General features: G+C 40.5%; 4 protein-coding genes across 13 annotated transcripts; all 4 read right to left on the reverse strand.

Moving 5' to 3' along the window:
- Positions 1–1373: 1373 nt before the first annotated feature.
- On the reverse strand, positions 1374–16317 carry CDADC1 (cytidine and dCMP deaminase domain containing 1). 3 transcript variants are annotated; one of them, XM_053936038.1, is made up of 10 exons: positions 16157–16317; positions 12690–12784; positions 11002–11179; positions 9604–10182; positions 7636–7685; positions 6460–6629; positions 5219–5408; positions 4536–4596; positions 2331–2408; positions 1374–2206 (listed from the first exon to the last, which is right to left on the reverse strand). In XM_053936038.1, exons 1-10 carry the CDS (start codon positions 16227–16229, stop codon positions 2169–2171), a joined length of 1512 nt encoding a protein of 503 aa, XP_053792013.1. In that variant the 5' UTR covers positions 16230–16317; the 3' UTR covers positions 1374–2168. The 3 variants fall into 3 exon arrangements, with proteins under 3 accessions (XP_053792013.1, XP_053792012.1, XP_053792014.1); XM_053936037.1 differs by having other exon boundaries at positions 1374–2408; XM_053936039.1 differs by lacking the exon at positions 1374–2206 and having other exon boundaries at positions 2317–3536.
- A 10058-nt stretch (positions 16318–26375) lies between these two features.
- MLNR (motilin receptor) lies at positions 26376–31169 on the reverse strand. The gene is made up of 2 exons (XM_053936393.1): positions 30398–31169; positions 26376–28568 (listed from the first exon to the last, which is right to left on the reverse strand). The coding sequence occupies exons 1-2, from the start codon at positions 31167–31169 to the stop codon at positions 28255–28257; spliced, it is 1086 nt and encodes a 361-aa protein (XP_053792368.1). The 3' UTR covers positions 26376–28254.
- A 194-nt stretch (positions 31170–31363) lies between these two features.
- FNDC3A (fibronectin type III domain containing 3A) lies at positions 31364–142398 on the reverse strand. 7 transcript variants are annotated; one of them, XM_053934318.1, is made up of 26 exons: positions 142316–142398; positions 125479–125607; positions 105381–105456; positions 81078–81154; positions 76166–76403; positions 73370–73642; positions 71231–71289; positions 65851–66008; positions 64635–64694; positions 60595–60733; positions 60076–60129; positions 59340–59464; positions 55954–56128; positions 55257–55343; positions 49445–49583; positions 47790–47858; positions 46402–46520; positions 44260–44365; positions 43994–44169; positions 42828–42941; positions 41062–41211; positions 40694–40977; positions 38579–38788; positions 37047–37213; positions 36352–36479; positions 31364–33866 (listed from the first exon to the last, which is right to left on the reverse strand). In XM_053934318.1, exons 2-26 carry the CDS (start codon positions 125578–125580, stop codon positions 33552–33554), a joined length of 3600 nt encoding a protein of 1199 aa, XP_053790293.1. In that variant the 5' UTR covers positions 125581–125607; positions 142316–142398; the 3' UTR covers positions 31364–33551. The 7 variants fall into 7 exon arrangements, with proteins under 7 accessions (XP_053790293.1, XP_053790294.1, XP_053790295.1 ...); XM_053934319.1 differs by lacking the exon at positions 142316–142398 and adding an exon at positions 142162–142187; XM_053934320.1 differs by lacking the exons at positions 125479–125607; positions 142316–142398 and adding an exon at positions 111493–111560.
- Positions 142399–227660: 85262 nt separating this feature from the next.
- CYSLTR2 (cysteinyl leukotriene receptor 2) lies at positions 227661–236293 on the reverse strand. 2 transcript variants are annotated; one of them, XM_053935318.1, is made up of 2 exons: positions 236134–236293; positions 227661–228687 (listed from the first exon to the last, which is right to left on the reverse strand). In XM_053935318.1, exon 2 carries the CDS (start codon positions 228681–228683, stop codon positions 227739–227741), a length of 945 nt encoding a protein of 314 aa, XP_053791293.1. In that variant the 5' UTR covers positions 228684–228687; positions 236134–236293; the 3' UTR covers positions 227661–227738. The 2 variants fall into 2 exon arrangements, with proteins under 2 accessions (XP_053791293.1, XP_053791294.1); XM_053935319.1 differs by having other exon boundaries at positions 227661–228690.
- Positions 236294–274844: the final 38551 nt, after the last annotated feature.

Raw genomic sequence — 274844 nt, forward strand, 5'->3', positions numbered from 1 at the left:
CTCTTCTCTCTGGTTGCAATGGTGCAGCTTTCCCCCCCTTCTTAAACCTATTATCCTACTGGCACCATCATGGTGGCTGCTGGGCTTGGCCTTGGCCAGAGTTTCATCCATCCTGGAGCTGGCTGGTATTGGATCTGTCAGATATGGGCAAAACTTCTGGAAGCATCTCACAGAAGAAACCCCAGAAGCCACCCACTACCAAAACCTTGCCACACAAACCCAATGCAACAGTAACCCAGATCTATTTGAAACCAGCACATACCATCAGCCTTCTTTGCTTTCCTATTCTCCAAGCAATGTCACTTACTGGATCCAACAAATTAAAGCCAGATGTTTGGAGTCTGGTTTGCAGGCCCAATGGCTGAAACCAATAAACCTATTTAGAGGACTACAAAGCTTTTCAGAGTAGTCCCCACATAAAACATAGCTCTGGGAAGCCTGTCCCTTTGCCAGTCTGGCTATGCCCTACTGTCTGCTCACTGTGGTCTATGATGACATTTCAGTTCAAGAGCACTGGAAGGCATCTCCCATCTGTCCCCACATATTGTATGCGGCTCTGCAACATGAGCTAGTTTTGGAGGGCATTGAGTGGATTCCTTTCAGCTTAACAGGAAAACTAACTGTAGGAATAGCCATAATACACTCCACTGGCTATCAGGCCCTCAGTCCAAATGCCTGGCCTGGAACCAGGTGGATGTGAAACCCCCAGTGCGCCAGAGCCCCAGCATCACTCACTTGATGCTACAGCCTTGCTGCCCTACAGCCGCACTGGGGACAGGCACCGTTCTTGGCCCCCATCATGGCAATGATCCCGCTCTGCTCTGCTCTGTGGTGACTGGGAACTGGTGCTCCTGGGTATGCCCATACAGGCAATCCAGGGCAGCAAGGCAGGAGGCAAGGCAGGGACCAATTTTACTGCTGGATGGTCAAAGCTTCATCCACTTTGATCCTCTCCAACCAAGGAACAGGCCATGGAGGTGGAAGCTTGCAGTGCTCCCTGATGCAGCTCCCATTCTCCTGAGGAGAGGAAATTAATCCTCACGGGCCAAGGAAGGGGATTCCAGCCCTTTCCTGGGGCAGGAGGCAGAGTCTCATGTTGAGACAAATTCTTCACGCAGAGCAAAGGGAGGCCTGTAAGGAGTGTGAGCATTCCAAAGCACTCTGTAATGTTCCTAATAACCCAAAGCATTTAAAAATACACTTCAGTACTTACTGTCAGATTAATTTATTAGCAGGAAGCATGTTTTGCTGTAAGGCAGAAAATTAACAGAGAATTTCTGTAATTCTCAGTCAGGAGGCCAAATTATTACTGATAGTTAATATCTGCAATTAAATTGATTGTTTTGAAATGAATGAGTCTCAAAATGCATATGGAAATTTCATACAATGTATAAAATATATAACTTCTACATTTCTTAAGTAAATACTTTGCAGTTTTTATGTAAGAAACACACATCCTAGAGTTGATTTGCAAACTAAGCACTGAAGGAGATGTCCAGTATTCTGTAGCTCTCCCTGGTAAGCAGACAAGCAGAGCAGCACCGACAGAGTCCATTGGCTGAGAGAGGAACCCCATTTGCATTGCACCTGTTGGCCAAGATAAAGTCCCTACTTCGTAATTCCAGTAAAAATTAAGGTATGGTTATAATGACAATCAGAGCCTACAGAAATTTTTGAGCCTCTGGAAGAATCTGTAGAATATACGACAGAAATAAAGCCAGGCTTCCAAGCCTTCAGCCTTACAAGCGATTCCAAGTTGCACAGGAAGTTTTGTAAAAAAAAAATCTCCTTTTACAAAAAAGTTATTAAAAGTAAAGGTAGACTCTTAACTCCTCCTGAAGTAGAGAGTACCAGCAGCATCCACTGCAGTGTAGTTATTTCATGTGTATGATGTTTGACTTCATTTACTTCTCTGGGTACCCAGGCCTCCTATGATGTTTAAGGGACTTTACAATTTCAGCTGTTCCTATGAAGACACAGATTTTACCAAGTTTGATACCAGCAAACTGATCACTATAAAACTTGAAGGGGCCTTAAATCTGGACCTGTTTTTTTCCTTGCTTCTACTTCATGTAGATGAGCATTGCCAATGGATTATGGAAACAAGAAGGTTTCAGTGGGTGGACTACAGACTTTTTATTCTAATTTGGACGGTGTACACTATCCAGTCATAGCTCTGCTATCCAGTTCCAAGCTTCCCCAAAACCTAAAAGAAACAAAAAGAACCTACAGGTGCATCTTAAGACATGACTCCCCTTCCAAGACTTTAAGAAGGGCAGCAAAGATAAGATGCATGAAAGAACTGGGAAAGGGCTGTTTACATATCCTACCAGCAAGGAACAGAAAAAGATTTAAGGTATTTCCACTGGAGAGCTCAGCAGAGGAGTGAACAGAAAGTCTTGGGACATCTGTTAAAACAAACAGTTAGAGGTCAGATTCAAAGCAGGAAACAGATGGGAAGCAAAAGATTCTGGGTACAACTCTTTGTTCTGCTTATGCATTACTTCAATTACTTCAAAACTAGCAACAACACTAGACTGCAGTTTCAGTGGCTGTAGTCATCTAAGAGATGGGCACCTGAAAAGATTTGGGCTATGCCACTGCTACAGATCATCCTATCTAAGAAACAACAGGACACTGGTGATTTATTAGCTTCCATAGTCCTAGGAGCCTGTCAGTGAAGATTAGCAAAACCTCAACACTAGCAATGTTCACAGGTATGTAGGTGCCAGTGAGATGCATACAGCCAAATGCTTTTATGCCTGCCTCCAGAAGCTGAGAAAAAGCAAAGCTAATCTTTGTCTTCATTAATTCAGATGTACTGCATGTGAGGAAGCACACAGGGCAGCAAGGCAAGTACCATAAAATGAAACAACTCTGCTGCTAGGGTAAGAAGTGTTTATGAGAGACAAGATTGGTCTCCAAACCATTCAGCTAGCAATGACTGCTATCCCAATGGTTTTGTGTCCATTATACTGAGAAACAGACTGAGAAGCAAAAGCCACTTTCTAGAACAGAGATTGTTGCTGGTGATTATTTACCTACAATTTCCTAGAAGATTCCCTTGAAGACTGTATTTGAAGAAGTACGTCTTATTTCTGCCATTTTCTAGCCCAGAACTTAAAAATCCATCCTTCAATCCATACCCCAAGCAAATAAGACACCATTTTATTATTATTCTGATCTACCACCAGTGAACTTTCAGTATATATTTTTTTTAATGTTTTAAAAATGATCAGCCACCCAGTTACTTTCACAGAAAATACAAGCAGCATTTTTTCGCCAGCAGCTTCTAAATTATAAAGACCTTCAGGTAACGCTGTAAAACATTTAAGACATCATAAATAAACTTGTTCTAAAATTCACTTTCCAAACAATAAATAAAACTTTTCCTTATTTGAAAGTGCAAACAGGCTGTATTATAAAAAGTATGAAGCAAGACTGCAGGAAGTGCTTAATTGTTCAGTAATGACCAAGACACAGTTTCTTGCTTTGGTGCTGCTGGTCATCCAGCGATTTTGTTTTCTGGACCCCATCTAAAGAAGAAAACATGCATGGAGCATTAATATAACAGCAAGCATAGCCTAATACTCAACATGGACAGGCACATTGGAATAACACTGGGAGTGGGGAACGGGGTGGAGATTGTCTTCTTCCCCTTACAGAGGAACATGCAATAATCATAGCTAAGAGGAATACACCAAAGAAAGAGAGGAACTTAAACCAGTGCAGTATTGAAAACTGCACATCACATTAAAGAAAACTGTTAGAGAAATGAGCCCTGTTAAATTTGTCAAACAAAGTACCCCAAGATTAATCTTTCTCCAGCTGGATCTAAAAACCATTAAGAGAGAGAGGGACAAACAAGCCCTAACATTTTGCAGTGATCACTAATGCCATAAACAATACTCTGAGCCCGTCCTTCCCCCCTTCCCCCAGCCCACAAGGAAGTAGCTAACAAAAAGACTTCTCCCTTAATCTATCTCAGTACATGTTAGGAATGTAGATGCCTGTGGTGGGTCTCTTTTGTAGCACAAAAAGGCTTCAAAGTAAGACTTATCTAAACTCTGTTTTGAAAAGATGACAGCTCCCTTGCTACAGGGGTGCATGTCAACAGGGATTTTGTAACTTGAAGGAGTCCAGTCCAATTTATCTTGAAAAATAATAGTACTCTTTATAGAACACAATCTAAAAAGTCTTTCTAGAACAAAATTTAAAACATGATTAAGTAGTCTGAAATGAATTATGCACCAAACAGAATGTTGTTGACCTTCATAGTAGCAATGCCAGATTTTGTAATGTGTGTCAATGCCAAGCATTTTGTTACAAGTTAATTCACCCACTACAGTTAGCTATTACCTATTACAGTTAGCTCATCTATTCAAAAACCCCAGAAAACTTTTCACAGCAAAATTTAACTCACTGAAATCAAGACTAATTAAGACTAAATAATCTCAGAGGGAATCAGGTTGGTTTCAAATGTGATCTGACTTATTGATTGCAGTCATAAAATAAATTAATGAAAAAATACTTACTTTCCCTGGCTGTAGGGTCATGGAATTCAAGTGCATTAGTGTGCAATGGACTTAACTGCCACTGGTAAAAGAAGAAGAAAATGTTTACTTTTTTCAGAAGACAGAATAAGGAGCCAAGTGAGACAGGAAAAGTACCCTACAGGCCTTCACTGAGAGGGTGAGGTGGGGAATTAAGGACTCCCTCTTGAACACATTTGCTTTGAGGACAAGTAACTGTTACAGGCATGCAGACATTAACTCCCTTGAGAAGGGGGAATGAGGCTGCTCACACCGACAGTGCTGCAGTTAGTCTGGGAGAGTGCCCTGACCACAGCTCTTTCAGGAGCTGCTGGAAAGCAGTGTGCTGTCACACAGCAAAATCATACAGTGACCTCCCAAATCAGCTACCATGCTGTGACAGGGGAGGCTTGCAGAGAACTTCACCATGTGAAGAGATCACCTCCAACAACAGCCAGTTAGAGGGAAATCTTCCACTTAGATAGAAAAAACAGAGAGGCTTGGCCCCATCCTCTGGCACATGGCACAGCACTGCTCCCCAGAACTGTGACAGAGCAACCTCTCAATTCCACTCAGCTGACTAAACAGCACAGCACTCCTCTATGCTGGCTGCAGGTGACTGCTCACTCTACTCTCCCATCAATGCTGCCCCCAGTTTTCAGAATACAGTACATTTAGACACTTACTGTAAATTTGCTTACACCCTCAAGTTCACCAAACTTCATATAGGATATGTCTGCTTTCTTTTTTCCAGCATCAACATCTCCTGCATAGATCTGCTTGATACCAGCTCCTTTAATTAAAGGGACACATTCATCACATGGACATTTTGTTACAAATATCATGCTTCTCTCATCTGGCTTTATTTCTCGACACCTACAAGCAGTCACAAAACAGAACTTCAGAGTTTGTATCTTGGTGGTTTTCAATTGTTACAAATTTGATACCTCAAAAAGCAAGCAAAGAAGTGTTGTTTACTATCAGAAGCAACTTATTCCTAATCAAGTGCACACGTACACAATAGAATCTGGTTTGGTATCACTATCTGTGAATAACACCCATCCCACATCTCCACACCTATTATTGTTGGAAGCTTAATCAACTGCCACACTTCCTCATTTTGGGTTATAGCATGGTCTAGCAAGAAGCAGAGCCAGTGGCTTGTATCTGAAGGATAACTGAAGGAGCCAATATCTTTTAAAACCCAAGTTCATATAAGAAATCTCAAGAAACCCCAGGAGCTGACTGTGCCAATATACAACCAACTTCTACATCACAGGCATAAAACAGACTGTGACTGCAATCCACCGATTGTCACAGTGACATCACACATTGTCCTAGTTTGGGCTGGAATACAGTTAATTTCTTCTAAGCAATTGGTGCAGTGCTGTCTTTTGGATTTAGTATGAGAATAATGTTGAAAACAGACTGATGTTTTAGTTGTTGCTAAGTAATGCTTACTCTGAATCAAGTGCTTTGATTCATATTCTGGCAGTGAGGAGCTGCACAAGAAGCAGGAACGATGACCCAAACTGGACCAAAGGATATTCCATGCTAGAGAGTGTCACTCCCAGTATATCAACTGGGGGAGTTACCTAGAAGGGACATTGATCAGTTTGGGGATGGGGTAGGGTATTGATCAGTGGCTGGTGAGCAATTGTGTTGTGCATTACTTGTTTTTACATTGGGTTTTATTCCTATCTACAATTATTAATAAATTTTAATTTGTTTCAATTATTAAACTGTTTTTGTCTCAATCTACAAGTTTTACTTTTGATTCTTCTCCCCACTCCACTGGGGCAGGGAGATGAGCAAGAGGCTGCATAGTGTGTACCTTCCCCACTGGGTTTAAACCACAACATGCATTTATCATGGAATTGTTTCCAAACCATCTCATTCTTCTCTGTGGTAAAAATAAACCCATTACCTGAATGTCAGGGCATTCTGCTCCGCATGGATAATGTATCTGAACTTTCTGATTTCCCGATCTTTTTGCTTATCATCCATGTGTGGAAAATCAGCATATTCAGATCCAACAGGAAAGGCATTGTAACCACAGCCTATAAAATACATTGCTCCTGTTCCATCACAGCCTCTCTGCAACAGTAAACAAAGCATCAAATTTGGAGGTATTTTAACTGAGTTCTAAGTCTAAGTACAGTGGAATGTATACTTTTGCATGATCAGACAGCTCAGCTCTTGCCAACGGCTCCATGTCCATATGAAGCTTTTCCACTGAGCCCTGCAGGAGCTGCACAGGTAAAGTATAACACCTCTGTTACCTGCACCAGGCTTTTGGGGCTTTCCTTTTGGCAAGTAATACTGACAGTAGGGACAAGAAGTCTGAAGGATTTAGTCCTTAACAACGTACACTATTAAATACAGCTGGAGGTCATCCCTGGTGTGCCAGAGATGGAGTTTTGCCTGTCTTTTAGCAGACTCAGTGACCAGTGGGCTGATAAGAGGCAATTGGTGATTGAAATAAGAAAAAGAAACAAAACAGCAATAAGCAGCTGATGATTGAAGTCTTAAAGACAAATTAAGAGTATGTTGCAGCTGCATGAAGAATGAGGCTTCCTGGGCTTGGTAACATGCATAAGCAGAGATCCAAAGGACAAAAACTTTCTGTTTGGATGGGAAAAAGCACTGTAACAATATTCATAGAAAAATACTGCTTTGATCCAAAAAGGAATGTGCTAAAGCCCATACAGCATTTAACTGCAACAAATATCCTCAGAAGACTGTCAGGCTATAGTTGTACCGAGACCTCTCCTAAAAAGAGCTGCAAAGAGGGCCCATGCAGGGCACAAGCTGCCTGATCAGCAGCTGTGGCAATACCTTGTAGCCAGGATACCTGGAATAACTGACAATGACTGGGGAAGCAGGCACACTGAAAATCCAGACAGAGACACTGCTGTAGTTACTAAAATAATTTATATTTCCCCTTCATCTTAAAGCATAACAATGAACCAGTCATTAACTGAGTTACTAAAGCTGTGTGTGTGTGTATGAAAAACAGAAGCATATAAACTTTAAGGAAAATAAGTGCAAATCCATTGGATGAATTGTGACTGCAAGAAAAAGTAACTTTTCCAATACTTACTGATTTTTCCTCTGCCCAAATAATAGCTCCAACTCCCGTTTTATGATCCTCTAAAATACATAACATTTTAGGAGTAAATAACAAATAAAGCACATCTGAGTTACCTATACATTAACATATGACATCCTAGAGTAAGGAATAACATTTATTGTTGCTTTGTGAACAGAAGGAAATAAATGCAGAAAGAAAAGCTTGGAAATTATATGAGTCTACTGTAAAAGCTGGGTGTGACTGCAAGGCAGTCATTCTAGGATTTTGCTGTGTACATTTGTTCACAAATGAAATGAAGCAACCAACACATACATAAAATGCGTGCCAAGAATATGTGTGGACAGGTTCACTAATGTGAGACAGCTAACTGATAGAAATCTTCTTGTTTACTACTTAATTACTTAATTTCTGCTATTCTTTAAGTTTATGCTTCTCTGATCTGAAGTCCTATCAAAATTATTCCTATTTTATACCAAATTCGGAGACAAAATATTAACAATTGGATTTTGGGGGTGCAGTCTATCACCACCATAGGAAAACTGGTATAGAGCTTTCCTTATGTGACTTGGATGGTTTTTATGGCACTTGAAAATCTTCCCCAGTAGCTACTGATGAGAATCTTGAGCATATTAAGGAGAAAAACACTTCAGGCTTCCATTGATAAATATTGCAGAACACACTGTTTCCATGAATCATTTCCACCATCCTTAGTATCACTACCATATGCAATAACTCAAAGAGGGTCTTTCCTGCCAAAGATGTCCTTTATCAAAGCTGTCTTCATCTATATTCTGCATATTTATTAGACACTGATGAAGAGAAGATGATAATGACTGATTAAACCAGCAAAGAAAACATCCTATGTTCTTGCTCCCTTTATATCCACCTATATAAGAGTGTAAAGCACCTAAATATGTGTGTGAGCTGCTATTTATTTTAATTTCATTACAGTGCAATAAAAGCTGGCTCAAATCCCAGACCTGAGTCCAGGCTGAACACTACAGCTAAACTTGAATTTTGCTGCCCCAAGAGCGAGTACTCAAGTTTGGTCATTCCATCTTGTTCTGTATAACGGAAGCTGTACAAAGAACTCATAACTAGTTCCATGAAACTTCTGAATTACAACTAAAAAATGTCATTTCTGCAATTTTTTGAGACAAAATTCGCTGAGGGTTCCTGACCTGGTTGGGTTTGGATGGGTGCGTTGGGGGATTAGTTTTGGTTTAAGCTTTATATATGTACTATTTGTTTGTTTACAATGGTTTAAAAAAAGCAACTATCATATCTAGAGTACAAAACCATCTCTATGGAGTACCATCAAGTTTTAAGTTTTCTGTTCTCTGGAAGAACTTATCACTTTCCTGCATTGGTACCCAGAGAGAATAAAGCAGCTAACAGAAGTAATCTCTATCAAGAGAGAGTCAATAACTACCTTTCTACCTCAGAAGCCTGGACATAAAACTCCAGCATCTGTGCAAAGAAAACCCCTATGAGATATATTAGCACTTCCACTAATAGCATTAGGACTAGGAGACTTAATATAATGGTACTTAATGTCCTGCTGAAGGATATTATTTCACTGTTTTTTTCTGAAGTGTATATAATCTTATTGAAATATTGACATTTACTTGATAACAGAAGCATCTTGTGAGACCTCAGTAAAAAGAGCCTCAGAGCAGCTTGAAGAATTTAAACATCATTCTGTTCTATTTTCAGTTGGGTGTTGGACATATTGGCAGGGCAGGGTTTGGTAGCACTGTATGTGAAACACCTGCACTGATTTCCTCATGGAAAGCTTTCACACACAATACTGTGTGCCCCTGTGGAGTCTTTACTATTACTGTTGCACTCATTTCACACGTGTAGGAATGGCATTGAGCAGCTTGCTTAAGGAAGTACTTGGAAGAATAAGACTGAAATTAGGAACTTGCTCTACTGATGAGACCCCCTTGTTCCTGTGCTCCAGTAATGACTCACCTGTCCGATAGGCAAGTAGCCTGGCTTGTATCATACAGTGCCTTGCCACGTCCTGGGGCAAACACAGATCATCTGCTTCATTTGTTCGTTGGGATCCACTCCTGTAAAATCCAAAGCATCCAAAGACAGGGACACTGGCAGCCACTGATGCCAAGACCAAGACAAGATCTTTCATATTCTGCCTAAGGTTGCTGAAGTATGGGTTTTCACAGAGGTTCTCCAGTCCTATTGTCATCAATATTTGCTTGTGCATTTCCTCATTTGAAATTAGAAATATACTTTCATATTCTTTTATTCTCTCTTGCCTACATGCAGTATAAAAGTCAGTGTTACAGTCAGGCTGTGATTTTGCTATTTTCTGAATAAAATCAAACTTGGTGGAAGTTTCTTCAATAAACTGCACCATGTAGCACACCAAAGGCTGAAGCAACACACACACACGAGCACGACTGTTTGACTTCAGTCTTTCCACTGCTTTGGCATCCAGCTTTGCATCCTCAGTGCTTGTTGGATTGGATACCTCGTTCTGCAAGCTGATCTCAGGATCTGCAGGCCAGTAAGAAATCCTGTTCACCCCGGCTGGAAGAGAAGATAATGCAGCAGAAGGAACCATGCAAGTGCAGTGGAACATAAAGCTCATATTCAACACACTATTGTCTAACCCTGGTTTTACTTATTTAAGGCCCCGAGTCCTGCCTAAGGGGTGTTTAGACAACAAAAATGCTGGTAGATACAAGTATCAAGGGTTATCCAACTTGATAATCAGACTCAGATAAAAATTTGAGTTACCCAAGTTATCAGATCTTTGTGACTGCCTAATTTTGCATCTTACATCCAACAGATAAATTAGCAACACACAAAAAGAAGTTAGCACTGACAGACATTGCTACTGAGATTAAAAATCAATATTTGCAGAAGGGCTGTACCAGCAGATCCCATTTCTGGAAGTGAATGATCTGATTTGTCTTCAAATCTCATGTGGAAAAGAAACCCTGTGATTTCTGCATAAAAAACTATTCTTCCCTGGTGTCAGTGACAAGCAATGGGAAAGTAAGGAAAAATACATCCATCTAGGCCTAGTCATCAGGCTCAGGGTTGCTCTGGCAGAGCACAAAAAGACAGTCAGAAACTCAGCAGTGCATCCCAGCTGAGAGACAAGGACCACCAGTAATAATGGTTGCACATTACAGAAAAATAGGGTCTTGGCAGCAAACCCCAGTTTCTTGACCATCAGCTCCAGGAAATGTACATTAATTTTTTCCTTATGGAAAACATCAGTGCAGGCTTTACAAATCAGGGATTTGCATTCACAACTGGGACAGTCCAAAGAGAAAACAGGCTTTCTGTTTTCAATCACAAGTGTAACATTTACTCATACTTACTACAGTCATTGCTTACCATTTACAATCATTTTTAAACAAGTTGAACATGGTTTTCTGGAAAAATAAAGATCACAGTTTTTAAGTCTTGATCCATGTTTAATGAGTGCAATCTGGCCAGCATGCAAGTCTGTACTGGAGCAATGAAGACCGATAATCTTCATATTTTTCACCACAACCAGACCACTCTTCTTCACCTACAGAGAAGGGCACTATTAATTATTTTACTTTTTTTCAGCATTGATTCCACAAAGATGTTACAGCTCTTACTTGGATAACAGTAACCAACCAGCAGCAGAGCACAGAGCTCTTCAGTACAAATGAATCATTAAACAATCTGCACTTTCCTAAGCATTTTTTCTTGCTGTTTTGTTTTCACATGTGCCTGCAATATCAAGGTGCTGTGTCTATGTCAAACTCCAAAGATGGACATGTCACAGATTCCTGATTTTTTCTGGTCATTGCTTTGCCCGTAACAAAATCCAGAAGCAGTATAGGAAATTCTGTCAATTATAGCTGAAACCTTCTCTGAATCAGCCAGCATCTGGAAATGCTCATGAATTTAATTTCTGTCTTAAGCCTGACCATCCTGGGAGCCAATAGCTTCTCTAGCTTTATTTCTGTCTCTTCTATGTAATAAATCCTGGTTCTAAAGAATCTTCCATGGAAGAAGTCTGCATACCACAGACAAGAGCTATTACATCTGGATTCCCATGTATTATCAAAAAACTGGATACAAACTAGTTTGACAAAGCTGGTGAAACAGATCTCTTTATGCAATACAGCTGCTACTGAACAGTTGCCTTAGATCTGTAAATTATTCAACTGCTGTGTGGTTACAGAAATGAGACTTCACTAAAGCCCTACATGCAAGCCAAGTGCCATTTCTAACTGAATTACTAAATTTCAAACTGCTTTTGAAAGCTGCAGGTGCTGCTCAGCTATCCCTCCTTTGGATCTAGCCTGGGACATACCCAGCTCTGAAAATGAGGCCTAATTGTCACTCAGATTATTTTCCTATCTTTTCTTGCCCTGGCTGTTACCTGTGCTATGGATCTTAGCACATGGATATGCTCTACACAATGCAGTTACCATTTAAAGAGCCCAGTAACAACTCTGATCACAAAAGGAAACATCCTGTTCCAGGTCAGTCTGAAAATGCCTCTTGACTATGAAGAGTAACTGGCCACTGTTTAGAAGACCCACTCTCAAGGGCAGTTTCTTTTCCTTGTCACTAAAGTAGTTACCTACAAGTTCTTGATCAGCAAACATTTCAAGTATTTGTGTAACCTCCACTGTATAAAAGAACTGCTCATCTACATCATGAACATTGTAACTCTGAAAGAGTCTCTCTACACCAACAACCACATTGACTTTACACACAGCGTACATACCACACCTCCTTTGTCATGTCTTTAAAACACCTGCCATTTTTTAGTGCTTGCTTTACCTCTTGGGGTATGTATCTTGCCTTTCAAAGTTTTTCAGGAAGAGCATGCTATTTAGACATTTTGCTTTTTTTCTCCTACTACTGGATTTTTTTTCTACTTCTAAGAAATATTTGAAAAAAGTTTATTACATTTGGTTTTATTTTTGTTTTTTTTTTTTTTTCCATCTGGACTATATGTCATCTAAAGAGCAGTTGGGTTAAATTCACTGAAGGAGCTCTTCAGAATGACCAAGTAACAATAAGAACAGACATTTTACCTGGGATTTTTTCTGCTGCTCAGCCGAGGGAAAGAGCTCCATCCAGAGACTTAATAAAGTAAAAAGATTGACCTTAGAAAGTCTTGGCATTTGACCTGTTTTGAAGAAAAAAAGAGAAATATTTATTAGAGAATACATATAAAGAAACTCCATATTGCTGAACATTATGAACATTATTTTTCAAGTCTTCTGCACCACAGCTGCTACAGAAGCTGGTTCTGCTCTTTCAGCAGCAACAGCCACACTATCCTTTTCAGGGCAGCCATTGCCAACTCAGGATGCTCACAACTAAGATGCAGATTTGTGCAACAAGAGGAAGTGGTGAAACTTTCATTGAAATTCAGTGAGTTAGTTCGACTCAGAGGTGTAGAGCAGAAATCACAGATCAGATCATCAGACCCCACACAATTTAATGTGCTCAAATGATTCACAGATGCTCAGAGAAATCTGAGACAGCTTCTAATGCAGCTTCAGGCTCACCAGAGAAGAGGGCAAAAATATCCAGGCACACACACCATGATCACACACACTGATGCCTGTAGCAAGAGTGGACGAGCCACTGTGAAACCTTCCAGTTACTTCGGTTCTGGAGATCCTGCTTCTGGATTCTTACAGTCTGCTTAGATTTTGGCTAGGTTTTTTACAAAAATTTAAACCCTTTGCTCAGGCTGTCACTTCTGACAAAATACCCAAATGCAAAAATCCCTTCTCAGAGCACCACCTTGTGTTCTACTCAAAATCTGGAAGTTGTCCTGTGAGGGCCAGCACAACTCAGCATTACTGAGTGCCCCACAAAGGAAAAAGGAGGAAGCACTGTGCTGGTCAGTAAAGCTTGCACTGCTCCAGATGTAAAGCTATCTAGCCTCACACTTGGCAAGAAGTTTATTAAGCCTTTGAAATATCTCCAGTCCCCATTTCAGGGGTGCTTACAGAGAGCTGTAATGAACACATATTCCTCTGCAGGTCTCACACGTGCTGTCTGACAGTAGTATTATTTCTATCTTTTCCCACAAATGTTACAGTTTTAGCAAAGGAGGAAATGGCAGTGGCAAGAATGGAACAGAATAGAGAAAAACATTCTTTAAGTAGTTCTAGCAGCTTGGAAGAGATACAATCAGATATTAAGATTACCTAGCTGGGGAAGAGGGTTAGTTTAATGGCATGTCTGTAAACCCAAACAATTAGGACAAGAGATAAACATATGCAATCCATGACTGAAACACCATTTCCGACAGTATTTTAGCAGCTTTTTTCACACATAAATGTGGTTTGGGAAAGTAAATATAGGCCTGTTAGCAGCACTATCTGATGCCATATTGTCCACTGTTCCTTAGGCTGCCCAGCTCTGCTACCCCACTTGGCACAAGCACTGCAAAGGGCACCTGTTTAGCACAGTCAGATAAGTGTGCTAGAAATGTACATGCCAAGCAGCACAAGATCTGTTGTCACTTGTACTAAAAGCAAACAGTAAAAGTAAGTCTGCAAGCCACATCTAAAGAAGCAGAATCTGTTTTGTTAAATGGGCATTTGAGTTCATTCCCATTACAGGGCCTGTTTACTCCTGTCATAGCACACACATGTACAGTTCCCAAGTGGCAAGTTAAAACAAACAGTGCAATTAATACCAATGCACATACACACCTTTGTGTTTTCTAAAATGGACTACAATATGGCACACAGAGTAGACTTAAAACTGCATGCACCACAAAAAAGTTTGAGTTACTCTTTGTTTTCTTGCACCTAACCTGAATATGACCTGTCAAACGCAAGGGAAACAAACTGAAGAACATCCTGACATGCATTTATAATGAGAAGCATAAAAATATTCTGAAGAAGGAAAGACCTTTAGTTACAGTTATCGTATCTGTGTGTTTGCATCTTCACTCACTTAGGTAGTTAAATACTCCCTTAAGTTCAACAGGGTGAAGAGAAGGCTGGTTAAAATGGACTGGAAAAAAGGCAGAAGATGTCTTATAGAATTAAAAGCAACTACAGAAGACGGGGGAAGTAAAGGAATCAGGCTCTCTGCTACTGAGAGCAAAGCCACACAAAAGGAGTGCTCTTTGCAGGTGCATCAGGCCCACTTCACACAAAGGTATGATTTTACTCCTCCTGGTTATGGATCTTGCTTCAGTGAGGCGAGGCATGCTCTAGGGAAAGTGTGTGTGGAGGTGGGTGCCAAAAACCCTGCTGCACCTGGAAGCAAACAGGACCTGGGCACAGACTACCCGGACATGGCTCAGATCCAGGATTATGTCCTGCCTATAACACAGGAGTTCCTAGTCCAAAGTCTGAAAGGCTTCTAACAAGTGCTTGACACCAGGGAGGAAGCTACCAGTGATATCACTCTGCTGCCTGGGAAAAGGAAACTCATTTTCAGACTTCATCAATTTTGCTTGCTTGGAAGCAGGATTTCCACAAAACCAGGATGAAACAAAACTCCTATACCCACCCAGGAGAGCTGGCTGCCCTGTCATGGTGCTCAGTCTAAGAACCATATATATATCATATCTATATGCACACAACACTCCCTTAGGATGCAGAAGTGGGATCTGTGGAATCTACCAGCATCTGTTTCTCCTGGACACTCCCAACCCTGTGAGAAAGTTGCCCTCTACCAAACCCATACCATGGGCCTGCTGTGGGGTTAGAACACTCCTCAGAAGGTGAGCATTTTCCTGCACATTGCATTGTATGAACATTAAATATACCTGGTATAGGGCAAGAAATCACTGTAACAGGGCACAAGGGGGGGACCAAAATACAAGCTTATGTTATTAAAAGGCCCTCAAGGAGAAGGGTCTTGTCAAGCAGGAGTAGGGGAGAACACATAAGACATATAAATTGAGATATATATATATATATATATATTTATTTGATGTATAGATATATGCTTAAAGATACTACACACAGAAATATATACTTTATGTATACATACACACAGTGTATATATAGCATATATGTACACACACTATATATATAGTATCAAGTGTGCATATATATAAAGCATCTATATACTTATGTGCTAGAGATATGCTACATATATTTTTGTATATATATTTTTATATGAAAGTATAGGTACGTATAAATATCTATATACACACACATATACGCATATATATATATATATATGTAGATATATGTATATTTATGTATATATACACTTTATTGCACTGTCTGTGAGGGTCAGGAGCACTCTGTCAAGCATCACCGGCCGAGGGGGAAGGCGCGGGCTCTCTGAACAGCCCTGGGATGAGGCGGAAAGTGTCCCCTGAAGAGAGGACAGACCAGGCGGCCCCTGGAAGGACACACTGGGTGAGGCGACACCCGCGAGGGGCCGGTCAGCGCACACCCACCCACCCGGCCCGGCCCGGCCCGGCCCGCCGTCAGCGCCGCGGGGCCGCAGTTCCTTCACAGCGGGACAGGCCCCGGCCCGCCCCACCTCCCACCCCCGCAGACTGGCTCACCGGCCATGCTGTCGGTCTGCGTGCTCGCCGCTTTCACCCGCGGCCCCGCCGCCGCCTCCTCCGCGCCGTGCATGGGTGTGGGTGCGGGTGCGGGTGCGGATGCGGGTGTGGGTGCCGTGCCGGTGCCGTGCCGGAGCCCCCCGCCGCCGGCCCCGCGCCGCCCCCCGGGCGGCACCACCCCCATGGCCGCCCCCCGGGGCGGGGCCGGTCGCACGGCAACGGCCGCTGACGGGCGGGAGCCTCGGCCAATGGGAAGCGCGAAGGGCGCGAAGGGCGGGGCGGTGGCTCCCGGCCGGATCCGCGCTCCGTAGCGGGAAGTTAACGGGAGCGCGGGGTCGCGGGGTGAGCTGCCTTGGAAGCGACCCGCAAGGATCAACCAATGTACTTCTGGCTCGGCACAGGAGCACCCCCAAGAGTCACACCATGCGCCCGAGAGCACTGTGCAAACGCTTCTCGAGCTCTTATCAGTTCCAGTGCCCAACCACCGTCTGGGTGAAGAACCTTTTCCTGATATCCAACCTAAACCTCCCCTGACACAGCTTCAGGCCATTCCCTAGGGTCCTGTCGCCGGTCACCACAGAGAAGAGATCAGTGCCTGCCCCTCCTTTCCCTCTCACGAGGAAGCTGTAACTGCGACGGGGGCTCCCCTCAGTCTCCTCCAGGCTGAACAGACCAAGGGACCAAGCCACTCCTCATACGGCTTCCCCTCAAGGCCTGTCACCACATTCGTAGCTCTCTTTTGGACACTCTCTAATAGAACCACAGAAGAAGACTCAGAATATTCTGAGCTGGAAAGGATGCATCAGGATCATCAAGTCCAACTCTTGCTTGAATGGGATCCCAGGAAGTTATTTTCTGCAGCAGGCGGCTCAGCTGCAAATGGTGCAGGCAGAGCAAAGAGCAGAGCCCCTGCTCCTGTGCTTTACTTTCTGGTGTTATGAGGGACTTGGGGGTTGTGCTCTGACAGATTATTCAGCTTTCACCAGAGGTGTCTAGAGGGACCAACCTTCATAAATAAGCTCTGCTGGGCATCATGGTCTGTATAAACCATCAGTTTGTGACCTCTGGGCTTTTCGATCGGAGCCTCTAGAGTGTAGTACTTAATGTCCCTGCCATTTTTTCTAAATATCAGAGTATGTAAAAGCTTCTCTGTGGATACATTTTTGGAAGTATATTCATAAACTGCTGTCATGTATAAAGCAATTATTGTGAGTTAGTGACAAAAAAAATCCCATCTTGAAGAGTTTCAGAAGTCCTTGACCATCTAGACTAAAAAGACTCAGGAATTCTTTTAGTCCTAGAAGGACTAAAAATTAGTAAAAGAATTCCTGAGGATTTAGGTCAGGAATTCCTGACCTAAAGCAATACAGAATTTTTTGAGTCTCAAATCAATTCAATTGAAGCCTAAAAACTGGATAAGAGCATGAATTAGGTTATAAATAGTTTCTTTCTAAGGATTCTTTTGTTTCATCTATGGCCTAAAATTATTTATTTACTGTGCATGCATTGCATGACTATCTCAGATGAATTTTTCTTGTTTGGAAAAACTCCCTTCTAGACACCCACTTTATGAAAGACTACAAAAATGATTTGTGCATTTTCACGTACCAATCTCTCAAATGTGACTGGACCACTGCTGAATTCAGTGTTAAAATAGACTGCATCAAGCAAAAGGGTAACACCTGTCAGTACGTTTTTCTCCCGGTATCCCAAAACCAAACCAAGACTTACAAGAAGTCTCTCTGCTCTGTTATATCTTCAAGTGGTTTTCTCCTCCCCTGTGTTAGAGAAACTTCTTTTTTCATAAGTAGCTTGCTGATTCAGACACAGTATTTGACTTGTGTGCTCTAGGGTTTCCATTCAGAGCTAGGCAGGGAGGTGGGCTGTTCGAGGGTCACTAAGCCTGAAGTATGTGGAAATCAAATTTACAGCAACATTCATCTGTAATTTACAGTCACCTCTTTGTGGCAGACTTGTCTTCATAAGAGGGGAAGCAGCATGATAGATAGATAGATAGATAGATAGATAGATAGATAGATAGATAGATAGATAGATAGATAGATAGATAATGTCCCATTTTACAATGGCTTTTAATCTAATTATGATCTTGAATTTGAAAGCTCCCACTGACTGGATTGGGATTAAAGGATTTGCTGCTTCTCTTTGCCTTCCACCAAAAGCTGCAGGTAAAAGCTAGAGGGCAGCAGACAACAGCATCTCTGTAGAGCATGAAGAGGGTACTCATTCACTCCAGAGCCAAGAGAAATCATGTCATTCCCCAAAATTTGTTGAAAGGAAAATGGCACCAACCCTACTGCCCAGGGACTAAGTAGGCTTCTTTTGGCAAGATTACAGTGGAGAAATAGGACGGTAGTAATGAGAAAAGTGTGTCTTAGTCTTGCTGTTCCTTTATATACAACTCAGGGCAATTCAGCCTTTCCAGTTAAACCAGCATGTTGTCCTCTGAGCTTCAATTTCTATAATTTACAGATTGGCAAGAGTTTCTGGATGGCCCTTTTCTCCTTGAAAGGGATCTGCTGAAAAAACCTACTGCTTCTCTCAACAGCTGCAGTTTGTTCCTGCATCTGTGTCTTACAAACCCAATTTATTCAAGTGATTGATTGCTTAACACCCCTTTCCCCTCACCCCTTTTTTCTTTACTTAGCAGACCCGTTTGCTTGAATGTCCCATTTGAGGTGTCCCAGAAGGCTCTCATTGCTGATATGTTGTGTTTTGATCTGACAGATGGGAGAAAGCAAAAGCTCTCTCTGCCACAATGTCCTTTGGAAGTTGCCATACCCCTTGTGTTCTCATACCTCTGGTTTGTTCCCATTTGTGCAGGTACCTTCTGATACACAGCTACAAAGATGTGTGATCATCTTGGCTGATGACTTTCAGGATTTTATGCTTTGCAATAATTTAATTTAATAGCCATTTGGTATAGCAACACTGCTCATTGTTTAAATTTACTGAGATGTTTTGCTTGGCTTTTATGGTGCTTCTTGTACCACTGTTAGTACATTTTTACACCCTCATCTTCATGGTATCGGTGGACTGAAAATCTCATTCCCCATCACCATCTCTTTTGGGGTTGATTTGCTGAGAAAACTTATTCCTGCTTTGCAGTTACCTACTTTGCAGTATTTTTCTGTGTCTGTGCACTGCAGGTTTTAGATCCTGGGTCCAGGTTTCCTGTATTAACCATCAGCTCTCTTAAGGCAGATGACTTCACACTACCTGAAAATTCTAGCTGGAATATAATGATAAACAGTGAAGCTATTAATCTAATTTATTAATATAATTTAATATTAATATAATTTAATATTAATATAAATTTTAATTTATAAATTCCTAGTTTAAAGACTAGGAAGAAGAACTTATAGTGCTTATTCTTGGAGGTTTGGATCTTTATTAATCTCTAGGAGTTCTGCTTTGACCTTTATTAATCTCTAGGAGATCTATTTTGACCTTTATTAATCTTTAGTTCTACTTTGACCTTTGTTTTGCCTTCTGGATTTAAAAACAAACCCTCTTCTCTTAGAAAGTTTTATCTGTGAACTGTTAAGCATCTGTAACAGCTAGGCCCATCAGTTCATGTAGGAAATACCTAGTATTTGTTAGTACCATGCAAATACAACAAGGTGCTCTTTTTATCTCTTAACACCCCTTGTATAAATGACCTTGGAAGAGATGTGCTTGCTTTATAAAGCAGCGTGCTGAAGTACACGCAGTGGAAAGGGAAATAGTTGGAGTGTGTGGTGGCAGCAGCGTGATTTGTGATGGCTGTGCTGCTGAGCAGGGAAACCTGCCCTGAACAGGAGCCACTCCAAGAGCCTCTGTCTTTATCACTCGCTGCTTTTTTCACTGCTTTGAAAAGCAGCAAGATTAGGAATTATGTAAAAGTCAGTTTGACAACAGTGAAGGCAGCATCTGTCAACTCTATGTCATGGAGGCAAAAAAAATGGTTTTGCAAATTCTCTGCCTGTCTCCTGCTGTAGACATTGTAGGCCCCAGTCCCTGCTTTGTGAGGGGGAGAGCAGTGTCCTGCCATGTTGGTGATGCATGGTACCACTAAAACTTTTTGAATGAGCAGCTTTTTCCTCACTGGTCACTGAAAGCAGCCAAGTGACGTCTCTTTCTTCCTTCAAGCAGGGCCAGGTTTGTGCAGCCAGCCTGGAAATGATTGCTTCTGCAGTTACCTACAGATACTTGTAGTCAAACACTCTCCTGCTGATACCTTCTGGTAAACAACAGCCACTGAGGCACAGCAGAGGTGTTTTGTGGGGTAGTGAGTGAACATCCTTTGGCTGCACCAGGGTTGCTCTCAAATGGCACCAAGCGCTATCAGGATCCTTTGTACCTCAGCGCCCTCTTTGAGTTTGCTCCACTGGCTTCAACATGAATGTGAGATCCTGGTCACTCCACATCACCCTGCCCTGTGGGTCTGTGACCCAAACTCATTGATGGTCCAGCTTCCCTGAACAGGTGTGGGATTTTGCTCCCTGTCATTTGTGTGATAAGGCTCGGTTTTAAAGGTTCTGTTGTGTAAATATCCCAAAGACTGCCCAGCACAAAACCAGTACCCTGTCTGCTCTTCCAGTCTGCAAGCTCACAGAGGCAGTTTCTTCTAGGGTTGTCTTTTTTGACAACCATCAGTTGTAATGCAGTGATGTGTGCTGTCAAATGGTCTAACATGGATATTTCTCCCTTTATGTAACAGAAATTACCTGTCACATTTTTATTACTGGCATGTGTTTCCTTTGACACCCTTGTCCCATGTTTGACAAGGAGGCAAGAAATCAATTTTGTTTCTTTATTTAGAAATAAATGCATTATTCCTAGAGCCCAGACTAAAATGTAATACATTGGACATTTCCACATAGAGGCATATTACTCCTCACAACACTGCACTTCACAAAGCAAGAGGTGTCTGAGAAGAAGGAAACCAAATGAAAGTGAGGACTCTGGCTATTGCAAGCTCCTGATGAGCTGTAGTTTCTCACCAACAGCTGTAAAATGGACTGAAGACCAAATCAGTTAGTGAAGGGAAAAATATGTAAGGAGGGAAGTGTTTATGGGGAAGAAATGGATCTGGGTGGATCCCATATGTGTGGTAGGAGGGTTCTGCTCCATGAGACCAACTCCTACGGCTCTTCCGTGTTTTCCTTTGCCTTTCTCAGGCTTGTCTCAGCCAGGGCTATTTTCATCCTTCCCTGCTTCTTTCCAGTCCCCAGGCTCTGCAGGAGAGATCTCCCTTCAAAACAGACAGCACGGGAAGGAGCAAACATTTGTTTTTTCTGAGTCTATCCCTTCTGCATCTTTGTGGTAACTTCCCAGAGGCCAGAAAATTGGCCTGCTACTCTGTGGGAGCAGCTTCCTTTGTCTCAGCTGCCTTATCTAACAGGCTTGCTCTGGAGGAGCAGAATGCTGTGGGCAGGTGGATGAGATGATTCCCTGGCACAGATATGGCTTGTCCAGGTCAGTCCAGTGGGCTCTGCTGAGGTCTGCTGAAGTCTGTAAAGAGGTAGTGACTACAAGCCTCAAATGAAGTCCAGGGCTGGGAATGCTGCCTGACTTGGCAGAATTGAAACCCTTGAAAGGGATCTGCTAGAGAATGTTCCCTATGCTGTGCTCAGCTGCTGTAGGAGATGGGGAAACTCAGCCTCTCTCCACATTCCTCTTCTTCTGTGGTTGTGGACAGCTTGTGCTTCAACAGTTGTTCAAAACACAACTTGTCTTTGGGGTGTATTTGCGCAGCACAGACAAAAAGCAGACCTATGCTCAAATTAGGGAACTGATTTCCTTGTTAAGATGGGGAAAATTTGTTGCACAGGAGCCACACATTTGTTGGGCATATGCTTCCCTTTATAATCAGTTTAGCTCCAAGCTGGGCAGTGGTGGTATCCTTGATTTATAGCAGATGCCAGGTGATTTTTGTTGCTTTCAAAGTTTCCTGACATTGCTTTGCAACCTCTGCAGAGCTTCAGAGAGCAGAAACATTATGCAGAATTACACAGAATATTCTGAGCTGAAAGGCACTCACAAGGATCATTGAGTCTAACCCTTAAGTGAATGGCCCAAACAGGGATTGAACCCACTTGCAGAGTCCTGCTGTGCGTGGATACCCCTGATACAACAACAGTCTTATGGAACTGCCACGGGCTCTGTGAGATGACATCACAGCTCAGCAGAATTCTGAGAGCACTGACACAGAGCTGACTTGCTTTTGCTGCAGTGAAATGCTGCTCCTTGTCACACAGGATGATGTTAAATGAGTTCTGGAGGGGGAAAAAAGGTTACTTTTATCCTTTTGCTGCCTTTTCTCTCTTACTCTGGCCAGGGTAGCTGTCACCTCTGATACAGCAACTGCACCAACCTCCTCATGTTGCCACAATACACTGGTGGTGGTTCTCCCATTCCAGGTAAATACACCCTCCCATCTGGCTTGCATTCCTGTCACTTCCTACTGGTTTTAGTGATTTCCAGATGATGCATCTCAGGCTGGTTCACTGTGCTGAATTTGGGCTCTTTGCTAAGGACAGTGGTATTTGATGGAATCTCAGGTTTAGGATACCTAACTTCAGCCCACAGTGAAGGTTGACCTTGTGGATACATCCCTGGTTGCATGCAGGGGACATACTGGGGTTGAGGGCAAACACTCTGAATTTCCTCTCTTGCCCTGCCTGTGGGCCTCAGGACAGTGTCTGTGAGGGACTATGGGGAGCGATGGAACCTGTGCAAGGGCTTTACATGGCCTTCATATCTTGGGAAAAAATTGACCCAGCCCTTCTTAAGGGTTAATCTTTTTTTAAAATCAGCCCACACAGAGGTGCTGTTAAAACTTTAAACAACTTCAATGTGAGCTCATACAGGCTCATGGCTGACAGGGACAGGCTGTGGTCGAAGCATCTGGCACCCCACCAATGCCTGGCAGCCTGGATGAGCCCCTTGGCAGAGAATATTTGTCATAGACAACTTCTGGAAGAGAAATAAATGAATCCATCTGGTGAGTTCTGGCTGGGAGAAGGAAAGGGAAAAGGAGGGAAAGCAGCCAGCATTATCTGTGCTCCACAGCAGGAGAAGGAAGATGAAGTCCAAAAGTGGAGATAGAAGGAGCAGGACTCATCTTGGAAAAGGGGCGGCATACAAATGGGGTGATCTGAGGGGAAGATGAGGCAAGTGAGAGGTAGGACAGAGTTGTCAGCCCCACTGCTCTCTGTCCTCTCCCAGGGCATATGCCACCCCCACCCTTGGATTTCTGCTGTTCTGGAGGGCCTGGAAGCCCCCAGCCACTGGGAAGGAGATTGAGATAATGTGTAGGGCAGCTCTGATCCTGGCTTTGGGGGACTGAGGACATGGACTCTTGGACATGTGCAGCCCCAGGAAGAACAAAGCAGTGTTGCTGGTTAGAGCTGCTGCAGGAGGAGATTCCAACCTCATCTCTGTCAGGTACTTCCCAACCTGGACAGCCATTTTCTGATCCAACACTGGCTTTCTTAAACTCTCTGGAAACCTTAGGCTTTGGTGGAAGGCTTGAAGATTTGTGTGGTCCACAGAAGTACTGGATGACATCAGCCTTAACATTTTGGGTCACCAGAGTAGGGTTCCCACAGTAGGGACACTGAGCAGAAGACAGCATTGCTTCTGCTTCTCAGTATTTTGAGGCTCAGTTTGAGGTTCCATCAGTGATGTCTGGGCAGGCACCAGAGATCCTTGGTCCTTTGATATTCACCCAGATGTTGCAAGCCCTTGTCTGCCTTGTCGTGAGAAGCACCAAGCCTGCCTCAGCAGTAAACAACAATACAACAACTGGACTTGAGCCTGTGAAAAATCCTGTGCTTTGTCTGATGGGAAAATCGTTTAACATCTACTGGTACCAAGTGCACAGGTGGTTAAATTTTGTGTCTGCCCCCCAACTCCTCAAATGCAAACCTTTTCCCCACTTGCAGTCTTTTCCCCAGTTTTCTTCTGAGTTCCAGGAAATCCCCACCAAAGCTCAAGTGCAGCATCACAGGTGACCAGGAGCATATAGCAACAGTAAAGCAGTTTGTAAATAGTTCTCTAAAGCAGTGAAATATACTTCTGGATACTAATTTTATCATAGAATTGGCCTATTTTGGCAATGTTAAGCCTGCTCCTAAATCAAATAGGAAGTGACACCCCAGGGATGCTGGGGTTTGTTCCCATCAGACTCGACTGATCCAAGGCCAAGACCATGTTTGTTGGTTTAGCTAATTCAGAGCAGTTTGGGCCATTTTATACCTATTTGCTTTCCTTCTTACTTTGTGTAATCCCTTTGTTTGATTGCTGAAACAGCCTTAGGCTTTGTGTTTCCTGTGGGAGTGATGCAGCACAGTGACAAAAGGAATTTTAAGGGGATGACTGTGGGAAGGAAACATGTCCCTGTACCCCTCTGTTTGCCAGGCCAGCTGCATATGGCCCTTGGAGACAGCATCATTCCAGCAAGTACAAGAGCAGCTTTGAACTTGAGAGGTCTTTGTTCACCCAAGTGCAGCAAATCTCTCTAAAACATCTTTTCCTTCCTTCCTTCCTTCCTTCCTTCCTTCCTTCCTTCCTTCCTTCCTTCCTTCCTTCCTTCCTTCCTTCCTTCCTTCCTTCCTTCCTTCCTTCCTTCCTTCCTTCCTTCCTTCCTTCCTTCCTTCCTTCCTTCCTTCCTTCCTTCCTTCCTTCCTTCCTTCCTTCCTTCCTTCCTTCCTTCCTTCCTTCCTTCCTTCCTTCCTTCCTTCCTTCCTTCCTTCCTTCCTTCCTTCCTTCCTTCCTTCCTTCCTTCCTTCCTTCCTTCCTTCCTTCCTTCCTTCCTTCCTTCCTTCCTTCCTTCCTTCCTTCCTTCCTTCCTTCCTTCCTTCCTTCCTTCCTTCCTTCCTTCCTTCCTTCCTTCCTTCCTTCCTTCCTTCCCTTCCTTCCTTCCTTCCTTCCTTCCCTTCCTTCCTTCCTTCCTTCCTTCCTCCTTCCTTCCTTCCCTCCTTCCCTCCTTCCCTCCTTCCCTCCTTCCCTCCTTCCCTCCTTCCCTCCTTCCCTCCTTCCCTCCCTCCTTCCTCCCTCCCTCCCTCCCTCCGAAGAATTTCTTTCCTCTCTGTTAAGAGAAACCTGTTCACATGTTTAAAAATGAATGGCTTTAGGTTCCTTTCAACCTTCAGGGTGGCTGACTTTGGGTTCAGCTCTTCCTCAGTACAGCCACAACTCTAGCAAGACTCAGGGCTCTGTCAAATTGCTGATTTTCTTTCCTATGATTTTTGGCATGCTTTAAAAAAGAGACTATCTCACCATGCTTCACTTTTTATCATCTGGTCTCTGTGCTTTTCTTTTACATCCCTGCCCCATTTTCTCTCTCTTTCTAGTCCATTTTCTCTTGTATTTTATAGGCTTTGTGGAATGGAAACTACTTCTGAAATACCTAGAGATAGCCTGCCTGCAGCTGGACTCAGAGTTCCTGGGAAGTGCTATTTTATTTACAACATCTCTGCTTACACAATCCAGTACTGAATGCCAGAGACAGCAGTGCCAGGCCTGGTTAATTGTAAACACCCCAAACTTCATCTATTTCCTAAGCCTTTGTTCTGGTGGAGAGGGAGCATTAACAAGAAGGCACTGCAAGCTCACAGGTGGGATTTTGCTGCGTTATTCTACCAAGTATGAAAGGGATACAAATTACTTTCCCAGAAAACCACACTATTTCAATGGAGTCTGCCAGCAGGAGCAGAAGCCTGCTGCTGCAGCATCTGAGGCTGGGCAGAAGCAGCCCAAGCCTGGAGCTCCCTGCAGAAACACAGTCACACCATGGGCAGCTTGGGAGCAGCGAGCTGGAGTCCCGGCTGAGAGGGACCCGCCTTGGACACCCAGCACACACACAGAGCAGAGCAGTGCCAGGGCTGTCTGTGGCAGGGAGGGCACCCCAGAAAAGGGGGTTCAGGGCAGCAACCCACCAGGGCATTTCCCTCCTTCCTCCACTCATCTTGTGCTTCTGGTACCTATGCAATTGCTTTTGGGGAAATTTCTGATGAGCACGTATTTCACTCTCAGTGCAATTTAGCAGCAATTGATAGAGGAAAAGACATTATCAGGAGACTGAAGGCAAGCAGAAGCAGCTCCACGGCCACACAACCATGTAATAAAGCTTTTTTTTCCCGCCTTGGTCTACATACATGTACAAAGATTACTGTTCATAATAACTTGTCCAAACCCCTCAAAAATAACAGCTGTTCTTTTATGATAACTGAACATCTTAATGACACACCCCCAGCAAAAGCAACCTAACCCAAGCCTTGCAGACAACTGCTCTCCACCAATATGAAGCTGACATAAAAAGAAAACTTTGTGTGTATGCAGTGAGATAGATTTTTTCCTGTCTTTAGATTTTTTTAGTCTTTATTCAGTGACTCTTTAATGGAGAACTGGTCATATTTTTAAAACTTGGAGAAGAAGACTTGGGTTCAACTCTGCTGTCCTGAGATCTCTGAGCTAGCTGTTGAATTCTGTTGAATTTATCTGGACAGGCTGGATTGATGGGCTGAGGACAGTTGTATGAAGCTCAATAAGGCCAAGTGCTGGGCCCTGTACTTTGGCCACAACAGCCCCAGGCAGTGCTACAGGCTTAGGGAAGAGTGGCTGCAAAGTGGCCCAGCAGAAAATGACCTGGGGGTGCTGGTTGATAGTGGCTGAACATGAGCCAGAGTGTGCCCAGGTGGCCAAGAAGGCCAATGGCATCCTGGCCTGTGTCAGCCACTGTGGTCAGCAGGACCAGGGCAGGGATTGTGCCCCTGTACTCAGCACCAGTGAAGCCACACCTCAAATCCTGTGTCCAGTTTCAGGCCCCTCACTACAAGAAGGACACTGAGGTGCTGGAGCATGTCCAGAGAAGGGCAGTGGAGCTGGTAAAGGCTCTGGAGCACAACTCAGGAGCGGCTGAGGGAGATGGGGGTGTTTAGCCTATATAAAAGGAGGCTCAGAGGGGACAGTATGACTCTACAACTGCCTGAAAGCATCCAAGGGCAAGCATGGATATACCATCCGTGATGCTCCTGTAAGTGCAGTCCCATATCATTGATTTTAGTACAGATTTACACAACTAGAGCCAATAAAGTAACAAGTAAAATGTATGGAGGCAATGATCCTCCACAGAAAACACTGCTGCAGCTTCTTCTAGCTTTTCCTCACAACTAGCCTCCTTCCTAAGTTGTACAGTTGAAGTTTCCAATTAAAATCTTTTGGAGCAGAATTAGTGAGTTGGTTTTTGACTTGCAGTGCAGTGCTATGCAGCATGAAGTCCTGGGCATAGTCCAGCACATTCAGTGATGGGTCTTGTTTATGGCAAGGTGGGTTAACTTGGTGTATTATTTGCACATGCAATACACAATGTGACACAGTGGAGACACACTGCTACTAATTACCAAACACTGCTCATCTAGCCTAAGGAAGTGATCTGAGATATCTCAAGTTTTACAACAGGCTGCTAATATATAAATAAAAGGCCTTATTTGATCCTGTGGGCCAGGCCCAAAGGGTTAAGCCCAGAGACTGCGGTGTGCAGCAGATTCTTTCCTAAGGAAAAGTTCCCTTCGTGATTACAAGACCAGGTACTAAAAGCATACACCTTTTTTTCCAGGTCTGTTCAGGTTGGTGGGTAGTTTTTTTTAAGTCCATCTCCTTGTGAGGCTGTGTTTTGTAAAATCTTGTTTATAAGAAAACCATTTTAAAATGGTAAAGGCTGTCTGGGAATTTTACCCATTACAGCTCCCAAGAAGTGCTCCTTTGCAGACCTTGGTGTTATGATTTTTAGAAAATACTGGAAATGGCACAAAACATGTGCAATAAACACTATGTAAAAAAGCAAACCCGTGGTTTTACTAGCAATTTACTACAGCTTTTCCTATTGACTTATCATCTTTCACGAGCTGCACATCATTTTCCTTACTTCATGGTGCCTGCTTGCTCTGTTATCAAAAATACAGGTATCCCAAAACACAGACAGTTATGAAACACCACAAGCCCCAACAAATGTCCATCCTTTTGCGACTCTGCCCTGAGAAGGAAGTTCCCTTCCTCAGGCAAGAATGCCTGAAGAAGTGTGGAGTGCAGTCTCAGAAGCTGGTGGTGTACTCATTCCTTGTGCTGGCGCTGGTCTCTGTGTAGCCCCCAGCGTCTTTTGTTACCGTGAAAGCCCTTTCTGCAGCTTGGCGCGGCAGCAGCAGCTTGCAGGCTGCTGCCCTGTACTTCTTCGAAACGAGGTTGTAGAGGACAGGGTTGATGGATGCGCTCAGGTAGAAAAGCTGCAGGGCGAATATATTAAAGTACTGGGAGAACAGCATCGTCCTCATGTCCCGGGTGTTTATAAATATGATCCTGCCAATGTGGAAAGGCAACCAGCAAATTACAAAGGCCAGAACCACCACAGCTATAAGACAAAATAACACATGCGGCAGTTAAGGAGTGAGTTAACTTTTCAACCATCCAGTAAACTAAATTTTACGTGGCTGATTTTGCAGGTTCTTCTAACTGATACAAATGATATATAGAAATAATTGCATTAAATTGTTGGAAAACTGTGAAAATGGGAATAGCGTCAAGTCTGAAGTAAAAGGTAAATGGTAAAATTTTAAGCTAAACTGTGATAGGAGGTTTGCTGAGAAAAATGTGAACGACAACAGTGGAATAACATCTGTATAATAACATCAGGCACTACAGAAATCTCTCCTGGCTATGTCTGTAATGCCACATATGAGACAGGAAAATAAAAGTCAGAATGAGGAGTTTTTGTGGAAGCTCCACAGCAGCTCCATTTGCTGCAGAGCTGTTGTTTAACTTGTCTGCATCACCGAAAAAGACCCAGGCTGCACCTCAGTCACCCAAGCTCCCACAGAATTAGCTCTGTTGTGATGGGATGGTATCTAACATAAAGACTTTATAGTGTAGTTGAGCTATTGATTTTTTCCACTAAAGCTTTTTCATGCATCCCCAGATCATTACTGCTGGAGACAGCTATTTGCCTTGATGGATCTCTAGCCCGAGTCACTTCAGCTGTTCTCCTGGTCCTGTGTTGCATTTTAGTACAATGAGAACAAATACAAACCCTCATGCAATGGCAACACAGCAGGAGTAGATGAGGAACAATTAGATAAGTGTATTATTGTATCCATACTTTTAATTATTTTTGTTTATAAATTTATTAAGGTACTTAAAAACAATCATTTGTAGAGCATCCTCTGTGTTTCTCAGAGCTTAAATAAAAGGGATGCAGCCAAAGAAAGTTTTCTTCTGAAAAAACACCACACACCAAGTGCTGCTGGATCCTTGAGATAAGGGGGCACTGGTCTCATTCAGTGGGTTCTGAGATCATGGATATGGGTGCTTCTGTCAGAAAACCTTGTGCCTACTTCAGTCTAAGTACTTTCCTCAAACAAGTCGGCAAAATTCTCTCAGGCTTATTGGTTTCTTTCCTTTGTTCTACGTTATTTCCATCCAGCTGATTACATTCTCAGTAAAAGAAGTCTCCCATGTGACATATAAAAACTACATTAAAGGTAGGCAAAAATAATAATTGTGGCATTTTGTTTTATTGTTCCTTAGTCAATAGCTGTATTTCTTTTTTCTTTCCCTTCAAACTGGTCACTACTTACAAACATTAAAGCCCCAAAGCAGACTAAGATCTCTTAACTTTCCAGTCTGATGCCGGGTTACTGAATGTATGATTAAGAAAGTGAACTAAAAATTATCAGCATCCTCCATCTGTAGGAAGTGCTTTGGTATTGTGGGATTTGTCTTCAAACAGCTTGTAGGGGCTAAGTTGCTGTTTTTCAGCCTCCTTGGGCGACCAGTGGATTTACTCCTTGGAGAGCTACAAATGACCACTAAGAACTTACTTTTCAGACGCAGAAATTTTCTATGCAGAGGTGTTGCTGCCAACTGGAAGAGACTGCTGATGTTACCACAGCTTTTCTGAAATTTCAGGCTACCCTTACTTGATTCTGCCTGGTAAAATTCAGGAAACGGGTATATCTACGGAAGGCAGTCGTGCTGCTGGATGTGCAATGGCACGCGGGTGAAGCCTCAGCTGGGAGAGAGTGAAATCCCTGCCGTGGCAGTTCCCGGGAGCGTGGCTGGGATGTCCCCCTGTGCTAGTCCCTATCCTGTACGGGAGCTGCGGGTGCTTCAGCCCTGCCATGGTCCCCTAAGCCCAGGTCCTTGCCCCAGCCATAGCCCGTGGGGGATGGTAGCGGGACTCACCCAAGATCCTGATTGTCTGGCGGTGCCCCTTCTCCCGGAGGAGCGAGCTGGGGCCCCGCAGGCGGGTGTTGCTCCGCCACAGCTCGCGGCCAATGAAGCCGTAGAGGACGCCGAGGCAGGTGACGGGGAGCACGAAGTAGCAGGTGGTGACCCAGAACATGGTGGCCAGCAGGCCGGACTGCAGCGCCTGCGGGGTGGGCTTGCACTCGCGGCTGAAGTCAGTGTGGTTGTCGGGCTGCTCCACGCCGACCAGGAAGAAGAAGGGGCTGGCGGAGAGCAAGGCAAAGGCCCAAAGGACGCCGATGGTGGCTTTCACCCGGCGCTTGGTGACGACCACCTTGGCCTTGAGGGGGAAGCAGATGGCGAGGTAGCGCTCCACGGTGAGGGCGGTGATGTGGAGAATGGTGCAGTAGGTGCAGCCCTCGCTGAGGTAGTGCGAGAGGCGGCACAGCAGCTGCCCGAAGATCCAGGGTCGGGAGCGCCAGAGGCGGTAGAGGTCGAAGGGCAGCCCCATGAGGATGAGCAGGTCCGAGACGGCCATGCTGCCCAGATAGAGGTTGGTGGTGGTCTTCATGTCTCGGTAGCTGCGAATGACCAGCACCGTGAGGACGTTGCCCGCCACGCCGACCACGAAGAGCCCCAGGCAGACGGCCGTGATGGGAACGAGCACCCACATGGGCAGCGCCAGGCACAGCCGCTCGTCGCAGGGCGGCCACGGCCACGGCCACTCGGGCTCGCCCTCGCTGCCGTTCCCGCCGCCGCCGCGCCGCATCCCGCCGGGGGACGCGCCGTGCCCGGGGCAGCGCTGCTCCTTCCTCCGGCCCCGCCCCGCCCGCGGCTGCCCCGCCCGCGCAGGTACCGCGCCCCCGCCCCGCCCCGCGGGCCCGGCCGGCACACGGGGAGGCAGGGGACGAGGGAGGGGAGAGGGGCGGCGGCGCTGCGCGCACAGGACTGACCACCAGCAGCGAAAAAGAAGGTACTTTTATTGTCCACAGACTCTTAAAGGTACTTTGCTACATCGTTTCATGTATTTTCTACCAGACTATACAGGTTCGTCTTCTTGGAGCCCGACGTTGTACAACCGTAAAGTGATATGTTTGGTAGTGTATCTATAGCGTTTTAAAAACTTTAGAGTTTATCTTTTTATTTATTTTTGGAATGTACAGTATATGAGGTAAAATTAAGATTACATTAAAAACTGTCTTCAATGCAGTAATATGCACTGAGGCTCAAATGGCAAATACACTATTAAATGACTATCAAAAATAGGAGCTCATTTGAATTTTACTATGAAAAACGTAAGTCACTGCAGGTTGCCTGCAGTAACAAATCTTACCGTTTTAGACATTCAACCATAAGAAATCTCTGGGCTGTGACACGCAACCTCATTTGCACTGCCAAACATGGCACTTTTAAGAAGGTTCTAGAAAACATCAGTTATCGCGGTATCCTGTGGGAAGGTATCAACCTATACGTACAAATGACAAATTAGAAATAAAATGTAAACATACAGTACATTTTAAAGACAGATCGTTCTTGCCACGTGGAGGCCAAGTTCTTCGCCATTTCTTCTTTTTTTTCTTTAAAAAAACGAAACTCAGCAACATTATTCTACAGCACAGATCATTAGACGTATAAACAATTACAATACATGCCCGTTCTAATATAAGAAATTCTTCAGAGATCTTCAAAGCACAAGACAGAGGTTCCTTTTTTATTATTATTAAGACTGACAGAAGTGTTTAATACTATTAAAAATGCTAAACTGAACACAACTAGAAGTCATTAATGATCCACTATCTTGTAACTCAAATAAATTAAAAGTAGCTAATTACAAAGTGTATAACAAATAACATAAGTGTGATGAGACAAGGATTTTTTTTAAAGATAGTTTCACTACAAGCTTTGTGTCACTGGCAATCATTGACATCTAGCAAGATGTTCAATGGGATACTTGTTAAAATTCAGTCTGGTCATTCAAGAACTCACAAATGCAAGCTCACAAAACATTGATGAGTTATGCAATTGCAAAGTGCTCTAATGCAACATTAACTACATGCAATCAACAATTTGGTACAGTATCCAAAGAGACATTACATTAAACATTAGGATCTCAAGAAAAAAGCAGCTTTAAGTTTTCTGGTGCAAATTACTACACTTCGTCTTCTGATTTGGTGCCCCAAAGAAAGAAAGAAGAAAACAAAGGAAGGGAAAAAAGAGAAAGAAAGAAAACAAACAAACAAAAAAAGGCAGTGCTTATTTCTGGTGGAAATGGCAAGTGAATGTTGGGGAAACAGCAAAAATTCAACAATGAATTTTATCTCAAAATTCTGTTGATTAGCCAAAATCAGAGGGCATAGACATCTGTATAAACTGCATCCAATCAAAGGTCAACTTTGGAAATGTGTTTTTCAATTTAAATAACAAATCTAAGAAGGTCTCTCACACTCTCCCTTCTATATTCAGAAGTAGTAAAAGAGGCATTGTTTTGTAAGTAAACATCAAATCCTGGGGGTAAAATAAACCACTTGTGCCATCTCCTTGTAGTCTTTCAAAAACATCTACTTGCAGTGAAGAACTCCACATTTATCAGATAAGAAGCTTCCTTCATACATACTCTTCCATCCAGTTTATTATTTGCTGCCTGAGAAAAGCCCCTTCTGTTTTTCAGCATAAATCCTGCTTCCCAAATAATTAAGACAAATGAGGAGGTAGAAATACAGCGCTAAATTGCTTTCACAGCATCAGATTAATATTGTGTACAGCACAAGTTTGTTAGTGTAAGTTTTAAATGCGATCTACACATTCTTCCCTGTTATGTTAGCAACCCTTAGAAGTGTGGGCCAGGAAATCACCTTTACACTTGTGTTTACTGGTCATAACCCTTTTCCTTAAACACTGCGTGCCTGCCCCATATCGAGTTTGTACTGCATGAAGGCATATAAAGAAAAGATTATATTTCTGTGGCTTGCATTTTAATAACATGTGTCAGCCTATACCTACGAGTAAGCATTTTAAAGTGGCTGAGAAAGTTTGCATCAGTCCCAATGCCGGTGCTAAACGCCTGGTTTTGTAAAAGCAAGAGAACAGAATTACTTTTAGATTATGAGAAAGTAAAATGTAATGGGCAGCATTATAAAATAGATCTCTTTCTTCACTTTATGACGAAGTACTGAATGATAACAGCAATCAGAATGGAAAAGATAGCAAAAAGTGCAAGGATGACAGCAGCACACACTTGGTCGCTCTGTGACCATTGTGTCCTTGTGGTTTGCACAGTGTCCTTGTTGGTGCTTGCCGGTGGTTCAGTCCTCTGAGAGATGAATAGCACCGGGGCGCTGTAGGGGCCCACCAGGTCCTGGTGACCCGTGGCCTCTTGGCACTGGCGAATGGCACATGCGCGGAATCTGTATTCACAGTTCAGCTGGAGGCCTGTGTATCGGAACGACCAGTCTGGGCCCTTGTAAATCTGGAAATAAGGGGGGAAAAAAGGGATACTTCAAGTAAAAAAGTACTATATATACCCATGTATCTTAGTATGATTTTGCTTATGGTGAAGGTAACACTAAAAAGGATGATAACTCACCAGTGCTTTCACCCACACAAAGAAAAATGGACAAAAAGCTCAAACACACAATTTAAATACCAGATAAAGTCTCCAGTTATTTTGGTGAAACGCAAGAACTATGCCTGCTTGTGTGGAATGATGAGTACGCACCAAATAAACTCTGTCACAAGCCCCAGCCTTCAGGTGTTTTAGTGACACAATGTGATGCAATATACAATATTGTATCATGGTATTTTAGGCAGTTAACTCTGTATCAAGCCAATTCATTAAGTCTTACCCAATCCAATGTACTTTGTTGTAGTAATCTGTATTTAAAATATTATGATTTATTCCAATAAACACTGTATCAGGTAAGCCAGAGAGTCCTCTTTGTGATTCTTAATTTCATCATATTCCCAAGACAGAGATAACTTGTGAGGGTGCTCTCCAGAGGTCTCTCAGTTGGCAGGTTAACATGAGTTCACAATGCTTCAGCATGGAGTGCCTAATTCAGTGAAATCTAAATTCCAGTTTCTCAAATTAATTAAATCTGCAGTTATGTAAAGGTTCTGTGAAAGCCAACAAAACCTCAAAGGGGTGCAGTTATAGGTACTTCAATAGGTAGGGAGGTATTAGGTGAGTAGCACAGTGCAATTTGATTTCTCTCTTTAAATCCCTTCACCCTTCCACCTCCAAATATCTGGATTTGCTTTATTTAACTGGTAGCATGATACAGAAATATCACATCAGGAGCTTTCCCTACAGTTACCATACTGTTAGACAGTATCCTGAAAATTCACACTAAAAATGTAAAGAAACAGGAAATCCCTTCTGATTCTGCTGTTCAAAGAGCTCTTGCTGTGCCTGAGGCTACTCATAGAGTTCTCTGACAAGCTGAGCTTTACTGGAATCTACAACCTAGAGACTTTTCTCTTGAGGCAGGGCAGGCCATCAGAAGTGCAGCTTCCTCAAAATTCTGCTAATTTGGATCATGCGTTTGGGAGTGAGCAAACGGGCCACTGACACACATCCTACTCCAGCTAGCAGGGATTACCATCCTCAGCTGCTTGTCCCCAGTGCCTTGTCAGAAGTTGCCTTCCCTTCCAGTGTGTTTCCTGGGGTATGTATAAGATTGTTTTCTAACCCCTTTAAGATCTTTGACTGATGCATACAGCTCAAACAGCACATTATTAACTTATTTTGTTTGTAGCATAGAGGGAGCAACGACATGAGCAATTTGTATGACAGATGAGGAAGGAGGAGGAGAGTAAAGGTTTGGCAGTGAAATAGCCGGGAACAGCTTAGAGCAGACTTCCAGGCAGTTTATTTTTGTCTGTGTCAAATAAAATTGCCACCATCGTGTCTAATTGTCTTAAAGACTGTTTTCATACTGTTTACTTCTTGATTGTTCTGATTTAAATTTCTGCAAATTAGTCTTTTATTTTATTCTAATTTACTACGCTAGACTGCCCTGCAGAGGCAAAAACAATCACACACCTCAGTCTACTTCATTATTACCATACTCAAAGAGCCAACTATATTTTCTTGCCCAGGTCATTTGGCAACACACACTGATAATCAAAGTGTGATTTAACTCTGTATCTAAAAGCAACACAGACCACACCTTATGTACCTAATGTTGCATTTACAATGTTGAAGTTACAAAAAAGACTATTCAACATGGCAAGACATCTTGGTTTATGGTTCATCTTTTAATGAAAAATTTAACAAATGACCATAACAAACACAGTGCTATACTGAAAGTTATGAAAATATTAAGGCCTATAATCTACCAAAGCACAGGTGAAACATTTAATACTGAACTACAATAAAATGGTAATATACTAGAATTAACTATTTCTGTCGTGGAAAGAAGTTCCTTGGCTTAATAGTATGAAACGGTTTTCAAGCTTAATTTCATGTCAAATATCAGGCAGTTTGTAAACTGTGAAGCAAAAATAAAAACAAACTGGGAAGCAAAATTTGCACTGAATGCAGGATAATTTGTACCTTGGCATTTCAAACCGCTTCTTTGCTCTTAATGCAAAGAGAACCCTTTGCCCCTTTTCTCTCCAGTCTCAATTCTGTACCATTAGGTAAAAGATTTCTTTTTGTCAGTTGTTCCATTAGTGGATGACTTCCTCACCACTTGATGTGTTAAGCTGTATTTAGTGAACATCAGTGTAACCCAGAGAGGCTGTAATTTAGTGCAGAATCTCCTTCTGAAATGAAGGAGATGGGTTTAGGAGATATTACCTTATATTATTTAGTAACAAAAAGTTAACATGGTGACTAAAAGCATGCTGGAACACAATAAACTTTACTAACTTTAATTTCAACTAGTTTTACTAAACTAGTTATCACAAAGAAAATCAAAGAACACTACAATAACTTAAACACATCATACCTGTTTGAATTCTGAGTCTTTTCCCACCATGACCTGGAGACAGTAGATAATTGGATCACCCTTCATGGGCTGCAGAACCTCCCATGCAATTTCACAAGTGTGATCATTTATTCTCTCTATCCTTGGTGCTGAAGGAAGGAAAGAAGCATCAAAGTGACAGCTAGGTCTGCTTTCCCCATCACACACTGTCATATTCTAATGACCTTTAAAATTCTATATTCTACCTCCTATTTTGTCTCAGAGAAGCAAAAGGTTCAGATTCAAATTTATTCTTCCTCCAGTGTTTTCTGGAGCAACAACTAATAATTCATATAGGGCTCTTTTCCTAGTTAGGGTATCATCCAAGAGAAAGCAAATAAAATTTAGTAACTGTAAGTGTGCATCACATACCAAAAAACCACAAACAATGCTTAAAATTATTCTAAACATGCTAGAAAGCATTTTCACCTTAACTTGCCACTCTCCTGGTAAGCAGGAAAACTAAGTACAAACTTCTTAGGTCAAAGACTGCATAAACCCCAAGTCTTCCATTTTTGGAGTGAATATTTTAGGCAACTACATGAAAGGAGCTTTCTCCCACTATCCCTACCTGCACTTGAAAAGGGCTTAATATTCTCAATATCCCAAATACAACATAATACCAAAACCAACCTGCTATCCTCCCACCCCCCAAATGAAAAAAGAAGCACCCTTACCTTTCAAGGCAGCTGGAACAGACTTGGGAGTAGTGAAAATATATTCTTGAGAAAGGGGACCTTCACCAGCTTCATTACATGCCTGAATACAAAATTTGTATGATGTTGACTCACTGAGTCTTTGAACTTTGTATGTATGACATGGTCCTCTATATAAGGATACAAACCTGAAAATGGAACGAGTAGCTTATTTTGAACACAGAAAAGGACTTCTGAAGCAGTATTGTCTTGAAATCTGTTCCCATAATTTCCCAGAATCTAATGAAAAGCCCAGAAACACTTATTTCAGAGTTAAACAGTGTTCTGGCTGCTATAAAACAATAAGCTGATTTTCCAGGGTCAAGTTTTTATTTTGCATATTTTGGAAATAAAAGTCTCTTGCAAAAAGAACAATATATATTCTCTCTTACCAAAAATGTTCGTAAGAATTTTAAGAAACTATTTTGCATTTGAAACAATGGGAAAAGACAGCAGTTGTGTCTCTCATTGAGTTGCAGTTTTTTTTTTTTTTTTTTTTTTTTGCTTGGCCATCTACTCCTCCAACATCTTTAGCTTTTTAAAATTATGTAAGTAGATTTCAGCTTTTTGGCCTTTTGCAACATTCCCTTACTACACCTAAAAGATGTGCCATGGATCCAATTGCTTTTGCACATCATTGTTGGAGATGGGCTCATGCAGACCTGCACAGGAGGGCAGAGTCACAATTTTAGTGCACACCAAATCTGTTTCTGGGAGCTTTGTACACTGGCTACTGTCCTTCATGTTGCAGCTCTTGCACAAACTGATCACTTCAACTCTTGTTTAATTTTCAGTCTTGGTGTCCCCAGGACACAGCACAAATTTCTCTCTTTGTGCAGGGGTCGTCATCTACTTCAGCTTTTTCTTGTCTTTTAAAATTAAAACAGATGGTACCTGCACATGACCTAGTCTTTAGGAATGGCAATGAATTTCCTTCCACTTAAACAGCCTAATTTATTTTCCTCCTTACAGTACAGCAATTTCACATAGTAGATCTCTTCTATCTTTTTGTAAAACTAACGCTACTCATGAGACACGGAACACTTTGTAGCAGTACTGCTTATCTTACCATTTAGGCAAGGGTTCTTGCTGTAACATCTCATCTGACATTCTATTTAACATGAGACAAGGAATCCCTCAAAATAATTTGTATTAATTTCCACTAAAATAACTGCATATAAGGCAACAGAGAGTAAAGCATTCATCCCTTCCAGCAGTGATTGGACTTGTTACTTTGACAAAATATTTAACCAAAAGTGAGAGAGAAATATGTGCTGGTATGAAATGCTGCATTAAACTCTTCATGTTGAACTGTTAAGTAAAAAACAATGAAGTTTTTTATCTTGTACTTCTCAGCACAAGAACAATCGAGCCCTTCTTGTCTTGCCAGATGAGATGACTGCCTACATCTGCTGTGAATTCCCCAAAGCATATGGAATTTTACCCTTTGCTGCCATCTCCCAAGCATCAGACCACAGTGACACTGGGCAGATTAAAGCAATGCCAAAACCAACCTTCCATTCTTATCCTCCATTTGAAGGTGGTACTGGATGGAGTCAGTTAATGCTTTTGCAGTTCCCTCTCCCCACTTCAGCTTTAGAGTCTGAGAACTGTATGCAGCACATTCCAGGCGAGGTGGATCCGGGGGGAGAGGCTTTGTTTTCAGTTTTATGGTGTGGCTGAAAGGACCAGCTCCAAGACTATTTAGGGCTTGAATTCGTACCCTAGCGTTTGGAAAAAAGAGAATAAATTAACTTGAAATTAGATTCTAAAAATAACTGGTCATATCCACCATTCTCATTAAATAGAGAAGAATGGTACTATCTACAGTGAAGACTTTTATCATTATTATGCTTTGATAGACTGTCAAGAATATGCAGGTGCATCACTTTCCTTACATTTTAAGGAGCTGGCTTGATTAGAAATAAAAATATTCAAAGTATTTTCACATTAGTGAACAGATGCAAAAGCTCTGTGAGTTACTTCAAGGGTGGTCCCTCTTTCTGACTGTGCAGGCCTTGAACCAAAATTTTGATAGCCACACTGGAGTGATGAGGGAAGGTAAAAAAACCCACCCCAAAGAGGGGTTACCATATCTGTGACTGTTTTACCAGGTCAAGGATGACTAACAGACATTTTTATGGACTTTTTTGAACAGATCCTATTTGTGTGAAAATAAAGTGATGGTGCCCAGCCACCTCTCTTGCTGTTTCCACCAGTAACACATCTCTGGGCACTTGCAAACACAAGCCCTCTTGGGTCTGCCTGCAAAGTGCAACAGGGAAACCAGAAGTCGCCAAAGGACACAAAGCTGAGGAAGTTGTAGAACTTGATACTCAGGGATAAGGTAGGATTTTGTTTTTTTCCTTCTTTGATACTCCAAGGAAGACAATGTACCTTAGATTTGTAAGTAAAAATTAAAAGACTTAGCTAAGAAATTTATTTCTGAAGAGGAAAAAGCAGATAATAGAGGCTCTTTACGTATTTCACAGGTAGCCACAGGGAGCGAAGTGTGTCTAATTTAATTTTGCAGACTTAACATCTGTTTGTCCAAAACAGTATCTAGGTAACTAGAAAAAAGTAATCACACTAATTAAATTCTGAAACAGTCAACCACACAACTGCAAAATGTGGAAACACAAATGTGTACGCAGGCTAAAGAATAAATATTTCTCTTTCACTACAGTGATTTTTAACATTATGCTAATTTATTACAGCCCAGAACTAAGGTTAATACATGCAATTTTTTATCTGCACAAGGAGTTGACAGTGTATTCTATTAAAAAAACTTATGTGGGTAGAAGTATAGACCTATCTCTGCAATGGAAACGACTCTTTTTTTCGGTCTACTGACACAGAGAGCAACAGCTCTTCAGACTGCCAGCATTATTGTTAAATAATTATAAGGCACACAGAAACACTGTATTCTGACATAAAGCCATAAAACAGTAATTAAGGATTCAGAAAACTGTATAGCCTCATGATATCCTAATTATACTGAAATCAAAGTGGGTTAACAGTCTGACTTCAGTGGGACTGCCATTCTCCTTTAACACTGAGGACATGTTTTTGTAACAGTGCCTTCAGGCAAAACTACTGATTTTTGCATTTACATTTTTCAGTAACCCTTGGACTGAACATAAGGGATGATTTCAGCAACTAAAATTCTTCAAAAGAGATGTGCTGCTGGCTGATTTTTCAAACTGAAACTGTTCATGCTGACTTCCACTTTTTCTGCAGATCAGGCACTGCAAGTTGCCATGAGCTGTCATTAGATCAGACTGGGCATAGAGCCCCCTTCGATGGATTTTACCTTTTCAAACAGAGAAGCAACCAGTCCAAAATCAGTTATGAATCTGAATATGTGATGTGAATTCAGTTAAATTGACACATTAACCAGACAGATACAACAATACTGCAATAAACTAACATAAATTACTTTTTCGAAGAAAATAAAAATTGCACATCTATTTATGATGATCATCATTACAAAACTTCTTTTTGCTCCATGGCTGTGCACTAATGTGTCTCTGAGAGTAATAATGAAGACAATAAAAAAATACAAGGAAACAAAGCATCTGCTCTTGTGGAAGAAACAGTAGGCTGTCAAGTAGCTGTGCATCACATACCTGTAGGTAGTATCTGGCTGTAAGCCATCTATAAAATAGGTCAGATCCTTCCCAACAGTTATTGGCTGCTTATCTCCAAAATCTATGCTGTAGCCGAGGATTTCAGATCCATGGTCACAAGGTTCTTCCCAGCTTATAGCAAGGCATGTAGAAGGAGAATAGTGGGGACTTTCAACTTCATCTTCACTTAGTCCACGAAGACATGTCACAACTGCAGGTACAGAGGCTGGAGTCATACATGCCACTACTTCACTGAAAGGGCCTGCACCTGCAACATTCACTGCCTGCAAATCCAAAGTAGACCATGTTTTTATGGCAGAGTCAACTCCTGTTTCCAGATTTCATTAACAACAGTTTTACATCTTTACCTGAACTCTGCAATAGTATATAGTGGCAGGCAAAAGCCCTTTCACTTCACAGCTGAGCCCAGGCCCACAGTAGGAGATTTGCATACATCCTTCCACACCGCCCCACTCCAGTCGATACTCCGTGACATCAGCTCCATTACTTACTGGCACCTTTAAAATGGATATCAATAATTAGAAGCTAAATATACTGATGTAAGAGAAAAAATAAACTAAACTCACCACATCTCTATTTTGTTTTTGTTCCAGAGGAGTCTTATCCTCCCACTTCTTTGCTGATTTTTAATTTAGTACAGTACAAGTAACAGGCAGAACCTGATACAAACTTCAGGAAGTTCAACTAAGACAACTGCAAACACAAAGTCCTGACTGCTACAAAAAAGTACAGGCTGAGGAGGAACCTTTACAAAAAAAAACCCTGTGTGTCCTGGAGAGGAAGTTGAATAAGAATCAGCAATGTATGTCTGATGAAGGTTAACTACATATTGGCTGTATTAGCAAATGAGCAGCAAGAAGGGTAAAAGGAATAATGATTCCCCTCTACTCAGCACTTGTAAGGGTGCATCTCCAGTACGGTGTCCTGTCTTGGGATCCCTAAAAGGAGATGGACATTGACATAATGGAGTAGGTCCAGCGAAGAGTCACAAAGCAGGAGTGCAACACAACAAAAAAGTAAAGTTTACTTGATAGCAAGGTGATCCACCTAAGGGAAGATCTTACTGCTGCCTTAAATTACTTACTGGGAGGGTACAAACATGATGACAAAAGTTTTTCATGAAGATAGCACAGTGCCAAGACAAGAGTCATGACTTGCATTAACGGGTATTTTGACTAGACATAAACAAAAAAATCCTGCAGAATGAGAGTTTACCCAGACAGTTTTACTAGGCTGAAACATCTTCATTCTTGCAGATAAATAAAATTTCACTGGGAAAGGCCCTGAGAAACTTAACCTATTTAAATAGAAGGTTGAACTAAGTGACATTTAGAGGTCTACTTGTGCCTTAATTACTGTGTGACTCTGTAAAACAGACATCATTAACATCACTCAAATTAACTCTACCTGAAAGTTTTATGGTATTTTTTAAAAAAGGCTTTGCCTTGTAGACATTTAAGGAGTGCTCCTCTGACATTCCTCCAGTAGGAAGCATGAACACTGCTTTCCAGGTGAAACAGTTTAATTTTTTTTTCCGTACAGTTCTGTAACTCAGATACTCCACCCCATCTCTAAGCCACTAAAACACTGTGTTTAAAGAGTATTCCCAGAGAGAATCTTTCTTTTTACAGTCTTAATTTTTATCTATTGCATTTTTTTAATAAGATATCTAAACATATGGGTTTATAGGAAGTCTGTGAGGCTTTTGCTACATTATTACTAATGTAATTATATAAAATTAAATCAGATTATAAAACCAAGAAACGCACAATAATCTATTGTATTATGTGGCTACATTATCTCTGAGGAACTATAACTATGTTAAAGAAAAATTTTAAGATGAGACTGCATCACTCAGAAATGCAGAGCAGCAGCTGTGGCAGAACTTTTAAACAAAAGAACACAGTAAGATCCAGTACCTGCAGCCTGCCAACTTACTGCTGCCTTACAATGGCATGATGAATGACTAAGGTTTTACCTATTAGATAATCGAGTAAGTTTGCTTACAAATAAAGTGATTAAAATATAGTATTAGACTTTTCAAGCTGAACTCAAAAATGCAGAAGACCATTATGTCATTATGTTAAGACAGGTGTTACCATGGCATTCTTACCTCCCACGACACCTGAGCACAGGCAGCAGATCTGCACGCCACTTGAGGGGGCTTGCACTGATCTGGGGGTCCAGGTGCTGTAGTTATTTCACATTTTTCTGAGTAAGGTCCAAACTATTAAAAAGGGAGTTGATACAACTACATTGTAAAAATGAAATCACTACTTCAAAAAAAAAACAGTTTACCACAGTAGGGATATGTAACAGCAACCAGAAACGTTCTATTACTTCTTTATAGAAGAGATTTCTGTGGACTGTGGATTCAGGATTTATTTCAGTATCTAACTATTCTCCAGAACAGCTATAAATTTTTCTTCAGCAAATGCAACATGAATAAATTTGACACTTCAAACTCTTGGGAAAACCAGGGAAGTACTATCCAAAACCTTATTCTGAAGTTACATGATGACTGCACTGGAACATAAACCAATTAGTACTGCCTATTTATACCTATGTAAAAGAAATAAAGGATTCAAAAGCTGCTGAGCTATAAAACATTCTTTGCTGAGTGGAGGGAAGATAAAAGTTAGGATAGTGCTCTAAAACCTTAAGCTGTAGACCTCTCAACAAACACTGTCAACGCACCCTGACAATTTTCAATGAAGTGTACATTATTGAACAAATCAGGACTCTGGGTACATAACTAAAAAGCTTGTTCTACAGCAAGAATTGGTTTAAACATATTTAATACTTCAAAGAGGGAAAATAGTCTTGTATCTGATAGAACATGTACTCAGAAGTTAAACTAAATATAAAAATGGAAAGTCAGGAAACACTAATTATTATGTTCTGAACACCAACAGCTGTAAAAATAAAGGTCAATCAATTTACAAAGCTGTATATAGAAAATAATTTGCTACCTTACTTCACATGAAAATAGTGAAGTTCTAGCAGTACTTTAATAAAGTTCTTAGCATTTCCTAATGATTTCCTAATATTACTGTTCAGATAAAAGACATAATTAGCTATTTTCTCTTCCCTTCATCTAAAAATCGCCTTCATTATAAACTGATGTTTAACCATCTGTTTCCACACAACAATAAGCTATGACTCAAAGGACTCTACATTAGGAAATCCTAATTTTAAAATTACTGTTAAATGCTTTGTTTGAAATAAAAAATCCTTAATAATGACTGCAGTGAATTTCATTTCAGACTGCCTCCTTACCCCAGCCTTGTTTGCTGCTCTCAGTCTGAAGCTGTACATCCTCCCTGGAAGAAGGCTGCCCACTGTGCATTCAACATCAGAACCCTGGTAAACCTCTCTGTGTTCATCGCTTTCTGCCTGAAACATTTCCAGACCATAACAGGTAATGGGTGAACCACCATCTACCTGAGGTGGTCCTAGAAATAAGAAAGAAAGAAAAGCTTATTTAATTTATCATGTAACGCATTTGGATCCCTTACAATCTCTAACACTTGTAATAAAATTACCCCAACGCAGCTGAATTTCTCTTGCTCTTGGTCTACCCTGTAGCCTTGGAGGCTGGCATGGACCTGGAACTACTGCTGGTGTCTGCACCAGTAAGGAATCAGTTACCTAAAACAGAAAGATAGATTAATTAAGTTACCCAGGCCAAATCAATAACTACCAGTTATTCCATAAGTAAAGGCAAATACCTGAGTCAGAAACAAAATCATCCCCTTTTTAAATGACATCTTCAAATATGTGAAGATACTGAAGTGATCTGGTATATATTTCTCATAATATAAACCATGCCAAAATAATCACACAATATGCAAAATTTGCTTCTGTATTTTGGTACACATGTAAGGAGTAGAATTAAAATCAGTGGTCAATTATCAGTACAAACGTAGTACAGATGCTTGAAATATGACTCATTCAAAGAAAACTCATTCTCTTTTCATCAGACTGCAGCTTAATAATTTTTAAACCCTTACTCTAAGGGTTGTATACTTTCCATGGAAGAACCTCTCAGAAAACAAAAGTGGGCAGAAGTGTCAATCAGAAGAGATTAAAAAAAAGAGATTTCAACTTTTTCATTGCTTAGCAATACCTAATGAGCAACCTCTGATTTGAAATTTGGGCAAAAATTACCTAAGAACATAACACATGCAGCAGATGGCACTGACTGTTCTGGATGCAGACAGAAGTGAGCAGAGACAATGAGGGGTTATTAGCTTCAGCTTGATACAGAACAAACAGGAAGTTGGAAAGACTTTAGGTTTACAGAAAAAATGAATCTCAGAGTCTCATTTCACAGCTGGTTTCTATGTATGTTCAAGAAAGAGTGGACTGGATGATCTGCTGCTTTTCAGCTCCTTTGAATATATTGTTGCACTGAACAACTGCTGCAGAAAGTTTTGCATATGTTAATGAGAAGCTGCAGAAGAGTTAATTACATCTTGCTTCACAGTTCTTCTGTTGATTTCTGACACCTTCAGAAAATATCAGGACTTTCTGGAAGTTATTTTCTCTTTGGTACTCAAGGTTAATTCTAAAATCGTGGGGTTGGGTTGTAGGTTGGCAGGGTGAAAGTCTCCAAAGACTTGTGGTCTGGTGACTGGGAAAGCACTGCAGCCAAGCCAGCATTGAAGGAGTCCAGATTTATTCTTAAGGCAAGGTGGCTGTAGTCAAGCTTGTCTTTGCAGGAGACTTCAATGTGGAGGAAGAGCACATATGTTTCATGTCATAAGGCAGGGCTGGGTAGAAATTACAAACACCAAGAACAGAAGGTTTAAAGGTTTTTGTGAGAGCAGCTTGACAGTAAAGCCCTGCTGGAGTCTGCAGAGAGCCAGGGCTGGCTTTGTTACACTTGTTGCTGAGAAGAGAGAGCAAATACAGCAAGACATTTTGGCACTGGCAGCTAAAACTACACCACAGAATTGACAGTGCACGTGTGTGTGTGTGTGTGTGTAATGTGTGTGTGTAAAGAAGCACATGTGTATGGCACAGCAAATTGTTTGGGAATACTGAAAAGTAGGGCAATAAAAACATTTTAATTGTGCTTGAGAAAGTATGGGAAGCATAACCCTGTAAAGCTTGAGTGAAGACTTCCCCTGCCTGCTGGGGTAACTTGGTTACTGAGACAAGGTACTCTACTGACTACAGGAAATACATTAAATTCATAAAACCACAGAATCTTCTGAGTTGGAAGGGATCTACAAGCATCATCAAAGTCCAGCTCCTGGCCCCAAGACAGCCCCAAGAATCACACTATGTGAGAAACCATTGTCCAAAAGCTTCATGAACTCTGTTATGCTTGGTGCTGTCACCAATTCCACAGGAAGCCTTTTCATGTACCCTTCTTAAACTGCTTTAGTTAGGCCTTAATAATTGACATTGTATAAATGTATCACATGGGAAAAGTATCTGTTTCTGAAAATAAGACTATCATGCCAAACAAATACTGTAACAGGAAAGAATATTCAGATATTTTTCTTTAACAAATGAGCAGAAACTCGAACCACTGTGCGGCAATATTGGAACTTCTCTGAGGTTCTAATTATGGCTATTTTGTTAGGCACTTCTGCACAATATTTGCTTAAATATCTACTGGACCAGATTTTCTAAAGAGAGAGATTTTATTTAATAAAAATATTAGCTGATATTACCGTGCTTTGTCCTCCTTCCCCCACGCAATACACACGTAGCCGATAGGAAGAGCCCGGATTTAGTCGGTCACACACATGTTCCCTAGCGGCTCCGCTGTATATTGTATCCCACTTGTTTCCTGAAAGGTTAGGAATAAGTGTGCAATGAACCAAAGTGTAATTTGCCACACTTCAGTACCAGCCACAGCAGGTACCCTAATTTCACTAAAATAAGTGTGTGCCTAATGTTTATTAAAAAAAATAGAAACTGAAACTGCTTTGAATTTCCTGGAAGATCTTATAATTTCATAAAGATAGTTTCCTAGGTGTAGATCTGCTGAAGTGAAATAACTTCCTCATTTGGGATTTACCTTAAATAGAAAAGAACTTACTGGGTCAGCAAGTACATTCAACATCATAACCAAATAAACAGGTAAGATACAAAAGTAAAATTTTTCATGGATAACAAACTTCATATTATCATTTTGCAGGCTGTAACTACAGTTTACAATTGATTAAGTTTGTTCCTGTGTTCCATTCCATTATTTGCTACTCTTAAATCAGAAACTCTTTTTAGCATTCTCTTTCTTTTTAAGATATTAAGCAGGGAACATGGGGACTTTTAATTAAATCTCCAACAACTCAATACACCACAGAATTTAGAGGGCTGGGAATGAAACATAATGCACAGCTCACTAAATTTACATGAAAGACTTGGGTGCATCCTTCCAAAAGTGGCTTAATGTGGACACAAGACAGAGAGAGGAAAGCAACAGACTAACAGCCTGACTTCCAGGGCTCCCATCATATCTGGGGGCAGTGCTCTGTCTTAATCTGACACAGCATTGGAGAAGTTGCAACTTTCATTTTTGATGTGACTGTGTTTCTGAACTCAGTAAGGCTACTTAACTAGATTTTTAAATAATTTAGCAAGATAGGTTTATGTCCAATTTAGAAATACTGTCAGTTTCCTTTCTGTATGAAAGAACAGAAAAGCAAATAGCAAAAAGTTACCCCAGCTGCATCATTGTTCTCTTCTAATAGTGATAAATGGAGTACAAGCTTTTCTTTCATGTGCCATGCAGACAACAAAGCTACATGTCCTTGTCTTCTTGCCCTAAAAATGTGTCATTTCATTTCCAAAACTGAATAGACCTAATTAGGAAGTTAAACAAAAAGCTTCTATTGCGTCACAGAATTTTTGTGGCATCTTTCTTTTCTAAATCAGAGAAAAAGAACTTCTTGAGTACAAGCATCAGTGTGCCTCTATTTTCTTTTTGATGTCAGTCCCTGGCACTAACTTTCCAAGTCATAATGCATATTTTATTCTTCCCACATGCACACAGAGACAGGAAAAACAACCCCACACAAGCCACATACACATGCCAATGTATGATCCTAATACTTACCACTTAAGCCTTCAGACATTTCCACAACATATGTATGTATTGCTGCTCCTCCATTGTCTTTTGGTGGATCTATAAAAACCAGCAATATTCCAACTAAGCGAGGTAAGTTAAATGGCTTTATAGCTTTTGGGGACGATTTCCCAATGGCAAAATCAACAGACAGCTGGAGATGGGTGCTTATTTAGACAGAGAGCGTCCTAGTCCAGGCAAGCAGCAAATCACTCCAAGTCCTGCTGTGTGAAAGCCAGCTCTCAGCCCTTCTGTACAGGAGAAGGGACAAGGGAATTGCCCCTGGGAGATGCCACAGCAAACATTTCAGTCTCAAGTGCCTGAGTATGGATTCAGGGACACAGACTCTAATGGTCCTGTAATTTGGACTGCAGACAGGAAAAATTATCATACGGATTTGTATATAAAAATATTTTGAAATTATTTAAGGACCGAATTTCAAAAACCTAAATATTTTGGGACAAAATAAAATAGTTAAGAGTTCTACACTGAAAACGTATCTCTTAACTTCTAATGTATCACTAGAAATTGAGTGCACTATCCTCCCTGGTACAGTATTCATGTACAAGATACAAATCTACAGACCTTTCTTTGATATATAATCCTGTTTCTCAAAGATGACTTAGAAAGCAGCAAAATTAAAATAATGTAAAACAACATTTTGAACAAATATAAAGACAGCATTATATGTCAACACAGAAGGGTACTCCTGCCTAAACATCACATTATGCTTGTGCTGGATGAAATGATGTTCGCTCTTAGGTAAGAGTTATGTATCATAAAATGCCAGCTAAATAAAATGAGACTTAGATGGCAGATAGCTCTTCTTTGGTTTGAAGGAAATTACTCCATATGGAAAATAAAATGGTCACATTAATTACCACATAGAAAGAGCATCACTGTTCCAAATAAAGACTATTATAAGTTTTCTATATAGATTGATATTTTAGGTAGCTTTTGATATACAAATCAGGTATTTTTAATAACTTCATGCATTATGCATCATACAAAAAAGATCAAGTATCAGGTCCTGATGTAGCAAAGCACTCTGGGAAGGTACAAGACTCGACCTGCTGAGTACTATTTGTACTCTACAGGTAAATTTCTTATTATTGATGCTAAAGAATTAAACACACTATTAAATGGAAATAGGTAAGAAGTGACAATAAATGTAATCTTTAACTGTTTGATTTTCTGCTAAAGTACTGCACTGCACAGTATTATTTAACCTTCTCCTATTTTACAGCATAAGGCTAAAAATTCCTGAGCTTAAGGACAAGTTTCTCAACATCCTTAGTGAATAAAAATTTATCTATCACAACCAAATAGTTTGAAGATACAGGCTGAACTTCAATTTTCTCTTTCAATAAGGACCCGGAATGTCATGCACCTACTTTTTGTGCCAGAGAAACAGAACTTCTTAGTAGATCAATTAACCACACTTTTTAAAGTGTTGTAGTCCTCTGCAATAACAGTCCCTATTACAATTAGCATATTATTCGTCCCATATAATTAGCTGTACTGCCACACTAAGTATTTTGAGTCAGTATTTTTCAATATAAATTGATCATAATTGCTCAGTTGACTGAAGTGTTGTATAAAAAATATTATATATATCAGAAGAAATACTCTAAAAAAATTCTTACCCCAAATTATTTTAAAACTCTGTGCATGAATTTTTCCTTTCACTGTTGGTTTTGAAGGTACTCCAGGTTTGTCTGGACAAGTAATGTACTCCACTGTCTCACTTGGACTGCTTTTCCCTTCTGAGTTATAAGCAATAACCTGCAAATATATAAAAAATACTATAAATGCATTGGATAGTGGTACGCTATTCACTGTTTATGGTATGGACAAATTAATTTATATTGTATATCTAGACAGACACATAATAAATTAGCACAAAAACTAAAGTTATTATATACATTCATTTTACATTTTCATTAGTCCCATAGTTAGACAATCACTATACTGAAAATATAAATGCATACAAATTTCCAGAAAAAACCAAATCCTTAAAAAATCCCCCCCATGCTAGTATAGCACCTTCTTTTACAGAAATACTGAGATAGAAGAAGTGTTTATATGAGTAGATTGTGTTAACAACAGCAAAGGGATTTTATAAACTCTTCTGTCCCAAGGATCATAACGGCAAAGGTTGTCATGAAAGTCATGTGAAGGACAAGGAATTGTATTTGTAAAGGGTAAATTATGTTTAACCAACCGGAGTGCTTCCATGATGAAACACCTTGCTTAACAAATGGGGGAGAGCTGGGGACATCATCTACCCTAATTTTAGTTTGATCTCCACAACATCTATGTAGGCAAGCTGGTTAAGATAGAAGAGATGGACAACAAGATGGGTGTAGAAAACCTGACAGAATGCCAGGCTCAAAGGGTGTTGGCTAATGGTCTGAAGGCAAATTAGCAGCTGTGCATGAGTGGATTTCCTCAGCAGCCAATCCAGTGTCAGATTCTATTCATTATCTTTAGAAGTGATCTGGATGACAGGAGTGAGTGATGCTCCCAGATTGGCATATAGCACCAAACTAGGAGAAGACAAACATATGCTGTAAAGAAGAGCCATCATACAGACTTTGATAGGCTGAAGTATTTCATGAACAAGAACTGTATGAGCTCTGGACAAAGATACAGTCTTGCACCTGGGATGGAATAATCCCAGCACCAGTACAGTCTGGGGTCTGACTCTACCCAGTTTTTTCAGCTCTGCTGAGAAGGACATTGGCATTTGAGTAGGAGTCAAATTAATCAGCAAAGCATCGTGACAGTAGCAAAACGAAATTGTGTCATGGGCTGCATCAGCAAGAATTTACCCAGCAGAACAAAGGATTTAATTATGTCACTTTACTCAGCACTTTTAAAACCATGCTTGGAATACTGTGTCCAGTTTTGGTCCTCCCAGTTCAAGACACACTGGGAAACTGGAAAGAGTTCAGAAGAGGGGCCAGCATGATGATCAGAGGATTAGAGAACCTGACATTGCAAAAAAGCTTTGTTTCATTCTGCCTGATTAAAAAGAAGTTTCATTGGGAAGAATCTAATCACAGCCTTCCAACACCTAAGAGACTGTTACAGAAGAGTTGAAGCCATTGCATTCCAAAGGATCTGTAATGACAGGACAAGAGCCAGCAGACACAAAGTGTGTTAGGGGAAATTCTAGCTGGATATAAGAAAAGAAATTAATTACCATTAGAATAGACAGCCCAAAGAAGTGGTTGAATGCTGGAAGTACCTAAATCTCAGCTCAACAGGTCTGGGACAGGGTTGAACTGCCTAAGATAAGGCCTGGCTTTCTATACAAATTTGACCCAGATGATCACTAAGAGTCCCTTCCAACCTAGAGCTTTCTGTGATTCTAGGAAAACAAATTCTTGTTATTCTTTACTTTGTAGTTTAGTTTAGTAAAAAGCTAAACCACCTAGAAAAAAAAAAGATGTTTTTTCAGCTTTTAGATCTGTTTTAAAAATGAGCAGAATTGAAATGACAGCAGTGATGTTAGTAGACTGAGAAGAGGAAATGCAAGCTAACATGTCTCTCAGACATTAAGTCTCCCAATACAGTTTACAGGATTAATAATCATCTGGTTGTCTTTGTGCCCTTACAAATCAAGTTAAACAGGCAGTTAGCATTTACGTACTATAATAAGGTTTCAAATGGTTATAAAGCTTCTTTCAAAAGCCTTAAGGAATATTACTACTAATTAAGTCTTTCCTCTGTATAATAAAAATTAAAGACCTGATCAACATAACATTTGTTTCTCCTTTATGCTCCATGAATGAGTGAACAGAGATTTCTGTTTATTGTTTTGCTAATAAAAATAGAGTATAAACATTGGAGTTTATTTTAAAGAGAAACTTAGGATGTTTAAGTAACTATACATTTACTAGTAATGAGTATGAATCATGTGTAGTATTACTTTCAAAGGAAGACTATGTTCATGTCCTGCAAAAGCTAGTTTCAAGAGAATTAGCTATTCTTTAGTTCATGTGTAGCCGTAATAGTGCTAGAAAAAACTTGTATATTTTAAATTATTTAAATACTAAGTTATGCAAAACCCCCAAGAAAATCACATTCAGAAGTGCAAAGTATCATCTGAAAAGGAGTATTTATGTGCTTTAGTGTTAACTCAAATCAATCAACACTTAAACTATTGCCATTCATATTGCAAAGAGAAGCTCTTCTTCATCAGTTCCCAATTCTTCCTTAAGTATTTTACTTAGTATTCTTCCTTAGTATTTTAGGTGTATGTGTGACAACAGCTATCAATATTTTTCACTTGCAGACAGATAAGGTTATTCTGACTGTGCCTCAAATTGCACCAGGGGAAGTTTAAATTGAACATTAGGAAAAACTCCTTCACAGAAAGAGCAGTCAAGCATTGGCAAGGCTGCCTAGGGAAGTGGTGGAGTCACCACCCCTGGAGGTACTCCAAAGATGTGCAAATATGTTGCTTAGGGACATAGTTTAGTGCTGGGTTCAAGAGTTGGACTTGATCTTACAGGTCTTTTCCAACCTAAGTGATTCTGTGATTCATACTGTGGGACATTAGCTTTGTTCCAAAACCCAAGCAACTATTCAAGAGTGACTCAGAACATAGAATAGCCCAAGCTGGAAGGGACCCAATAGATCATCTAGTCCAACCCTTCAGGGCAAACTGAGCCTAGCTGAGATTATCTAACACCCTCTCCAGTCACATCTTGAAATCATCCAGTGATGGGGATTCCACCACATTTCTGGGGAAGTTATTCCAGTGATTACTTGATCTCACCATGGAAAATTTCTTTCCTATACCAACATGAAACCCCTTCCAGTGCACCTTGCACTCTTGCCCCTTGTCATTTCCAGGTGGCTCCTTGTGAAGAGAGAACCTCTCTCCTCTCTGTAGTTAGGCTTTAAGTACTGGCAACCTGTGATGAGGTCCCTCTCAGCCTTCTCCAATGAGAAAATATGTAATTCCTTCAGACTTTCATTATAGGGCAGGTTCTCCAGCCCTTTTATAATTTTTGCGATTCTCCTTTGGACCAACTCCCACTCTGCCTGTCTTTTGTGAATTGTGTGGATCAGAACTGGACACAGTTCTCCAGGTGTGATCTGACACAAGCTGAATACAGGGAAGTTCTCTTATCTCTGCTAGCAATGCCACTGCTGAGTCAGCCCAGGATCCAGTTTGCCTGAAGGTCCCTTTCAGCAAGGCTGCTCCTAGCCTATAGTGGGCTCCTTGGTTATTCCAGCCCAGGTGCAGAACTTTGCACTTGTCTTTGTTGAACTTCGTACTGTTTTTACTACCTCAGTCTTCTAACCTGTCTAGGTGTTTCTGTAAGATAGTTTTGCCTTCTGATGTATTCATCTGACCACTCTGTGGTGTCATCAGCACACCTGGTGAAGGTGCTTTCAATCCCATTGTCAAGATCAGTTGTGAAAATTAACAGCATGGGGCTATCAGTTTCTGGGCCCCACGTTGGGCCCCTCCCTGGGGGTTCCCCTGTCAGGGGGAAACCCTCCTGAAGTGGTTCTGTGTCAGGAAAAGGAGACACACAGGACTTTTTTGGTCTTCAGATTCTTGTTTATTATTATCTCATCTAAAGTTTCGCATGCCGTCTATACCAGACTCTGTGCGCTGGAAAAACACCGCAAAAATGGCTAACAATCTCTTGTTACAAGGTCTTTTAAGACTAAACTATCCAATTAAGAAATGACACCTTGACTATTTTCCCTTTAACCCAATAACTGATCCCTCAAAGCCCACAAGGTGGACTTTTCTGTCCAATTACAAGATATCACCCAAACCCATGAAGAAGAAGAACACAAAGACCAACCTGCCTCCACCCTAAAACCTCCATCTTGTTCCCATCTACAACATACTAAAAATCCCAAAACCTAAATTTCTCACCCAAGTGTCATGCTATATTACTCTCTATAATCTATTTCACACTTTTGTGGACTCTAGTCTATCTTGAAGTTTTGGAAGCTTTCTCCATGAATGAGGGTCAAAGCCCGTGCTTCTCTGGGGGTCAGGACCCCTCAGAGCAGATAGAGAAATATTCCCTGTGCCCTGGGTTCCCACATGGGGCCTCCTATCCCTAGGAACTTCTAGTTCAGACAGGCTACCAGCCTGACTAGAAACCACTGATCACCACCCTCTGAGTGCAGCCTGTTGGCCAGTTTTCTACTCATCTCACATACCAGCTATCCAGTTTGTGTCTTGCCAATTTGGCCAGGTAGAAGGCTGGGGGAAACTGCTGAATGCTTGCTGAAGTTCAGGTAAAGAACATCCACTCATCTCCTTGGACCAGCTGGAAGTGTCACCTTGGCTAGTCAGCCATCATTTACTTTTGCAGTAGGCTATTCCCAACTGCCTGCTTTGTTTGGCTTGTAGTATTTCCTAGGAAGACTTTTCCATTTCTTTTCCAGGGACTAAAGTAAGATTAATGGGTTTGTAATTCCCTGGGTCCACTTTTAGGCCCCTCTTGTAGATAGGGGTATTACATTTGCCCTCTTCCATCAGGGATATCTCTTGACCTGCATCACTTTTCAAATGTTATAGATAAGGGTCTTGCAGCAATGTCAGCCACTTCTCTTAACATCCAGAAGTGGACTGAGCCCTTCCAAGAGACCAAACCCCAGCCTTGCCACAGCTACATTATCCTGTGATCTGGGGTGCAGTTATGCTGGTAAGGCAGAAGCAAAGAAGGTACTGAGAACTTCTGCTTTATTGGCATTATTAGTAACTAGCCTCTTTGCCCTGTTTAGGAATGGCCTCTGTATGTATCCCCTGTGCTTCTACTTCTTGCACATCTGATGAAGCATTTTATGTCATTCTTGTTATCTTTGGCCAATTTCAGTTCTAGTTGATCCTAAGCCTTCTTTACTTCAACTCTGCCTGTCCTGGTAAGTTCCTGTAGTCCTTGGTGGCTATTTTATCATCTTCCCAGGGCCAGTATGCTTCTTTCTACCTTTTAACCACACCCAAAAGCTCATAGTTTGGCCAGACTTCTTCCTGAACTAAAAGTTCAGCCCTCAAGCTTATTAGAACAGGCTCAGCACTATGGTAATATGGATGACTTCCTAACAATTTTTTTGTATCAAGGCTGCTCCTTACCCTAACACCTTCATTGTGTTTACTGTCAAAGAACCCATAGCTACACTCAGTAATATCACCCATGTATATAAAACAAACCAGCCAAATAAAAAAACCCAGCTGTTAAGGGACATGTACTTTTGACTTGGAATGTCAAGATACCTGTAGCTGTGTTACACCCTTGCAGAGGTTCTTACTGCTTCTGCAGAAACAATAACGCAGGTGTTCAGCTGACAGCTTTAAGAGATTGAAATTGTAAGAAACTGGCATCAAATTCAACTTTCCTTAAAAAAGGGCCTCCCCACTTCTGAGTCAATCTCAAACTAATCTGGTGCCCAAACATATGAAAAAAATCTTACCCTAAATTTATATTTTGTACTACGCCTCAAATTCTTCACTGTGTAGGTAAGATCGTCACCATCATATTTTGGCTTGAAACCATATCCCTGCAGAATTAAACAGCATTATTTGAAACATTATCTTTGCAGACCAGAGGATCTAACATACTTCATACAAATAAATAACTGTTTCAAACTGTAATTATTATGCTTCTCTGACAAAATAATAAGTGCACCTTCATTGAGTAACCACATTTTTTTTAAGAGATGTGAATTCATTAACCATTTTCCAATCAGGAGAGGAGAAAAGATCAGTAAGAAAGATAAATACAGTGTCACTGGAAATTTCACTAACACTTTCAAAGACTAGATCAGTACTCATTTTAAAACAAATGTTGTTAGTCTGAAATGACATCTAGAGGGACCACACTTCATGATGCAATTGCTTTGATCCAGCTCTTAAAAGCCTTAACTTGCACACACAAATTCACAAAATTATACAAAATTATAAGCAATTTAAAAGTCTTTGCAGAAATGGGGCTTAATGACACTAAACACAATTAAAAAAAGAAAGCTAGGTGGCCTGGTCACAGCAATAACAAGTCATTAGCTTAATTTCAGAAAATACAATTCCTTGTAGAATATTCTAGCAAAAATAATCATTGCTACACTAATACAATAATGTATCAAACAGTGAGAATAAGTATTCTAAACTTACTGAGTTCTCATCCTCCATCTCTAATATATATGAGATTCCTTCATCTGATGGTGTTCCTGAGGGTTTTGTCCACTGAAGGGATAACCAAGTAACTCCAGCATTAATCAGCAAAGGACTTGCTGGTGTGGTTGGGGCAGTGCCTGAGGTATGATACAGGACTTCTTCACTAAAATCACTGTTTAAAACAGACAGTATGTAAACTAACTAGACACAATAATTAATAGCTAAAAAACAAAATTCTTACTGAACACAGCTGTGACAGTTTCTTGGAGATATGCACAATGGAAATTGCAAGCTCTTACATGCAAACAACTTAACTTGCCCATAAGTCTGTCAGTAACAAAATATCTGAACAAGGTTAACATGTTCATAATTGAAAGATTCCTTTGTATAATTACAATGTTTTGATAACCAAAACATTTTGCTTTTTCTTATTAACTCAGTATTCTAAAACACTAAAGCTCTATATGCAATACCACAGTGTCCTTCCTTTTCAAAGTGAAAACATGAAGGCATAAAAACATTTAGGCAAGACCTCAAAACAAACTTTGCTTATGTGTTCTGAGCTTACTTTGAAGTACTGGTTTCTCCAGAGACTCAGAAAATAATAGAATAGTCTCACTCAGTGGTGAGCTACTTTAAGAGTTGATAAAATGAAAGTCTTATTGCAGAAAAAGAAGTAGAGTGTATACCAGTAAATCTCCTAAGACAGTTGTTATCCTTATCTGATTTAGATTAGATACACCTGGTGTTGAAAATACAAACGAATTACATATGAAGAGCTACTGTCTAACAGGGGAATGCAAAAGTCAGTGAACAGGTAGTATGCTTGCACAGATAGCCTGACATGCATCCAGTTAGACTAAAAAGCCCCACCTGCTCTCAGCTGGCTTTGCTGCTTTACATCAGATCTGAAGAATCACAAGCCTAAAGCTAATCTAGTTTTTTTAACCATATGAAACTAATTAAAAAGATGTAATTTTAATCTAAAAGTTGAGGATTATCTAAGTGACCATCAGGAAGCCCTGAAAATAAAACCCTCTGTATCGCTGAAACAAAGATACCAGAGTTAAGTATCTCATGCGTTTTGAAACTTGCCTGAAAAATCTCATTAAAAAGGTAACTCAATTTCACTTTCTCTCTTACTCAACCTATGTTATAGTGATGCACATGTTATAATTTTGGTCTGCATTGAGGTATTTTTTGGCATTTAAAGGAAAAAAATTTTACAGACAACACATTATCAAGAGTGTTGATAGCACAGAAAACAGACATATTGTCTGTGAGAACTGCCAAAGAGATGTGCAGCAAGAAGAGAAAAAGTAAAAAACAAGAGAAAACTTCCAAATTTGTGGTAGTAGTAATTTTTTTCTTGTAAAAAGTCACAAGCAAGAAAATTTCTGGAATGGAAATCAAGTGATACCTACAATATATTTACTAAAAAAAAAAATTAACATTTTGTAGGCAGCCTGAAGAAAGCACCAAGAGAGGTTAGATACAAGTAGTATGTCTAACTCTTTCCAAAACAAACTATTGAAGGAGTCACCTTACAAGTAGATATAAGGTAAAAAACCCACATCTTAAAAATATTTAATCTCTAAACTTGCTTGAACCACTCCAAAAATATACTGAAATAAACTAAGGGTTCCAGCCACAGCCATATTTGAACGACTATTAAACAATTCCCTCAGAAGTACAGTACTATCTTTGAAAATAGATTTTATTTTTCCAGTTTTCTTTAGCCACTGTTTCATGTAGGTTAGAATTAAATTTAAACATTAGTAACTCAGAGAAAAAAAGTATCTGTTCTTCTTGGTAAAATTATTTAGACAAAATTCTGTCTCCAGATGCCTAATGTTTTCAACATTCTTCATAAGGCATAAACAGGCACTCTCCACTAATAAATATTATTTCAAGAGACTTCTTAATTAAATAATACCATAAAGACAATAAAGCACATCTTCATAAGATTATGAAATACTGATTTTAAAATCTATTCAGTGTGATTAGTTTAAGAAGGGTACTTAACTGATCAGTGTCTTCTAAGCTTACGCTGGAGGAATCTGTAATATGTGCAGCTATTCCTAGAGGGTACAGCTACACTCAGATGTAAAAGGGGAACAGGAAGAGAGCCCAAGCACTGGACCCTGCTTAACTGCCAGCTCCCTTCCTGTCTTTATTTTTAACAGCTCCAACTGAATCTCAGCAAGACAAAATCCAGGAGCAACTCAAGAGAATAATTAATTCCAGGAACATCATCCAGAAAGCAGTAATGTAATAAAGACTATTGGAGCACACCAAAAGTAATTCTAGTCCACTACAGTGTCCTCTGACAGTAGCACAAAGCAGGTACTTAAGGAAAGATACAGGAACAGGCACTTTATGCAATGCATTCCCTGAGTACTCTCCAAAGCCTCCCAGCACACGCCTCCTATCTCCTGAGCCAGCTGTATTTTTCACATACTTAATAGTCTGCAGCAGATTCCTTCTGCCCAGCATGAATTGTGACCTGGGTCTGGCTCCCTACTCTTTACACTGTTCTTTAACACTGGCCAAGCAGGCATGGTTGCTTCAAGCACCTCCTTCTGCCAGATAAAGGACACACAACACACATCCTCTATTTCATGCCATAAAAACACCACCTTAGTGAGCTATGTTCATTATATTTGAATTCAAAAAAATGAACACAAAAAGCAATTTTATGCTGATGGTGAGGGAAACTCCATTTTTATGCCCCACAGGACCTCAAGGTCCAAGTACTACTAGGTAGCATGGACACTAGGAGTCTGCTGTAAAGGAGATGAGCTCTGGTAGTGTGATTGTTAGCCAGGTGCATCTGCTTTGCCTGATGACCAAGAAGCCCACTCAAGAACTAATGCACCCAGTAATGCAAGCATAACTTCACAAAATGTTTTTTTTTCAAGGTCTTACTTATATTCTCCACTGAAGTCACATGTCATTAATTCAAAAATTCAAAACAAAATTTGGTGCTCTATAACATCTGAAAAGTAGCAATTAAAAGTATGAACCACGTATCTTAAACATTGATAATAAGGGCTAGAACATCCAAAGAATTCATTGATATGGTAATGTCATATTCTATTTCTCAGGGTAACAGGAGACTAACAGACAGATGAAGGGACAATATCCCAATAGCACAAAGGCTATCTGCAAAAAGAATAACCCAATCACAATACTGTGAGTTAACTAAGCACTGCACTGGATGATCACTGTAGGTCCCCCCCAACTGAAATATTATATATTTTATATTCCTTTCCAGACCATTTTGACAGAAGACCTTTTTCTTTAAATGGCACCACATGTTTTTTCTAGAGTAGCACATGCATGCATATGCATTCCATATTTATGTATGTAATAGTATTTACCTCATTCCCACGTCATTTTTGGCTGCTAGCCTAAAGGTGTACCCCATTGCTGGTGATAGTTTAGTGATCCTGTACTGCTTCTGTTGACCATAATAACACTGGCAAAACTCTCCATTTCCTTTTCCCTAAAAAGTAATAAGTTAATCATATTATTCACCTTATTACATATGCATCCATCAATTAAAGTACACACAAAAATGAAGTAGAATCCCTTTTTGAAATTAAATACAACTCAAGCATCTCCATATGGTGAGGCAGTAGCATATGAAACTTTGTATTAAATTAGCAGCTTTTTTCCTTCCTTTCCATTTCCCAGTTCCTTGGGGCTGAAAGAATAAAAGACATGAAGATACTACACCTCTACCATCTCAGGATAGCTGTCTAGGTAGAGACTGCCAGATCATTGAGGGCCATAGTTGATCCACCCATTTATTAAAAAAGAAAGACTGTTACAGGAAAATGACCCTTCCGTGTCAGCTCTTGAACATGGTATTGGACTACATTATAAAGCCGCTATTAAGAGTGGCAGAATCATGCAATTAAGATCCTTTAATTTTATATTCCCCAAGGAAAAAAACTGAACAGTAACATTATTTTAATAATTGTTTCAGAAATTACATATTCGTCACATGCTTCTAATCAGAAATCTTAATTTTCCCACAACTTCACATGCACAGTCACATACAGCTACTTAAAAAAATAGAAGACTAAAAATACAATAGAATAACTTGCTTACTTCATTCCATTCTAAAAGGTAACTGTGGATTTTGGAACCATTATCACAAGATGCCTGTAACAGTAAAACAAGAAAATTAGAATTCTAACTGGATACAAGACCACTTAAAAAATACATGTATGGGCCAAACCATGAGAAGAACAGTGGAAGACAAATAATGCTCCCCTTATCTAATTGTTTCACTTGCCAAGACAGTCCTAGTTTAGTTGCCATACAGTGAATGTTTGTTCCATGTTTGTGTTTTTTTTTTTTTTTTTTCTTATTCAGTCATTGAAATGCAGTGGGTACTGAACTCAGTAATTTTACCTTCAAAGACTCATTGCTTTTCTGTGAATCCTCCTCTTTTTACTCAAGCCCACATTTAACCCAGTAAATCTACTTCCAATCAGACAACTGTGACTCAAATGAGTAGGTTTGACAAAAATTTCAGTTTCAACAAACTGGTATTTTATTGATAAATCTGCAACAATTCTGAAGAGTTTAAAATATTTATTTTAAGGGCTGTAAAGCAATCCTCACCTTCCACTGAAGAGTAAGAGAATTTTTGGTCCGATTAGTTATCCTGGGCAGATTTGGAGTATCAGGTTCACAACTCGCTGTGGTAAAACTCTCTGTTTCTGAAGGGCTCCCCTTTACACAGTTGCATTCTACTTGGACTCTAAAGTGGAAGAAGTCAATAACATTATATTTCAAAATCTGTATAGTTTCCAAAGAAAACCAAGCATTTGGAATTAAGTTGCTGCCTTGCTGCTTCATTATTAAAATATCACTGTTATAAATAAATAACTGGAGGAAACATCTTGGTCAATAGAAGCAATAGGAAAGAAGAGTCCTTTACTTCGGATGTACATCATTATCATCAGTCGGCTTTAATCTCACAATTATATTTGAAATATGTCTGTTATTAACTGTACTTTGGCTGGAAAATAATGGTAGCATTTTGCAGGCTCATTATCTGTTGTGGAGATATAAACTTATATTATGAATAATTCTTCTGCAAGTGCTTTCATCAGATGAGCACAACGAAGCTGTTGATGTATTTCCAGAGTATCCTCTGCACTCCAATGAGTGTCCTGCTGTGTTCACCTTGTCCTTTCCTTTAGTAAGGCTGTGAATTAGCTCTCCACATACTTCAAAAGAGTGAATTTTGCTTCTGTCTCAAAGAGAAATGTCTTGCTTTTCAAAAAGCTTGTCTCCAAAAGGAAATACATGATAATGATCTCGTCTCCCCCTTGCCCCCTAAGCTGTGCAGCTATGCCTCGCTTCTTCTTTGGGTCAATGGCACATTACTTTCTTCTTATTCATCTGTTCCTCTGAAAAAAAAAAAACCCAAAACCAAAACTCTCCAAAAGATCCTTTCCTCTGATTACCAATATAAGATCTGAGTTGCCAGCTTAAGAAAATAAAAAAATCCTGATATATTTTTGATGCATGAACAGCAAGTCACAGGGAATTTGGCTTTATAGATTTCACAGAGAGAAGACATTCAAACAGTGGCTAAAGTTGAACACAAAGTTGTTTGTGCTTGCCTACAGTTGCAAATTTGTAATATGTCAGTTATCTTGGTCATTCCAGTCTTTGTTGATTTTCTGCAGTGTTCATAGTGGCAGAACTCTGTTCTGGAACAACTTGGATGGCCAAGCCACTGATTCCCACATACTGCCTACAACAACCAGAATTAAGCAAGAAAAAATAGGAATGTATCCTGATAGAAGAGGACATAGACAGAAAAAAAAATTTCTAGGCACTGACCCTTATGCTCCATGAATTTTCAATTTCAACCTTGCTGGATAAAATATATAAATGCTACTAAAAAGAGGAACAAAATCACTGGTAAACACTTTCATATGAAAGAGGTTAGAGCCAACTTACCATTCATCCTTCTGACCTTGTGCTCCAGGCAATACAGGGGCTCAAATTAAATGAGGGCTGTGATAAGAACAGACCAACCTTCTTTTGCATACAGTTTGACAACCAAGACAATACTCTGGAAAACAGCTCTGGGAGGTGTAGATCCCTTCACACCAAAGGCTGGGAACCTAGCTCTCCCACTTGAGCAAATGTCAAAAAGGCTATATAGTATGAGGCAAATCCTACCCTCAACTTGATGTGGAAGGAGGCAGAACATTGTTAATTTGGACCCATTCTCTGACACACTTCTGTTCCCTGTGCTTCCTACCAGCTGCCTTTAAATTGCTTCCCTTAGTCAGTACACAAGGATCTTGAAGTTCTCCACACAGTCAAGAGAGGCAGGACATTCAGTTATGTCTAAGAAGGTACTCTACACTTTCCATTACCTCCTGAAAAGGCACTTTTTTTAAGGAGGCCTTCATTTCTGCCTTTGCAATATTATTTATTTGTAAACTGCTGTATTTATGCTATTTTTTTTTAAATCAAGAATCACAGAGTAGTTTGGGTTGAAAGAGACCTTTGAAGGTCAACTTGTCCAAACTCCCCTGCAATAAACAGAGACATCTTTAACTAGATCAGGCAGCTTAGAGCCCTGCCCAACCTCTCCATGAATGGTTTCCAGGAATGGGGCATCCACCATCTCTCTGAGCAAGCTGTTCCAGTATCTTACCACCCTCAGTGCAAAAAATTTCTTCCATATACCTAGTCTAAATCTACCCTCTTTTAGTTTGAAACCATTATCTCTTGTCCTATCACAACAAGCCCTACTAAAAAGTCTGTCTCCATCTTTCTTACAGGCCCCCTTTAAGTACTGAGTTTTCTCCAGGCTAAACAACTTTTGTGGCCCTCCTTTAGTGCTACTCTTAACAGGTGACTGTCCTTCTCATGATGGGGATCCCAGAGCTGAACATAGCACTCTGGGTGGGGTCTCACCAGAGCAGAGCAGAAGGGCAGAACCACCTCCCTCACCCTGCTGGCCACACTGTTTTTGATGCGACCCAGGACCCAACTGGCTTTTTGGGCTGGCTGCAAGTGCACACTGTCAGGTCATGCCCAGCTCTCCAGCCACCAGGACCACCACATCCTTCTTGGCAGGGCTGCTCTCAATTCCTTCATCCTGCAGCCTGTGTTGATACCAGGGCTGCCCCAACCCAAGGGTAGCACCTTGCACTTTGCCTTGCTGAACCTCATAAGGTTCCCATGGCCTCACTACTCAAGCTTGTCCAGGTCTCTCTGGATGGCATCCCGTCCTTCAGGTGTGTCAACTGCACCACTTTGTGGCTGACACTGCAACTGCTTGGTGTTCTCTGCTGGAAACTCACTCGATCCCACTGCCTGTGTCACTGATGAACATACCTGGCAGTACTGGTCCAAGACAGGCCCCTGTGGGACACCACTTGTCACTAATCTCTATCTGGACATGGGGCCACTGACCACTATTCGGTGAATGTGACCATCCAACCAATTCTTCATCCATCAAGAAGGATACTGTGGGGGACTTGATCATAGGCCACTTGGCTCTTCAGGCAGGACTTGCTCTTGGTGAAGCTGTGCTGGCTGTCCTGAATCACATCCTTGTCCTTCATGTGCCCTAGCATAGCTTTTAGAAGCATCTGTTCCATGATCTTCCCAGGCACAGAAGTGAGGCTGACAGGTTGGTAGTTCCCACAGTATTCCTTCCTAACCTTTAAAAAAATTGGTGCACTGTTTTCCTTTTTCCAGTCACACAGGACTTCCCCTGGTTGCCATGACTTTTCAAATATGATGGAGAGCATTTGGCAACTACATTAGCTAATTCCCTCAGGACTCTGGGATTAATCTGATCAGATGGAAACTTACATCCAGGTTCCTCAGGTGGTCTCAAACCTGTTCTTCTCTCACTGTGGAAGGGACTTTCCTCCCTCAGTCCCCATGCTGCTGCCAATCCACTGGAGAGGTGTGAGAAGTTGTCAGTGAAGACTAAGGTAAAAAGGTTGTTGAGTACCTCAGCGTCTTCCTCATCCATAGTTACCAATTTTCCAGTTGTGTTCATTTGGGAGGATACACTTTCTCTGACCTTTGTTTCTGGCTGGCAAAGCTATAGAAGCCCTTAGTCTTTGCATCCCTTGCCAAGTTCAGCTCCAGATGACCCTCTAATATTAAAAAAAAAGAGGGAAGAACAACACCTAACAACATCTTCCCAATCCTATGCTATTTCTTCTGACCTACTGAAGTAGTCAATTATGCTAGAAGGGTAGAATTACACTGAGCACATTTTGTCATGCATATGGGGTCAGGTTTACTGATCTACTGGAGCCGAGCAAAAGTAGCATGATATGACCTCCAGGTGGCCAAGCAGGGAGCATCTTCCAGGGCAAGGTACTTTGCTGCTTGCGGAGAATTGAAAAGCAGTATCTGTGCCTGGCTCCAAGGACAGAAAAAGGTGCCTATGCTAGCATAAAGGAAAGACCATGAATGTAGGATGAATGTGCACCAATCTCTTATGTTGTCCAAAACAGACTGAGTGGTCAGCTAAGTCAAAAATGCTGATTGCGACTCAAAAGAGGGTGAGAAGTGGTTAAGACCATCTCTGAAGACTTAGGCAAATACACAATGAAACTTTCAAAACATTTCCACTGAATTTCATGAAGAGAAAGTGAGATACTCACTTTGCATGGTAATCAGTTGCTGGCCTGAGATCATTTACAGTAACTTTGTTTTCTTCTCCACTGGAAAGAGATACAAGTTTGCTTTAAAGACTGTTTCAGAATTCCCTACATTTATAAAAAAAGATGTGTATCATCTAACTCAACACACCTTCTATGAAATGTATTTGCTAAGAGTTTCTCTTTTGCTAAATACAGCAATGTGTAAATGCATTTATCTCTGAATTTTAGAGGCTTCTTGTGTTACTCGGGTCCTTTTGCCCTGGTGGTTTCAGGGCACTTTTTTGTTTGCTGCTTTTTAAAGAGTAGCAATTATTTTCTTCTTTACTTAGTAAGACAAGCTGCATGTGTATGCATGTATTACTCAAAAAACCCACTGAAGTACTGTAGCCTACAGCAGCTCAGTCCAGCCTTGCAAAAACAATTATCCAAAACTGTACCTGACTGCATATACCTACTTGTTAGAGCTTAGGAAACAGAAAAGGCACCAAAATAACATCTGTTAGTCTGCTTTTACTGACATCAGCTTATCTTAGCAAAGACAGTTTCTTGACTAGGGATACTCAAATTTCAATTGCACAAAATCCATGGAAGGTGACCAAGATAAACTAGCTAGATACAAAGGTTTATAACTGTTAGAGAGCTCTATAACCTTCATTCTATATTTTACTGTCGTATTTCTCCAAATTGCAAAAAACTGACTGAAAATCATTGTGTTAGGAATGAAACAATTGAACAGTTTTGTTTGCTTTGCTACTGCTATGAGTTGCCTTCTGTGTGAATTTGCTTTTTTTTCTTTTCGTATCAGAAGACCATCTCTTACCAAGATCAATTTTAGTGAAAGGAGGAGCATGTGCACCTTACTGGGAGGAGGAGCATGTGCTGACATAAAAAGTAATAAATACAATTTCTTTTTCTCACTACTTGTATGTCTCACTGTGTGAGAACTCATGGTGTCTAGTGCAGCTGGTTGAAATACAGCAAAAGTTGGTATTAAAATATGCCTCCAACATATAAGAACAAAATCTTTACATTCCAGTTGATGGCAGAGACTTCAGTAATAAAATGAAACTAATTCTACTGAAAAAAAAAGGTAGCTAATTTCAAAACAGAAGTTACACAAACCTCCTAATGATTTAACTTTCTGCAGATTTTTAATGAGGTTTTAAGCCACATATTTCAGTGCAGCAGTGACTAACTAAAAATAGCCAACACCTACATGTACACAGTTTTGTACTTTCCATCTTTTCCAGTACTTGAAATCATCACTTCATAAGTATAAACCTCTGGCATGTCATTCTTGTCTGTGTCTTCTCCAGTATCACTGGATGGAGGGGACCACATCAGCAGTGCTGTTCTTGCCTGAATATCAGATACCTGTACAAACACAAAGTTTTGAGATCTCTGCCATTTAAATGCTATTGTATATAAAAGTTACTTTGCCACAAAGGATCAAAGAAGAGACAGGAAAATCACATACCATTAGCAAATCAGAGTATTTATACTGATACACTAGCTACTAACTAATTTTTACAGATGAAATCAGGTTGGAAATGCAAGGAATGCCATGAGAAAAATGCAATGCCAGGCAGGGGGCTGAGGGCAGAGATGCCTGTCGGTACATAACGCCACCCAGTGGGCTGCTGAAACATGGACCAGAGTGTTGGCAAAGCACATCCTGGGACATCGGGCACTTCATTAAACCATGCTTCTGGCACCTTTTTCTTGGAAGCCACTCGTACTATGACTTTTTTAACACCTTCTTGTTTCTTATGAAATATAGGGAGATGAAGGCATGTTCACAAGGTCCATGTACATACACATAGAGACAATAACCTGAAGAATTTCTGTGGTGGTGTTTGCCTGAGCACCCCACCCATTGCAAAAAGGCCTGGATAAGAACAGTTGGTGTGACAGAAATAGGAGTATGTGTGTCACAGTATGTGTGTGGAATATGTGGAGGTCATAGTGTGTGTGACCTCCAGCTATCCAACAAGTGGTCCCAGCAGACTAATCATGCCAAAGGGCAGTGACCCCCAGGTGGGTTAAATGGAAAGAGAGAATCACAAGGAGACTCCTGAAACACAGAAGTCATCAGCTTTACAAGTGCAGAGGTAGCATGAAAATTGGTAATGGGGGAGGTAAGAGATGCTGTAGTGAAACAGAGCGATGATCAAAATCTGGCCTGACAGTGTGAGAAAACTGCCCTGCTAACCACTGCTGCCTCCATCCAGGCCTGATGGATGCTGTGCACCCCAGCTGGTGCAACAGCATTTTGGGGCACAGCAGGCATGGATTCGCAGCTCAGGTGAGTGCATGTGACCTGGTGGAGAGCCTTCTCAATGGCCTGTGGATTAGCAGATTGTAGGGAACAATAGATTCTAGGGAACAATGCAGTCACACACAAAGCTACTGAAGCAGCCATGTCTTCCAAAGGATGCGTGACTAGGGACACCCACACTCCCAAAAGAGTGGGCACTGTCTGAAACCCATATGCCTGCAAGGGTCTGAGGATGCTCGTGTCCTTGTAGGTGAGTGCACAGGTGCATGCAGGTGATTACAAATTTTTAGGATCTGTTATAGAAGAATGTCTAGAAATTTGTGGCAGTTCATAAATATTGCACATCTGCTAGTGTGGTTTGTATGTTGCACCCACCTACTGCTTCCAATAATTTATAAGAGAACTCAAAACACGTTTCATTGTATGAAATCACTACTTTTACAGTATGACTCTAGTGCCTATTTTGGGAATAATTGCTTCTGAAAATCTATTATCAGAGTATCAGAATCAAAAAGCTATCTTCGCAACTGGTGCTCTCAAATTGCTATAATCTACTGAACTAAAAAACTGAATAGGTCAGCTTCAAGAATGAAGCAGAGAGGACATGACATTGATAGCAAACACAAAGGAAGAAAAATCACACTATGTGAGCCTCAATGTCTTGGAAATAATGTCACTAAACCGTTATGCACTAATAGGACTATACATCATATCCTAAAAGGAATCAAATGTATGACTAAACACTGAAGTTTCTCTTTAAAATCTGGTAAGAAAAATTCCATTACTATCTTGATGCAATCACCAACTAGACTAACACTATCTATAACCACTGCAGTAAAATTCTAGCATTTCTGTAAGTCTCTGGAGTAGTGGGAAGCATCAGATAAAGTTCCCTCCTGAACAGTCTTTGCCCCAGCCTCTTCAGTTGCAGCAAGTGGCAGGAGATCTTGAGGGAAAGAAATGCAGGTTCCTCAAGGACCTACTGTACTTCAGGACTATTAGATCTATTTTAAGATGATCTTTAGCTACTTTAACAGTTGAATTTTTCCCCCTAGTGTCCAGGCAGTGTCTCTCTTACTACCAGCTAAGACTGTTAGCATTTGAGTTTCCCCTCACCTATAAAATCTGGTAATTCTCACTGTTCTCCTTATCTTCTACTGATTCATTTTCTTTAGTGCTTTGCCCAGAACACCCCATCTAACACTTTGCTAATGCCAAACTGCCATCTGACAGATTACATTTCCTTCATACATAGCTATCTTCTACCTCTGTGAGACATAAGGAAAAAGAAGAATTTTTGAACAGCCAAAATTTAGATCAGGAGAATCCACTACTATTATGTGCTCTGAGACACTTGGGAGTGGCTTTTTCAAAAAACTTGGCATTACTTATTACTTTGTATACTTATGCAAGCAGCTGCAATTGATTCTGGCTGCAACTCTGAACTCTATGTGCTTCTGCAAAGCAGAGTTTAATACTTGGGTCAGCTCTAGCACTGAGCATGTCTTCATTAGCAATCCAGCTTGACGAAGTGAATATCCTCATTAAATATGTTACACATACCATTTGGGTCAAACAAAAGAGCAGTTTTAGCATGTGCAATGTGGACTGCATTCACAGTAATCCAAGATACTTAACTGAGAGTGAGGTATATCACATGCCAGAAGTCCACAAACATACACAGAACCAGAAAGTATGACGTTCTCCAAAGGGATTTACATGCTATATAACCAACCCTGAAATTCTGAGCTTTTATTGCCTCTTATTAAATACTCAGCCTTCTGAATCATACTTCATTTGGCTTTTGCCTTTTCAGGTCTTCTTTTCTGCTCGCTTTGTTATTTGGTTAACAGACATGACAGCTGGTGAAGACTTTGCTCAAACACTGAGGTGCAATCTGCAGAACCACTCCAATTTACATGTGGGTATAAATAGCTCAAGACCCCAGAGTAGAAGGGTCATCTGGTGTCAGTATCATGTAATCAACTTGACTTAACACTGCCATGTATGAAAGGATAAGGCATCCTTATGGGGAAAAGTTCCAGGAAGTCAGAATCCAACAGGAGTTTGGAGATAGTGAAATTGAGGCATCCCATACCGCATAGAACTGAAAGGTATTTGTGAGTGAAAGATCACAATGGAGACCACCACCTGATTTAGATGTGCATGCTCTGGACCCAGGCATTGAGACATGGGATAGCTCAGGACAGGTCATAGCCTTCAGCACAGCTCCAGGCTTTCTGGAGTAGGATATGGTGCAACAGACACTGTACTGGACAGCACCCTGTATGATCATCTGATTGTATGGCCACCCCCACAGCCAGTACTGCCCATGTCAGCACAGTTCACCCAGGGAACAGAGTACTGATGAGCCATCAGAAACCACAATCTCATAGTAAGTGTTTCAGCCAAAACATGAATAAAAGCCTGCAGGAATATTTCTGATGAGAACCACAAAGAGAAGGTGTGAAAAAAACAATGTCCTCGTTCATTTGAAGGAAAGTGAGGAAAACATTTCCCTGATGGAACTGTGAGAGGGTGGCTTGAGAGCCTTCAAGGCCCAAGTAGGAAACACAGACTCCTATCACATCATACCACACTCCAAGCTCCAGCATCAGCTAGACTTCCACCCCCTCACAGCCCTGACAGTCCCTTGCCTTCATAAAGCATAAGCCTCTCCAAGTGCCGAAGTCTGGCTCTCTGCCTTGTGTACACTCTGAATCTGTAGCAGAGTACCACTGCCTGTGCCTGTGATGCCTTCTGAGGCCTGCAGAGATCACTTGTGGCACACAGCTATATGCAATGATGCTCAAGCAAGAACACGGTGGGGAGAGGAACTACGGAGCTTGTCTAAAAGGCACGGATGGTTGAGGGTTGAAGGCAGAAGGAAGCGAAAGAAAACATTATAGTACTGGCACTGCACTGCCTTTTCCTATGTCATCAGCAACACAGCACAAGACCCCACCTGTCGATCTGTTCCTCTCACAGTCCCATTCAGTGAGAGTTCAGAGCTCCCCTTGGCAATGCAGCCATTGCTAACGTCCCAATTTCAGACAGCTCCCACCTCCATGCTGCTCAGCCACCAATGACACAAGGGGCACTGAAGACATGTCAACCCATCCTGATACTTGGACACAGCAGGACACCAAGTGTTCAAGACTTCCTCTATACAATCTCTGCTCAGCATTTGGACAACCACAGGATCACAGAATGGTTGAAGTTAGAAGGGACCTGTGGAGGTCATTTGGTCCAACTCCCTTGTTTAAGCATGGCCATGTAAAGCCAGCTGCCAGGAACTACATCCGGACAGCTTTTCAGTATCTCCAAAGAGGGAATCTCCACAAACTCTCTGGCCAAGTTGTGCCAGAGCTGACATCCTCACAGTATGAAAATGTTTCCTGATGTTCAGAGGGAACCTCCTGTGTTTCAGTTTAGGCCCACTGCCTCTGGTTCTGACGCTGGGCACACTGAAAAGAGCCTAGCTCCATCCTCTGTGCACTTGCCTTGCAGATATCTATATACATTCATAAGATCCCCTCTGAGCCTTCACTTCTCCAGGCTAAACAGCCCCAGCTCTCTTGGCCTCTCCTCATCAGGCTGTAAAGAAACATATGAAAGAAAAATCAAGACTAGGGCACTAAACTGGGGCAAGGTTGCCTGGAAAGTGAAGGGAAGAAGGTAGGTAGCAGATGATTGGAGGAAGTAGCTGACTGATTGGATGAACCCATGGCAAGCTCTTCCTGGAGTTTCAGTTGTATGGACTACACTACAAGCTGCCAAAAACTCTTAAAAGAGAAACAGGTCATATTTTTTCTCTACTTTGCAAATAAGGTTTTACAAAACCTCATTTTTGTTGATGTTTCCAAAACTTTGCCAGGTATCTCTCATGTATAGAGATATGTGGTGTGTAAAATTGCTTCCTGAACAGTTAAGACTAAACAAAGTTGCAGGAAATTGAGTACAGATTCTGCAGTATAATATTATGTTAAGCATCATATTCCATTAAGCAGCATCATTATGCTACTGGCAATGTTACAGTCTCTCTCTATGTTTTTTAAATAATTCTGTTAATACTGAGATTCACAGAATAGCCAGGAAGAATTCTGCAGTGTAAGTATCAAGACAATTTTAGTTTCATAAATGTTAATACACTAAAAATTGCTCTCATTTTTTACAGTACAGTGACTGGAAGTTAAGTGAATTTGCTTTAGTATGGAAAATTAAAGACCCTTTAAACTTAAGAGAGAGAAACGGAGGTGCGACTGTGTAAAATAGCAACAGATATATTCTGATTTTATGGAAAGCTTTTGTTACTTACCATGGGCTTGGCTATATTAGAAAGAAGTGCTTCCAGTGCTTTTGTTTCTTCATCCTTTTCTTAAAAAACAAAATCAAAGCAAAAGAGAAGTACCCATGAATATTATGCAGTAACTTTACAGTGAAATAGCTCTTCAAATTCAACAACTGCACACAGAAGAAAGTATTTATAAAGTAGAACATCTTGCTAATTTGCATTCATCTAGGACAACATGAAACCAGCTTCTGAAGAAGTTGTTAATATAAAACTATTTCTAAAGCCCTTCTGTGCTTTATGGAATACAGAAAGCCTGGTTATCATTTATTAATGTATAACTTTAAGCCAACTGCTGCTCTGGAGAACTTATGATACTGGATATTTTCCACAGATTTCTCTTTGGATGTAGATACAGTCAGGTTACAGTAGTTTAAATATGTTATTGCACATCAGCTGGAAGCCTACTGGTAACACTGCTGGCCTTCCTCAATTGCAAGGGAAACAATTAAAGGCGTTTTGTGCCAGCTGAAGGTATAGCTGAGCTTTATAAAGGATTTATAGTTTACAGAAAGCATTTTATCTGCTTTTCTCACATAATATTTAAATTTTATTATCTCAGTAGTGTAAGTGGACAGGCCACTCAGTTTTGAAGGTGTGGCCAGGCATTTTTAATTCATTCAACCTGCCTTAAACTAAACATAAAAGAAAAACAAAGCCTGACAAAATTCTTAAAAAAATAGATCAAATCTATTTATAAGTCTCTGTTTCTAAGATGGTTTATGCTGTTGAAACAAATAAAATGCTTTTCGGACTTGTACGACAACTCTAAGTCACCGCCTTCTGTCTGACAAATCCAAGTCTCTGTACATAATTTTCCCCAATGTCTCCTAAAATAGTTTTGAGAAGCGGACGTTCTCATTTTTCATATAAAATACTTCTAAGGAAACATCACCATAATTTTTGTAACGTGTAAACAACAGTACATTTCATCACTTGTGCCTTGTTAAAATTAGCTCATAGACAGACATCAACAAACAGAAAGTAAACTGAAGCCTAACAGAAAGTAAACTGCCACTCTGGAACTAAAGTGACAAATATTCAGGTTTGGAGCAATAGTTCCCAACTTCTGACTTTAGGTTGTATCTCAAATGTGACCTCTGGTACTAAGCTTGCACAGGATATCATCTACACATATTTTTAAACAGCTCTCATAGGTTGAGATTTCCCGGTCTCGATTAAATGTACTTTCTTCGCAATTAATTTTGTTTACAGCAATCTAACATACATCGGACACAGAATTATTATCTCAAAGCAAACTTCAGAGAATTGAGAAAAATCATGGTTTATTTCCCCTAGCATCACCAATTACAGTTCCTTATTCTGAGAACACTGCTCCTAGCTGAGGACAAGTCTTTGACGTTATGTACACAATCTGAAGGACTATGGCAGAGACCTCAGAGCTGTATAGTGACACATCATCAGATTTGACAATGACTGTATGGCTGAGTGAATTCAGTCCATCTATGAGATCACAAGCTTTCCAGTGAAATAAAGATATTAATAATAAACATACTTCCTGTGGTAGTGTCTTAGAAAACATGAACTCGCAGGGACTAATGTGAGGACCAGCCTTTTTCTACAAGGGCCTTTCAACATTGAGTGTGTAGGGATAGATCAATTTTATGTAACAGCAGTATCTCTTTTACAAAATATTCTTTATCAAATTGGATGTATATTTTTTGATTCAGACACTTGATTCTTTCCATGTTTTCTACTATATCAAGCAGGCCATCAATATTCAGCGATTCCTTAAAATGCAAGGACTCTGAACAAAACAGAGATTTTTGTTTTAAACTGTCATGAAGTGTGACTCATAATATTTCCTCAAATTTACATGGAGACTTCCATACCAGTAGTTTTTGTTTTCTTAGGCTCACATTCCCATGTGATGAGCAGGCTGATCACCCTTAACTTCACTCTATGTAAGTCAGGCCACTTAGAGGCTGCTACTCAACTTCAAGACTGTCAAAGTGTGGTGTTCTGTTTACAAATGTTATGTTCAGCCACTATAATAATAATATATGATTATTTGTCCAGTCCAGACACTGGACTTGCATCATATATTAATATGTGTGTATATGAAGTGTTTTTGATAAAACCTACCTTCTACTTCTGTATCTGTCTGAGAATTGCTTTTTCCTTTACCCAGAGACTTGCATTTGGTAGAACCTGTGCTTATTCCAGCTGCGTCCTGTCCTTTTGTAAGTCCATTAGGTTCACTTGTAGGAGAAGGACATTTCTGAGGAGATGATGGAGGACTGTTTAACTTATCTTTCTGAGTTCCATGTCGATCTTTTAACTTTTTTTGTAACCTTTCATATGTTTTACTAGACCTTTCATCTCTAAAGTTGGATCTTCCATGAGCAGGCAGAGTATCTAAATGAAGGAAGGAAAAACAAATCATTAAGAACAGAATCTAATTTTAAAATCTACCTAAAAATGCTATGCAAGTTAAATGTGCACCTGTGTGTAAAATTATATCTCTACTCCTATTTGGAAACTGAAGTGTCCAGCAGGTAAACTGATACACATTAAATGGACATTAACAATATATTAGGGAAGAGAGTGTAATCTTTCCCTCCCCCACATTTTCTCCACTTAAAAATTACTCTTGAAATGTTTCTATAATCTTCCTTGAGCTGTGAGGTACAGGATGAAGTCTGTACAGAAAAAATGTGCTACTTTACTACACTGGAGGAGGTTTGATCCATTAAGTTTTGGAATGCAGCTAGAGCTCTAATACTTTAATGATGCTCCAGCAGGAATCAACAGGGAAAACAACTATAAAAGCATAGAAACATAGAACCTGTGTTCTATGGGGCAATGGAAAGACACTAAAACACTGAAGACAGCTCGGCCAGGCTGTGTAAGTGCACTATACCTGTACACAGTAACCCCAGGCACTGCTGCAGGAGCCCCAAAGTCTCATCTCTAAGTCAGAACTGGCTTTGGAAAAAAGTCAGTACCACACTACTGACAGCATTAAACTGTGAACAGGTGAACTCCTTTGTCCAGTTCTAACATTTGTATTCATTTCACCTTTATGCTTAGAAACACTTTACTGCCTCGAGACTTTATATACCAAGTCTTTCCTCAGTGTAACCCTGCCTATGATAAATGCTGAAAGCTTTAAAAAAACATTCTTCAAAATCACCATAGAATTTGCTCCTTTTCAGGTAAGTTGGATAAGTCAGTCTGAATGGATGCTCATTTTCAGGTAAGTTGGATAAGTCAGTCCATTTGTTATTCCTTAAGAGATAAGAAGTACTGAAAATAAAATCAAATAAGAACTTCCTTGCAAGGATAAAAAGAAAAAAAAGCAGAAGTTCTCCATTTCTGTTGTTTTTTTAAGTGAGTTTAATTCACAGAAAGTTTGACAGAGGACTTCTAGATAAACTGTGACTATTTAGAAATGTGATTTTTCACTACCTTTAGAAAGTTCAATGCTCCTGTCAGGGAACTACTGTGCTCTATGAGCATCTAGTTGTTTTCTGTGGGTGTTTTTTTTTTGTGTTTTTTTTAAATTTTTTGTTTTTTCCCTTAAATTTAGATTCCTGAAATAGGAGCCTAACTGTGGGTTTTGACTTTTGAAAGCTACAGACAAAGTCAGAGATCCAGAATTAAATATGAAATCTGTAGCAAATAAATAACAAATTACAGTATTAATACTTAACTTTCCTAAACCCAAAGGCATTTTATATACACATTGAAAATAAAGCAAACAAAGAATCCCACTTTATAATTTTTTTACATTAGCCGTTTAGTAAATTATCACTGAATTAATATTTAAAGTGATATAAGCTGGCAGCAGAAATCTAAAAAAATATTATTCCATTAAGAAGCATCATTTTATGTGTTTAATTATCATACCCCAATTTCTTAATTTAGCAAACTAAAAGCAAACAACTGCCATCTACAAGAAATCAGGAAATTAATAAAACTACAAAGAAGCACCCAAAGAGCATCTAGTAATGTACTATTGTCAAAGTAGTGCAAGAAGAAATAAAGTACAACATAAGAATACAGAAACACTAAGAATTCCAGGAAGATCAAGACATTGGTATATTATTATCTGACCACTTTGCTCGTCCTAACTATTTAAGCTCAGCAAATTGATGAAGGCCATTTTTAGGTTATTTTAGTACTATCACAGAATGTTGCAAAGATGTTTTAAACCTCCTTCCTCATAGCTTCTAGCTTTCTCTAAAAACAGAAACCTAGAACTGCTCTCTGAAAGTCTTTCAAGGTTGGCACCTGCCTTATCTAAAGAAAAACAAGTCTACCAGAAATGTAAATATTAATCTAACAAACCAGCCCCTGAGTTAGAACACAAATACACTTTGCCTCCAAACCACAGTAAAGGCAGATGTCAACAGCACTATCAAAGATGTCTTTAACCACTTTATTAAATTTAGGTTAGTGGCACCTCATTATTCCAACTGGGCTTCAAGGGGACACTCAATTAAATGCATATAGTTTTATGAAAAATTGACCACTTTTTTTCCTTAATACTAAGAATTCCTATTTCATACTTCAAACAGGATGTTTGCAAGACAGGAGATCTCAGAACAGTGCTCAGGCATGGATTTAAATGCTGAATCACTACAAACACTTTCTGCATTGTTTTCCTGTGAAAATCTGTAACTTACACATGTTAGAAGCAATCTCTAAGTTTAGTGGATCACTGAACAGACACCAAATAAATTAAAAGAACTTCTGGAATAATAAGCTTCAGCCAAATCAAGGCTGGTATCCACATAACATTTTTTTTGCATATGACTCCCATTCAAACTGTAAGTCTTGCTTAACAAAACCCACACAATAACATAACAGATGCTGGAAATGAGGCAGAACATTATTCCCTTTGACAAAACTTGTAATATTTGATGAGCTACTTACCCACATCCCCATAGACTTGTGAAGTGTGATACTGTGGAATGTACTGCGTTGCCATGTCACCGGCTCCAGTCACAGGTGAGTATATGTGACGAGGTGGAGGAGGTATCATGGCTGGAAGAGGAAGGAAGCCAGGCAGTGGGGGATGTGGAGGCCTGTGTATCACTGTGTGACCACCAGGATGAAATTCTGGAGCCTGGGGAACCACCACAACCCTTCGAACACCGTTATCCTCAATAACCTGTACAGTGAGAGATACCACGCACCAAAAGAGAAATGACAGTCTGAAAAATATGTTTCTATAGATCCTTAAATAAAATCAGGAATAGGAAACCCCTTAAATCTGACAAAAGGAAAACAGGAAATAGCAAGGGAATAAAAGGGACATTAAAGGACTATGTTAAGTGTATTAACTGCAGCAATGCCATTAATTTCTCAATGTGGTGGGGAAGCAAACTTTTAAAAAATCTGACTGTAAGAGTATATAACAAACAACCTGGTGTATTAATGGCACAAGCCAAGCTTCTCCTAAGGGTCCTGTTTCCACCCTCATTCACACCGCTCATGTTACACTGCTGTAGGATTTGTTTGACAGCATAACAACTAGATTGCTCCCTAGAAATGAACTGGTGAACTGACAGACCTCACTCTGCATCAATAGAGAGAAAAGCCAAGAAGTGTCTGGTTTTTGCTCTGTCCCCAACTCAGCCCACCAACTCTAACCCAGGAGACACCAGCCATACTGGCCCTGCAGCAACCACCATGTGCATCAAGCTGTTAGCAAACAAACTATCAGGATAGTAGTCAGCCCTCTCAAAACTCCTTCACAAGTCAAGTCGTCCTAAATTTTTTTGTCTTTCTCCTCCCCATATCCTTCTACCTGTAAAGAGGACTTGAATCCTGAAGGCAGTCACACACTACTCAGAAAATGGGGCCTTTGTGGCAGCCACTTGGCAGACTGTAGCGCAAGGGATTGTGAAAAATTAGCAAAGGGGAGATGTGACAGCAGCCTTTGTGTGAGGTACCCAAGTGTGGCCCTTAGCAATGCTGGCAAAAGTTCCAAGCAGTGGCAGTAGCATATGCAATCCCATGGTGAGAATCTTACCATGCAATCCCATGGTAAGATGCATGGAGCTGAGGTGTGCTGAGCATGGTATTTGTAGCACGTCTGGGCTGTGCAGCATGTGGGGCTCTGGTGGAAAGCAGGCACAAGGGCACAAACTGTACCACGTACTGAAGCAGAAAATGTTCAGTAAATGAGGGTGGGTCATCAACTAGACCAGGAACAAGGGTCTGCCCCTGAAGCTCCTCTCATCATTACCCTCTCTAAATGTTTATAAATTCACAAAAATACATGACTGTTGGTGACACCTAGAGATGATCTTGGCATATTTTGACTTGTGTGTATCGTGTATTAGTAACTCTAGTGTATGGGATGCCAATGAATAAAATGCTCTTCATTTCCTAGTAAAATGTTGTAGAATAAAGTCACAGCAGAAACTGCAATGGAAGGTTTAAGATGGAACACTTATACAGAAAAGGGGGAGAAGAATGAAGTATCATGACTACATTCAATAGCAGGGGACAAAGCAACCCTATGACATAAGTTTTCACTGACATTTGAAATGAGATGGGGACATGTACACATACACCAATAAACATCCTGGTGAAACAGGAACAGATCAATAGATCAAAACACTTAGTGCCAAGCTGTTTTCAGCTCCACTGTTTAAGGTTAATGGAATCATGCTTGGCTAGATTTAGCCCTGTGCCCTAGAGTGAATGCTTTCATCAAGTCCGTGACAGAAAGCTGCTTGGAGGATCATTGGTTTTACATGTCCCCATTAGGGGTTGATGTGCATCTGGTACATCTGGAAGAGAGCTTCTGATTTTGTTTTCTCTGCCAGCAATCTAATTTGTACAGCCCCAAATTATCCTGCTAGCTGAACCAATGCAAGGTAAGTGAGATTGGTACAGGAAATTGTTTCAAAACTTCACCACTGTGCTGAGAGAAACAGTGCTGTAGATAGAGCTGCATGCTTCTGGTACTGTAGGATATGCATATGCAACAGCATTCATAAGACACAAAAGTGTGTACACAATGGAGCTGACCTCACTTTACTTAATAGACAGTTGGAAATTGATGTTACTTAAGTGAACACAGCTTTAGAAAACATGCATACCATATGACTTTAAGAAATTGGTTGTTTTCTATAAACAGAAATCTATCCTTCTTGGGAAAGAGTAATTAAAGACAATACAACTCAAATCTGTGTAACCATAGCTGTGTGGTACCCTAAAGGCAGAATATATTAGCAGTAAATACAACTAGAACTTCTGCTGTCCAATGAAATTCTCTAAACACTGAAATGTAGTTTTAATTATTTAAGTCCCTTTTGGTTACAAACCCCTCAAAATACTGCAACTTATTATGATTTTATGAGTAAACTCAGATTATGTAGGAAGCAGCTCCCATTAAAAAACAAACAAGCTGCATAGTTTACAGCTTGTTTCCTTGGGTCTGCTAATAGCCTAAGTAACTTAGAAATAGTCACTCAATTCATAGCAGCAGGGACCTTATGTTTAACAAGCCTGTAACTGTGTTTCCAGATCTAACATCTGCTCAATGGTAGGCCTCTTGCAGACAACTACACAGATAAAACCGCTCCAAAAAGCAGCCAGGGCATCATGCAAGTCTATAATTTTAAGTTTAAAACGTAAACAAGCTCTCTATTATCCCAGTTGTGCTAGCAAAACATGGTTCTGGCACAGGCCTGTTTGGTTGAGTGCACCAACCAAACATCACTGGAAAACTCACTGCAGACAGTGAATATAGATGGCTTAGGAGAGGATGAATAAAGATGTGCTTTCTTTCAGTTTTACAACTACAGTTCCAAAAGAAGTGGAAAGGAAAAGGAAATCAGCTGATGAATTTCTTTTTAGTTATGTGACGTAAGGAAAGTAAATCTTTTATTCAGTGGTTATCCCCAACTTCTAACAGAGGACAGTACACTGTACTACTGCCAAACAGGAACGGAAGCAAGCAGAGGCATAATAGAACTAAATGAAAACGGAGAGACAAAAGATGGTTATGTTGAAGTTCTTCCAGGCTGACAGCTTAGGACATTTAGCTGGTTTCCTATTCAATACAAAATATAACTGCAGCTGCTGACCTTTAAAATTATACTATACCTGAAGAAACCATAGAAGTTTGCTGGGACTGCAGTAAGTCTGGGAAAAGTCTTAGCTCGATAATGTTAGACTTTCCTGTTTTGCAAGGCTGCTATCAAATCTTCTGGCTTGTAAGAGGAACTCCCATCATAAACCCCAAAGTCTGGTATATTTTGTCAGTAATAAACCCTTCAGAAGGCTTATAAACTACAAGTTGTCCTGGACTATGGTACTTCTACTGAGATGAAAGCAGCAGATGAGCTCATTCCACCTGCACTCTGATCTGGATAGATGTGAGGCACCTTCAGTTCAAAGGTTAGAGTGCCGTGCTAAAACAACACCTGCTTGGACTAACAAACTCCAGTGAAAGGCTAATGAATGGGCCTCAGCAAGGCCCAGCCCTTCAGCATCTTTGATTCAAACTGTCCTCAAAGGAAGGATAAACTAATTCAAAAAATATTTTTGAGATTGGCACATATTACACAACTTTTAAAACATGTACTTCATCAAATGAAAACAAGTAAATATACTAAAATTCCAATTTTCACTTAGCTCTAAATTTCTTTCACTTCTTTAAAAATGAATTCTAATAAGAACTAGGACTTTTTACTATGATCTGAAGATATATGGACTTCTAGTGATTATTTATAAGTCATTTTTCTTCTGCCTGCTTGGGAACTCAACTACAAAGGATGCAAAGAATCAACTTATCAGTAAACTTCCAAGTGATGAAAGATAAAATCAGAGTAGTAGTTTGCCTGCCCTAACAGCCTTTTCTTTTGCTAGAGAACAATTTTTTTAATGTTGTTTAAATAATTTGTCCAACATCTGCTGACACTGTGGGCTTTTTTGTTGTATTTTATGCACTGTAGTCCCTTCACAGTGTACACCATTGGATACATGCTAAGTCAGAGGTAGACTGGTCATGACAACAGAATGTCTTGAGAGAGACTTACATCATGGGGAGTGGCATTCAACTGCTCTAACTTCCAGATCTGACCTACTAAGCCCTAGACTTGTTCTACAGGCGAGGGAAAGAAAGAGGCACCATCTAAAAGGCCACACATCTCATTATAACTCACATGTCAGAAATAGCCAAGAGAAATCATCCTTTTAATCTACTTTAAAGGATGTCCAGGTTATCTAGCTCACATTTAATTTCCAGGCATCTAAATTAGGAATCACACAGCAGTGAAGAAATTAGAGTCCCATTTAAAGATAAGCGGTGGAAACACTTTTTATATGATAACCTAGTCCCAATGGACAGCTGACATTTTTTCCATGTTGTTTGCTGTACTTTTTCAACTGACCTGTTTTCCTCCTTATCTACAGGGAAAATCCCAGACATGAACTATGTACATGCATAAATGATATATTATATACATATTGCTGCCACTATAAAATATCCACTAACACAGGGATCAGTACAGGTCTTGAACAAACAATTATTTGGTTCATGACTCCATTTTATATTCAGAAAGCATCTAGTACATTAGGATTCTGAACTCAGCAAGGAACTGTGCTTGCTACTGTCATGTACGTAGTTAATATATAACTGAACAGGCACAGACACAGCATGAGAAGTCTCCCATCTCAGAAATACTGAAAGACATCTCCTCTTATCTCCTTGCTTGATCACAGTCACTGAAATCTAACAAATTATTTTATTGAATTAGTGATTATGGTTCCAGTTCCAAAATTTGCATAAAAATAAATAAATTAAGAAGCAAGTGAAGTGACATACCTGTGGGGCATATCCAGGAGGCACATAAATAGTAGGCACTGAACCATTTGGGGACATCATTGGAACCTGAGCAGGACCTAAGTGGGTTACAGAAATATTCAGTACAGCACCATTTAATAATTTGAGAAAGCTGAAAGAACATACTGAGCTGTAAAGTCTCTGTGAAAAATATACAAGATAACATGGATAAACAAAGGCAATGAACTGTAGAGATAAAATTACAGCATTGGGCATTCTCTGAAATCTAAAAAGCAGTTGAACAAAACCAGAAACAAGCTAAAAAAAATCCCCAGCAGATATTTCTCCCATCTCTGTCAATAAGCTCACAGAAGAGCTCATGTAAAAACTCAACAGTTGACAAATCAAAATAAATGCCCCAAGATGAAAAGACAATAGAAGAGACTATAAAACAGAAACAAACAAAAATATTTGAAACCAGCTGCTGAAACCAGAACCTGTTCAGTTAAGAGTTACAAAGAAAATTACTTACAAAATGGCTGGTTTTTACTATGGTCTTATCAACTAAAGTAGTCTCAGTACCACAGCAGTGGGAGGTGGCAAACGAGACATGAACTTCAGGTCCCAGGGAAAAGCCAGTGTATTACCAACTAGTAAGTCTGCTCCAGTTAATGGGAAAAGTCAGGACACCATGATGATCCTCGTACCATGCAAACCATAAAGAAAGGAGTTTACACATACTTAGATAACTATGACACAATGGGAATGTGTTAAGGTGGCATTTGTAGATAAAGTATTGCCTAGAAAATCAGATACCTTCAAAGAGCACAGGGATGCTGTCACATACTTAGATTTTCAAAAAGCTTTTGACAATATCTCTCAAAGACCCTTAAAGAAGTAATGCTGCCTTTGGTTAAAAAGGGAAAAGGTCTTTCCGTTAATAACTGATTGGAGAACAGGAAACTAAGAGAAGCAAATGATCAGCTTTCGAAGTTCTTCAAGTGATCAAGTAAAGAGTCCCACAGGCACCTAAAGAACCAGTTCTACATATTAGATAAAGCATCCAGAAAAGAAGATGAACAGCAAGCTGATAAATTGTTGCTACGTTCTCAGAGAGCTGCAAAGGATCTCACAGTGCTCACCAATCAGATGACAAAAACCCAGAAGGAATAATGTTGGTAAGGGCAAAGTGATGCACCTGGATAAAACCAGAAGTGTTTCCTTGCAGCGGTAAGCCATAAATCAGATGTAAACAAACATACAATGCAGCTACTACATGCATTTCTAAAGAAATACCAGCCAAGTGTTGTTTAGTGGTACTCGCAGAAAGAAAGAGAACATTAAAAAATCATTACTAACAGGGAACAAGCAGAAAACATCATTATGCTGTGGTATAAATTCACGCTGTACCTCAAATCCTTGAGCAATGTGTTTGACTCCACCTTTCAAAAAGAACACACAGGACTAGAAAAGGATAAAAAATGTTTACAGTGGCTTTCCACCTGCTTATCAGGAAAGATTCAAGAGACCAGGATTCTTCCACCAGAAGATGGTTAAAGGGTTGGTAGCAGAAAAACAGTAAAAGACCTATTTAAAAAAAACCCTGAAAATGGAAAAATAGATAATTTATAGTTTCTTGTTTGCAAGAACTAATTCAACAAGTAAGTTTTAAAACAGATAAGGAAATTTCTCATAAAATGCACAGCTAAATTGTCTAACTCCTTGCTTTAAGAACAGCAAGTAGAAACTAAAGATTAGGTTCAGTTTGGGAGAAGTAATCCATTAAGAGCTGTAAAAAATATAAGTACTACTTTTGTTTCATGAACAAGGAAGTTTCTTCTGAGTGCCTGTCCTATCCGTATGCTGTCCTCTTTAGTATTTGATGCTGGCCTCTACCAGAGTGAGCACATTGGTACAGGCTCAAGAGGGATGTCCTTACGTTACTGTGTTTTAAATAAACAAGGGAACAAACACTGAATTTTAATAATTAAAGAAATACTGAAACACAATATAATTTGAACAAGTTTTGTGACAAGACAAAATGTTGGAATTCAGACACTGTAGGCTGCATTCTGCAAATTTCAAATTCAGTCTATTGAAGCTACCAAAAGTACCAATCCAACTTAGTGCAGTTTGAGTAATACCTTCTGAAAGGGCATTCATAGCTCTGCCTTAATGTTTTTTAAAACTCTGTTAGGATCGGCAAATGGAAAGTACATAGTAAATGCAAAGTATGGTAAATAAGATTAGCACATCTCATTCTGATACATATGGACTTTACAGAAAAATAAAGGTACCTCTGTCGGAAAGCAAAGAGCAGGGAAAAGCAATGAAAAGCACTCCTTAGAAAAGCAGCACGCAATCCAATTGATTGCACATATGATAGAAACTTCTTTAGAATATGACACAGAAGTTTGCAAACATGTTACCTAAAAAGAATCACCTTTATTATCAACAAAATGCTAACCCACAACAGGGGGAGCGGGGGAAGTGACTTTTTAAGAACAAGGTCTTTAATGAATTATTCACTGAACTGTGCAACAGCAAAAATATAAAGACTACAGTAAGCTATAAATTCAGAACTGAACATTCTTCCAGTGTTTTTGCTCATCTGAAACTCAAAAATGTTTCAGTAAAGGTTTCTCCTGAGTATGAAGTGCTAAAAAGAAATGAAAGTGAAACAAAAATCAGCAAGAGAACCTTAAAATAGTGCATTACCTTACTATAAGAAATTCAAAAAGGTCAAAAATAATGTAAGCACATTTATTGCAAGTTGCCATTGAAATAAATAATGGTTTAAATTCTTACATAGAAGGTGGATTTTATACAACTTGTATCTTGCATCACCTACCTGCAGTTTTTCTATAATAAGTTCAAAACACTGATACTTCCAATTAAACTCACAATTTTAAACTACGTAATTTTCAAGTAAATGGAGAATTAAGACCACATTTACTTGAACTTCTTACAGAATACCATGTCCTTGGGGGATGACGAAACTCACACATGCAAGCGGTTTCTTTGAGAACTGGTGGTTATCTGTGTTTGGCTTTTCTGTTTTGTTTTACGAATCTAGAGAATATTGTTTAACAACCTTTTTAAGGTTTACTTATTTAGCACTTTAATCTCTCTAACAAACACAGATCTCCCATCCAGTACAAAGGTTGATCCACAAAGCCATTTTCAGTAGACCATAATCTAGCAGTCACAAAAGTAAAGGCATAAACTGAATGTATGAAAAACCATTGCAGTGTTAGATTCTGAGTAAAACCAGTCATTTCAAAATTTGCATCCCATCTTTTGCACTTTAAGTACCAGAATTAATGAAAACATATTTGAAAATTCAAGAACTCAAATTTACTTCTGATTAGATTTCCAAGTGCCTGTGAAATGAAATTTCTAGGCGGATATCCAAGAAAATTATAAGCATGGGACAAAAAGTTGGCAGACTTCACAGGTGTTTTGAATGAACACTGTGTTTTAAACAAGATTACAGCAAGATTACTGATTTCTTGATAAGAAGAATATTACAACCTGCAAAATTTTATCTGAAGATAAAATTATAATAGGCTAAAAAACATGTATTTTTTCTTCACTAATGCGAAGATCTCAGCTCTCTTGTGGTGTAATACACTATAAGAGGAATTGTCATCTTTTTAGGTATCGGCTGGACTGCTGCATGACAAAATCAGTGTGTTTTAACCATGAAGTGAGAGTTATTATAAAGCATCAGCAAACAACAGCATCGGGAATTCATGTTACGGATACATCTAATTTTCCACTACACATAAATAGAACTGACTTAACCAAAATCACTGTATAATGAATGTTGATGACTTGATTGTTGGTAAGGGGAGGTCTAAAATCTTTGATACATTTTCAGGTATACAAGTTCTTTTACATAGTAAGTGGAAAAGAAACATTGTGGTAGTGGAAACAAGCACATAACTGGTTTATTTTATTACTGAAAAATGTCAACTAAGGGTTGATTTAATGGAACTGAAGCCAAGAAACAGATGTTTCACCACACTCTCAATTTATTATTGTCCTAAAATCCCACCAAGGAGGAATACCTCCTTCCCCTAGCAATAGCTGATGATCTTCTCCAACGTGCCTATTTGAGCAGACTATAAAAACCTCATTATGTTCGTTACAGCCACCATAAACATGCAGCAAAATTACCAGCGCTGCATCATCGCTAGGATCATGACAAGCTGATCTAAATGTAGTAACACCTGAAAACCTGAGGATACCGCCACCGCTCGCCTTGCACATACACCATTTCTTTTTATTTCAACCATGAAGCATCGTTCCATTTTAAGTGGCTCATAAAAGCCCCGGCAAAGGTGCACACACCGGATTCCCAGCGCCGGGGCAGGGAATGCTCTTCCGGGGCACTCAGCGCCCGGCCCTGCGCTTCAGCAGCCGGGCTCCTTACGGCCTCCCAGAGCCGGGCGGACTGCTCCCCTCACGGCTCCGGGGCCACCGCGGCCCCCGGGACCGCAGCCACCCCCCCGCTCCGAGAGCGCCCCATCGACAGAGGGCCTGGCAGCGCTCCGACTCCTGGCCTACAAATTTTTTTTTTCCCCTGCCATTGCAGCTCTCCCCCATCCGCCGCTGCCGCACAACCACGGAGGCCGCCGGCCCGCAAGTGTCGTGTTTCACCGCGGCGGCCGAACCGGGCAGGCAGGAGTCCTTACCGCTCATTTCGAGCCGGGCCGGGCCGGGCCGGGCGGGCGGCAGCTCCCGGCGCGCCGCGGCAGCGGGGCGGGACGGGGCGGGGCGGGGCGGCTCCCTCAGGTGCGCGGCCGGGCCCGCTCCGCCCCGCCCCGCGGCCTCTCCGCGCCCTGCGCCCCGCCCCGCCCGCGCCGCCGCTTCAAGGGGCAGCGCCCCCGCGGAGAGCGGCGTCCTCTGCCATCCCGCGGGGCTCCCCGCTAAGCTTTGTACTGTAATCTACCGACTGTCACTGCCTGGCTGATCCGAGTCATTTAGCTGAAAGCTTTTACGTTGATTAGCATAATTAAGTGCTAAAGAATTACTTAGGCCCAGTCCTTCCAGAGGATTTTCCTTGAGCTGACCTGCTAATCAGTTTACACCTAAGAAATGGGGTGCACAAACAGATCTCGTTGCAAACAAACACTTTCCGGCCCAGCGTTTGGAGAGCTGCAATGACTTTGATAGTAATCTATGTGGATACTGCAGCTCATGAACACTGCTATACTTAGCATTAGTCTAATGTGAACGGTGATGAATCACTGCTATCCCCAGGAGGAAATAGCATTCAGGATTTACTGCAGCACATTAGGTTAACTATGGCTCTATAACCAAACACCCACACTTTGACATCACACAGGCGATGATATGCATCACTGACGCAAGCACTGACAGGATCAAACACAAAGGCCACAGCAGCAGAAACAATAGAGCGCCAGCTGACGTAGCAGCACACCCCTCTAACACTGATGGGCAGCAGTAAATCAATAGTCCCAGATGCCACAAACAGTTGCACCACTCTGTCTTTTACATAAGGAATAAGACTTCAAAGTTTTATTTTGGGTTCCCAACAGCTACAACTAATTAAAAAATCCAGCAACAACAACCACCACCAATTGGTCTACATTTGTCTTGTAAGCCGTGCCTGGAAAATACTTCCAAATTAATACTTTAAGTTAACCTCAACATCTTTACACATACTAGGTGCAACATAATAAAAGCAAGTAATAAGAAAGCAAGTACAGAACTTACTGTTTGGCCTCAGCTGGAGAAGAAGCACAAGAAGGAACTGGGAAGGACGCAGGTGATCAGAAGACTTCAGCTGGCAGTGCTCTCAATTTAACTCATCCCTTATGCTCTAAATTCATCCTGACAAAACAATCCCTTCCCTTCCCCCATCCATCTGTCTACTTTTGCCATCAAGGCTGGGGAACAGCAGCTGACAAAGCCGCAACATCAATTGAAATGTATTAACTGACTAGGAAAAAAAAAAAAAAGGAAACCTATCAGTAGACAGCAGGCTGGCAAACAAAAGGAAAAACGGAAGGTAAAACATTATCATAGTCCCTTTCAAAAGTGGGGGAAGAGCATCAGTTTCTTTTAGAGAGACTTTGGAATAATGGATAAAAGAGCAGAAAGCTATGAAGCCTAACTAGAGTATTTCTAAAGATTACATCCTAATGAGATCCTGATCTTTCCCATGAAACCACACATACATATTCACAAGAAAACCCCTTCTCAGGCAAAGGGCAGAGATGACAGGTTCCTATAGCACTTTATCACTAATGCAGCTATCAGTTTTCTTTTATAATGGCCTGATATACTTTCAAAGGAAAAAGGGTGACAATGGTTTCTATGTTCAAATGTTCAAAGTACTTTTATTTCACTTGTTTCTAAACAATGACCATGATGCAATTTTGTAATTAAAAAAAGACTGAAGTCCATGCCTTTGAATAACACAAACTTCATAACGCAGTTACACTTGAGAATTTGCAGAAGAATGATTGTAGGAGTTTGAAATACTACAAAAATAAGACTTTTTATACCTACTTTCTGAAGCAACTGTGTGCCACAGTGACGAATTCTACTTCACTAAAAAAAAGTAACATTGATTCAAAGATGTTAATGTGGAAATACAACACACACTTTGTACTGTTCAGCCCAGGCTGATAAATTACTCTGTTTATTTTGCCGGCTTAGGGCAATGATTTAGTAACTATATGGAAAAGTTACGTAAAAAAAAAATGTTCACTCCCTCACAGAGTTCCAATTTAAATATTGGGTGAACCATAAATCGCTGCATTTCAGATGGAGTCAAATGTGATATACCACACAGAGAGGCTTTGATAAAAATGTTATTATTCTTAGCAGGAAAAATAATCTGCTCTCATTCTAATCTAACTGCACTGCATATAGCTTAGCTTTTTCTTCAAGGATAGCCCAATTTCCTAGCACTAATGCTGAGCAGTACATACCTGCAACTTTTTCAGACTAAACCTCAGTATTTGTGCATGCTGCTTAATCATGTGGCACTTGATGCATTCAGAATAATCTACAATTTAATCATCTAACGGCTGTTACCACTAGAATTGGTGTTCTTCTAATCAGGTGAGTTTGGTTCCCCCCCCCCCCATATAGCACTGCAGACCAGGAAGTTAAGAAGTTAAGCACTGCTACTGACAGCTGCTTGTGGTTGAGTGAAAAGCACAAGTGAGTCTCAACAGTTGGCAGTTCTTGGTGTGTAGACAGTGTCTTCTACAAAAGACTGTGTTGATCCAGAGAAGACAGATCTTGCAAGGAACAGCATTAACTTCAACTTCCTCCCCCTGCCTGCCTGATTGTGTTAAGAATAGTATTACATAGTATAATTACTTGTAAAAGCCTTTTCATCATCCTGGTATTCAACTTATTACACTAACGAGGGTGGTTTTTTTTTTTACTTACCTGGCTACATTGGCTTGAAACTAGAATGCAGAATTATCTGTCACATTCTGCTGTCTCAGCTGGCACTCAAAGAACTCTCCTTTCCTATGTGCAAATTTCTTAACATGACTCCTTCCCAAATTATTATGCACATACACACACACATATCTCTGTATATATATACACACATATAATATACATAAAATTACTTTAATATTACTTACTGAATATTACTTATACAAATCTAATGTATTGATTAGGAAAATCAACAGCATTCATATAAATGCTGGAACAATTTTACCAGATTCTAAGGTAAGGTATTTTTAAATTATGGACATGAGAGAAGAGTCCATGGATATAAAACAAAACAAAAAAAAATCATCCATTTGTGCAAACTGGGATTAATACATCATATACAGTGTGAGAAAACATAGGAAAAAGTCATATCAAAAAAGGCTGTCAAGAAGAAATTCAGTGCCCAACTCAAATTTTTATTTTATCCAAGGCAGACATCTTTAAATACATACTACTGTGAGTCTCTGGAATCTACTAATAACAAGTACTTTCATCTGAAAACCTTTGGGTTGTCTAGGTTTCAATCTAATTATATAAATGAATACAATGCAGAATCATATTGCCCATTGAAAATAAAACCACAGCAGAACAAAACATTATTATTATTATTATTATTATTATTATTATTATCAGCTGAAATCCTCCTAGTATGTAAAATAAGTACAAAAACATGTTTCTTTAAAGGGACCTGTTTGGGAGTGATCATTCCTAACTAGAATATATAAAACTAAGTTAGTAGAATGTGGGGTATTTCAGCTTTCCAGAAATCCCATAATCCAGGATTCTACATGATTTAGCAGAAGAGGGAAAAATAGGTAAATCTAGAAAGACATTGGCTCCACCACTAGAGTTCAAGGGTGCAAAACCAGGGCTAAATATTTTTCTCAGTATAAGGTAAAAAGTTAATGTCAACTGCTGATTTTTAAAAACCCTCCCACCCAACAGCTCTGTCAAATTTTACTCTCTTAGATGTGGTTCTTGTATTAGGTGAGTCTGCTGTTCTGATCAGGTAAAAAGATTATTTGTAACAATACTACACAATGGAAAGAGTTTGGTCCTACAGGCCTACCTCTCTTCACACTCACTGCATACAATTATTTTTATGTCTCCATGTGAGGTGTTCACTTGAGTCCACCAACAAAGTTTCTGGCAACACTGCAGTTCCACAAACAAATGTTCAGATGTAGGTTTCTTAACCATGAAATAGATTTGAAGTAACACTTTATTACACAGTTTTGCTTCAAATCATGAGTGGAGAAAACAATCCATGAAGCTGACAATTCAAAATGTGACATTTGTGATGATAAATCATTCTGTCATGCCACAAACTGTAGGGAACAAAACCATGGAATTTATACAGAATCATATGGCAAAAGAGAAACTTAAAACCAAATTGAAAACATCTGATATCATATACCTTACACTTTGCAGCATCTAAAGCAAACACTTGGCTTCAGCAGCCTGATTCACTGGCTGGCTCCAGAGGACAAGTCTCTGCTTCTGCACATTCACCACAGCTTGCTCCTATTTAGGAGAGTGCTGTGAACACCAAACTAAGAAATAACCTGGGTCACTTCTGCTGGAGATGGACCACTAGAAACTGGAATGGAACACACTTAACTTGTTTAATCCAAGAGCTTCTAAGTGGAAAATTCAGAGCCAGCCTTTAAAACAGGAAGTAGAACCCAGGACTTCACTTAAATTATAGAGGAATCCCCATTACATCAACAGAAAAAGGCAACTTCCTTTCCCATGTGTTTTCACTCTAGTTTGGTTTTTTTTTTTTTTTTTTTTTTTTTTTTTTTTTTTTTTTTTTTTTTTTTTGAGGTGAAGATGACCACCTCCAAAAGACAATAAAAGAAAAGGCCAACTCAGAATTTCCCAGAGCCTCGTGGCTAAGGGACACTGCTAGAATCAGGGAGCTACAGGTTTAGATTCTGTGGTACTTGCCGAGCTCAGATTTTTTTCAGTTGTGGGCAAGTGCTTTAAACAATTTCCTGCTGATGATACTGTTTGCATTTCAGAATAAACTTAATACAGCCCAAGTAGACAAGCAGCCTTTCTTTTTAGAGAGACAGACAGGCATCATTTATATACTATTTCTATACCCTATTCTCTGCCTTTGATGTCTGTCTCCTGATTGTCCCCTGCAGCCTCATGTTTTGGAGCATGAGAGGCATGTATTCCACAGTCAAAACAGGAGAAGCAATGGATTCAGCATGCTTGCTAGGATTAAATCATTATTTAGTAGGTGACCTGGGCTGCATCTGAGACTTCTGCAGCTAAATCTAAGTTACAACTACAGTGGAATCCAAGCATCTTGAACATGACCCCTTGCAATCACAGTTCTTCCCAAAGACATATTTTTTCTCTGTCTTTTCACTAGTAACAAGCCTATAAATGCAGATACAAAAGGGGATGCTCTGAAGGCAATGGAAATAAAAGTTTGACTGAAAAACTACTGATCTTGAACACTATTATCATTTCAACTGACATGATAAATACTTAAACATTTAGATTAAGATTTCTGGTTCTGCTATTGACTTAAGGTCCAAATACAAGAATTTTCATGTCCAAAAAGCTTTGCAGAAATTTGATCCCAAATTAATTAACTCCAAACCAGGATAAACAGAGAAAAAGCAAAGTCTGACATGTCAGTCAGACTTAGCAACACAGAAAGGTGCCATGCTTGCTGCAAACATCTGCAGCCTCTTCTGCAGTGAAATGCTTCTACTATTGCACAAATCCCTTAACACTATCAGCCAATTTGCACTGCAAGCCTCACATTTTACTGCTCAAACTGATATGAAAGTGGTTTTCAGGGTCAGCAATCTAACTAATAAAGACTTTAAAATCTGCATGATTTAAACTTGTTTTGGAATTTGAAGTTTAAAATTTGATCTTTTTGGTGTTTTACGTGACAGACTCCTTGATTCTCCACAATGAACTCTTTACAGATCACTTAAACGAGGCATTATTTTCTACAAATCTCAAGCAAGTTACCACATATGGGAAGTACATAAGCTCAAATACTTAAGAGCATCTATGACAAAGGCTTCTCTTGATAAAAAGCTTTCAGCAATGCTAATAAACATGTATTACCAGAAAGAAAGTATCTGGAAAAGCAGTAAGCTGGGACCAGAAACAAAGCTAAGCCTATACCACTGCAGTCTTCTCTTCAAATTCAATTTGCTTTGTAACCAGATATATTTTGGAAAGTAACAGACCCACTGATTTGGCATCCAAAATGAACCTGGAGCCAGAAAGAACTATGTAAGGAATCTACTTACCTGTTCCAAACAAGAGGCCAGGGATGAAAACTAACTTGGCTCAGACATAACAGCTGTCATTCCAAACCAGAAGAAAGGAAAAAAGACACATGGAGTTCCTTACTATACATTATGTATGGATCAATATATCCCTCCATGAAGGAGCTGAGACAAGAAAATTGCTTAATAGCTGTAAAGTAAATGTGCCCTTTGTGCAGAAGTCTTTTTATTGCTTCACTATTGTCTAGATGCAGGAGATGAAAATTTTCTGTTGTTGAACCATGAGGGCTCAAGGCCTGAAAAACACTTCATTAATTAAGTCTATTCACCTGCAATTGCAATTTCATTCCTCTCCCCCATTGTAATACATCAAGATCCACCATTAATGGATTCTATGTAGAAGCATGAAGACCAATAGCAAAGCAGTTATTTTATCCATATGTCTCCCCACTGGACTGCTCTTCTAGAGCACCACTCTCCTATGTAGCCAGGCTTCTTGTAATTATATAAAAGTATTTCACAGCAATTTGATGGCCAGCTGGACTCTAGACTAGCTCTGGCATTAATTTTTCTTTTTTTTTTAAATCCCTGTTGTTTTCTACCAAAAGCCATTTTTAGCCAAGCAAATCAAGCTCTTCTACTTTCTTTTTATATTTTCTCCTGAATATCCTAACAGTTCTTATTCAAAACACCTGGAGTCAGCTTCATCTTTTGTAAACATGAGTTACCAAATTACAGCTGAAATCTCAGCAGAATCCTGTAAACATCCCAAGCTATACTAACAACAACTGTCTTGATGCATTTTATGATCACACTAAGCTTTACAGATACATTATACTGGAGATAATATTTATGTAGTGAGTCAAACATAGCTTGCCTGCTTCTTCCTCCTCCTTATCAAGTTTCAAGTCAGATCCCCGTCCATAATTTATTAATCTTATGCACAACCTTGCATTGTATGTAACTGTGTTTCACCCAGTTCAGGGTACCATTCAAAAACCACTCCTTTGGACAACTACTGCATGTTCTTGTGGATTTTTTACCACTTCTGGAATATGGATCTCCTGTGCCATTAGAGTTGTCTGGATGATCAGCTCTGCTGAAATGCCAAGTATTTCTAGAATGCCTTGTTAGCTGAAAAGACACCCGAGTGCATTGATTACTGTGTGATTAAGGAGGAATATATTTACATCCTAGGCTGGCTGTGCATGATGCTTTAGCATTCAATCCTTTCCTATTTCATGCACAATTTAGAACCTTTAACAAAAAAAAAAAAAAAAAAGATTATACTGAGTCTGCTGAAGTTCTTTGGAAATAGTGATCGAAAACATTCTGCACTGTGCTTTCAAGGGAACAGGAAACACGCAGGTATCTGGCCTCAAGACTCCACTGCAAACCTGCAATTCTTTACGCCTGCATTTTCTAGTCCTATCTGCTTCCCACTGGCCCTCATATCCACCAAAATTATATCCTAAATAGATGTAACCTTACCCAGCCTTAAGCCTCTTTTTCTCTGTGGAATGTTCCCAGGCACTTAGACCTTTTTTACAGCTCTCTGAAGCTGCACAGAAATGTTTACTGTGCTATTTGCCCAGACCTAGCAGCACAGTAGCACCATACAAGAAGATGATCCAGCAATGTACATTTATGTGCTACTGAATAGAACTCCAAACCCAATACCCTTCTGTTTAACTACTGTCACCAACAGATGAGACCAGATTCTTTCCCATCAAAAATAATGGATCTGTTTTTCAGTTGAGAGGACAAGGCTCAGTAACAAAAAAAAAATGACAACACACTGAAATTCTATGAACGTAATGCACAATTGGAAAGCTATTGTGGAGAAATCAGTGCTCTGTATGGCATTTGAAAGACCTGACAGAGGATGAACAGAGAAAGCTGTGTGGGCATAATAACAATCTACTATGTGTCATATCTTTGCTGGAAAGTGATGCAAGGAAGCTCTGATGTGTATATAGCTGCAATTAAAAGAAAAGATAGGGTATTTCCAAGGTACATTTTCCTCCTGTTCATGCAATTTTCCTTTTCATAAGCATTAAAAGGGTGTAGTAAGAATAAAACCATATAGTTTACAAATATTTTATTGAAAATACTACATAGATATCATGTCAGATTTACAGCCTGTGTAAAAATGTACTAACACACATGGGCCACAAGTGAAAAAGTGATCAAACCATCAATAATTAATCTCAAAACCCTCATGCTTGACAGTGGTCTTGTATCCATTTCTAGTACAAATCAGGGAAATGACTGGAAGTTAGTCTCACACTAGCCAGTCCTCTGCACCTCTGATCAATATTTGTTGATATTCACGGTTTTCAGCTCTCTTAGCAGGTGATTTTTAAAACTCATTCATGTTGGAAGAACTTTAACTGGTTCCAGTTGTTTAGACTGCCCTTGTAACTTACTAAATATTTTCACTCATTAATGCATTGCATAGCCACCAGAAGCTCCCCAAAACTGCACCACCAGCAGTGGCAAACTCTATTGGGAGATAGTCACTATGCTTTTGACCCCAGTTCAGAAAAAAATTATCTTTCAGAAAAAATGCAGTTTAGCTTCTCAAATTCCCAAACTCACCTTGGGCTTTAGGCACCCCAAGGATCTGCCTGCAAGCTTTATTTGTATGTGATATCACTTGAAAAGTAAGAGTAAAGAGTCAGATAAGATTTCAGATTTAACTGAATTTTAAATCTAGGTAAGATGGGTTTTTTTTGGTACCTCTAACAGAATCTGATCCAAAATCTTTGCCTGATCACAGAACAAGAAATAAAATACAAAGTAAAAGGAAAGCATTAACAAAAAGAATAAATGCAAACTTAAGTATGTGTCATATAATTTTCCAAATCTGCCTGCTGCTTAAGAGCTTTGCTGAGATGTCTCTTGGCTGCATAAACTGAACGAGTTAACTCTGTCCAGAGAGTGGTGCCTTTCAGAGTACAAACTCTTCAAGTCTAAAGCAGCTGAGGATGAAACACAATAAGACTTCACTTAAATGCTATCTTTCAAGAGACAACTTGTTGCAAAACAGAGAAAAAGACAAAGCTGACCACTCTCTGTGCAGTAACTCCTTTTAAGAATTATTAATAAGCAATAATATTTACTACTGGTTTGGCATTTATAGTTCTTACTGCAGCTCTTTCTTCAGCTGCCTTGAAAGGCACATCCATTCAACCTCTGAACTGTAAAGATCATCCAAGGGACACACATTATACACAGTATTTATGAAAATGGCCCATATATAGAGCATCAAAGCAAAAGGGTAAGTGAAACTTTTGAGGAATAGGCTACTGGAAAAACAAATTGAGATCAAGCAAAGCAGATAAACCATATCCTCACTGAACAGCTGATTAATCAAAAGGGAAGGAAGGTGTCATAAGCTTCTCTAGAAGCTCCAGTGCCATTAACCTGAGACTCATCTACAAATTACTGAATGCTATACAATCACTTGAAAAAATCTGAAGCTCTTTGAATGATGTCCTAGAGCACCTGCCCTAGATAACTGAGTGTTCTAGGACAACTGGAAAGCCTTTTGCAGTGTGAGAAAGAGCTCCTCTCTGGCATAAAAAAACAAGAACAGAGTATGGATAGCTGTATCCACTTCCAGTGAATTTGGCCCTTCCAACTTTGAAACCTCTTATGATAACACTTTTTCTTAATGGCTGTAAGTGGCTGAACTTACTTGTAACCAGTCTTTAACTCACATTGTACAGGAGCTGTTTATATTTGTGCACAGCTAGCCTATGTATAATGACCTTGGTTATCTTCTGTCTCTTCTTCCTTTACCTCATTTGGATAATAAACTGCTTTAGATGTAAAACAGATTGCTGCATGTCTGCAAAAGGAAGAAGGGGAACTTATATTACCATGATTTTAAATAAAGTTGAAGAGTGACATGATCATGTAAGTCATGCAAGCTGACAAAACTTCAGTCATTTCACAGACAGCCAAAAAAAGACAGCTATTAATTTACTATTAATAAGACATGCACAGCCACATCTATCAAGCTATCAAGCCATGTGCTGCTGATTCATCTACTACTACCAAAAAAAAAAAAAAAAGCAGCAAAACCAAGAACAGAGTTAAAAATCCCTGGATTCAAAGTTGCAGCATTTAGTTAGATATTACATTCTTGCAAGGACAGACAACACATTAACCTTCTACAGGTGAAAATGAAGGAAAGGGAGAGTAACCTCCTGGGTACCCAACAACTTTTGCCATCAGAGAAGGCACGGAGGCAGAGCAATGCCAGCTTGTAAGCTTGTTGGCATGGTTGTGACAGCCTGGGCATGTATGAGTAACTGGCTTTGTTTTGAGGAATTCTGGAAAAACAATGGCCACGAGAGCTGCTTCACAACTATGAAGCTGTTTTCCTTCCCAGTGTGCCTGCAACCCTTCACAACTACCAAAGGCCTGACAGTGCCAGTGGCACAAGATAAGGCAGCCATGACTACAAGTGTAAACCAAAAATCAATTCAAAGCTATTTCTTACTAACAGTAATTCTGTGATAGACATCTGAATAGTTTGACAGCTACAACTATACTTCAAGAATTCAGCAATACAACTTGAATTGCACAGGGTGGAACTATAAGAAACTCTCCTGAGGTCTCATCTAACAATGCACAGCATTGTCCAACAGATGACACACCAGCCTGTATTTGTACTGTATATAGATGTGAAAGAGGATCCAGCAAAAGTCCTTTATGCACAAAGTTCTAGCCTTTCCATTCTCATGAAACCCAGTACAAAGACCATTTATAAACACTGTTGGAATTTCTACAAAATAAAAGCACCGTTTGTTTTTAAATAATCAGATAATGAAATTAAGGAACATCTTCCATTCTTTAAAGTTAGCAATGTTAATGAATCTTTATTATTTCAGTAACTCAGATTGCATCCAATTAAGATTAAAAAAAAAGTTTAAACTGTCAGTTTAAATTATGCTAAATGTTTGTACATTAAGTGAAAATACTAAATAAAATGCCCATAGCTCTAATTTTTTTTATTTAATTCAAACTGCTTATATTAGACAAACTTTCTACTTAGAGAAAACTACTAACTACTTCTACTTACTCTTCCAAGAAGAGATCCTTTCAGTTTTTCCCCCTTCTTTTCCCCCCATAAAGCAAGCAATATAGGGCTATTTCTTTCCCATCAACAGCATAGTCACAGAAGAAATCAGATTAACTGATTGCAGTGCCCTGGGAATATTATAACATTGCCAGACACAAACCTGTCAAATCTAACATGCTTCATACAAGACTCATCCAACTGATTCCAGACTAAAGCAATAACAGCACCTGAATCTCAGCAGCTTGAGTTAATACTTCACAGCCTTGGGGGCTAAACATGTCTGACTACAGTAATGGAAACCAGGTTTTAGGGGCATTCTCCAGCTGCAGCTTAGGGCTGTAAATTCATTCCCAACATGCACCTCCAAGAACCAGTACCATCCTTGTAAAATGTGATGTTAGATGCTTATGGAAATGGATGAGCTCAAAGAGTTCATGTTCTTGAGGACAAAGACATTCATTGAGGGTACAATTGTGAATCAACACACCTAAATGAGGCACTTTCAGGATGTAGCCTTATTTATTTCAGCTTATAATAGCCAGGCTTTAGTTCCAAAATGGAGACATCTAATTTAGGTATCTAAAATTGTATGTCTGTGTGCAAGTTAGGACTTTCAACTCCCATTATAGCAAGTGGAGACCTACTTGGTACAGACAGTGGAGCCTGGAGAGCTATTGAGTGCAAAGTGATGTCAGCTGAAAAGCACTGAGTGCACTATACCTAGTGACTACATCTTCACTAGTTTCGATAGGAGCTTAGATCCAAGGCCACATATAGAAACACACATTTAGATACCTAAAATTAGATGACTTCAGTATGCAGCTGAAGCACTGATATTTCAAACAAAATGTCTCCAGAACCTTCCTACAGTCAGGCTGAGTTTGCAGAGTAGTCAAAAAAAAAAGAATAAAGGAGAAGATTAAAGAAGATACAAGGGAAGATTAACTGAATATACTGGAAAATCAAACAGAAAAAGGAGGACCTGACAGAACACTTTACAATGAATATAGTACTTTATGAACTCACATCTCAGAATGCATGAAATAAGACAGAACAAAAGTTTAAAAAAAATCTATTAGAAGAATGAGAAATAACCAAGGCAAAAAATATTGGACATGTTTTGTCCATATAAAGATATTGACTCTCTTTAACACATTTTAAACAGAAATCAATGGCAGAAAACGATGTTTTTCCTAAGACACACTACAATCAACATCACAAGAGATATGAATTAATGCATTCCCTTTTTTTTTTCTTTAATTTCCTACTGCAGAAGAGGATAAAACAAGTCTAGTTTGTTTTTCAATCAAACTTTTACCAAATTCAATTTGTTCTGGGAATAGAATGTTTTAGAAGTCTAGTATTTATAACACTAACAAAGTAGGCATAACAGTAATGTGAGCTGCTCTGGCAGAAAAGCAGCATGATAAAGTAAGTTTTTCCAATATCAGCTTCTTGTGTCATCCCTGCCTGCTTCTTTAATGGCTCAGTGAGACTGGGACCACAAAGACTTGGTCAGTCATCAGAATTAATGGAGGACAAGGTCGGGCAGTTCCCAGAGAAGGTTGAGGGAGCTCTGTTACGAGGTTAATTCTCATGATCACTCTCAGAGCAGAGAGGCCAATCTAAAGAACAGAATTCTGGATTGCTGTGTTTTATTCTTGTCAGGAGAATGACCTTCTTTTGTACTACTTTGAGATTTTCATTGAGTTAGCACAACAAATTTGAAAGATGGTAGTGACTCTAGAAGACTGCATCTGCCCTACTGCAAGAGGGCCTACAGAATCAAGGAGATGTGTCTGAACCCAGCTTTAGTTCAGCAGCTGTACTAGAAGAGCTGCAGCAGCAAGGCTTACAGACAAGTTTTACCTGCCAATAGTACTTGACTTATAAACTGAACTTGTGCTATGTGTCAAAGCACTGAGGGTTTAAATCCATCATTATTTCTTTACCTTACCAGGAGGGTATTTGCCATATCTCAATCCAATTTTTAGGCTAACCTACTAGTAAAAGGTAGAATGGTTAAGTCTTCAACAATATTTGCAAGGGCATTCATACACCCTGTTTATCAATCTAAGCTATAAAAAGAGCAGCTCCTACTTAAAATTATTTTGGAATGAGACAGCTCCAAATCAAGCTGCTACAACCACACTTTGTGACCACTTTCCCTCATCATCTTGTTTCAATACAAAATGGAATTATGTCTCCTCTGCAGTCATACTCTCACACAGCTGGCCAATACTAATATTATTTTTAGTTTGAGTGCAGATACCTAGAAATAAAAAAACTTTAATTTTTAAGGAAATTGTGTATATTGAAGGTCATTCCCAAAAAGAGGTGCTTTAGAGTTAAGCTACTCCTATAGACTCAGCTCTGACCCTCTGCACAGACATCCTTAACCAAGAATTAATTAGCTGTAAATCACTGTAGCTTGCTCTGCCCCCATATTTTCAGTTGATTTGTCTTAGCTTCCCTCAATGCCTTTTATAAAGGCCCTCTAAATACTTCCAGTGGAGATCCTAAAGTTAATATGTAGAGAAGGCAGTTAATCTAAGTATCCATATTCAGTTTCAGTCTTACATAATATATTTAGTCTTCTAAATAGAAGGAATGGAGATGACAACTGAAATAATTTACTGTTTAGGGTGAGGTTATTTTGAGGGTTTTTTTATTTTTTTTTTTTAATTAACTGATACATAAAACCTTACATCTGTTTTCAGAAGGCTACTGTGGAGGAAAACTGCAAATCATCATTAAAGATGAAAAGGAAAGCAAATAAACTTACACATGTTGTCATGCAGCATTTCAGTGTTTAGAAATGAGAAATACATAAATGGAAACAAGGATGAAAAATTAGTTTCTTCTCAGGCTACATAAAGAAAAAGAGCACCCAGAGCAGCTTCTCTGGCTGGCTTGAGTCAGCTGTTCTTAATGGAAGCAGGAAAGCCAAAGCACTAGATTACTGTAATACACATCTGGGTTTACTTTTAAGGGGTCCATTATTCAGGCTACTAAACTACCTAGAAGACTAGATATGCTGTAGGAGAGAACTCTTGTTAACAGTATTTTATTGCTTTTGCTATTTTTTTCCATTATTAGAGAGCTGTGTATTTAAATAAATGTTCTTTTATTCCTAAACTTTGCCCAGTGCTAATGTGGATATCAAGCAATTTAACAAACAAGATATGGTATGTCTAGAGGTGATGTCACCCTTTAAGTCTATAAATGTGACCACTACTGCAGTGCCAGGTATTTTTGTGCATTATAAAATCACCACAGAATGACAGCACATACTTTCTCCACTTACCACAGTGGTTTAGGATTTGATAATAAGCTATGGTGGTCTTGTGAGGGAAGCATCTCCCAATGACCAATAGCAGCTAACAAAGTCCCATTCTCAGGGGTCTGTGGCAACTCGTACAGAATTTATGATAGGTCTTTAACCACTTCCAATATTAAAATAAAACTCAACACCAAAGGACGAGATGATATTTGAACAAGATAAATGTAGGGGGGTTTGCTTCAAATGTACTTAAATAGCAGTTACTTTCAGATTTTAAGATGCTCAGTCTGGCTGCTGTAACACTATCTGTAAACAATCAAAACCACACCAAGTGTGACAGCAGAAAAGAGCAGAAAATGTATTAAAAGCTACCCTGCAGAAAACTTGGGGATACTGGTGGATGAAAAACTAGACACAAGCTGGCAATGTGTCAAGTTGGCAATACAGCCAACTGTATCTTGGGCTGCATCAAAGGCAGCACATCCAGCAGGGTGAGGAAAGTGATTCTCCTCCCACCTGGAGTCCCAGCTTCCTCAGCACAAGACAGACATGGACTTGAAGAGGGTCCAGAGAAGGACCAAAAAATGGTCAGAAGGTTGAAGCATTTTTCCCATGAAGACAGGCTGAAAGAGTTGGGATTCTTCAGCCTAAAGAAGAGAAAATGCCAGGGATACCTTATTGCAGCCTTTGATTATATAAAGGGGTTTATTAAATAGATGAAGAATATCAGGGCGTATTGTTACAGGTCAAGAGGCAACATTTTAAATTGAAGGAGAGGAAGTTTAGATTGGATATAAGAAAGACATTTTCATAAGGGTGGTGAGGCACTTTCATAGGTTTTCAAGAGAAGTCGTGGATGCCCCATCCCTCAAAGTGTTCCAGGTAAGATTAGGATGGGGCTTCCAGCAACCTGGTCTAGTGGAAGGTGTCCCTCCTCATGACAGAGGGGTTGGAAGTAGATGACCATTGAAGGTCTCTTCCAACCCAAACCATTCTGTGATTCTGTAACAGTTTTATTCAAAAAATATTTTAGGTAATGGAGAGGTTTGGTTTTGCAAAGTTCATGCTGATCTTAGAATGAACTAAAGTTTGTGTTTCACTATTGTAGTCTCAGAATTGATGTATCTTCTTTTTCTCTTGAATTCCTTGAAAACATTTTTCAGAAGAATTTTATTTCTTATTCCAAAGAGAAAAAATTAGGTTAAGCTTGCTTAACTTTTATCCCAGAGCCTAACCTCAATACTGATACTTCATTTAATTTCAATGCATGAAGCATTTATGACTCATTCTAATTTACATAAATCTTCTTATTCTATTATGAAAATGGCAATTTTCCTTTGCAGAGACATATAGAACATGGTCTCTCTTATTGTGTCAAGTAACATTTAATAGCCTTTAGCTGTAACTTGGGACTGTTACAAAATGTCCTCAAGATGAGTCATCTTCATTCATTAATTCTGCAATAGGAAGAATTCATGAATGAGTGATCTGCAGTAATTCACTTCTACAAAGAGAACCCATTCATACATTTCAAACCTGGTTTTCTGAATCACTGTAATGTAGCTGATTATTTCATATTAACAGAAGAAAATTTTGGCTTAAGGAAAGTTTCCACAGAAGTCTGTGTATTTCTAGTATATGAGAAAATTTTCATATATTTAAAAGACCTACTTTGAAAATAAACATTTTGGTCTAACACATGGTTACACAGACAGATATGTTCCTATCTATCTAGCAAGGAATGCATGGTGTTTTTGTAAAGTTAGACTGAAAAATGGTTTAAATTGAAGCTGCATCAAGGGAGAGCACAAGCTGTCACTATCAGACAAATCACTAAGCAGGCAAAGAAAATATTTTATAATATCCAAAAAATATGGCCATTGGCACACAGAAGTGCTCAATCAAAGCTGTATTTAAGTCAAAATACAGACAACAGAAACCCAACTATGATCCAAGACTGCTAATTATAGAAATATAAAGTAACCATGCTTCTTATTCTACAGAAATAAATAATAAAATACATGCTATTTTAATTCTTTAAAAGGTCACCAAAAGAAAGCAATGGAATTCACCAAGGATCAAGGGTCCCTTAACCATCACTGCTCTCCTGCCATCCTTAGGAGATTTAAAATCAGGAATTATTCTTAAGAGTCTTTTCACTCAATATTCCACTACCATGGAAGAGGACCACAGTAAGAAGCTGCTTCTCACTTAATGTAGTTCCAAACCAGTCAAAGCTTTACAGACCACCTGTGAGAGCAGACATGTGGTAAGTCAGTACAAAGACCTGTGTGTAAATGCAGAATTTTCTTCAAAAGCGTAGTTCACAGAAAATGCATTGCGTGCTTCTCCATTAACTAGTGCTTTAAGTCTTCATTACTCCATTTACTCAAGGACAGCTCTAAACAGCCACTTTATCCACACCTCTCCTTTCTCCTGAAGAGACACCAACTCTCATAATTTTCAGGTTGAGAAATTTTACCCTATGTACAGTGTTGCCAAAGTAAGGACAGTTCTCTTTAAAAATAGAATAGATGACAAGAACAGCACAAAGATTGACAGAGTATCTGAATGTTTCCAACAGGCAAATATTTGATGCAAAAAAACACAATTAACATAATGGTTAGATTTATTAACAATCCACATTGACTTCAGCAGACAGCACAACATCAAGGTGAATTGACCAGCAAGAAAGCACAAGAGAGATTTAGAATTATCCAAGGAAGCACGACTTACCAAATCATTCAAACTAATGCATTTAGCTATCTGCACGGCTATCTGGGATCCATAAGCAGCTCACTACTTCTCAACTTCCACTCTGTCATTTTAGTACTGTATGTACATAATTTCAATTTTTTTCTATCATACATCACTGAAAAAACTGCATATGTGTTCTTTGCAGAGACTTTTAAGTCAGAGAATTTAAGAGACTTTTAAGTCAGAGTCATCTTCATGCTTGCTTTCTAAAAATAAACATCTTTGTACATTTATCCAAACCACTCTCATTATATATTTCCGCATCTATAACTATGATTGCACCTAACAACTGAGTGCATATAGTGAAGAAAAAAATCAAAGAACTGATGTGAGCTTGCTTGCTTTCTTACTTTCAAGACAATGCAATAGACTCCTGCAGCTGTAATCCATTTTGCAGACTGAGAATACATTTTGTAGACAAGTCAAGGGCAAACAATGTTTGAGAAATTGTGGCAGAACAAAAAAAGGACCAATACCAAATTACTCTCTATAGTTTACACCATCTAAAATAGTTTATTTTATACATATTTGTGCACAGAAAAGCGAACAGTAGACACTCCTCATGAGCTGCAATACATATAATGAAAAAGGAACAGCATCAATTACTAAGGGAATTTCTTCTTTAAGGCAGACAGACCCAACAACCCAAAAGGTAGAAAGATCCATTGGCATAGCACACAAAAACACAGAAGTGTCTCAGAAGTGGCAAGAACAGACCAGAAAAGCAACCTTCAAAAGATCAGCTGCAACTCAGGTTCTGTATGAAGATTACTGAATTCACAGATATGAAAAGAACTTATGTCCCCTATTTTACTACCAACTATAATCCACAATTTCATCTCCAGGAAGGGGGAAAGACAAGAAGAATATCTATGTGACAGGAGGTTTGCAAAAGCTGTGGTACTGATTTGGGATGTAGTTTTCCAAATTGCAGTGCCATTTTTCAGGGAAGTTGTAAAGACTATACCTCAGCTTACACTTAGTGAGTCCCAGAAACAATAATGAAGTAACTTGCTCATGCTCACTTTCATATATAAAGGATGAAGAAATCCACAGCTGAATCAAATCACAATAGCAAGCTGCGTACTCCAAAAGCAAGAATAAAAGCTGTACCATGGAAGGTTAGAACAATATCTGTAAGGGTATGATGTTAATATTTTTGCAGTTCATTAAACAATTCCTGCTTTGAAGACAATCATGCCAGGAAAGTGTCAATTCATTCTCCACCAGTAAGACCATTTGGTAAATCAAAAAACAGAACCAAACATGCAACACATGCCACTTCCCTCAGTATTTTGTACAATAGAAGCAAAATATATATTATCTGTTCTTTAACTTGAATTGCAAGACAAAAATAATTTTATTTCCATCAGTACTGTCATGTAATTATTACATATCATGTTTCAAATAAGCTGTATAGAATGGTTAGCTGCAACACTGATCCATTTGCAGCTCAAAGGATGCAAGAACACCATGCAATCAGCAAAAAGTCTTGAAATAGGGTGCTAACAGACACATAAACTTTAAGAACTGTCAATATAAACTTAATTACCATCTAAGGCCTCCTTTGAATCAGTTGTTTTGTAGCCAAAGGACCTGCCTATGACACTGGAAAGCAGACCTTTCAGCTCTTCTCAGACTGGAGAGAAGAGGGAAAGGAGCTGGAAAATATTTGCTTCAAATTCCCAGAACAGTATCTGTTGGAGCTGGGCCAACATCCAGAAAAAAAAAAAAGGTAGGATTCATTGGCCCAGATGATGACAAGCAAAATCTGACCCCATAGCTGAATCTGTGGATACTCTCTTACAACACAGTAAAATGGTATTCAATGCAGCAGCAATAGCTGATTGCTCATTTCTCACAGTACCTTCTAGATACACTTAACTGGTAGCTCTGGTCATTTGGAATAGAAAACAACATCCAAACTGACCACTGCATATGGGGATGTTATGCTTAGATGAAACATTTGTATTTTGAAGCTGCACTTGCTAGAACTCAGAAATAATGCCATTTGGCCCCTAGAGATAATGAGAGACTAAGTGGAATAAGTGACAGGGAAACAACATCTGCATGATAGCAAAGAATAAAAAAAAACTAAACTCAAGCCATATTAACAGTTTGAGCTATTAATTTGAGGTCTGTGAAATAAATGAGCTTAGTCAAAAGTTGCTACAATAGCCTTTCTGAGCTTGCTTTTCAATCTGAAAATGTTCCTCCCTTTTCCTCTCACAAAATTTAATTTCATCTAATATAACCTAAGAAAAAGTACTTGGTTTATGGCAGTGAAATCTAAATCCCAATGATCCTGAGCACATAATCTTTTAGGTCTTTAAATAGCTCTTGTATTTAAAATAAATTCTGTCATTCTTTTACTTTCACCACAAATTGTCTTTTATTAATCCTGATTCAGACTCAGAAAATATGAAAATAAATTTTTCAACTTTACCTACCTGTAATGCACTGAAACTGTCCATCTTCTCTTCTTATTGTAAATGCTTCCCCTGGATTAACTTGCACAAGAATAACCTTAAAAATAAAAGAGTGTTTACAACCATTACACAGGAATATGTTACAGAAGTCTGGTATGTGCAAAAACTGAAAGCTCTACTGGGAAAAAACCAATTTTTTTTCTGGTTAGTAAATACATTATTTTTCACTTCAGACTTCTTGCTGTCTTCATCCCACAGAGAAAGAGATAAGAGCAAGAACAAGCACACATATTTTTAAACTAACACTTTTCAGAGAATGAAGGAGAGAATAACAACTAAGTAAAACAGTACCTGTACAAATTTTATTTTCTCAACTGCTTGGTATAATTAAAAAGCTATTTGTACAGCTTAAATTATTTCAACAAATTGCATTAACTTCAATATTAATCAAACCATTATGTCAACTTCCAGAAGGAAGCCTAGAATTCCCAGTGCTTGACATCAACCACTTGACAGTTTTCAACACAAGGAAAATACTGTGTCATGTCCCTCTTTACATGACCCAAGCATATTTGTACATTCATTAATGATAAAAAAATATTAGAAGTTATGACAAAGTAAGTGCACCAGATGTCCAGCATGAAACAGTATGTATAATTTTATTTATTGGTTATCCTAATTTTGTAAACCCAAGCAATGCAGAAATGATAGCAAAACATGCATCAGCCAAAATAAACAGAGAAAGTCTGTACCAAAGCAGAAGCCTTGTTACCATTTTAGATTTCTGTACTTTTATTTGAAACCTGCCCTTCTGTGAGGAAAAGAAGTTTGTAAACATGAAAAACCTAGCTAAAATTATAAACAAAGGAGAAAAAAAACTTTAAAAAGTGGAAAAACAGGTACATTTTGTAAGTTCCTTTCTGGACAGAACTTTCTTCAGTCTTGCTTGCACACGTCTAAATAGAGCCTATGTCCTCCTCCCTCTACAAATCAGAAGGAAAGAATTCTTTATAAACGTAACTCTTGAGCATTATGGCCAAAAATTGAGTTTGTTAAATTGCTAAAAGAAAATAAAATCTTTAATGTTTACAAAAACACAATCAACCAACCAAAATCCCCAGAACTGGAAACCTGAGTGTTACTCATTTTAGGAATACCAGAGACAAAGGAATGGATAAGGAAATGGCAGAAATCATATGAATTCCTCCCTTTCTGGTGGAGCAATTTCACAAATTAAAGAAAAGATGGCAAGTTCTAACACTAACATATTGATGAGATATGATAAACATTCACATTTTCAAGCTTGGGCTGTGTGATTAAACACTGATTATCTCAGGTTTGAACAAGCACTTTAAAAATACTATCTTGTTTCACATGTTTTTTCTAGAAGCTCTGGCTGTTTGAGAAAAAACCATGAACTGTATCATTATTTACATTTTTATCAAGGTATTACATCTTCCAGATCTTCTGAAGTGTGGCTCAATGTAAAATTCAGTTAGTATTCATAACATAATCTAAACAAGATAATTTTAGTAATGAATTTCAAAGAAGACTTAAAGGTCTTCAGAAAATACTGTATTGCCAGAGTTTATTTTGAAGTGTTTGAAGGTAGCATTTTAACAACTGGCTATCATCCCCTTCAGAATGTGATGAAGGAGAGAAACATAAATAGGTGAGTTCTTACAATTTCTTTTTTGGACTCCCCAAGCAGGCATAATTTTGTGAATATATATTTCATTGATATACTCTTCCCTTTGCTACAATTGAAAATTTCAGCTTGAAGTTTAGACTGGAATAAAAGTACCTAAAAGCTTCACGGTACACGAGAATGTCTCTCCATCTGTTATGCGTGGGCTGGATAGCTACATTTGCCCATCTCTTTCGGCTGATTTAGGTGCCCAAACTCCTGGGAGGAGCCACTCTGGCTACAGCTGACATGTCAATCTGTACCATTCTCAGCTCAATATTCCTAGCTGCCATTATATGAACTGTGAGAAGCAGAAAAGCTTTAGGGTGATGGCTGGCCCTTGATTCCTGCTTTTAAAGTAACAGGGAATGTGGGTTGACTGGTATTCCCAGCTGTCCCTGTTTATTCTGTATGAGTGCCTGAGGTTGGTAATCTGGGTAATAATGCTGCTGTAGGAACTTGCTGGCTTTCCTCCCCCTGACCTCTTGCTGCAGGCCATCCAAACCTGAGGTCCAGCTGGCAGAGCGGATTTGAGCATGGGAACACACACACACTGGCCCAACTGCAGCAAGTGGGCCCTGTGCCTCCTGGTTTTGTGTTAAATCAGCTTCTCCTGTGTAAGCATCTTTGTTGCTCACTTCACAGCTTCTCTGAGAAGATAAAGGCTCAGCATGGTGCAACAGTGAGACAGCAGCAACAACAGGTCAACTGATGCAGTCCAGCACCATTCTGACACTCAGGATGCCATCAGATTTTCACATCTCTGATGACATCCGACTGCCATTCCAAAGGGTGGGGAGACTCACCAACTTCATGCAGTTTAATTAGATCTCAGTTCCCAGAAACAGGAAAAAGAATGTCTTTTGTCAATGGACAATTAGCCTACTTGATGCCTGACTGTATTTTATTGACTCCCACTTTCAGCCTTGCTTTTATGTAGTGCATTCACATTTTTATTTTACAACTTTATATATTACAAGGTAGGCCGTGTATGCTGCCAAGTGTGCCAAAAGAGATTCTGAATCAGGGTTGAAATTTCAGAAGCTTTGAGAACTGCTGGCTTTGTGTTTGTATTTGTGTTGGGGCAGTGAATGACCAAAAGGGGTTTCTGGACCAACCTTATCACAGTTGAACCCCATGGAGTGATCACAGCTTTGAGAAGGGCATTTCTGACTCTCTGCACCTCAGTAGATATGATTTGAAATAAGAAAAATTAAATCTATGCACGGAGAGAGATTGGTACCTTTCCGGTCAGAAGAAATAGTACAACAGACTGACAGTCACTCACAGGAATTCCCCCTTATCTAATGGAAGTCTGCAGTACACAATCAAGGATGCAAGAAAATTTCTCTAAAGGAAAATGTAACATGGATTTTACATAGCATCATGTTCTAGGTAAAAAAAAAAAAAAAAAAAAAAAAAGAGAGAAAAATAAATCTATAATAAATCTATGGGTTGCTTATTTATAGCTCTTTCATCTCATTCGAGGTGCCCTTGTGCAGGCTTGCACACCCCATCAGCCAACATGCTACTTCATGCACCCTGACATCAGTACTTCTGAAAACCAGGGCCTGAGTCTTTCACACTGAATATTCTAGATCTTGACCTCCTTCCTATTCTGGGCAAAACATTCAAATTGGCTTGAACTAAGAGAAAAGCTTTGTAAAAATCTGATGGTTCAGCCTCTCTTCCTGTGCCTCAATCTTTTTGTGACAAATTCTGTTGCTTTACTCACAGCACCCAAAGTTCTGCTACCCAAAGGCTGACATGCATTCTACCCATTGCCTGCTCCTCTAAGGTAACTATGATACTCAGAAGAAAACCTCATTTATGATGAGTCAGTCTCAGTGGGAGGCACCTTTAGCATAGGCACTTTTCAAGAGCTGTTTCTCTTACTAAAACAAAACACTAATTGAGAGTTTCACAATCTTAACAAAATAATGTGAACTTAGGATACTGAAGCCTTGATACAAGTTCTAGAATCATACAAGCACTTTTAAAGCACATCCAACTACAATGGAACCTAATAAAATTTAAAAGTGTAATTTCTGAATGCTATCAGAATTTTCACTTAATGTATTTTTGTCTCAAAACATGTTAAGGCATTGCCATTAAGAAACAGGAGTATTAGGTCAACTAGCTCTATGTCATTTCCACTGTGACTATAAATTGTTTCTTTTAAACAGTTGTTTAATGATGATACACATGACCTCAATACAGTTCCTGATGAAAAACAATACAAAATCTCTTTCCAGAGATTAGCATACAAGTTGACAATACAAGAGTACAGATACACACTTACTTTAAAAGTAGTTCTTGCATAAATAAAAAAGTGGCCACGGAGTGGCTGAAGTTTATAATACCAGAAACATCAGTTGTCAAAACTGTTGGTATTAGAAGTGAAATTTCACACTTTTCAATGGTACTTAATTTATTCTATATAGGCTACTTTAGAAAATAAATCCAAACCAAATGAGCAACATAGTAAGTTTACTACTTTGTAGTAGTTTAATTTAATTGCCCAGATTGGCACAGACCTCCTAACGAAAAGCCTTCTAACAAAACTAATAATGCCATATATTAGAAAGCTCAGTGTATATTTCCTGAAACTGCTGTTTGAACTCAGGCAGAAGCTGAAGCTAAGCAAGAACATAGGAAATGATCTGATGGTCTGGGTCAGCAGCCCATCTAGCCAAGCACTTTGACTCTAATATATCAACTGAGATGCTGTTTAAGGAGAGTGTGTGAGCCAGGCCACTTTCTGCAGTCCATCTCTCTTACTGTCCACATATTTGCCTAAACTCTTTGAGTTCAGTTACAATTTGAATTGCCTCCACAATGTCCTGTATCAGTAAGTTCCTGAAATTTTCTTTTTAGACATTTTAAAACCATCTCCTACATGTTCCCTAGCTTCTCTGCTATGGGATTTGTGGAAAAACAGTTCTGAATAAATTTCATCCACCTCCTTCAATATTTTTTAAGTTTGGCAATTCCCATCTCCTTGTACCCAGTCTGCAAACTAAGGGGTTTTAATAATCCTCATCTCTCCTGAGAGAACTGCTACATTGCCTTGACCACAGCAGTGATACCTAAAGCCACATCTACATTAGCAAAGTAAGCAGTACTTGGGAACATTCTCAGATGCTGGAACAGCCACCTGCAATAATGAACATGCTATAGTAGTCCTGAGCATAACATAGGTCCATACAGAACTGAAAACTGTTCCTGAGATCACTCTTACCAGGCAGTTTACAGGAAAAGATTTACTAAAACTGACTTGTTTCACAACACATTGTCTCTCAGTCTCTCTGAACATTTGGAGCACATATAAATTACTAATATATAAACAATTACTGACAGTATCCTGAAGAAGCACTACAATATTACGCCTTTTTAAAGGACTAAATAAGGGACACACTCTAGAGTGGTTTTGAAAATCTATTCTTTACTTTAAATCAAAATTTGAGCTCGGCAGATGTGGCAAATAAATCTTTAGAATACAATAATTCTCTCCTTAAAGAATTCCAAATTGAATATAGTTTTATTGCAACTCAAGTAGTATAATCCCATCCTACAGAGATATGTAACACTGACTTACACATACTACCATTAACAGATACAATTATTTTTAAATTATTGTATCTTAAGATCTCATATAGGATTTATTACTACATCAGTGTGAGCAGGATGGAAAGTATTTAGATCTTGCATCTAAAGAATCAATGAAGTACAAATGTTCAAAGAGAAGAATGCTCAATGTTACTTGTTTTTATTCAGTAAAACTTCACTATGTGCAAGAGAAAATACAGGATGTTTCTGCAGACTGAAGCAGGAAAGGAGTTTAATGTTCTTTTCAAGTATTCAGCTTGTTTCTAACGTGAACGAAATGAATTTGATAAAAGTAGCTAGAGTCATAAAGAAACCCCTGTAAGAATGCAAGTAACAAAAGGTGGAAGAGAAAGCTGTGTAAGGCAGAGCTGCAGCCACCTTGACTCAGCAGGCTGCTCCAAAGAAAGGAAAAACTTAAGGCCAAATGTTAACGCTTACCTCCATAAAGGTCTAGAAGTAATTTTTATCAGCAAGAAGCAGAGGCTGCAGAAGCCAAAGTAAGATCCTTTGAGGTATTTCTCTCTGCCAGTATGGTCATGGCAGTATCTTTCAAAAGCAAAACAGCAGCAATACAAAATATAGCTGATTTGTATCTTACGAATCTTTGTCATTAAGTATACAGAATACTTTCATAAGCAACCTAAGATTTTGCTTATGCCAGATGAATACATAGTTAACTTATTTCTTCACTGGAGCACAGTGAGGGCAGAATGGAATTTAAAATACAGTTAGCTAATCTTGTTCTGGATATGTTTGTTTGCACACCAAGGCCAAAAAGCCCATTAACTCCACTGAAATAACAATTAAAACCAACCCTTCATTCTGTAAGATATGCACTTCTACAAGCTTCTCTACTTGAACATCCATCCTCCTAACAGAAGTAGTGATGTACCAGGAGACTGACCAGTCTCAAAATAATTTCAGCTACCTGACAGAAAAGAAATGCAGCATTAGACTTGTGGCATCATCACTAACATGTATTTACATTGCAACATGAAGGAAAAAGCTTCCCTGGTACTTTCACTGGAAAAAAAGTGACTAACTATAAATAGCCTTGCACAATTAATAACTGGTCTCTGTAACGTGGTTAGTAAGAAAGATGGAAACATAAACCTATCATTGTGAAATACTAATATCAAAATTGGATTCATCCTGAAAAGGACCCTAGATGAGGTGAAAGACTTGCAGAGTAGGAAAACAAAAACAGATTAGGACTAATCCCTAAGCATTAACATCTTCACTGTTTTAAGGCAACATCTTTCCATAGCAGAAACTGTAAATACAATTAGCAGTCCAAACTATTTGAGTCCCTGTGGAGGGAAAAAAAAAAAAAGCTGATAAGTAAATAATGAAATAAATCAATGAGCTCTAAAAGCTAACTTCAAAAGATCTCACAGCAAGTTTGACACATTTCTCTTTTGCTCACCATTATACATGTGCAAAAGCAGGTCTCAAAATTTAAAAGGCTAAAGAGCAAAGCTTCCTCCCAAAATAAACACAAACCATACAGCCAATCAAAAACTAGTACCTCAAAATTATTTTGCCATTTCTATCAATTATATACATGCAGTGGGCCTATAAGGCAAAAGAAATTTTATTTGATAAAAGATCTACATATTCAAAATATTAATAATACTCTTAATATATTAAGTTCTAAAAATCTGAATTTAGTCCAAAGTAAAAAAAAAAAAAAAAACAACAAAACCACCAAACCCCAAAAACCCCACAACAAAACAACTCAATACCCAAAGAACAAATGATTGTATTTAGAAGTATGCTAGATACTCTTTCATACAGGCACAAAACAAAACAAATCCAGAATTAAGACATTTGTTAACCTTCACACTGCTCTATAAAGTTATGAGGATCTTCCTAACTTGCACAATTTTTTGCAGATCAGATTTGAATAAAGTTTATGGAAGAGAGTTTAACTTACCCTTACTAAATCATAATGATCTTAAATATTACACATTTTAGAGCCAATGTTCAAATAATACCTGTATTTCTAACAGGAGAGGACTGACTGAAACAGTTTCTGATTCTTCTAAGCCAGCACAAACATCAAGAGAATCAAGTCAGATACAATAGAACTTTGTTTACGAGTTTGGTATTTACAGCCAAATTTTCAAATCCTTTCTAGCACGTAACAAACTGTGTTGTCCAAATAAATGCTTTTATACCTAAAAGTTTCTCTGTCTGTAAAAGAAGTTATTAGCTAATGAATGTAAAAACATCATTTAAAAAATTTTAATTTTTTCTTAATAATTATAGGTTTATTCCAAAACAGCTAAGTGTTAGCTGAAAAACTGAAATTATAATTTTAGAGTTACTGGGATATGGGAGTAAAATTTTTGTATTTGAAATAAAGAAAAATAAATCATCAAATTCAATCCGTCTCCAGAATATCTTGGCTCTCAAAGCCATCCTTCAGTACCAAGGACTATCAGCCTCCTGAAGGGGAAAAGAAAAAGGTTAATTTTTTTAATCCTAACTGAGACAAAAGAAACCAAAATACATTGAACATTTGTGTCATGTGTGAAGTTGTGGGATAAGCCCACATGAGAACTGGCACTCTATTCTCTCCATAGGCTAGCATTATCTACAGCCAAAAGGCAAGAAAACCAAAGGAACCAGACTGAATTTCAGCGCAAAAGGGCATTTTGAATGCTGCTCTCTCACCACCCACCCACCACCTCACTCCGAAGGGGAAAGGAATGAAAGGGTTACTTTGTATCTTGCTCTAAAAGAAGTTAGATATGCATTGTGAATTTACATATTTTTCCAGAATTAGTGAAATCTGGGACAAATTTTCCAACCAAGCTAAAAGCCTCTGAACATATATAACTTGCATCCTAATAGATCTACCACTAAATATATCATAACAAAAAAAAACAAACAAAGCAATCCTTTAGCAACAAAGCCAATTCCTAGCCTGGCATACACATTAAAATACCAAAAAATGAAGGAAGTAAGATGTGAAGGAAAAAGTGGAGGGGTTAGGAAAGCTAGAACATGGTACAATAATTTTAGTCATTGTTAATATTAAATCTATAACATGAAGAAGTAAGAGTATGTTACATTACAAACTGTGGTTAAAGCACACTTAAATGTAACTACAGAGTAAGAGACTATGTTGTTCCTGTACAACAAGGAAGATTACAAGTTGGAGCAAAACAATATTACTAAAAAGCAGAATTCTGTTTTTCCCTCATTCTGGAGTGGTTTTGGGGAATGTGTATGTTTTTTGGGGTTATGGGGAGTTTTGGGGTTTTTTTCCTACAAAAAAACTTCCTAAAAAGCAAGAGGGTAAAGTGTTTCAAAATGTTTGCTTGGACATTTAAAACCATAATTTAAAGATAATAGAATCACAAACTATTTCTATTGTAGCAGAAACAGTATTATTTTCTGAGATGTTTTGTTAGGAAAGAGAAGAGTATTCCAGGCTTGGGTGGGTTTTTTTTGGGTTTTTTTTTATTATTATTAATCTTAAAACGTCTATATTTAGCATTATATGGTTATAGGTGCTGAGTCAGTAGCAAAAGATTGTCAGCAATCACAAATAATGGAAAGACTTCACCAAAACCGTATTTCTAAATGCACTGCTAATACAAATCAACATGAAAAAAAAAACGACAGCAGTGGTTTGTCTAAAAATACTGCAACTGAAATTAGCTCAGCAGTACTCATGAGAAGATTTTTACCCAAAAGGACAAAGGTAGAATAATTTTTGAATATTTTTCAAATTTAGGAAAACATCATAGCTAATACTCTTGGTCATTCTGACTTCAAAAAATTCTAAAACACTGAACTTGTTAAGAGGGTGGTACAGCCAAGCTCTTTGCAAGATATACACTGTATCTTTAATAATCTGTCTGCAACAAGATTATAAAAGGGTGTATTTCTAGAAAAGGCACAACTTCCAGGCAGAGCCACATTTATGCTCTGTCATTAGGGCATGTATTCAGAACAATTACACTTTTCTCCACTAATAGTTGCAATCAAGCTGTTAATTAGTGACATGCTTTATCTCATAACCCATTTCAAAAGCCTTAGCACTTTGACTTACTGTTGCTCGCATCCTTTTATTTCTCTCATTCAACTGGTGCTACCACAGTGACAAAGGATGAAGGAAGATTCAACAGGCACCACTCCGGCTGCTCCAGTCTGTTCCATTCACTCAATACTGAGGTAATCTTCGGTGATGTGTGGAACACTGCCCCCCCTCCTGTGAACAGGGCACCTAAACCTGAATGCCACGCCGGAGGCTCTCCCTTCACCTTCCTCTGTAGCTGTGCATCCACAAAGCATGTGGAGGCAGGATGTGAAAGGTAGGATCAATTAACAATATAGTCAGCAATACCTACCTCAAGCCTTCCTTCCTATCAAATTAGCCAACGTACAGTGAGCTTCCTGCTGTACATGAATGTATCATGTCACCATAGCAACTAAATCAACAAATAGCTGCTGCAGCATCTGCTTCTGGATCATCTAACGTCAGTCAACAGAAGGTTCGGGTTTAAGAGAACAAAGCTTCCAAATATATGCTGTTTTATAACTGCATTTTTAATTTAGCCTCCCGATTCCCAGATAGGCTATACTAACTCAAGATGAACCAACTTCTGACTTTATAATCTGTGATACAGTTTATGACTTCATTTCTCAAGTAAGCCAGGAAGAAGGGAGGAAAAAATACTCTGTAAAAGAATAAAAAGAAGCAGCCAAGAAATAATCAACTGGATTCTAATGCACTCTCTCAAACACTGTGCTATTTTATACCATGCATTTACTAAGAGACATGAAAAGAAAGAAATATGTTTCTGAACTTTGCTTTATAATTTACATATGTCTCCCCTAAATAATACTATAGACAGAAGTACCTTTTATTAAATATTAATATTAAAGACATTTCAGACAGCTGACAAAGATGGTTTCCCTCTATTAGTCTCCACTTCAGAGCTAAACTGAAAACATTCAGTATTGTCTTCTGGCAACCTCACATCTGCGGTTTTTAATCCCAACAACAGCAGGGGACCACTGGCACATCCTCACCTGAAGAAGTTACACATCCCTCTCTTCTTGTGAGAAATTACTTCAAATACCACTTATGCACTACTGCCTAACCAATAGGCAGACAAGATATAGAAAACTGCTTTGAAATTGTCTTGGTATTCAGAATGCAACAACATGAGATTACAGATTAAATGTTGTCTAAGGTATAAAAAATTCTAACATGACAAACATCTAATGTCTTCAAAGGTAATAAGTAAGTGTACAAAGACACAGACACTTATATAAAAGCACTCAAAGCTACAGCTACTTACAATAAAAAAGGGACTGTCCTTTCTTTTAACGTCAAGTGATTCTGTGAAGTCATATTCCTAACATTTGATCAGCATAAAATTATTTACCAAGTAAAAAAACTTTCTAGGCAAAAGTATCAGTTATTAATATCCAGTATAATTTTATTATTAAAAACACCTATTTTTAGTTTTCAAAGCAGATGTTTTTCCACCCATCTTTTGTTACAAGTCTTTTGTTACAAGGAAAATCGTTACATCTAGGTTGGCTCCAGAGAGTGTGGTCCAGTGAGCAAGGAAAACTAGATGCACACTCAAATACTAACACTGCTGTGGCTCCCATACTGACTTACTGTGATTTTTGCCTTTGTCACCTCACCTATGCCAGAGTTCCCATTTGTAGGGCTAGTCCAACAGTATTTTAAGTTCCTACATGCTACTGGATCAAAGAATACTACAAGACCTGAGTGTTTTTATTCATTAGTAGCACAGAAATTGCCAGATGGAATCACATCTGTGGTTGAGCTAAGGTGATGTCAGTTACAAACACAGCACAAGTTGTTTTTCCATAGACTGTATGTTCAAAATCTGCTGCTTATATCATAACAAGGCTAATGAGGCTATGAACTACTCTTTTCCATTATCAAGCCCACTATCACTTAAAAACCATATTAAATGGAAAAATGCAAAAGATCTATGTAACAGGCATTACAGAGAGTATATGATTATTAAATAGGAACACCTGACATCAGTAATAAAAGCTAAATTAGAACCGTACCTTAAATTGTTTCAAATTGCCAAAGGCTTATGAATTACATGGTCATGAAGTGTTACTTCCAACTACTTCTTTCTTAGTCATTTTTCAAAAGACCTTTCTGCCTCCCATCTTCTTTTAAATTTAATAAAAGCTTCCTCTCTCCACATGTAGACTGGCTACCAACCAATAGAGAGTTTTGAAAACTTTCGATTAAGCTTTGTACCACACCAATTCATGGCAGACTCAGCACACAACATTTCTGTGTTATCTATAAGGAAATGTTAGAATTTTCTTTTTTTCCTTAAATGATCTGATTTTAGTAGCAATGACAGACAAAAACAGGCTTCTCACCATTATTTATAGAAGTGTCCTATAGACTGATCTTTGTCCAAGTAATGTGATGCAACACTCTTAAACACCAAAGTTCTAAATCTTCTATTTTCCACTGTATTTTTTTTTGAGCAAATTCCAGTTTACAGGTTTCCCATGACTACACAATTCTCTACCCTAGCATCTGCTAGTACTGCCTGTAAGGATCTAACTGCTCTAGATATGGAGTTTAAAACTTCCTTCATGAAGAAGAGTAAAGATATGGCATTAACAAATCTTGGGTTTCAGAATGAAGGAGGAAATCCATAGAGAATTAATTGTTGCATAATATCTTGCAATAGCAATTTACATGCTTGGGATTTTGAAAAAAAAAAAAAAACAAGTACAATCTAAATTATTTCAGCTTACAGACAGTAGCTGTATATTTGGAAAAAAAGTGAATGAAATAAGCCATCTTTTCAGTGACATGCTTCTAAGGCTTGTATTTTCAGAGGACAGACCTAGCAAGTCTGCATCATTTTTCTAAAAGGCAGCTGACAGATAATAAAATTATCAGTAAACATTTAATCTTTAACCATTGCTATGACATACTGTCAGCACCACTGATTGCACTAAGACAACAGAATATCCCTAGAAGCAACTGGAAATGAGGAGATTGGAAAGATGCTGAGACTGTTCATTGGCACTGGCATTCAAAAACTATAGATGTCAATAAACTTTCATTGCTCTTTGTAGAAAGGCAGGCTGAAAGATCCAAGAATCGATGATTCCTTTTTTTCCTAGAAAATTAATTTATTTATGAAAAGTTTTTAAAATTCTTACTGTACTTTTCCCCCTTCTTTTCATGTAGAAGATGATCAAGTGAAAAAGCTGACCACTGAGAAGGGGAGGCAAAGATGATTTCTAGCATTGTTTTGTAAAAATAAAAAGTTTTTTGAGATGAACCAGTAAAAGATAAATGTTGAATTCTGCATTGAATGTCAATGATAAACGTTCAAGACTTGTTAGTGTCCACACATAACAGTGCCAATCAGTGTTCATTCCACAAATGACTGTCTCATTCTTTAGTATTAAGAAATAATTACACTTTTGATCTACTTGCTTCTTCTTTACCTCTTCTCTTTTGCATTCTCAGTCCTCACAGCTTCCTAAGCAAAGTTTTATTTACCTCATTTACAGCAAACCCAATCTGTCTCATCACCATTGACAGAGTCTGTGGTTAGCAGATAGTGCACAGAAAATTTGCTACTTAAAATAATACCACTATTCTATCTTTAAATCAGCAAAAGTATAAATATGAGGATAACAGCAGTGTTTCAAGGAATCTGAATAATTCAACAGACAAACATTTGGGCTTCAAAGTTTTAAACTAATCCATGTTTACATGGAATTAGAAGGAAGCAGTGTTAGGGGCAGTCACTGAACTCTGGAACTTTCTGAGGCATCTGGTCATTGCCAGTGGTTAGACACATCAACCTCTAAAAATAAAATGCTGTAATACTTCAATCAAATCATTCCCATTTCATGATTTGTTGTTTGAAGTCCTCAGGAATTCAGCTTCACGATGCTAAGCGGAAGTGGATGAGAAACAGAGCTCACACTGCACAGCAAACGGGTAGCAAGGGCTAACTAAGGTTTCAGCTAATACTTCACAGGGGTTAGTCCCCTCAGGAGGCATCTTCCCTGATGCAAATACCTGCCTATTTGCAACAGCCCAAATGTATTATGGACTAGAAGAGAATTTTGTATTTCTCAACATTGCTTCTGACAGCTCAGATTCCTGTTTGCTGATATAGCAAGTTAAAAGCCCAACATATTTAAGACTGATGGATGTGTTTAACTTTTTTACCCTAAATACAGTATAAAAGGAAGCACCAAAGGAAGAACAGTGTTTTCTAGTTATTAAAAATAGCATTTACGTAAAAAAAAAATCAAACATTAAGAATTTCAATATCACTTCTAAAGAAGCCTTTTTTACCCTGAAAAAGTACCCTATATACCCAGTTTTGTGTAAATATGGGCATCACTGTATATCAAAACACTGTAACAATACAAACTTGAGCTGGAAGAGAAATTAAAATATATATCTCAATTAGATCAGATTGGAATGACTTAGTCAGTAATGGAGCAAGGGCTTGGTGGAAGAAATCTCTACAACCCCAATCCTTTCCCATGTATTTTATCCTCTACTTCAAAGTAAAGACAGGGAGAAAAAACAAAGCCAAGTGCCATTTTTTTGCTATAGTATGTAAACTATAGTCTGAGTCTATCTGTTTTCTAGAGAATGTCATTCTGGCTGCTCTATGAAGTGTATAATTCTGCAACATACAGCAGGCTTATAGACTTTACCCAGTTATGGCAAAGTCTCCATCTCTAGGGAATAGAATATGACAGACTATTTCAGTTGGAAGGGACCTATGATGATCATGTAGTCCAGCTGCCTAACTGACTGAGGGCTGACCAAGTTCATGTCAAGGGCATTGTCCAAATGTCTCTTAAAATACTGACAAGACTTTGGCCACAGCTCTAGAAAGCCTGTTCCAGCATTTGACCACTGTCTCAGTAAAGAAATGCTTCCTAGGGAAAATAAACAGGTTTCAGCTAGCAGAGGATGTATCTCAGAGAACTTATTTGCCAGGTGTGTAATTCTCACGTGTTTTAAGAGTGGATTTGAGGAAACATAGCTAAGCACTTGGGGTGACTGTGTAGGTCTTTGAGTCTGGCATTCAGGTCATGGCTTACTCAGCATTAAGCATCCCATGGCACAGAGGAGGAGAGAGATGGGGACATGCCTGGGTCCCGGACACTGTTCAGGCATAACTATACACTTCCAAACCAGCAACCAGACCCATTTGCAACAGACTGCACAGAAAAACCAAGCTACCTCAATGCTTATAGCTTCAGGCAATTTGCACCTTCTCACCTCATAAAAAAAGAGAGAGAGAACAAAAAAGTACAGATCTTTAGTCACCTTCATACACCATGAAAGGCATCATCTTCTGGACATGCTTATTTCTCCCTATTGACTGTATTAGTAACCTACAGTGACTAACTGACTTCAAATTCAATTTTCATGTGTCATCCAATTCTCCCAAATGTCAATTTCTGAACAGATTAATTCAACAGAGGCTGAATGCCTCAAGTATCTTGGGAGGAATCCACTGTATCAGAGACCAAAATTAATCTAGGATTCATATCATGCATATGAAAACGGACATTTTAGAGAGAAAGGACTGTTACTGAAAAGTTTTATGAGGATGCTTCATTCCACAAATTTTCACACCAAATAGAAACAGAAAAGGCTATGAACTATACAGCCTTCACTCTTGTTTTTACATTTATTTTCAAACAGAAAATATTAAAATAAGCATATCTGAATGGTGGTATAAATTGTGCAAGAAATCTCGTGCTGCTTTCTTCTCAACAAAAGCAGCATAGTATTCATACATTACTATAAATGAAAGAATTTTGAATCCTCTTTCTGCTGAGGATGGTGGCTTCTTCTAAGAAATTTAAAGCAAGTTTTCAATGCATCTGCAATCAAGGATGCAGTTTAAATAAATTGGAAAAAAATCTGATCTCTAAGGCAAAAAAAAAAAAAATTACACTTAACTAAGAAAAAACTTCACCCTTCCTAACAAAAAAACATGATGAAGTCAGATAGAAGAAGGCTCTACTAACCCTGAGTCATCAAAACTCATGTATTTTCAGCTTTCCTTTGTGATGTTATTATTATTTTTTTTTAATCATAGCCAACAACCAGTTAAAAACTTCCAGGGAAAAGATTTTTCCGTCTATGGAATGTCTCATGTAAGTCTGATTATGTATTTTGCAGTGATGGTTGCTACACAAAAGTACTAATCAATTCTGGGGAAAAATACAGCTTGATAATGAGGTTCCATAAGCTGGCACTGAAGCGTTGCATGCCTGAGAGTTCCAATGGTTCCACTGAACACACTTCTGCTGCGCTTCAGTGCTAGGAAGTCACTGAAGAATGGAAGAATAATTGTCAACTAAAACAAACTTCAGTGAACCTCCAAAATGAGAAATTAGACATATCTGCAAATTCAATAGAGCCAAAGGGGAAGTACAAGGAAAAAAAAAGGCAAAAAGGACAGAAGCAGCAATGCACATACTCTGTGTTCTGTGAAATCAAAGCACAGATAAAAAAAAGGAAAAGAGCACAATATGGAAAGTGATGGAAAGTGAGAACAGTTATAACACTATATGTTGTTAAACAACTTTTAACACAGATTTTTTTTTTCTTGTTGAGGAAAAAGATCATGAAACATATTGCAGTTCTAGGCTTGATTTTAAGCAGCAAGGCAAAACCAAAGCAAGCTGGAACTTGATAATGTACCATATGGTTTTCAGAAGCAGAAGTGCCAGAACAAAAACCTAGGAAACTCATTTAGCAATCTAGTCTAGATTTATATTTCCCAACACCATCTTCACCATTATATTTTGCTGTAATGCCACATATGTAAACAATCTGAAAGCCAAAAACAGGGATTATTTAATTTGTTTTATAGCCCTCTATTACTCTGCTGACTGAAGGCATCCTCCTATGACAACTTTAATATCAGAGGTTTAAATATGTAAAGAAGAAATTGGTTTTAGGAACACTAACTTGTAGACTTGATGTTAAATACCTACTTAAACTCACACACAATACACACAGACACTACACATATATACACAGAGTGGGATTTTTGGAAAACTCACCTAACATCTAAACTTCTCAATAAAATTTGGAGGATAAGCATCCAACCTCCCAAGCTAGAAGTGTTACTTTACCCCTATACCTTGCCAAGAAATAAAGTCAATTAAAGATCAAACACTACATCCATGTCCCATTCCCCAGAGAAAAGGAAATGGTTAAAAAGTACTGGGCTACTTTGAGAGTGCTATCTGTATTTTCTGGTAATAAAGGACACATAGGTCATACAGGAATGTCTCACTTTGCAACTGGTAGCTTTAGTGGGAAGGTACTGTGTGGGTCCAGAACTCCATGGCTGTTGCATTCTTGTGTCAGCAATTTACTGATTTGCTTTGGAATAGCACTGAGTGCTGTAGCAACTTTCCAAAACAATTTAACATCAGTGTGTTAAAGTAGTTTGAACTCTTGCCTCTTCTTTTCCTCTCCTTCCACCAAATCAGGACTCGCATAGTCAAGCACATCCATCCTGTCCAGCCTCAGCAATAATCACTAAAGCATCACTGTACTAGTCACCCTTATGTGAAAAACCCTCAAGCACTTCTGTCCTCATACCACATCTTCCCAGTTTCACTTGGTTTCTATCAACTCCTATAGATCTGCTCCATTCTCCATCTCCAACCTTACTCACCATCAAGACATAATAAGTATATTATCCCCTCATGCTGAACACAGTGATAGGAAGGTGTAAAAACAAGCAGTACTTCTGTGCTTAACAGAGGAGGAGGAGCCAGCAGGCTGTCTTTGCTTTTTCTTTTCATTGGTTTTATCCTATGAAACTAACAGTAGTCCCTTGTTCTGTGGGACAGAGAACCAGGCAATCTCCCACAACAGCACTGAGTGACATACAAACATCCACACAGTTTAAGTTCCCCATGTTTTCTGACTGAACACTCACACATTCCTCTAACTTTGTGGATTGTTTTGTTTTAAAACATGGTGGAAAGTTACAGCTTTAACCTGATCAGACACTTCCACTGTTTGAAGCATATGACCTTTCATCTCAACATGTTCAAATATTTGTACTGCTATTTCACATTTACACTGCTAGCAGAACTTCAAGTATTTGAAATAGATTATCTTGAAGATATGAACTGTTCTAGAAAAGTACGGAATGATCTGTATCTGTCTAGTAACTCAGTTATGCAGTATAAACAATCTAAGTCACCATAATTACAAGAGTTAATTCTTGTAAAATGTAAGATGGGGTAAATTGATTTAAAAAAATCCTCAGATGTTTTACAGTTGAATAAAAACTTTCAAGCTTAGTATAGATTTAGCTAGTCTAAAACAGAAAATACCAACATAGAAGCAAAATAGTTGAATCTTCTACTGGTTTTCAGAAGCAAAATACCTAAATAACCAATTTTCTACTAGCTTTCAATAACTTTTCAGTCAGGACTGACTAAAACTAATTAGTTCAGCTACAGACCAACTTTTACACTATGAATATAAAAGAAAATATTCATTTCTTTACATGGACAAAACAGCTCTGAATTTTGATTGCAGGAACACAAATTTTGCCAGCTTTACTGGTTAAGTTACATTTTATGTAATCCAACACCAATGCTGTTATGAAAGGAACTGGAGAAGTACTTTTCATACATCAAGGAAGTAACCACTACAAAATGTGTGTACTGTAGCTAAGTAAAAAGACTTCCAGAAAAATTAGTAACTCCGTTATAAAGGCAAAAGCCTTCTTCCTTGTTATAGTTTCAAAGTTCAAGGGAAAACAAAGGAATACAATGAACTATTATTCAAGTTTAAAATATTTTTTATAAAATATGAAAAAGACTCAACACTACAGTGTTTTGTACTTGAATACATCATACTTTCAAATGCAGTATCTTCCCTTTCATGAGTACCATATAAAACAAACATACATGATTTTAAGACTGTTATAAAGAAATAAGCAACCACCTGACCTTTCTGCAGCCTAAGTCTTAACTGGGCAACCTTGACACACAACACAGTCCCTGCAGTTCTGGACTTCCCATATTTCAGATATACAGAGTATTTTCTACCTACTGATGGCTTTTAAATCACCAGATGCAAAAAGGGCTTCCACTGAAGTTTCCCACCACTGAACAAATGCACTTGCTGACTCTTCATGCATCTTGTATCAGATGCGAAGGACAGAGAACGGAAGTTGCAACTTTCATTCAACATTGTGAAACATGGAATAAGAGACAACATTGTGGTGCATAATTGCCAGTTACCATGAAATGGGGAAAGAAAAGAAAATTATTTTCCTTATTGATGACCAATGCCCAATGAAAATTCTCTTTTTTAAAATACATGTGATTACTACCAGTCTCACTTTAGACAGTCGTCGTAATGAGCTGCATTTTGTTTTAAATGAAAAAGGACAACAACAGCATATATGTTGTTTTTTCCATTAGAAGATTAACACAAACTCCCACAGATTCATTTCTTTGAAGAAATACTTTGCTTGTTTTCCAGTTTTAATCTTCCTGGCAGGAGAAAGAGACTACATTTTAAAGAAAACATATATCCAAAAGAACATTTAAAGTCACATATGACTCAAAATCTTGCATGACAACAGTGTAAGCTTGACAGAACAACCTGACAGTCTTATCTTTATGGAGGGCAGAGCAAGTAACTCAGTCTCAACTATGTTTGACAGGTCATGGCGAACAGGGGAAGTTCCCAAGGACTAGAAGAAAGCAAATGTCAGTGCAATCTTCAAAAAGGGCAAGGAAGAGGACCCAAGGAGCTAGAAGCTGGTCAAGATTACCTTTAGCTCTGGGAAGATGAGTGGACCAAGCTTTCTAGAAGTCGTTTCCAAATGCATTAAAGACAAAAAGGTGATTTGGGGTAGTCACTATGGATTCACAAAGGGTAAATCATGCCAGACAAACCTGGATTGCCTTCTACAGTGAAATTACTAGCTTGGTGAATGAGGGGAGAGCACAGCTAATGTTTATCGTGACTTCAGCAAGGCTTTTGTCACTTCTGAGTAACACAGAAACAGATGAAGCACAGACAGAGCACAGGCACCAAGGTAGACTGAAAACTGGACCAAATGCCAGTCTTGAAATGTTGTGATCAGCAGTGCAAAGTCTAGCAGGCAGCCATCCGCTGGTCATCTACTGCAGCGGCTGACACTGGGACAGACAAGGACTACAATCTTCTTTGAAGATCTGGATGATGGGACAAAGCACATCATGAACAAGTGACACAAATCTGAGTGGAGCAGCTGATGCACTAGATGGTTGCACTGCCACTGAGAAGTACAAATTCAACAAGTGTCCAGGCAGACACTGACAGACAAAAGCAAGTCCCACCATTCAAGCTACCCAGCTGTAAGCATGCATCTGTCTGGAGATCACAGGTATTAGCACATGTTGTGCCTACTATGTTCTATCATAGGGAAAGGTTTATTCGCCTTAGTAAGATCATGCAGTAATCTAAATATGTAACTCCCAAACTAAGACACAATCATGGCTTGGCAACTTGGCAGCTGTTTGGTTCCATTCTTCCATGAAGAAGTTCTCCCAGCAACACAGGTTTTCTGCTTCATACTTCTTACAAATCTTATCTCTGCACCAGTTCTGCCTTCACCTCAATCTCTAACACACGTGTATGCCTAAAGCTGCACAAATATATTCCAGAAGAAAGATTACTATCTTTTACAATGTCAACATGTCAGTGATGTGTTGAAAGGAAAAAAAAAAAAACGTATAATGAAGTTTCCTTACCTGTTGTGCTCCATCCCCACTAACAATAGGGGAAGTCAAAAGAGGGATTTCACTACTTATAATTGAAGTGGTATCCAGTAACGGTGGATGTTCTGCCATCATTGATGGTACACTAATTCACAAGATCACCTGCAAAGGAAAGTTACTCAGATGGTTAAACTATATCAATATTTCTGAATAATTATCCTTAAAATTTGCCTCACTTTAGAAATAAAAACAACAACAAAAGAAAAGAAGATTATGAAATTAGACACCTTAATAAAGTATGTTTCCACAACAAGCAGCAATCACACAAGCCTGAAGGTGAGTTTTCGTCAGCTAGCACAAGTCCTGGTTATATAGAGATGGTGGTTTACACCCCCTCTAGCGGCTGAACCTCAGAAGAAGATAGATCACTACCCTGGAGCTAACAAAACTGAATCTCTAAACTTTGTAACAAACCAAGGTTTCAGCTGACTGGCACTGCTGACAAAATGCCTATGGAGGAAAAAATAAAAAAGAAAAAAAAAAAAGAAAAAACGCCATTTGCTTTAGAACCTATATGTATAGTGTTCTTGTTTATGTGACTGGTAAATAACCAAGATATACTAACTGGGACACTTACTTTTTTCCTTTTTTTATAATCAACCCACTTTTCCTATTATTATAATGGATAAAATCTTTAGGGACAACTTGTTACTAGGAAATGTCCTAGTGAGGCACAAATAAATGAATAATAATAATAATAAAATCTTCTGTACAATCTGACATATAACCATTTTACAATTTATTAGATCCAGAAATAAAGTTGTGTCACTTTGATAACCAGGGGCCCTTTAATCAGCAGGTAAAACTTGAGGAGGAAGGGAAGAGATAATGCCCACACACACAATTGTAATCCTCATAACCATACTACAAAAAATCCCTCACTAGCACACACTGTAAAGTTACAAGAAACCTGATAACAAGAAAAAAAGCCACACAGGCAAGAGGCCCATGAAAGCAGGGATACACTTTAACTGAGGAATATCACATAACAATGATACAGAAAGCAGAATTCAGCCAAGCATTCCTTCCAATTATATTAACAAGTCACAAGGAACATGTTTTCTGATATTTTGCATCTTAGTGTTATATGAATACTGGATAGAAGAATTAAGACCAAAAAAGCTGAAGATTATCATTTTTCCATGCTGGAAATAAGTACTGCAAGTCTAAGAAGCTGTTTTTGAAATTGCATTTAATTTTGTTTAAAAAAAAAAAATCACTAAATTACATTGGTTTACTGTACTAGTCTTAACTCAATCTCAGCTAGACGTAGTACACTTAGCTTTTGAAATAAAAAAAGAATTAGATCAACAAGAATTGAGAAACTGATATTTCTTAACAAAACAGAAAGACAGATGGAAAGAATTCACTAGGGGTGAATGGCACATTCAGAATTCCCACAAGTTAATCAAATTTTGCATCTGAAAACAGTGCTTTACATCAAACACAGACATAAGGATTAGGCTGAGAAGAAGCTTGTACACTATTTCTAAAGCAGAATCGCCTCTCTTAGTCAGTACTTACAGTAGGCTGGTAAAAAAAAAGTAAATACAATTTTAGAGTTATACAGCCTGACAGCCAGCAGTGTTACAGGCTTTTACAAGTTTTGCCTTGATATCATCTGGCTACTGAAACTCCCTACAAACACTTCCAAACTTCTAGTTCAGATATACTGTCTGCTCATAAACAGAGGTATTTACTAGTTACAGCATTAACTTCAAATGAAAAAATACCAGATAAAAATGGAAGGAGTGATAAAGTCAGCTTCATGACACTAACTTCAGTACCAAGCTCTAGACATGTTTGGTTAACCAGTACAGCTTACTACTCAAAAGCATTATCTGAAACTTCATCCCACCCAATGGGCTGTTTTCACTTACTTGCCCCTCTTTGGTGGATGTTGTAGCTCTGCTGTGGGTTGAAATCTGTAATAGAGTGCCCTGAGTAGAAGAGGACTCACGTATTAACAAAGCACTACAGGCCTCTTGTACAGAACTTTTTCCTACTATTCGGCCTAAACTTCTCCTGGTGCACCTTGAGGACACTTCCTCTTGTCCTATCACTTGTCACCTGGGAGAAGAGACTGACCCCCACCTGGCTCCACCACTCCTTTCAGGCAGTTGTAGAGAATGATACGGTCCCCCCTGAGCCTCCTTTTCTCCAGACTAAACACCCCCAGCTCTCTCAGCTGCCCCTCACCAGACTCGTGCTCCAGACCCTTCCCCAGCTCCTTGCCCTTCTCTGGACACACTCCAGCACCTCAGAGTCCTTGTAGTGAGGGACCAAGAACTGGACACAGGGTTGAGGTGTGGCCTCACCAATGCCACGTGCAGGGGGACAATCCTTGCCCTGGTCCTGCTGGCCACACTATTGCTGATACAGGCCAGAATGCCATTGGCCTTCTTGGCCATCTGGGCACATGCTGGCTCATGTTCAGCTACTGCTGACCAGCACCCCCAGGTTCTCTTCCACATGGCAACTTTCCATTCTCCTGCACAGCTGTTTCATTATTTGATTTGTATAAAATTAGGTTCCTACAGGAACCAAGTGCTTACGTCACTAGTCCACCTTCAGCACCCAGTCTTTAGTGCCTTAACTGGGACACAGCTAAATTCCATGTCTGGATTCAAGCATTTGATTTATTCTGGAGACAGGGCACACTGCTCATTGGTAAACCCTGACAGGAGGTACTATGTAGGGTATTCCTGACACCCTCTACAACAATAATAAAAGTGCTACCTGTCAGACTGTGTAATCAATCTAGGAAAAAAAAAAAATGTTTCCTTGACAATACAATATTAGATTTCTCTGCAATGTCACTGAACTAGTCTCAAAGACTAAAGGTTTAAACTTCACACCAATGTGGATCTATACTACACGTTCATCAAAAGCCTTTCCCCCATCAGTAGTCAGGTGGCAGCAATCCATACAAGTGCACATAATACAGTCACAAAGTAAGATGTGGTATGTTAACCCACTGTAGGTGGTTTTTTTTTTTGTTTTTGTTTTTTGGTTTTTTTTTTTTTTTTGCTGTGAGGACAAAGAAAGACACCAATTTGAAAAGACAGAATGTGTGGTAGGAGGAGAAGTCAGCTAAACTGGACAGAAGGTTGGTGTCAAGACAAACAGAAGTGCTCAATAAACATAACTTGGAAATAATCTATATCACATTCAATGCAAGGACCTCAAGTGTGTGCAGACAGAGCCTTTAGGTCAGCAGATCCCAGTAGCTTGCATTCAAGACCTCTTGAAGACATTTACCTAGACTTTTGAAAAAGACTTGCAAATAACTTGGGTCCTAGGAAAGTCTCAGAGGTCTGGAAGAAAAGTAGAAGTTTCCATTAAATACTATGTTGTAAAAGGGACAATCTAGTCCTGCTAGCAAACAATAATCTGAGGCCAACACTGGATGTTATTTGTAAAGAACTAAAATACAATTAAGATTGATTGAAAAAGCTTTGTCCAATTAACTTCATACAAACCTTCTGGTGATGGATATTGCTGGAAAAGGTACGAATAAGTGGACTGGAAAAACAACCTTAAAATCTTACTTGGCATTAGAGAGCATTTCTCTTTAATAGCAAACCAGAACAGACGGATTAAAACTGAATGGGCAGTTCTTAAACATTAACAGTAAATACAGAGTTGTTGAGCCATGTGAATTTCCAATAGGAAGGGAAGGTATCAGTTCTCGGCTTCTCATTACAGAACATATTTTTAACTTGCCTCTCAGAAAAAATAAAAAAAAGGAAGTAGAAAGGAAGTCTGGAAATGACAAGCAATGACAATGATAAGAGACTGAGTCATTTCAGTCCACTAAAATGGCAGGAATAGCTTAAAAAGTTAGGCATAGCAAAAAGTATTAATGCAGAAAGGAAAAGCTGCTCTTTCTAAAACTAAAAAGAATGAACTCAATCCTGTGAAGGGTTGATTCTGACAAGGACAGAATAATAAAAGTGGACAGTCAAACACAAGCTTGCCAAAAGGCTTTATCAGTTATATCAACAGGTCTATTTCCCTTAGCAACATGGAGGGGAGGATGTTTTTTCCTGCCTCTGGCTGCAAATATCTACCATCTCTACTGGAATAACTTCACAAGCTTTGTCTCCAATTTTCTGACTTGAAATTGCTAACTGTTCCAAGAGTGAGCAACAACTTCTTGAACATACTGTTCCATATTGAAAATACTGAAAGCGAAGTATGTACATACTGTAATTTCAGCCTTAATCCTTATAAAACTTCCCCAGATGATATAACTGTCCTCCAACTCCATCTAGTTTCTGGATATACTCAGGACTTAATGAGGTATTGAAAAGGGCACAAGAAAACTTGCATTTAGACAACAGGTAAGGTTCAGCCTGCAGAACCACTACAAAAAATTCACTAGCCTATTGTCAGATTTCCTGTACCATTGAAAACTTTGATGCAGCAGCCTTCAGAAGGGTAAAATAACATGAGGGGTGAACCAAAGGATTTATTTAACGCCTACTCACTGGACCATTCTTATGGACATTAAAAGGGACCAGACAAGGAAGAGGACACGTTAGATGAATAGAGAGATAATTCTCAGTTGCTAAGCACAGATGCAGCCGAGAAGTAATTTGCTACTGGTGGAGCATTAAATGCATGCTTATTTACAAATCTACACTGTTTCATGCACAGCAACAATACTGCATGAACAACTATTTCATTTTTTGTCTTGCTACTGCACATACTGAACTAATAGTAGACATTCAAAGTCAATTCAGGACTGCAAATTCAGTCTACACTGCATATGTTCTACAATGCAAGGCAAGTATAGGGTCTCTTGAGATTACAACCCAATTGTGTAAGTTAATGCTTTGTACAAGACTTACATTGTAAACTACCTACTGCCCACCACCCCCACCTGAGCTGCTATTTGAAAATACCTTGAAAGAGTTTTCTGAAGCCTATCAAAGCTGAAACAAAGTAAGGGTATCTAAATTTACTGGATGTGATTTGTTTAGACTCCAGGACTTATGCCTGAGGAACCTTTAAGGAATTAATTACACTAAAAGGCAAAAGGCTAAATGATGTTAAAGCTCACTGTGTTCTACTCCATAGTTCAGTAAGCAACTTTGCCTTCCTGAACTATAATGACAATTTAACTCAATCCTTAAATGCCTTCAGATTTGGTCCATTATTGTTTCTCTGGCATTACCCTCAAGTTCTAATGCACAATACAATGCTGCTTTTTATTCTGTCAGTTGTACACTAAGGGTTAAGCAGTGTTGTAAGGCTGAGATCATTGGGCAGTGCATTCAGTGCATTTCCTCTGCACATGCAAAGGATCAGCATTTCTCCAAGAGACTAGCAGCTGATCTTAAGGACAGTCTCTGAAAAACACATCAGCATTGTATCAGCTGGATCATCAAGGTAAAACAACATGAGTCAGCAGCACGTGTCCTGTAGCAATGAAGGCATATGAGGCTGTATTAGCAGAGAAGTACAGCCAATGGGCTGAGGAAGGTGATTATTCCCCGCTATTCAGTGGTAATAAGCTGGAATCTGGAATACCAAGTTCGGTTTTCTCTTCTCAGCCACCTTCTCCTCCTCCCAGTATAAGGCAGATGCCACAAAGACTGCTCCTGGGCTTAGGAAACACAAGGAGAAGCTAAGAGCACTAGAGTAGCCAGGGGTCACCTGCTAGCTGGATACCACTACCTGAAGGATGCTGGCAGAGACCCTTAAATCAAACTCTTCCTGGAGGCATGTTGCAAAAGCACAAATGTTTGGACAATGCTCTCAGACACAAGGTGTGACTCCTGGGGTGTCCTGGGCAGTGCCAGGAGTTGTAATCTATGATCACGACAGGTCCCTTCCAACTCACCATATTCTATGATTTTGTGATAGGCATATGCTTTATAGTATACATATATCAATAAAGTAGCATATGCATATAATTTAAAAGATTATATATATTGGAGATGCATGCTTAATACATTCTTTACTTATGGGGTGCATGACCAAAAGATTTGGAGACCAGTGCTGTAGAAAATCAATACCTGACCATGTAAGGTCCTAACAAAGCGTTGAAGAAGGCAATCTCCAAAGACCCTGTCAAGCAGAATTCTCCTATGAATTCCAGAATATTAGTCAAACAAAATACAACACATAATGCCAAAGTTGAATGACTTGCAGTAGATCAGAACCCAGAGACAGGACCATAGCTTGCCTCCAAACTCTTAAAAGTTATCAAATTCTCAATTCAAATTTCAAAGCAACAATGACAATGCTAATCAAAACTCAAATTGGGACACCTGAGGCTCAAACTTTGGAAGACATACACATAACTGTCCATAACAGAACTGCTTTATAATCTGGCCTTTCTCCTAAAAGAGGAAGACTGCATTAGATGATAGTTACGAATTAAAAAGTTACACTTTCACATGAACATCCTACACAAACAGGCTTTCCAGTTCAGCTGGGATATAGGCACTACCATGATAAATGTAGTTATAGCTAGTAACAGTGCTGTGTACAATAAAAACATATGGACCACTTCTTTCCTAGAGATTCACTGTTTCTGGTTATTGAGTTTAATACAAAATATAATTAATTGATTTATTCTCAACTAGAGGACTTATAAGGCCACTCTGCACAGTGGTATCACTGGTGCCTACTGAAGGAGAAATTTGCATTGCTGGTTTTTTTCCTCAGTTTTTATGATTTACAGAGTAATGCTTCTCTACCTACCTACGTATCATCACAATGCTTACAGCAACTTAACACTCTTTCACATCCTAATTCTGTCAAATCTAGGGAACAACAGGCACAAACCTTTATTATTCCAGAGAGCTGTTCAGAACAGCTGTGAATTCTACACAACACAAGGACAGAAGTTTAAGCAGGGACAAGACAAAAGCATCTAACACAAAAGGGTGCAGTGTAAGAAACTGTTTTAATGAAATCAATACTAAATGTTTCCAAACTGCATGTTGCTCTTACACAAGAAGTAACAAACTCAGGGCTTTTCCACAGTTTCTTTGTCAGTACTGCAGTTTCATACATGCTTCAAGCAGTATCATATTACAGCTGCCAATTCCAGGTTGCTGTAAGGTGTGTTTTCCTAGTGGGTTCAGCACGGCAGAGCAGGTGTGCATTCCTTCTTCATCTGGGTCTTCATGCAGCTACAGTCCCCCAGGAACCACAGACAAGGCCCATCCTCCAGTCCAGATAACTTCCAGTGAGGAATAAAAGCTTCTCTGAATAGGAGACAACACTTAGGTTTTGCCAAAGACCAAGGAATGAATTTACAGAACCTAAAAAACTCATAAAACCATCACCCAATCCTAATGCATTAAATGCTTTGATTCTGCCTTCTCCAACATGGGAACAGCAGATGCACTGGAAAAACAAACATCTTTCAAATGGCTGAAGCAAAAAAGCCAATTCCTTCCAATTTGTCAAATCGGCCATCCAGTTCAGAACTTATGAGACAAGAGTGGACAAACAGAAGTGCCCAAGATGTACAAACATGCTAAAATGAGGAAAATTCTAGAATATTCCAATGCAGCCCTAGGGTGAAGAGGAAAGAACAAAGATTATACAACAGATGTTAGTAATATCTCTTAATGCACTACTGGAAAAAGCTCAGATAGAGTGATGCAGCTGGTGTAGAAACGTATTAGAATATAATTACCCAGAGATCCATAAGGTTGTAGCTGAGCTATTAAAGTTATGAAGCCTGCTGAAGAGTTTTGTGTTTGTTTTTAAGAATCAGAACTGAGCAGAAAGATTTCAATTTCTCTCCCTCCCTGTACATTTACCACATTTTCCAGTCAAAGAATTTCAGACGTGGCAATTACAGTACACCAACTTTTCAAGTTCTGAACTAAATATTTCAATTAATATGCAATTTTATTTAAAATATACACTTTCTTCCTGATAAAGTATTTTTCCTGTTTCAGAAATGTTTTCCTGGGATACTTGATAAAATACTTTCCAATAGAACAGAGAAGGGTTATTTTTTGTTAAAAGAAGGGTGTTATGAGGAACATTTCTTTTTCACTAATTTGTCAACCTCCTTTTAAGTGCAGTGAAAGTCAAATGGCTATTTCCTTCAGTGCTGGTCATAATATTAAAATCACAGATAGGCAATACAGGAAAATTATAAAAATAGTATCTTTTCATGAAGTAAATCAACCAACTCAAAGTCTGACAGTCCCTTAACAGTGAAGATACACTAAAGGTTTTAATAAGCACTGGAAGTTCCTATTAAAAAAAAAATAATCTACAACATCTACCATCAATATGAAAATACTTCAAGTGTTGTCACAGAAGCTCACTCAACATAATTCTCAAAGTCTGAGAAACACAATCCACAACTCTGTTCATACTATGTTACCACCAGAAGAAGAACACTAAAAGGCTGTAAAATTAATGCAGTACTCTTGTGAAGGAAACACTGACTGCTGAGCAAATGCAAGTGCACGTCAACAGCCAAACAGTTACCAGATCTGACTCACACCCAATAGTCACCACCTGATCTACTCGGAGCACAAATGGCCAAGCCCCACAGCAGCAAACCTTAGCAGGAGTTTAGTGTGCTATAGTAAATTAATACTTATGTCAGGTTACCTTCATACTCCAGACTATAAACCACAATGATTTAGGAGCAGCTTCAAATGCAGTTCAGGCATTCATGCCATGGGTACTATAACCTATATAAGAATGCATAGCAGATAATTGGAAATACCCCAGCTGTTCAAGTTTAATGCATTTGTATTCATAAGCCAGCAGTTTTTGAATCTGAGCCAAAGAGGCTAAGTTTTTAATAGTAGCTGATGTAGGAAACTAAACTTTTGAAGGTGAGGACTACACAGAGGAAAAACTAGACAGTTATAAACCAGTCATCCATAAAGGCACAATATGTTCATGGACACTTTCTAGCTCAGCTTGCCCAGCACAAGTGCTGAATGTTTAACTGTACACAGCAAGACCAGTGCAACCCAAACTACCTCAAAACACCACATTCTGGTTTTAAGTGTTGTTGTTGTTATTATTATTATGTTATTTTAAAAACATCCACAATCCTTATCTGGATGAAGTATCTGTAACTTAAATGCTGTTGCCCTATGAAGAATTCAGTACTTCCCACCTATTTGCCCATTCCTCTTATACCTCCAAAGAAGTCTAAGCTTTTAGTAAAGGGTAAGTGCAAACCTAACACAAATTGGAATTATGCGTTAATTTTATTTGGAACTACTTTGACGGCATGCATTTTACAATCACAGAGCAAATTGTCAGCAGCCAGGTGCAAACCTATACCTAGTTTTTAGCAAGCACATTAATCCAATGCACTGACACAGACAGGGTGCAATACTGTGACCTCCTTTGTCTTGGAGAACATCTTCCATTTAGATACTCATGGGAATAATCCACAAAAAGAAATGAGGAGAATGAACTGCATACCATATTTTTTGCACCACTTGTAAAAAACCTGCAATGCAATTCCACTTTATTTATGCTACACTGATCTAAACTATGTTTTGTTTTACACTCTTGTAACTCAAGAATTTCCTTAAATCCTCCTAGTTTTACTTTTATACCAGTAAAATTAGATTCTTCTAAGCTTCTGCCAGGACTGGATTTCCTTCAGTTTGTTTTCTGAAAATCACATGGCTTCAAAACCAACTTGGCCTTTCCCATTTAACTGTTACTTTTGCCTTCATTTCTGTTTAATAACATGCTTAGTTTTTGAGAAAACAAGCAAATTCAATGCCAAGAATCAAGCTACTTCCTCATTTGTCATTGACTCCCTTTTCTCAGAGACTGTGAGTAGCAACGAGAAATTTCCAAAGTAATTTTTCATACGATACCTTTAAGGCAAACTAAAAACATGGATATATTTTTATTAATAAAATAATATGACCTGCAATTGGTCAGTGAGATAAATTTATTGCAGAGACAGCTGCTGGTGTTGGAGCTACAAAGAGTGCATGACTCAAGCAGAATGAGCAGCTTTTAAAGAACTCTTATGAAACAGCTTTTTCCTGCTCATTCTGAAATATGAAAACTCTGCTATCCAAATGTAGGATCAATGAGCCTACAAGTCTAAGAGGCTTTAAAATATCTCTCCACTGATTATTTTGGAAAAGCTGTAGATCTCTGCCTCCATAAGGAACAGGACAGCAACAGAACATGATAAATCAAGGCAGACATATGAAAACTACTTCCCAAGAGTAAAAATTCACCAAAAAAAGTCTCAAAAGGTCTTCTGAGGCCTAACATTCACATTTGAAGGGTGTTCTATTATCAAGAATTTAAACTCCTTGAAGTCAGTTCTGCTAAATCGTACTAGCAGATCCCACTTGCACCACTGCAAGCAACTGGTCAATCAAGTGAGTTAAACTGTAGGACAGATGCAGTTTAAAATTAATCATATAAGAATTGATCAGTTTTAACACAGAAGCTTCCTGACTGACTTTACACACAAAATGTACAAATACACAAGTGAATGAGAAATGTAAGAATAAACAGAGAGGAAAGGCTTGTACCCCAAAAGCAGAATGGTGAATCATGATCTCAATTCAGTGCAACTCTTGAAGTCCGAATGTGCTACTCATTCAAGAGTTCTCCAATGGAGGAGTATCTGCAACTACTGAAGGGGAAGACCAGCAAAACAAGAGCAGGCTTCTCAGGTGATATTAGCAATCCTTTCTCCTAAGTTCTACACCATCCTCCTAGAAAAGTTTAAGGTTTTAGTTAATCAAAACACCATGGGACCAACTACTTTGATTGCTCAATCAAGTCAAGAGAACAAAGCTGCTCTTAGCTTCCTCTTTTACATATGAAGTTGCAACACCGAATAACTGTTACCAACAATACAGTCATAAAGTCAGAAACTGATTTGTTTTGAGCCATATTGCCATGATGTACATACTTAAATGCACTGGGGTACTTTAAAGATCTATTACTTTATTTATGGTCACTTATCCTCACCATCGAAATGCTGCCACTAAGCGGAATGTACAGATAAACTAATATTCTTAAATGGGGGCAGTCAACTTATTAGCAAGCCTGAACAAATTAAAACAAAATACATTTCACCTGCATCTACAATTACTCATTGCCAACAGTCACTGCTTACTTCCACAGCTTCTTTTTAATCCTAACTTCTTAGTACTTCATTTCAGTATCTTCAATCCACTTTCATACTAGACTAAATGGGTAAATACTTGTCTTACAGTGTCATCCTCCCAATTTACATTTTTAATAGACTGTACAGGATTTGCAAAGGCATGGTAACTCTTGTGTTTTATGACATTTATTCTCACTGTAGAAAGTCCCCTAACAGTTTATCAATAAGTAGTATCTTGAAACATTACTGCATTGTTATAGTCACAGCTCTCCCTCATTGCCAAGACGTTGCAAGTCACCAAAGTTTGTGCTGAACCTTCTTACCCATTCAATTTCTGCTTACAGATTAGCTTCCAGCTACCTGCGCACTTTTTGCAGACCATTACTACTTGATTTGCTATCCCTACCTAAAATGTGTTCTTCTGCCAAAGTAAAATTACTTGACTTGCTGTTCCGTTGTCTCTATTTCCTTCTGTGAAGTTATCTAGTAGATACAATTCTTCCAGTTAAAAGGACAACAAACTACAAAAAACCAAAACCTTGCCATTTAAAAACTGGAAATTAGAGAAGAAGGATTTATTTTATAATCAAAGGAGTAAGACCTGGTATGGAGTATGCTACGTTAGTGAGGGGAAATGGGACAACAGCTGGGCTACATGCCCATGCTTGTAGGATCTTGTATGCCACAGACATTGGGTCTGTACACTGGGGAAACTCAACCCCATTTACAAGGGAGTATTTACACTTGTGAACTATAGAGTTTTTTTACTTTTTACTGCAGGTAACAGTAAAGCTCAAGGTTTGCTAAGTTCTTTTTCACTTCAAGTTATTCAAAATCAAAAGCAAATAAGAACTGAGCATCACGTTTAAATTCAACCAAGGTACAAAAAACCCAAAGCAGATTCAAAAAGAACTGTTATGCAGAAGGTAAAGTTAACATTCGTGCCCTGCATATTCCTCTTCACTTCCAGTTACAGAATAAAGTTACTACCTACCCATATTTGTCACAGTATAAATCCTTTTGGACCTTCTTGAAGACATTTATTACATCTTAAGAAAGTGCTGCGCTCCTTTTATTAATGGGTAATAAAAATTACCTCTACTGGTCAAACTGGGATTGTAAACTTGTAGGTAATTTAATTTTTGACAACTTGTTATGCACCAAGCCATTCAATATACAGTAAGGTACAATATTTTCTACTGTCTATAAATGCAGAATTTTGCAGTGTATCTTCTCACGTGTCCTAAATGCTTTGGAACAACTCTGGCAGCAAAACTGGGGGGAGATACAACATAGGCATATTCAGTGCTCCTGATTAACTTCTGTGGACTGGTGTTGGGGTGGTGATTGATGCCTGAGGTATTAAACCAAAAGAAAGGATACCAGTGTTAGCCTAAAGTGATGTTCTGACTGCAGAACATCATGAGCAGAAGGTCCACATATCCTGAAAAAGTAAAAACTTAAAGAGAAACAAAAATATAAATTCTGTTAAGAACGCTGGTAGATATATTGGTAGGTCTGATGAGACTGAGGCCAACAAATGTGCTTGCCTAGACATAAACAGTGAAAGGTTTCTTGGAGCCATGAACAAAGAGGGCTAAGCAGGTCCAGTCTAACTCAGTTTGAAATGTGCTGTGAAGACATCACAAATGAGCACGCTGCTGAATTTTTATCAAGTATTTAGAAAATAAAAGGATATTTCATTCTTGAGCTACTGCAATTCTGAATACAAAAGCTTTCAAAACAATACATCCAAGAAGAGCAATAACGGTGCTCTACACAACTGTGCCATCAAAGTGAAGACCAACAGTTTGTGCAGCATGTGTTGTAGCCAAAAAGATTATCAATACGACCAAGAAAAGGTGCATAACCTAACAAGTGAGTATATCAAGAGTCCACCATGAAAGGAACAGCTAAAAATTCTATTTCACTATTGACAAAAGAGCATAGCAAACGCTACTTGAATTTACATTTCATTAAAATCACCTATGACAGGTTAGCAAAAAGTCTGCAGATTTTCAGTGGTTACAGGCTCAAGAGTGTGTCAGCAGCTGGAATAGGACCAGATTCCTGGGGGGCAAACAAAATTACTTCAAAAATATTTGTTCCATCTGAAACCAAATGTAAATTAATTGGAACAATTAAAGATGACAACCTACAAGAAACATGTAATAGTATTAAGTGTTACAGACATTTCCTAAACATCCTGCTACCTCATCAGCCCCGAGGATGACAGTCCAAAATACCACTGGACATAAACACAACCATTAAACTTCATGAATAGAGAAGATTAAGAAAAAGGCTGATACTGTTTTTCTATTGACATCAAGTGAACATCAGCATTAAGGAAGCTCAAAGTTTACTGTTTATAGCAAAGAACAAGCAAAAAACCAGTCTTTTCTGTAGCTCAGGAAACATTGGCCCCATGAGCAAAATAAACATTCTTCATGTTTGCTGAACAGAAAAAGCAGTGCACTCATTCCAAACTATTATCACTTTCCTGAGATACAGACAGTATCTTTTAGTTAAACTAAAGGCTTGACAGTCCAAGTCAAATCCATTTTTACTGAGATCTGGTCCTACAGGAAAAACATCAGCTCTCAATTTAACTCATGCACTCTAAATTGCAGTGAAGTTGAATTTTACTACAAATTGCCTGGGAAATTCCCCAAGTCAACAGTCTTAAAGAAATCAATGATAAAATATAGAAGTGTTATTGACACCTATAACAGAGAGACTCCAATTAATATTCTAGATAATAGAAATGCACTGATGGAACATGACACTATCTGTAGACATTTTAGCAGAGCTTGAACTAGAAATCCCACAACAATTAGACAGTGGAGGTGAAAAAAAGATACAAAGTTGCTAGAAGAAGATAAGAATTCCTGAGGTTCCAGAAGGCACTGACAAGGAACATCAATGGATGCAGACAACACTGTCTAGAAAGTAGGCCTGCATCCTCACAAAAACTGTCTTCTCTGGTATCTGTCTGGGAATGAACAAGACTGCATGTTTGCCAGTTCAACCCAAAAAGGGGGACAGGGCTGGGTTACAGGATTTGCCACTGACAGAGCCATCAATAGACAATCAGAACAACAGCACACAACACCTTCCTAGCATTCAGTATTTCTAGAGACCAACACATGTACAACAACATACACTATTGCAGAAGTGACCTGCCAGCAAGGGAAATTGTGGCATTGTCTAAAAGTATTTAGATATTAAAATCATCTAGGAGGAAGTACTGACAAGGATGAAAAATCGAACCTCTCATCAAGTCAAGCTTTAAGAGTTTTTCTCAAGTCCTAAGACAGAACACTGCAGAAACATGTTCAATTAAGCAGTTAAAGCTGCAATAACAATTCTAAAGGATCTCTTTGAGATCTTCAGCCAAAATGATCATCAGAATAACACTGAGCTAGCTGATGGAGGTCCAAGTTCAAGTATAATTAAATGGCCACGAGGCAAAGGTTAACAAAGAAAAGCATCCCAAGATCCACAGGACTCACAGCCCAAAGCAAATGAGTTACTAGTCCAAAACATAATCCAAGTTTCTGCAGCTCCATTACATCACTGCCTATAAAAATCTAAAGCTTTTGAGTTTTAAGTTCACAAACTAGTAGAAACTCCAACTTGAAAAAGGTAGAAATGCCATTGATGGACTGAAATCAGATAACTAATGCTGGGAGTAATGACCTGACCGTCATGAAACTCATACACCCAGAGCCTGTCATACAGTAAAAAGCCTCAGAACAGCTCAATTTGCCTTGAGAAAAACCTGAGACACTCACCTAATTTTGTTTTAATATTATCATCTACAGTAGTCAGCCTGTGACTCTGCTCAAAGCCGATTACTCACCCCCCTGACCAAGTGAGCTAAGCAACAGATCACTGAGTCCTGGCCTTTCTGAAGACAAGGATCTCTGTCTCTCTTAACCCGGGCTTCATCTGCTAAAAATCAGTGTCCAGTGCCCCTATGGAACTCATATAGCACATCAACTTTCTCCCCCAAAGTCACCAGAAAGATCATTCTGGTGTGGTTTGCACAAACAACTCCCAGATTCAATATAAGTGTGTCAGGATGATTTGTGTACACAGAGTGAATCTAGATTAGATGCCATGTTTTCAAACTTGACCAGCACTCTTCTTGCTCCCTCATGGCTGTCAAGACCTCTATCTAATTTGCCAACATTGAGTGCTAGAGATACTCAGCTACTTCTGACTTTCACATGTGTGTACAGCTTTCTCCCTACCTGACAGCTTGCTACTTCCCCGTTCATCATGTGATTAAATTTCATAATTATTTGAGACCATTTCCTTAAAAAACAAAAAAGAGGCATAAAAAATGTAACTGATCATCCTTTTTGAATTTTAAGGACCACTGATTTGCTGTGACTCACACTATTTCACAACACAGAAAATAAACACATCTAGGGATGCAGATTCACATCAGTTAAATTTCTACGCTGTATAAAGCAGAAAGTTTCCCATTGCCATAACAACAAAATTGCTTCTTTTAAGCAGAAAGCTTAGCAGGACTGGGTCCTACAGCTTCTGAGACAGAAGCTCCCAAGTACTCAGCAGCAAAAAAATTAGAGATTTTAAGCCTCCTTGAAAATTCAAGGCATTTCTAATCAGGTATGCATTTGATCAAATGCAGACTGAAATTCTAAAAACAAAGAACATTTCACAGGAATTACTTTGTAACGTGAAATGTTCTAGAATAACACTTGACATGCAAGTTGGCTAATAAAATGCCTTTGACAGGATTAAACAAATGACTAACACGTCTTAAGGTGCCATTTATAACATTCTTCTGTTACCAAATACATTTTCTCTTGTTTCTGCTGCTTAATTTCTATACTTCGCACAATAAAAATCAGATGGAAAGTTTCATTTTTGCTTTTAGCTGGTTTCACTTTCTAAGTTCCCTGGAAGCAACGAAAAGTTTCTGTTTAGGTTGGGCGATATTCGGGGAGGGGGGAATCGGGAGTAAAACTGGCTGAAAGAATAATGCCTCTGCTAGGAGTCGGCAAGATGATTACCGTGGTTTCGGGAAGACTTTTATCTACATAGAGACGCTCAATCCCCTTAGCTGGGCGTATGAGGGAACCTTTTAGGGCTTAGGCGGAGGGCAACAACAACAATAACAACACAACAACAACGAGAAAAAGGTGTCGAGCACCACCACTGCCTTCTCCTCCCCGCCTGTCACAGCCGGCTCAGCTGCCCTGGTCGCGCTCCGCATCTGTTTCTTTCTCCGGCTCAACCACCGCCTCCTCCCGCGGCCGCCGCGCCGCAGCCCGGCGCTGACAGCGGGCGGATCCCCGCGCCCCGGCCGGCAGAGGCACCTCCGAGCGACGGAGGGGAGGGAGACACAAAGTTTCTTTCGCGGGGCTCCGTCGGAGGCGCCGGCTCCCGGTCCTCCCCGGCGGGGAGCGCCGCTCCTCAGGCAGCGGGGCAGGCAGCGGCGCTGCCCCCGTCCCCTCGCACCCCTCTCGCCGCCCCGCGGAGGGGAAGGCGGCGGTTCGCCATCAGCGCCTACTCACCGCCATGGCCCCGCGGCTCTCCCGGCTAACGGTCCGCGCTCCGCCGCCAGCGGGCAGCGGCGCCGAGGCGGGGAGCGCCAGGGGGAGTTCCCGATGGCGCAGCTCGGGCAGGGGCGGCGCTTCCCCCACCCCTTTGCCCGCCCACTCGAGGTACCTGCCCTCCGGCCGCCGCCGCTCCGCCGCCTCCTCCGGCCCTCCCCGCAGCTGTCACTGCCCTCCGCTCCCGCCGCCGCCCCCGCCCTGCCGCCTCAGCGCTACCCGCCGCCTCGCCCGGCGGCGCGCGGCCGCCATCTTTGGGGAGGGCTGGAGGGGGCCGCGAGGGGGCAGTTGGCTCTGGCGCGCAGTGCGCCTGCGCGGAGTGCTCCCGTGCGGGAGGGCGGGGCCGGGGAAGGGGTGGGGCAGTGTGTGGGCGTGGTTTGGCAGCAGAGGGGCGTGGCCTGTGTGAGGGCGTGGCCGGGGGATCCGCGGGGTCCGGGGGGTCGGGGCTCGGCCGTGCCAGGGCCTTGGCCTTAGCCTGTACTGGTGACTGGGGACAGGGCTTGCTTGTGTAAGCCCTGCTTAGAAATAAAAAAACCCATCTCTATCAGCCCTCTGTTCAGCACCAACCCAAAACCCAGCCCCATACCAGCCACTGTTTAGAAATTTAACTCTACCCCAGCCACACTGAGCACATATTCCACCCCTTATTCCATACTATTTATACCATGGCCAGACCTCATACTATTCAATACAACTTCACTAGCCACCACCCTTCTTCCCATAATTTGATAAAATACACAGATGTTACTCCATTAGTTGATGGACCACCGTTTCAAAATGTCCATAAGATGTCCTTTGAGTTCATGTAGTCCATGACTTTGGGTTCCGTCAGTTATGGTAGTCACTTGGAATGGCAGAAGTGTTTTGTGGAGATACTGGGCACCAAAGCCACCTCAGTGGTGCACTTGCACTGCTTCTTGTAAGGCTTCTTCATTGTTTAATGTGGTTTCTGCAGTAGTAATTCCTGTAATATGCAACTCAAGCCATGGCGTTTGCCCAGGCTGGGCTCTTGCTGGGTGCAGTGAAAGGTTGTCTGTGTCCTATACAGCCATTATCACACTGAAAGTCAGAGGGCAAAGGCTGAGGAGGGCAGGACTGTGGGCACCTGAGGTGTCCCCTACCTCCTGCTCAAGCATGTAGTGTTCACCATCAGAGAGGAAAGGGGAAGAAATGTGCTTTTTCAGGCACTTGTGCAGGGAGGAACTATCTTCCCTCAACACCTGCAATGTTCAGCTGGTGTCCTGAATGCTAATTTGTGATTATCCTTTGCTTAATGTTTGTTATTTCTGCCATTATGGATCAAAATTATTTTACTACAGTGTTTGGCTTAATGACCTTCTGCAGCAGTGGACCAAACCGAATGAGATGTTTTATAAAGTGGTTTTGTTAATTTACCTTAAAGCTCTCTGTTATTAACTGACTAAGTTCCTATTTCTCTTGCATTACAGCAGTGTTCATATAATTTTGATAGCTTCATGGCAGGCAGAAGGTAGCTCCTATCAATAAAGGATGCACCAACCAATGTTTGGTCATCACCTGGCTTCACACTACAAGCCCCCTTTCCCAAATGCAGAATCTGAATGGTGAATAGCATACTAGACTGTGATATCTCAGATCTCAAAAACTAGAGAGACTTGGGACTGATCAATATTTGGATGAGCTACCTCGTTAGATACTGCGGAAAATGCTGCTGGTGATTCATTCAGTGGCAGTCTTCTGTCTATGAGTCAGGGCTGAACAAATGCCACTGCACAGCATTAGTGGGTCGTACAATTCAGGGGCATAAACTGGAGATTTTTGCCAGTTACAGCTGTTGGAAGATCACTGATTTTCCTGCCTTATTCCAGTTTCAGCATGGCTTTCCAGAGCTGGCCAGCAGTTGTGGCAGAATACAGCAAAGGGTTTCCACAGTTCCTTTTACCAGGCACCACTCACTGGTGGCAGTGGGGCCAAGAACAGCAGTGACAGCAGTGGCCGTGGGCACCACTGTAGGCAGCCACAGATCCTGGCTTTGTGTCAGACTGTCCAGTTTGAACTGATGATGCAGCACCAGTTGTATGTGCCCCACTGCTGAGAGCCCTGGGAGGGAGCATCCTTCATTCCTCCTCCTGGCTTCCCAGCCATTCATTCCTTCATTCCTCCTCCTGGCTTCCCCGGGCTGCTTCCCCCACACTTCCCTTGAAGGTAAAATCAAGAAATCTGTGTGGTGTTTTGGGTGCATGGGTGCAGACATAGAGCTGGGACAGGGGATAGATGAGAGTGTTTAGGGCTCTTCTCTCCATCCAAATGCTGGTCCTGGTGGTGTGTATGTTTGCACTACATGGCACAGTCCTTCACCTTTTTCTTCCTTTTTAGTTCACAGATGTATAAATGTGTATATGAAATTCCATTTTCTGCTGGAAACCTGGTTAAAGTCACCTAGAAATAATTCTGAATAATATTAAAAGTGGGTGGAAGGCACTGGGAACCAGTATAAGGACCTCTTTGTCTCTCTTTAGGGGCTTGTGAATAAATGGATTTTTCTAAACCAAAACTAAACTAGATTGGAATTATTTACAAACCTAAGTTGCCTACATGGTTCTCAGGTACTTCTAGATGACTGACCAAATGCTTTTGCTTTCATCCACTCCAGAACTTCCCAGAAGGACTCATTCAACACAGAATTTCTTTACAGTAATGTACCAGATACACATCCAAGTGCTAATGATGAACAATTATGAAATTGATATTGTAGCTAAATCCAGCAGAGGAGAGGTGAGGAGACAAATACAAAAATGTATTGCAGAGTACCCTCTTAACATACAGTCATATGTATGTATCATAATGCCCTCCTTCTCTGGCTCTCACTTTTTCAGTCAAACCAAGTTACTGTCTCCAGACAACTGAGAAGAATTGGTGTTACAACAGTCATTATTTCAGGTTTGCTTTGAGTTGTATTTATCCAGCAAAACATGTAGCAGTCTGGTGCCGGGACCAGAACTGAGCAACTCATGATAGTTTTGAGACCTACATCATTTGATCCAATCCTCCAATTCTCTCCATCCTTGCAAGGAGCCTCATCCCTGGAAACATTTAAGTCTAGGTTGGATGGAGCTCCAATAAGCCTGATCTAGTGGAAGATGTCCCTGCTCATTGCAGGGGAGTGGACTAGATCTTTAAAGATCCCTTCAAAACCAAAGTATTCTATGAAGCATTCAATAGTTAGATGGCGGAACCCTCCAGTTCTGAAGTCAAAATAATGTGGCTTAAGTTGGAGAGTTCAGCAAGTTTCTCATACACAGCATGTGTCTCCATAGTGAACAACCCATTTTCACACTTAGCTGAATTTATAATCACCAGTAGCACCTCTGCCAGGAGGGACAATGGTGACCTCTCTCAGTAGTGGCAGCTCTGCTGCTGTCACAGCTTGCTGTGCCTGTCAGGGCAGTGGTAGCCAAATGTAGATCAGCAGACCTGCAGTCAGACTTTACAGTGTCTTTACGAACAGGTTTGTCATCTAAACTTCACCTGAAGACACTAGTGGGAACATTTACCCTGGCCTCACAGGCCAGAGGAGAGCACTTTGCATGGACTGTGGGCTATGAAAGCCGTGAGTTCAGTAGCACTGCTGCCTTCTACCAGATAAGTAGCATCAGTGCAATACACAACAACTAAAGAAATACAGCTGGTGCTTATTTTCTAAAACAAGTAACTAATGTATGACTATAACTCCCTTAAAGTAAACTTGCTGTATATAATAGCAAGGTGAATGAGATTTAATTTTGACTTGCTGGCAAAAAAAAAGCAGAAAATTTTATTATCACAAAACTGAGTTACTGATTCCTCGGTGTCATCGGGCATACTGTGTCTTCACCTGAGCTGCATAGCATTCTTTTATTTGCCCAAGTTGCTTTCAAAGAGGCTGCCAATCAGTATAAACTGCTTACTGGTTTCTGATTTGTATGAAAGGTTTTGAACTGTAAAAAAATCCAACTTTAATATCAGAATGTTTTATCAAAATAAAGGTTTGCTGACAGTGTTTTAATGCTAGGCATGATTCACCTCAATGGTAAAATATGTGTTTGTGGGGAAAAGGGAATCTCAGATTTAATTGCTATGATCAGCTGTGTTTTTACAGAATTTGGTGAATTAGTAGAACTCAAAACACATTGAGGAATGGCATATAATAAAATGCTTATCATGTCTATAACTGTTTTTTGACACTTGTTGTAGAGTAAGTCTTGTATGATATATTTTACCATGCTTTTCTCAAAACACGGGTGGACACAAATCAACAACTCATTGTCTTCTTTACCTGCTGTTCAGGACATGGATGATGAACTAAATAATCCTATGACAGGATTGAACCAGCTAAAACTTTAGAATGGTAATACCAAAAAGAAAGGGAGGATTAAATGGATAAAAATACTAATTCTATCAGAGGCAACAAAATTCAACTATTCAACTTCATATTACAGAAATAACTCCAACACAGAATCAGGAGTTTGAGGGAAATTGCAGTTTCTTTACTTCAGGGGTTAGCTGGAATCTGCCATTTCCCTCCTACTGATTAATTTCATTTTCTGGAAAAAATTCCCTTGATTTCAATGGGATTACTCTTAGAACTGGTGTTGAATAAAAAGAACACATATGGAAATGTGCACTTAAGGTGTTTGAGCACTAAACCAAACCAAATTCTTTAAGAAAAATTAATGAGTCAAAATTTTTTAATCTTAGTACCATGATTTAGACTTCAAAAACATTCACTGGAGCACATATGACAGAGCAACCTAATTCTGTGGCACTTGTTTTTCTGATACGTACATTTGCCTACAGGAAAAGCAAAATGCATATACACAAAGATGAAATACATGGTTTAGAACTCAAATTAATGTATCTTAATTAAAATGGAAAAAATTATATGATGTAAACCTACTTGTTATAATATTACTTTTCAAACTCAAGTAAAAAAGCTAAAATGCAGTGAAAAATGCCTCACAGTTATGTAGACCTTGGCATTCTTGCAACTGATCATTTTGTACCTTGCAAATCTTTATTTGTTGAAATCAGCCACTTAATTGAACTGTGATTTTCCCATCATGAATTAAAGCTATGTTTTCTTATTATTTTTTGCCTGGAAGTGATATTTAAAACAGGGGTTGTGGACACAAACAAAGCAATATTTATTATCTTCATTACTTTTAGAAAACACTGATGTTTGTTTTTGCTTTATGAATTGAGGTATTTCTGAACTGTCTTTAGTCATCTCCTAGTTAACAGTTAGCTTGTGATAAATGAAGTTGAATAATCAGCCAGCCCTGGTTGTAATTAAATTGTTTACCAGAAACATACTTTGAGTTTGTGCTTCTGCTTGGTGTTGGTTGGAAATAATTTTGTAGCCTTCCTTTTCAAACTGTGGTGAAAAGTTAGACATTAAAAGCTCCATTGTATGGAAACAAAGACTTAGGAAACTGAGGTGCAGAATTCAACTGGATATGTTACTGAACTACATTTATTTAGGACCTTTCTCCTTCTTGAATATTCAGGAATTTCTTACGCGAGTTTAGATTTTTCCAGGAGATTTTTCTCTTGGGATAAATAGTAGCTTTCATTTGATGGACCACTGAGAGTCAAATGTGAATTTCTTTCTTTTGGTGAAGAGCTGTATCTGGCAGAGTTTAGGAGGGACTGATTGTGCTTAGGACTTTTTGACCTAGTTGAGTTGAGAGGAAGTTACCTGTCCTATTTGAGCAGCTATGCCCCAATACTGAGGAGTTCTAAAAAGCACAAGATTTCCATTATCTCATCTTGAAATGCTGAATTTGGGGGTTGTGCTGTGAATCTTTTTTTTTTTTTTTCTAGCCCTTTGAAATACCAGACTCATGTTGTGCTTGAAAACAAAGAAGTTGAAGAAAGTTTTCATCAACCTCTTCACATAAGAGTGTATTTCAAGCTTGTTCAATAAAAGATCTTGCAGTGCAAGTCCTTGTCTGGCAAGATAACAGCCTGAGTTCAGTGTGCTCAGGGAATACTAATTAGTCTCTTCATTCAGATTTTCCTGGTTTGTTTTTTTTTTTTGTTTGTTTGGTTTTTCCCCAAGAAGTCTGAATATTTAGCATGTCACCAACATTCTTTGTGGTTTTCCAGAAGAATTTAACTGCTTCATGGTGGCTTGGAGGTTCTTCTCATATTTATTTCAAGTATTTTTCTTCCAGATGAAGGATCCAGATGGTGTGAAAGTATAATCTGTGTGTTTAGACAAATGCTGTTCACACCTAAAAACTCCATGACAGTGGAAATCAAGTATACTTCACCAGCTTCAGAATAATGAAGCCATTGAAAAATCTTCAAACCAGGATGAGTACAAAGAACAGCCTTGTCTTATGAAGTTCTGTGCAGGGAAAAGCTCAAGTCATGGTTGATGAGGTGTCTCAGAGATGTTAGCAGTGTCAAGCAACTGGCAATTGGCTCCTGTGACAGGAAATAGCTACGGCAGCTCACTGCTACAAGCAGTAGAAACTGTCTGTATTGTTATTGGAATTGTAGTTTCCTCCTTTTTAATCATCATGTGTTCTAAGTGAATTTGTTTTAGCCCCCAGAAAAAAACATGTCTTGCTTTTATGTGGTCTCTGTTCATTCTGTTCATTTGGGAAGAATGGTACTGGTTAATGTGCACACAACTTCTCAGCAAACTGAAATATTTAGCTGGTCACTTGGGTAATGCAATTGCATTGGCTGCAGAAAAGTTTGCAGCATGGCAGGATTAAAAAGGGGAGTAAACTTGCCATGAAGGGCTATTAAAAAGAGACACGACCCCTGGCTTAGGAGTCTTTGAGATACAAATTTCTAAAGGATGGGAAAACATTGATAAGTATTCCTGTGCAGCTGCCCATTGCACTGCTGTTGGCCATTGCTGGAGGCAGGGCTGTAGCAAGGCTTTTACAAAGAGCTGCTCTTTGGTCTGATCTCTTGGGCCTTTTAATATACATCTGCTTTTGTAATTTTTTTATGTGCAAAATGATTGTAACAAAAAGTAGGCTATCAAGAAATTAAACTATGTTGTGTTCATCTCTAAGGAAAAACTATCCCTTGAAATGAGAGGCCCCAGACAAGGTTTTGTCCAGCTCTGTATGTTGGTGTAGTTGGTGATGAGCATTAGTGTATCTGAGGCATGAGCAGAACACATAAGTACCTCCTATGGTCTTAGATTCTTGGCAGGAAAACTTGCTTAACAAAGTGAAATCCCTCTGTTTACCTTGAAGCGTCTCTTTGGTTCCAGCTGATTTTGTTTTATCTCTGTAAACTATTTTATTCTGCTTTAATTTTCTCCCAAGCAGCCTGTAATCTTTCCATGCACTTCAAGCAGAGACTGTAGGTAGTTAAAACTTGTCTGAGTCTGATTTGGAAGGATACTGCAGACACTTCTGTGCAAACTAAAAGACTCCACTGAGTCTCCACTGTAGAAGTGTGCAGCTTCTGTTTATTTTTGCATGTTTTTACAAATAGACAACAGACAAGTGGTTCCTAATAAAGTATTAAGAATAATAAACAAAACAAAAACAAAAACAAAACAAAAAAAACCAAAACCAACAACAACAAAAAAAAACCAAAAAACCCCAAAAAAAAACAAACAAAAAAAAAACCAGTCTGAGCTTCTATTTGATATTTTTTCACTTCAATGTTCTTTGAATCCAAGCAATGGATATGTTCAGTGATGGTAACTCAAGCAGATTTCTCGTATGCCAACTCTCCAAATGAAAACAGCCCTAGAATTCTTGGATCTGTCTTTGGAAACAAGGGTCACATAGCTTGAAATTTCACTGATGGTGTAAAAAAGGGCTAACTATATTTCTTCTTCATTGTCTGTGATCTTGTAGGAATCACTCCTCATTTATTCCAGGGTAGATGAGCACCACCCCAAAGGCCCTGGCAAGTGAGAAGAGTCCAGCAATACAATCTACATAGCATAACCCTCTTGCCTCAGTAGACAACTCTTAAGCTCTGTGTTATGCTGGGAAGTTCCATGACTGTCTCTCCCTCTATTGTGCCAAAAATACTGTCCATGTTTGCAGATCAGATTCTCCCCAGGGAAGATGAAACCTAGGATATAGTGAAGTTCTCTGTGGGCAAAACTGTAATTTGAAATTTTTGTCAGAAAAAGAGGTATCAAGTTAGTGAGAAACAGCTGCCATCTTGTACACATTTTCTTTACGAATATTTTCTTTCTAAGTACTTCAGTATTCTGACCATTTATTAAAATACAGACAAAGGAATTTCAAAAAGATAGGAGTGTCTCTTAATTAATTCTCCCCCTCTCCTTCATCTTTCATCAACTTTTCAGTTTAGGTGTAAGTCTGTTCTTCATACCAGTAACTGAAGTGAATGAAGCATGAATGTCACGTTTCAAAAGAAAAACATTTGCTTCAGACCTTTGTTCATGGAGTGTTTTGGGGTTTCATGTTGCTGAGGACATTCAAGCATGGTCCTTACACAGTAACACTTATTCTGGAGTGAGCAATTTGTTTCATGCAAAATTTGAGATGTCTGGGGAAATGTTAATTTTAGATTTCCTAGTAAAAGGCATGCAAATTATATGATTTTTCCCCATTTTAGATTCTAGTCACAGTGCGGCCTGTCATTGAAGCCTTGGTTAACTCTTTCTCCTTTTTTTTCAGGCAAGATGCTGGGTCTCCACTCTTAGATCAGTCACAGATCCTTTCAATTTGGTATAATTTTTCCTACCTTTGATTTAGACACTAGTATTCTATTCTATTTTCAGTGTGGTGCAGCCCACAATTTTTTTTTCTTTTCCATGTTTTTGACTTCTGTCTGACTCGAGGTGAAAAATGAGTAGAGAACAACTCTGCCCAAATTGTCTGGTGTCAGACATAAATGTCTCTTACAATCTTCCTTTCTATTGGCACTTAGTGATGGAAGATATAGAGTGATGCAATGCATAATTTTTTTTGTTGTTGTTGCCTTCTGTGATCTGTAGGGATTCAGCTCCTCTGGCATTTTCACTAGTTTAACTTCAATTTAAGATTATTGTCTTTAATTTACTTCTGCTGCTGACACAATGGCATGCTCATTAACCACTACAACACAAGGTGCTTGAAAGAATTCTCTTTGTCTGGTGTCACAATTCCAACAGTTTTTGTCTAACGGAACATGGACTTTTACAGAGCTCCTTCTCTGGATATTTTTGTGTGTCTGGACAAAGAGCCCACTGAAAAGTGTGACTGACTTCTACAGGGAGAGCAGTTTGGCTGCAAGATAAGGAAATCAGTGTAGACAGATCTGTCTATGCACGCAGGATAAGATTATTTTGCCTATCTAAAGTCCTGTTGCAATCATTTAGGGCATATTTATATTTTCAGTGATGGCATCTTATTTCTTCAAGGATTTTTATGAGAAGCAGTAAGACTCCTCTAGCCTCACAACCTCCTGCAATTCATAGGATGTTTGAGATTTTAGGTGCTGTGCTCAGGGCTGTGAGTCTTACCAAATTAATTTGCTTTCAGTGGAGGAAGAATTTCCATATTCTCAATAAAGAATTTTGATGTGCAGTAGCTAAAGAATTTGTGGTTATTCTAGTATTAGGTGTTTTAACATTTCATAGTGTCGGGGCATTTGATGCAAGGTATGTCAAAAAGATGTGGGACTGTTTGGGAAATACTAAAGGCTAATGTGGACCATGTTAAGATACTACATTTTTGCAGAATCTGTCAGTGCCTTTCTTGGAATAGATTTGTGCATACCATGAGAGTAACCCCCGAATATCTGCAAGACTAAATTTGTGGGCTGTTAAGCAGAGAACCTGTCTTACAGTCTTGCACACATCTCTTGGACCACTTTTTGAATTTTCCAGGAAATGTTTGTTGCCTGTAGACAGTCTGCCAAAGAATCTCATGTTAGTGGAAAGCAAGACTATGTCCCAATAGCATTTTAGAAAACCTTGTTGGAAAGTGGTTTATCTGGAATCACTGTGTTGAAGTCAGATCCTCTCTGAAGTAAGAAGGCAGCAAGAAAAGGTTCAGAGGAAGGAACAAAAATAGGCTGCTGTGTAAGGCAGAGACAGAAAGGTCAGGCTATTAGATGCTGTGCAGGAACAAACAAGGGATGATACAGTAGCTATAAGCAAAATTTTCCTTAGGTTCTGCAAAAGAATGAGCTCAAGGAAGTTCCTGGTGAGGTTAAAATGGCAATACCCTTCAAACTGACGAAATGTATCTCTCCGAAAAGCATACAGACTTTCAGAACTCATTACTCAAGCATGTGTTTTAGCAGGAGTTGAATAAGAATTTCTGCTGCTGCCTTAAATAAAAAACTACATGCAAAAAGTTATAAAACTTAATGTTCCAGGATGAAAGTTAGACACTTCCTATTTAGGGTCAGGAAGACACTTCCTCTGGAAGCACAGTAATAAGAATTGTCCATTACACAACTTTTTAGCTTTCTATCTCAATCCAAATGTCATCATTTGTGACAGTGTTTCTCTAGATGAACCCCTGTTTGTCAACTGCTAGTCTGCTCTCTTCTAAATTTAAATACCCTTCTCAAATGTCTCAGACCCTAGTGCCCTAAAACTTGTATTTTTATTTTGTTATATACAAGCATATGAAATAACAGGAAATAGTTTCCTAGCTGATCTGAATACATACCCACTGACTTGTTTAATTAGGATTATGTGTGTAGAGACGGTTTTCTGATAGTTTATTTTCCCTAAAATACTGTAGGCTAAATTTCATTCACCTTGGGTAACAAAAGTTAGATTGAAACAGTGGTTTCTAGTTTAGTACCAGTGTATTTGTACATGTGAGAACAATGAAATACTCCTACATTTTTTGCTGTGGTACTTACCATGAGGGAGCAAGCTACCTGTTAAAGGTACTTAACTGATGCACCTTATTGTCTGTCCTACTGGAGGAGATGGAAAGTGAATGGGACATTGTCCAAGTGGACAACAGCAAGGTAATGGTCATTGAGCAGTCATCAGTGTAGAAAGCAGAAAAATGCAATTAATCCTTGAAGTATGAGGGAATCTGCTGTCATTTTCCACAAAATAACCTCAATCAACTGAAAATTGTTTCAGCCATTTTTTTAAGTGTTAAAATATTAAGTAAGGATGGTCTTTCAGAGATACTGATTTCTGATCTGCTTTAAGAGGTAAATATGAAAGCTATGTTTGGCACCCTCCCTGAAATACTTGTAAAGAAGAATCTTGTTCCCACAGTAAGCATCCTCTTTTCCTTGATCCTCTACATCAGATGATCTCCATGATCTCTCTGTGATCTCTCCATCCCTATGTTGGCAATGGCACACATATTTTGGGCTGTATGCCAAAGCCTGATTCATGAAAGTTGAAGTGTGTAGAAAAAAGCTTTGGTGCACTAATAAAGCTGTATCTCTGAGTGGTAAAACTGTATATCTCTTATTTTATTAGGTAGATTAATTACAGGGTTGTAGCTATCATCCTGCAGGTAAATCACAGGAGTATTTATTATTTTTTACTCTTTTACTTAAATTGATCTCTCAAAAGATAACTTATTTTGCACACAGAAAGCTAAAATGAACTTTGCCAAACCATTATGTTACTCAAAGAAGTAGCATTTCTTCAAAGATACAGATGTATTCCTATGGGTTTATGCAGTCAATAGCTCAAAATATCTTGTGTTTACTACAGCACAGAAATCACCGACGTAGTCCTTCCCACAGAGAAACTTTCTTATGCGTGAAAAACACCAATTTTGAAATCAAAAGATCTGGTTCTTGTTTACATGGCTGAGCCAAGAGGCCTTATAGCAGTTGCAGAGGACATTGCACAGACCTTCTGGTCTTGAGCAGTGAAGCACAAGAGCTTTGCAGTGTATGACCTGTCTTCTGGCCTGGGTGCAGCAGAGCCCTGTGATCCTTTCCTGGCGGTGTGCTGAGGTCTTTGGACCCTTTGATGGAATATTTCAGCTAGTTTCTTCTGGCAGTACCACATGGTTTTCTTTACATTTTTAATATTGTCTCGCCTCCATGTTACTATGTAAGTGATTTTTTTTTTTTTTTCAGGATCTGGCTATGTCATGATTTCATATCTGAAGGTGCATTTGTAGTACTTCATCACTCAATATGCTGAATAAAGTTACCTTTTACCATAGTCAGAGAAGCGTACTTACCTGGTTTGTATGCATGGGGGTTGTACACATTTTGAAGCAATGTCTCTTCAGTGTGAACTAGAACTTCTCCAAAAAATGTTGAGCAAGGTCAGTACTGTAACAGCAATTTTCATTCCCTGTTAGGAGTGTTCAATGCTTCAAATTTGCAGCTCCCTGGAGCAGGAGTTTTCATCCTTGACCTCTGATATCTGCTTAGGACTACTTCAGCTTAGTAAGTTTCATTTATTAGGTATTCCTTATATGTATACATACATATATATATACATACATATATATATATATATATATAAAAGAACATATAAAAGAACATGCTAAGTTATTTTATCTGGCTTTTGGCTTAATTTCTTTTTATATGGTGACGATTTCCATCTCCACTCTATCATTGTTCAGCTGTAATATCTCCTTCCCTTTGAAGCCAATTTATTGAAGCAATTTGCCATGGAAGGTTCTGAAACATTATTTATGAGTGCATTCTGTCACCCTCAGACAATATTCTGAGATGACATAATACAGCTGTGCATAGTTTTTCTATATTTTCCTATGCTTTGTTTTTGGTTTTTTTTTTATACTTTTCCATTTAAAAAATATAAAGTATAATAATTATTTTATTTTGTTCTAGAATTCTGTAAGAAGACACATAAAAGCTCTGCTCCATTTTTGAAGTTCTTGGATTAATTCCTATAGTGCAAAAGGTCTGGGTAAGTTCTGATCAGTTTAATTGAGAGTATAAGCCAACTCCATACTTCTTAATGTTTGTTATATCTGGATTTGTCATTTCAAAGTGTTTTTGAGACTATTTTAATTGTTAGGAAGAGAAGTGACTTTTTTTAGAATTCTTCAATGGCTGAGTTCACAGTTAGCATGACATATGAGACTCATTTCCTCATTTGTTGCTATTTAAAATGTATACTTATCCTCCCACTCTTCCTGAAAAAGTTCTGTTTCTTGTAGATTCTCTGCCCAAAAACCTCTATAAAAGCTAACTTAGCTCCTTCATCTGACAGACAGTGTGCAGTCCTTTTGAATAATGAATAGGAACAGTTGATGCCTGTGAAGGTCATGTCTCCAAGGGCATTTGATAGGGGTTTCTGTGGCAATGCTGTGAATATTCTGTGCACCAGCCAGGCACTCTAAGTTGCCTTGTAGTCATGGAGAGGAATAGGCATTTCCTGGGTGCATTTCATCTGCACTGAAAGCAGACATGTTAAAGATGTGAATGGGTTGCTCTCTCTGTCTGTGAATTTCTTGTGTTCCCTGGTCCTGGAGACAATCCCTGCCTGGTTCCAGGCGTAGCACAAAGCTGCTCAGAGCTGCAGTGCCTACCTACAACTTTGGTGCAGCTTGCAGAAGTCACTGAGATGCAATGCCCAGACACCCTACTTGGTGGGAATAGGTATTACTCACTTTATGGGGCTGCACTTCCTCAGTGCATAGATTCCTCTTTCACCCCAAGATTTGCACCATGGGTGTTCTCAAGTGTAGAGGTCATTCTGCACTCAGAATATTTGTAAAATATGCTGCATTACGCTGGTTAGAAGTACAGTATTTTTCATCCCAGCTGCCTCTTCTTTTCTTATATCAGGGCTATTGTGTGATCTCCTGGACTTTTGAGATTTTTATATGTAAAAGCTCTTACCCTGGGTTTAGTCATTCTTACAAAACTGCAAGCAGACAGAGTGTATGAAGAATAAGAATACTAATTTGCAGGGTACTATTTAATGAAAATTTGCTAAGGGTATCTTCTTTTAGAGATTTAATGAAATTCAAAGTTGTTTATGATGACCCTATAATTAAAAGGAAAATGTTCTCTCCTCTTGTGGTTACTCATGTATTGATATGTTCAGTTGCGGCAAATTAAGTTGCATCTGAAATTTTGTTTCCTTCATCATGTTTGCTGGAAGATCCACACAGAGTCTTTTAATGTGTTTCCTCATATTAGCTTTTATTGAGTTCCTTTGATTTCTATTACCTGAAGTTTGTAAAATAATTCTGATTTTTTTGCTTGTTTTGCTTTGAATTCCAACCTGAATTCCACAAGATTTTATTGTTCTTACTTCACATGTAAATCATTGTTTTCTCCAATTGTCCTTTAAGGAAAGCATCAGGAAAATAATGCTCAGCCTTTGTAGAAAACTGTCTCCTAAATGGAGAACTATTTTCAGTCTTGCAGACAAAATAGCTACTCTCCAGTTGCTTTAGGGCAAATGTAGTTATGCATTTTTTTTCTAGTTTGTTTGTTTGTTTTTATTTTGGTTTAGTATTTTTTTTGTTTTGTTTTGTGTTTTTGTCTGACAGAATCATAGGTGAAATAGTGGATTTGGTGCCCAGAAATTTTTAAATGTGTCTGTGATTTTTTTCCCCTTCTTCATAGCTTTTATGAAGAAAAATTTCTCCCAGCAGGAAAAAAAAAAAAAAAAAAAAAAAGAAGAAAAAGGCAAAATTTTGATGCTTCTTCTGTGCTTTTCCAAGCAATGCTTTTGCTCAGTCTCCCATATTGACTTTATAGTCCACACTCTGTCTGTAGATAAAGTAGATAAATCTACTTGATAGAGTTATTTGGCTAAAATATAGCAACTAACAGGCAAATGGTGTTAAGATTTAGCAATTGGTTAATCAAATACACTTGTCCACTAGCTAAGTCATACATTAGTTTAATATAACCTCTGTTTTTTCTAATTTGTCTTTTCCTTGTTCTATTTGAATATTTAATTAAAGCAATTGATTCTGGGTATAAATGGGACATGTTATGAGGAATGCATGAGACAAGTTATGAGGAATGCATGAGTCCAAGCTAAGCTGTGCTGCACCATGTTGAGAGCACAGAACATGGTCAAGGCTCTCCAGTGATTCTTACTGCCCAGAGAAAGGTTTGGGGATTTTTCAGATTCGTGCTTTGCTGGTCTGCAAGAGAGCTGCTAAAGACATTAATGGAATCATCAGTACTGACAACAGTTTGGATCTGAACTGTAAAAGAGTATTTCCTCTTTAAAGTAATTTTTCAGTGCTGGTGGTTTAGAGCAGACAGGTTGTCAGGTTACTGGTGTTGCAGGGACTTCAGAAAACAGACTGGGAGCAGGGGCAAAAAAAGGTACAAAACCTGAGTGGGGGCATCTGGACCAGAGCTTCATCTTCCTACACAAGCAGTGGATGAGAATACACCCGAGTAGTATTGCCCACTCCGAGTTGTCCTTGGGAGTGACCTTCCCCTTTCCACTGACTGCCAAGGGAGGTAGGAAGGGTAGTTTTCTAATTTAGGCACCTAAGTCTGGTACTGACAATTGGTAAGACATGAATAGTGACGTAGTAATGGGTTTGTCCCTATGAATTTTCCTGTGAGATGTGCTGGCCAGTTAATACTTGCTGATGGTGGTGTTGATGAGGACCCACCAAGTTTAGAGCAGGAAACTAGAGATGATATCTTGGTACCACCAAACTGTGCAATACTGAATCCATTGGATTTGGTATTTCACCCATTGCTGTGCAATGCAGCAAGATACGCATTCGTCCTGTCCTAGGCTTCCTGATTGGTGCTCTTTGTGAGCACTTTGGGATGTGTGCTCAGATCCCAAAAGATGCTCAGATCCACAATTTCACTTTACCCCCCTTGCACAGAAGGAATTCAATTATCTCCATTATTGCAGGGAAACACAGAAGTGAACAGGAGATGTTACTAAGAAATGAATGTGGAAAGCAATTTGTCGTTTTCATGTCCAAATCTGTATGACAGTGATGCTCTCTTAATTGAAAACCGTGTTTTTCTGCAAAAGAAAAAGAAAACATGTCTTTTCTACCTCACAAAGTTAATTTTGGTTGTTAAAAAGAGCTTTTGAAGAGACTTTAGTGATTATTTAAGCCTGCTTTTACTGAGAGTTTCCCCTGGATCTCTCACAACAGAATTAAATGGTGGTCTGAGTAACTGATTATTAGCTATTACTGGACATATCCTTATATTTATCTTGAGATCAGAGATCACACAAATGGATTTACCAGACTTCTCCACTCAGAGGAAGAGAGCTTGCCAAGGCGTACATCTAAGGGTATGTTTGGGCTGTGCCTGGTGTTAAGAATCCTTGCTTTAGGTCCGGATATGTGGCTGTTCCTGGCTCCAGATGTGGTGTTTTCAGGGCTGGTTTGGTGATCCTCCAGAGTCCTTTGTGCCTATGCCCCATTATGCAGATATATTACCCCCAGGTTTTTATGGAAAACTGTTGGGTAGGAGCTAATAGAAAGTGGCTCATCAGGTTTGAAGTGATGTCTTACTCCTGAAGAGAGCAAAACAAATTTTAATGGAGTTATCCAGCAGCTTAAGTATTCACACTCCTCACAGAGCTTGCCAGAAAGAATAAGACAGCTGTCACAAAACAGTACACAGCAGATGGTCCAGAAACTCCCCTGAACTTTTACTCGACTCACCTTCTAATCCTACTGCCAACACTGAACCCTGACTATCATCTTAAAACAAAAACCATTGAGGAAAAGGGGTCAGCTACTGACCAAGGCTTTCTTTCCCTAATTTTGCATTTGTACTTGTAAGTGCTGTTCTGGCTGTCCTAACAAGGTGAGATCAAAGAAGCACTTTCCCCATAACCAGGGGAGATTAGCTGCTGAGGGGGTATGCTTTCTTAAAGTGATTCTTTTCCCTGAAGTTGACTTGTATGACTCATCCAGACACAGAAAAGGGAGAGTATGTGGGTGTGAGAGGTTTGCACAAAATTATTGTACTCTCTCAATATTCTGTGTTTCTTGTCACCTGTCTGTAGTTTCAGAGAATCCAAAAATTAACCCTGGATGGAAAGCAAAGCATAGTTTTTAAATAATTGTTTTAATTTACTTTCATTTTCTGAGATGCTTTTCTGGAAGTATACTTAACTGACTTTAAAAAACATTTGAGATGTGATTTACACACAGAGAATGACATGAGTCCCTCCCTCAAAGCAACATGTGCAGAAATGCCATGTTTGGCTTGTCTTACAGGAAAACAGAGAGATGGGATGGATGTTTGTGTCTTCTGTCTGGGCAAAATGCTCCTGAAGATACTGTGATTGTATTTTTGGGAGCGATTTACTGTGTGGTTTGCTCAGGAGTCTTTGGGAAGGCTTTATTTAATGTTAATTATTTTTCATAGGTGGCACCTTGGAACATGTGAGAGCAGCTTCTAAATGAAGGAGACAGAGGCAGATACCATTTGGTTGTCAGACAAGACCATTGTAGGTAGAAGAGGAGAAATACAGAAGAGGAGAAATAAAGTTGGAGTATATTTCCCTGAAGGGGAAAAACTTCTGGAGTTTTAGCAACTTTGCTCATAATCTGAGAGTATTTTGGTGGCAAAAGAATAATGTCATATGGCCAACACCAACAGCAGGGGAAAAGGCCATTTATTTATTTAGCAACAGAGTGAGTGCCATGGAAAATGAACTGGGAAACAACAGCGGAGAAACAACCTGGAGTATAGAGTGGTGAGAAGCCAGGTAAAATAAAAAAAGGTTTACAGCACAAAATAAGACAGAAGACACAGGTGAGAAAATATGAGAGGATGGAGAAGCTAGGAAAAGGGACTTAAGAGCTGTTTTTTTTATTTTCAGAAAGGAAGAAGACGAGAAAGAATAAGAGAGGTAATTGTAGCAGTGAAGCAAGAGGCTAAGCCATAAATAGTTAGAAGTAAAGAGATTTTGTAAGAAAAGTAGGTTTAGAGAAATGTTCTCAGAGATCAAACAGTAAATTTGGTAAAATGTTAGAAAGAAAAATGGAAGAGTGAAAAGTGAAGTTGCATAAGGCAGAATTAATAAGTAGAGTGAACAAGTAAAGGAGAACAAAGTCAAGGGGGAGAATCTCTGTGCTCTAGGAAGCTTGATTCAGACCTAGTTTGATATAAAGTGTCTTTAATATACTGAACAGACAACACCAAGGGGGTTTGAGGGAGCCAATCTGACTGAATCTAAAAGGCAGTGATGCTTCCTGAAGCTCTGCAATGGGGAGGGCAAAGGGTGATTCTGAATTGTCAACCCCAGCAAGTAAGCCTCGCTGACCTTTGCAAACTTCTATAGGGATTTCTACCAGCCCCTCTCTGCCTGGTTACAGGGAGGCAGAGGGTCAGGTTTCAGTTTTTAAGGTACAAAAACACTGTCTCAAACCACACCTAGAAACCTGGTGAGGTCAAATCACTTCCTGGGCTATACACCCTTATTTGCCAAAAGGGGATGAAGTAAATTAGGCTTACCAGAATGGTACTGAACACAGAGAAGAAAAAAGAAGGGGAAAAGAATAGAATAATAAAATAATTTAAATGAAAAGGATCCTTTGTACACCTCCAAAATACAACTAGTACTGCAACCCCAGGCACCTTGGTGGTGCCCTGCAGGACTCATTCCAGTATTCCAGAGTCTGTCTTGGACTGAGGAGCCTGAAATCACACACAGTATTCCATGTGAGGTTTTGCATCAGAGGAAAAGGCTTTGGGGCTTATATGCTAAAAAACCCCTGAAGGTTATAAAGAGAGAGCAAATGGTAGAAAATATCTGTAGCTGCTCTGTTATTAAATTTTCAAATTATAGGCATTTCCATTTTAGCGTAACTGCATTCAGTGTTGCAACTCTGATTCAAGAAAAACAACCTTCCAATAGTCTAAAAGCATGCAGTTTAAATATGATGCCCACTTAAGAAGGAATTTCTTTAATTTGATATTTAACTTCGTCCCTCTCTCTGATTCCAGAGGGCTTTTTGTAGGGAAAGGAAGCTTTGCCATATCACATGTCTGATATTACAGAGATTGAAAATAGCAAAAACCAACAGGCAAATTTAGCATTACCTTGTGCTCAACCATGTTTCTGCTTATCTACTATGAAATAATACTGTTTATTGTCATATATTTATGGTTCACCCACTTTTGATCAAGCAAACCCCTCTTACTTGAGGCAAGAGAAAACTCTATTAAACACAGATATAGACAAAAAATGACTCATTAAATTTGTCTTTTTCAGGGATAATGTTGAGAGTGTGGAGCCAAAACTTCATTCAGAGGCTGCCCTGAGGCCCTTTGGGGTTACATTTTTTTTAAAAGCAGCCAATAACTCTCGCCTCCAGAAAGGCAAAACTCATTTCACTGACTCATCTTTCCAATAACAGTCACGTCATCCCTTTGAAAACAAGCAAACCCAATGACCAAATCCAAACAATTTCCTTGAAGGGAGTGTCAGGGAGAGACTGAGCTTTTATTTTACCTACTAGCTCTACAGTGACAGTCAGAGGTGCCTGATGGGCACCTCAGAGGGTGAGGGAATACATATGAAATAAAATCATTGTAGGCGCTACCTTCTGACATTAGTATTCCTATACCCTTAAGCAAACCCTGCTGTTATCACAGGGAACTTTTGCTCTGCATTATCCAATGCATACCATTTGCATTCCAAATACCCTTTGCATAAATATTTGTCATCCTCACTTGTTTTGCTATGAGCTGGGTAAGCTCTTCAGGGCCGTGCCTCGTGATCTGGACACTGGGCTCATTTAGCCATGTTCCGGTCCACTTCCCTATGATTTCTCCCGTGACTTCTGACAGTTAGGGAAATTTCTCTGTACTTCAGCTCATGACTTATAAAATAGGATCCAGGGCTCTTGCTGGCCAAAGAAAAAACCACTAATCCTTATGAGGATCTTGCACACTCAGGTAAGAGGCTGCATCCAGAGGATGCAGGAAGAGCAATAATCTGTTAGAATAAAGGGCTGATAATGTTTTGTAAGGCCAGACATAGCCCTCTCTGACTGAGTGTGTCCCCTTCACCAGGTACACACATACCCACCATGGAATGAGGGAAAGGATCTTCAGTTTCTCCCTGCAAACATAAGTACGTGCATTAATGCTTACCTTTAATTCATTGAATAGTAATTAATACACATACTAACAATTAATACATACCTACCTGATCTAGTGGAAGGTATCCCTGCCCATGACAAGGGGTTTGGAACTAGGTGATCTTTAAGGTCCCTTCCAACCCAAACCATGATTCTATGATTTATCAGCTGTCTTTAAAAAATTATAGAAATAGACACATTTTATGGTTCCTGTGGTCTAGTTAATACGGTTCTGAACACTATAAAATGCTTACGGTTATAAAATGTTCCAGACAGAGATACTGCAAGTTAGATACAGGGTATGATAGGTATGAGGTTGCATGCAAATTTTTTTTGCATACTCCAGTGTCCCCTAAAGAGCATCTTTAACTAAACAAGAGGTTCACATTTACCACAGGCAGATCAGTAGATGTCTGGCTGACATGTATACATAAGGACAAGCTGCTACATCACAGGAAGATTTAAGGCTCTTTGTAATCTGGTCATGTTAGTATAATTTGCTCTTGGCCTTGTGGAACTGAATAATAACTTGCCTGACAGGATGCTGTGAAGATACACTGTTTTTTAACCACCTTCACTAATGCATAGGAAAGATAAGATGATGTCTCACACTATCATTGTAGCAGAAATCAATGAACTTACATTTCTTCACTGCTAGAAACAAAATACAGAACACAATTGTTGCCCTCTCCTGAGCTGTCTGGCCATTTTCACAGTGATATTCCTTGAGAAGTAGAGAGATGATTTTCAGGGTATTGAGGTCTTTGTCATCATTCTTCTTTTCTTACAGATTTTTCTTTGAATTTTAAGTTCACAAAGTGAGGGATGAGAAAACCACTGACACATGGAGAGAGCAAAGGCATTACTTTTTCAGTCTCAGGGTCTTTCTCAAGATGTTTTAAGATCAAGATATTTTCAGTACATGGCAACATAATTGGAGGCGACGTTTATCCTTTTTAGAAATTTTCAATGGGCCCTGGCTATTTCCATAATTTTTAGTTTAGAACTGAGCTGGTTCCATGCAGAAGAAAATTTAAAATAAATGTTTATCTCTTTTCTCAGTGCCTATTCTTTTTTAGACTTCGGAAGGGTTTGCTTGAAGCATAACTATTTTGCAAATGGCATGAACATTATATCAGCTTTGGCAACAACATATGATATCACTGTTCCTTGTAAGGTGTTTTTTGGGGGCTGTTTGTGTTGTCTTGTGGTGCTCCTTAGTCCCCACCCACACCTAGTGCTCTGTCTGCTCCGAGGGATGGAAAGATTGGTTTTGTCTAATTTTACCACCCACTCTGAAGTTGTCATAACTTATGCTGAGTCTCTCTACTTCATGCCAGATTTTGTGAATGGCAAAGAAGCCTAAAAGCCAGTTTTTATAGTGTTAAGCCCCTTTGTAGGAAATTTCTTACAGAAAATTAAACCAATCACCCCCTGAAATCACTATCTGTATGGTGGTGGCCTATATGGTTTATTTAGTTTTCCTTTCTTTTCTATCCCTGCTCACACATTTGTATATACGCCCATGCGCATATGCATACACACACTCACACATTTTGAGGACTAGCAGAGCAATTCAATGTTCCCATTCTTACCCCTCTCTAAGCTGTGAAATTGTTAACAATACTGACAGTTAAATCAGTGTCACAGGCATCTGACTGGGAACCACTGAAACTAAAACTCAAAAACTGTAGTTTGGTGCTTTACAAGCTCCTTCTGTTTCTGCAACAGGCATCCACATGTCATACTTTGAGGGCATTCCAAAGGCACTGCAAAGACAGGCTTTGCTTTTTAGAAAAGAAAATAATGCAAGAATTTTTTTTTTTTTTTGAAAAAACATTAAGTTTACTTGCTAATGAAATAAAAAGGCAGAGGCAGGAGAATCTCTGTAGGATTTATCCGTGTCCAGGTCCTGTTCTGTCTCCCTCAGGAAACAGGGGTCATGTTGTGTTTCCTGAAAGCCATGCACCACGCTGAGTACAATAACATTTCAGCCTAGGTAGGAGCTGAATACGTGTGTCTGTGCAGCATAGAAATACTCACAACTACAGCAGCCCTGCTCCCTGTGCCCTGCCTTGTAGGGCTCCAGGGGTAGGCTGTCTCTGGCTCCCTGCTGTTACCCTGCTGGCATCACTGCAGGAACCCCCACTCTGCCAGACCTATGTAACCCTAGAAATGAATGAGAAGGGAACAGAACAAATCCAGAGCTTTGAAATCTGGGTCCTATTCAGTCTTGCCTTTCCCTAGCTGAATTTGGTCAGTTGCAAACAAGTTTATTACAAGTGTCACAGGATGTTTAAAGGGCAAGCATTAGTCATACTGGTGCATAGTGTGGTGAGACTAATATGAGGCTTGATTCATAACCTGGATTAACTGAGGATACTTTTCAATGGGAAGGTAAAAGGGGCAGCTCTAACATGAAAGAGTACATAACACTTAACAACTCTACCTCTCCTGCAGAGAAATCAATTTTTGGTATATGAAACTGGATTAAGATGACAGTGCCAGTCCTCATGTGAAATAACATGTGACTTGGTGTTGATAGTTATCTCCATCAAGGACAGAGTCTTCATACAGATGTTCTCTGCTTTATGGAAATCTTAAAGCACGTGAAGTTGGGGAAGATGAATAAAAGTCTCTGCAACTCAATTTGCTTTGCCGAGGAAGGTTTCATACTAGAGCTGTTGGCCTGAATGAGAGACAAAAAATAAAAATTACTTGTTTCAAAGCTCTAGGGTGAAAAATGCAGTAGCAGCTTAGCCCTGTGCTTTGACCAGTTGTACAATGAATGAATGGTGACATTTGACAGTCTTCTCACTGTGAAGGGAAATTTAACACAACTGTGCTGGCGTCTTAAAGGTCAACTGTCCCTCTCCAACATTCCGTTCTTCAGTAAGAGAGCTTGTGGGAAAGTCATGTTCATCTCAGGGTCTGCCTCTAAATAGCCTGCACTATTGTGCACAGTTGCATGAGTCCATTAACACGTCCCTCTCAAATGCCTATCATTTTAATTTCAAGATCATTTTAAAGATCAAGTATATTTTAGTCCCATACAAATCTTCATTCTCTTTCATTTTTAATGTGGAAAATTATTTGCATTGGAAATATTCTGAGATTGCAGGAAGAGCTCACAAGATCATAGAAATGTTGGTTGCAAAGGGCTCTAGTCTGACCTCCCACTTAAAGCAGGAATATCATTGATGCTGGGTCACATGAGAAGTAGTTTTGTACAGTCAAGTCTTGAAAACCTTCCAGGCTGGAGATGCCACTGTATGTCTGGATCCTTGTTCCAATACTGCACTACCTTCCAAAGGAAGAAGTTCTTTATGCCAGAGGCAAGAAATTCCATATCAATAGAAGTTTCCCTTGTTAATGGTGTTTTTGATTTGTCACATGGCTAGAGTCCTCCATTTGGCACACACTCAGCTGACTGGTATGAGTCGATGTTGCCCTTCAACAGTGTGAATTACAAACCTGTTATGAACTTAGATGGCAAAATTCATGCCTGCAATGATTTGTAGCAAATTAGCAGTGCAGTGACATCATTAAGCCACACTGAGAACTTCTGTTTGCTTTTCACTGCATAAATAAGTGGAAGTCCTTGGAAGAGAGCATGGAATGAAGTAACATTATACAGTGTGGAAAGCTTAGGCTGTTGCTGTTTCTGTTGCAGGGGGGAGATGTGGTAGTCTGTTATTTTACAGTTTGCTCTTCTGTAGTATGTTTTAATATTCCTTGTTGTAAGTTTGTAGTGGTTCAGTCTATGTACCCCATTTGGCTTCCCTAAGGGTTCAGTCCTGAGTTGTTTACCACAGTTTTCCCCGCCAGAATGTATGTCAATCCACATGTCAATCCACCTGTATACCTCCCTTGTTCCCTTGTCTCACCCCTGTCTGTCAAAGATAGCTCACTCCTTTGGTTCTGGAGTGTTCCCTGTCTTTCACCCCTTCCTCGAAGCAGAATTGGGTTGTAAGGTTTGCTCCCTCCCCGTGTTGGCTTCTATTGGGGAGCCCTTACCCTGCAGCCCTCCCCGATGCCCTCCTATTGGTAAAAGGTTGTGTCCTCCCCATGTTCCCCCCATCCCTATAAAAGTAGTCTGTTCAGGTTCGGATTTGTCACTCGCTCTGCCCCGACTTCGACATTCAACGTTTGGAGACTCAGACAAGTGTCCCTCCCTTATTCCCTTGCCTCGGTTTCCTCGTGCTCTGTGCCTCTGCTGTGCTGCCCACGCCGCAGCAATCACTGCCACCCGCGACAGTCTCGGCAGAGACTCGGAGGTGGCCACTCGCGTGTCTGCCCTGCGGCCACAGGCGGGACAGCGACCAGTGAACCTCCATTCCATGGCTGCTGAGAGCCAGGCGCAGGGAGAGAAGGACCCCTTTCTCCCTTTCTCTTTCTCAGACCTTCCACTGTGCCACTGTTTCTCTACAGAGCAAAAAGGTGCTTCTTCAGACCAATATCTAACCAGGACCCTGCACCTAAGCTCCCTTGATGGCTTCATTAGTCATCAGACACCAACCGGGCTGCCGTCATCTGTGCACATGGCTGTATGCATGATGTTGTCATCTTCAGCCACCACCTGATGGGATCTAGTGGGAGCTACTGCTGGATGGCATAACTTGCCATGGGGGTGGGCTATGAGCACTCTGTGGTGTCACAGCTCTCCTGATGCATTGTGGTGTGGGGAGGTGCTGGTAGCTCTACTGGAGATGCTGATGGGCCTACTGGTGGGTTTACAGAAGGGTGTTTCATGTCTTGTCTGTGGTTTTGGAGGAATGTTGCTTGCACTCTTAAGCAGCTGCAATGCAAGAGGGCTGTGTGTCAATGGTGAGTGAGAGGATCTCTTTGTGCAGCTAAATCTTGCCAAATGCTGTGGAGTTTGTCACGACACTTAATTGCTACCTTACACAGACCAGTTACTCAGCATAGTCCATGGGTGATTAAATTCAAAAGTTCCCTAAATACTTCACCTGGTCTGACTAGGGGAAAAACAAGGGAGCACATAAAGCAGTCTAGTATCACTACACATGATATAAATCTTCCCTGTCCGATTCAGAAAAAAATCTCAGCAATCCTTATTTGTTGCTTGCTTGCATCTACACATATGCTTCTGCTTCTCTGTTAGGGGAGGAAGTGGCAAACTTCTTCCTCTGCCTGGCACTGCCTGTGGGTTTTCTCCTGCAACTCTCCACAGAGGAACTGATGTAAAATTTCAGTTCTTCTGAGATGTCAGACTTAGGGTTTTGCACACATAATATTTGCAAGTCTTACTGTTTGTAAAAAGCATCAAGGGTTGCTATGATTTAGCCATCATAGGGCTCAAACCTTACAGGTTTTCCCATAGCTTGTGCTTTAACGCTTTGTTGAAGGACTGTGCCTGCTTCTGGAGCCATGTGTGCAATTCCTGTTGACTTTAATAAAAACTGTACTGGGTATCTGAGACAGAAGTAATTTCATCATATTGTTTTCCTTTCTGCCCCATATTGCTGTATCCTGTAGCATCTGTTTAATAAACTCTCTCCCACTGGAGATTCTCTTCAATACACAGTGGACTGATGACTGCAAGCCAACTGACTTTTTTCATTTGAAGTATTTTAGCTGAATATTTGGGTCATAAAGAGTGAGATGCCAGCCATGATTTTGCTTTTTAGATGTCCACCTGCCTCCACTGAATTCTTCACAGGATCCATCTTGCAGTGGTCACCTGCAAAGTTCATTCATCCCATTTAAAGGTGAGTTTTTGACACCTCTGGAGCAAAAGCTACTTATCAGATGAAATTCCTCCATGGTCCACACCATGATTGCCAATGTGGGCTACAAATATGGGCTGTGTGGAAACTGTCGGTTTGCTTTCCCTGGGGGCATGAGATGGGATCACTGTGTTGCAGATGTCACTGTGATGTAGAAGTGCTCAGAGATGAAAACAACAGCCACTATGCCATGACCTCTGCATTTGTCAGGGAGCAATGGGGTGTTGAAATGGCAGGGACACATGGCTGAGGTGGCCACAGTTGCTGGAGATTAGAGCCTTGTCACACTGGACAGCCCCAGCTCTGCAGCCCCTGTTGGGTGGCATTTGTGCCTGAGGCATGCAAGGAGCAATTATTCCAGTATTGAGTAGGCAGCTGAAAAATATTTCAGCCAAGATTTCAGTTGGAACTTCTTGGTTGTTTTTCTTTTATTTCCTCCATTTTTGAGCACAATAATGCAGATGTTAACTTTCTGTCATACATCAACCTGAACATGAAGTTTTAAGGGTGTTTGTGTTGTCTTGATTGTTTCCGTTTCCCTTCAGTCCTGTTCTTCCTCCAAAACATCTGCTGTCCTTGGGAAGACTGAGGGATTTTCCTGGGCTTCCTCTAGAGGAAATGTGCATGTAAAATCATGGAGATACAAGCATTCCCTGGGACCGATCTCTGCTAATTCAGCTGTCACTTTCCTCAGGTGGCAGCTCTTTCAGGGTTGCTGTCAGGGAACCAAGCATTTCCTTCCCTTTCATCTCTCCCCTGCAGACCCACTGGAACTAGATGACTACAGGCTAACAGAAAGCTTTTCAAAGACAGGTACTTGCTGCCCTGGGCATGAAGCAGGCTAGTTTTCACTGTAGGCTTCACTGATGCACACAATGAACAAAAGTTCAGTTAGGAGGAGGCTTTCCTTCATATATATGAAATTGGTTGCTTTTTAAATTGAATTTATTTTGTGTGGAAATGTCATTTCTAAGGGTGAGTAGCTGATGAAGCCTTTTCATCCTCCATGACTAATCCTAACTCTGCCCACATCTGTTGTGACTGAACATTTTACCAAGTCACGGTTGCTCAGTGACTTATTTTAAAAGAGTGTAGGTGACTCAGTTCTAGCAACCTCATGGTGAAAGGTTGCGCCATGGTTAGCCTCAATTAAGTGAATTATAGCAGGGGTGGATGTATCTTCTGGAGTAAGACCTCCAGCCATGGGCTACAGGGGCCAGCCAGGGCAAGCCAAGGGAACTTGTGGTGACAATATTAATGCCAGATCACTACGGTCGTCTAGGAGATGGTGGTAATCCAGCGCCTGCTGTGTGTGTTGCATCCAGGTGAAATGATGAGAGAAACAAGACACTTTGGAAGGAATTTTGCTGGGTAGCACAGGGTCAGGGATTCTACAGGGACAAGTCTGTGTTCTCCTTCAGCCCTCTTGAAGCCTGAGGAAGCTGCTCATGCCGGCTGTTTGCACTTTTCCACCAGAAATGTGAAGCTGTGGGAAATACAGACCTCTCTCAGCTTCTGTACCACCTGCATGCCAGAATAGGAATATAGAAGATTTATTTAGCTGTGTATGTTTGAAGTTTGTCTTTGTTTAGAAATCAATTAATTTAAAAGTAATATATTTTAACCTATGGGACAGCTGAGATACTTATTGAATGCTCCATGATTTACTCTACTTTGTCATGGGTGCGCTCCTTAAGGGTATTTCACAGTTTAAACTCATAGTGAATAGAGAAAAGCTCTCATGAACAATGTATGTAATCAATATGCACTGAGGGGGTAGAACATCTTCTTAGCACCCTTTAATCCCAAAGAGAGGGTAGGAGTCAGAGGCAATCCACCAGGCTTTACTGCTGCTAGCAATGTAGACAAAACTAAAGGCTTGCAGGGTCCTACTACAGAGGGTAGAAAGTAAAAGTGTGCTGCAAATACTTTCTTGTGGTGTATTGGGATTTGAATTCAAAGGCAGGAGGAGAAGGGAGACAGGAAAACGAAGGAGTCCCTGAGCTGGGAAATGCAAAATTGCTGCATGTGTTGATCAAAGTCAACATTCATGGGCAGGACTGAACTGTGCTTCAGCCTAAAAAATTATCAACACCCACATTTGATTCTGTAGATGACTGCAAGCATTTTGTAAGTTAAGGTTATCATTCTGTCAAGATCATGTGGCCTGAAGATCTAGGATAGTCCTAGCTTCAGCCCTGTATTAGAGTGAACAAAGCAAGGGTGCATGGTGCTCCCTTATTGGGCAAGGCAAGTCCCTAATATGATTGTTCATAATATTTTAGTGATGGAATAATAGCTATAGGAGTTTTCCTAAGATTTGATGTTGCTGAGAAACATGTTTATCTAAATTGCCGTCAGGCAAACTTTTGGTATATAAGGGAAGTCAAATGAAACATCCCCCTGCTGGCATTCCAAGTGTTTAGCTCTTGCTCTGTTATTATCTAAATTTATTTTGTAACCAAAGCAAAGCCATTGATTTTCTTAAATCATTCTCCTGACTAAGCAAGGGGCTCTGTTATCTCTGAGCCAGGGAAGCATTCTGTCCGTATCCATTCTGGATGTTGCAATGATTCATACATATTATAAAAGAGAAAAAAGCTCAAAGTGAGCAAATTAAGTCAAATTCACAGAAATCAGGATGAGCTAGCTACTTCAGGTCACTAAGATGTTGATGTGTTGCTCTGCATTACTGAAATGATGGGTCCCAGCTTTAAAGCTTCCACACTCTCCTAATTGTGCCACTCCCCCAAATCAGAACCACAGGTGACTTCTTTGTAATGGTTTCTGGTAGAGTTGCTACAGAGTAGGTGTTCAAAGTGCAGAACTAACTGTACGGTTCAATGCTGTGTTTAAGATCCAGCTTTTTAATATCCTGAAGAGAAAATGGAATCTATTTATCTACAGACTGTAAAGGCTTGAAATTCACCTTAAAACAAGTATCTTGGTTTTGTGGCTTCAGCTACTTCCTGATGTGATCTCAAAAATTGATGTTTAGTAATTATATTGCATGAGTAGCATAATGGGGTTTCTTTATTACCATGAATATCTACGACCAGATGTGTTTCTTTCGTTACTTGATTTTAATTGACTTCACATTAGGAACAGGACTCATGTGAATTTGCCCCAGGCACTTGTAATCTAACTTGGGTGTCACCGCTGTGACACTTACAGGATGTGGCAGGAGCATAACATTGACTTACACGAGACACTCCAGGGAAAAGACGTGGAGGAGGCACTTTTGCAGCGCCCAGCTTGGAAAGGCAGAGTCTTCACATTGTCTCATTCTCCATGGGCAGCACTGAGTCCTCTCCTCAAGTCACATGGATTTCTGCTGGATTTTTCAGCAGAATTCCCATGTTGGTTCAGAAGAGCCAATTACAAGTCCCCCTTTCTGTCTTGAAGGTCACCAGGATTCTGAAAGCTGAGGAGTTGTAGACCCTTGACTTTGAATGCCCCCTTGTGCCCTGCATAGCCCTTGGCAGAGATTTTATCCTGAGATCTTTATCCACTTAGGATGGCCACAGACTAGGAGTCAAAACCCTGCCTGCCTCTGCACCAGCTCTACAGCTGTAACACAACAGGATTCATAGACAGAAGTCTGTATTAGGTTACAGCAGCAACAAGAGATTTCTTCTGCTTCTAACACACTTCCTGCTTCATTTGAGGATGAGTAAAACAGGGATTTCAGCTTCCAGGGAAGCATACTTGGATGTTTCCTCCCATTTTTGAGGACCAGCTTTAGCCACAGGCCCATTCAGTAAGGGCTGTTCTCAGGAACCCATCTAGAGTGAGGAGCTGGCTAGACCAGTAAAAGAGGAAATCTTTGATCCAGCTGACCTCTTTCTCCCTCTCTTGTGATCATGGTTCAGATATGTCTCTACTTGTTTGCCAGACAGAGCCCTGCATTCCAGTTCCCCAGTAGCCTGCCTAGTAAGGCAGAGAGGAGCATCTTTGAGCCCTCCCACCCTCTATATGCAGGTTGTCCTGACTATAAACTGCTCCAGCCAAAGCAATAGGTGTGTTAATTAGCATGGATTCACTCCTGAGGTTTTGCACCTGGGACAGAAAACCTTGTGTGACTGACTGCTTGTGATGAGGGCTGTGTGGCTAGACAGCAGCTCACCAGAAATGGGCCCCAAGCTGAATATGTCACCTGTGTGCCCTTGCAGAGACTGATGCATACTGGAATGCACAGAAAGAGAAGAGCATAGCCAACAGACCAAGGGAAGAGACTAGTCCCCTCTATTTATCACCAGTGAGATTGCATACTGATTACAGTGTCCAGCTTAGGGACACTGCTGCAAGAAAGATGCTGAAAAGGTAGAGCAAGTCCAGCTAAGGAACACTAAAACACCCAGAGGGCTGAGATTAGGCTGGAGAAGACAAAAGCTACAGACTGTTTTTTTAACCTGAAAGGGAACTACTACATGGAAGATGTGGCCAGACAGCTCTCTGGGTACACAGAGAAAGATGAAAACCAAGCTGCAGCAAAGGAAATTCTGACTAGACATAAGGAAAACTTCTTCAGTGAGGATGGTCAAACACTAAAACAGGTTTCTCAAAACCTCCACAAATTCTTTGTCTTTAGAGGCATTAAAAACTTCACTCAAAGAGGCTGTAAGCCAGCTGACTTAACTTTGGAAACAGTCCTTGGGGTGTAAAGAGAGTAGAGGTCACCCTGGATGACTTCCAGAGGCCACTCCAATCTCCATTCTTGCATGATTCTATGGGTTTTTTCTCCTTCCAATGCCCTGGGTGCACTCGTGTGCTGTGTTATGGAGACGTGTATATTTAGGCAAGCTGAGTGCAAACTCCTTGGAAAGTAGCATTCCCACAGTGTAAGGGAGAAAAGGCCCCATTCATTTCTACAAGAAGCTCTCCACTGTGCTAAGGAAGGGGGAACTTATGTCATTCTCTCCCTCATCCTCTTCACTGTAGCTCTCTAGCACAGACTAACACTTATATGCCGAGTTGAAGGCAATGGGCAAACTTGTTCTTATTTATTCTAGAAAGGTCACTTCAGACCTTGCATCTGGATTCTGGGAGGTCCAGCCATGACTCAATCATCCAGCCTAGCTGATTTAGGCAGCAAGGAGCCAACTGCATTGCTCATGTTCACACATCTAGCATGAGTCAGAAGTTTGGCTTAAAGTTGTAACTGCAAGCCCCCGGCTGCCAGAGCTTTAGTCTCTCACCTGAGGCCTCTTTTTTTGGTTTGACTTGACCCTGGTCCTAACTCAATGCTGTCAGAAACTAGATGTAGCAGTGTGACCTCTAACATGGTAAATCTGCACTTTCCCAGTGGCTGAAGAAGCTACTCCTCTGTAGCAGATTTCCCTGGCAGGGTGTCTGTCCAGCACGCACTGACAGCCCATTCTCCATCAGCCCATGAGCACCAGGCTGGCTTGCAGGGAGTAAAGGAGAGCCAGTGCCCTCACTGGCAGCGGGTCCAGGCAGGTCTGGAGAGCTCAGTCCCAGCCACAAGGTCTGACTTGAAGAGAGCAGTCACATCTGGGATAAGACTCCACTGCAATTTACAGATAGAATTTATTTGTTTGTCGGGTATAGTCCTTCCACTGTGCTTTCTCATGAGCAATTACAGCCTGGGCACAATCCTTCAAGACATGCTACTTGCCTGCACAGCCCTGACCTGGGCAGGTTGATTTGAGCTCTTATCTAAGGGCATCTGATTTGTCTAGTCAGGAACAGTTTTACAACAAATTAATGTTTATATCTGCAAAACACATCCTGAAACACTGATTTTGTCAAGGCAATCTGACTCCTTGTGAAGCAGAAGATCACTGTGTCCAACCTTGGAGTTTTTGAAAACAGATTTTATATATTTGTCCAACCTTGGAACCTTTGAAAACAGATTTTATATATTTAGCATTTTTTTAAAATGAGCATTGTGCTGCCAAATTTTCCTATGTCCTTTTTCTTGTTTCTATTTGAGTGGTCTGGAGGGAGGGATTGCCCTGCAGTGCTAAGTAGGGATATGTTTCTGGGGAATCACAGCTTCTAAAACCCATGCTGGCATGGATGAGGTTGAGAAGTCATTTGACTGGACCTATTCCCATGTTTAGCCACTGGTGTTGCTCCATTCGCAATGGGCAAATAAAACAATATGTGGTTGGGAAAGACTTATTTCGGATTTTATTTTACAATCCAAACCCTCAACAACAGTCACATGCAGTTTCTGTTTCTTCTAGGTTAGCAAAGTTTTGGAAAATAAAAAGTTTGCAGGCTGGCACAGTGAATGTGAGAACAGCAGTTGTATTCTTCCTTTACAATTTTTCTTTCAAAATAGTCTGCCAGAAGAGATGACTTCCCACCACAGCTACTAAATCTTCCATTTACTGAGTTTAGATGACTTTTAACCAGATCATGTTCTGCAACCCTCCCTTAAGTCATCTATCTGCACAGACTGCTGTCTCCTTCTCTTGTGAAAGGCTGGTCTCCCTGATGATTAAACAATAAATATAATTTTCTCATAGACTGTGTAATTGTTGTGCAGCAATGGAAAGAATAGAATAAAATGGAATTATGACTCAGTGCTTGGCAGGCTGTGGAGAAGAGGGGTGTACAATAAGTGATTAATATTTTTATGATTTCTGCACAGAAATTCAGTTTTTAAATATACACTTAGCTGATACAATTAATTAAAAGATTAAAAGTGCTTAAGTACTTGACTAATCTATCTGGGACAAGGGAATAAAGCAGTCTATATTTCTTTAGAAGTGTGCAAGTCAAAATCTCAGTATCTACCACTACAGATAAATGCCTTGGCAGAATTCCTGTGACAACCCAGATTCTTAAGGCTTTCTAAGTCAGCTCTTTTCCTTTCTACAGCACATAGTCAGCTGATTCCTCTGTTTTTAATGTGAAATCCATTTTTAATTAATCCATTTCTAATTTCTAAGAACTACTAGACACATGTTTCCTCAGGTATACAAGCATAATTCCTGTTGATTTTAATGGCAGATGGCAATTAGGGAACTGAGAAAAATTAAAAAAAAAAAAAAGCACAACAAAAACCCCTGTACTTTGAGAAGACTGTGTCTAGACAAGGCTTCCAAAAAAGTGCTTTGTTCACAGAATTTCATTTTCAAAGTTTAAAATCTTATTTTCTGAAATAAGGAGACAGTTACTGGCAGAAGCACTTAACTTGCTGGCTGACTTCATTACTAAACAAATAAATGCTTCTCTCAGAAATTTTTCTCACCCTACATAAAACAAAAATGCCTCCAAGAAAGCAGCTGACAGTCATTTTCCTTTTCCATAGCACCATGACTAGAGTTGGTGCCTTTGAAACCCTATAGGAGGGCTATGCCAGTGATGGAGTTCCAGGGCAACAGTAAGTGAGAAGATGAAGACAAAGGATTCAAATCAAGACAAAATGTACTGCTGGCAAACTCATAATGAATCTAGTTAAAGTAGAAAGGCTGTGTGAGTTTGTGAGGAGACAGATTAAATACTAAAATTTAAAAATTAAAGGCTCACCTAGAAAAAATACCTGGAGTGGTAGATTTCATTTGTTGTCTTAAAGTCATCTACTCATGAAAAGCAACTTGCTGTTAGGGTAGCGAGAGCTCTGGGACATGTCCTCCTCCTCTGTTATTTCCTGGGATGCTGTCAGCTTGAGCTTGTAAGATTTACTGGGAGAGTCTACCTGGCTCATCCAGATGCATTGCTTGTGCCCAAGAACAAGTCCTTGTGTACCTACCCAATGGCTTGAGGTGTGGAGATGGGCACATTGTCCTTCTGACTTCACCATGAGTCCTAGGCTGAGCCTCCTGCAGCCACAGAAGAGGAAGATCATCTGTGACGGGCCTGGACTAGAGAACATTTCAAACAGCTTCTGTCCTGGGATGAGAGACTTGTGTCTCATGGTGACCTTGTGTGTTGTGCCTTCTCCCGGCCCCTGGGGGCAGGGGGGTGTACTGGGTCACTGCTGTGATGGTCACTGCAGTCACATTAATTGTATGCACTGCTCCTGAAGTCCCTGTACACTCATTGTTCTGCTCTCACATCTATTGTATTGTCCTCCTGATGTCATCCCTACATATCTGGGCAGTGTTCTTATACCCTTCCCTGGGTACCTGCCCCTGCTTCCATTGGATGTATATTTCCTTCTTGCCCTTAAGTTTTACCAGTGAGTCTAGACACAGCCATGCCAATCTCTTGCCTTCCCTTCCTGATTTCTTGCACCTGAGGATCAATGATTCTTGTGCTCTATGGAGTTCTCAAAGATGTGTCATCTCTGTTCTGCTCTCTTGTCCCTGAGGGCAGTTTCCCAGGTGGCCCTATTGACCTGCTTGAACAGATGGAAGTTTTTCCTAAATTTAAGGAGAGGCCTGACTTTACTCTTTGCCTGACCATATTCCCCAGGACTGCCAAGTCCACCAGTGTGTGATGACTGCAACCACACTCCAGTCACTGGATTTGTCACACCAAGTTTCAGTAATGGCTGCTGTGAGCTAACTCTCTAGCAGCACAGTGGCTTTCAGCCCTCCTGTTTGCTGTTTGTGCAGTGTGCACTGGTGAAGAGGCACTTCAGCTGGGCTATTGAATGCATCACCTTCTTAGAGGAATAACCCTTAATTCTTTTGAGGCATTTCACTGCTGTTTCCCTGCTGGCTCCTATTACCAAAGGAGGCCCTGGCTCATCTCCGTAAGATTTCAAGTGTGCTCCAGTCTAGGAACAAGCCTAGGGCCCTCTCTAGCACTCTGTCCCTATAAACTTGCTGTGGATCACAGCTTTTCAGGCAAACCTGATATTATCCTCCTCCCCCTTCAAGTCTAGTTTAAAGCTCTGTGAAGGAGCTCACGAACCTGTGAGCAAAGATGCTCTTCCCCTGTCAGAGAGGTGGATCCCATCTGACACCTGCAGGCCCGGTGCTGTGTAGGTCAGCCCAAAATTGTGGTGGGGACATCAACCACAGAGCCACGTATTAGTAAACTGGGGCTGTCTGTTTCTTTCAGTGTTGGTGCCCACAACTGGAAGGAAAGAGGAAAAGATAAGCTGTGCTCCTGACTCCCTTGCCAACTGTCCTAACACCCTGGAGACACTTATCATCACCCTTGGACTTCTTTGCCACCCAGATGAAGGAGTACTAACAGCTAAAAGTCTGAGGGCTGTGCCTGTCGGGGAATTTTCTTAGTGACATCCTTAACCTAGGCCCCAGGGAGGCAGCAAGTGAATGTACCTAGGTCTTTTACCTAGGATGGCATGTCTACTTCAAACCTATTTGTTTAGTAAAAGATGGTGTGAAAATGTGTTTTGCATTGTTTATACTGAAATTTAGTTGGAAAAAGCTTGGTACTGCCTTTGCCAACCACAGAATCTATTTGAAGGAGGCAGCCTTTATTAACCTTGAGCTATGAGAACCCTTCTGTAATCTTTTGGCATTGGGCTGGCACTGCTGTTGCTGTAGTGTTTGCAAGCACTCTGAATTATGTTGAAATACAGAGGGCTCATGTGCCCCTTATAGCCTTAGTGACTTCAGTAAGGTTCTCCACACCGTATTTGTATTTGTCATGTGTCCCTTTTATACTGAGAACCAGGAGTGTGCATGATGGAGGAAGGTATTTAGCTCTCTAATACTGAGAATAACCTGCTTCATAGCTCTGTTGTATAAAACCAGTTAGAAGAAAAGACCTCTGGTTTAGGGGAATTGTATGATTTATAGTAGCAGCTGTTTACTTTTTCTTTGTGTAAGCTTTTGTGACATGCACTATAAAAAACATATGGAAAGTCAATTTTTGCTGGAGAGTGTTTGGAACAGGACTGTGTGTGTGGAAGGAGCAGTTACTAGCATCTATGTGGGCACTGCCAAAATTTTCTAAGATATTATGAATTTCTAATAATTTCTATCAAGGATAAAGAAATAGGAAGGGTGGATGAGACTGAAATAGAATTGTTACTCTTGACTACAAAGTCCCTCCAAAACACTGCTTAAGGAAGTGGCCAAGGCTGCACAGACATCAAAGGGGCAGGAGTCCTTTCCTTTGTAGTTTCCAATGTTTGCATGCTGCCTCCTAATAAATGTTGGCAGGACTGCAGTTTTTGACAGTGGCACTAGTGACATGTTTCATTTTTTTCATTACAAGTGTGAATATTACTAGTAAATGTATTGTGAGTGGAGAACTTCTTAATATGGAGAAAGGCATATCTGTCTTCTTCCTGAATGACACACACTTATCCTTTAATTTCACTATGGTGTATTACAAACAATGTTTCAATGGTGCGGGTGAGCTGATCAATCCAGATTGGTGTCTGTGGCAAGCTTTGCCCTCCCCATTACTTGTCTTCCACATTACTTACCTGTTAGTCAGTGATTGGCTTAGTCATGACATTTGCCAGCAGTGACTTTAGATATCTCCAAATCACCGATATAGATTCTGCAATAAAACTGACACTACTTTGCACAGAAATGTGTATCTGTGCTCTCTCTCCAAGATGTTTATTTTCCATCTTTCCAAAGGAACACCCTAAGAAGCCTTAAAATGGGGAAAAAAACATCCTGTCCCTAAATTAATTTTTCCAAGAGATTATTCTGAAAACATCAAAAGGAAATAGAAAAACTTCATCCTGCAGCCTAGAATTTTTCCCAAGGAATGACACCTTTAAGTTGGTACATTAGGAAAAAGAGAAAACCAAAAGCACTCTTTTTCTTCTCTGTAAAAGAGTTTGATCTCTGAGCTAAAGTAGAAGACCAATTCCTGTCCAGTCCTCAGGAGGCTCTCAAGAACGTTTTCCAGTCTCTGTGAGATGGAAAGAAAGAAAAAAAACAAGTGAGAAACAAATATTTAAAAAATGGAAAGAAAATTATTTTCTGGGTTAATATCTTCTGAAATAATGCCTAGCACAACTATACTTAGCAATATTAACACCTACAATTTGGTAATTTCATTTATTAATCTCATTAACATTATATTTTCTCTCTCTTTCAGTTAATTAAGAAGACAGATCTGACCTGACAATGGTCTCCATGGTGCTTGTAATCACACTTCCCTAAACCCTAATACACTGCTGTTTGTTACCACATTTTCTTAGGTTTCCCGTTGTTTTTGAAGACATTTTTCTCAATAGAATAAGAGCTGATAGGAGATAGCATGCCAAACAAGATTGTGTGAGTTTTTGCTTTGAAAGCAGCAGTAGTGAGAAAGGCATCATTAGGTAAGACTGCTGGGCAAGGGTTTTAGATAAGTACTTAACTGACAAAACACAGGCTGATGAGAACTAAGCTGACTGCAAATGTATAGAAAAAGCCAGAGCTGTCATATCTTGCAAAAAGCAAGGAAAATCATTGCACTGATCTTCTATTCCTTTAATCCAACATAGTAAGAAGCGACTTTCCAATTTGGGTCCTGATGTATTTGCTTGCGTCACTGTTTATAAAACAAATCAAGCAAAAAGTAAGGGAGAAGATCTCACTGTTAACCCTCATAGCCTTGCAGTTTTTCCTTGACTGATTGCAAAGTGCTTTCCAAACACTAATTAATCACATTATAAGGCCACCACATATACTGATATTCTGTCAGTTTTCAATTCCAAATATCTTTGCAGCCAACAGACAAGCAAAAGTTAATGAATAGAAGAGATTATATACAGGAATAATTCAACTGGTAAAATGATGAGCAAGGAGCTCTAAATAGAGCTAAAAAGAAGGAGAAAAATGAGCGATTTTAGTCTACATCCAAAATATTTCAGGTAGCATTTTGGCTGAAGTACTTTTATTAAAAAAATAAATAGGTCACCACCTGAAACAAACTTCAGTGAACTAGACAAAGGAGAGGAAAAATTCACTATTAGTGGCGTGGAAATTCCCAGTGTAAAATTTCTAAAGCTACGTGTGAAAAGCAATTTAGCAGGGGGGCTTTGACTCTTGTTCTGTATCAGAGATGTCCTGCAAACTTACAGAATTATTGAGCTATAGGAAAATCTGGGCTGGAAAGAGCCTTGGAGGTCCTCTTGTCTAATCCCTCACTCAAAGCACATCCAGTTACAGCAAGTTGTTCAGGGCTGTGTCTGGATGAGTTTTGAATATCTCCAAAAATGGACATGCCAATACCTGTATCAATATTTTGCTGTCCTCATAGTGAAAAGATGTTTCCTAAAATCTGATTGGAATTCCTGGTTTTGCAGTTTGTGTCTGTTGCCTCTCATCCAATTCTGCTACACATTTGAGAAGAGTTGCCTTCTCTGTATCACACCATGATGTACTTGGGGTCAACAATGAGATTACTCCAGCTTTCTCTTCCTCAGGCTGAACAAGCCCAACTCCATCTCCTATTCCTCATATATCCATGTTCTTCTGGATATCTGCGTTCTCAGATGACTAGAGCATAACTTAGACTCCTGAATTAGGTGTCTAAACACCAGCAGAAGGAGTCTGTATTAGCCAAAGCAGAGGACAAAGCCAGCGGTCTGTGACCATAATTTGAGACTTGTGATCAAAAACTGTTTCAGAAGCCCCAGGGTAAAAGAACACATGACTGATCCAAAAGAATTCTCTGTTTCATGATGACAACAGAATAAACTCTGGATGAGCTGATGGGACTCATCCAAACTAAGTTTGTCTGGCAGTGAAGTATTTTGCCTACTTAGCAGAATACCCCATTCTTGGATCATTTTGTTGCATTCAGATGGTTAAGACAACTACCAGTGAAATGGTTAACTCTGAAACAGAAATCCTAGCAAAAAGACTTTGTGTTAACAGCATTAGGAGCTTGTGACTCTTGGACAGCTGATACTTTTGTGTGTATAAAGATGTTGTATCCAGAAGGCTAAAGAATTGAAGAGAATTAAACTCAAACAACTTCTGAAAAAGCTGAATTACAAATGTGTAATGGGAAACATGCCTTAGGAAAACAATTCACAGTCATTCCTTCTGAACTTGGTAACTTTCTTATACATAGGAAACAGACTGCAGAACTGAAACCAGTGGCTTGTCTTACTGAGATCTGCTGTGACTAATGGCTGTGTATACTTCTTCCCACTATGTGATCAAAAGGTCAGACTGATCTCATGGAGGACGGATTTTGAGAAGAGGAAATGATCACTGTCCAAAATACCCCATGGTCATTGTAACATAGATCTGGATGAGAGAGTAAGAAGCTGTTGATTAGCCTAGGGGTGAGGTAATGGGGTTAGGCAATAGCCAGATTATGCAGCATTTTTTTTTCAAGTGACAGCTAATGTACAGTCCAGCATGATTTTTCCCTTTCCACCTTTCAGTCCCTGGCAAATGACTCATGTGATGCATCAAATGATGAGAAAATGGGAATATGACACCAGGAACAGATTTGCCTGTGACCCTGAAAAGCTTCTCAGAGCTCTGCAGAGAGAACTTAGTTTCAGGCATGTATCCAGCCATCAGTAAAAATGGGGTTGTGTGTGTTGTTCTGATGGAGATAGCTAGTACAAATTAAAATGGGTCCTCTCAGCAGCAATTTATCCCATTTAAACTAAAGGAGGATTACTGGTTTGTAAAGCTGTACAGGTCTCTGGGGACCAAGATGTTTCAAAGTCCACAATGAACTGAATTTAAAACTTTGTCTCAAAGAAATGATTGACTACAATTTCCAAGACTCCAGACTGAGCTCTGTTATACAGGAAAATTCCACAGAGGACATTTAGGTCCAGCATGATTAAAAGTGCTATGTCCTAGCTCTTCCAAGAACTTCAGAGGAGCTCAGCAAAACAACTAGTTTATGTACATTTTCACTTCTTAAAAAAGGTTAACTGAGTTCATTTTAACACATCATAGCCTGTGCTTTTTCAATCACAACGAGCATTGTGCACAATGCTTTATCTGGGTTTGCATGGGGATAGTGGAAGGAAGTAATAGGGAAAGAGATTCTCCTTTTTTTTCAAGTGGGTGAGATACAGCAAGGGTGATTTGAAAGGATAAAATCTGGCACAAAGAGAGAACTGCTTGTGCCTCTGTTCTCGATGGAGTTTTGAGTCATTCATGCAGTGCAGTAGCTAGGGAGCCTGAGTGACTCATACATTGCTAACTATGGAGAAAAAAAAATATTTCTGAAACATTCAAGCATTACTCACATTTTCACTTAGTATCAGCTGATTCTAGTAGCCTTATTCCACCTTTTGGGATTTAGTATAACGGGTTATATAAAAGACAGATTGGGCTCAAGCTTCCTTTTAAATGATGTACTAAATATGGCATCAGATACCTTGCCTAGATTAGTAAGTATTTTGAATGCTCCTCAGTTCAGCATGCTATTTATTATCTTTAAAAGGGAAGAGCTGGAAAAATTGCAAAGTTCACATCAGAGTTGACTTCAAAGCTCTTGATAACTATCTTAACTTACATGCTGTGATTTTCACCCCAAAGTCTTTTCAAATGTTTGGTAACTGGTAAACAGATCCTATCCAGTGATTTATTACCCACTGTTAAACTAGCACAATTTCTAGGGTCTTCAGAACCTACAGTTATGGAAACATAGGAAAAATTTGAGTCATTTACAAGATAAGCAAGCCCAGCTCTCTCAGCATCACCTCATATGCTGGGGGCTAGTCACCTGGCCAGCTTGGTGGCTCTCCAGCGGGATTGCTGTACTATGCCCAAGCCTTTCAGTATGGGAGAGCCCAAACTCCAACACAGAATTTGGTCCAGATGTGGTCCCACAAGTGCTGAGTAAAGGGCAATGGCCTCTTCCCTTGACCTGTGGGCCTTGCTTTTGCTACCACAGCCCAGTGTTTGCTTGGTCTTTGCTCTAAGGACCCACGCTGCTCAAGAGCGCTCAGCAGTGACATGGCATGGGCCAGTGCAGGCACATCGTGTGGCTGTGCAACACAAAGGTGCCCAGGAGATGCACATGTGTCAGGAGATCTGCATATGGCCACACTGCCCATGATTTCATCTACTTTCTGTGAGACTGTGTAGACTATTTGGTAGATCTCTGGAATGAGACCAGAAGTTTGACATAATTAATTTCCTGATTTATTAGATAAAAATGAGTAATTTCAATTTTAAAGAAAAGTGAAATGATGTAGACCTGTTTTGCAAATAGTTTTGCTGTCTATGGAGAAGTGCTGTGTAAGAACCAGACATCATTTTGTGCAGATTTTTGTGAATGTTTCTGTGAGGTAGGTGCCTGCTACAAAATTCAATCCCAAAGTAAATATCCAAATTTGTGCTGAATTATTCTAGGAACCTTAATATAATGCTCTGGCCAGGAGTTTAGTATGAATCAAAAGAAAACTGGATGTTTTTCTGGACAATATAAATACCCAGTTTGATTAGCAAACATTACAAAATAAGTAAAACCTCTGTAAGGCCTGGAAAGGCTGAGGATCCTCAGTACAAGGCATGTTTGTACTCTGAATGAACAGGAGGGGAAAAAAATTCTGTTAGAGTATTTCCACAATGGTCTGATTCAATTTTGTGCTTCTTCCTCTGAATAGACCTTCTCAAGGCTACAATATTGACATCAAACTGGGAAGGTCTAAGATTTCCAATGCTGAGAGACTGAAGTATTTCACCAGATACCACTGACAGCCTTCACTTGTGGCTGAGCCTGAGGTCGCATGTACCATGGGTTACCCACACAAGAAACAGGTGGACAGACTGATGTTGGTGCAGTGTTGTGCTCCCCTTAGCGTGCCTTCTCCATCCCTGGTTTCCCTGGATCTACCACTTTTGTAGATCTCTGGACTGTTACCTTAACCCTAATGGAGGCTTGGGATGGAGACTGATGTCACTGGTACCATAAGCTGTCAAGATCAGGAAGTTGTGGACAGAGCAATGTTGGTGAAGTGACATGCTCTCCTTGACATGCCTTTTACAGCCCTGGTCTGTGGAGCTTGTAGGCATGGTGGTTCTCCAAATCCATACCCTAACCCTTAACCCTAATGGCAGCTTTCTACTGACACTGAGATCCCTGCACCATGGGTGGCCCAAATAAGAAATCTGTGGAGAAGTTAAAATTGGTGCAGTGCTGTGCTCTACTTGGCATGCATTTTCCCAGTGCCTCCCCATGACCCCCTCCGCTACTCAACACTATGCAACAGCATTTCCCTGCAGTTGAATGAGGAGGAACCAGAGGTTTTGAGATGCTGAAGCACAGAAAAACATGGATTTTTCTCTTCTCTTCTGAGAAATATGGGCATGGATGCAGACACAGCAAGCTCAGTCTGGCTCTGTAGTGTACCAGGTTAAGTCAGATGGCAACCACCAGGGCTAACACTACAGCTAAGCCTAATTCCAACTCATGATGCATTTGCTTAGGTGCCACTCCTTTTCCTAATAGATAGATACATACATAGATACATACATTTTTTTAAATTTAATTAATAATTTCCAATGGATTGGACTCCTTTTAAAGTCTGGCTAACATTTGTTGAAGCCAACAGGTTTCTGTGAGGTAAAATAGTGCTTCAACCTCAGTGTGGTGATCTTCAATGCTCAGGACTGTCACGGGGGAGGCATAGGCACCACCAGGGCTTAGTCAGTCATGTTCTGCAGTGTGCATATTTCAGCTAGAGACAGATGGTTGTTTGCTTACTAGAAATATGTAGGTTAATTCCATAGAGGAATGCTTATATCTTTACCTGATTGCACTTCAGGGGAACTTTGAGTAGAACAACTTCAATGGGAATTGTGGGAAGCACTGAAAAGTCAGGTCGCATTTCCAGTGGGCTGAGGTGTAATATTAGACAATGCAGTTTGAAACTGTTGGCTAAGAGATAAGATAGTGCTATTGCAAAAAGGCTTAAAGGTTTTGTAAGGTTATTGTTAGGAAATGAATCATGACTGTTATGTTACTAAGTAATACATAGTCCAACTGTGTATGCAGCTTGCAGTGGCTTTCCCCCATCTCAGAGCTAGAAAATTTGAAGAGAAGGATATGAATATAAAGTGCTTTCCTGGCTAAAAGAAGCAAAGTGGATCAGGAGTCTCCACCTTGGGTTACAGGCAGCTGAGGTTCTGTAGAGGTCTCTATGTCCCATTGGGGCCCATTGAACTTGGGACGCCATAGAGAAGGGTGAAGGAAGTAAAGGTCATTTACTGTTTCTCAAATTGTAAGAACTAGAGGGATTCCAGCCACCAAGTTTTGTACAAAAGTACAAAAGAAAGTACTTTTTTCACAGAACATCTATAAAACTATGGAACAGGTTGCTGTTCAAATTGTGAAGGCGAAAACCATACAAATATTCATGACAGACTGAACAAATTACCTCTGAATGTGATTATTAAGGATGATATTGCAGATCAAATCTCCTGCTCAGAAGGTCCCTAATTCTCTGTAGTGGGTTTATACCAGCCAGATGACAGGTGTTCACAAAAGCTGTGCCATCACTTACATCCTCAGCTGGGCAGGGGAGAGAAAATATGATGAAAAGTTCTTGGATAAGGACAAGGAGAGATCATTCAACAATTATCATCATGGGCAAAACAAATTCAGCTTGGGGAAATGAATTTAATTTATTGCCAATCAGATCACAGTAGAGTAATGAGAAACAAAACAAAATCTTAAAACTACTTCCCCTCCCCCCTTCCTTCTTCCTGGGTTCAGCTTCACTGCCAATTTTCTCTACTCCCTTCACCCCAGAGCTGAAGGGGGATGGGGAATGAGGACTGTGATCAGTCATTACACATTGTCTCTGCTGTTCCTTCTCAGAGGAGGACACTTCACACTCTTCCCCTGCTCCAGTGGGGGGGTCCCTCCCAGGGGGGGTCCTTCCCACAGGAGACAGTTCTCCATGAACTTTTCCATCATTAAGAACTTCCCATGGGCTGTAGTTCTTCACAAATTGCTCCAGTGCGGGGAGTCCTGCTGGTGGTGGAACTGAACTGAAGGAAGGATCACAGGGAGTCAAGGCTCCTTAGGGCACTCTGGAGAGGAACAGCCTTGCAGGTTTTGTGGCATGGCCCCACCACACTCCCAACCATACTGGCCCTTGTTTCCCACTGTTTCTAAAGGGAGCTCATATCTCTTTGCATGACTCTGGGGAAAAGGTTATCTGCATCTGAGGACATTCAGCTCCCCATCCTGCGCAGGTGCCCAGTGTTGGTGTAGCCAGGGGTGTCTCACCATGCAGATCTCCGGCAGTGCTGAGCAGTAGCAGAGACCAGGACCAGTTCTGCCAGGACCTGCAGTGTCCTTGCAGCCTCACTGCTTGCAAACCCACTCGATGGCAAGGGCACTGGGGACACCCTACTCGTGACTTACCCTAAGCTGCCCCACAGTGTGACCAGTCCACGTGCCCCAAACACCCCAACCATGGCACAGTTCACCTCTTTATCCATAATCTCCATTTTCCTTCTGCCTCTGCCCTGCCTTATCCCATGGCTAAGCAGGGATGGACATAGCCAGGAAAGGAGCTGTGCAACGGTCCAGGCTTTGCTTTGTCAAATGTCACCATGCACATGTTGTGCAATGGGGAAAGGAGGGCAGCCTCTCGTTGCTCCCAGCCTCTTCATCACATTAAGCTTCTGCTTTAGAGTGGAAATGCTGGAGTACACTCTGCCATTTCCTATTATTCTGTGCATGACTTGGCACAATAAAGCCCTCTGTGGCAGGTCTCCAGGAGCTACTGTAACTCTGTATGCACCCTATACATTCTGAAGGAACCACAGGGGAATTAACACTGCTGTTTTCAGCCTGTTGTTGCAATGCATGAATAATCACAGAAAAAATTTGCATTCATTCAAGAGTGTGTGGGAATGTTTAAAATATAAAACCCACTTTAATTTAATTAAGGGGGAAAAATACCAACAAAAAAAAGAAATCATCATTTATGTTAGGTAGTCTGAGAGCCTTCATTTGCTTTAAATGAAAAGGTCAATATCAGATTAGGTTCAGTCTAGAAAGATGAATAATTTTTTTGATGACTTGAAAAACAGGAGATCATGTTGCCCAGTAACTTGTTATTATATTTCAGCGATAGTTCTCACTCGAGGTTAACTAGAGTTGTAGAACTGACAAAGCACTGAGCTGCTGTCTCCAGCTTCACATCCTGTGATAGCTTCTGCTGAAGCAGAAGATGTCCTCACAACGAGACACAAAAATATGCAGAAATAACTTTCTCTTGAACCTCTGTAAATCCAATTTACATTTATGTGAATTGGCTGTATTTCTTATTAAAAAAAAAAAACCAAAACCAACAATGTAGGAATTCACAGTGGCCAATTATTTCTTGGAATCACTACCTTTTGATCTAAGACCTTCAGGAGGTATTTTCATTTTTCTGTTCATGGAAGAAGATAATCTCATTTATATGGAGACTGTCTTCTCCTCTTGCCTGTACAGTGTAGGTCAGTCACATCCTCATCCTTCAACTGGAAAATGCCTTGGATAGAGGAAGATCCCAGATGCAGGGTTTCTGGGTTCCTCGGATGTAAGGGTCTGTGACAAAGTGAAGGCTGTGCAGCTCTGTGCCAGCCCATCTGCTGACATGTCAGAGCTGTGGGACACCAGTGGGGATGGTGCTGCAGGTGTGGATGGTGGTAGTGGACACTGCTGTTGCTTACAGAGGACCTCTCCTTGCACCTTTCCTGAGCAGGATTTGTTCATCCACTCCCTTCTTGTTAGGCATAAGTGCAATTGTGGGCTGCAGTTCCTCTCCTCCTAAGGTAGCCCTCTAAAAGCATTTGGCCCTATTCCACTGCAAAAGCCAGCAGACACAACATGCCCTGGTTTGGGCAGCCTTTTCCCTGGCATTTACAGCTGCAGGGGGCAATGACGCCAATGGGCTACAAAACATGGGCAAACCCAGACACTGATGTGCCCTTGCTGGCAAAGCATCTTGTTGACTTCTCTGACAGCCCTTCACACCCAGGTGATAATTATCTGACACGTCACTGCAGCCTTTCCCCTTCTCCTCCATTCTGTCATGCAAACAAAAGTCAGTCTGTGAAAGGTCATGGTTTTCTCCCCGGGATCTGTGCTCAACTGCTCCCTCCACCCCACTGCCTGCTGCCAATGTTGCCACTGCTCCCTGTGCTTGTGCTGCTGGGACATTGAAACAAAGGACTGGGTCTTTTGTTTTTAATGGGAACTGCTGGTTTCTGGGAAGCACATAGAGTGCACTTCCTGATCAGAAGCAGTCGTCGTGGTTTGGGGAGGGACTGCTGCTTTAGTCCTAGGCATTTTATTAATTAGAAGAGAATTTCTATGAAGACTTCAGGCTGCGGGCAAATCTGGATTTGTATCCACTGCCATATATCCACTGTATCCACTGTAGCATGTCCAGACTGTGGCTGGTGTGCTCATGGGCTCAAGAGGACTCTTCAGGCCTTCTCCTTCGTGACACATCCTTTTCAGGATCCTCAGGTGACTGCTCCACCCTGAAAAGGTCCTCGACTAACACAGCACCTACTTGTCATACCTAAACACTGAGTCAGGAATCCTTTGTTCATACTTTTGCTTTTTAAATAATCCACCCCAAGTCCCCCAGCCTTAGGATGTGAAGACTATTCTGGACTTTTCTATTTCTCCTTATCCAAATACTGCAATTAGAAAAAATTAGTCCCTCTGCTCCTGCTCTTATGCTGTCTCTTTGCCATTTTCCTTTTCATAGTATTTCACTCATCTGCAGTGCCTGATGTGTGCCCGGTGAGCTTTTCACAGCACAGACTATATTTGGTTTTTTGCTTGCTAGAGAAGCTCCTTCAACCTGACCCTTTCCTCCACAGGCTGCTGTGAAACAAACTGCTGTGAAGTGTAAGAGGAAAAGCAAGGTACAGCTGTGTAAGTGGACCAAAGGTGCCTTATTTGATCTACACCCAAGTAAATACAGATTGGTGAAGCTTGTGCACTGACTACACAGCATGCATCTGACATGCAGCAGTAGCTATTTTCTGACAGCCTGCAGTCCCATCCTGGGGCTGTCTCCTCCGGCCAGCAATGTCAAGACTCCTGCACAGCACTAACACATCAGCCCTGTTGTTGCTGTGGATTTCAGGTGAAGTGGTGGCTGTTGTATGAAAAACTGCCACTCAAGAAATCAAGTGGAGGCTGATAAGAAAAGTCATTGCACAAGGCAGTACTTCCTAGCGTATAAAAAATATTTTCTGGTTGTCTTTTCAATGCTATTTCACCCTCGGCCTCACTTTTCATTTAAGATATGTTGCAACAATCAAGGGTTTTTGAACAGAAAAATGGTCGTTTTCCTTTTTCCAACCCCAGCACCATTCAGAACAGTACCTCACTGTAGAGCAAAGGGTTTCTGAACTTTAGAAATAGCATCAAAAAGTACCAGGGAAAATGAAAGGGTGAAAACCTCAAAACAATGTTTGTGAGACTGGGCTTCAGAACTGTGGGTGGTAGTCCAGCTTTGGCTTCCTGAACACATTGTTGGAGAGGTGTGACACAAACACGAAGAAACATGATTCAGATATATACAAACCAACAGACTTCTTGCAGTCTATCTTTTCCAAATACTTGTCTCAGCTCTTCTACAGCTGACATTATTTTTTCTTCATTCATCATTTTCTTTTTAGCTTAAAATTCATTGGGTGCAATCTAAGTTCTTGTTTCAATGAAGTTATCCAAGAAAGTAAGACAAATTCAGCTGGAAGTTAGGAGGATGTGTTCAGTGACCAGATGAATAAAGGGTAACTCAAGCTTTCCATTGAGTAGGTGGAATGAAAGAGCAAACGATTCTTGAGGATGGTGTATGAAAGGAGTAACACAATGCAGTTGCCTGAGATAGCCCAGGCATCCTTTTAGGCCCTATGATTCACATGCACCATTGACATTTGTGCCTTATTCTCAGCTTCTCAAATATTTGTCCTCTGCAGTTATAATTTTTAGCTTGGTTTGCTAAAGAAACAAGGCTGATGAGGCTGCCCATCTGGCTGTCTATTGCTCTCACCTGCCCATTCTCCCCAAGCCCCTGTGACCCTGTTTCATTCCAGTCTGACGGTGGGATGGACATCTCAGGGGGAATCATTCTACAGGTGCCATGAAAATTGGCTGCTCCTCAGGGAAGGACACAGCTCTTGCTGGAGATAAGGGCAAGTGAATCCAGCTGTTGGTGCCCTGTCTGTGAGAGCATCTGGATGTGTGCTGAACATGTGCTTATTTATCAGGCCACTGGGGCACAGAACACTTGAAGCCTGAAACACATCATGTTGTCTCTTGCCTGTGGGAGGATGTCCTAAAAGCCACAGGGCAGCTGGATAATTGACATGCAAAGGCAAGGGGATGAAGGACACATTTCCCCAGATAAACAAGACTTCCCGGCGTCTGCAGCTCACTGAGCAACTTCTGCATCCGTAACCCTGGGTAACTAACAAGTAAAGGATTCAGCTCTTGGGATGCAGCTGATTTTGAGTGTTTGCTTGTTGTTTCTTGCTTTGTGTGAACTGCTTCAGACATATATTTGACGTGACTCCTGAAGCTGTGCATGACTTGTTTACACCATGCACCTACTCAAGTGGGAGAGGAACGTGAGGTCTCTCTGGGGAGCTTTGCCATCCATGCAGGATCACTGAATGATCAGTCCCAATTCTGGATTTCCAGAGATGCTGACTAGTCCACCTTTCACATTGCCAAGGTGGCATTTAAGCCCACAAACAGATGTGGTAATGTGGCAGAAACATAAATCCGTGCTCAGATTTGTCCGATGGGGATGCTCTGCCGCTAGCGTTAACTGCATGTCTTTGCAGGAACGAAACTATTCTGTGAGACAGTCTCATGCCTCTGAAAGCTTTCAAGATTGTTTGCATTTCCTCCCTTTACCAGACTGTCTTACTCTTCATTCTTTCAAAGCTACACTTCTTTTTCTGCAGGGCATTTCCTTCCTTCTCAAGTTTTGTCTCAGCTTTTTGCAGGTATGAAGGAGCACCCACTCAGGTGCTCCAGGATCCCTGTGTGACTGGCAGACAATGAAAGATCTTGAAGTTTCATTTTCATGCTTTTTTGCTTCAAAGTGACTCAACAGCCCCTGCAGATCCTCACCTCCTCAGCCAAAGGGAGCTCATCTCCTTTCCATGCCTTTTTAAACATACCAAAATTAAGTCCACATGTCTAACAAGGAAAGCAGTGCAGGGTTATGTACTGGTAAGGTCACTAATGGCAAAGGCAGGATCTGGACAGAGGAAGACAGCTTGTACCCTGCTCCTTTTTTGTCACTTCCATTAGGACCCTGTTCTGTAAATGTCACTCTTAGTGTTTTGATGCCTAAGTTTCAACTGCAACCACATTATCTGCTTATCTATATGCAAAAGGCTTGCCTTGATTTAAAATATGAATTAAAGTCATGAATTCACCCTTGGCTAAAGTGCATGTTTATTCTTATACTATGAACTCTGCTCCTGCAGAGAGGAAATCATTATACACGTCAATGCCCTCAAAAAGCAGGGGGGGTGGTCTGGTCTGAGGAGGAAGTAGCACAAACATCAGGAAAAAAAAGCCTAACGTGGTTGTTATGAATAAAATATCCAGCCCAGCTTTAATCATGGAAAAGAATGGCTCCAAATGGCATTGGAGGCCTGGTTTATGAGGCATAGGACTGATACTTCCCCCTCCTGCCATAAGAGTTTTATTTTAGGTGATAAAAACGAGGAAAAAATAGTGAAAAGTCAGGGTGAAGTGGAAGAATGCTTTGCAGCACCCGTGTCAGTTCACATCTGTGCGGTGTGCTGCAGAAAAGCACTTTCACCGCAGTGTGACCTCGCTAAAGCTCCACTCCCAAAGGCGAGCTGTGCCGGCAGTGGGAAAGGAGCCGCTCGCAGGGGCCGGCGAGCCCGCTGCGCTGAGGCACGGCCAGGCAGAGCCCGGCTGCGGCCCCGCGGCTCCCTCCTCCTTTGGCGATCCCTGCGCAGAGGGGGCAGGTGTCCACCTGCAGTGCAGCGGAGGATTCCCCGTTGCTGGGGGCACCTTGGGCAGTTCTCTTCCTGGCGCTGCTGGAGGACACACAGCGACCACATGAGGCATCCGTGGGCCACCGAAGTCTCCTCCCTCACACGAGAGGCTGACGAGGACATGGCTCAAAAGGACATGGCTGACATAAGGGATACTGAGCCCTCTCTTCCCTTTCCAAGGGCCACTTTTATTTCACTGGGAATGGTTGTAAAAATACCTTGGAAGTTTATTTTCTGCACACCAGCGTCTGTGCACCATTTGTAGCACTAAGTAGCATTTATGCCCTACATCACTGCAGTGCTTCCCAGCCACATCTGGGTTGTGGTCAATGCTTGGAGCACCTCCAAACAGCTAATTTACCACTGCCATTCCTCAAAGGATAAGCAAGGGGGAACCATCCCATTCTGGTTCTTCTTCCAAACTGGCATTTGTTCTATAGTTATGTCCTTTATTGTATATGAAATTATAACCAGCTTTGATAAATGACTTTAGTAATCCAGCTCTTGTTTTGTTTTATGGTTTAATGTAACAACTATTAATTACCTTGTCTACAAAAATACTTTACCCCCTTATTAATTAATAGTGTGAAGGATACACTTTTCCAGGTTTCCATCTAGGTTTCTGGTGACCAGGTTTTCCTCAGAGTCACCACTGGGTTGTGGTGAGATATTATACAGCTGGGACAGAGCCTTAGACCAGCAGCAGCCCAATAGCAATGTCCTTCATTGTTCACTTGACATCACTGGCTGGCCCTGAGTCCTTTCTTATCAACACAGAGAGCTGTAGCAACACTGAACTGTGTCTGGAATCAAAACTTGGAGGTGAAATAAAAGCCAGAACTGTTGACCTCTCTGTAGCACCATTAACTTGCCCAGTCTCCATCAGTAGAGCTCTGCTACAGCTTTCACCGCAGTGAGAGAAAATCTATTACTGTTTTCTTCTTTTTGCTGTCTTCAGGTCAAGAGGAGTCAAATACAGCTTTTGTATGGAGTTGAAAGCCCATAAGGACTTTTGCACCTGTGACACCTTTGCCTTGGCTATCCGGTCCTATCCAGGTGCTGCCTTTGGAGGGCATCTTTGTCTTTCTCTTGGACAATCTCTGCGGTCTCTTGTTGAGCTCCGATTTTTGATACCTGCATGATTCCACATGTTGGTTATTTTGGGAGCAAGGGGAAAGGCAGGAAGGTTTTCTTTGGAACATACCACACAATTTGCTTGGCCACAGCTGTGTACCTTTAGCAGCATGTTGAACTGGCTGGAGCAGCATTCCCAGATCCCATTAGTTCCTGAAGTCAGCAGCAATGGCATGATTTCCCCTACAGATCTAGGAGCTGCCAAAAACTTTAGCTCAGTGCATACTTGCCTGGTCCCAGACCTTGCTGCTGGTTTACTGGCTGGAAGGGCAGAGATCCAGCTGTTAGTTGAAACATGCCCAATTGGGCTAGCAATTTTCTCCATGGATTTAGCACATCCACAAATGCTATGTCCCATTTGGATGAACACATCACCCATGGCTGTCCCCTCACTGGTTTAATATCCATCTCTTGTGTTGGCAATAGCAATGGTGGGGCCTGGTCGAAATGCATCTGAATTTCTCAATCAACTCTGGTAGACCTCAGATCAAGGATGCAGGAACCCAGCGATCCACAGACAGCTTTACCACTAAGGGAGATAATTTTCCTGGACCAACAGTACCACTAAATACCTTGAATCTGTGCAAAGTCTTGGATTTATTGAAGGTACTTCATAGTGGGAGGCCTGAAAGGTGAGTAGTGAGCGTGTCTGGCAGCAAGAAAACTTGTAATCATGTGTCTAAATCTGAATGTTGGCAATTGAGGAGACAGGGCCTCACTTCACCATGCCTCCCCTGCCATGGGGGAAAACAAAGCACCAGCAGGGCTCTGCAGTGACCACTGGGCTAGAGCTGCAATGCAGGCAGGGACCTCTGGCTCTCCCATAGGTGTTGCTGCAAAGAACTCATTGATACTCACCTCACTGCCAGTACTGCACCTTCTGAGACTTCTTACAGCTCATCAGCCCACTTGCATTCTGTTCTCTGCCTCTCCTGCTCAGTATTTTGCCTAGCTGTCAAGCTGGGGGTTAATACCTCTCAAATTATCTGTAAAAATTAATATGAATATTAAGTTCTTTAAACATCCTGTTCTAGTATTTCCTTTGTTTACAGTCAAATCCATTTCTGGCCTTATTTCAGATATCAAGTGTTCCATGTATAGCATCCTTCTTCTTCAGCTCAATATGCAGGGAAATCCTGTCCCATACCATCAAGTTTTCTTTTATTTGCGCTGTCTTTTTTTTTCTGTGGCAAGTTTGTTCCTGGATTATTGAAATGATTTCTTAAAATTTCCAGCTCAGGGAGATGAAATTGGTGCATAGGTTCAGCACCCTGTTTCCCAGCCTCCCGCCCTTCTGTAGGGTGACTTTTTCACGTACATGTCTGAGTTACCAAAGCAGCTCCCAGGAATGACGATTCCTGCCACTCGACATTGAGGATTTGCTGAAGTCTTTCTTAACAACACAGAGAGAAAATTCTCTCCTGTCTGGTTAGGTGTGAAAAGAGAAGTGCTGGCATGAGAGAGGGGCTGCTTGTCCGAATGAAGGGAGCCAGTACCCACCAAAGGCAGTGTGCCCTGCCCGACTGAGCAGGGGCAGGGAGGGATATGCCCTGCTACTCTCCTGGATCAGGACTACCTTCTCCTTTACCCTTCAGGAACTGGTCTGTAAAATAGGGATAAACCTGCCTGTCATAGCCATTCCCAAAAGATTTGGGAATGTTTTCCCCAGTGTTTTCAGTATGTGGTAGTCCCTGGGGACACCTCAGGGCCTTGCTTATGATAACAAAGCCCAGCTCTCTCAGCAAGACCTTCGGCTCTGACTTGGTGTGACTCTGTGACTCAGCTCTGAAATAGTGTTTTTCCACTGATAATTTTGATAAGTGCAACCGTAAACTGGGCTATATTACAGATGAGAACCCAAGAACATTTTTAATCTCCTGTTATTTACTTGTAACCTCATGAATCATAGCATTGCACAGTGTACATTATATTCTCTGATGATATAATTACAGAGCTCTTTGTATACTATGCTTTCTTAATTAATTGTAGTCAACATTCACCTTTTATCAAGGCATGCTCTAGTTCTCAATATTACTGAGTTTGAGACTAAACATGGGAATTGAAAACAAGGCTCCAGATATCACAGCCACGTCACAATGGCCGTGTGTCTGCTGTGTTTCCCAACCTCACACTGTAGCCTTTGCTCTCTTCCCGTACATGAGTAGCACTGGGTAGTTACAGGGTAGGTGCAGCTGTACTTTAGAATGTGTGACTGGAGCTTGTTCTCAGCCTTATCACTTGGGCTGTGTTTATATGATGAAAAATACCTCTGTGGTTGTTGTCAGTTGCTTGTTCTTGATGGGGGAGGTCTCAAAGTTATGTGCTGGCAGTGCTGGGTAACGTGAGGAGTCTGGGCACCTCACTGGTGCCCTTAGCTCCCTCCGTGAAGACAGGTACATAAGAAATTGTGAGGAGTAGTAAAAGAAACCATTTCCCACAGTGCCTCCACACATTGCATCCTCTAAGATTAATCAGGAAGTGAAATTCAGGGGCTTCACAGACTCAGAGGCCTGGAGTGTCCAGGGCAGGGAGAAGCTTATTATCCCATCTCCAGGCATGGCAAACTTCATCAGGATAAGCAGAGCTCATGCCCACCAGACAAGCTCCCATCCCTCCCCAAGGATTGCTGCTCTCAGACCATTACAACTGCCCTGGATGCTGGTTCTGAGTTCATCCAGCATCTTCACCTTCTCCTCCACTATTATTTCCAGGTCAGTCCCAACTCATATTTCTACTGTGAAGCTTGCCAGAAAGGAGGAGAGCAGCCTTTCCAGCTCCAGGCTGCATGGTTCCTCTTCTGAGGCTAGTTCAAGAAAAGCTGAAAATGCTTGTTGAGGCTCAGTGTCAGTTTTGAAAGGCTGCTGGTTACTGAGCTGCCGTGGATCTGCTTGGAGAGATACCCTTGAAATTGCAAGCAGGAGCATCTCCAGAGCCTCCTCCAAGTGTGAAAGTCAGAGGGGCCATCTGAATCTGTTGAACAGGAGCCAATCTGGAGCACTTCCTGCAAATCCCAGGGAAATGTCATTTGCTGTGGTAACCTTTGCTGAATCAAGCATCGATGATTAAGCAGCACTCCAAAACCCAGGCCTTTTACCCCAAGCTTTCTTAAAATTGTAAATGAATTGTTGGACTCTGTGATGTCAAAGGTTTTTTCTAACCTAAATGATTCCATGAGTCCTTATCTGCTGGGTTCCCTGCTCTGCCTTATCTTTCCCTTTGCAAGTTACAAATACAATGGTTTGCCCATAATCTAATTCTTTCTGTGCCTCCAAACCTTGCAGGGAAGATGCCAGTAATTTTCCAGATTTGTCCCCTCCCTCCACAGTTTAGCCAACACCAGCTGCTGCTGTGTCACCAAGGGGCCAGAGCCACCAAAAAGGTGAGTAAACAAAGCGCAGGCCATGGACAAACTGCTTCATGGGTGCTTTCCCTTTGAGGACCACATCCTATGAAGCCTTGGATTTCCTTTTGTTTCCTTGCCTTCTCCCACATCTGATTTTCATACTTATGAACATGCAAATGCAACAGGGAAATTTAGGAAATCTGTTACTAAGGCAACTGATTAGGTGATGATGCAATTACCTTGTTATTTGAAAATCAGGGTGCTGTGTGTTGCAATAAGCTCCTACCAAAAGGGGAGAATAAAAGTTTTCATAATACTTTCTCACTCAAAGGCAGCACAGCCCTAAAAATTACTTGCCTTGAGAATACACCAAGAATACCAGAAGTCAGCAAAATTTGTCTGCCTTTGTTGTAACAGGAGCCAAGGCAAAATCTCCTCCTTTCTCCAATGCCAACAGGATCAAGGAGGGGTGACTCATTTTCACATGTCAAGAAGTCCATGAGAAAAAGCACTCATGTGACATGAGCAATTAACAAGACATCCACCTATAATTACATTTAATTATGAAGAAAAAAAAAAAACATAGCAGCAAATACTTAGGTCTTTGAACACAAATGTTGTACCTAAATGCATTTATAGAGATGACATTGGACTGCAGCACCTCAATGCCTTGTTTGCAGTGAGCAGCCCAAAACTGAACACAGAATTCGAGGTGTGGCCACACCAGTGCCGAGTACAGGGGGACAATCACTGCCCTGTCCTGCTGGCCACACTATTGCTGACACAGGCCAGGATGCCATTGGCCTTCTTGGCCATCTGGGCACATGCTGGCTCATGTTCAGCAGCTGTCGATCAGCACCCCCAGGTCCTTTTCTGCTGGGCAGCTTTCCAGCCCTTCTTCCCCCAGACTGTAGCCCTGCCTGGGGTTGTTGTGGCCCAAGTGCAGGACCTGTTCCTTTTCCTTGTTGAACCTCACAAAACTGGCCTCGGCCCATGGATCCAGCCATGCAGCTGGTTCTGCTGTTTCAGACCCTGTCTTTCCCTGGTTTGACCTCCTAGCCTCCTACCACAGGCTTCTCTTCTTCATTTTCCTTCCCACTTCCTGGTGTCTCCACACATGCTGCCTCCCACCCTTCTATAGAGTCTTGGAGCCATGCAGCACTTCTTTCACTTGGCTGATGCCCAAAGGCTCTAACTCTGCATCAGACCCTTGCCCTTGACCTCAGCACGCACTGAGCCGGGGAAGGAAGGGCACTGGTGATGGGGACCTGGTCAGCCCCAGGTGAGCATGGTATCTCCTTCCTTTTCCTCCATGCCTATCCTTAGTACATTCAGTCTCTTCTCTGCCTGACACAGCAGGATTTTCATCCCGGTACCTGCTGCCTGTGCTTCATGCTGACATTCCTCACTGGACGAGTCACCTCAGGTCCGCTGATCGCCTTGGGACCCTACTCAGCCGAGTGACGCATACAGCTTGGCTGCCTCTGCCAGCTCCCACTGTGAGTTTCCATGTTTCTCTGCACAAATCTGGCTCCTTCCAAATGCCAGGAGTCACATTTTGGGCTTTTTTTTTTTTTTTTAAACCTCTATTTTCAATGTTTTTCTTAATAAGTCCTCACAGTGCTCATTTGCTCACAGACAAGCCACAATTGTTGTTTGATTTCTGGGGACCAAGAAAAGGTGGTGGGAGAATCAATAAAAGTCAGAAGATATAGATCTGAGGTGGTAGGTCTTGGGAGGGCTACTGGGGTAGGCAGAGGCAGGGAACCTATGCTGTTGGAAAGTGCATGCTAAAGGAAAAGAAAGATGAGGCAGAAAGCAAGTCTGCTGCTTTTGGTCCAAGATACCAGGAACCTTGTAAAGGAGCAGGAGATGTTGACCTGATATTCTGGATTTGACATCACCTCTTTAGCCCACATTACTGCCCTTCTGCAGCTGTACAAGTGCATTTGAAGTCATTGTTTTGAACAGCTTCAAAAGCAAAAACCCACTTGAGTCTGGGCTTGCACAGTAAGTCTGGTGCACCCCATCAGTCCTGAGATGTGTGCTGGGGCATCAGCCAGGCTAAAAAACACAGGCATTGTTTGCCCTGCCAGAGTGCTTGGAGGTGATGGTATACAAAAACATTGTGGAGAAATACCTTTAGTGGGAGCAGGTGCAGAAGACCTGCTTGCACTGCTTTGCTACCCAGCAGCTTCCCAGACACAGACCAGAGTTCAGAGGATGCCACAGCTGTGACTGCACCGTAGATCTCCACAGATGTCAACTTTACCCCTCAGTGCACTGCTCCCTGCTCCTCTTCCTTGACCACATCATCCTGATCACCTCTTGTCTTCCAGGTGTGGTGCTGAGAGGGTGCCAGAGCTGGCAGCACCCATGGGCGACACAGAACCAGCACATTGCTTCTGTAGGCCGTTAATCTTGGAAGTGGTGTCATGGTCCAGGATAAGCTGCTTTTCCCAAGGACAGTGGCTGACTTGAAAGTACAAAACATATTGTTCCTCCTTCTCTGCTGGGAAGATGTCCCACAAAAGTGCCCAAAAAGCACAGGACAGAACTCAAGAGGGCTGCATGTAGCCTTCAGACTTAGGCAATGTGCCATGCCTAATGCCAGCAGAGGAGAGATGATCTTCTGTATGATCTTCTATCAACCATTTGAACTGAGGCCTGCATTTGGCTAAATCCACCATCTCTGGAATTTAATTTGCCATTGAGTCTTCTTACAGTGGAAAGGCAAAACCTCCGTGGGAATCCTTGCGTGATGCAGCAGGCACCTGATCTGGGGATGCTCTCTGTCCCCATCCCCTGTTCAGGGCTGGCACTGGCCCCTGCCATGTATATGTGTGTGTATGCAGCTCTGTGCTTGCTGCAGTGATTTCCCAGTGGGCCAGGGGAGGAAAATGAAAAGGAAATCAAAATTGCAAAACCACATCTGCTCTGTGGGAAGTGCTCAGGTAGTATGAATTGTCACAGAGACGAGGCAACCCCCTACCACTTCCTAAATAGAGCCAGTAAGGGTATGCAACACTAGTAAAACTAAAATGATCATCACCTTCCCCTTGAAGAATTCATAGACTTCTGAATTTATTCTCCTGATTGCTGTAAACTCTGCTCTTTTTTCCTTTTTTCTTTTTTTTTTTTTTTTTTTTTTTTTTTTTGGTTTGTTTGTTTGTTTATTATACCACCCTTTTACAGTTTTAGAAGAGATGGCAGCTTGACCACAAGTCAGTGTGTAGGTGCTGAAATCTCATACAGCAGGCAGGGCCACAGCAAGGTCCTGTGGAGAGAAGCAGAAGTGAAAAACGCCAGTGAAAAGTTAAAAGGTAGTGAAAAAGTGGTTGGGGAAGGAATGAGGGTGCCTGCAAGAATTGGTCCCATGTAGGCAGCCTCCTTGGTGTTTGTTTCTGTCCAGGCAGGCCCTGGGCTTCTGTAGGAGGCACTCAGATATGATCCCCTTAACACCTTCGCTTCTCAAAATCTTCACACCTCTAACACCACCACCCTGCCTAGGATCTACTTGTGTTTCTGAAATGGCTTTCCTCTGTGACATCCTTGTGGAATAATATGGACTTTGCAACATGTGAGATGACAGCAGCTGAATCATGTCTTCCCTCTGTGCTCCCCAAAGTGGGAAGCTGCTCAGGCCTAGAAGCAAAAGCAAAATTTGCTTTTAGCTGCCTGAAACAAGCCTGTTGTCTTCACTCATTGCCCATGGTGTTTTACTGAGTGCTCTGTGCCAGAGGAAATGGTGTAAGGCCATGACCACACCAAAGTGTTTCCCACCTTTGCTGTCCTGGGAGTCAGAACAGCAGGGAGAGGGGCTCACTGGAGCGCTCCAGATGTGCACTGGAGTGCTCCTGCTGGGGGTCTCATGGGCAGCTGGAACAGCCACTGAGACTCTCAGTCCCCAGGTGTTTCAGCCACCACATCTTGACAATGAAGGGGAGCACCCCAACCCTTGAACCACAGGCCCCCAGCACAGCTTGAAGGACCACTTCCACCTATATACAATAGGAAAATCCAGGCACAAAATCAGTTTACTTTAGGTCTACAAAATGATGATGTCAGGATGCCAGGATATCAGGAATTTCCTCCCTTTCTCAGTCCAGATGAAATCTCCTGCCCTCACATAACCCTCCTTAGCAAGTTGCTCTCTTAGCCTTTAGCTGCAGTGAAGAGTTCACTCCTGAAGCCACTATTTTTCTTTCCTAGAGGCAAACATGGCTTCACCTTTTTGCATGCTTTCTGGGAAATATTGGCTTTGGTTCAGCTCAGAAGGGCTCTGTGGTGCCTTGGCAGAGCACGCCAAAGAAATGGAGATCCCCATAGTGTCCAGTTAGGTTTTCTGCCTTTATATATTTATTTTCCTGATTGTAATATACTTTTATGGCCAAAAAGAATTGGATACTTCAGGTTGAAGTCACTCCTTATTTTTATTGTAATGTTTAATATTAATAATTAATTTTGAATTATGGGTTAATTATGATGGTCAATTTGCTTTCAGCTTTTTATACTTCTGTAGCAACTTCTGTAACAAATTCCTTACATACAAGGAGCCATGTTGAAACTCACTCTAAAGGTCTCTGCAAAACTGTACCGTTACAGGACTTCTGCTGTTAATTTTTATACTGCTTGGGAGTCAGGTCTGAACTGAGGTTGATTAATGGAAATTCACTGTAATTGAAATATCTTCCAGTGCTGAGCCCTTTCACCCCACCTCTGCCTCTTCTGTCATTTCATTTGTCCCTCTCTTTTTAAATTCAGGAGTTGATATTTTCACTTTTGCAACAGGGTATTGTACAGTATCATGACTGCTTTCTGTAAGAAAGCACTAAACAAATACAGTCATAGAATCATACAATTGTTAAGGTTGGAAAAGGTCCCCAAGATCAGCTGTCAATCCAGCACTGCCATGTCCACCACTAGACCCTCAGTGCCACATCTGTACATCTTTGTGTCTCCACAGATGGTGACTTCACTGGTACCTCAGGCAGCCTGTTCTAATACTTGATGACTCTTTCCATGAGGAAAATTTTCCTAATACCCAATCTAAACCTTCTTTGGTGCAACCAGAAGCCATTTCCTCTTGTCCTATTGCTTATTACCTGGGAGAAGAGACTGATTACCTGGGAGACTCCTTGCTAAAACTTCCTTTCACGTAGTTCCAGAGATGCATAAAGTCTCCCCTCAGTCTCCTTTTCTCCAAGCTAAACAATCCCAACTCCTTGAGCTGCTCCCCACATGACTTGTGCTTCAGAACCTTCACGTTCAATCATGGAATCACAGAACAGTTGAGGCTGGAAAGGATGTCTGGAGGTCATCTTGTAGTGCATGAAGCCTGGCTGATAGACCAAAAGTGTGAACCTCTTCCTGCTTGTGGCAACAGAAATCAGAAGTTAACATTTTCTGTTAGCTTCATTTTCTGTTGCAGACCCATGGTTAAGCCCGAGTTGATTTGTTTTGGCAATGCGCTTGGATTGTATTGGGAGGCAAACTCCAGAACTTCCCAGAGGATATCAGGAGTAAAGCTTTGCCAGTTCCCGTGGACTTCCAATTAGGATTGGATTCATTTCCCCTGCAAAATACAAACTCTCATTTTGCACAGCAGGTGCAGCATTACTGACTTACAGAGCCAGAGAAGTACTCAGGCTAGGTAGGACCACTGAAGCTCATCCCTCCACCAACTTTCCACAAACTGGGTGTGGGTGCAGTCCGTCCCCTTCACCAGGCTACTGAGAGGCATCTGAGAGGAGGCTTATAGAAAACAGGAAAACATCTGAGCATGGAGGTCGGTCTGAAGCCAGGAGGTACGTCAGTGTAGGGAAGGAACAAACCTGAGCCAGGATCTGAGCTAGAGGCAGCCTGGCTGAGAGACCCACCGTTACCTGCACGTAACGGCAGCACACTCATCAATTGCTGCCAGCAGTGCCAAATCCTATTTTCCAGGTCATCAATCTTACCAGTCACTGCAAAACATTATGTAACTCCACTCTACTTAATATTCAGCTTTCATCACATCTCTGTAAGGCTTAAGCCAACGATCTGGGCAGATTTTGCAAAATCAGATCCAGTCTATAAATGGGTGCCTCATTTTTTTTGTTGTTGTGGCTTAGTGCGTGTTGCTCCCTGCACCTGAGACACCGTGTATCATTCACATGGGTTGTGCAAGGGCTGTTAGGCATCCCCCCAAAAAGCTTACTAAAGCATGCTGCTAAGCTTAATGTAGTGGGCCACCCAGTTAAGTGTCTGGGAGAAGCACGTATCCATGTGATGAAATGAGTTACTAGGCTTTGCTTTGCTGGAGTGCCTTTCTGTAGTGCTGAGCCTGTGGCAGGACCAGCACTGGCTGGCAGTACCACAGCCTTGCCCTCCATCCTCGCTGATGGGAGAAGCACACAGTCCACAGTGATGAATAAACAGGGAGGGTATGCTCAGAGGAGGAGCTCCTCACTTTGAAAGCCCAGTAAAAGGCTGTGTGCTGTGTCAGAGCATTTCCCAGAGCATCCCTTAGGGCTGCCACACAGCAGCCTGGGGTTTTTTTGCTCCTTGCATCAGCATTGCCTAAAATATCAATTCACATTCATTTCTGTTCCTTCAACCCACAGTCCTCAGTCCAGTGTCACCCAGCCATACAGAGCTCTACAGTTCCCGGCATCTCTTCTCCAACTTATTCTATCTGAAAATTTTGCAAAAGGCAAACTTCCAAGATATGACAGTCCAAGAGGTAAGAAAATTAGGACAGCCTTAGTAGGCCAGACAGAAGTCCATCTAAGTAGGAATTCTGATGGTCCCTGAATGGAGGAGGAAGTTGATGCATAGGAAAGAGTGCAAAAACAGCATGGGAGAACCCATGGTACAGCTTTCCAGCTGGATAGCAAGCCTACTGCAGCTAATAACCATCTGAGACCATAAAAGTAGGAACAATCATAAAGCTTCTCACGCCCTGCGTGCAAGATGCATTGCTGCCTTTTTTTCTCAACATGCCATGTGGGTGTGACAACAAAAACCAATAAAAAGGCTAAAAGTAAGTTCTCCACAAAATTCACCATGGGGATGCTAGTACAACTTTCTCCTGCAGGACCAGCTGGGGGATCAGCCACACCTGAGAGATGAGAGTTGCTTTGCCAGGGCACCATTAGACAGTGCTTGGATTTGGAGGGTCATGGCCAGCCCTGCCTGGAATTGAGATGTGGCTCCTATTCACAAAATCTTTCCACCTGCTCTCTGCTAACATTTAATATCTGTGCAGTTCATGCTCACAAACACTTCAAAGCCCTAGCTAGTCACCACAGGCTAACTCTGCATTTAAATATCTGTGGAGGATAAATATCCCATTATATGTTTAGGATAGGACAAATCGCTCTCTGCCTTGAGTTGGTTAGAGGGATGACTGGTTGGTATGAATCACAAATGCTGTAGTGCAATACATAATTCCAGATTGAGCACAGTGTTATGGCACATGGTTATGTTCCCTGATTTGATGGCTTATTTAACTAATCAGCACAGCAGGAGGAGTTCATTTCAACTATTCCAATAAATGAGAGCTCTGTAATTTGCACATGCAGCTGTAATAGTTGTAATGCTTCACTCCTGCTGTGCTGCTTAGTTACATAAACCATCTAGTTGGAATCAATACTTATTTACTGTACCTAATCAACACAGTTTGAATTATAAACTTTCAGAATTTGCATATAAGATGAGCCACTGAGATTTCCCCCAGGTACAAATATCTGAGAGTTTCTTAATCCGTTCAAAAGGTCAGGAGAAAGGGATGTAAAAAGCAGCAGAATAACTAACAGCCCATGTGAAGGCTTTGTTAGGTCTTTTCAAGGGAAATGCGGGGGTTTGACATTCATAACAAGAGGCTGCTGGAAACCATGAAGGAAATACACAAGAACGGCCTCTCCTGTGCTGCAGGGACTTTGACCAGTAATTTCCTGGCAGCTTTCCATCCACCAGTGGATGGGCTGATGGGCTGGAGGCAGAAGGGGGAGATGAAGGTCCGGATCTCATCACTAAGCCTGGTGACATTTAACAGAACCTGGGGTGGGCAGGGGCTGGTGAAAACCTCCATGAACATCAGAGCTTCTGTATCCCAGCTGGTGAACCTGGTATCTAACAGATAGCAGAGAGCCAGTGTCCCTATCTAAGGCACACAAGGCCCATCCTGTGTAACACCCTCCTCAAGCCTGAGCTCTTGCCAAAACTGGTATTAGCAGCAAAGATTGTTTAGGGGATGGCTGACCACTCACTCCATAGCCCATCCTGGCATCCTCCTTGAAATGCTGGCCACAGAGTACCCCAGGAGCTGTGCAGGAGGCAGAGAGGTCTCTGCTTTCATGGCCAGAGGGGCTGCTGGGCCAGGTGGGAGCCAGGGCTCTGCTGGACCCATCAAGGTGGCAGCCAGGATCTGCCCAACTTCCCCTCACAGTGCACACTATGAAGGATTAAAAGAGCACTGTACCCTATGTCCATTTGAAAAGGAACTGGACAATTTTGATTCCCAAGGTAATTTCCTCCTTGTATAAAAATAATAGAGGGAAGAGGAGGGAAGTTGAAAAGAACTTCATCCTCAAAAAGATACCGTTTAGAACTCCCAGTTCTCAAACAGGTTTGCCTTGTCAGTTTTGTTTTGATTTCAATTTAAGATCTTTGTTTTAATAGAATATTCTCCTGCAGCAATGCACAGCCAGTTTGTCACAAACATGTTTAATCAGAGCAGATGGAAGGCAAAAGCTGGTGATTGCTGTGAGCTCATGTGCCTTCACATGGTACATCTGGGCTTGTCTTTCAGAACTGGCTCCAGGCTTCACAGTGGTCTACGCAAAACTGAGTTTTTCAGCCCGAAGTAGGCAGATGAAATGAGCTTGCCTGGGGAGACAGGTTTGCTGCCCTGGCTGCTTTGGTCTGGAGAAGATGTTGTCTCTGCTGGTGTCCCAGCACAGCCCCTGACCCCTTTGGGAGCAGCAAGCTGGGGAGCACTGCTTCTCAGGGTGTCAGTGCTTGGTGCCTCAGCCCTCCAGCTGAACACCCCTCTTAGCTCACCTGCACAGGCACCTGTTTTCAATGCTTCGGCACACCTGAGATGTCTGTTCGGAATAGCAACAGTGACACAGGTCATGGGGCAGCAGCGAGGGGCAGGTCTGGTTCATTGGGGCATCTTAAATGCTCATCTTTTAGCATTAAGTTCCATGTTTTATAACAGAGGTAAAAAGAAGGCCTTTGCTGGCAGAGAGACTGCTGGGTGTTGTATTCCTGAATTTGGAAAGCACTAAGATACATGGAAGAAGCTTGTGGACTCAAAATACCTCCTTGAAGCAGAGTACTTGCACCATGGAAAAAATACTCCAGTACCAAGGCACCAAAATACCTTACAAACCACAGCCCTCTGGGCATTAGCTTGCTTTATGAGTCTCCCTCTGGCATTCCCAGCCGTGCTAAAGGAAATGACAGCAAATATGACAGCCTGCTCCCCTGGGCTTAACAGGGCAGGTCCCTGTAAAGTGATAAAGGCTCTGAATGGGGGCTATCCCAGCAGACAAAGGCCTATGTCCCTGATATGAGGCTGGGCTTTGGCCCCAACTTACTGAAAGACATCATGAGGTAAAGACATGGCCTCTGCACGTGCTTTCCCCAGTAAAACATGATGAGATCTTTTTTTGTAGCACAAAGTGAAGTATGTGAGCCTGTGAGCAGTGAGCACACATGAGTATCTTCTAGAAACAATCAGCACGTAGAAACTATATCCCAGAGTTAATTTTTGCTATTATTGGAATTCTTTTACTAATAGGCATCCTTTGATGCACCTTGAATCCCCTCAGCCCCACTGACTGTGACTGCAGAGTTGGACATCTGCTCCAAAATTCAACAGGAACCCCTTCAAAGCCCACAGTGTTGTTAGCAATATTTGCCTCATGGCACTTGGTTGCAGCATGCTTTTCACAGCATCCCATAACCTGAATGCATTTCTTTGCTGAGTTTTGTGGGATGCTGGTCAAAAAAGAATAATTTGAGCACTACTCAGATCTCAGCTTGCCCTTGTATGTACAGCATGCAAATCCTGTGATCAAAACAAAGAGATTGAACACAAACCTGCACAGATTTTTCACCTACAAGTCCATACACTCTGATGGCATCTGCCTGAGCCTGAGGAAAATCTAGTTAAGTTAAGGAAATTGAATCTCAGTATCACTTTTGGCATCAAAGGATGCCCTCCCTTAGGATACAGGCACCAGCCAAGGCAGGCAGTTATCCTGGTGCACAAAGGTGCTGCCCAGTGTAAGGGCATCCCTTTGCACAGGTGTTCCCAGTACACGAGTGCAGAGGAGACCTGCACTGAGCTGCCCAGGAGGTACCTGCCCCTCTCTCCTCCCCACTTTGCTTATTTGCTGGGGATGTTCTGCCCTTGCCAGTTTTTTAAAAAAAAAAAACACATCACAGCTGCTATTGCATTTGCAACCTGAGTTTGTCCCGGTGCCCTCAGGTTTTGGCTTAGCTGCATTGTCAGGGTGTTCTGTTCACAAAATCTTTGCATTGGGGTGCTTGTTGCTGTGTTCAGGTTATGGGTGGAAACTGGCAGAAAAATGCAGGGGTTTCCCCCATTACTTTTTGTTTCACTCAAAATATGTTTTCAGTCATTAGTTATTCTGTGTCCACGAGCATTTCAGATAACTGAGTGGAGGTGGATGTTCAGATATATTAGTTGGTGCTTGGGTTTACTCCACCACTTCAGATACAGACAGCTGAAATATAAGACTAGGAAAAATCAAAGCATTTCACAATGTTTTCATTGGGGTTTTTTGTTACTCAACAAAGGGTGTTATGTTCCTGATAGATTGGTCCCAGATTTTAAGTAGCTGTCTTCCCTCCTGATGCAGCAGAAATTCTATTGTGTGAAAGACACTCCTTTCATTTTTATCTCACATTTCTGCCAACAACCATATATATACCTATATTTAGTCGTATGCCTCTCTCCATGAGAGGGAAGAAAGCAATTCTATCATGAATATACTTGTTCACATGCTGAATTTTCATTTGCTTGAATAAAATTCCCTCTCCAGACATCTGCTTATTCATCCATCCACTACTCATCCATCCACACAAGCAGAAAAACCCTTAAAAATATTTGCAGAAAAACAACCCAAAAGGGGTACAGTTGCAGCTGTAATAAACTGTAGGTAATGGAGAATCTTATTTTGAGATTTTTTGACAACCTATTCCTCTCGGATTTATGCTGTGCTGCCAGTATATTTATTGGCAGGAAAACTAGTTGAAGAAAACAACTAATTGTTGGCTGAGCAGTTTTTAAAACTCTGCTTTAGTGCTGCTGTTTACCTTTTGAAATATTAGGAAATTATCAGGAAAGATAACTCGGAGAGAAATTCTGCTGAAATCTTTCCTCTGGTGTGTTTTTTCAGGCAGGTGTGTTAAGTAATAGGAAGAGAGTTCTGCTTTCTGACAGAAGGCAGGTAGGTAAGAAATGCAAATGTTTAAAGAAATTTGTTTCACCTCGAGAAGCGGGGGCTCGGGGGGACCTCATTGCTCTCTACATCTCTCTGAAAGGAAGGTGTAGTGAGGCTGATCTCTTCTACTGTGCCTACAGTGAGAAGACCAGAGGAAACGGCCTTAAGCTGAGACAGGGGAGATTCAGATCAGACACTGGAAAAAATCTTTCACTGTGACAGTGGTCAGGCCTTGGAAGAGGTTGCCCAGGGAGGTGGTGGAGTCACCACCATCCCTGGAGGTGTTTAAGAGGCGTCTGGATCTGGTCCTGGATGATGTGCTTTAGTGGTTACAGCGGTAACCACCGGGTTGGTGGCTGGGTTGATGGCTGGACTGGATGATCTTAAAGCTCTCTTCCAACCCTAATGATTCTATGCTTCTATTGTGTCATTATGATAAACATGGTACTATCAAATGGTGAAGGGAAGAGCTCTGCACAGTCATGTTCAAGTGGATTATCTGCTTAAATCTTCCAGGTGCAACTTCAGTGATCCTTTAGGAGTCAAAAATAGATGTGGAAGAGGTAACACAGAATTAAGTCTGACAAAGGAATATATCTGAAGAGAAACATTTAAATATTTTAGCTCCTTCACATGGTTTTGGCACCACAGGCAGTAGATCTTGTTGTGAAGGTATGAAAATTACATCTTCCCCTTTGACTGGTTGCAAGTTTGCGATACAATATAGGACACCCAAAGAACACCTAAGCAGTGCTAAATAAATGATCTTTGTATGAAATTGCCAACTTTTTCAGCATCCTTCACCTTCTCCTCTGTCTTCCTGCATACCTCATAATTTCCTAGCCTCACCTCCCACAAAAGCGTGACCAAAAATGAATGGCCTTACACTCACTGTCCTTCATCAGGTCTTTGATGCTTTAGCTCCTCCTTGGGCTTGATGGATTTTGCCCACCCACCCTCCCTGGAAAACATTATCTGTCCAGCTCCATCAAGCAATATTCTTTTCCCTTTGGCTGGTCCCTGCTTCTCCCTTGGACTCCAACAGGAAAGGTGCAATAAACAGCAGGTGAGGGAGGTCCCTTATGGGAATTTCCCCCTTGATCAGCTCCACTGAAGCCTCTGCAGGGAAGGGCTTTGGCCAGGTCAAACACAGAAGCATTTGCAAGCATGTGCTTCCATGGAGACAATCTTACACCTTTTTTAGGCAGACCTGACATCACAGGGACATCAAAGTCAGCATGGGACATGCCAGAATACAATCCTGAGCTTGTGCTGCTCTCTTTCCCTAGCAGTCACTCAAGAGATTTTCCATTATTTATTCCTCACACACCAAAGCCATTGATTGATTGATATCTCCATGCTAAGGAAGTGTCTAGATTCCCTTGTAGCTTTGATACCATCAATAATTTAGATACTGCTTCTGCTGTGGGCATCTCTTCTGCTGGTCCCCAAGGATTGTGCCCTGCCCTGGCCTGCTCTGCCCTGGGCGTCCTCATTATTTTACAGAGGATAGTTAATCTATAAAAGCTATTGACAAATCTATGTCAGAAGGAAAGCAGAAAAATCTGTAGGTGATCAGACTTCAACATCTTTGGTTTTAACATTAAGACTATAGTAGATTTCAATACCAGGTATTTTGTTACCACTAGAAAGGTGTGTTGAAGCCTATGGACTAAATAATCTTACAGGGTACTGGAACTTAGTCTCTAAATTGGGGAAATTGGGTAGTTCAGATATAAAAATGGCGTGTGGTGAGCTAACACAAGGAAAGTCAATTCCCTGTTAGCTCCCAGCATTTCCAGGTCAGTTGCACATCACAGAACATGACAGTGGGGAGAAAACAGGCGTATTGCATTCCCTGCCTTTCAGATCCCAATAGCAATGATGAACTCTGGCCAAAGTACTTGTTTGGGAATTTACAATCAATCGAGGTTATTTGGCCTTGGCCTTAGGTCAAGCAGCTCCCTAGGAATCATTAATATCTATTAAATGCTCTGCATCTCTTTTATTGCTGTTTAAATGATGAGTAACTGTGAATTATAAGAGTGTTGGCCATATATCAAGTGTTCAAAGGTTGCTAAATCTGAAATACATTAACAGAGGCAAACTGAGCTTTAATTAAAAGTTTGTTACCATTCACTTGTACTTCCTGTCACAGACCTGGTGGTTGGGCTGTACTGAAAGCTGATCTGAAATAAAACTTGCAATGCTTTGCAGAAAGAAGGAAAAAGAGGTACTGGAAAATACAATATAAAATTATCTTCTGCAATGCCATCTATTAAATGAGGTCTCTAGCCTCTTCTATCTGAGATACACTTTATATTGGCAGCATGAGTCTTGGAGGAGGCACAAAGATGGGGGAAACAATGAGGGAGGGAGTGTATTTTACATACATCTCATTTTCAGAAAAAGAGAAAAGAAAACATGAAATGAAACAGTTTCTTAACAGATAATGTATTTTCTATAACAAAAAAAAAAGGCATTCTGCAGATCTTTATATTAAATTGACCACAACGGACAAAGTAATATTTACAACATGATTTGAAGGGCAAAAAATAAACAGTGTGAAAGAGAAGCTGCTGTGACACACAGGTGTTATTTTCTAAAATGAAAAGTTCAATACATCTCCCAGGAAAAAAACCAAGCAGTTTTGTGTATGGGAAGTGCTTCTGACTCTAAACCAAGAAATCCATATAAAATTTCCCAATTACTTTTTTCTGGTGCAGGGTTGTGTGTTCATGCTGGACTGGACACAGGGAGCAATTTTGGCAGCTAAGATACCACTGACCTCTGCTGGGAGTACTCAGACACATTTAGCTTCTGTCCTGGGTCCTGTGCTGCTTAGATATGGTGGAGATTTCTCTGGCAGAGGCTGATGTGTGTGTGTGTATATATATATATGAGATGTGCACACCTATGTGTAGCTGCATGCACCTTCCATCCTTGCTGTCACTGCAATTTCCCAGGAGGCCAAGAAGAAGTAAAAAGAAGTTCAAAGAAGTAAAATCTATCCTGGACTTACAAAATGAAATTTTCTTGGCAGTGAGGAAGATTAAGACCTCCTAAAGAGAAGAATCCCTACCAGTTTTGTCTAGAATATAACATAATACACATATAGATGTACAAGATTAATGGATCTTTGAGTTCCTAAGGGTTGAAGAGCAATGATGGGATTCTAAAGGCCTGGCCTGGAACTGATGTGGCTGAGAAGCAGAGGTGTTTGTAATGATTGGCACAATTTCCAGTTTCCTGATGGACACACTGCAAATGCACTGAGTATGAGCAATACAGTTCCAGTTAAGTAAAGGTTTGAGCTGGCAATGCACAAAACAGAGACAGATTGTGCAAACAAAAGAGCTCAAATAAAAGGTGTCGTCACCTTTGCCATCAAAATATGGCTAGTACTGAGTCATTTTGTAGATAAAGAAAAAAGATCTTTCTCTCCATGACATCCAGTGTAGGCATATTCAGTCTGTGGCTCAGAATGGCTCAGAGAAGCTGGAAGCAGCCCATTGGAGAAAGTGTTTTGACAGGAAGTGCAGAGATTATAAACTGAATTATTTTGTTTCCTTATAGTGAGTGGAACGAAGTAATTACTGTAGAGCAGAAAACAGATCAGATGAACCTACAATGGGGTAGTAAAGGAAATTCAAAATACCACATGAAATTTTGTTCAATAATGTTGAAAAGTGGTACTGGTCATACAATTAACAGCACATAGAACAGGACTACATCTAAAGTCTGCTCTGTCCATGGAGAAAAGTCAGGCTATGATAGAACAACAAATCATTCAGATTGAACAAAAAATGTAGACAAGCAGAATTTATTCCCATACTGAAACATTCTATCAGCATTCCAGTTATCTATGTATTACAGGAATTTATTGTCATAAGGACAGAAGATGAATCAGGTATTACGACTGGAGATAACAATGAAAAAAGACTGATCTTGATTATAAAAAAAAAAAAAGAAATTACAAGATTTAATGAGACAAGACCTAGTGTGATTGAAGAAGAGAAGAGAGGCCAGATTACAGGACAGAGACAAGAAAACAGAGTTGTCCACAGTGACAGATAATGCAGAAAAGGCCAAAGGGAAGACATCTGGGTTTCATTGTAAGGAACTTACATTTAGATGGTGAGTAGACATGCATGAATGTAGAAGGAATTAAAGGCAAAGCTGAAAAAGAGAAGTTGAGCTGGGTTAGAAACTCAGCCAGAAAAACAGTATCTGAAACTCTGGGAGAGGCTACAGTTGCCATTAGAGAATATACAAGAGGAGAAAACAGAGAAATGAGAGGAGGAATCAGGATGGGGAAAAATATTTTAAATATATATAAGGAGAAGTATTTTTTCTTTTCTGGATGTTTGAATGATCTGTCAGTATCTTCACTTAAGTTGTTTCTCTAATTTGGAAGAAAACTGTCAGAAACAGAGGACACCAGTGAGAAAGGACTGGAATAAAAAGAGCTGGTCAGACAGCACCTCAAACTGCAGCAGGATTTAGTTCCATTTTCAGGCAGAAAATATTGATGGTACCAGCTGCTAAACATTACTAATCAGCCACGGAGATCCATCCTGTGCTAAAAAAAATTTCCATGTGACCTTCAAATAGCCACACAAAGCTGTTCAGCATTCTCCAGCTGGAAGGTGGCAGAAAAGACAACTGTGGCAAGTCCCACATGAAAAAGGAAAACCACATCCTTTGTGCTGTGCAGTCAGAAAAGACAGAGGGCTATTTCTCCTTCCTTCAGGCTGTATGGGTTGGTTTTTATAAAGCAGCTCAGCCTTTGACAAAAAAGAGCCATCTGAGGGCTGTCATCTTGTCCCTCCCAGTTGCAATGGCCGTACAGATGCTGTCAAACTCCCACTTTCATGTCCTGGTGGGAAACACAGGTCACTCAGGTGGCACAACATGGTCTTTCACCCACCTGTCTCTTCTAAAAACAAACTACAGTTCAACATCTTTATGTATTTTCAGCTATTTTTTGCTTATCTGAGGGAAAGGACACTCACTTTAATCTTCCCACTGCTTAAAATTCCTAAATATTTCCAAATAAATAATTTGGTCTATCCTTTCTGACCTTGAAGGACTTCTAGGCATGGTCATGGAGGCAGATAGAACCAAGACTGTCTGTCCTTATGCAGGCCAGATAGTAGTATTATTTTCCCATGTACATTTTTGTCATATTCCATATTAAACACATTGTTAGAGAGCTCTGCATTAGCACTGTGGCCTGTCCCTGTGCATGTTCCTGGCAGCTCCTAAGTCCTTATGAACATCCCAAATGAGACAGGAATGGATTTGCTATGTGAGATTGTCAGAGTCATAACTTAGCTGTTGAAAAAGTTGCTGGAGGAAAGACATTTTGCCAGAACCAGGTGCACATAAAGATCTCCCACTGGGTTTTGACTGTGTTGAAATACTGAACTAAACCCAGCTTTTGGGAAGTAACTTTGGAGCAAGGTTAGTAGCACGAAGTACTGGAACCAAAATTTCATCAAAAAGCCTACAGCTTTTAAGAGCATAAAACCTGATATTAATGTGCATCCAATGTCATGCTTATTAATAACAGATATGGAAGAGTTAGCAGGGAAGGAACACAGGACTAGTGTGGCAAAAGTTATTTTAGATTTGTTTATTTAATTACCTGGAACACGGTACGGGTAGAAGCAGTAGGTGCCTTGTGCAGACAGAGCAGCGTAGGTTGTACTCATCAATATTGAAGCAATTACCTGTAGAGATGTAATACCAGTGATCTGTTACAGCACTGAAATATAAAGTGTTACTATATTGCTATTTCATGCTCATCTTGTCAAATGACTAGGGAAGGATCCTGGATGGGCAAATGCCAAAACACTCTGTTCAGTCTTTGTCTTAGGAGGTAATAGCTCAATTTACTAATTTGATTTGGTGGATTTCAATTTGGGAAGGAGAAAATAAAAGTGCTTGAGTGAGCATTTTGTGGGTTGATTTGAGTCTTTGCTGATATTTATCAAGCTGTACTGAAAACCCAGGGGAAGAAGTTGCAGTAGCAAATTTCTTTGTGATTTAGATATTTGGAGTGGGCTTCAGGTCCAGCTTGGATTCCTCCACCTGGGTGTCCATGCTGCCAGGTCTAACATATTGTCACTTGATGCCCTCTGAGATGCCTGTGGTCCCATGACCCCTTCTCAGAGCTGGCAGAGAGGACACAGTGATTACAGCGGGTTCATGCCCTGTTACACCAGACAGGAAGGATATCCTGCACCATTTAAATCAGCATCAGGTTGACACCACAAACTGACTCCATGTTTGTAGAGATGTTTGGACAACTGAAACCCATAACTGCCTTGTACATTCAGAAGTTAGTGCAGGGAAATGACAGGCTGATGACATGGTCATTTGACTTTGTTTTTATAGTGAAGGAGGGTAAAAATGCACATGACAGCAAGCACTTACTGGGCTGAGCTCCTGGAGAGAAGCAGAGGTGATGGTGGTACTGTCAGTGCAGGGCAGAAAAAAAATACTATCCCCAAAGAGGCTGCTGGGAAACATCATCAATTAATCTCCTGGGTCCTCTGCTTTCAGCAGCTCTGGAAGTTTCTGGGATGTAGTTACCAGCTGTAGCAGGTGCTCAGATCCCTCATTCATCCCTCTACATAGGGGCTCATCTTTTACAAGAGGTTGTGGCTGAGGAGAACCCATGAGTATCTCACAGTCTTTAACTGTGAGCAGGTAGTAGGAATGGCCTATGACCAACTGAGGAGATTTCCTGCAACTCCATATCCTAACATGCTCCTTCTGCTCCTCCTCCCTCCAGGCTGTAGTCTGTGGGTAATGGGATTTGTCTGTGATAATCAATAATTCATTGCCTTATACATTTAATCCCGATATTTTCCTTGCAGAGTTTCTTTGCATATGGCTGAAAGCACCAGAACAAAATGACCCTAGAAGTGACTGTAACAAGGCATTTCTCCTCCCTGATCATTTCATTTTCTGATGAGGAGTCTATTCACCTGGGTGCTTTCCCAGCTAATGGGCTATTAAAAAATCCATCACTAGTATAGTGAAAAATTTGTTTTCTCCCTTCAGAACAATCAGCAGCTCTCACATTAGCTGCACCTGGTGCAGGGCTGATGCAGCTAACCCTAGTTTTCCCTATAGGCAAGGTCACAGGTAATAAAGCTATAAAGGTTATTATTAATTGCAGCAACCTTTATAAAAGGGTCTTGCCTGCCTTGCAGCTATTTTTTCTTGTACCTGGCCACTACATTCAGTCCAGTTCTGCTGTTGTTGTTCCAGGAACTTGCGATAAAACTGAATAGCCCCAAAAAGGCAGGTGAGGGAACTCAGCCATGAAAACATCCCAACATGTTGAAGATTTCCAAGTTGTTCTTGTTTCTGCTATCAGTGGGGAGCTCTAGAGATTTATCCTGCTCTTTGTGGACAGAGTCCTGTGGACCTTGCCTCTGCTGCAAACCCTGGAAGTCTAGGGATAGGGCACAAAGAATAAATTTCTTTATCTATGTATGTAAGTATGTAGGTATATGAAGTAAAAGAAAACCATGTCAGGCTAGGGAATTGTCGTCTAAGTAGGAGGTCACATTATTCATGCCTCTGGCAGCCACTTCACTGAAGGACTGATTTTGTTCCATTTCCATGTAAGGCAAGGCTAAAGCTGTACACAACTGGACAGAGATCCTGAGAAATGAAGCCTGAACATAAAAATCTCCCATCTCTCAGACAGTGGTTGCTGGGAAGGCTTCTTGCCCAGCAAGGTCTCTGGTCTTAAAGACAGTTAATCTAATTGGAAATGCAAGCAGGTTACAAGGAAATCTGGGATTTTCAGGATACCCATAGCACCTTCACCCAGCCATTTTGGGTCCAAAGTCCATGACAGCTATGGATTAGACTGCCAAGGTCAGCTCTGTCTGTTTTTTCTGGATAATATCACACCATCTCACCTGCTCCTGCACAGGACCATTTTTACCAGGTATGCTTGGATACAGTCCCTCTTCACTGAGAACTTATATGGGATGATTTTATGAAATAAGGAGCTTATAAATCTAAGACAACACATGTTGATTCTCTTGTCCCAGAATAACACAATGCTCATCCTCAACAGTCATCCTGAAACATCTACGTTCTCAAAATGTGTTGTGAGCTTTGAGTCTTTGCTGTGAATTTCAGTTCTTTTTATCTTTCTGTAGGCATTGACATTTCCAAGCTTTGTGCTGTTCACGGACTCTGATTGCTGGCAACCACCTCTCTTCTTGTCCTTTATCTGGAGTATTGGAGACTGGAAATGTAAGAGCTCATCCCTACACTCTCATATGTCCCAGTGCATCACCATCAGCCCATCACTGTGGAATTGCTCTAGCATAGTGGGAGATGGAAAAGCCCAGCAGAGCATCTTGACAGGACTGGCAAATACTTTTAATTGTTTAAGAGCATCACTTTAACTGCCTTAAATCAGTCAGCGCTGACACAGGACTAAATTTATCCTCAAATCCAGAGAGCGCTCCCTGCATTTTAATGTGTAGTTTGAGTGTATGGAAATGGTGACATCAGAACATGTGAATGTCATCACACCAACTTAAGGAGCCTGAAATGGTTACAGTCAGGGATAGGTCTATAAAATATTTGGCAGGGAACAGGTTGCTGGCAAGACCACAATGATCAACATGGAACTAATCACCCTGGGCTGCCATTAAAGGCAACGGGAGTGACTCTTGTCAGGATGACTCAGGAAGCAGGTGGGGATGCCTTGGCTGACAGCAGCACTGACCCCATATCTGTCCCCAGCCAGAGATGCTTGGCTGGTGGAGCGAGGGCTGCTGTGCTGCAGGCAACCAGCCTGGGCAGAGATCAAGGAAAAAGGAGTCAACCTTTGCAAGGACAGAGCAAAATCCATCTGGAGGGAGAGAGCCAACCTGAAGCAGTTCTTGCAATGGGGTGCACTGGGGAGACATCAAGGAGCTGGAACTGGTTTTCTACACCAAAGATCTGGGGAAAGTGATGTCTTATTTTGCACTGAATTCTGTGTTAAGAAATGACACCATATTTAATGTGCTGGAGTGTTTTCTTAAAACATACTGGGGCTTCCTTCACAGCCCTCCAGCTTGGGGCATGCATCTCCAGCCAAGATTATCCAAGGTGAATCTCCTGCACTGGAGTTTTATAGCTGACCATGGACAGAGGTACTTGGGATGCTCTAAGTCCACATCCTTCACTATGTGACCTCTTCTCCTCTTATGATTTCTATCTTAATAGGGTTTATGAAAAGGAAATCCTTGCTCTTTACGGCACTGTCTTGTGGATTTCCACAGACACAGTTCAAAGTTTGACTTTGTCTTGACACCCATTCCATATGGGTTTACTGTACACCAAAGTATGGTACAGAAATATTGAGGTCTAAATAACCTCACTAATTCTAATTAATCTTGCTTATTTAAGTTCAGGAAGGCATCTGACCACACCAAGACACAAGTGCATGCTCATGAATTTAAATTTCTTCAGAGATATGCTCTTTATACTCACTTCTCTTCCTACTTAGACTTAATTTTTTACATATCTCATCCCATAGAAATTAAGATAATGATCAACATCCTTTTCTGTGTTTCTTGGGTTTGGACACTTACTAAATACTCTGCTTGCAGTTTGAAAATCTAGCATCAGTGCAGTTTGTATCTTTTATATTTTTCCACAGTTGCTAGAGGCAGCTGGTCAATCCCACAGTGCCTGAGCAAAAGTCCCCAGGGCAGCAGAACAATATGACTCTGTTCTGTTACCACCTTCACTTATGGTACATCTTTTCTGAAACAATAAAATTTGATTGCTTCTTATACATTTGTGTATGAGAAGAAGATGTAATACTGTCTTCTACTGGAAGATTATATTGGCCTTCAAATCAATTTCAATTTCTTATGAGTCTTCAATATAATTTTATTTCATCTTTATTTTTGGGTATTACATTTTCATCACTTCATTCTACTTTCAAGATTGGAATTCTCCTGATGCCCTCCACAATGATAAATTAGTTGTAATTGGGAATATTGCCTTTGATGGTAGAGAGTGGGTTTAATCCTAAGTATTTTAACAGGAACCTTTTACTTTCTTTAGTGGGATGTTGAAGGGTTTGACTTTTGCTAGATCTCTTTATTTTCTTCATACAAATGGAAATGCTCAGGATCCCAGCCAGTGTGCAGTGATCTCTCAAGGAACTTGTGCAGAATCTCTCAAAATGCAATGTCAGCCTTGCTGCTCTTACACTCTTGTTTACGCGTGCTGGTAGTGCTTCCACAGAACACAGACATTTGCATTTTGGGAAGGGACATGTCCACGTTTGAGAATGATGCCTTTTGACAGCTTTCTGCTGTCCTCTGAAGGTGTGAACCTTCCAATAGCACATTTGGTCTGACTAACAACAGATTTGATGTTTTTTCTTACACACTGTGGTCTAAGAAGAATCTGTGGAGCCCACCAGCCTGCACACCACAGGGTAAGAAACATTATTTTACTATACCAGCATCAGGCCAAAAACCTGTTCTTAATTTCACAGCTGTCAGTAGAGATTTTTGAAATCTTTTCCACATGGTTTTCCCAAGTGTGAAAAATAGATAGCTTGTCAACTTCTTAAAAAAGACAGCATGTCAAAGGTTTTACCTGTCACCTTAGGCCAAAGGGAGAGTCACAATGAAATTGGAAGCAGAAATTTTCTCATAATAGGGATGTCAAGCAAAATTTAGCAAGATGTAGTACAAGAGGTATTTGGGTTTGAATTTTCCCCTATTGAAGAATGCTCATCAGAGCAGGTATGAATTTTGATATATCACTTCGGGAACAAGTTTTGCTTTCTTATACTTCAGATCTACATTACAATTTCATGATGGGGCAGAGTTACTCCTGAATATGTTGTTTTTAAAATCCATTACTGAGATATTAATGGAATAGGGTTACACAAGACATTAATTTTGAGACTTTTGATACTGATTGCTAAATACGTATTCATTGACTTTGCAAATTAAGATCTATGGTCATGTACATAAATATATAAAGCCATTAAAATGTAAAAAAATTATTAAATAAATAAATATGAGATTGTGTATGTTCCTGCATTTATATGCAGGAACTTCTTCTCTTACTTCTTATGGTTAAATAACCTGCTGGTGTCTTTAATTACTGGATGCAAAGTATAAAATCCAAGACTAATAAATCACAGAATGGATGGGGTTGGAAGGCACCTCTGGAGACCATCCCATCCAATACCCCTGTTAAAGCAGGCTCACCTGGAGCATGTTACTCAGGATTGTATCCAAACATTTTTTGAATATTTCTAATGAGAAGACTTGTACAGGCAGTCTGTTCCAGTGCATGGTCACTCACACAGTAAAGAAGTTCTTCCTCGTTTTGTGAAGAACTTTGTGATCCATGTGAAATTCCTCTTTCACATGGAATTTCCTGTGCATCGGCCTCTTGTCCTATTGCTTGGCACCACCAAGAAGAGCCTGGATCCATTCTCTGGCATCTCCAGGGCACTAACATCATTTAACAGCAATCCCAAATTTTTGCTGTTCTTCCTGTTGTTACTTGACTACTTGAAGAAATAAGGAATCAGGATGGCACTCTGAAGGCAAGTATATTATAGTACTGTATGATGGTGATGATAATGCCTGTTATAAGCCAGAAATTAAATATCTTGAAATGTACTGTGTGTGAAACACAAAGAAAGTTTTTGGCTGTGAGACACAGTCTAAGCATAGACTGCCAATAGAGGCATAGTTCTTTGTGACTTCTGAGGCTCCTTCCTGATACAGCAGTTCAAAGTAGATGAATTTCTGAAATGGAGATTTGGCCATGACTTTCAATTCATAGAACACAGAATCACAGATTACCTTGAGTTGGAAGGGACCCACAAGGATCATCAAAGTTCAGCTCCTGGCCCTTCACAGGACACTCCAAGAGTCACACCATATTCCTGAGAGCATTGTCCAAATGTTTCTTGAATGCTGTCAAGCTTACTGCTCTGACCACTTCCCTGGGGAGCCTGTTCCAGTGGCCCAACCATCCTCTGGGTGAAGAATCTTTTCCTGATATCCAACCTAAACCTCTCCTGACTCAGCCTCTTGCTATCCCCTTAGTTCCTGTCACTGATCACCCCAGAGAAGAGATCAGTGCCTGCCCCTCCTCTTCCCCTCACAAGGAAGCTGTAACTGCGGTGAGGTCTCTACTCAGTCTTCTCCAGGCTGAACAGACCAAGTGACCTCAGCTGCTCCTCACATGACTTCCTCCCAGGGCCTGTCACCACATTTGTACCTTCCTTTGAACACTCTGTAAGAGCTCCATGTCTTCCTTACATTGTGGCACCCAGAACTGCCCCCAGCACTTGAGGTGAGGCTGCCCCAGTGCAGAGCAGAGCAGAGCAGGACAATCCCCTCCCTTGCCCAGCTGGCAATGCTGTGCCTGATGCACCACAGGACAGGTTTGCCCTCCTGGCTGCCAAGGCACTGCTGACTTGGGTTCAACTTGCCACTGATCAGAACCCCCAGGTGATTTCCCAAGGTGCTGCCTTCCAGATTCTTATGCCCCAGTCTGTCCATACATCCAGGTTTTCCCCTCTCTAGGTACAGAATCCGGCACTTGTCTCTGTTAAGCTTCATATAGTTGGTGATTGCCTAGCCCTCTAATTTGTCAAGATATTTCTGCAAGGCTTTTTCATCTTCAGGGGAGTCAGCAGCTCCTCCCAATTCCTGGAAATATATGTAGTATAGAAATACTAGATATAGTATTCCTCATAGAGGTTTCATAAGTCCCTTGATTTTTGCAGCTTTCTGAGAAAGTCTCTGGCATTCATGCCCTGACTGTTGATTTCTCTTTGCTAAGTGACCCTGGTTCCCTAGAAAAAAATGCAGCTGAGTCAGCCATAGCTCAGCAGCTCAGCTCAATATTTTCCCTCTGGTTCTCTGCTCATTGGACTTTCAAAGTAAGAAAGTTGTCATATATCTCTTTGAATGGAGAGGGGGACAGGGACAGTGGGCAGGTGTCAGGGTATTCTTGATGGCCAAGCATCTCATTGTCCCTTCTCTTTTGATCAGGTACAAATCCTCTGCCAATGTGTTGAACTGTCTCCATAGCTACCTTACGTACGTGAGCCCTGTCCTTAAATGAGGTACAGACTGTAGGGGTGGAAAAAGCAAGGTGTACTAGATCAGGAGAGGCATAGGAGAGGGGGTATTTTGGTTTGGCAGCTTCCTTTTATCAGTGGGTTTCTCTGAATCAATCTTGCTAGCTTGGTTGAGTGGGTAGCTCTGTATACAGTCTTGCTTTAGAAGATGTCTTAAAAGAGCACAGTTGCCTAAGGATTTTCAGTAAGAGATCCTGTGGCTTTTTAAATATCTTGCTGATGGCTTATTCAGGGGAAAAAGGCCTTATTTGGGTAGTGGTGCTGGAAAAGGCTTGTTTAGATGTACTCTGTCTTTGCCTCAGCATGCTGGTGACCATGGTGTCAGCTCCGTTGAGGATGGATTAGGAGTATCTCTGCCCATGGGCATTTGCAGTGCCTTGGATTAAAGCCAAGGGACATGTCTGTGGTGGATGTCATCTTTGAGGGCCCGATTTTTTTCATGGCTTTGAATAATCCCAAGAAAATATGTGAGGAGACAGCAATAACACTTTTCAGTAATAAGAATGTTTTGACCCTTGCCAGTGTAAATTGATTCACTGGAATTGGTGTCTGAATCACATCAGGCACGTCCATATTTTTCCTCTCCCACAGCACAACCCAAAGAACATGTTCTTCTCCCTATTGCCAGGCTGCCCGTGTCATGTCCTCCTGTGCTGCTGAGCTTTGCTGATTTTGAATCAGGTCTCCAGGATCCCTCCAGAAAGACAGACAATGCAAGCTCTAGATCAGGTGGTCAGAAAATAGCAAGAGACACCATAGACCATGTCAGTAGTCCCCGAGCTGATCTTGCTCCTTGCAAGCATGAAGATGGATTCTCCCTGTGAGAGCATGGCCTGCTACTTGCTCTGTGATGGCCCTGACAGTAAATGCCACAGTGAAAGATGGTTCTGCAGGTGGGCATCAGCTCCTTTGTCTTTGGGCACTGGCTTGAAAGTCCCAATCCTCTGAGAATGGCAACATGTTCTCCTATGCCATTCCCAACTGGGTCATATGCCCATCCACTTACATTTCCCTGGGCAAACCTCACCTCCATAGCCCAGCTACCTCAGGTGTCACTAGATGTCATTAGGAATCTGAAGGGAAAGGAACTGGGAAGTGGCCAATCTGGAATTGTACCTGGCACTAATAAGTCAGTGGAGTTGGTGTGGCCAGACACACTTGGGTGTGTCATGCATGCTGGTGACCTGCTGGAGCATGTCCTTCCCATCTGGTCTCTGCACCTGGTTTTCCTTTCCATGGCAACCAGGATGCATAGGTGTGGGAAGAGCCGAGCTTGTGCTGGTGTGGAGTCAGGTGTATCTGGACTGTTCCCAGGCAATGGGAAGGTTCATAAACCTGGCTGGCCACAGGGCACCCTTTTGCCCCAGTGACTGTGTGCCTGGGCTGGGATAGCAGCACTGAGCTAGGTACTCCACACACCACCTCCACTTCTGGAGGAATCCAGGTGTGCCTGTGCTGCTGATAGCAGCTTTACTAGGGAAATTCTACAAGCTTCAATGTTTTTAGTGGTTAGGTGAGTGAGAGTCAAAATTAAGAAAAAAAAAAAAAAGAAGAAGCCTGAGAGCACTGTTTTTAAGAGCATATTCTCATTCATTATCTGTGTCTATATTTTCTTTTTAAATGTTGAGGGACCACCAGAAGAGATTGCTCCAGCTGTAGTAATAAAGATCAGAAGATGCAAGATACTGGTTCTTGACCTGGATTATTTTTCTCATTCCTTCTGCATTATTTGTCCTCATAGTTGCCAACAAAAAGCTAACGTACAGCATGTAAGGAGTATCTTCCCAATGAGCAAAACATCCTTAAATATCCTGAAACTCTGGTGAGAGACTGTTTGCAAGGAGAAATTAAACACAAGAAGGTGTTCATCTGTTACGGAGGGCTTTTTGGGCTGGACTTCAGAAGGGTCCTGGAGCTGGCCTGCCAGAGACAGTCAGGCTTCTTGCCTCCAGAACTGAAAGCTGGTTATAATGTAAGAAAAATCTGCAGAGAACAAAGATCCCTTCTTCAGGGGTTCATTTGCCAAAATTTTTGTAAAGAAACACAGCTCCATGCTGAGTGCATCATCCCCAGTTGCATCTACCACGGCTGCTCAGAAGACATTCTATCATCCGACAGTTAACATGCTCAGCATCTCAGTATCTGGAAATACAGACAGCAAACATGACAAGCAAACCTGCCAGCCACCACTCTGAGCATTCAAGCTTTGAGTGATGCAATATGAGAGGTGGACTAAGGTCCAGAGTTTTATTTCTCAGCTTCAGAAGTAAAGGCTCACATTTTGCTCCTGTGAACAGGAATGTGACTTGTGTGACCGGGTCCCAGTGTTAGGCAGCTTTATCCTTTCAGCTGTAAAATCAAAAGGAGAAGCAGTGGTGGAATTCTGGCCAGTTTTTCTGAAAGGCAGAAAAGGAAATTGGGACAAAGAAAGTTACTTAACTTCTTTGGCCTCCTTAAGCTGTTGACTGGTGGATGAACAGATGTAGCTACATAACATCAGCTGAATGCAATTAAATATACTGCTTGTCTTTGCAGATGTCCAGGAAGGTTCCTGTATATACACAGCACACCGTGTGAGAGGGACAGGACTGCACAGCATGTTGGGACAGTCACAGTGCCTGGCAGGTCATGCTCAGTTCTGGCCAGGAAGCTGAGGCACATCAAACAATACTGGACTCTCTTAAGAAATCTGTGCTTGCCCATCATTACACTGTCTTTTAAATAGACCATCATTTAAACTGCCTCAGATATAATGCAAGAATTCAAAACACTTGCCCGGGGATGGTATCACTGTTGAAACAGCATCTGACTCCTCTTGACTGTGATTACACTTGGTTGTTTTGGATAGATCTTATTTCCACTCCTATCAGCAGCAGGTGGTTTCTATCTTGCCCATCCCAAGTGACCAAGAGAAGTGTCACCACTTCTAAGATGAAGAAAAAGTCTGCTGCCTGCTCTGCTGCCAGCACAGTGTGCTGTTGTAGTATAAAGGAATAGGCACCTCAGAAAGGACGTGCTGATCAGCAAAATCTGCACCCCTTTCTCCCAACACACTTAGGAGACAAAGCAAAAATAAGCTATGGTGACAGGATGTAAGTTGAGGAAGGCAGAGGATGTATCATGAAAATTAGTGGGATAATGCATTGATTAAAATAAAAATAATAAAATCATAGAATGATAGAATGGTTTGGGACCTTAGAGAACACCTAGTTTTAATCTCCCTACTGTGGTCAGTGATACATTTCATTAGACCAGTGTGCTCAAAGTCCAATCCAGCCTGGCCTTGAACATTTGCAAGGGTGGAGCATACACAACATCTTCGGGCAACCTGTTCCAGTGCCTCACCATCCTCACAGTAAAGAATTTCTTCTTAATTTCTAATCTAAACCAGCCCTCTTTCAGTTTCAAGCCTTTTCTCCTTGTCCTATTGTCCAAAGTCCCTTTCCAGCTCTTCTGTAGCTACCTTATGGTACTGGAAGGTGCTATAAGACCTCCCTGGAGCCTTTTTTTCTCCAGATCGAAATACCCCCAACTCTCTCAGCCTGTCTTCATGGGAGAGGTGCTCCATGGCCCTTTTCTGGACTCGCTCGAACAGGTCCAAGTCTTTCTCGTGTTGGAGGCCCCAGAGCTGGACAGAGCTCTCTTGGAGAGGTCTCATGAGAGTGGAGTTGAAGGGGAGGATCACAGTCATGAGATGCTCCCCTGCTCACTGTGACATCACTCCCTCAGGCAATCACAGGCACACGTGGTCTCAAACTGGGGCTGAAAAGCTGATATGAAGAGTGACATTTCCTTCTGCTCTCTATGACTCTAGTGTAGCTTTGAACTGAAAAATTAACTTTGTCTAGAAGTACCAGGAGTTTCCTGAATTACACGAAAGCGTGCATATGAAGGTAGATAATTTGCTGCTTCTTAGGGGCCCCAGTCACTTAAAGACTTTATTTCCTCTTCTTATGTCTCCTTCAAGCTCACAAGTTTACTGTTGCTTTAACTTTCTATGCACACAGCTATTCTTAGATTTTGCCTCTTAGAAATTTGAGGAAACATATCAAAGTACTTTTTAAGGGAAATGTGATCCCTTGAGGGACCTAGAGGTATTGCTAGCAATTTAACTGTCAGGAGCTTTATTTTTTTAGAATAGATATGTTGGTGCTTTTTTAACTCCATTTTTTACTATGATACTTCCACAGTGCAGAACCCGAATCTTGAGCTCCATGAGTAGAGACATGCAAGAGCAGTAAATGGAGAAAAGGCAGTAAATGGGAATGTGGCATGTTATACAAGTGTTGTTGAAACTTCATGAGACAATCCCTAACAAGGATGGTCTAGAATCCTTTTGTAACTAAGTCATAATTTTAAAATTCTATTACTTTATCTGCACCTCAGATTTTGACTCATGTTCCCCCCTATTTTGTCGGTAATGTGAATAAGGCAGCAGGATGTTCTCACACCTCCAAGGACATTTCAGTCTTGTGAAATGATGGCCCACTTACAGAAACTCAGTATCTGTTTCTTGTTCCTTCTCCCCTGCACTCAGAGGAGATCCCTTGTTAGCTGTGCGATCAATAAAAAACATTTCTTCAGCCACAGGTAAATCTAGTTTATTAAAACACAGTTCTGACAGATAATTCAATTGCCAACAAAGTGGTAGCGTGGGCAATAAAAAAAAAGTGACCTCATAAGTGAGATACATATATCCTCTAAATGCAAAATTATCTGATAATTGGGTGCACTGGACAGATACAGACAGAAGCATGTAGGTGAGATTAGACTGTGGCTAATTTTCTGCATTCTCTTGCAGTATTTGAAGTGGGTGGTGTCTCATGAGAGGCTTCAGCTTGTCACTTGTAGCTGTTCAGGTTTCCTCCTTGGTGAAAACCACAGAAGAGTTTGTCCCTTCCTTCCAATTATGTACCTGCTATATCTGCACTGTTACCATCTCAATCATATTCCCATTTCAAACCACTGCTATTATTCCCTTTTTCATCAACAGCATGGGATCAAGGAGTTCACATGGCATCATTAGGTCAGCTCTCCGGTATGCTGCTGCATTATTGAAATAAGGATTTGGAAAATGAACTTTAGTGAAGACTTCTGATAAAACTCTGTGCTTGCATCAAAGGCAGCATGAAGTGACTGAAACAGATTAAACATAACCCTTAGATAGCCAAGAAAAAATATGCCTTTTCCTGTAATTTGCCAAGTACTTTTCCACCTGACCAGCAATTATTTGTTTTCTGCATATTTCAGACAGAGCTAAAAATAGCTTGCTGCTGTTATTTTTGTTTGGGAGAAATAACATTCAGTTTATGGAGTTCTTTCTCCATAAAAACTTCAGAGCATTGAGAAGTATCTTCACAGAGAGAAACCTTCCTTTGGTTGAATTTTACGGTGAGGAAGGCTTTCAGCATTTTTGTTCATTTTCATATAAGCCCAGCTGCTCTCTTGGAAAATATGATTAAATTTCTCGTCTGTTTTTAGTAAAAGATGAGGTAATTAAACCCAAAATCTAAATGTGGTCTAACAGAGTTTGGAGCCTGTTTTCACTTAGGTCTAATTTTTAGAAAACATATTTTAGAAAATATTCAGAGACTTACAAATACAGACAGCCATTTGATGAAATTTTCCAAAGTACACAGAGGAGTAGATTCCCATTGCTTTCTAAAAAAGCTCTCCTCCACTGTCTCTGTTGCCCATCTTTCTTCCTGTACCTGGGTTAGTGCTTCCCTGTTGCATTCTTTCATGTTTGATGTAGGAAATTCAAACCAATAGGAAGTTAATCCTATGAAAAAAAAGGGATCATTTTCCTCCTCAGACGAGACTGAAGATGAACGATTGGGAATGCCTTTGGCAGCTGTTTGGTGTCAGACTGATTTACCTGTGCAGAGGAAACCACTCCATAGCAACCTTTTTGGACCAAAATAAATTTAAAAGTTTGTCTTTGGATCCCTGCATGGGAGTGGAACTGCTTAGCCTCAGCTTTGTGAAAAGCACTGGCAACACTGGGCATAAAAACAAAGTGTTACAATGACCTTGAAGGAATTGACACCACATGAAGAGCTGCAGGATGCAGCCCAGTGCTCTGGGCACCCGCGTCCTGCCCTCACTGCCAGCAGTCATCTTACTCACAACACTCCAGGACGATGCCACTTGCTTGAAATCATTCTCTCCCTTGACAACCCATGAAATGTTAAGCAGAATACCTTGGTGGCTGGCTCAGAGTGGAAAATTTAGAAATGTTAGTGACATCTGAGCAGCCTGAGCCAGTTCTGGGTCCTGTTTGCCTCTCTTCCTGCTTTTTAAGTCAGCCTCAGTAGAAAGCATCAGTGATGCTTTATATTTCTTTAATGTGCAACCCCTTTGACAGTGTTTGCAAGGGGAACTGGCAGGGTACTGTGAATGTAGGGAATCACAGTCTCTGAACCCCAGCACAAGCAGGGAAATGGAGCGCTGAGAGGTTCAGGCACAGACACTGAAGTGGTCAGGTGAGCAATTTTCCTTTCAAGTCGCTCAGTATTGTGAAATTAAATAATGGGACTCCAGTAGCAAGGTGGATACCTTTCAATGCCTTGTCCTGGGGAGGGTGAACAACAGAGGTATCTCTACCCTGCTAAACAGAAGACAACCAGGGATCACACCCAGCCACGTGTCCTCAGATCATCTGGACTCAGTTTTGGTCACCCACAAAGAGCTCTGTCCCAGAGCCTTCTGCTCCAGAGATGCCTGACAGTGAGCAGCAGAGCTGCAGGCCAGCAGGACAGCACACAGCCTCTGTCATTGAATAGTATGAGCCTAGTCTAGAAATCCCATCAGGACTGTATATATATATTGTTTTGCAATTCTGCACCAGCTATCTGCAGCACAAACTTCTGATTTTTGCTTTGAAATTTTCAGCAGCAAAGTAATAGAGGAAGGGGTCGAGGCAGCTGTTCATGGCAGCGAGGCAGTGAGTGACCACCAGTGCCTTGTGCAGGCTGGCCTGGCTGCAGCTGCTGTACAGCAGGTGGACAGTTCGCAGGATGTGGTACGGCAGGAAACAGATGAGGGAGAGGATGAGAGTGATGACAATGGTTAACAGTGCCTTCCTGTGACAGATTGTCCTCCTGCTCTGCTGAGCCCTGGACTTGAGCAGCGCTCTGATGGCAAAGACATAGCAGAACAAAATTGTGCAGAACGGCAGAATGAAGCCCACGACGAGGACAAAGCTGTTCATCATGAGGAGCCTGTGCGTGCTGGAGGGGTGGAGGTCCAAGCATTTGTCTGGGTTTCTGTAGCCAGCGATTCCCTTGTTTAACAGAGGGCTGGCAGCTGCCAGCACGAAGATCCATATGACCACACAGGTAATCCTGGCATACTTCGTGTTGGTCACTTGTCCGTGTTTGAATGGGTGGACAATGGCTACAAAACGAACCACACTGAGCACGGTGAGGAAATAAATGCTGCAGTACATATTCATGTACAAGGTGTAAGTCATGATCCTGCAGAGGATGTCACCAAATATCCAACGTGATCCCAAGAGGAAATATGAGGCCCGAAAGGGCAAAGTGACCACAAACATGAGGTCTGAAATAGCCAAGTTCTGCATGTAAATGTTTACCGAGGTCCTTTGAGAAGTCTGGAAGAAAATATAAATAGAGAGGCTGTTTCCAACAGCACCGGGGAAGAAGATAAAGAGATACACAATGGGATAAATTACTTGTTTGAAGCTGTCAGTTGTACAGTTGGAGAAGCTGTTAGTGAAGCTGCCATCTTCTGCCACCTTGGAAATGTTCATAGTCTGAGCCAGTGTCTCCATTTTTCTGCTAAAGGGAAAAGAAGTAGTGTGAGTGCTGGGTTATAGGCTGGGCAGGGAGTTCGGCTATTTGGGACTGTTTCACTGAGGGTGGGAATTGCAAGATGCAGATGACAGTGGGAAGTAAGGGTTCATTAATGAGTAATTACTTGTGATGTCCCACTAAATACACATCTCAAGACACAAAGCCCCAAGTAAGCTCTAATGAGTTTCAGTACTACAGCAGCTGGTTGTGTTCTCAGCCTGTAAAAGCGCTGCTTTTAGAGGTGCTGTGTGTGTGTTTTAATGACAAGTCTCTGATCTTTGCTGTGCAAAACAAGCCAACTTGCTGTCAGCCATTTTGTGGCAGGGAAGTTTTGAGTCCCCAGTCACCTACCATGGAAACATCAAAACCTGATCAGAAAAGAAATCACTGTCCACTGCTAGGCCTGCATTTCAAATTAGGAATGAAAGCCAAAAGAACTGAATCTGCCTTTTGGAACCAGGGAAATTCTTCTGGTATGTTTCTGGCAGTATTTCCTGAGCAATACCAGACGTATTTTGATACATGTAAAAATTAAGGACATTTTGACCTTAAACACTGTGCAAACACTGTGCTAATTGTGCACAGTTCATTTTTTAACTCCCTCCTCCATGAACTGTATTTCTTCTTTCTTGTTGACTTCTGGTGGCTTTCTATGTCTCTTTTTGTGGGGCCTTTTCTCCACGTGCCACTCCCTTAACCTCTTTTGTGCTCAGCTGTTCTGCACCAGACAGTCATCCACACACACTGCAGCTTCCAGGGCAGCCCACATTTGCAGCCCTCATGAAAATGGCCTCTGAGAAAATGAGCTGTGCTCACAGAGAGAGGCATTTTTCCTCCTGTGAGGCTATAACTCAATCAAATAAAATCAAAACCACCCACCACTAATACACTCTAAATAATATTTTTTTTCTCATTAATGTCTATTTATTTTCTGAACTCTTGATTTCTTATGTCAGCTGTCCTGCAGCTAGTAGTATTTTCAAAGGAAGGTGTCAGTATTGTTTCTTGTTTGACAGTGGGAGTAATTCCCTCTTTATATCTACCAATATATTCTAAAGATGGGGCACGGAAATGTTTAGCCTGAAAACCACAACTACATGGCATTTCCAGATGCATGGAAAAGAAGCTTTTAATTTGCCCCAGTGAGAGTGATAACATGCCCATGGTACACAACTGCATCCTATCTCTTATTCTGAACCTCACTGGCTTCACAATTTGAAACTAATTTATTTGTACAGGTGGAGCCTCCTTGGGGGTAAATTTGGCTTTACATTTGGGTACTTCAAACACCCAGCTACACAGCGTGCTGTAAATGGGAGCTAATTTGCAAACTGAAGCCATGGTGTGGGAGGCTGAGCTATGTTCAGAGCAGGCTATGGTACCTCCAGGGTTGTGTCTCAGAGTCTGTCCGAGTCCGTTAAATATAGCAAACAGATGTGCCCCAGCAGGCATCTTTTCATCCAGCCCCACTGGGATGGGAAGCGTGGGAAGCACAACCCCAGGCTGGGCTCCCAAGGAGCACTTCATGGATATTGGGTCTCAGCAAAGCCCTGGACTGACTAAACACATGCTCCTAAACTTAATCTCCTCCTCGTCGGAGATCCTCTTTCTTCACGAAGGAGATGGAAAACATATTCTTCTTCAAGACAAATCTTTAGCAATCAAAGGTCCCTTATTAAATCAAAATTTAATTGTTTTGGTTTTCTTTATGGAATAACTGTCTGATATACACATTTTCTGTATGAGATCAAAGACCAGCTTTTCTCCAAATGAATATGATCCCCCCAGTTTTCAGGGAAACAGTACAGCCTGAGGTTCACCAAAGGGAAGAGCCCTTCTGACTCTGTTTTCCTGGGGTCCAAGCATCCTTGCCTTTAGAAACCCCAAACACAAGAAAGTATTAGTAAAGGGATCTGCCACTTGTCGAAGCATTCTTGTTGTGTGTGGAAGCTGTGAGGTAGAGGAGTCAAATGAGGTTGAAGAACTTGGACTGTGGACAAATTCTACACCCTGCTCAGTACTATGAGTGATTGCTTGTGTCCAGTGCTATCAGATGAAGGATGAGACTGGGGCAATGAATATTCAGTTGATGAAAAGCCCTTGGGTCCCTGCACCCTGGGAAGAGCACTACAAGCACAGGGTGTGAGGCACTTAGCTCAGGCTCCTCATATGAGGGTGTCTAGCCAACAACCACCATTTAAGCTGTTTTGTCCTCTAACTGCACAAATGCTCCTCAATTCTCTTTCCAGCTAGACTGAGACTAAAAGTAGAATAGTACAGGTGCAATTGAGAAAATTCAGCATCCTTGGCCCTAGCAAGAAAATCAGTTCTCAGACTCCTCTCCAAGTTATTCCAACACAAGTTTCAAGCTGTTATGGAATGTCCAAGAGAAAGAAACTGGAGACCAGTCAACTGAAAGCTCTTAAAGCACCATGGTGCCTGCACTCAGTGCAGGGCCAACAATGACCCATGCACTTTTCATATGTAGATGCTCCTCTTAGCTGTGTCTTGACACACAGATCAATGTGGAAAGGAAGGTGAGGTGAAAGATATATTTTAGGTGGGACTACCTCAACCAGCCACAGAGGGTAAGGGGAGAATTTTAGCCTTCCTTGAATCCAAGAACTGTTATTAGCCAGCAAAGGTTAGGAGATGGCTACTAGATATACAGAATTAATGATCTATCTAAGGACAGGCCATAAACTTCATTTTCAGCAAAAGTGTCCAGACGGTCTTCTGGGTCAGGAATGAAAAGGATGGGTCAAGGGTGAGAGACTGGACCTATAGGAATTTTCTGTGTCTCCCAAAAGAAGGGAGATTTGCAGTAAGCTCTAACAGCCCTCCAAAAAGGAAAAAAAAAAAAAAAAAAAAAAAAAACACAAAAAAAACCAAACCAAAACAAAACAAAAAAACCTGAGAGAAAAGGACAAACTGAAATGGGATTCTCTCTTCAGTGGTACTGCAAGACTCCTCTGATAGAAATTCTGTAACAGGAGATTTTTTTCTATATATGAGTTTCACTGATGGAAGCTATCAAATGGAAGCAGCTGACACATGTCCTGGGGCTCTGACAATCTCCCTGGCATGAGAAAGAGAAAATCAGCTGAGAAAGAAAAAGGGAGCCTTTTCTGAAATAATTGCTACATGAGTAGATTAGATGTAGAGTTTGGATGGGTTTTTTATCTTTTCTTCATCTCTGTGAAATCTTTTAGAAATATTTACAGCTTGATTAGCAAGGATTTTATAAAGAAATATTTATCTTTCATTACAAATTACATCTATATTATAAATTATACATATTTATTATGAATATATATTTTTCCTTTTATCTTAGCCTGGCTTGAGTGCAATTTTAGGTAAGATGATAGCAGAAAGACATTCCTTGCCTAAGGTAAATTTTACATCCTTAACAAATGGATGAGTGTGCAAGACAGGTAGGGGGGTGATAGAGCAAAAGTAAGAGGAGGTTTGTTTAATTGAAGGAGATACTAAACTAATAAAAATGCCCCAAACCTCTCATACTTTAAGCTCAGGATCCAACTGCCCACAAATCCAATAGACTGGCACATGCTATCTTGAATGTCTGAACAAAACCAAATCTTACATGTAATTCTGCACTGATCTCAAACCTGAAAAAGAGACAGAGCACCCATCAGGCTTGGCATGAGACCAAAATCCTGGTGCAAAGGAAAGCTCAGAGATCTGCAGGAGAAATGATAATCAATAGGAGCCTGTGTTGCCATGCTACCAGCTTTATGGTAATGATACTGTAGGATGCTCAGGTGGAGGAGTGGCACTGTGCAGGAGGGACTACATAACTCACAACACTGTAAAAATATTGTGGCTAAAGAGAATCACAACAGTGTTCTTGTAGGCAGACTCTAATAATACAAATATACTACTAGGAATGCACTACCGAGCTCCTTACCATGTTATGACAGTTGCCAGAGCACATTAAGTGAGGATAGGAAGATAGAAAGCAGGTAGCAATGGGAGGAGGTTTGGAGTGTCATTATAAAGATGCAATGCTGCAGCAGGATGAGATGTTATGTCCATAAGCAACAACTTCCTGATTCCTAGAACAATTAGTCCTGCAAAAAAATCCACAAGACAAGATGCCATTCTACCTTGGTATTCTACCTCTACAAGATGTCATCTGATCTTTAGTGCTGCGCAGGTTTTGGTGGAGGTAGGTCTGTACTGTTAATCACAGTAGAGCTGGGCTCAGCAGCACTGTGGGACAGAGAAGCAGTCCCAGAAGGAAGAAGCCTACATAAATTTGGGGGCTGTTTTTGAAAACAAACAGAAAATTCAACAAGCCTACATTCCAAAAGAAATATGCATTTTAAGAAATATTGAGCCCAATGTCTATCAGTAAAATAGTTACCAAGATTACTATAAGGAAAAGATCTCCATTTGGAAAGCAGAAGTCTTGTCAATATGGGGAGAACAGGAAGGTCTGTATCATGACAGATCAAATACAGAGAGGAAACCAGGAGCATTAAAGAAAAAAAAATAGTGAAGAGCTTCTGGTAAAGGATGTTCTAGGTTGACAGTAAGTTTTGTAAAACTACTGGAAGATGAAAAAAAAACACTTGGGAACTAGCAGGGGAGTTTGGTGGCAAAAGATCTCTTAGAAACAAAGTCATAGCAGGAATACTCAGGGAATTCACTTTTCCCAACCAAAGATGCTGGGATATTTTCAGAGCTGGTGCAGTAAAAAGGACAGAGGAGCCAGCTCCACTCAACAGATGTGGACAGGAAGTATTAAACCAACTAGATAAGTGAGAGTCCAAAAAGTAATTGAGACCAGATGGCACTCATATCAGTATCCCAAAGGATCTCAACCATGAGACTGCTGGCCAAGGCACGTAACCCACCATTGCAATCAGGCACTGTGCCAGGGCACTGATGTGTCATCAGTGCAGTTCTCATTTACCAGAAAGGCTTGATAAGGCTGTTCAAAGCTGTGAGCTCGTTATCAGTCCTGGGAGCTACTGACCACTAGGACCAATTTCCTCCTCTGGGACATTTTGGGGGCATCTGTAATGAAGAATGAAGGCACTGAGCTCATTGAAATGCCAGTCTGCTGAGAAAAAGTCATTATGTCTTCTGAAAAGGGAGATCTTGTTCGGCTTACCCACTGAAGGGCTGTGATGACAATGGATGAAGGGGACCCAGTGGTCATTTTATACATACGTACATATATAGCTATAGATACAGATACAGATACAGACATAGACATAGATATAGATATAGATATAGATATAGATATAGATATAGATATAGATAGATAGAGATAGAGATAGAGATATGGATGTACATATATCTGGCTGAGGGAGGAGATTTCCCCTCTACTTCACTCTTGTGAGACCCCACCTGAGCACTGCATTCAGCTCTGAAACCCTGACATAAGAACATGATGGAGATGGCCCAGAGCAGAACCATGAAGATGGCCAGAGGGCTGGAGCACATCTTCTGTGAAGACAGGCTGAGAGAAATGGGGCTGTTCATCCTGGAGAAGAGAAGACCCCAGAAAGACCTTAAAGCACATTCCAGTACCTAAAGGGGCCCTACAACAGAGCTTCAGAGAGATTTTTCACAAGGGCATGTGGTGATAGGACAAGGGGGAATGAAATCCCTGGCAGTGATCAAGGCCAAGTTGGATGGGGCTTTAAGCAACCTGGTCTAGTGGAAGGTGTCCTTGCCCATGGCAGGAGGCTTCAAATGAGATGATCTCTAAGATCCCTTCCCACCCAAACCATTCTATGATTCTATGATATGTGTGTATTTAGAGTTGCATTTGTCAAAGCCTTCAACATAGCTCTGCAGCAAATGTTTCTTAAGTACCTAAGTTTCCAGAGAGCTGGAAGGCACATTCTTTTGTGGGCTGAAAGCTGGCTGAAGTGTAGGAAGCAAAGTGAGGGCTCAATAAATAAGCAATGGAGTCCTCTAGGCTTTGGCACTCAGATTTATCCAGTGTCTCTAACAACAGTCTGGAGATGACAGTTCTCCACACTGGCAGATGCCATGCTGGAAGGGTGGCAGATGAGAATTAGTATATTTTAATGTAAGGTGATGCATACTGGGAAAAAATAATCTAAATTGTGCTTAATTATATTAATTTAAACTGGCTGTTGCATTCAGGAAGGGACACATGGCACTGGCATCATTGACCATTTGCTGAAGTCAGTTCTGCATTGGCTACAACAGCAGAAGAACCAAAACTGTGAGCAAAATGAGGGGCACCATCAAGTAGGGTATCACCTTGTATAAAATATTGATGCATTCCCATAGTGGACAGTGCTTGTCTGTACACTGAGAACAGAGATTATGGAGCTTGAGGACATGCAGAGAGAGGCAAGTAAAGTAGCCAGCAGCCCTGGACTACCCCTGTTATTACATAGGGCAGTCAATCAAGTCATATGGCATCTCAGCAGAGAATGGGATAGATTTCTGTGCCATGCCTGGACAGAAGGACACAGTCCTTTTGAATATGTGTGGTGGAGGGGTGCTGCTGCTGAAGGGCTAAATATGAAACCTCCACTGTCTCTAAAGGTGTAAATAAACTCTCCATTTCCAAACTGTTGATCTGAGATCTGCTGCTCTAAAATACCGCATTCAATATAACATGAAGAATGACAAAACAACTTCATTTTAATAAGATGTTCTCCATAAGCAAAGTTAAATAGGGAAATCAGGCTGTTCCATCAAAATATACTACTTTGCTATGTAAAGTGAGGAGCAGTTAGAACCTCTTGTATGATCTTTGCATCTATCACAGTAACCTTTTGTCTAAAGAGAACCCCAGACACCTGAGTCTGTTTTTTATTTCCCAAATAGGAAGGCAATTATAATATTGCTGCTATAGAGGAGATAATTTGCATTTGCTATTGCACTTCCAAGAAAAACAGAAGTTCTCATGTTTTTTTAAAGTTCCCACTGGCTTTCTTGCTAATATTCACTTTGTGTTTCAGGAGCAGCATTACCAAGAATAGATGAAAAATATTGCAATATTTAGAATCAACACTAAGTTCATCAAAACATGGCATATTATTCACCTTTCTAAATGCAGAATAATAAAAAAAACCCAAGAGTCTGACATTTAACACCTTTAATTTTTAAAGTTCACCATAAGCCAACTATGTGTTTTTTATCTACTTAAAAAACAAGGCTCACTTAATCAGATCCACAACTTCATTGTTATCTTCCATCTGGCAAACAACCCTAGTTACATAAATCTACCCTTTTTTTCTGCCAAAAAAATTTCTCAACACCAGTTTTGTCATAGAGAATTATGGTCAACTATCACTGTTTCTGGCAAGAAATATCTTAACTGCAAATAATGAGAAAGAAAAGTATGTTGTATTTTAATCATTGCAACCATTTCATCTACAGCAGAGAAAGTAAACACACACCTTGTCTTACCTCAGCTCATGGGCCTTCTGGTGTGTTCAGTATTTCCTCATTCTGCTTGCTGTTGCTCACAGACTTCAGGATTTTTAATGGAAAAGAAACCCACAAAAACTTGATGCAAAACCCGAGTGTTACTAATGCAGAAGCCAAAGAAGAACCACAAACAGGGTAAAGGGAAGTAAATCCTGATTAAAATTTCTTACATATTAAAAAGAGAAATGTTGTCAGCTCAAGGAGTGGTGCTAGCAATCACAGGGCAGTCTTTCATTATTTTCATTCAGTGAAAGAGGATTTACAGCTACATGGTTTGTTGCGAAGCGTTCTGAATTTCTGTGTTTGGGCCCACACTTCTATATATGTGCTTTCATTAGTCAGAGTTGCTCAAAATATTAGTGGGATGCCCAAATAATCTTCCCATGAATCATGAAAGATGTTCTTGGAATTAGAGAGAGGATATTTGGTTTTGTTTACTTCCCAGAAAACACATAAATAACAAAATCGTTAACAGGCTTCTGGGACTTGGTGCATAATCTCGTTCAACGCGTAATTCAAGGCTGAGTTAACAAGCTGGGGGACTAATTTTCCTTGAATTTTTACAGGAACAGATAGAGCTCTGTTAGGCCATGAGCAAATGGCTGCAGTGAATGCTTTACCCCCTCTTAAGCTTCACCACTTCTTAGTGGAGCAATGCTGACTGCACAGATTGGTGCTTTGAGCCCACTGCTGTTGTAAAATAGGTTTTTATACACACTGGAGATGTAAGAGCTTGATTATTTCTGTTCTTGTATGTGCTGTCAGCACGTGCAGGTGGACCAGACATATCCAAGTGCTTTCTGGTTGCTGTGCTGTATTTCATATCAGCAGCAGGTCAGGAGTCCACAAATGGCTGCTTAGCACAGCAGATGAAGAGTCTCCAAAAAAACCCAACATTCTTGCCACCCACACTTGTAGTTATCTATACCCCAAAGTGCTTTGTATAAGGACTGTAATTTCTCCTCTATTTACCATTTGTACATGTCAACTTGAGAACAGCCAAAATAGTCCTTTGGGTGTGCTCCTCATGTGGGATCATGGTGGCAACGTGCAGTGGTTGCAAAGACTTGTGTCACCAGAGCTCACAAATCCCTACACTCACAAACAGCTCTGTGGGTCCTCTGTTTTAGCATGGGGCTGAAAAAGGACATAGAAAACTAGCTTAGCTAAGAACAAGACTAACTCTTTTGGTCTCCAAGGTGGCCACAAAAAGTGGTTTTTAATACTTGCCTTCATTTGAGGTGAGAGAACAAAGTCAACTTAAAAAGCTTCCCAATAGAGATCCACATGAAGTGGATTTTCAAGGTGCAGCATGACAAAGAATTAGGACCCTCTTGAAACCACTGTTTGCCAACTCTTGTGGCACCTAAGCCCATGGATAAGTGTCCTCTTCCAGTTGTGGTTGTGCTGGCTGCTTTGGTTGCTGTCCCAGCTGTTTCCCTGTCTGCCAAGGTCTGCCTGCAGAGTGACTCCTGGGTGCTCCCTAACCCCACAGAGTCGTTGAGGCAGGTACTGTAGACACCTGAAACAGGATGTTTCTTACCCAGGTCACATGGACGCAGGGTGGAAATGATCCTGTCAGCATCTTTGTGGACAGAGTCCTTTGGGAAAAAGACAAGACATGCATCAGGGACTGAGGCCACATCAGCCAGCGAGACCACTGCCAAAAGGCAGCTCTGGCCTCAGTCTTCACTTGGGCAGTGCCCCAGTAACTCAGACTGCATCTTTTCTGCAACTGGCAGAGACTAATTTAGGCATTGCAGTAGCAGGCTGATGACATCCCCATCACAAGGCTTGTGGCGATAATCATTTTGGGACTGATAAGCTGGCTGTTCTCAGATACAGAATCAGAGGCTGAAACATGCAGAAAAGTTAAGACATTGATCACATTTTATTTTCCTGAGATATTTTGAGAACAACTTTTTCATCATGTGATATGACTATCTTCATTGCCTGGGTAATTTCCCACATTTACCTTCTTAAACGCCCTGCTTTCTGGAGAGTACTGCTTCCTCCCTTTTATAAAGTAACTCTATGTTTTGCTTTAAGCCTGGCTTTGAATAAATGAGGTTGGCTGCCAACTCACCCTGCACCTGATGAGCTGGATCCGGAGTGACTGCTTGGAATTTTTTAGAAACATTCGCTGTATGACTCAGCTTCCGAGGGGAGTTTATTACATTTCTTACTAATAAAAACTTCAGTAATTCTGGAGAAGACATCTCAGAATATCATGAAGAATCAAAGACTTTCATCACAAGATGCTGCGTGCATATCACATATCTAACAGTTAGGAGCCTAGACCATTTCTGAATTTTGAGTCCCTAAAATGCATAGATGTTTGAGGACACAGCAGAGTGCAAACCACCCCTCCGGGCTGCAGTCTCCATCATGCCTCTGTCTCTGTTTCTTTTTGCATTTCTGGCTCCACAACAGCCCAGTTTCAAGACAGAAACGCAGGAGAGGCTTACTCATCCTATTCCTTCCCCTTGCTCATAACAATACATGCCCTCCAGTCCTGCACAGGGGTGCTGCCCACAGGGGAGGGCCCCAAATGTGTGAAAAAGCCAGATTTTGGGTCTGAAATAAGTACTCCAGGCTAAGTAGAAGCAAAAATCTGGATTCTCCTTCACCTTTTCAAAGTTTTCTATGGGCTAGTTCAAGTGTCCTTGTGGGCTGAGCACTATCTGCTGGGGGTGCCAGTCAAGGAGCCTGTGCACCACACTCCCTCTATAGGACACCTTGGACATCCCAAATACACATCATGCCATCATGTGCTCCATAGGCCAGGCCTCCCCCTCCAGCCAGCCTAAAGTCAGGTGAGGTGCTGTCTTAGAATGGTCATCCCTACCCCCTTTTCTGATGCATCCCTCCAGCACTGCAGTCTCACTGGGCAGTTGTCACCTGATTCACACCTCAGCAGAGGTGCTGAGAGCACCTGAAACCTGTGGGTCTTGCTGGATACACAAAGACCAGCAGGGTCCTGAAAGCTCATCAGCTCACAGAGCATGGACTGCCTTGTGCAGCAGCTCCAGCATCTCGGCCTCCCGCAGACACGCGCGTGGGAGACACGGCAATCCCCAGCACCAGGAGAGCTGGGTGAGATACCAGGTCTCCCAGGCAACCCAGGTGAAGGAGCCTGCATATTTTTCCAGTTGTTCAGTCAATGTTTTGCTGTCTGGAGGCACAAAATTCTAGTGGCAGAGTTTCACTTTTTTCCATGACAAAATATTCTTGGTAAAAATGGATCTGTCAAAAAAACAGAAGGGATTACCTCCATTGAAGATTTAGCGCTGCATGACTTCAACACGGCAGCTTAGCCTACTAACACATATCTATTTCCAGAGACCAAAATTACAAGCCTACATTCATTTTCTGTGCAATCCAGAAAAAAACCAGCATCCAATATTTGTAGCTCATCTGCTGTCAGCCATAAGGCTGGATGGATGGGAAGACAAAAGTGACAGCTGCATGAAGAAAGGGGAAGAAGCAGGGGCAATTTTAAAAGGAATTCTACAGAAAGGAAAAACACAGATGGTTTTCAAGCTGTTTCTCTTGCAACATTAGTAATGACATCTTTTTTAATTGCCTGTGGTCCTTTCTTATTTGTTTGCAGTTCCTCATTAAAATACTGTTGAGAGTGGAGGAGCATTAATATATAGCTGGAATGGAAAAAGGACATCTAATGCTGTCTTTAAGTAAAATGTTCTTTTTAAACTATGAAGCACTAAAACTGGTAATGTTTTTGCCAGCTCCTTCAAAGGTGGCTGTGGGCCTTGGGAAAAATTGTCTCCAAAAGCTGTGGAGCTGATGGCAGCTGGGAGCATTAATGCTCTTCCCAGAGAATAATTGATCCAATTCTTGATTTTGAAAAGACTGAACTGGAGCAGGACAAAACACCAAACACCTTCTAAGGCCTTCATCTAAAACCCATTGAAGTCACTGGAAAGAATAGTGTCTTTTTGGCTTAAAACCTAAGACAGACAGACTCAGAAACTGTGACTATAAAAAAAAACAACTCTTTTTTTCTTTTTTTCTCCAGCTAGCTAAAAGCATTTCAGATCTAACATGTGCAAGCTTCTCAGCATGTCAGGTATATTCTGTTTTTTCCATGTAATGTACCTCTCAAAACTTTTCTGCAGCCATTTCTACCAATCACCATGGTGCTGAAGTCACTTTCTGCTTGTGTTATTATTTCTGGTTTGCATAGTAGACATCGCAGGATTGCAAACCGGCGGGATAATGAAAGTGTGGAATTTGAAGGATTTGGCAATGAATCTAGTTACCTCTGTCTTAAGATTTGGTCTCCCAAAAGTTGTTATTTGTATATGTTGGCACATGTATGCATGCATGCACACAGTGCTGTGTTTTGGTCTCTGTTTACCACATATTAAATGTTCTGTGAATCCTGAGAATTCTGCTGAACTCTCCTTCCCCACAAATATAGAAACTCAAAGCAAAACAGCCTTTTTTTCTCTTTTTCTCACAATATCCCTGACCCAAGAGCTGGATAAAATCCAACCACAACATTCTAAAATCAGAATGACCAGACGTAGGTGCTCTGCTTCTTCTATCCAATGGCCAAACACCACTATAAGACACAACTTGCAAGTCCTTCCACATAACCCACCACCACCAAGTCCACTTTCATATCAATGTACTCATTAATGATAATCGCCAAAAACTTTATGAGAGACCACAATGTCCCTCTCTGCACAACATGGGACATAAGTCCCCCAGTCTTTTAATCTGAGGATGATGGGTCCCGCCTGCCAGAGGTCCCTCTCCCTGGGGCATGTGGGAAATTCTTCCTTCAGGCATTGGCTGCTGCCAACATAAAGCAAGTTTAAATTTTTGTCCTCAGTCTGGATTTTAATGATGTTCCTTCAGATAAAACTCAGATGGGAATAGATGTCAGTAGATACATTTTCTATTCTACAGACTTTGGGAAATGGTTTATTGTGTGCTGTTTGATGTTTTTTAAACTGCATTTTATAATGCCATATAAAGTTATCTATAGATATGATTTTGAAAGAAATCATAACAAGATCTTTTGTCCCTTTTTTTTCCACTTGGAATTTCAGGAAAATATCCATGTGTTTGTGATGGGCCATAAATACACTGAAAAAATGTCCATTTATAAATGAAACTTCTCGCCATGAAAATTGCTAGGATTACATATTTCTTTCATAATTAGTTTGTAACTGGTGTCCCCCAGATAAAAATGAGAATTCATTTAAGCACATCTTTGTCACAGGGTACGTGTTTTTGTGACATGATCTCGCACTCCTGATGCTAATGAGTCCACATGTTCTTTTATCCCTCTTATCTTTTTTTCAGACAGGGAATCTCCAACTCTCCAGACTGTATTCTCCTCTGTATCTTCTGGTTACTCCATCATGTCCTGGAAGGGACATAAATTTAAGATCCCAGATATCCAATCTTTCACTCCCTCAAGCTTTGTTTATTGAAGTTTACCAGGGTAAGTTTAGGAAACTTCAGGTTTTGGTGATTTAATGATCAAAGTCACAACAAGAGTCTGAGAAAAAAAAACTTAATTTGTGCTGGCTACAAGTGGGCACTGCTTGTGAATAACAAAACAACTAATTTAAAATTATTTGGGAAAGTTAGATCATTTCCATTATCAGCACCAATCTTTGTGGTTAGTTCTCATCAGGTGACCTTGTTCACCAGTTCAAGTAGCACTGGGGACCAGTCTAGGCAGCTCTAACATGGGCTGGCTACAGAAATGGGTGATGGTCAGTCAATCTTGCACAGGGTTTTACAGTGATGACTAAATTACCACATGTTTTGCTTTCAGAGTCCTCAGTACAATGTGGAGAAGCTGGGCAAAGGCTGACTGGTCTTTTGCTGGAAGAAGAAACTAAAGAGAAATACACAATTTTATTCAGTTTTGTTTGGCAGAATGTTTCTTCCACTTTATTGCTGTTGCTACAAGACCAGCACTGTAATTCTCTGCAAACACAGAGCAGGCCACCAGAGAAGAATTAGCTCAATGGTTTTACTTTTACGTAACTTTCTCAACACCCAAGGACTGATCATTTCAGAAGAGAATAAACAAAATGAAGTCAGCTGTTTGTTCAGCATATTCCAGCACCCATCCATCTGCTTCCTTTTGTACTCACAGTCCCTCAGCCACAACTTTTCTTATCAGCCACATTCAAAAATATGACTCATTTTTCACATAATAGACTGGGTGGAAAGTAGAGAAGTTTTTATATGTAATAAAGCTTTTTCTTGCCGAGGATCTCCTGCATTAGCTCATATTTTATTTCTCATTAAAGAGAATGACTAAATGAAAATGTACTCTTTCTAGCCCTAGCTAGCTGCAACAGGACTCACTGTCCGTGCCACAATTAGCTTTTCTTGGCTCTTCACAGGTCCAGGTACATGAAGCTTTGGTATAGCTAATTCTAGGACAAGGAGGAGCCACAAGGGGACTAAGTGTTAATACAGTCTATACACAGTCTTCCCCTCTCTACTCAGGCATCTTGTAAGCTCAGCTAACACACTTTCATGGCTGCAGAGCAAAAGCCACTCTCAAGTGTGAACATTGGCCATAACATCTGCCCACTCAGCTCCCTCAGGTTTTGAATCTGTGTTGCAACACCGTAAAAGCCATATCTCCAGGCAGATTAAATGGTTCCAGGGGAGAGGTTTGTGTAGTCTGCCCTGCTGGTGACATCTTCAGTAACCATCCCTTTCCCATGGTGTCGTGCTGTACTCTGCTGGCAACAAGGCTGATCCTGGATTCCCAGGTGAAGGCTGTGTTTGCCTAGCACACTTATCCCCGCTCTTGCTTTCCACATGCTAGACTGGTTTGAACAACATCTTGCCTGGCTGAGAGACAAAAGGCAAAACACACAGCAGGCTGTCAGTAGATTTCCAGTCTAGATGAAATCCCATGGCTTTTGTCACACAGATTTTGTTCTTTGTTCCCGTGACACCCTTGCATGCAGCAGACAACCACTGCTGCCGCAGGAATCTCTCATGAGCTCAACTGATTTCCCTAGGATCAGAACATCAGTGCTGGGCTAAGGAAAGCTCTTATCAGTGTAAATTGTATGTCTGACTGACAAACTAATGTTTTGTATTTCTCAGTGTTGACCAATGTAATTTTTTTTCTTGCTACAATCACAAGTACCCATCCACAGGACAAGAATGGGACTGAGCCCCATCACATTTGATTGAGATGCTCAAACTTTGTGAGGTTATTTTGTGACACTAAAGTTATTACAGAAAGTCAAAGGCTTATGTAAAGAGGAAACAAGATGAAGTTGATATGCTTTAAAATCAAGTCAGCAACTCACCTTTTGTATCTGATAATGACTTGATAGAACTCCATGATGCAGACTAAAAAACATCACTGAGGAAAGATCCAAAGAACAAGACCTTTAATATGTCTTTTGCACTTCATTTGCTCCATTCTACATTTTAATTTCTAAAACATCACCTAAGTGCATTCAGTAGGATAGTAAGTATAATTCCTATGAGCTACCTAAATTGCCTCTAGCAAATTTGTATCAGCACTTATATTGTATTAGCATCATTACATTATAATTTAAACCTTTCATTTCAACACTAATCAAAGACAATTTTTGCTTATAAACCAAATCTTCTAATTTGCCTAAGTCTCATGTCTTACTTTCCTTTTTAATAATTAAGCATGGTCACTATAGCCTCTGTAGGTAATAAAGTAGCTTCTACATATAAGCAACATTGCCTTTTGTTAAGCAAAATTAGGTCTAATATCTTCTGCTTGCATCTCTGCAAAGCGGCATTATGTACAATATCCACCAGATATAACACTGGAAAATTCTGCTTCCCTTTGACAGGCAATACTGAAAACATCTGCTGGTGTAAGCAAATTGGCTGAGGAAACTGCATGCTCCCACTTTAGGAATGTTTTCTGTTCATTTTTCATCTCTCTAGCGCATAGATCCATCACTTGTATTGCTGACACATATTAGAACAGGAATTGTAACACTAAAGTGCTGGAATTATCCAAAAGGCGAAAGCACAATTTTGCTATGTCAAGAGTTTGCAAATAGGTGATAGAGGCTCTTTGCTATTTGACATGGCAAACTGTAGTAAACCTAACACAATTCTAAATATTCTAAAATGAAAACTTCCTTTGCTTCAGCACAAGAAATCTTAGCCACAGCTAGGATTCTCATCAATAAAGATACCATCCAAATTACGTTTGGCTCTTTCTTGAGATACAATATACAATGTCTGCAGGCCATACCCATAGAAACATACATATTTTGCTTCCCTTTATGCAACTATTGAATGGAGGGAAAACAAAAAGCAAACTAGTGATGAAGAGCTGCTCTATATGTATGAACTCACTCCTGGGTGACCATCAGGCCATGCTTGTGTTCACTAGCAACAGGAGAGACTGTAGCTAGTAAGCAGGGACTGCCTTTGATAGTGCACAATAGTAACCTTCTTTAAACCATTCAGAATGATAAGCTATACAATAAGAATTAGCCTTGTATCTCCCACCATCTGTGTGTGCTGGGAAGAAGCTCTTTCTGGTGTCAGTGATGAAAATAAAAGAGATGATATATCCAACATACTGTTGCCAGCTGACTGTTAAAAAAAAAAAAAACAACCAAGCTTTACCCTGAAAATCAGGTTTTGGAAGATCAAACCTACGGATGTACACATACATTCTTCACATCATTGCAAGAGCAAGTCAAATGTCAAGAAAGGCCACACAATATCAGTCAAGATGCTCACTTTGCCTGGCACCCTGATTGTAACAGGGACAAATCAAAGATGCCTGTGGAGCAGTTCAATAAAAAACAAGTATGTAGTCATGTTTTCCTAGAATAGTCTTTCAGCTGTCTACAATTCTTGCTTAAAGATTTGCTGCAGGAGAAAAGTCTGGAGATTTAATAACCCTTGATAGGTTTTCCTTCAGTGAATGTCAGCCTTTGGCAACACAACATCTTGCACAGAAGAATTTCTTGGAATGAGTACATATCATGGAAAAAAGTGCTACAGAATTAGATCACAACCATTAGACATAGATACATTAGAATTACCTGCATGAAAATCACATCCTTTCATCTTTATTGAACCTGCTAACTGTCACATTTCTTTAAGACTCCTTGCTTCTTCCACTGAGAAAGGAGAGGAAAAAAATTGTTCCTTCCTCCATATGAAGAAAACATTGGTTCAGAATGAGGATGTACCTGGAGCAGCATCCGGTCTTCTGTGTGCATGACAAAGAAGTATAGGAACAAGGCAAACTTATATACTACTTCCCCCTAGTGTTCTGCCACCCTGCAATTATTTTTAACATGGACAACTATTTTTGGCCCCTTGAGCCAGTACAGAAAATCATGGTGCACGTGACAGAAAGCATGCATCTTTCTGGCATTTGCATAGGGGAAGGATTTTCTTTGATTTCCAAACTTAGTGCGAGTACAGTCAATTTGTAATCACCCCTTCCAGGCTGTAGACCTTTGACACAACTCCAGGTCATTTCTGGCAGGCTGGAGGGTCCCAACTGACACATTCATTCCATATATGGAAGCCAGGTTGCTCACCTGGCTCATTTTTAACTGTAAACCTTATTGAAGTTAATAACCACTGAGCAGAGGCCTTCAATGTTACACAGAATGTAAAAAACTCTGGATTTATCCAGTGGCGGAATAACTTGGGGGTTTTATTTTCTCCTGAACTCCTAGGTCTTCATACAATGAACTTTTGTGTTTGAGACGCAGCTGTGAGCTCAGAGTGCCCCATCTTAGGGATAAAGGTAAATGCCAAAAACAGAGGCTTCTGATGCACATTATTTTGCATCCATCTCTGCTAAATTTCATGTGTCATTTAATTGCTCCATTATTCATACTCACATGGTGCTTTTGCAGCTCTTCAAAGTCAATCCTCACCTTTGCTGTTTTGCAGAATAGCAAAGTATTCTGCATATCATCTTCAAATTTTATCTCCTCACTTTTTACCTTCCTTTCTAGGCTTTTATTATGTGGAACAGCTAAGTCTCAGTAACTGATGGGGCTCACCTCCAGATTGGGGTGACCCCGAGAGGTGGTAAAGTCTCTCCTCCAACCCGTGCCTTCAAAGAAAGACTCAGTAGTCTTCAGTCGTCCGGTCTCAAGGCAGTTTATTGTATGTTATCTAAAAGATTTTCTTCCTGAACTGCTGCGGTCCATTCATCAGGTCAGACAAAGGCACACACACACACACACTGACACTGTCTCTGACACCCTCTGACTGCCCAGGGGGCTGGTGCCATCCTTTATATCACACATTACGTGTTAAATGTTTATAGTTTTTCCCCAATGCCTATCACCTATATTGAACAGTGACTTTCTACTCTAAACCAACCTGTGAGTGCCAACATCACCAAGAACATGGAGGATAGGAAGGAGAAAGAAGGAGGACAGGGCATGCCCAAATCTCTCCATCTTAGAACCTCTGACCCCCATGTTCAAAACTCAGACCCCTCTGTACAAGGCCTAAACCTCCCCTGTACAGCACTCAAAGATTCTTCCTTTCACTTTGTGACTACTTCTACTTAATATCTAAACTTTTGTGATTTCTTGTTCTCCCTGCAAGGTTGGTAAATTGTTCCATGGATCAGATTCAAAGCCACAGGGGTTTCTGGCTGCCTGCCAGGGTCTCAAATGCTTCTGACCTGGGCCTGGAACATCCAAGAGTGTCTGAGGGACACTTTGGGTTCCGACATACATAACAGCTTCTGGAACACACTGGTAGCAACCCCTTTTTGCCCTAAAAAAGTTATTTTCTTCTACCCATTCTCTTCATTATTAACACAAGGACCTTCCCTTCTAGGCACCAGTTGCTCAATTGTTTGAAAAGTTTACATTTAGATTCTTCAATATTATTTAGACATCTTTAGATATGCTGAATCCAGACCTCCTTAATTCTCATTGCTTTTCATTCAGAGGAATCCAATATGCTTTTTGTAACAGATTTTGCCACTGTAACATTTATACCTCACTAGAAAATATTTCTTCCTCACACTGTCTGGTTTATGCATGTATCCACTAATTCTCTATGGTTCTTTAAGAGCATTACTAGTAATTTGCCCAGTACATATGCCAGGTTTCCAAATTAGTGGCTTAATTTTTCACATTAACTCTCTTCCCTTCCTTTGGTAGTAAGACAGCTCTAAGTGCAATGTTATACATTACCGTGAGAAATGCAGCACTTTCTGCCTGCAGCTTCTTGGGTGCACTTTGGATCAAAACCATCAAGTAATGGGGATTCATTAGTGTTAATAGTCTCTGCTTGTTCCAAGACACTTTTAGTTAAAATTGAGATGCTCACTGATACGTTCTCTGCAAGAAGAACTATCCAGACTCTTATTCAGTGGATAGACCCAAAAAGTATGAATACTTTTTTTTTTTTTTTTCTCTCTGTGGCTTTTTCTTCCCTGAATGTTTCACACTCCCATCCTTGAGCTACTGAAACAAACCCCTGTCAGGCTTTCTGACATGGTTTTAGGATTTATTAATTGATTTTTGTAAATAATTCCCTGGATTATTTGAATTTGGAAGGGGGATTTAGGAGAAAGTTTTTTGGCCTGCCTTACTACGCTTTTGCCCTTAATTACAGCAAACAGATCCAAATAGGGTGAATCCATTCACCCTATTTGGGCACAACTTCAGCTGCTCAAAGGAAGTCTTCTTGTCTGTAACAGCATTCCTTTCAATGGAGTCTATGTATGCTGCCTTCCTTCGGTGCTTTCTCAAATATTTTCTGAATTACAGAAAGTATTTGTTTTTTTCCTCCACTGTGGAACTCTTTCCTGGTACTAAAGTTGTGTGCAGAGATTCAATGCCCTTGTAAACACTTAATAAACACACTCTCCTTTATATAGCTCCCCTTTGCAAAATTTAAAAGCTGTAAGGTGTTTGTTGCTTCTTTGAGCGCTGTTGCTTCTTTTGATCTTGAAAATGCTGTGAATTCATGTACATCAGGGTCACAACTGCCAAATGGCTGTTCCACAGTAAGTGGCTAAATGCTAATATTGTTCCTTCATGAATTCCAAGTAATCTACTCCAGCTGAGGCAGAGTGACTGAACTAGACAGTATCCAGAGGTGCCTACAACAGTGATATTATCTGTGATATTATTAAGTAATATTTAATACCAATAATATACCCAAAAATAATGTAATATGGTGCTGTGGTTTAACCATGATGTTGTTGGCTAAGAACAGTAAAATAATTGAAATAAAGTTAAATATAGTTCTACTACTAATAGCAATTGTAATGAAAAGGGAGACTGCCAAAAATAATAAAAGTAATAAAAGTAATAAAAAGAAAGTAATAAACCAATACACAATACATTTACTTACTGCCCATTGACCAATACCCAGGCAGTCCCTGTGTTGCCATCGGCTCCTACTCTCTCCCGCAAGCTGGAATTACATCTCTGCCTCTTCTTGGCCTTGCACAATGTGCCAGGAGCCTTTTGGACAGTACAGCCAGAGAGATCCTGATACTCAGCTTCCTGCTGAACACAGGTAACAGGTACCAACACCTCTCCAGTACTTCCTAGAAGCTGGTTCAGATGCACTTTGCAAGCAAGCCACTGCTATGATCTCAGTTATTATATGGGTGATGATCCAACTGGCCACTGCTACAGCTTTTCCTCCTTTCCATGGGCATCTCTTTCTCCAGAGAGTTAACCTTAAGCAAGCAGCTTAATTCTGATATATAAGACCTGGGGGAGGGAAGGGAGTGATGGCAGCTACTTCATTCTGATTAGTAAGGGAAGTACAGCAATATCAGGGCACTCCTGGGAAAAAAATCATCTTCTTGTGGTTTCTACTGTAAGGTAGAAATATGTCAGTATTAGGTTACCCTTTAAACAGTCATTTAAGGACTTAATAAAGGACTTAAATTTCTCACATTAAAGATCAGGGGATTAATTTTAGCCTGAAAAGAATATGTCTGATGCAGGAGAATCTGTTTTTATAGAAGCCAGTAGGCCAGCTAGTAGGCCACACTTGGGTCACACTGGAAATGAAATGCCTCCTAAGTGACACTAAAATCCATGGCAAAAAAGGGGAAGGGTTTAAGACTGAAGATTTAACTGAAAGGCTGTAAGGGGACTTCTTGAAACACAGGAAGAGCTAAAAGGAATCAAGGGGAAAGAGTGGTTTTGGTTTTTTTTTTCAAGATGACTAACTCAGACATGTTTAGTACTTGTCAGACCATGACTGGAAGGGCTTGGAAGATGGGCAGAGATGTCTCCATCTCTCCCAGTGGCATCACTAATCAATAGATAAAGACAGGCTGAAGAGCAAAGCACACAGATCAACACTAAACCTGAACTGAGAGAGACAAGGAATTGTCTTGTGGGAATTCTGGTGTGCTCATACCAGTGATGCCTGCTTATACTTGGAAAAGTATTAATAAAATGTGGACAGCAATAGAATGAGGTGGATTGTTGCTAACACAGCTGTGAAAGAATATTGATATTGCAAATGCTTGTTTCTCTCCCAGGAACTGGGCTGGTAAAGCTGGGTTTGATGGAACCTTGAATACTATCATTCAAAATAGTGCTGGGAGAGAATGAGGCCTTTGCTGCCCAGACTTATTCATCAGGAGGTCAAGTTAGGTCCTTTGAAGGTTGTCTTGGGCTTGAGCATCCAATTGCTGCATGGCTAAAATTCAGCCCCCCAGGAGGACAAGACCCAAAGTATGCAATTTGCTGAGGGTGACTTTCTAAATCAAGAAACAAAGGAAAGAATAGTTTTGTTAACGACATCATCCAGTTGTAGGAAGGATATCAAAGACTGCAACAGATAGGAATGGGTACACCAGGAGAATAGAATGAGAAAAGAAATATCCTCAGCTTCTGAGGCAGGGGAAGACTGTCCACACGGTCACCAGTGTATTGTGTCCACTGAAAGCTGTCCCTGGGATCTCCTCAAACAGAGGTGAGGAGGTTCTGGCAGCCAATTACCAATGACTCTCTGCTTCTAAGATGTGAGATGAACTAGTAGCATTTGCAATAGAAAAGAAACGCTAACCTTAGATGTTATTTCTGGAGAACCCTCCACTGGGAAATCTCATAAATGGATATTTCTAGGAAGACCATGAGTCTATGGAAAAGCTATTTTAAGACATGCAGGCTAAAATGAGAATAATTAAATGAGACATGCCCAGAGATGTTCTCAGATGTCAAAAGTGTTCCCAGATAGTCTACAGTGCTAAATGGTTAAAACAATCTGGTACTGGGAATGCCATCCTGGGGTCTTCCAATTTCCGCGTATGTTTTGGAAGTTACCGGGGTCACTACGATGGGTCATTGGGAAAACAGAGATCATAAAGACTGAAGCACTCAGTTTTGCAATGTGTGTGTAGGTCATTCAGTTCAGTGTTAGAGGATGGTTCAGCAAACTTTTTAGTATAGTATTAGTACAGCCAGAGTCATGGGAATTGCAGAAAGTCTGGGAAGTGAGATGAAAAATAGGAATGACTATAACATATCAGAGCAGACTCATCTTCTCTGCTAATTCAGAGATTCAGGACAAGAGCTGAGGCATTATCTGGTTGGGAAACAGGAGATTTCTGAGTAAATAAAATATGAGTTTATAAGAAAACAGATCTGAATTGAGAGAGAGGATCCTTGGCTGCATAAACAATTTAGAGTGGCTCCCAAAGCAGGGAAAAGACATTGAAAATATACTAACAATAGCCTACCATGCAAAGGCACCAACACTAATTGCAATGAACTGAGCATTCCTACTTTTAATATAATATCTTGTCCGTGGAGTAGATTACAAGGAGATTTTACAAAACCACTGCCACTTGGCAGGCATACATACTGATTCAGCAGTTACAGGACTTGAAACATTTCCCATTAAAGGCAAAAGACAGAAAAACCTATGTGGAGATGTCAAGAAGAGGAGAGACTTTGCCAGAAGAATTACTTTTTTGGGAGACATTACTAAATTGTACCTCAAATCCATGATGATGAATGAATTAGCCAGTGAGCCCCTATTCCCCTTTCCCTCAGTTCAACAAACCCTCAGAGAACACCAGGGCTATGAAATTTTTTGATTCCACTGCAGCAAACAATATTAGAATACTGATAGGCAATATTCCAGTTGATTTAAAGGGTGCCTGGTTTTACTGTTTCTGGTGATGCACACTTGTCTATTGGCATAGGGTGCTGCTTGAAGTCTGGTAAAGAATTATTTGCCTGAGCCAAGGTAATCTATGGAGCTGGGGTGTGCAAAGCCTTGCAAAAGTACAAGCAAAATGTGCACAAAGGAAAATGATGACTAGTCTTACAACCCACCCATCTGTGACTCTTCTGTCTGAAAAACCAGGCATTCTATTAATGTAACCTTGACTCCAGAGAAAGCCTTCAACTGATGCTTTGATGTCTCGTCTTTGTGACTGTACCTCTGACAGGTGATGCAGTGATATTTCACTAAGCAGGGTATGTGCACAAAGTTCACTTGATGCAGATGGCTTTCTTATATAAACTATTGTAAAACTCCCAAAATAAGCTGAAGGAACAGCCTGAGTTATTTTAGAGTGCATCTGATTGAGGAGCTGGACTCCCTAGGCTAAACTAAATCTTTCTCTACTGAAATTCACTTGGATATATTTCTGTTTTAAGACTGGTTGTTCTTGGCAACGTATTAGCAAAACAACAAAAAGCTTTCAGAAAATGGCTTAAGGACTTGATCTAAGCAGTCAGCAAGCTAAAACTACAAATGTCTAGTGTATGCATGGATGAATAGGAAAGGGCCTTTTTTACAGCAAAATTACTTACCTATGCAGTAAGAAAGGTGCAGAAAGAAATGAATATGCATTCATTTCTGATACACATTAAAATTATGGCTTCATCAGTGAGAGAATCATGACAGTGAATAAAAGGAAAGGTTATTAACTTTGAAATAAGTTTGGGCTGTTGTCTCATTATGATTGTATGCCAGAAGAAAGTAATGCTCAAGGCACTTTGTAGATCTTGCCTTTCCAGCCTACCTGTGGAAGGAACTCGTACTAAGCAACTGTCTTCATAAAGGTACAGAAAATAAGCCTAGAAAATACCAAGGAACAGCTAAATTATATCTATTTAGGGAAATATCTATAAGAGATTTCACTTAGAGCCCTTCCTTCCCACACTCTGGTATATTGGTAACTGCACTGCCTACCCGAAGTGTCCAGGAAGATGAAGATTGCAAAATACAGAAGTGTTACTTAAGGTACAGCCACACTGATTCTCAAATGCAGTATTTTCTTTTCAATTGTATGTGTTCCTGGTTACTAACTATAGGTAAATTATATGGCACCTAAAATAGTCCCTCTGGTACTGTTGTATTGCAAGTAATGGCTGTACCATGCCCAGCACGTCAGCTCTCAAGCCAAGGCTTGAGGACAATGTCATAAGGTTCACCAAGTTCATTTTGTGCTTGATCTCCTTCCTTGCCAGCTGCTAATGAAGAGTGATGGGCTTTGCTGGGTTTATTGTGCCTGAGAGATGATATGCCAAGAATGATCTGACAGGTGACAAATCCCTGACTGTCAGAAGGGACAGTGTCTTCAAGGATTCCAGGGGTGCCTGCAGCCCCTGAACTGAATACCCCAGCAGAGCTGGAGTGCTCCAAAGAAACTAGATAGTGAAAGTTACATTTTAAAGGGCCAAAATGTGGATGGTTACCTCCTCAACACAATGCTCCTTGCATTTCAGGTCCCCTGTTCAATAATGTCTCCATGTAGACAGAGGAAAAAAAATCTGAAAAATAAACCTGAGCAAAGAACTGAAAGCAGAGCTGTGATCTCAGAAGACATATTTTAATGTATCTACAGTTTTATGAGCCACCAAAACAAGTACAGGCAGACACTGCATTAAGAAGTACTTCAACACCCTCTACAGGAACCAGAAATGAAAAAGAAAGTAATTTATACCTGTAGTTAATTCTGAAAAAATTTAACAAAAAAGACTAAAATTATTTTAGATTACTTAGCCAATCTTGGAACTCTCATTTTCCTGACCAGGTTAATTAGTGTGTTATATGCTAGAAGCTATTATGTGTCTTGTTTATATCTCAGAAAAGATGTTGCCTTGAAGGATATAAACCTTCCCTCACCTTGTCACTTGTCACTTTCTTCTTTCCTGGTTTTAGGAATGGATTGTTACCACCATGCACTTTCTGAAGAACTTTATAATGTTACCATTTGAAAGTAAATTTAGTCTGAGCAGTCCATGCTATATCTAGAAGACAAATGTGCCTCTTGGCCAGCATCTAATATTGTAGATAGTTTCTGTGTAAAATTCTAAGCCCTAACTTTTTTGGAAGTGCTGGGAAGGATTTACTTCATTCCTATTAGCTCCTTTTGTGCCTCAGCATATGAAAACATTGTTTTCACCGAGGTGGCTTCCTCCTGTCACGGAACAAGGGAGAAAAAGATCAGGTGGCCATGAGATAACACAGACAAAGTGACAAACCACCAGCACATTGAAGGCTTCTTCTGGCATAGGGTAAAGACCTGAAAGCCTTCCTCCACAGAAGAAGCTTACGAGCCTCAGAGAAAAGCAGCACAACTCGGGAGCACCCATGGACATGGCAGACCACTTGCCTAGGCCATGAGAGAGGGGGACAACTGTCCTCAGGGATTTATACTTGGGTGTGATGAAGGAGTGGTGTGGGATTTGGGAGCTTTAATGCAACAAGTGAGGATGCAAGGCACACACAGTCAAGCAATGCACATTTCATTTCCACTTCCCTGGCAGGCTTAACACATTTGTTTTCCTTCCTCACCCACAGACGCTGTGGGGCTCTCATGGGCAGTCTCCTGAGAAAGCCCTGCAGAAGCCACACAAGCCTGGATCTGCAGCCTGATACACTGAGTGCCCAAGGGGAGCCTGCCCAGGGCACTTAAGCAGGAGACAGGCAGCATCAAGAGAACTCCTGATGGCCACAGCCTCACAGCTCTCACTGTACCCCTAGTCCATGGCATGGGGGGGCTCCCCGAAGAAAGATACACTGTGTGCCCAAGTGGAGCCTGTGGGAGTAGTCAGACACATGTACCCTCAACCCACATCCCAGGGGAAATCACCACGGCAAAATCAGGGTTTCAGCTCTGTTGGTTGGGTTTCCTATCTCCACCTGTTATTTAAATCAGGCCATGTGCTGCTCTGCTCTGTGCCCTGAAGGCCTGTCTATCTGTGCTGTCTCTGTCAAAATGTTGGGTGGGTGATGACACACCTTCAAGCCAGGACAGGCTGTGCCTGCAAACAGCAGCTACTCAAGCAGAAGATCTCTTCAGGCACATACCTGTTGTGAGGTAAATTTGAGTCCCTTGGCCGTGGGGCAGCTCTGAGGCAGGAGATGCCATTGAGGGGTGGTGCAAGGTCTGAGCAAGGCCAGATGTGCCAGCTGTGTCCTACTGGGCAAGTCTGTCCTTGACAGCAGAAGAGAGGAGCTTGGTTATTCTGGTGTGTGACAGCACTTGGACAGCAGTGCTGGAGTAATGCAGGATTTGGTCTGGGGTACAGCTGACAGGGTGGCACCAGTGTAAATATAGGCAGAATGCCAAAACATGCAGCCACAGTGCCCACAAGCTTAAATACCTCACACAAAATTGGATAATTTGTTAGCCACAAGGCTCTTGCCCCTTCTTGTAGCTGATTTTGTTAGCCTCTCCTAACAGATTTGATGTGATTCAAGACATGGGATGACAAAGCCTCTATTAGCCAGAGCTGTTCACAGTGAAGCTTCAGTTCCTCTTTGAAAAGGTCAGGCTTCTCACTTGCGTGTTTGGAAAAAGGAACAATTGTGTTATAGAAATACTAAAAATACAGTTTTAATACCTAAAAACTGACTTGGAATTACTTCTCAAAGAGGTGTCAATCTGCTTGCTAAGTGAATTTGTCTGAATAGGGAGAATTGGTGTGAATAGGGAGAGCAGAATTTCAGGCATGCTGGTTCTTGCAGTCTCTTAATGGATGCCTATTTGTCATATAATTTAGCCATTTGCTATTTGATTAAGGGGTTTTTAACTTTTACAGTAATCTGCTGAATTATGTGTGATCTGTGGGTGTGAGCATTCTTTGATCTCCATTTATATCTACAGAGTTAGCAGAAGTCCCTGCCAGCTCCTGTTAAAGGAAGAAAGCAAGTTCTTACGTGTAGAGTGGTTCATATGACATTTTGCAATCATCTGGATTAAAAACAGTGCTTTTTTTTACTGAAGTAGCTTTAGAATTAAAATTCCTCAATGAAGCCTTTTTCAGTCCGAACTCAAAACTTGCTTTTATATACACTTTTATTTTCTCTCTCTTCCATGTATGTCAAAAGAGAGACCAGGAAGTCTTGTTCTTTCATATGGCTGAAGCATATGGGCTATTTTTAGGAGCACCACAGTGTCACTGCAGGATGGCAGAGGGCTGCCATCTTTGTGCTAATGATGCACAAAGAATGTTCTGAGAGGCGCACGTGCAGTTCTGTTTGCAGGTTCTGCAGCTGATGGCTGACATCCACTCTAATGTTGAAAGTTTGTTTTTGGAAGAAACAAAAAAACACCACAGGAGAGAGAAGGGAGAAAGGGAAAACTGTCTGAGTGAAAAGTCAGACCAGGAAGAGCAGTGATGGGGACCCAGATGAGAATCCTCCTTTGGTAGACGCTTAGGTGCAAGCATTGCATGTAAATTACTGGACAATATTCATGGAGTATTTAAATTATTTCTATCTACTTTACTAAAAACTATGTTTTGGTTTTCTCTGTTTCAAACTACAAAATGAGCGATAAGGAAAAAGGGGAAATAAGGTGGCAGACCCAGGCCAGTGGTAATTGTCGTCTGTGAAAACACATTATAACCATGTCTGGGTTTGCAGGTACAAAACCATGAAAAGAGCATGAAAAACCACACGAGGATGAGCGCAGCAAGGAAAAGGCACCACTTCAGAAGCTCTGAAATCTGCTACCACAACAGCTGTGGTGAGAGGATGTAGAGCTGGGAGTAAAACTCAGGCTGCAGGGCTGCAAATAGCAGGCCCTCAGCACTACCAAGGCAGTGGGATTGAGGTATTGAAGGTGCAGAGCAGCACCCATCCTAGGAGCTGGGCAGAAAAGCATCAGGTCCAGGCACAGACACCTGCTACAGCAGGGCTCCCTCTTCCCTGTGCCACCCAGACAGCTGCTGGCTGCTGAAACAAATCTCAGTGTCAAAGCCGTGAGTCACAGACAGATGTTTTCAGTTCAAGATTTCCAACGGGGAATGAAATCCTGAAGGAAATCAAAATTATAAAAACTGTTATTAACCTTCAGGTATGCCACAAAATCCTCCTCCTTCTTTCAACATTCCTACTAGAAAAGCCAGAAAATCCCAGTTCCACTGAGGGCATTTGGGGTTTTGGATGACACATGCTGTAGAAAACCTTGTGACAAGTATGGATTTTGACTAGCAGAGCAATATAATAAAAAATCTTCTAGGCAGGGTGGGTAGACAATAAAGAAGTTGGTCCAGACTTTAGAAAGCAACAACATCCTTGTAACAAAAACCATTACTTTAAGGAATAGCTCTTTATACCTAACTGCTCCTTTTCTTGGTTTTTTGTATGATTCATCTGAAAGTAAAAGGCATCAGCTTTTCTTGAAACAAGTGAGTATGGAAAATTACATTTCTTTGTAACCAGAGACATGCATCCTGCAGGAAGAACCAATTTAAATGCTTTACCACCAATTAGGTGGTAAAGCATTTAAAACTACAGTGATATAGAGAATACAAACTGAACAGCATCAGCTACATGTGAAAGGATACCACAAACCCCCTGATTTCTTCCTTACATGTGAACTGTGATGTCTCAGCACAAACAGGCTCCATTCTGGTCTCAGAGATGCCTGTTCCTATGGGGCTGCTCTCCTGAGGGCCCATGAGCATGGAAAAATTGGACTAATACCATTAATCTTCTTTCATATTTCATGTTAACACGTTCCATTTAACAACATTAAGGCATAAAACAGGTGTAAAAGAAATACTAAAACCATGAACACCTGCAGAAAATTTTCTGTACCATAAAGTCAAGACTGTGTGAAAAATAATAGCCACTGGCAGAAGTTAGCAGAACAGGATGCAAACCTGAGTCTCGGTAAATACCTATTTCAGTCCTTTACATAAGCAGTCATTAAAATAAAAACATAAAAATAAGATGCACGGAGAGCAAGGAGCCATCTCAGTAATGAGACACTGGCGCCATCTAGAAGAGGAATAAAACACACACCTAAAAAAAGTGAAGTGGAGCATAAAAAGCAGCTCAGCCTGGTTAACAGAGTGTAAAAGGCATTCCCCATCCACAGTATTTTTATGAATTACAAGGACACATTTCATTGAAAAGTGTTCTCCACTTTTCCAATTCTCAGTGACTCTAAAAAATACTTAAAAGTGTCTTAATCCTGTTTTTACACATATTTTTTCATATGACTTAGACCCTGGATGTTTCTGCCCCATGAAGCAGGAATTTTTAGGCAACTCCTGCCCCTACTTTTCCTGACACTGAGAGGACCACAGCAAGGCTGACAGAAGCACTGTGAATTGCAGTGGTCTGGGACTGTGGCTTGCTGCTGGGGAAGCTTAGGGAGGAGTGAGGGAAGGAACAACGCCTTTTTTCTTTCTTTGCCAAAGAAGACAGTTTAGGACAGATGAGGAACCATTTCCAGATGGGAGAGCAAAGGTGGGAAACACAATTGGTTTTGCTAGCATGTTGAAAATTAACTCTTTGCGCTGTCCTTACTGCACTCTGGTATTCACAAACATTTTGGGCATTATTGAACCTTGTGACACAACAGTCACCACTCAGATATAGAATGGATATGTGGAGTCTCTCCCCTCCTTTTATGAGGGAGATGTTGCGTGACATTCCTGCAATAAGGAGATACAGCAGATGCAGCTTGTCCTCCCTGCTAATAGAACCATACAGGAGAAACACCAGACAGATGAGCCATAGCACAGCTCAAAGTAGCCTGACCACCAGGAACCAGAGGATCAGCTATCCAAGATATCCCATTAACTGGGAATTCCCATCTGCAACTGCCATGTCTTGAAAGCATCTACCTGAGCTGTGTTTTTACACACACATCTCTAATTTTGCAATCCTGTCTTCTTCTTCATGTGTTGTTGTACTAAAGTCAAGAATTGACTGCTCTTCTTAGCTCCACTTTCCATGAAGAAACTGTTCTGTCTTTTCACTTATAAAGGACAAATCAAGGGCCTTAGCAGATGCCCTCTTTCAGGTTTAAATTCCATCTGACATCTGCCTGGATTCAAATGACTTTCGGTTTGACTCTGTTTCTTTTGTGTGCTTGAGTCAACAAATTTTATAACTGCAGTACAAAGTCTCTAGCATGTTTCCACGAGACTAGACAGGTCATAATTTCTGAGTTCAAAACCTGCCTATACAGCCATGTTGCTCAGAGAGTATATTCAATCCATAGATTAGCTAAAAAAAATGGAGAAAGAAAACATAAAAGTATTATAATCTGTGGTTCCAGTACAGAACATTTAGGCAAGATGGTACTAAATAAGGAGAGCTTTAACTGCCTATTCAGCAGAAGATTTATGTGTGATTTATGTGCCTCGTGCATTCATTCACTCAGCAAAACCCAGGGCAGAAGTCCTTAATGAGGGTCACATTACTGGGTTGTGAAGGTTCACAGAGTTAGCTACTAGAAACACCAGGGACAGTTTCACCAGCAACGTGGGAGTAGCTGAATGAAAGTATGTGAGTGTGATGCATCTGCCTCCGTGGCTGCCAAATAACTGGCTTGACAGGGCTGTGGTTTTGAGCTGCACACTGCTGCCCATGTCAGCTGGTCACTGCTGCAGGACACGCAGGGCGGCTCGAGAGGCCACGGTGGCTGAGACCCTGCTTGAGGTTCTCTAAGGGAAGTATCAACCATCTGTCTTTGAAACAGCAGCTCTCATGAGACTCATAAGTTCACAGAGAACATTCAAGATCCTAATATAGCCATAATGACATAGACGAAAATTAACTGATTCTTGACCTGTGGGGAACAGCCACAAAATAGCCAGAAAATTGCATGATTTGGGCAATGGCTGAGGAATGCTTTCGGAAATGTCCCCAAGCTCATTGCCTCTACATCTGTTCTTTCTCTTCTTCTGACCTGAAAAGCAGCTTGTGAGCATGAAAAGCATAATAAGCTAATATAAAGTTATTCTTTGTGATTTTATTTCAATATATTGTAACCATTATTAACATTAACTCTACCTCCTGATTTCTGTCTAACTCAGCTTCTAACTTCAGTGTTACACTCTTGGAATGAGTTATCCAAATCATTCCCAGCTAAAATAAGTGTTCTGTTGGCACTATGTCCAAAGTCAATCTAATCAGATGTAATTCTGTGTGTTTAATTCCAAGAAAATTGAGATTAAATTAAAATCCAAAAGTGGACTCCCGAATTTCTGGTCTCTGAATTTTCAAAACATTCAGGCTTGGATCAAGTTGTTGATATGGAAAACCTGAAATGTAGGAAAGTTGTCAATTGTGTTTGATTCTGCCTCTGAACTTTGAAGGCTGGAATGCTTTTTTCCCCTGTGGTAAGCATAAAGTAATAGCAGTCATGACATGGCACAAAGTCCATAGGGTCACCATTTTAATGAGGTCAGGCTTTTCTTTGGATGAGAAGCCTACAAGCAAAGCCAAAATGTGACAAGAAAAACTACTGTGAGTGGAAGATAATTTATCTGAACCAGAGTTGCAACTCAGTGCTGGAGCTGACCTATGGACTGCTGGATATTCTGTATTTCAGATGTAGCTTCAAACCAGAGCCAAGATAGTTACTTAATGCCAAGACAATTTTTTAAAGAAGGTTCCTGTAAAGAGCTATTTCTGGGAGACCCTTCCACTGTACTGAGGTAGCTGAGGAAGTTTCCTGATGTGGCCCAGGGGAATGAAAGCCCAGACTGAGGTAGCTGGACAAGTGAAGGGGGCCAAGAGGAAGGCGGACCTGGAGCAGGAAGACCTGAACTAACAGAAATTGTAAGACAACTGATGAATGAGGTAAGGGAAGCAGCAGAAAGCCATGCAGTTCAGCTGACAGAAAGATGCTGTGGACAAGGAAGCTCTCTTTCCAGGAGACAGCATTCTGAATGATGCTGAGCAGATTGTCTACTCAAGACCACTCACAGTGGCTCAAAAAGGGCATGTTTCTGGGCTTGCCCTGAATCCTGTGAGGTGATCTGGACTTCATGTATCTACACAGAGCTACAGCCAAAGGCAATGAGAACTCCCTCTTAATTTATATATAATGCATGGTATGTGGAAGCCAAAATTAATAGGGTTTTTTTGTTGTTGTTGTTGTTATTAAGGAAATCAGCTCTCAACAGATAAATGGGAGTTGTGTCATCCCCTCATTTTAGAGGACCTTGTAAAAATGTTATAATTTGGAAAGCACTGAGATACTGAACCAATATGTATCATGGCAAATCACATAGGGAAATTCACCATTGTTTGGAGAAAAGGAACAGAATATTTTCTGTAAACAAGGCTTATGGAACAGGTTTTTTTCACCTAAATAAATGCTGATTTAAAGTGCATGATACAATCACTTTTTCACCTTAAGCTCCCTGCTTCAGAAAGGTGAGAAAGAAATGCTTCCAGAAAGTAACTCAAAACCCATGCTGAACTGAAAAACTCTGAAGAAGCACTAATATGTCTCCACTGACTCCCTGACTCCAGAGGGAGCTTTGAACAACTGTCCTCTAATTCCATTGCCAGTAAACCAGGCCAAAGGCTGAAGGCTAAAGCAGGATAAAACAAACTGAGGAGCACAATCAGTGCTCTTCCTCTTTGTGCAGATCAAGGCAGAAATTCTTTGGAGGAAAAGTAACAACTAAAGCCCATATTATAACATGTCTGTACAAAGGGGAAAATTAAGGCTGCCTGTGCATTTTTTTCCCTGGCATTTCCTCACTTTTTAGAGATTGGGTCCAAAGCATTCATGCTTTTGTAGCACAGCTTGGTGTGCCAGATGTGCAGATAGCTCTCATGTATTCAGGCTGTCTCTGCTGCCAGCTCTAAATACATCAGTCTCAACTTACTGGCCAAAATGGTAACCAAAGACCAGTCATAATACTTGGCCTGTTTTCTTTTTGTTACCTTTCAATTTTCAATTTTCAGTTGGACACAGGGTTTCTTTAAACTTCAGGATTGCTCTGTGAATGTGTGAGCTGGGTTTTAGATCATGCAATCTCTTATTTTAAACACAATGTGCTGAAGTATATTATAATACACAGTATACTTAGGAGTAGCATTAGGTAATAAAAACATGCCTGAGTGAAAAGGATTTTTTAGAGGAAATAATATCTCAGTGATGACTGGATTCTGGTTTTCCTTAGTTTTTCGTGAGAGGAAGAAATGTGGCTTTGACAGCCCCCTCTTCTGTACCTGTGTTAAAGGTAGCTGAGATAGTCCCTTTGTGAAGCTGAGAAAGAGGTTACAAACAAGTGCCCTAATTCAAGTACAGATGTTTCCAGAGAGGATGTAGAGTTCATTTGTAAAAAGCAGTGTTGAGCAGCTTTAAAGGGAGCTTTCCCAGGAGCCACAGAAAATTTCAGCCTGCAGCAGCAAAATGTCTTTGGCCAGAACTGCTGGTGAGGTGCCACTTCTCATCTTCCCCTTTTCCTGCAGCTCTGGGTGGAAAGCCACATCATACTGGAACATAACCAATTGCATATGGAAACATTATTTATGGGGTATAATTATGTAAGTATCACTGTCTTTGGGTTGCATTGCATACAGTGTCATTCTTCCTGTAGTTTACCCTACTAAGGGAATTAGCTGCTGCAATGATTTACACACTTGAGTAGGAATATTTGAGTTAAACCTTTGATTACTAATGTCATGTTAGGAAAACAGCCATGTTATATCAAGCTACTTTGGTGAAGTTTCACTTGAATAAAAGATATTTTAGGAAAGGAGATTTTGCTTCCATTTCCAACATCTCCCATCAGATATAAGCAAACAGAGTGACAAGTTATAGCTATTGACACATGAGAGCACCCACAGACTGGCACAGCAAACAGTGCTGTCCTTCACAAAGCAAACACAGCTGCACAGTGCTATGCAATCTACCTGCCCTGCTCCTTCTTGTGCTCTTCCGGGAATACAACGGGAATTATCAAATTACAGACAGTACAGAATAAAATCTAGAACCAGTTATAGACTTCAGTAAAACTAAGGGTGAACTCTTCCTTTATTTATTCTCTGAATCTACATCCATCTATGGTCTCTCAGAATTTTTCTCCACAGTCTAATTACTGGCTGATTTGTGGCCTGGAGTCAAACTTCGAAACCATTTTACTTCAACTCAGTAATTTCTCCCTCTGCAGTAGCTCTAAGTGTTGGCACTGCTCTCTTGTTTTCAATTATTTCAGACTGAATATCTTATTACATCCATGATCTGATTCAATTCATACAGCATTGGCTAGGGTCACAGGAAATGTTCAATGTGCCTTTTAATTCTGAGTGGCAATTCCAATCTAAGTACGGTCTTACTGTAAATTCCAAGCAAGCTGGAAGACACTATTATAGCAATATGAAAAATTAAAATTTGGTTTTAAGGTGGCACTCTTTCTGAAGTAGAATTCCTGTTAGTGCCAAGTCGTACACAACTTACAATCTGTGTAGTTTTACTTATATCCCATGCTTTCTTTACAGCAAAAGGAAGTGAGAAGGCATGTCTGAGGCAGTGCATCTGACCGAGTTCAGACATTCAAAAAGGAATCAGGGGCCTCATTTAAAAAGGAATCAGGCCCCTATCTACCCCTCTCTAATTACTCTCAACCAGCTCAGACACAGGCATTGACACAACACTGCCCAATTTGCTCAGAAGGATCCTACACAAAATCTTTGGCTATCAAAAGGTAACACCTACATGAAAATAAGGGCTTGGTTGTGCTTATACAACCTGCTGAGAGCAAAGGTAGAGGCGCAGAGCCCAAGGAACAGGAACTGGTTGCTGTTGGCAGAACTGCTCCTGACTGCAAGGACATGATGAGCTCCCTCTTTTCTCCTATGTGCCACAGTTGCTTAGATCCCATGAGTTGTGCCTTTCCATCCCTCCCTGCCTTCTGTTTTTTCAGAAATATAGGTGCTGGACCTAGCACCTTGGGCATAAATGCCACCAAACCCAATGTCTGTAACTATTTTTCACTGGCATGTGGCCTGTGAGACCAGAGATGATGAAATACCATGTGTCTGATGTACTTTGTTATGGACAAATGCATACATATCATGTGATTCTCCCTAAAAGAGAACAGGCTCACAACAAAATTGAAAGCAACAACTTCCTGATTCTTTAGTTCACTTCCAACACATCTAAAATTAGTCTGCAGATTGTCTTAATTCGCAGTAATCAGCCAATGTCAGCTGTATATTGCAGGAGTGGGACATAATTCTGCCACTCCTTGAAATAAAACTGCCAGCACAAAGAGGAGTTGAATTAGGAAGCTTTCTCCATAATCTTCCCTCTATTTTAAACAGGCTAATTCACACTAACTCTTTCTCCAATTTTTGCCTTAGACTTTCTTTTCTAAAGCAGATGTAAATCTGGAGGTCAGAAACTCATTAATCACACTGTCTCCCTTGGTTCACTGCAAGTCTGGGTGTCCATCAGTCCAAACACAATGATCTGCCTTACATTGTGTGGTTCAAAACATAATTCTATGAAGGCTGAAGTGATTACAATCTATGAAACTGTCAGAAAAAAAAATAGCTTATTTCCATTTTTGGGAAAAAAAAAGGGCAAGATTTTAAAGTTTAAAAGTACTATAAGTATTCCTAGAAAATAACAATAGGAAAAGGGTATTTAGGCTTCAAAATCCAGCAGCACTTTACTGGAAGATTGTGTTGATCCCACCAGCCCCAGTGACCATCCCTGGAGGTATTTAAAAGGTGTGTAGGTGTGGCACATAGGGACAGGGTTTAGTGATGGACTTGGCAGTGCTGTGTTAACAGCTGGACTCAGTGTTCTCAGAGGTCTTTTCCAACCTAAACAATTTGATGATTCTTTGATTCTATGCTACTCAGCAAATTACCCAATCCACCCCCATACCAGACCATGAACTTTTAAGAAATAGGTTTCAGGGCCAATATGCAATAAGGATATTACTTATTAATATTATTTTTCTCTTTCAATTGCCTCAAGATGTCACAAAGTAGGAATTTCAAAATATCTAATTTTCACAGCCAAGGTGGGTTAAAGTCTGTTCTGTGGTAGTGTTAAAAACTTTACAGGGTTAAGGGTTTTACCCAGTTAGTACCAAATCACATGAGTCCCAGATGCACCATGACCTCCTCCTTACAAAGTGATAATTCCCTCTCACAATAAAATCCCAGTTGGAGCCCAAGCTCCACAGAGGAGGTGCCAGTCTGCCTATTTTAGGGCTGTAGGGAGCTCACCCTATACTTTGCCAAGGAGAAATTCCCATGATCAGGTTCACATGGATTCTTCCATAAGCAGGACATCCAGGCAGGGGGTTGTGATAAGAGTCCCAGTACTGAGCTTTATCACCCAGCATGTGAACTTCCAGAGAGGTTTTTTTCTTCAGACATCAACAGGTTTCTGCACAGGGCAGACCAAGCCCGGGAGTTCTTCCTATCACATGCAAATAACGAAACTGAAACAAATGCATTTGTACAAAAAGGAGTTTTCATTTCAGATGACTGGCATTTTGTGTTGACAGTCACCTTGATGAAAAGTTCTTGGCCATGTCTAATCTACATAGAAAACTTTATTGAATGTTCTTTGCTTCTGCACACATGCACTTGTAAAACATCAAGCTCAGAGGCCACAATCCCATCTGAGGCTTCTACAAGTAGTGAGTAAATGTAACACTAATTGCAGCGTATCCACAGTGTATGTCATTCTCTGGCACAGAAATAGCAGCCCTGATTCTGAGTTCAAGGAGTTCACGTTAAAACTTTGAGATCACAGATCACTTTTCCTAGAATTTTACATACTTTTCTTGAAAACGCCCTGAAAAGCTTATTCTGAGGCAGTGAACCGAGGTCAGACGGACTCTGTTTTCAGTCTGTTTGCGTATTTGCACAAGTTTAGAAAGCTCTTATCTGTTGCTGTTGAGCAGGACGGGAACAGAAGGACTCCAAGTTAGAAGGTAAGGAATGAAACTGATTTATTTCAAGTGCACCACTCCATACATAGAGAACATCGTGTGGACTAATTTCATTGGTCTTAAAGTAAAAACATCTCACACCATTGGTGTGCAGTGAATGACGCACGGTAGCAGAACATACCTGTAAACAATGTGAACAACAAGAGAGATTAGAAAATTATTTACATCCTTTCCCAACTGTTTCCCAGGCTCTCACCTGGTTAGAAAAACCTCTCACTTTCTCTCTGACTGAACTGAGAATATCCATACTTATCAGTTCATTTAAACAGGGTAAAGTAAAGAAAAACACAGAGGGGGAAAAAAAGGCTCCTTCAGAGAACCTGATTAATGAAAGACACAAGTAATAGGTAAATCAGATTTCTTTATTTGGGTCCCCCCCTTTTATGTGCACTTAAGTGCACCTAAGTAGCCCAAATTCCCCCCAAGTCCCCTTGGAATTCCTCCAAGGACCACAAAAATAATTGCATACTGGGGCTAAACCAGTGTCATGACCTAGGTCTGCTTGTTTGTCCATCAGCAGAGCCCTTTGTCCAGCTCTTTCCTCTTCTTAGCTGTCAGTCTTCACAAATCTGCTAGGAATGTAATGCTGAAAACCCCTCTCCCTCTGTTTCACTTGGTTGAAACAGGACAAGAAATGTAAAAGTCATTTGTCAAGGGGATGGAATGGAGAGAGATCAGCAAATGAAGTGATCATATGGACTTTTATTTTTTTAGAAAAGCTGGTTTAAAGCTCCAGGAAAAATTTAGACAGTGGTGAACACCCACAAAATAGAGAGAGAATTATTATTAGCATGAGCAAAAAAGAGAGAGCTAGTCACTGACAAGAATAGATATCAATAATTAAATCTTCAGGTTTAGGATTTTTCAGAAAACAGTTTGCTTTTTAAGTAACCCAGTATATAGTGAAACTAATAATATCCAATATCTGACATTTTTTATGTCAATGTTCTAAAGAGGTATCAAGATTTTGTTAAATTATGTTGTTCAATATCTTAATTGCAATTTAAATGCCCAGAGAAGTTATCAATTTAAAATTAAACCTGTGGGTTCAAAGATTATATTCAGCTTTTCCTGATGGAGTGAGAGAACAGATATTTTTCATTTTTTTGCAGATCAGAGTAAAAAAAAATGTGAATTAAAGTTATTTGTCCTGCTGAAAATTAACCGAAAGCATCAGATAGCATTTGTAGTTCACTACAGTGTCACATACACCACCAAAGAGACAACTTCAAGTTCTAATTATCAGAAGATTTTCCAAAATCTCAGTGCATTTCAGCAGGCTGTCATGCTGTTGCCTTGTAAACAGCATGTTCCTGTGAAGCCTAGTAGCCAGTGATGGATTTACCCCATCGAACAAGGACTTCTGTGCCAGTCACCATCCCAAATTCCAACTATAGTAGCAGAGAGAAAGAGCCACTACCAGGACTTAATTCACCTTGTCCGACAGGAAACATCTAAAATAAAGTAAGGAAGGAATACTTTTGATTCATTAGCAAGGGAAATCATTTACACTTCTGTGAGGCCTCTCATTTTTGGATAATCGAGCCAGATTCCTCTTGATATCCCACATTATAAAAAGGCTCACTTTTAGCCCGTCATTCTTCACATAGATTGGCTTCTATCCATATTTATTTGCTTATGTATTTTTTTCTGTCTCTGAAACATTTTCCCATAGAGTAGATGGCAAAGCCTTTATGTGCTGAGAAGATTAAGGTGCGATTTGAACAGCACTTTTTGGTTCATATTTTAATTCCTAATTACCTTGCTTCATAGAACTCCATCCTATCAAGATTCCTGTTGCTCAAGCAGAGCAATGAAGAAATTGAAGCTTCAAATATAATTTAAAGCTTCCTTAATTCAGGCTGTGATACTGAAGTTAAGCTGCATTCCTAATTTAGTACTCACAAAGGCAAACTAGTACTAGTTTGTTTTTTTGCTTCATTGTAACTGATTTTTCCCAGTTAAATTTCAGGTTTGATTAGCCATTTGGATTCAAAGAAACTGGCAGAAGAAGATAAAGTTTGCTTTTAAAAGATTGGGTAGAGGACAGAAGAGAACTTTTTTAGATAGGATTGTAGCCATAGGTCTTCCTTAGAAAGAAATTCCACCAAGGGGGAATAAAAGACAAAGAAAGAGATTCTGAAGAACAATTCCCTATACATGAAGCCCCTGTGGGGGACAAAATTGCACTAAAGGAATACTTCTGGTAAACTGGGGCTGGGAGAAACTTCTCTTGAAATTTGGAATAGTTCCATCCCAGGATTCTCTAGATGAAGCTTGCACCCAATGAAAAAATATCTATTTTGATCCATTTTAGTCCCATTTTGCTTCTTTTTCTGTCCACTGAACCGTGCTAATCTGTACCCTTATCCCCACTGCATGTTCTGTCACTTGTCAGGCAATATGCTTAGAAGTCTCCAGCCTTGCTTCAGTCCCCTGGAAGCAAGTCAACCAGTCAGGTGGCAAAGCCTGATAATTACTGCTTAGCCCTAAAGAGCTTAAAGTTTGTTTGCATAGACCTGTGTCCTGGCAACACCAAAGCGTTGAACCAGATGGCAAATTTTTCCTTACCCTGAACAAATTCTGTAAGGGAAGGAGCAAGGGGACTTTCAAACAGACACTAAATGGTGGTTAGCAGGAAGGACTACCAGGGACTGACATATCTGGGGACTATATTCTGGGGTTGATTTGCTGTCATTATAAGGCAAAAAGAACACTGGGCTCCTTCCTTCCTTCCTTCCTTCCTTCCTTCCTTCCCTTCCTTCCTTCCTTCCTTCCTTCCTTCCTTCCTTTCCTTCCTTTCCTTCCTTTCCTTCCTTTCCTTCCTTTCCTTCCTTTCCTTCCTTTCCTTCCTTTCCTTCCTTTCCTTCCTTTCCTTCCTTCCTTTCCTTCCTTTCCTTCCTTTCCTTCCTTTCCTTCCTTTCCTTCCTTCCTTTCCTCCCTCCCTTCCTTTAAAAACAAAACACAAAAAAATACTCCAATCCCACAAAGCATTGAGCATTTCCTCACAGGAAATAAAAAGTACATATCAGTGTTATGCAGTGTCAAAAGCTAGATACATAATTAAACATCCTCTACATAAGGACACATAATGGGAAAAGTGCCATAAAGGGTCAGGCGTTCTAACAAAATCTGTACTCTGGCAGTGAGTTAGAAAAGAACAGGGTAAGTAAATAAGAAACTTCCTTTAAATGTTATCCTAGGCTTTGAACACTCATAGCTCAGAGATTTCTCAGCAGGAGACCCTCGTGAGCAATCTCAGTCGAGTGCTCTCCCTTGACTTCTTCATGTAAAGTATTAGCACTTCCAGAATCTTAAAATGGAAAGTTCTGTAAGTTGAATTGCAGGAGAAAAACTACTCTTTTTTAACTCTTAGGATTAATGTTGTACATTGAAAAAAAAAAGTCTTCTCCTGACAATTAATTTTATAAGTTCACATTTTGATAGCAATCATAAATAATGTAACATTGCGCTTGGCTTCTGATAAAAAGGTGCATAAAATGCTTCTATCATCTGTAACATTCTTTCTAATACACATCCAAAAAGCAATTGCTTGATTTTATTTAGTTTTTCAATAGCCCATAGAGTGACTTGTAAATTATTTCCAATGGGAAAAAATGCAGACTGTATTTAAATTGTTTGCACTAAGTAACAGAAATCCCACAAAACCTGAGATATGTCATTACCTCTTATAAGGTTACTGTGTATGTTCCTTTCCAGAAAGATATCTGAGAGCAATGCTAAAGCATTTGCCTAAAATTAGCATTTACCTTGTCTTTCAATAACACAGTTACACAACTAAAGGCAATTTGGTGAAAAATGTTACACCTCATCAAACACATGCTGAGACAGAGTAAAAATTTAACAGGGTAAGAAATCCATTTGGATTTAGGTGAAATGTACCGCTTTGAGCTTGCCAACATAAGTAAAATATGCTGTTTAGTCTGGTAACTGCAGCACTAGCAAAACTGCCCCAGCTAAGGAGAAAGAATGCAAATTTCCAAGCTAAAGAGATAAGAAAGACTCCTCGGACCTTGAAACAGACAGCACAGGGTGAACCAGGAGTTCTCTCTGTACTTTCTGACAAAAACTGACTACAAGCGTAACTAGCTGTAAGTGTAACATGAAATCAGAAGAATGAATATGCATGAACCTACTGTGAAATTCTATGAATATGTAAATTAGCTAGAGTAATAAAAAAGGATCGGGAGTTTTCAGGGGCACGCATGTCCTTTGAAGGGGAAAGATCCCTCGCATGTGTCCAGTGCTGTAATAAAAGCGTACCGTGCCTTACAAATCTATCAGAATTGTAAGGTTTTGATTTTTCACCGCAATTCAATGCTATCATAAATTTTACATTTTTAGTACAGGAAACTGCTTTATTCCTGAGGGTCAAAGGCAATGTCTCTAAGATGTCAGCTCCACAGAAAGCAGATTATGATAATGGACACAATACACTATCCATAAATAGCATTCACTTTGCCTTACTTATTATTAATTGCTAGAGTCCAATAATAGAAAATCAATCTACTTTAGCCTCACCATTCACTGATTCAGTGCAACCAATTTTGTTTCCTTTTGGAATTACATAAATCAAGGTTGTGAGTTCATTTTCCTGTTCCACAAACACTTCATATTTTTACACTCATCCTCAGTGAGTGACATGTATGATTACATCAATGGCACCTTCTTTCAGATACCTTAATAGATTGTGCAGTCAGCACTGGGTTGCATGACTGGGATCAACTCTTTGTAAGAATATTTACTCTCTTCCAGTCTAATTAAAAGCAAGCAAGCAAACAAACAAACCCCCAAAAGACACTACCTTTCAGATCCTGTTTCCTTGGATATTTTTCCAACAATACATTCAGGATGTGCATGCAAAATATATTTATCCATAACACAACAATATTTTTTTTTTTCCAAATTCAATCTTATGCATGTAGGCTTTTCCCAAAGCCTTGACCTCCAGGTTCTTCTTTCCTCAGGCCTTTCCAACAGACATAAAGCTTAAGGCAAAGTGTTATTTAGACTCCATAAACTCCCCATGCCTGACCACTTGACCTCCTCACCCAGGCTGCTGCTTAGCCGATTTCCCAGCAGACTTGGCCTGTGCCAACTAGAACAGTTCAAGGGTAGTGCACGTTAAGCACCATTTCCAGTGGGCTCTATGGATAACCCTGCTCCAAGTCTGCTCTCTACAGACTCCCTCAATGCTATCTCAGTTGGTGTTGCACCCTCAAACACTGCATGCTTTCATTTAAGAGACCTAATTTTATTTAACTGTGGGAAAAAAAACTGTGGAGGTGAAACTTTTAAACAAAAGGTAATAAACAACCACTTTCAAATACAATGAACTGGATAAAAAATCCTGCAGACATAAGCAAGTTATGTTTGAAGGCCACAGGATGACAAACAGCACAGGGGAGCTCCAGGGCATTTGAGATGCAGTGTTGATTGCCCAATCTGATCTTAAGGGGAATACAGCCCTAAATAATATGGACATGAGCTAGGCTATGCCTCCAGACAGGGAAAGAGGCTGTGTCCTGGCCATCTACAGTTTAGCAGAGGCATAGCTAAATATGCCTCCAATCTTCCTGTGACTGAGAACCAGACTGAGTTGTAGGATAGTGATGCTCTCATCACTTATAAAGTAGGCAGGTACAAAAATGGCAAAAGCGGATCTGCTGACTGAAAAGATATTTTCGTAAGTAAAAAATGTGGTTCATTTCACAATTCTTGAATGAAGTCTCCTTTGCAAAGACTATGCTCCAAAACTGCTTAGAAAGTGACAAATTTCTTCTGGTATTCTTCAGGTCAATTCAAGTCCAAGTCTGTATTAAACAACAAGATCCTATGTGAAGTCCCACCTTCTCATCTAAAGTTATTTTGGATGCTTACTGAAACCACTAGGCTCACAGCAGACAATGCTCCATTTGGAATATTGAGGAACCTCCACCCTTCTGGGAATTCCCCATTCCCAGAATGCTGCGCGTATATTGCTCCTCCATTTAGTGCTCCAGAAGAAGTTGAAATGAAGGGAAATGGACAATATAAACTCTTGCATGACATTATAATTAAATGTGTGACTTGTCAAAACCTTTGCTTAACAGGATGAGCACACTTACTCAGATCCCATATGTGTGTTAATTATAGCAAGAAAGCAAACAGAATGTCAATATTTAAAACAAATCCTACCAACAGGAAATGGTTATCAAGCTGTGATAAAATGTTTATCAGGAAATGTTTTTACACTATCCAAAACATTTCCTGTCTGTAACCTTTTTTGTGGGAAAAAAGAATATCTGTGATGCTAGAAATAGAATCTTTGCAAGGAATTCAATGACAGTGCTTATAGAAAATGGCAATAGTCACAGATATAGCTTCTTTCCTGTTTTTTTCTTTGCACATAGTATGATGTAACTCTGAAAGAAAACAGTTTTCAGAAGTTACATGGGCATCACTAAAGTTTCTACTTCACAGATTAAAAAATAATTCAAAGCAATTTTTTCATAGGTAATATCTAAGCAATGTAATAATGGAGGTATGGAACCTTGATCCTTTGCTCCCTGAGACTGATAGTGAAACTGTATTTATATTAAAATATTGGAAAAGATCAAAAGAGATTAATTAGGCTGAAAAACAGTACTATTGAAGGCATAAAAACATGATACTCAAGGGGAAGAGGAGCCAGACATTATGTGTTGAAATGCTTACTCAAAATAAAAACCGTGAAGAATTATATTTCCATAATCATGACTTTACAAAACTAGGAAAATTCTGATTTGTTGCAAACATTATGGGTAGTATCACAAAATCACAACAGAGCTTGCATTTGAATATAAGCAAATACTTGTCAGGATCAGCCTATAAGACATTACTGGAGATAGAAGCATAATAGACAATTCTTCCTAGATTTGTTCTATCAGCCATATGACATCTAACTTGTAGTCTGTTATTCCATTCTTAAAATAGTCTATCCTCCCAAAAAAGAACAGTGAACCTTAATGGCTTTTTAAAGGGAATTCAGCCACTAAAACTGCTTGAGTATTTGGAAAAATTAGGTTATTGTGAAATAATCTTTTTATTAATCAACATTCATATAAAAGACATTTTGCTTTGATTAAAAACTATTGTTTGTTGCTATTTTAACTGCAGGTTCTATACCTCTTATTGCATTTTTTTTTCCATTTACAATGGAACAAATTTCTTGTACAATGGAACTAATGATAGAATCCTAAAAGTGGAAAGAACTTCAACAGGTCATCTGATCAATTTTCATGACCTGAATTAGGATCAACAGAAGTTACTTTAATTTTGATCTACAGTCTCAAATCATGGAAACTACAACTTCAATGGGCAATCAATTCCCAGCTTCCTTATTATCACTGTGAGAACAGTTTCCTCTATTGCCAAAGCTGAATCTCCTTTGCTTCAATATTTTTCCTGATTCTGCAGTAATCAAAAATTCTCCTTGCTCTTTGCAATATCATTTTCTCACAACCTGGCAATGTTTCTTTTCTGCCTCAAGATACTATTTTTGGACATCTCAGTATGAGGTTTACCTGTTTTGCAATGATGTGATGCTACTGTACAAGCTAAAATTGGACTGCCTTGCAGTGCACCATCAGTCCTTCCCAGCTTCATGTCAAACAGAAATGGAATAAGCATCATCCTAGTCATTAATTGAAATATTGGAAGGATCTACAAGTTGATTGTAAGATGAGACAGGCACATATTAGAATGATACAATCATAGAATAGTTTTGGGTTGGAAGGGACCTTTAAAGGTCATCTAGACTAACCCCCCTGCAATGAGCATTCCTTTCCATTTCAATTCCCTTCCATTCATTGCTGCTGAGTTCTAAATTTGGCATTATATTTAGGAAAGAAGAAAAACAACCCAGGGACAGTTCAAATGAAAGGAAGAAAACGAGACAGGAGTTCAACAAATGGCATGTAAGGAAAGGCAGAAATAACTGGATCAGGTTTTTACTTAAAGGCATACATAATGGAGGCCACTTTCCACCTTCACTGTCAGAAATTTGTGCACCATTTCTAGTTTGAACTCCTGAGGCTTTTATATATATCCACTGCTTCTTATTATGGTTTTTTCTTTTCCATTAAATTAAAATGCCACTCAGTACCTAGCATTTTCTCATTGTAAGGAAGCTATAAATGACAATTACCTTTAAACTCTTTCCAATAAGGTAAACAAATAATCCCTTTATCTATGTCTTATTTTCAAACCATTGATCATCTTCATGCAGCCTATCCCATTTTCAACATCCCTAACCAAATGCATAGTAGCATCATATACAGCGTCCTAATAACTGGTCTAAAATACTAATTACTGGATGCAAATTACCTTTCAATTACTGTTGATTCCTGTCTTGGCACATTCATGAATGAAATTAGTCTTTTTCCCTTCTACATCTTCTGTTATTCAGATGTTGTTCATTGAACTCAATCCTTTAGCTAAATGTTTCAGAATGCAGTTTCTCAGCTTGTAGGTCCACATCTATTGCTTGTAGATTTAGGGACATCACCATATCAAACTACATTTTGTTTCAGAGGATCAAATACACCACCTGCTTCACTGCTTCTAAGTGCGACCTTCAGCCTAACACATTACACAGCACTTCCGTGAGTCAAATCAAGCATAACTCCTAGAAAAATACCCAATATTGGTTTAAAATATGCACTGTAGAATCGATACACACAATTGTTCTAGGGGACAATTACTCTTTGCTTTACTGCTAATCCGAATATTAATAGCTTCCCCTTCCAGCCCAAACCATTCTGTGATTCTTTGATTCCGTGCACTGGGAGCACATCAGGGAAGAGCACTGGTAGTTGGCACAGAGCTGCAGGCACTGCATTCTTCACTGATATAGGTGAAGAATGGGATGAAAGGCACGTGTAGCCCATAGACTGAGACTGCCATGCAACAGAGCAAGTATGGAGAGCACACACGTATGGAACCTCTGCTCCTTTGGTAACTCGAAGGACAGGGTTTTTGCAACTTTAGGTACTTAGACAAACCTCATTTTTGGACAGCCAAAGGCTCGCATCTGAATTCATCAATCTTTAAAATGTCAAAACATCCTTATGAAGCTGTCATTCCCACAAGAAAAACTGAGACCTTCCCTAGGTCATAAAGGAATTTAATTTTTGATGGGAGTTCCTTTGCTCCAGAGCAAACTTTCTTCTTCTGAATAAGGTTTCCATAGCAATAATGTAACAATATCATTGGGTATGGCAGCAAGGGTCTCTGAGTATTTCTTAGAACAAAATAGCAGGCAGTTGTCACACTCAAGGTAAGAGACACAACCAGGCATAACAGCCAGGTTGCTGCTTTTAGGAAAACTTATCAAGTGTATCCTCTTTGGGGGTGCTTAATTTTAAACATAAGCCATAGGAGATACAGAATACTTAATATCTCCTCACTTCCTTTGGGAAAAAAAAATTAAATTATTGCAGGTTGGAACAG

Source organism: Vidua chalybeata, chromosome 2 (genome assembly GCF_026979565.1).
Source record: "Vidua chalybeata isolate OUT-0048 chromosome 2, bVidCha1 merged haplotype, whole genome shotgun sequence".
NCBI classification, from domain to species: Eukaryota; Metazoa; Chordata; class Aves; order Passeriformes; family Viduidae; genus Vidua; species Vidua chalybeata.

Bases quoted from the DNA above. Each gene is read 5' to 3' on its own strand.
- CDADC1 (XM_053936037.1), bottom strand. From the start codon at position 16,229: ATGCACGGCGCGGAGGAGGCGGCGGCGGGGCCGCGGGTGAAAGCGGCG. The intron at 7,686-9,603 runs GTGAGTCATTAC...TATGTATTTTAG, and splicing joins GCTACTTGCCTATCGGACAG to AGGATCATAAAACGGGAGTT. The intron at 6,630-7,635 runs GTAAGTATTGGA...TTACTGTTGCAG, and splicing joins TTTGGGCAGAGGAAAAATCA to AGAGGCTGTGATGGAACAGG.
- MLNR (XM_053936393.1), bottom strand. From the start codon at position 31,169: ATGCGGCGCGGCGGCGGCGGGAACGGCAGCGAGGGCGAGCCCGAGTGG. The intron at 28,569-30,397 runs GTGAGTCCCGCT...TTTGTCTTATAG, and splicing joins CCAGACAATCAGGATCTTGG to CTGTGGTGGTTCTGGCCTTT.
- FNDC3A (XM_053934318.1), bottom strand. From the start codon at position 125,580: ATGATGGCAGAACATCCACCGTTACTGGATACCACTTCAATTATAAGT. The intron at 47,859-49,444 runs GTAAGAATTTTT...TGGTTTTTATAG, and splicing joins GAGTTTTAAAATAATTTGGG to ATCCACCAAAAGACAATGGA. The intron at 46,521-47,789 runs GTAAGTATTAGG...CTAACCTTTCAG, and splicing joins AATGTCTGAAGGCTTAAGTG to GAAACAAGTGGGATACAATA.
- CYSLTR2 (XM_053935318.1), bottom strand. From the start codon at position 228,683: ATGGAGACACTGGCTCAGACTATGAACATTTCCAAGGTGGCAGAAGAT.